The sequence below is a fragment of the Mustela putorius genome, unplaced genomic scaffold, assembly GCF_011764305.1.
Source record: "Mustela putorius furo isolate JIRA1106 unplaced genomic scaffold, ASM1176430v1.1 tig00000224_pilon_pilon_pilon, whole genome shotgun sequence".
Taxonomy (NCBI): domain Eukaryota; kingdom Metazoa; phylum Chordata; class Mammalia; order Carnivora; family Mustelidae; genus Mustela; species Mustela putorius.
This window is the reverse complement of record NW_025421321.1, coordinates 25,073,484-25,361,454: the sequence shown is the minus strand read 5'-3', so window position 1 is coordinate 25,361,454 and position 287,971 is coordinate 25,073,484. Positions and strand designations below refer to the sequence as shown.

General features: G+C 37.2%; 3 protein-coding genes and 1 long non-coding RNA gene across 12 annotated transcripts; 2 read left to right on the top strand and 2 right to left on the bottom strand.

The window, feature by feature from the left end:
• Positions 1-127,073: 127,073 nt before the first annotated feature.
• Positions 127,074-183,625, bottom strand: LOC106004474. 5 transcript variants are annotated; one of them, XR_001177490.2, is made up of 6 exons: positions 183,384-183,625; positions 175,757-175,872; positions 174,159-174,232; positions 167,932-168,033; positions 164,404-164,661; positions 127,074-129,174 (listed from the first exon to the last, which is right to left on the bottom strand). It is a non-coding gene; the product is annotated as an uncharacterized LOC106004474 (long non-coding RNA). The 5 variants fall into 5 exon arrangements; XR_001177491.2 differs by lacking the exon at positions 127,074-129,174 and adding an exon at positions 160,197-160,428; XR_001177487.2 differs by lacking the exon at positions 127,074-129,174 and adding an exon at positions 181,214-181,363 and having other exon boundaries at positions 162,990-164,661.
• Positions 128,585-175,708, top strand: PNPT1 (polyribonucleotide nucleotidyltransferase 1). Of its 2 annotated transcripts, XM_004780302.3 has the most exons (28): positions 128,585-128,745; positions 135,863-135,923; positions 136,465-136,539; positions 137,236-137,341; positions 138,189-138,238; positions 139,266-139,329; positions 139,428-139,475; positions 140,376-140,489; positions 145,897-146,083; positions 147,196-147,247; positions 147,650-147,707; positions 149,489-149,585; positions 150,030-150,132; positions 154,438-154,508; positions 156,226-156,262; positions 158,637-158,703; positions 158,786-158,875; positions 160,021-160,074; positions 164,602-164,708; positions 165,148-165,219; positions 165,310-165,373; positions 166,865-166,948; positions 167,255-167,338; positions 168,411-168,517; positions 168,600-168,655; positions 170,520-170,598; positions 173,353-173,400; positions 174,503-175,708. In XM_004780302.3, exons 1-28 carry the CDS (start codon positions 128,585-128,587, stop codon positions 174,659-174,661), a joined length of 2,355 nt encoding a protein of 784 aa, XP_004780359.1. In that variant the 3' UTR covers positions 174,662-175,708. The 2 variants fall into 2 exon arrangements, with proteins under 2 accessions (XP_004780359.1, XP_044933793.1); XM_045077858.1 differs by lacking the exon at positions 140,376-140,489.
• A 148-nt stretch (positions 183,626-183,773) lies between the features above and the next one.
• On the top strand, positions 183,774-252,557 carry PPP4R3B (protein phosphatase 4 regulatory subunit 3B). 4 transcript variants are annotated; one of them, XM_004780299.3, is made up of 16 exons: positions 183,776-184,249; positions 185,762-185,817; positions 195,642-195,740; positions 205,221-205,844; positions 212,907-212,984; positions 214,543-214,659; positions 215,975-216,091; positions 230,206-230,337; positions 231,413-231,515; positions 234,043-234,084; positions 235,799-235,957; positions 239,427-239,596; positions 242,145-242,284; positions 242,675-242,838; positions 244,458-244,651; positions 250,873-252,557. In XM_004780299.3, exons 1-16 carry the CDS (start codon positions 184,108-184,110, stop codon positions 250,966-250,968), a joined length of 2,433 nt encoding a protein of 810 aa, XP_004780356.1. In that variant the 5' UTR covers positions 183,776-184,107; the 3' UTR covers positions 250,969-252,557. The 4 variants fall into 4 exon arrangements, with proteins under 4 accessions (XP_004780358.1, XP_004780356.1, XP_004780355.1 ...); XM_004780298.3 differs by having other exon boundaries at positions 183,778-184,249; positions 242,654-242,838; XM_004780301.3 differs by lacking the exon at positions 250,873-252,557 and having other exon boundaries at positions 183,774-184,249; positions 242,654-242,837; positions 244,456-244,611.
• A 2,037-nt stretch (positions 252,558-254,594) lies between these two features.
• On the bottom strand, positions 254,595-286,231 carry CFAP36 (cilia and flagella associated protein 36). Its single transcript, XM_004780303.3, has 10 exons — positions 285,907-286,231; positions 283,050-283,114; positions 282,218-282,319; positions 267,378-267,492; positions 263,631-263,718; positions 261,681-261,732; positions 259,418-259,520; positions 255,616-255,755; positions 255,276-255,425; positions 254,595-254,762 (listed from the first exon to the last, which is right to left on the bottom strand). Exons 1-10 carry the CDS (start codon positions 286,019-286,021, stop codon positions 254,661-254,663), a joined length of 1,032 nt encoding a protein of 343 aa, XP_004780360.1. The 5' UTR covers positions 286,022-286,231; the 3' UTR covers positions 254,595-254,660.
• Positions 286,232-287,971: the final 1,740 nt, after the last annotated feature.

Sequence of the window (287,971 nt, the reverse complement as noted above, 5' to 3'; positions counted from 1 at the left end):
ATGCCACCTAGTCAGGTCATTTTATTTTTAAGACTTGCTCAAGGTCACAGTTTGTTAGGCAACAGTGCTGTGCCTAGAATGCAGGTCTTCTGATTTAGATTAAGTTCTTTCATGGGCCATACTCCAAATTTCAACACCAGCAAGCAATCGCTTTCTTTCCTGCAAAGCGTCCACCCCAAATCGTGGACCAGCTTTGCTGATTGCTGTGACCAGTTGTCACCACTGCTGTTACATGCAATTGTGTTGAAATAACACAGATGCCAACCTGATTCTCATTTATTTTCTTAAACTTTAGCTGATTTGTTCTCTTTAAAAACTCCATAGAGGCAGAAGTCATCGTGTTACACGAAATACTCCTAAACTCTAGAAATTCAAAGTCAAGGACCAATCATGTAGACCTTACTATATTGGAGAGGACAGCAATTCCCAAAAGAAAAAGTCTATTACTAAAGATCCAGATGTAGCTCTCTGCCTGGGGGAGCTTTGAGAGCAACAGTGGTGAAGAGGGAGTGAGGCTAACACTCTCCCGGTTCAGAAGCTGGGCCAAAACACTTGCAGAGTCCTTCCTTCCATAGGATTAGTATAAAGTTAGAGATTTTTGTGTAGATTATTGCCATTCCTTGACACTGGTTAATATTCATTAGGGGATATTTTTTTCACGGTTTAAAGTGAGCACTTTATTGACAAATAGGTAGGCATTCTGTTTGTGAATTTCCCATTATCTGGTTCAGTGACCTTGATCAAGGCACTTCATCTCTGTGGCCTTCAGTTACCACACCTGAGAAGTGGGCATGGGTTTTGATGAATGCCTTCTAACATTAGGTGATTTCTGAAGGCACAAAAAATGAACATCATCACCCAGAGTAAGATAAGATGCCTCATTTTATTAACAACTCAGTCCTCTGTGGGGTTTTTAGTTCGTTCACACTGTGTTTAAATAAAAATGGTAAAAACAAGTAGGGCTTTTAAAATTGTAATTTAATGAAACAAGATGGGATCCGGAGGGAGACAAACCATAAGAGACTCTTAACCTTACAAAACAAAGGGGGGGCGGGGGGGGGGGTAGGTAGGGAGAGGGAGGTGGGGTTATAGACATTGGGGAGGGGAATGTGCTATGGTGAGTGCTGTGAAGTGTGTAAACCTGGCGATTCACAGACCTGTACCCCTGGGGCTAATAATACATTATATGTTTATTTAAAAAAAATTTTTAAAAAAACTGTAGTTTAAAAATATAAATATTGAAGGGCAGAAATCAGTTGGAAACCAATCCCCATATCGAATAAATAAAGTCTTCTTTACCTCTTTGCGTCTACAAGGGAGATGTTTTAGTGAAGCCAAATGATGGAAATAGGAAGATTGTTCAGCATCTTAAGACCACCTGAACACAGCCCAGTGGGATTATTATTTTTGGGAAGCTTCACAAATACAAGTTTATTGTTGAATCCTGTTTCCATGACTCCAAGATGTTGCTTATGTTTTGAACAGCGGTGTATGCTTCTAACTTTCTAACTCTTCTTTTAAAATATAGAACAGCTGCTGGTCTGCTCATATGGTATGCATAAGAAGCCCACAAGGGACAAAACCTTCCATTAATATGTCGAATTATTTTTAACAGACTTATATTTCTATCCCGAATCATCTTCTCAGAAAGATGGCACATTTCCATCCTCCCAGCTGGGGGGAGCACCTGCAAAATACAAACCCAAACTGTGACACATCTGGTACCAAAAAAATCAATCTTGTTTCATCTGGCCAGCAGACTAAAATATCAAGATCGTTGAACAGAAACAAGGCTAAAAGTTAACTGCCTCTTGTATGTAGTCAACACAGATGTCTAGTTAAGCTGTTTATATTGTAAGCGCATGTGTATGTTAATGGAGCACAGACCCCTTTAATAAGCCAGAGTCAGAATACAAATGCAGGATAATTTTAAAGACCTGAATGCAAGAATTCAGTTCTTTTTTATCTTCCCATAGAAACTAAATTAGTTTCTGCAGAATCTCAGCATTATTTTTAAACAGATGCATATAACACAAATAAATAATTTTGTTGCATTTTCTTGGTATCTCCAAATTGTTTATTTCCTTTAAAAACTGTATTCCATGTTTTTGTATTTTAATATTTAGATTACATTTCTCTCTTTGAGTGGTAAATTACTTGCCTGTGACTTAAAATAAATCAGCTGTCTTGGTTTGTATTGCCTCCAAAGCAGAATCTGACATAAGAATTGAGTGTGGATAGTTTGAGAGGTTAACTCAGAAAGAACAGGCAAGGAAGTGGGGAAAATGAGTCAGGGAGAAGAGAGATGCCAATAAATGAGTTAATGAGTAAATCACTACTATAGATAACTGGTACACATTTCCTCTAGGGAGCCTCTGAGAAATTTTGTGGAACTTACCTCAAAAGCATCCCACCAGAAGCTGCCTAGCTGCCGAGGCTGGGCCATTTATCTACTAACTTCCAACTCTGTTGTGGGGGTTGCCCCAGGGGCACTAACACCACACCCACTTATAACTGCCTGCAGAAGGATACTGTCAGGGAGCTAGAAATTTCAAATGCAGCCCCAGTAAACTCAAGTGACTGAAAGGAATTGGAGGAGGCATGAAGATCTGCTGACTGAGGTCAGTGCAATGCGTGATAAGTCTGACACCTGAAGCATGCATTACTGACCGGATGGCTTCAAATCACATGAACCTCTTTCCTGACTTTTTTTTTTGTTGATTCTCCATCTTTTTTTGTTTTCTTTCTTACTCTACCTTTCTCTTCTACTCTAGTTTTCCACTCCAAGAATCACCTACCTCACAAGTGAGGGACCAACCACATCCAAGACACAGGGTTCTGAAATAGACACAAAGACATATAAGAAGTTATGTAAAGTGGAATCATATAGTTAATACCATGAGCCTGTGAGATTCCAAAGCACATCACAAGTCCAATTACAGACTACTGTATAAAACTGGTTGCCCTTCGGGGCACCTGGATGGCTCAATGGGTTAAAGCCTCTGCCTTCAGCTCGGGTCATGTTCCCGGGGTCCTGGGATGGAGCCCCACATTAGGCTCTCTGCTCAGTGGGGAGCCTGCTTCCTCCTCTCTCTCTGCCTGCCTCTCTGCCTACTTGTGATCTCTATCTGTCAAATAAATAAATAAAATCTTAAAAAAAAAAAAAAAAAGTAGTTGCCCTTCAGGGCTTTGCGTTAAGCATCTGCCCTGAGCTCAGGTCATGATCCCAGAGTCCTGGGATCGAGCCCCTTATCGGGCTCCCTGCTCAGCAGAGAGCCTGCTTCTCCCTCTCCCTCTGAATGCTGTTCCACTGCTTGTGCTCTCTCTCTCTCTCTTTGTCAAATAAATAAATAAAATCTTAAAAAAAAACCAAAACTGGTTGCCCTTCAAAGGTGAACTTTCAGAGAAGCTAATGAAGCTAAATCTTTAAGAAACCTTCCCATACACTCGTCTCTTCCAAGGTCCTGAATGGACCTAGCAATGTGTTCACATGGTCATATTTTTGTAAAATTTGCAAGAGTAATATATTTTAGTTGAATTGATTAGGACTGCTCTTTCTGCTTAGCCTCTGCCTGCTTCCTGCCTGCCCCTCCTCCTTTATCACATCATATTTCTTTTCACGGTGGATGGCACTGGAGTGGTCACAAGCATTTTTGGGAATCTAACCTGGAAAAATTAAGTTAGGAGGGTGCATTTGGTTTGAGTTTCACAGTCACTTCTATATATAGTTAATTTCATTCCTGTCTGATTTCAGAAATATTCCTACTACCCTCTGTGTTGACAGTATGCACAAAGGCTCAAGGCCAATCCAATGGTCCTATCACAATACGATGTGTCCTAACATCTTAGCATCCAGAACCAGTGTAAGTAGTAGAAGAAAAACAAGTTTTGATAAACTGGAAGAGGACCAGAACTGATGCAGTTTAGAAAGTTATGCCTGGAGCCCGAGAAAAGAGGTGTTCACTTGGACAAAGTGTTGGTGGAGAGCATGAAGAGAAAGTAACAAATTCAATACGCATAGGAGGCAATGAATTCAATAATGGCTTGGACATAGACAGTGAGAGAGCTAGGTTTCTGGCTCCCATAACGTGATAGGCAGGCAATTGTTTACAAGCAGAGATTCAGAAATTTAAACTCCTTTCATTTTGGGGCTCTGTCATCTTCAAATGTCTTCCAAGGTCACTGTGCTCATCTACATCAAAAGATGGATCAATGATGGATGGAATGTGAAAATGTTTTATTAGACAGGCCTGGAAGTGGCTTCCATTACCATGCTCATTTTCCTTTGAAAAGCTGGGAAATAGAGTCTGGCTGTGTCCAGAAGATAAGAAAATGGGTTTGGTCACTAGTTAGCAGTTTCTACCTCAATGGTGAAGCTAGCAAATGAGTATATTCTTTATTCTAGGAATGGGAGTGTTCCACTGGAAAAGAGAATAATTTTCTTTTCATCCTTTTTGAGGGGGTGTAGAGCATGCTAATGGGGGGGGTACAGAGAGGAGGGCCACAGAGAGAAAGGAAGAGAGACTCTTAAGCAGGCTCCATGCTTAGCGTGGAGCAGGGCTCAATCTCATGACCCTGAGATCATGTCCTGAGCTGACGTCAAGAGTCAGATTCTTAACCAACTGAACCACCCAGGCACCCACTGAGAATAATTTTCTCTCAGATTTACTTTTAGCTTTACTTGGAGCTTCGTTTATTTTTTTCTGTATCCCTTCTCTATTTTTGTTTCTTTTTTAAAAAATTTTTAACAGTTTTATTGATATAATTTATATATCATACAGGTCATCTGTTAAAAGTATACAATTCACTAGCTTTTAGTATATTCACAGATATGTGCACCATCACAGTCAATTTTACATTTTCACCTGCTCATATAGAAACCTTGTTTCCTTTAGCTATCATCTTCCTACCCTCTACTCTACCCCTATCCCCCAGCTCTAAATGATCACTAATCTACTTTCTATATCTATTAATTTCCCTATTCTGGGCATTTAATATGAATGGAATTACATAATTTTTCAAGATTCATGCCTGTTGTAGCATGTGGCAGTTTTCCATTCCTTTTTATGGCCACATAATATTCCATCCTCTGGCGACACTCCATTCTGTTTATCCATTCTTTAGCTGATGGACTTCTGGGTTGTTTCCACTTTTTGGTTATTATGAATAATGCTGCTATAAACATTTGTGTACAAGTTTTTGTGTAAGCATATATTTTTATGTCTCCTGGATATAGTGTCTCTAATGCTCCTAGTATTCCTGTGACCTGTTATTATTATTCCCCACCTTTTTTTGAAAAAGAGAGAGACAGCATGAGCAGGAAAAGATGCAGAGGGAGAGAAAGAGAGAGAAAATTCCAAACAGGCTCAATGCCCAGCACAGGTATTGATCCACAACCATGAGATCATGACCTGAGCAGAAAGCAAGAGTCAGACACTTAGACTGAGCCACCCAGGCATCCCTGTTATCTTCTTTTGCATAAATGGAAACAGGATTGTGAGGTTATGTTACTTGTGCAAAGTCTCATAACCTGTATAAGGCAGAGCCAGGCCATATACCTGGACAGGCTGATTCAAATTTGTGATGCTACTTCTCTCTAGATCAGCTCTTCTCAGATGGTTTCTAAGGTTTCCTTTTAAGGATATCTAAGAAATTACACAGAAGTAATAATTGCCATTTAAATATGATCACACACCCAGCCATTTACCTGTCATCTCCCTAAATGTTCACATATTTCCTAAAGTGCATCCAGAAAATACAATTCTTACAAATGTAATAGCCTGCATGGAATTAGCACCACCTCCATATGTTACATCATTTTTTGAGTCACATTTTCTTGCTTTGTCCCAAATTACACTTACCTTTCTTTTTTTTTCTCTTCAAATTTTTATTTAAATTCTAGTTATTGTCCTTCTAATACACAGTGTAGGTAGTTGTTTGGAATGGCAAAGACCATCCCCAGAACATCCATTAACTTAATCATCTTGAGGTAGATCTCTATGCCCTTAAATTTTCTTTGGAATGAAATCAAGATTGCATGTTAGTTCCTTCCGTCCCACACTTCCCCTAGGTTAAAACTGAATTCTCTGAGATCAAGATTTTTGTGTGTGTGGCTTTAACATGAGCTTCACATGCCCTTGCACAAGTCCAACAATTGTTTGTTGATTCATTTTAACCTCTTTTGAGTGTCATCTTCAAAGTGTACCTGTCCTTAGCAATGAAAAAGACCTCCCTATTGTCCTTTCACACAATCCTTAGCATGGAGCTAAATGGCTTTCAGATAGAGGAGTTGACTGGATGAAGAAGACAAAGTAAGTTCTTGTTCCTGAGTGACTTTGCCAAAGTTTTCCTTTTCTCTCTTAGAATGGTACATTTCTATACAAGATGATGGACATTTTGACAGATGCAATGTGCTTTGAACTGTAGTGTCTAATAATTCTTTTGTCTTGGGTTTTCGTAGCAGAGTGGTATATCTTACGATGCTGATAGGCATATTGTTTGCTTTTCGTTTGTTGTGGTGAAGCTTGCCTTCTTGCTTTCCCTCCACCTCGCTCTTTAGGCCTTTTGCATGCATATCATTACCCTAGGTGGGAAGGGAGGTACTGGTTAGGAAACTCTCCCTTAACCTCCCCCATCCTTATTTCCCCCTCAAAATTCTCTATCTCTTTTCTGTAGTATACTTCTTGTTTCAGGGGTAAGTAGAATCCTTATTTCCACATTTCCATTTATTTATTTTTAAAGAGGGCAAGTCACCTTTTCAATACTTGCTTATTCATTCAATAAATATGTAAGTGTCGGGGCACCTGGGTGGCTCAGTGGATGAAAGCCTCTGCCTTCGGCTCAGGTCATGATCTCAGGGTCCTGGGATGGAGCCCCAAGTCAGGCTCTCTGCTCAGCAGGGATCCTGCTTCCCTCTCTCTCTGCCTGCCTCTCTGCCTACTTAAGATCTCTCTCTCTCTGTCAAATGAATAAATAAAATCTTTTTTAAAAAAAGATTTATATGGAGCAGGGGGTGTTTATGATATAGTGTTAAGTAGAAAATAGGAGATACTGTCTCAATCACATAAATATATGTACGGGAAGAAAAAAGTATAACAAATGTTAACTATGCTTATTTCTGGGATAGGATTGAAACAACATTGTATTCTCTTCCCTCTGTTTTCCTATATCTGCAATTTATTACCTTTTTTACAATGAGTTTCATGTCAGATTAAGAAGTTCTTTTTTACTTCTAAAATCCTGATGCCTGGGTGGCTCAGTCAGTTAAGCCTCTGCTTTCCCTTCAGGTCATGATCCCAGAGTTTTGGGATCGAGTCCTATAAGGAACTCTTTGCTCAGCTGGGAGCCTGCTTCTCTCTCTGCCTGTCCCCCCTGCTTGTGCTCTCTATCTCTGTATGGAGCTCCCTCCCTCTCTCTCTCGGAAAAATAAATAAGTAAGATCTTTAAAAAAAAAAAAAAAGTTCTCTTTTAAATATTCAAAGCAAAGTCAAGAAAGCCATAGGGGACTTGGGAATATGATAGATAATTACAGCCAGACATTAAACTAAATCTGGGAGTGGGTTACCAGAATCTTCCATAGGAGTGCCTGTTCAGTAGTATTTTGGTATAGAGTCCACCAGTCCCATTAACTGAGAACTTCAACATTTTAGTGTCCTATATGGAGCCCATGAGATGGGTCCATCAATGTTGATCTGGTAGAACAAAGCCAAAAAAACAGATTTCAGGACAGAGTCAGGCCTGGATGGATGAGGTGGCACAACAAAGCCAAACTTTCTGGAACTGGAGTACCAGGGGAAAAGTCCAAACTTTGGCTATCACAACAACAGAGGTAAGCGGTACCAGACATCAGATAAGTAGATGCAAGAGGCAGAAGCTGCCAGAGCAGTTTGGATTCAAATATTTTAAGTGAGGTTTGGGAGCAAGGATTTAGGTATTGGTCAGTTCACATTAATCTCCTAAAATGGGATTTAGGCTAGTACCTCAGTTAAAAATCTAAGGCATATCTTTTAAACATCTTCAATTTATACCTTAGTGTCAGCAAATCTATGTTAGCCTTTTCCAAGAAAATCATTTTTTTAAATGCCTAGGTTATCTAAATAGTGATAAGGAGAGTTAACATTTACTAAGTACTATTATACGCCATACTCTGTGGTCTAAAGCTGTGCTAGACATTTGATGTGCTTTACAAATATCACCTCATTTTGTGATATGGACATTTTCATCCCATTTGAAAGAGGAAGCAATTGAGCCTCAGAGAAATAAGAAACAGATGCCACACAAGTAGAAAGTGGTAGAGCAAGGTCTATAACCCAGATCAGTTTGCCTCCAAAGCCTGCAGTCCTTACCACCTCATTACTGATCAGTGGCTAATTCTGTATGGCCATTTATATTTTCTGTGCTTCTTTTTAAAAAAAACCTGTTAATAAGCCAAAACCCTGTCTACTAGGGATGAGACTAGTAGATACCATGAACAAGCAAATTACATCAAGATCTTTGGTGCCTTTTAAAGGAATATTACTAATAAAAATTATTACATATTTGAAAGTTATTAAGAGAATAGATCTTAAAAGTTCTCCACAAGAGGAAAAAAAAAAATCTGTAACTGTGTATGGTGACAGATGTTAACTAGACTTCTTGTGATCATTTTGCAACATACATCATTTGTACATCAAATTGTACATCATTTGTACATCAAATCATTTTGCTGTACACCTGAAGCCAATATAACTCTGTATGTCAATTATACTTCAGTATAACAAACAAACAAACAAAACTATGAGAGTTAATTTGGGAAACAAGGAATTCTTAGTACCCTCAAAATCACACCATGGGTCTGGAGATGACTCTTCCACATCTCTAGCCAAGGTAAATAGGGAAGAAGTGAAAAGTTCCTAAAAGGGATGTCTAAGGTCGCTGTGAAAATTAGTCTGGATACACTAAGGATCTAAATGGAGTAAGTAAAGCATTAAACAAGTAAGATTTCTAATTAGAATTGAAAGCACAACACACATAACTCTTATATGATTCTTCTTTGGATCACTGAACTGTACCCCCTTTAGACCAAGTCTCTAAAGGACACAATTAAATATATAAGAATTAAAAAATCTTTATGGTGCAGTAAACATTTCTGTGGCCTGAAGTATAAAATCAGTTGTGCAAGGTTGAGCAATGGATAAAAAGAGTAAATCCTCCTTTGTTTCCTAGAGATTAATGCAGAGCTATTGAATACCAGTTGCAACTTAATAAAGTACACAAGTGCCTTGTTTTTTAATTGTTCAAGATTTGACATGTTTTCTTCTGTTGAGTGAAAGTTCATGCTATTAGCTGTACAAAAAGCTACAGACATGCCTGGGTTACTTTACCTTAACAGAAGTAACTGCTCACACATCAATGGCATATTCTCCATCACTTGTTCTAAATCTAGCAGGCTATTCTGAAAGTAACCATGTGGCTTCAACAAACACCATTAACTTCCTGTTCGGAATAAAGAGAGAAAGAAAGGAGGAAAGAGAGAAATAAAGAAAGGAAGAAAATATAAAAAGAAAGAAAGAATTAGTGCCTTCAGCAGTAATTTTCATCCCCTTCCCAGGAGATATTTCAAACATTCTGATGAAATTATGAAAAAAAAAAATGGGAAATAAGTTTTCTGTGAATGTCACAAAATGGCAATGGGGAAGTCTCATAGCAGCCCTTGATCACCTTGGAAGAAGGTGAAATTTTTAAATATATGTTCAAAGGCACCAAGTAAATTTCTGTTTTGTTTTATTTTTTAATGGTCCAAGTGCCAATCTGAAGATTCCATTTTGAAGTTATAGCACTGATATCAAGATATCCTTTTTATTCTGAGTGTACTTAGAAGAAGGTGGGGCAAGTTTCGATATTAAATTCAACTAGAGAATAAATAAAAAACAAAAAATGAAAAATGATGTAATACACAGCTATTTAGCTCTGCCAGATGCTTCTGTAATAAACAAGGGATCTCAGCAAGTCAAATGTATGCCCTATTGTCTTCCCAATAGCTTCAGTTACAAGCTATTTGATGTGGAAGCAAATGTGGGCCCCAGCTCTTGACAGTTTTATAGCCCTTGGTCAAAGTTTTCAACAGTGTTTGGAGCAGGCGTGACTAGGCAGCTAGATTACACATACTGACTTTCCACTTGCAGATACACAATATTTACTTTTCAGGGTGAGCCAGTATACCAGCTAACCAATTAGGCCACAGATTCTTTTCACTTCGTGAAAGCTAAGCAAAGACTGTGAATATAAAAGCCACAGAAATACATTCAGGCTGGACTTTCCTTTAATGTGTCCTCATATAATCTCCCAAAAAAGAATGCCGATGACCAGTAATCTTCTACATCAGAACCACTTGGGTGTAAAAAAATCACAGAGTATCTCTCAAATTGAAAGTTCTAGTTCTGTGGGTTATGAACACCTACATTCAGCAGTAGATAGAACCAAATTTTAGAAACAGAGACAAAGTTTTAAAAGAAACCATGGGTTGTGGGATCCAGCCTCACATTGGCTCCATGCTTACTGGGGAGTCTGCTTGAAGATGCTCTCCCTCTTCTTCTCCCCCCAACTCTCTCTCTCTCTCAAATAAATACATCTTAAAAAAAAAAAAAATGGATTCCTCTAACATCCCTGTCATTCAGCCTGTAATTCAAGTCCTTCCACAATCAACTGTATAATTTTTAAATCAGTACTTCCTTCAATGAATCCTTTCCTCTAGTCAAAGTGGTCTTCTTACAATATCATGAACATGTGAAATATATTCTTACCTCTCTGCCTCTAATCAAACCATTGCCCCCACCTAGAATGTTGTCATTCCTTCTCCTTCTCTCCTAACCCCACACCCCCATCTATCAACTCAAAAACCCAGCTCCTCCATGATGACTTCTTGGCCACAGGGACTTCTCTCTTCTCTGATCTCCCTTAGCATTAACTGTTTATTTATCCATTTAATACTTATACTGCTGCATGACCATCCTCATATCATTATATAACTTTTTATTTCAACGTGTTTTTCCAGTTACCTGTAGGCCACTTCTATTTGAAAATACCATCTTGCAAATTCAAGAAATCTCCCACCATGCCTATATTCTTCTTAAACTTCTATTACTGGCACCATTATTCTTATATTTCATCTAGGCTCAAAACCTTAGATTCACTTTTGAGTCTCCTTACTCTTCCATACTTCCCATATTAAACCAGTCACCAGGGCCTGCAAATTCTAGCACTGCCTTATCTCCTATTACCAACCACTTGCCTTTCCCATTTCCAATGCCAACACCCTTGCTCAGGCCTTTATTTCCTCACCTGGGCTATTTCAAAAGATTTTGTCTTCTCTGTCTCCAGCTTCTCCATCTTCAGTCTAATCTAATCACCTCAGCAAGATTAATCTTCTTATATGTAGGTCTGAATCACATTACTATTCTGAGAAAATACCTCCAATGGTATCTCAAGGCCTACCAAATAAAGTATAAATTCCTCAGTTTGGCATGAACTAGGCATAGTGTCAAGGATGCTGTGGTATGCCACCCAGATCTCCTCTCAGTACCAAAGCATTCTGCTAGCATCCGCCAGATGCTAGCAGTACTGGCTTCTGACAAGTCAGAGTTTAATTCTTCTCCGGAAATTGCCATTGACCAAAAGGAACTGTTTGGCCCAAGGTTTGTTTTCCCCCCAGAGGCAGACCACATTTAATAAATGATTACTATGGGAATACAAAGGCCCAGCCCCCTTGTCTCAATTCAGGACAATTTTATACAGTTACGCCAACTTCTATGTGGCATGTGGGATTAGCTGATCACCCTGCTGCAACTTTATTTTGACTCAACTTGTCCCTCTGTCCTGTTTTGCTTCCCTGACTCCCTCACAAGAGTTAACCCTATAAGCATTTCCCAATAAACTTTTTTTTTAAAGATTTTATTTATTTATTTGACAGAGAGAGATCACAAGTAGGCAGAGAGGCAGGCAGAGAGAGAGGAGGAAGCAGGCTCCCTGCTGAGCAAAGAGCCAGATGCAGGGCTCAATCCCAGGACCCTGGGAACATGATCCAAAGGCAGAGGCTTTAACCCACGGAGCCATCCAGGCGCCCCTCCCAATAAACTTCTTGCACTGAAATCTTTATTTCAGAATTTGTATTCAAGGAACCAACCTAAGACACCCAACCATCATTCTTTCATATCTTTCACTCTTGTCCTTCTTGTATCCTGCATTACAGTCAAACTGAGTGATCTGCCATTCCTCATATATTGCCACTTATTCATTAAAAAAAATCTACTGAATATCTAAAATGTTTCAGACTCTATAAGAGGTACTGACTGACCTAAAGAGATATAGACAAGTAAGCAATCCATAAGAATCAGTATAAACAGTGATTTCCCAGCTAAGACCACAGAAACAGCAAAGGAGAAGCATGTGCTAGATAGGAAACAGCACACTCAAGGTCCTAGAGAAAGAAAACTCACCCAGTGAGTCAGAGAACTGCAAGTGCACTTCAAAATGGCTGAAGCTCGGGGAGCTTGAGTGGTGGTGGCAAGAGGCAAGAGAGGTCAGCAAGGCCAGGACAAAAAAGGTAAGTAGCCTTATTTAGGAAACTGGACATTGTCTTTAGGGCAAATAGAAGATATTAAAGGACTCTAAGGGAAAAAAATACCACGATGGTCATGTTTGTGCTTTAAAAAGGTTTATCTGGCAACACTATAGAGAAAGAATTAGCTGGAGGAAAAATCAAAGGTAGATGCTACTGCAGTATTCAAGCAAAAGATGATGGTGAGCTGACTCAGGAAGTGGCAGTGGAGATGAAGAGACCTGGGCATATTCAGGAAATATTAATAAGCGACAATAAAAAGAGCATGATGTTTAATCATATGGAGAGTGATAGGGAGGGAGGAATCAAAGATTGTGTTTCTGACTTAAGTAACTGGATGTACATTAACCACTGAGACGGGAAACACTGAGGGATGCAGAAGTGGGGAAAAGATGGTGAGTTCAGCTTTGGTCATGCTGGACATAAGGTATTTAAGTAAGAGTTGAATATGCAGGTGTGCACAGCAGATATATAGGTCCAACCTTTAAGAGAAGAACCTGCCTAGAGACACAGACCAGGCATCAGGAGGATTTTATATGGTTATAGAAACCTGGGGGTCAGATTGAAAAAAGCCGTTAGAATAACAGGAGAAAACCTAGTAAAATGTGGTAACACAGAAGCCAAGAAAACTAGATGAAGCAAGTTGTCAAAAAGGCATCAAATACTACTCACGCCAAACAAAATAAAAACCAAAAACAGTGTCCACTGATTGGAAACATCTCTGTGCCTTTGTTCAAACTATTCAAATGACCAAAGAGCGTAGAAATGTTTTCTATCTTTCAAGGATCAGCTCAAATTGATATTTACTGAGTATCATCACATGTTACCTCACTTACTGACTAAGATTTTGAGAGTTAAAACTATCTCTTATGTATCTTGACTTCCTCCTCAGCTCATTAAAATGTGGATGTTGTACATTCAGGAAAAGAGCCAAATTTGAAGAGAAAATTTCTTTTTTTTCCCCCCCCAAAGATTTTATTTATTTATTTGACAGAGAGAGATCACAAGCAGGCAGAGAGGCAGGCAGAGAGAGAGAGAAGAGGAAGAAGCAGGCTCTCTGCCGAGCAGAGAGTCCGACATGGAACTCAATCCCAGGACCCTGAGATCATGACCTGAGCAGCCAGCAGGGGCCCAACCCAATGAGCCACCCAGGCACCCTGAAGAGAAAATTTCATTGCAGAGATTGTATGGATGGGTTGAGCTAGACCACAGATCAGAACTATTGCTTGTCCCTGTCAGGGAGATAGTATAATTAAGCCCATGTCCATGCAGGAAGAGTCATGAAGAAATACCCTTGATTGTTTAGAAAAGAACATGAAGCAGTCTTCAACCTTGTATTCAAACTTAGTGAATGAAATGATGGTGACAAGGCCATCCTACTTTTCCACTGTGACATTAACCTCTTGGACCATTTTAGAGCTAGATCTGGAGCAAAATGTCCACATCCAGACCCTAACTGACCCTCACCCCACAGAGAGGCCATGAGCAGCCACTGATAAGCAGGCATTCATCCATCATCTGACTGTTCATTTTTCTGAAGTGTAAACATCTAAAAAGGAAGGCCCATTTGAATAGGTACAACTGCCAACTTCACTTACCCCTTCATATTTAACGAGCCTATTTTGTTTTATGGTTGCTTCAAAATTGCTGACGGAGAAGAGGCAGCTATGAATGGAAAACATGAAACAACTTGCTGAGCCCTCACTGTGAGCTTGATGGCTTGCCTCATCATGCCCTCATAGACCTACACTTCCATGATTTCCTTAATTCTCTTCAAATTCAAAGAGAAGAATTCTCCCTCTCCTTCACAGTGTTGACATGAAAGAATATTTCAAAGCAGCTTGAGGGAGAGGCAGGCACCAACACAGTAACAGTTAACATGATAATAAGCGGTACATTTTTGGAGACGTTCAGCCCAGACCTCCAGAATTCGCTGTACAGCTACAGGGCCAGGAGTCAATCTGCCCTTCCCCTCTCCCTGCCTAAGCAACATTCCTCTTAGGTTCTCAAGAGGCCTTGGCATTTAGAACATTAACAAATATTGACTCAACACCCAGAAGAGTAGCTTGAAAATGGTGGGTCCTTGATTGTGGTGACACTCAACAATTGTAACAAATAGTCCTTTAAGCCACAGAGTTTTATAAATGGAGAGAAGACAGAGTAGTAAAGATGAAAGTTAAAGGTAAAAATTTCCAGCAACTTCTATCTGGAATGTTACCTAAAGAAACTTCAGCTCTGACAGATAGCCTCTCCTTTGCTGTCCTGCCCTCCACTCCCTTGTGGTGGATTCAATAAACTTCCTCCTCCTTAGAAGAAAGGCAGGCAGGCAGAGAAAGGAAGAAAGAAAGAAAGAAAGAAAGAAAGAAAGAAAGAAAGAAAGAGGGGGCACCTGGGTGGCTCAGTGGATTAAGCTTCTGCCTTCGGCTCAGGTCATGATCTCAAGGTCCTGGGATCGAGCCCCACATCGGGCTCTCTGCTCAGCAGGGAGCCTGCTTCTCCCTCTCTCTCTGCCTGCCTCTCTGCCTGCTTGTGATCTCTCTGTGTCAAATAAATAAACAAAATCTTAAAAAAAAAAAAAAGAAAGGAAAGAAAGAAATGAAGGAAGGAAGAAGGAGGAAGGGAGAGAGAGGGAAGGAAGGAAGGAGAAAGAAAGAAGTAGAGAGAAAGAGGGGGCAGGAGGGTGGGAGGAAGGAAGAGACGAAGGAAGAAAGGAAAAAAAGAAAAGAAACTTCAGTAAGAAGCTAGTAAATGCCGATGAACATTAAGTACTGAAGGTGTTTGGGTGATTCCCTCTTTATATCATCATTTTGTCATTTAATACTCATACTATATTGCATACTTCACTTCTGGATGCTTTTACCCCTTAGACTGTGGTTTCCATTCACAAACCTGAGTGGGTTAAAAAGAGATGATCCACTCTACACTGGACCATCTTATAAGTGCCCAAGGATGCAAGACATCATTAAAGTGATGTATAAAGAGAGCATTTCAGACAAGGGGTCATGTATTACAGATCTAAAGCTTAGGAAGGAAATTAGGGAGTTAGTCCAATGCCACAATTTCACATGACTGAAAAAAAATTTAAACAAGCCAAGATACAGGAGAAAGTTCTTTATCAAAGTCACATAGTTATAAATACCTTCTCATAATTTTTTTTAAAGATTTTATTTATTTATCTGACAGAGAGAGAGAGGGAAAGCACAGCAGGAGAGGGAGAGGGAGAAGCAGGCTCCCCGCTGAGCAGAGAGCCCTATGCGGGGCTTGATCCCAGGACCCTGGGATCATGACCCGAGCCGAAGGCAGACGCTCAACCCACTGAGCCACCCAGGTGCCCCACCTTCTCATAATTTTTATTCTTTGTGTGTTCCTACTGCTTTAATAGAATAGATTCCTATCCCAATATAATAGTATGCTATATTTTTTAATCTTAGCAACCGATCACACACACACACACACACACACACACTCACAGAGCTGTCTAGAACTCCCTCATGAAGATCAATTAGACATAGAAAATGATATAGATAGGAAAGAATATTTTCCAAACACCAACTATATATTAAACTGAGAAGTATATTTGTAATAGGCCAGAAAATTCTCTCCTGTAGCTAATAATAATAATAGTAGTAATAAGAAACAACAACAGGTAGGATTTTTAGATCCATTGAATTAATAATAATATTAACAATAACAACAGGTAGAAATTTTTAGATGTATTAACACATCTAATCTGAGAACAGTTATGAGGTAGGACTATTATGATCCCCATTTTAGAAGTGAAGAACCCAGGACTGGAAGAGGTTAAGTAATTTTCCCACTTGTTCACATGTCCTATAGCTAATAAATGAGAAAGAAAGAATTTCTAAGCCTAAACTGTCAGGTTCCAGAGCCTGCCCTCTTGACCATTACTCCATATTGACTAAGCTTAATATACACAACCATAAACAACATGCATGAGACTGATTTATAAATGCTTTCCCAGAACTTAAAAATAAGAGTTTCATTCTATACACAAAATTTTAGATTTTTCTTTTTTTTTAAGATTTCTATTTATTTATTTGGTAGAGAGCGAAAAACATGAGCAGAAGGGAGGGGCAGGGGGAGAAGGTGACTCCCTGCTAAGAAGAGAGCCCTACATGGGGCTTGATGCCAGGACCCTGATATCAGGACCTCAGCTAAAGACAGATATTTAACTGTCTGAGCCACCCCATGCCTCTAAGTTTTTCTTCTTTTTATAGTATATCTTGGAACAGTTGATCTAAAACAGAATAATTCAATGCTCATAATTCTCATGCGGCCTCTCCACATTTAATTTTGCCAGATAATTTTATGATAAATTAATGTAAGACTACATCCAGTTTAAGAATTATAGCTATGCACTTATTTTAATATTTCTCAAGAATTTTAATTTTTTCTCTGTAAGATTGCTCTTTTTGATGAAACATTTAGCATCTGTATTTTTTAGTCATCTCATCACTTTTTCTAGTTAGCTCTCATAACTTATCAGGGGAAATTATACTTGGTTTGGGAACAACCCTTGAAGATTATAAATTATAGATTACTTTCCTTTAAGAATAAATGAAGATTTCCAATAATTACTACCCATTTGGGAAATTAACTATAACCTCAGGTAAACACTTTTTGAAATAAATCTGAATTTTTTTTGAATGATCATGATAGGCAACAGCTTCTTGTATTTTAAGCTGTTCAAAATTTTCTAAACTGTCAAATTATAAATCACTGTCATAAATTACAAATTAAACTCACTACCAAATTATAAAATAACGTAATCAAGTAATTATAATTCAATAGAATTTATTAAGTGAGTGTAATATGAACTAAATAATCAGTAGCCATCCCAAACAAGTATTCATATTATTTATAGGCAGAAATAAAAGGGTTACTTATGGACTAAATGTGAAAAGTCAACCTTTTCCTAGCTATTCCTTTCCAAGTAGCATATTGACCCCAACAGTTAGTTTTTTACTCACCTTAAAATAAGATAAAGTAAAAATCTGATTTGAAAAGAATGAAAACTAAGCATGCCTATCATGAACAGGACCTCATATTAAATGCTGATAAGATTTACTTAAAAATGCAAAAACAGGTCCAAAATAATTTTATCCACTTCTTTATCTTATCATTTTCACTCTGGGCTGTATTGACCACATTTTTACAGATAAAGATATACCAAAGTAATTTAAGTAAAGAAGGTAAAGATTTATATACTGAAAACTACAAAACATCAAGGAAAGACATCAAACAAGACACAAACAAATGGAAAAACATCTTGTGCTCATGGATTAGAAGACTTAATACTAAAATGAGCTACAGATTCAATGCAACCCCTATCGAAATCCATAAGCCCTTTTTTACAGAAATATAAAAAATAATTCTACAACTCATATGAAACTACAAAAGACCATAAATAGTCAAATAAATCCTTTGAAAGGAGAACAAAGCTGGAAGCATCACATTTTCTGATTTCAAAATATGTTATGAAGCTATCATAGGCAAAACACTATGGTACTAGCATAAAGACAGTTATATAGACCAATAAAACAGAATAGATCCCAGACATAAATCCACAAACATACAGCCAGTTGATCTTTGACAAGGGTGCCAAGAACACACAATGTGAAATGATAGTTTCTTCAACAAACGCTGTTCACAAAACTGGATATCCATGCATAAAATAATAAAATTGGATCCTTATCTTATATCATAGAGAAAAATCAGCTTAAACCTAAGACCTAAAACTAATACTCCCAGAAGAAAACATAAAAGAAAATCTTCATGATATTGGTATTAGCAATTATTTCATAAATATAACACCAAAAGCACAGGCAATAAAAACAAAAATAAACAAGTGGGACTAATTGCATCAAACTAAAAGCCTTTTGCATAGCAAAGGAGATAATCAACACAGGAACAGGCAGCCCACAGAATGGAAGGAAATATCTGCAACGAATGTATCCGATAAGGGATTAATCTCCAAAATATATAGAGAGAATTCCTATAATTCAATAGCAAAAAAAAAAAAACTAATAATTTTATTTCAAAAATGGGCTAAGGACTTGAATAAAAATTTCGTCAAAGAATACATACAAATGGTCAATGGGTGTATGGAAAAAATGTTCATTATTAATTATTAAATGTTCATCATTAATTATTGGGGAAATACACATCAAAACTATAATGAGATGTCACTTTATACCTGTCAGAATCACTATTATGAAAAAAGAAACAAGCAAATAAAACAAGTGTTGGAGAAGATGCATAGAAATTGGAACCTTTAGAAACAGTCAACAAAACCAAGACAACTGAAGGAATGGGAGAAGATATTCGCAAATGATGTATCAGATAAAGGGCTAGTATCCAAAATCTATAAAGAACTTATCAAACTCAACACCCAAAGAACAAATAGTCCAATCAAGAAATGGACAGAAGACATGAACAAACATTTCTGCAAAGAAGACATCCAGATGGCCAACAGACACATGAAAAAGTGCTCCACATCACTCGGCATCAGGGAAATACAAATCAAAACCACAATGAGATACCACCTCACACCAGTCAGAATGGTTAAAATTAACAAGTCAGGAAATGACAGATGCTGGTGAGGATGTGGAGAAAGGGGAACCCTCCTACACTATTGGTGGGAATGCAAGCTGGTGCAACCACTCTGGAAAACAGCATGGAGGCTCCTCAAAAAGTTGAAAATAGAGCTGCCTTATGACCCAGCAGTCACACTACTGGGTATTTACCCTAAAGATACAAATGTAGTGATCTGAAGGAGTACATGCACCTAAATGTTTATAGCAGCAATGTCTACAATAACCAAACTATGGAAAGAACCTAGATGCCCATCAACACATGAATGGATAAAGAAGAAGTGGTATGTATATACCATGGAATACTCAGCAGCCATCAAAAGAAATGAAATCTTGCCATTTGCAACGACATGGATGGAAAGAGAGGGTATTATGTTGAGCGAAATAAGTCAATCAGAGAAAGACAATTATCATATTATCTCTCTTATATGAGGAATTTGAGAGGCAGGGTGGGGGGGTGGGGGGCAGGGAAGGAAAAAATGAAACAAGATGGGATTGGGAGGGAGACAAACCATAAGAGACTCTTAATCTCACAAAACAAATTAAAAGTTGCTGGGGCAAGGGGGTGGGGTAGGGAGAGGGTGGTTGGGTTTGGACATTGGGAGGGTATGTGCTATGGTGAGTGCTGTGAAATGTGTAAGCCTGATAATTCACAGATCTGTACCCCTGGTGCAAATAATACATTATATGCTAATAAAAATTAATTAAAATAATGAAAAAGAAAGAAATTGGAACCTTTAAACACAAATGCAAATGCAAAATGGTACAGCTGCTATGAAAAATACAATGGAGGTTCCTCAAAAAATTAAAAATAGAACTACCATATGATTCAATAATGCCACTTCTGAATTTATATAAAAAAAATTAAAATTAAGATCTCAAAGAGGTATGAGCACTCCTATATTTATTAAAGCACCATTCGCAATAACTAAGAGGTAGAAACAACCAATGTCATTGACAAATAAATGGATAAAAAACATGGTATACAATGGAGTACTATTCAGTCTTGAGTAAAAAAAGAAATTCTGTAATATTTGACAATACAGATGGACCCTGAAGACATGATGCTAAGTGAAATAAGCCAGACACAGAAAGACAAATACTATACAATTCTACTTGTATGAAATATATAAATAAGTCAAATTCATGAAATCAAAGATTGAAATGGTGGTTACCAGGGGATAGGGAAAGGGTGAAATAAGTTATTAATCAACAAACATAAAATTTCAGTTAAGTAAAATGAATAAGCTCTAGATATCTGCTCTACAATATTGTGTCTATATTCAACAATAATGTATTGTACACTTAAAATTTGTTAAGTATATAGATCTCATGTTAAGTGTCCCAACCACAAAAAATTTTTTAAAAAAGAAAACATGTCTCAGTTTTAAATATTTGAGGTCGGGGCACCTGGGTGGCTCAGTGGGTTAAAACCTCTGCCTTCAGCTCAGGTCATGATCTCAGGGTCCTGGGATTGAGCCCCACATAGGGCTCTCTGCTCAGCAGGGAGCCTGCTTTGTCCTCTCTGTCTCTCTGCTTGCCTCTCTGCCTACTTGTGATCTCTACCTGTCAAATAAATAAATAAAATCTTTTAAAAAATAAAATAAATATTTGAGGTCCTCTAATAATTTGTGCAATGCTTAGTGTAACATCTAAATAAATATTTTGACATGAAAGTCTGAATACCTCTCCCCACAAAGCATCATCCTACCCCCAAAGAATTTCAGTGGCTTCCCACTATTTCTAGAAGTAAAGACAAAAATCATCTATAACAGGACCTTTGAGTCTCTGAATGATCTGGCCTCTGCTGCCCAACCTTGTGTTACCCACCACCACACACCACTGCTGCCCATCCTCACTTTATTCCCACTACACTAGCTCTCTCTGTGTTCCTCCTGTCACAGAGTTCTCAAACTTGGACCCTGGCCCTAGGGAACTGCTCACCTCACTCTCAAACCAACATCTGTTCTTCCTTCAGACCTCTTCCCATCTCACAACTATGTCACACCCACCTATTTAATGTTCCAATAGTTCCATGTATCCCCTTTTCTTTAGCATTTATTCTTGATACAATTTTAAACCTATTTCTGTGATTATGTGATTATTGCCTGTTTTCCTCTGCCCTGGATGCTATACTGTATGAAGGTAGGAGTCTTATGTCTGGCTTTACTCACCCTGGTTCACCACTGAACAACAGTGTGCCTGGAATAGAGTAGGTGCACTATGTAACAAATATTATTTTGACTCAACAAAATGAGTAGATTTGAATTTATGCTCACCACTTGTGACATAATTTTGCAGTATTTCTTTTTAGTAGCTCCCATACTGGGCGGGTTTCCATATGGGCAGCAGCTTTCTCACTCCAAATAAAGATCTCAACCCAAGGGAGGGTTTGTAATGCTACCTATATCAATGACCTCTAGTGCCCCTGAGAGGATTTAAAATTACCAACAGTTTGGGAGAGCCAAGGTGGACAGAGAAAGACCTGTTAACTGCATTAGAAGTTCAACCTTCTACAGTGTGCCTTGTGAGTTAATCTCCTCTCAGATAATAAAAGGATTTCAGGCTATCTAACAATATTGATTTTTTTGGCTTCTCTGAAAAGAGCCAACTTTTTTATGGCTTGGAAATTTTTTTGTCTGTTTGTTTTTCAGCTTAGCATAACTTAACTTCAAACTATAATATTTAAGTTGGAGAAGCTAAATGCACAAAAAGAGTGTACCTGATACATTAACCCCAGGAGCATCTCTTCATAGAATCATGGCATCCTAAGGTTGGAATGGACCTAAGAGAGATCATAACCCATTCCCTTCATGCTCGCAACTCCGAGTCATTCTGTGCCTCTCACTGGTGTGTTCTTAGGAGCCAGGGCAATCTGTTCCACATAGTTTGAGGGGATTTGGAGCAGAACTTCATGAAATTTCTGTGATGAAAGAGCAAAGAAAGTTGTGTCTCTACAGAAAGAGCTAGAGAAATTGGAAGGGGGGGTACAGAAAAAGGGGGGTATGTGGAAATGGGACTTGGGGAATGAATAACAGGAAAAGGAAGAACTAGAGAAAATAGAGAAAATGAAAAAACAATAAAAACCAAATTCTGGAAACATGCACAAATTGAGATAGCCCAGGATATGAGTCAGAAGAGGCTTGCTTAAAAAAAAAAAAAAAAGACAACCAAAGAAAAATAAGGAAAATTAGAATGGCTTTGCTGTTTTTGTTATTATTCTCTTACAAACGGAAGCTTACAGTTACCAAACAAGGTAAAAATTAGAGATGTTATAATGTACTGTATATCTGGGGATAATTTTTTTTAGATAAAATATAGTAGTCTGAGGATATATGCAAACCAGATAAAAAGATTCAAGATGCTAAATAAAGCACACCTTACATTTGTTTTTAAAGAGATTACATTGAGCAGCTAAGAAATGTTTAATTTTTCCTGCTCTTCACCAACTTCCTCACAGTGTGTTCACCCACACACCCTCATGTTAACGGCACATAAACTTTCATAAAAATCAGTAATAAAAAATATATGAGCACAGAAGTTTTCTGATACTGGCAAGACTCCAATCCACCTAGAGTCCTGGGCCTGCTCCACTAATATTAAGAAGCCAGTTTTTCTCAGGTCAGGAATGGGGAGGGTGCTACCAGCCTTAATTTGTATATACTCATGTCCTCTCTGTAAGGAGCAAGATGTCTCCAACAGATTACTTCAGAGTTGTCATATGAGATACTGCTGCAAGGTGTATAAAGTTCTCCTTGACTAACCAGTTTTCAACCAAGCAGTGACTGAAGGATCAGAATATTTGGAAAATCTGGCTTAATGTATCTGTGACCCACAGCAGCGTGAGGAAAAGATGTATCACTGCATGGGTGTAACATCTGTAGTAGGGAAACCATCTCTTAGGACAAGAAACTTATATGCAATACAGGACACTCTGCACCTGAGGTAGATCTAATGCTCATCAACAATAAAGCAAATAGACATTATCTAAAAAAAAAAAAAAAAAACTCTTTAAAAGGGACAAGCTGCAGATCATATACAATCATCTTAGCCAGAGGGGTGGGGGGGGGGTCAAAAAAGGAGACACAGTAACTCCCTTTCTGCCAAAGACTAACTCCCTGGGAGGGGCTCCCAGAGCAGTCTTCAAGTCTGTTGACTTGTTTTTTCAAGCCCTTAATGTAACTTGCAGCTACATTGGTTTGTTTTGTTGTTGTGACATGGTCTCCATAGATGTGCATTGAAATTGTGCCCAGCTGCACTGAAGCCAAGAACCATGCAATCTGGAGGGTTGTGCAAGCAAGATTACAAGGCTCCAAGGTATCCAGTGTCTGAGCTGCTCATCTCTTCCGCTTACCTCGAAGTTTGGCGTGTCCAACTGGGGCAACGAATGCTGCAATGGGACCGGATCCAATTGCTTTAAGATAGTGACTACATTTTCAGAGAAGAAACAGAGATTTATCTTGACATAGGGCTTTATTTGCATGTCTATGGGAATGGTCAGTGACTACCAGGACCAGTTTAAGTGCCCGATTATTTTTAGTTGCCCCCTTTCCTTTTTCTAGGTAGCCCAGTTTGGTAATTTTTACTCCTCTCAGGAGTCCGTTACCCTCATGTTTTCTTCATCTCCCATCCCTCTCAAGAAATAACTTGATCAGCTCATTCACATAAGACTTAGCAAATAAAAATACAGGACATCCAGTTAAATTTTAATTTCAGAAAAACCACAAATAATTTTTAGTATAACTGTATCCTATGGAACATTTGGAACCTACTTATAGTAAAATTATACTTACACTAGCCATTGTTTATTTGAAATTCAAATTTAACTGGTTGTCCTGCATTTTATGTAGCAACTCTATAGTGAAGAGTAAATGACTTGTATATCTTCATTTCTCCCAAGGATACTGACTTAATTTTAACTTTGGGTCAAAATTCCATAGTTTAAACTAATTAATAATTAGGATTTTTAGCAACAAACTAGAAAAAGAGATATATGAAATGTGGCAAGCAATCACTTATTATGCCCAGCCTTGAGGAGTTATCTTTTTTGAAATTGGAAAAGATTATAATTCAGAGACAGAAAGCATAGCATAGCTTGATTCTTATCCTCTTGAGCTTAAGGCTACTGATAAACATTTAGTTCAAATCAGACAATATGATTATTTATGTTAATTGGTGGTCTATTCTTCCAGACTTCAAATATACAAGCCCCCCTCCCCCAAATATCTATTCCCATAGCATCTTGTGTAGCTAGAGATACAGGTGGTGTTAGTTGAGTATCCTAGGACCCCAGCTCACATTCCATCACTGAAGACTTTTTACATGTCATGTCTATTGACAAAGCCAAGTATGAAATACATACTCTTCAAGTCCTCAGAAAACCTATAGTCAGGGTCAGGGAAAAAGAAGATTTTTGAAAAGAATGGTAATCAAAGAGAAAATAGAGAGGATAATGGAGTAAAAGAAAGAAAATTAACTTGATCTAAAAAAAAATGTAAATAAGGGGTGAAGAGGATACCGGGGACAACCCAATGAGGTAGAATAGGTGGTTGCATAGTGGTGTGAGTAAAGGATCTCCAAGAAGAACCCTACAGATGAACTCATTTAACATCCACTCCAACTTCCTCCTGGAATGCCTTCCTGTGTATTACGGGAAGCTGGAAAATTAAAACTGCTTTCTGCCTTTTTCCATGGCTTCCTTGATACTAGGGTTCTAGGTAAAACGTAGGCCCCATCATCAGATTCACTTTCAGAATGTGAATGGAGGCTTTTAAACAAGAGAGAGGCTGGACATGAGGCCTCATCCTGCAGATGGAGAGCTAACTCCCCAGTTTAGGAAAAGTGACTTGCCCACCACAGCTTCTCCATTTGACAGGCAGCCTCCAGATCAAGGTAAGCACAGCTGTTCCTTTGATGGCTCAGTGGTGGTGTGGCTTTGGGATTCATTTCTGGAAGCTCAACAGCATAGAGTTTGTTTCTTCAGCCCACAGAACAGTTCTGTAGAATACTGAATACCCTGTCATTAATACATTTCACCTTAATGTAGCGAGAGCAGGGTCTGTGCTCTGCAACTGAACACTAACTGATACAAGCTGCCACTCCCAAAATATCTTTTTCACTAACCTAATGGCTCTCAACAGGGAATAATTATGTCCCCTGCCTAGAGGATACTTGGCCATGTTTGGAGACATTTTGGTTATAACAACTGGAAGGCGAGGATACTATTCACATCTAGTGGGTAGAGGTCAGAGATGTTACTAAATGTCCAGCAATGCACAGAGCAGCCCCCACAACAAAGACCAGTCTAGTCCAAACTGTCAGTAGTGCTGAGATTGAGAAAACCTTCCCTAGCCCAGCATCCCATTGTAAAATTGATCATTAAAAAGGCAGTATTTGGGGCACCTGGGTGGTTCAGTTGGTTAAGCATCCAACTCTTGATTTTGGTTCAGGCCATGATCTCAGGGTCCTGGGATGGAGTCCCACATCAAACTCTGTGCTCAGGGGCACCTGGGTGGCTCAGTGGGTTGAGCCACTGCCTTCGGCTCGGGTCGTGATCTCGGGGTGCTGGGATTGAGTTCCGCATCGGGCTCTCTGCTCAGCGGGGAGCCTGCTTCCCTCTGTCTCTCTCTGCCTGCCTCTTCATCTACTTGTGATTTCTCTGTGTCAAATAAATAAATAAATAAATAAAATCTTTAAAAAAAAAAAACTCTGTGCTCAGCACAGTCTGCTTGGGATTCTCTCTCTCCCTGTCCCTCTGCCCCTCCCCTTGCTTGTGCTCTCTATATCTCTCTAAAATAAATAAATAAAATCCTTTTTTCTAAGGCAAAATTTGTAATATTTTGGTTTAAAAAGTAACTTTTTCATAGTGCAAAAAGACTCAAAAAACAACAGGTAAATTTTTGCTCTCATACAATATAGTAATAAAAATTATATTCTTGGGGCACCTAGGTGGCTCAGTGGGTTAAGCCTCGGCCATCGGCTCAGGTCTTAATCTCAGGGTCCTGGGATCAAGCCCCACATTGGGCTCTCTGCTCAGCGGGGGGCTTACTTCTCCCTCCTCTCTGCCTTTCTCCCTCTCTGCCTGCCTCTCTGCCTACTTGTGATCCCTCTCTGTCAACTAAACAAATAAAATCTTTTTTAAAATGTTATTCTCTATTCTATGATTTTCAGATATTAATGTTTCTGAAAGCATGCCATGACCTAAAATTAAGGTGTGCTTTTAATGTAGTGGGTTTTTTTCTTCTTCTTTTTTCTTTTTAATAAAAAAGCTGTTTTGTTTTATTTTTAAGGCTGTTATTAAATCTATGGTATATGTTACAACTTAACATGTCATGGCTATTGACAAAGCAAAATATGAAATATATATTCTTCAAGTCCTCAGAAAACCTATAGTCAGGGTCACGGAAAAAAAAGACTTGTAAAAAAATAGTAATCAAAGAGAAAACAGGGAGGAGAATGGAGTAAAAGAAAGAAGAAAATTAACTCTATCTAGAAAAAGGTAAATGAGGAATGAAGAGGAAACCTGAGCCAATTCAATAACCTGGAATAAATAGCCACCTAGTGAAGTTCTTGCCTAGTTCCTAAAATCAAGGAACAAGGATAATGGAACCTGAGAGCAAGTTTGCCAAACTGTACATGTAAGAGAATCACTAACAGTGGGCAAGGGGTACCGGAGCCTCAACCCCAACTGCACAATAGAATCCCTGCAGTGCTTTTCATTGGTATGGGTGTGAGGTCCAGACATCAGTGTTTTTTCAGTGCTGTTTGCAACCAGGTCAAGAATCACTAATTTCAGGGCACTTCAGTGGCTCAACTGGTTAAGCATCTAACTCTTGGTTTTGGCTCAGATCATGAACTTGGGGTCATGAGATCAAGCCCTGCATTGGGCTCCATGCTCAGTGTGGAGTCTGCTTGAAATTCTCTCCCTTTGTCTCTATCCCTCCCCCTGCTTACAGTCTCTCTCTCTCTCTAAAATAAATTAAATATTTTTTAAAAAGAACCTCTAGACAAATTAAGGGAGGAGTCAAGATGGCGGAGAAGTAGCAGGCTGAGACTACATCAGGTAGCAGAAGATCAGTTAGACAGCTTATCTAAACATTGCAAACACCTGCAAATCCAATGGGAGATCGAAGAGAAGAACAGCAATTCTAGAAACATAAAATCAACCACTTTCTGAAAGGTAGGACTGGCAGAGAAATGAATCCGAAGCAACAGGAAGATAGACCGCAGAGGGAGAGGCCGGCTCCCAGCAAGCCGCGAGCAACAGAGCACTAAATCAGAACTTTTAAAAGTCTGTTCCCGAGAGGGATATCACTCCAGAGGTTAAATCGGAGTGAAGCCTACATGGGGTCAGCGTGACCCCAGGTCCCGCCGGGTCATGGAAGGATCGGGGGTGTCTGAGTGTTGCAGAGCTTGCAGGTATTAGAACGGGGAAGCCGGCTACAGAGACAGAGCCAAGGAGTGAGCTCTCAGCTCGGGGTTACCGTGAACCAGTCGCAGGCTGGGTGAGCTCGGAGGGCAGCTGGAGGCCAGGGAGACGGCAGCAGTTGGGTGCTATTCTCTGTGGGTGTACTGAGGAGTGGGGCCCCGAGTCCTTGGGTCCTCCAGGCCAGAGACTGGAGGCTGCCATTTTCACTCTTGTCTTCCGGAACTCTACGAAAAGCATTCAGGGAACAAAAGCTCCCAAAAGCAAACCAAGCGGATTACTCAGCGTGGCCCATGGTAAGGGTGGTGCAATTCCGCCTGGGGCAAAGACAGTTGAGAATCACTACAACAGGTCCCTCCCCAAAAAGATCAACAAAATCCAGCCAGGACCAAATTCACCTACCAAGGAGTACAGGTTCAATACCAAGGAAAGCAGCAGAATTCCAGAGGAGGAGAAAGAAAAGCACAGAACTCATGGCTTTCTCCCCATGGTTCTTTAGTCTTACAGTTAATTTAATTTTTTTTCTTTCACTTTTTTTTTCTTCTGCTGCTAAATTTTTTTTAACTTTTACCCTTTTCTTTTTTAACTTTTTTAACTAGTTTATCTAATATATATATATATTTAATTTTTTTTCTTTATTTGTTTTCCTTCTTTAATTCTTTCTTTTTATTTTTTTCTGAACCTCTTTTTATCCCCTTTCTCTCCCCCCCCCACGACTTGGGGTCTCTTCTGATTTGGTTAAAGTGTATTTTCCTGGGGTCCTTGCCACCCTTTTAGTATTTTACTTGCTCCTTCATATACTCTTATCTGGACAAAATGACAAGGCAGAAAAATTCACCACAAAAAAAGAACAAGAGGCAGTACTGAAGGCTAGGGACGTAATCAATACGGACGTTGGTAATATGTCAGATCTAGAGTTCAAAAATGATTCTCAAGGTTCTAGCCGGGCTCAAAAAAGGCATGGAAGATATTAGAGAAATCCTCTCGGGAGATATAAAAGTCCTTTCTGGAGAAATAAAAGAACTAAATCTAACCAAGTTGAAATAAAAAAAAGCTATTAATGAGGTACAATCAAAAATTGAGGCTCTCACTGCTAGGATAAATGAGGCAAAAGAAAGAATTAGTGATATAGAAGACCAAATGACAGAGAATAAAGAAGCTGAGCAAAAGAGAGACAAACAGCTACTGACCACAAGGGGAGAATTTGAGAGATAAGTGACACGATAAAACGAAACAACTTTAGAATAATTGGGATTCCAAAAGAAGAAGAAAGAGAGAAGGGAGCAGAAGGTATATTGGAGAGAATTATTGGAGAGTTTCCCTAATAAGGCAAAGGGAACAGGCATCAAAATACAGGAGGTGCAGAGAACCCCCTTCAAAATCAATAAGAATAGGTCCACACCCCGCCACCTAATAGTAAAATTTACAAGTCTTAGTGACAAAGAGAAGATCCTGAAAGCAGCCCAGGAAAAGAAGTCTGTAACCTACAATGGTAAAAACATTATATTGGCAACAGACTTATCCACAGAGACCTGGCAGGCCGAAAGAGCTGGCATGATATATTCAGAGCACTAAATGAGAAAAACATGCAGCCAAGAATACTATATCCAGCTAGGTTATCATTGAAAATACAAGGAGAGATAAAAACCTTCCAGGACAAACAAAAACTGAAAGAATTTGCAAACACCAAACAGCTCTACAGGAAATATTGAAAGGGGTCCTCTAAGCAAAGAGAGAGCCTAAAAGTAGTAGATCAGAAAGGAATAGAGACAATATACAGTAACAGTCACCTTACAGGCAACACAATGGCACTAAATTCATATCTCTCAATAGTTACCCTGAATGTTAATGGGCTAAATGCCCCCCAATCAAAAGACACAGCGTATCAGAATGGATTAAAAAAAAAAAACCCATCTATATGTTGCCTACAAGAAATTCATTTTAGACCTGATGACACCTCCAGATTTAAAGTGAGGGGGTGGAAAACAATTTACCATGCTAATGGACATCAGAAGAAAGCAGGGGTGGCAATCCTTTTATCAGATCGAATCGATTTTAAGCTAAAGATTATAATAAGAGATGAGGAAGGACACTATATCATACTCAAAGGATCTGTCCAACAAGAAGATCTAGCAATTTTAAGTATCTATGCCCCTAACATGGGAGCAGCCAACTATATAAACCAATTAATAACAAAATCAAAGAAACACATCAACAATAATACAATAATAGTAGGGGACTTTAACACTCCCCTCACTGAAATGGACAGATCATCCAAGCAAAAGATCAACAAGGGAATAAAGGCCTTAAATGACACACTGGACCAGATGGACATCACAGATATATTCAGAACATTTCATCCCAAAGCAACAGAATACACATTCTTCTCTAGTGCACATGGAACATTCTCCAGAATAAATCACATCCTCGGTCCTAAATCAGGTCTCAACCGGTATCAAAAGATTGGGATCATTCCCTGCATATTTTCAGACCACAATGCTCTGAAGCTAGAACTCAATCACAAGAGGAAATTTGGAAAGAACACAAATACATGGAGATTAAACAGCATCCTTCTAAAGAATGAATGGATCAACCAGGAAATTAAAGAAGAATTGAAAAAAATTCATGGAAACAAATGATAATGAAAACACAATGGTTCAAAATCTGTGGGACACAACAAAGGCAGTCCTGAGAGAAAAATATATAGCAGTACAAGCCTTTATCAAGAAACAAGAAAGGTCTCAAGTACACAACCTAACCCTACACCTAAAGGAGTTGGAGAAAGAACAAGAAAGAAACCCTTAACCCAGCACGAGAAGAGAAATCATAAAGATCAGAGCAGAAATCAATGAAATAGAAACCAAAAAAACAATAGAACAAATGAACGAAACTAGGAGCTGGTTCTTTGAAAGAATTAATAAGATTGATAAACCCCTGGCCAGACTTACCAAAAAGAAAAGAGAAAGGAACCAAATAAATAAAATCATGAATGAAAGAGGAGAGATCACAACTAACACCAAAGAATTACAGACAATTATAAGAACATACTATGAGCAACTCTATGCCAACAAATTTGACAATCTGGAAGAAATGGATGCATTCCTAGAGACATATAAACTACCACAACTGAACTAGGAAGAAACAGAAAATCTGAACAGACCCATAACCAGTAAGGAGATTGAAACAGTCATCAAAAATGTCCAAACAAACAAAAGCCCAGGGCCAGACGGCTTTCAAGGGGAATTCTACCAAACATTTAAAGAAGTACTAATTCCTATTCTCCTGAAACTGTTCCAAAAAATAGAAATGGAAGGAAAACGTCCAAACTCATTTTATGAGGCCAGCATCACCTTGATCCCAAAACCAGACAAGGATCCCATCAAAAAAGAGAACTACAAACCAATATCCATGAAGAACACAGATGTGAAAATTCTCACCAAAATACTAGCCAATAGGATTCAACAGTACATTAAAAGGATTATTCACCACAACCAAGTGGGATTTATCCCAGGGCTGCAAGGTTGGTTCAACATTCGCAAATCAATCAGTGTGATACAACACATTAATAAAAGAAAGAACAAGAACTATATGATACTCTTAATAGATGCTGAAAAAGCATTTGACAAAGTACAGCCTCCCTTCCTGATCAAAACTCTTTGAAGTGTAGGGATAGAGGGCACATACCTCAATATTATCAAAGCCATCTATAAAAAACCCACTGCAAATATCATTCTCAATGGAGAAAAACTGAAAGCTTTTCTGCTAAGGTCAGGAACACGGCAGAGATATCCATTATCACCACTGCTATTCAACATAGTACTAGAAGTCCTAGCTTCAGCAATTAGACAACAAAAGGAAATTAAAGGCATCCAAATCGGCAAAGAAGAAGTCAAACTATCAGTCTTCACAGATGATATGTACTATATGTGGAAAGTCCAAAAGATTCCACTCCAAAACTGCTAGAACTCGTACAGGAATTCAGTAAAGTGTCAGGATAGAAAATCAATGCACAGAAATCAGTTGTATTTCTCTACACCAAGACATAAGAAAGAGAAATTAAGGAGTCAATCCCATTTTCAATTGCACCCAAAACCCTAAGATACCTAGGAATAAACCTAACCAAAGAGGCACAGAAAACTATAAAGTACTCATGAAAGAAATTGAAGAAGACACAAAGAAATGGAAAAATGTTTCATGCTCCTGGATTGGAAGAATAAATATTGTGAAAATGTCTATGCTTCCTAAAGCAATCTACACATTTAATGCAATTCCTATCAAAATACCATCCATCTTTTTCAAAGAAATGGAACAAATAATCCTAAAATTTATATGGAACCAGAAAAGACCTCGAATAGACAAAGGAATATTGAAAAAGAAAGCCAATGTTAGTGACATCACAATTCCGGACTTCAAGCTCTATTACAAAGCTGTCATCATCAAGACAGCATGGTACTGGCACAAAAACAGACACATAGATCAATGGAACAGAATAGAGAGCCCAGAAATAGACCCTCAACTCTATGTTCAACTAATCTTTGACAAAGCAGGAAAGAATGTTTAATGGAAAAAAGACAGCCTCTTCAATAAATGGTGTTGGGAAAATTGGACGGCCACATGCAGAAAAATGAAATTGGACCATTTCCTTACACCACACACGAAAATAGACTCAAAATGGATGAAGGACCTCAATGTGAGAAAGGAATCCATCAAAATCCTTGAGGAGAACACAGGCAGCAACCGCTTCAACCTCAGCCGCAGCAACTTCTTCCTAGGAACATCGCCAAAGACAAGGGAAGCAAGGGCAAAGATGAACTACTGGGATTTCATCAAGATCAAAATCTTTTGCACAGCAAAGGAAATAGTCAACAAAATCAAAAGACAACTGACAGAATGGGAGAAGATATTTGTAAATGACATATCAGATAAAGAGCTAGTGTCCAAAATTTATAAAGAACTTAGCAAACCCAACACCCAAAGAACAAATAATCCAATCAAGAAATGGACAGAAGACATGAACAAACATTTCTGCAAAGAAGACATCCAGATGGCCAACAGACACATTAAAAAATGCTCCACATCACTTGGCATCAGGGAAATACAAATCAAAACCACAATGAGATACCACCTCACACCAGTCAGAATGGTTAAAATTAACAAGTCAGGAAATGACAGATGCTGGCGAGGATGTGGAGAAAGGGGAAACCTCCTACACTGTTGGTGGGAATGTAAGCTGGTGAAACCACTCTGGAAAACAGCATGGAGGTTCCTCAAAAAGTTGAAAATAGAACTACCCTATGACCCAGCAATCACACTACAGGGTATTTACCCTAAAGATACACACGTAGTGATCCGAAGGGGCACGTGCACCCAAATGTTTATAGCAGGAATGTCTACAATAGCCAAACTATGGAAAGAACCTAGATGTCTATCAACAGATGAATGGATAAAGAAGAAGTGGTATATATACACAATGGAATACTATGCAGCCATCAAAAAAAATGAAATCTTGCCATTTGCAACAACATGGATGGTATCCATGGTACCATCATGCTTAGAGATGGTAGAGGGTATCATGCTTAGCGAAATAAGTCAATCGGAGAAAGACAACTATCATATGATCTCCCTGATATGAAGAAGTGGAGATGCAACATGGAGGGGTTAAGGGGGTAGGAGAAAAATAAATGAAACAAGATGGGATTGGGAAGGAGACAGACCATAAGTGACTCTCAATCTCACAAAACAAACTGAGGCTTTCTGGGGGGGGGGGGGTTGAGAAAGGGGGGTGGGGTTATGGACATTGGGAAGGTATGTGCTATGGTGAGTGCTGTGACGTGTGTAAACCTGGCAATTCACAGACCTGTACCCCTGTGGATAAAAATACATTATATGTTTATTAAAAAATAAATACATAAATAAAAATTTAAGAATAAAAAAAATAGAAAAGAACCCCTAATTAAGAGCATATTGAAAAATTTGGACCCCTGAAGACGGAAAAAAGAGAAGGAAAATGAGAAAAGATGAGCAAAAGTGATGGCACATATCCAGACACACTGCAGAACCTTACTCTTCTTCCCTGGACCAGACCTGATTACTATTGCCAAGCAATCTGCTAATACCCTAGGCTTATAGCTCTTCAGTAACTTTCATAACCTCTCTGGGTCCCCAAAAACTCACAACTAGAGAATTTAATGAGGGATCCTGACAAGATAGGGAAGACGCTTTTATCTACACCAAATTTGGCACGTATTCAGAAGCAAGATGTATCTCATAAATATATTTTCTTTAACTTGTAAACATCTCATTCTCCTACAAAATCTAGCTCCTTCCTTGAGTGAAGAGGTGCTCAGTAAAGATTGGCTAAAGTGAATTAAATCCACTCCCTAAAAGAGCTACTGACTTAAAATGAAACAAGATGGGATTGGGAGGGAGACAAACTATAAGTGACTCTTAATCTCACAAAACAAACTGAGGGTTGCTGGGGGGAGGGGGTTTGGGAGAAGGAGGTGGGATTATGGACATTGGGGAGGGTATGTGCTTTGGTGAGTGCTGTGAAGTGTGTAAACCTGGTGATTCACAGACCTGTACCTCTGGGGATAAAAATATATGTTTATAAAAAATAAAAAATTATTTAAAAAAATGTATGGAGAAGAGATAAAAGCCCCTTATAAAAGGAAAAGCAAAAATTCAAGAGCAAACAGTAAGGGAAGACAAAAGAACTAGCCCATTCCAACTACTTCCTTTCTCCACTAGTGGGAAGAGATCTACATTGGTCCAAATAAATGTCACCTCAGAAATTTGCTATCACTGCCAGCCCAACATGCCTACTATTTCTATGCTAACTTTTTAAAGTCAAAATTGACACTATAAATTCTACTGTATCCCCAGTTGCCTCAAGACCCAGAGTATAGACTTCTAAAGCCAGACATTGGGTAAGATCCTGAAGCCACGCCATTATACCCAAAGGGTGTGTTTAGATGACATGCCATGATACTGCAGAGGGGTTAATTTCAAGCAGTAGAGTCTGAAACCTTCCTCTATCTCTTTAGAAACAATCACTTTCATCATTCCAGCAGAGTCAGTTTTCCCTTGCTTTACATTTATTTATTCAGAGACTTCTAAATATATGCTGGTCTGTTGAAACAGCCTCTGGGCCCACGTACAATAAAAACATTAATTAAAATACACAGTTAGAAACACCCAGCAGTGAGCCTGGAACAGCATCAAATGAGCTCTGCCATTTAAGTGTCAGTCATAGAAGATAAAGCCAACTCTAGGTGATGTGTACCAACACCACCATCCCCACTAGAGCCCTCCCCACCCCTGGCTCTCCTGTAGATTCCTGACCAGTGATGCTGATGTGGATCTTCTCTACTGAGAGATGGCCACAACCAATTATTGCATTTCTCTACTAAACCCTGATTTGGCACGGTCTCTACCTGCTTCTCCCTTCATTCTGCAATGAGCTAATGAGAAATTCACAGAATCCCCAAATTTGACAGAGATCTTGGCGTGGGAACCTTACATAACTGTTGGGCTTTGGCAGGGCAGGACCTGAAGGGCTGGGTGCCCTCTGCTGAAATGTGCCCTGCAGTTTGTGGGCAGTGTAACTCTATTCCTGAGGCCATCAGTCCACACTCGGTTCTGACTGTGAGCACTTCTGAATGCAGAGGTGGCAGCCGAATTAACAGAATACACCATGGAAGAGTCAAAGGGACTACATAGAGGATAGCATGGATTTCAGACAGTCTATACCATCAAATTTGGGAAGGGCCCATTAAAAAATGGGTTCTAAACCTTCACTCCTGTGTGACATAGATGATTCCCTAAATTCCAAATTTGTTTACACAGCTAATAAATTAATCAGAGAAAGACAATTATCATATGGAATATAAGAAACAGTGCAGAAGATCATAGCAGAAGGGAGGGGAAACTGAATGGAAAGTCATCAGAAAGGGAGACAAACCATGAGAGACTTAACTCTAGGAAACAAACTGAGGGTTGCTAGAGGGGAAGTGGAAGGAAAGGGGGATGGGATATTAGGTGATGAGATGAGCACTAGGTGTTATATGCAACTGATGAATTACTGAACTCTACATCTGAAACTAATGATGTACCATATGTTGGCTAGTTGATTCTAAATTTAAGAAAAAAGATGTTGCTATATGCAGACATGTCTGTCAAGGGTGCATATCCAGTGGGGGATGCATTCCATGGGTAATACAACTTCATTAAAAAGTTCTACCCTTTTCTTAAAGGTTTGCAAGTGAAATAAAAGCAAAAGATCTTGGTTTCCTTCTTTTATGTATATTTTTCCCACAAATCTCCCATCTCAGAAAAACAAGAAAAGAAATTTGAAAGAAAACAATAGTAGATCAATGCTGAGTAGGAATAGTATTTCAAAAGTGGTGAGAACATATTTGTTGTTCCACTGCATTCTGTATTATTCATTTCTCTCTTTTTTTTTTCTTTAATGACAAATGTGCCCATATCTTATTACAAAGATGTTACCACCAAAGAAGATAAAAATGCCTTTTATCATGCATCTGGACTAAATTATATCTCTGGAACCCCTTTTCAATTAGCCATGGTGTTTTTCACAATTTTGCAATTTCATCATGTGCTGTCTGCTACTACATTCTGAAGTGCCAGGCTGGTACCTAAGAGGAAAAATAACATTTTCCTTCACTTTTAACCCACATTCTGACTTCTCATGCTGAATTCAATCCCTAGATAATTAGTTCAAGAGCAAGCAACTTTAACCAAGATTTGGTATTACTTTCCTATTTCTGAGAGCTGGGCTTCCCCCGAATGTAGCTCTCTTGTTACCCTTTGCATTTTAAATAAGCCATTTTGGAGCATGGCTCTTGTTTTTTCTTTAATATATGCACCCCTTGGGACTGCACTGAAGCTTGTGATGGCTCTCTGCCGGCAGTCAGGGCAACAGAATGTCTACAAGATCCGGCTTTGTCCTACAGTTGGCATCCATTGTGCAGTCCCAGCTAAATATGGAGATTGCAAGTCAATTTTCTCACAAATTCAGGGTCCCTGGTATCCCAGCATAGAGTTCTGAATTTCACTTAGTTTTCTCCATTTGTTTGTTTTAAACATGTAGTGACATTTCCTTTATTGTTAGTTCCTGGATAAAGTATTCCACAAAAGTCAATTTTTCAGATAACTGAAGACTTTGTTAATGTAAAGGTTTGGTACAAACTCTTTCTAAGATATTAATAGTTCACTTGGGTCTCAAACAAATTATGCTAAGTGTATTTGACTTCTTCTTGGTGATTTAGGGTCATCTTTAAACTATCAATTATAAAATAATAACAGATGCCTAGAATTATTTCCCTCTACATTAAATAGGCCACTATGCTTTCCTGGTTACTTTGGCAAGTTTTTATATTTTTATTTCTATGTCATTCCATATATCAAACTTTCAGTGTTCACTTTGCCCTGATGTTCATATGTCAGCCCCTAGAAGCAAACTATGGGTTTATTGCTTCCAGCCTGCGGGTGACTGGAAACCCAAACAAGTTTGTTGACACAACATCTCTGTTAAAAGTAAATTAGTTCTGGATGGCACTCTGAATCCCAGCCCTCTCATATAAATGCATAAGGATCAGTATATGAATGTACAGCATCTATTCTTGTTGCTCAAAGTCCTTTGAGCTCTTCATCAGCTCTTCATCTTTATCTCAGAGCAGAGAGATGATTTGTCCATGGGTACTGCACAGCCAAATTCAGCAGTCAGCAATCAATTTGTTCACTCTCAGAATTCTTTTTCTCTCCTAACCATCTCTTTCTCCCTCTTACTCCTGCTTTGAGCCATGTCAGTAATTATTACATTATCCAGTATAAGGAAAGAAACCATAAAGGAAAAAGCAAAACATTTCAAGATACAAATTGAATTCTGATTTTGGGGGGGAGAGGGGTGGGCAAAGTTAAGGAGTTGGTGGGAGAGAATTGAAAGTACATCAAAAAGAAAGATTTTACTTTTTTTAATTTGCCTCTCAGCAAAAGGGAAACAGGAAGTTTGGCTCTACTCACAAAGGCACCTGCCACTCAATATGCGGCCATCTCTCCCAGTCATAAAATCCCACACTTTTTTGACTAACTTCCCAACAGCAGTTTGAAATGCCTGTCCAAGATGACCCATATAAAGTTGACTTGGAATGTAAAAAGAGCCCACACCAAAAAAAAAAAAAAAAAGATAAAAGCTATTATTCAACACCACACTATGTGATATTGACACTGGTTGGAGATAGGGTAGCCAACCCATCCTGTTGTGCCAAGGACCATCTTGGTTTTGAAACCTTAAGTTGCATTTCTAGAGAACCTTCTCAGTCCTAGGCAATTGGGACATTTTTCACCCTAGTAGGGTATAATCCCTCAGAAGTTTCTCCTATTTTCCCTAGGGGATTAGTTTTACCTTCAGAGCAAAGGTTTTTATTTTTACATCTAACATTTCTAATAATTCAAAAACTTCTCTTTTTCTCCTTCCACCCAGTCTAGATCATTCTTTCCTTTCTTTAAAATTTTATTTTTTAAGATTTTTTTTATTTATTTGAGAGAGATGGGGAGAGAGAGAGAGTGAGCAAGAGTGAGGGTAGAGGGAGAGGAAGACAATCCCAAGCAGACTATGCTGAGCCAGGAGCAGGGGGCTCTATCCCACAATCCTTGAGTCAAAACCAAGAGTTGACACTTAACTAACTGTACCACCCAGGGGCCTCATAAATAATTCTTTCTTAGTAACATTTCTACCACCAATCTCTTTTATTGCCACCAGTTTGGACTTCATCTCATGATCCTGGGCTACAGCAAAACTTCCATGAAGTCTCCCCGTCTTTACTCCACACAGTGTGCATGACTCTCTCAGATTAATTTTTTTCAAATCTCTATTTTGCAGAAGGTTCAGTTGAAGTCCTACCTCCTTCCAGGCAGGAGCGAAAGCATAATAAAAGTAGGAGAAAGGATTATCAGGAAGTGTCAGCTTCTCAGCACTGGTAGGGGTGCTGTGGGCCCAATTTAGGCTGTCATCTCCCAGAAGCTGCTAAGGAACAAAATTAAGCCAGGCTGTAGAGATAGGCAAACCACAGAGGTCAGTAATCCAGAAAAGATGGTCTGCATCAATCACCAAGTCAAGGAAGCCTAGCCACAGACACAAAACCCCAGTGTCCATGTGGATATGCAAGAGCTAGTGTGTGTTTCTAGCACACCAGTAGCAAGAGGGTCATGCAGAACACATTCCTGGGAGAACAGAATTTACCCCACAGCTCGAGGCAGGACAGACTACATGAGAAAATGAAAGAGGATGTCAGGAGCAGAAACTGCCTGTCCTGTTCTTTCTGCAGTTGTTAGGTTCTAGTTTGGAAAGTGACTATATTTTAATGTATGCATCCTTTAAATGCAAAGATTGCATCTTACCATTCTCCATATTCCCCACACCTTATGGGGAATATGTAGTCAATAAATATTTGATTTAAATAATAATGGAATGCACTCCCATGTTCTAAAGGCCATATGCATAGGCAACATGAGAAGGTTACAGAGACTCCAGTTCTTTTCAGGATGTCTGGAAGTCATCTGCTTGGTTGGTGTTTAAGATGCATTAATCAGCAAGTACAGAGTGGACTTTTCTCTTTTTAAATCTTCAGAGCAAAGCATCAACTCTCCTCCTTCTTCTTTTTTTTTTAAATTTTAGTTTAAACCCTAAGTACAAGAAAAAAATAACATAATAAAACCTTTCACCAAGACTACAAACCAACCCCTAACTTAAAATAGCCTCATGTTTTCATGCTATAGTGTTTATTAGTACTTGAAGTTCAACCAGAGGGAATGAAAAGTTGATCTAGTTGAGTTTCTCAACTTGAGAGTTTTTGACATATATGCTGGATCAGTTCTTGAACAAATGTTGTGTTGTCTTCATGCTGATAATCTCTTTAAAATAGTCAAGTTTTAAAAAGACTTTGCTGAGAATATATTTTTCATCCAAAAGCATTTTGGAAAAAAAAAAGATTCAAGTTAAGTACAAGTCTATTGTGTTAGCTTTATAAATGTGATCACCTTTCTTTATTCACTGATTTATGAAGTCCCTTGAATAAACAGGGGGGAAAAAAAGATGATAGTTAAGATTTACAAATAATGTACTATCGGAACTGCCTCAAAAATGAACACCTTGTTTTAAATGCCAAAGTAAATACCTGCAACTATAAAAGGGGGTTACTGTCTTTTGTTCAGGTGTAATTTTGGACAGTTGCTGGAGAAAATTAAAAAGGAAGTCTTCAAAATGAATCTCTGATGAGAATCTGCATGACGTATGCTGGAAATATTATTCACCTAAAGAAACTGACTGCCCTAAATTTCCTAAAGCATTTAAACTGTGATTTCTCAATTTCTCAAATGTCAGTCACTACTGACATTTCAGACAATTCCAAATTTTCCAATGGGAAAAGCAAAGGTCAGAGAGTTGAATTTTCCAATGGGAAAATCAAAGGTCAGAGAGTTGAAAAGACCTGAGTTAAATCCCAGTGGCATTGGTCTTAAATATGTGACTTTGGTTCCATTTACTCTGTTGTACTCTATAGAATGAGTACAAAAATTCTGCCCCATAGGACAATTAACATAATCATGTAAGATAAAGCACTTGGAGTAAGAGAAACAAATCAGGTCTCTTGAACATCCTCTCCAAGAAAAACGGAATTCTAACCAGAAATGTAGTAACTACCCAAATTAACTTTTCTCTCTGAAATGAGAAAGAAAAAAAATCTCAAATAACTGCAGACCTAAAACAAAGTGTCAACAGAGTCCCACATCAACAATAATAATGAAAAAAAAATCAATGAAGGGGTTAATACCAAAAATATATAAAGAACTTATACAACCCAACACATCAAAATACAAATAACCAAATTGAAATGGGCCGAAGACATGAACAAATATTTCTCCAAAGAAAACATTGATGACCAGCAGCCACATGAAAAGATGTTCAACATCACTCACCATCAGAGAAATGCAAATCGAAACCACAAGGAGATCTCACCTCATACCTGTCAGAATAGCTAAAATCAAAAAAATAAAACAAGTGTTGGCAAAGATGTAAAAGAAAAGGAACCCTCATAAACTGTTTGGGCGGAATGTAAACTGGTACAGCCTGTGGAAGACAGTACAGGGGTTTTTCAAAAACTTAAAAATAGAATTGCCATATAATCTAGCTATTCTACTATTATTTATCCAAAGAATATAAAAACACTAATTTGAAAAAATATATGCACCTCCATGTTTATTTCAGCATTATTTACAATAGCCAAATTATGGAAGCAATCCAAGTGTCCACCAATAGCTGAATGGATAAAAAGGAATGTGCACACATACACACATGCACATGCATGCATACACACAGTGGAATATTACTCAGCCATAAAAAAGTGAAATCTTGCCATTTGCAACATGGATGGAGCTGGGGGTTATAACACTAAGGGAAATAAGTTATTCAGAGAAAGACCAATACCAAATTATCTCACTCAAATGTGGAATTTAAGAAACAGAACAAATGAATACAGAAATAAAAGGGACAAACTAAAAGAGATTCTTAACTATAAAGAACTATGGAAAACTATGGAGATAGTTACCAGAGGGGAGGTGGTTGGGGCAATGGATGAAATAGGTGAAAAGAATTAAGAGTACACTTATCTTGATCAGCACTGAGTAATGTATAGAATTGTTAAATCCCTATATTTTAAAAAAATCAACCTCCTCCCCCCAAAATTAATGAATACAAAAAAGATGACAGATATTTGAGAATAAGTAGATACAATATTAATAGAATACAATCAATACAAAGTCAGTTAGTGAATTTGGTAATCTTTTATGTTAACTCTAAGGTATAAAGAAAAAATAATGTCTAAATAAAACAATGTCATATCTCTTCTATTAAGAATTTAATCGTTTATCTAGCTATATAATTTATTTTTAAAAAACATTTCTGTATTTCTTTGATTTTTTAATCTTATTTATTTATTTGAGAGAGAGAGAGAGAATGAGTAAGGGAAAAGGCAGAGGCAGAGGCAGTAGCAGACTCCCCACTGAACAGGGAGCCTGGTGCAGGACTCGATCCCAGGTTGTAGGGATTGTGACCTGAGTGGAAAGCAGAGCCCAACTGAGCCACCCAGGCGCCCCTGTATATCTTTGTTAATTCTTTTTTTATTTTTTTTTATTTTAAAGATTTATTTATTTATTTGAGAGAAAGCATGTGAGAGGAATGGGGGAGGGGCATAGGAAGAAGGAGAGAATCTCAAGCAAACCCCCCAACCCCGAGTGTGGAGCCTGACACAGGGCTCAATCTCATAACTCTGAGATCATGACCTGAGCTGAAACCAAGAGTTAGACACTCAACCAACTAAGTCACCCAGGCGCCCCAATGCTGTTTTCAAAAAGAAGAGTGATAAAGCTAAATATATTTAGTTAAAATTATCTTCCAACTTTGTCTTTATTGTTTTTTAAGATTTTATTTATTTATTTGAGAGAGACAGAGAGCACAAGTGGGGGGAAGGGCAGAGAGAGAAGGAGAACAGCGGACCCCCTGCTGATCAGGGAGCCCATCATATGGCTCAGTCCCAGGACCCAAGGACCATGACCCGAGCCAAAGGCAGACACTTAACCAACTGAACCACCCAGGCACCCTTCAACTTTGTCTTTAAAAGCTCCCAAACTGAAGGCTACTTCTGGGTTCATGGAAATATTCTATTTCTTAATTGAGGTGTTAGTTGTACAGGGTATACATTTGTCATAACTCATCAATTGTCCATTTAAGATCTTGCTTTTTGGGGCACCTGGGTGGCTCAGTTGTTAAATGTGTGTCTTGGGCTCAGGTCATGGATCCCAGAGTCTTGGGATTGAGTCCCGCAACAAGTTCCTCACTCAGTAGATGTCTGCTTCTCCCCTTGCTTGTGTTTTCTCTCTCTCCCCTTCTCTCTCTTTCTCTCCCTGTCAGTCTCCCTGCTTGGAGGGAAGCCTGCTTCTCCCTCTCCCACTCTCCCTGATTGTGTTCCCTCTCTTGCTATCTCTTTGTCAAAATAAATAAATAAATAATCTAAAAAAAAAGATCTTGCATTTTACTGTATGTGAAAAATGCTATATAGATGTATATGTATATACATTTACATGTGTATATAGACATTTGTGTGTATATTTGTATATTTGCATCCGTGTGTGTGTATATAACTTAAAAATATTTTTTTAAATATAGGTGTAAATTTATGTGACCAGGTCTTTTTCCTCTCCTTCAAATTGGTTTATTTTTTAAAACCAATTTTAATTTTCAAAGTAATAAATAATATTGTAAATAAAGAGGGAGAAAGAGAGAGAAAAAGGGAATGAAGATAGAGGGAAGGGAGGAAGGGAAAAATGGGGGAGAGAAAAAAAGAAGGAAGGAAGGAGCTCGTCCCACAGAAACCGTATAAATAAAAACCAAGAATAATTGCCAAGAATTGCCAGATATTTGAAGAAAAGTTCTAATTTTTAAAAAAGACAAATTCTGGAAAAAAATAATTTTCAACATCAAACTACATGAGGCCAAAATAAAACGAATTCCAGACTTACAAAGTCTCATGCAAACTCCTAGGCACACTTTCTCTGGAAGCCCCTGAGAAATGTGTTCCTCTAAAATGCTGGAATAAACCAAGAAAAAGAATGATTCAGCACAGTAGAGAGAAAATTTCTTGAGAAGGAATTCTTGAGATGGTGTCAAAACAAATTCTAGTAACCAGATGTACAATAGGTTTAAAAATCAACCAATCCTGATTGGAAAAGGAACATGAAAGGTGGTTGGATGGGTTTTCCTAGGAAACAAATGGAATGTGTAGGTTATCTTACAGATTTTGTCATGTGGAAAGCTATACTGAAAGCCACTTCACGAGGAAAGAATAAACCATAGATTAAAAAATGTAAAAACTAAGCAAATCAAAATATAAAGGAAACATTAACTGCGAAAAAACTTAAAAATTTTATGAGCAATTATAGAATAAAGAACAGATATATACTATATATACATATATATATACTATATTTTAGTATGTCTAAACTTGTATAGCATATATACACTATGTATAGTATATGTAATATAGTTTATAGTATAATCTACATATTAGTACAAAATATATACATATATTGTACTAAATACAATATATATAGTATAAACTATACATAGTGTGACTATACTATTATCTATACACAATATAAACTATATATGAGATACATACCAATTACATACATATATAACTACAAAACAGTTATAAAAAAATCACTGTATATTGTGTCAGCCAAAAATTGTGATTTTACTATTTTGGAAGGTATAGAATACAGATAGGAGCTGTAAGAAAGCCAAGTCATGCTTGGATGACTCAGTCAGTTAAGCATCCTATTCTTGATTTCAACTGAAGTCATGATCTTAGGGTCATGGGTTCGAGCCCCAGGTCAAGCTCCATACTCTGTGGGTAGTCTACTGAGATTCTCTCTCTCTGCCCCTATCATTACTCTTGCTGCTTGTCCTTCTCCCTCTGCTCCTCCACCCCACCCTCTCTTGCTCTCTCTCTCTCTCTCTTAAAAAAAAAAAAAAAAAAAGTGGGGGGAAACACCTGGGTACCTGGGTGGCTTGGTCAGTTAAGTGTCCAACTCTTCATTTCAGCTCAGTTCATGATCTCTGGGTCATAAGATCAGGCCCCACATTGGGCTCCATGCTCAGCACAGAGTCTGTTTGTCCCCCTCCCTCTGCTCCTCCTCCCACTTTCACTCTCTCAAATAAGTAAATAAATAAAATCTTTTTTTTTTTAAAGCCAAAATAAGAAATGCCTAAAAATATTATATCAAACAATAGCAGTATCTGCAAAGTATTTTGATATTAGAAATAAATACTGAATTAAAAGGCTGAAGATTTTGAAAATAGTTATTGGAAAGAGGCAGGAGCACCCCGATAGACAAGAGACAATGAAGCCCAGAGGAATTAAGAAAATAACTGGGTTTTCTCTAAGACTTTAATAATATTATTTGACTTTTCAAACTGTGTGCTCATATTATGTTGATGAAAAAAAGGACATTATTAATTTATTTTTAGCTATTTCTTTAAAGATTTTATTTATTTGTTTGTCAGAGAGAGAGCATAAGCGGGGGAGAGCAGCAGGCAGAGGGAGAACCAAGAGCCACCCAGGCATCCCAGAACACTATTAATTTTTTATGAAAGAAAAGAAAAGGGGGGGCTCAGTGGGTTAAGCATCTGCCTTCGGCTCAGGTCATGATCTCAGGGTCCTGGGATCGAGTCCTACATCAGGCTCTCTGCTCAGTGGGGAGCCTGCTTCCCCCTCTCTCTCTGCCTGCCTCTCTGCCTACTTGTAATCTCTGTCAAATAAATATATAAAATCTAAAAAAAAATTAAAAACAGAAAAAAGAAAAGAAAGGGGGGGGAGAAAAGAATCAAATTATTCCTCTTAAACTAGATATCTATACATGCTATAGTATTAAAAAATTATAAAAGTATTTTTAAAATGCAACCACAGTTCTAGAGACTGTAATTTAAGGAGAAAAAAACTTTTCAGTTTGTAAAAAACTCACTCTTAGAGTTGAAATATTCAATATTTACAGGGTGATGGTTAGTAGGAAGGTACCCTGCCTATGAGGTTTTGGTTACAATTACTTCCTCACAACCCATCCCACGTGCTTCATGAGGGTTTGCATGCCATGCTCCCAGAGGTACTGAGGACTTAGAATACAACTCCTACTGCTTTGGCAATTCTCACATCCTGTAAACATAGTAAATAGTCCAAAATTATAATTACAGGTACAGAAGGGTTTGGACAAATCTAATTAATTGATGGAGATAGGAAGATGGAAATCAGTATCTTATTCACAGGACCACAGGAAGAAACTCTACCATTCGTAAAATAACATCATTGTAAGCATTCCCCAAAAAAAGTACGCATGTTCACTAGCAAGTAGTCCAGGAGGAAAACAAGCCCTCTATTACATAACTCTTATTTTACCTTTTGTAATCATTGAGTAATTAACATGGAAAAGATTTGTTTTCTGGGCCACTCTAGAGACAGATAGTTTCCCAGCAGAAAGAGACAAGCAAATTGGCCTAAGCATGTGATGGACTTGGAAAGCAATGAATCTTAACAAATTTGCAGTTTAATTATTGAACTAAGACAGCAGAGTTAAACAGAAAAGATTCCAGTAGATAAATGAGGTTTTGTTACCTTTGTTTCCTTGCTAATTTTGTTTGTTGCAGCTGCTCGTTGCCAGAAGCACCAAAAATTAGGACACTGCAATTCACACTGAATGTTTTTCTTTGGAAAATAAGGTTTAACTTACATAGTTGAGGTTCATCAACCACATGAACTGAGAGGGGGAGGTTTGCACACAACCATAAATTTATTTGCTAAACTACTGATCTTGTTTATTTTTAGATGAAGTACAAAATGGTTCTTCTTCAGTTTAAAGGATCTTTTCCCTGATTCATTTGACAAATACTTGTTGAGTATCTATTATGTGCTAAGCGCTACTACATACTATGCACTCTAGGCTCTGCAGTAGGTACTAAAAGTATAGCAGTGCAAAACAGAGCATTTACACTCTAGTAGGTTAGTTAGATAATTGAGCAATTAAATAAAAAATTCTAACAGGAAGATTAAGTACTTGGAATACACATAATAGACACACTCAACATATCTTAACACAAAGGGGTAGGGAGGACTTAGAGAAGTTTCCTAAAGGAAGTGACACTGAGGGATGACTGTAAGTTATCCATTCAGAATAAAGATGAGACAAAGAGTCTGAAAAGGCCAGAGGCCAAAAAGATGAGGAAGCCACCACAATAATGGAGGGGGAGATGATAGTGACCTGGACTTTGCCGATGGCAATGGTATTAGAGAAAAAAAGATGGATCTGAGCGCTATTAAGGAGTTGGAATTGGTAGGATTTCATGATTTATTAAGGGTGAGAGATGAGGAAGAACAAAGAATGAGCCCAGTTCTAGGTTTCTGGCTTAAACAGTTGGGTGCATGGTGGGTGCTACTCACTGAGCTAAGGAATCACAGGAGAAGTAGATTGGGGACAGAGAGATGAATTCAGCTCAGAAAATGTTGACTTTGAGGTACACATGGGAAGGAAAGCAAGAAAGAAGCCTGATGAAGAACAGAGAGAATGATAAAGTGTAAGATGCCACAGAGAGGTCGATTTGATTCAACAAGTATTTATCAAGCATCTACTATGTGCCAGGTATGTGCTACTGGGTAATGAGAATAGAGCAGTGAAAAACAGAGACCCGGTCATTATCATCAAAAGGAGAAAAGGTGGCCATGGGATTCAGGATTGCAGAGAACTGTGTGGCTTTTTGTAGCAACAGTTTCCTGTAATAAAGAGGTGAGAAGCATATGTGATAATGAAGACAGTCAAGAATCAAGAACAGCAACCAGAAGAAACAGGGAGCTGAAGATGAGGGGCTATTTTGTTGGGTTTATTTTTTTTTATTTTTAGTTATATGAGAAACTTGAACATGCTTATACACAAAAAACATGTGCCATGGAGAAGAGGTTGAAAGTACAAGAAAAAAAGGGGGGTGTGGTGGGCCCTAAGGGAAAAACGGGAAATAGCGTAAGGAAGTATGTAGCTCATCTTGCAAATCTTACCCATATTATCTTCTGCCCTGTCCTAGCCTCTTGCCAGTTCTGAAGGATGCATCCACCTGTACAAAGACTCCCCCACCTTGCTGCCAGAAACACTAAAACTAAGAGACTTTAATTCTTGCACTAGTGAAATCTGGAAATAAATGGTAAGGATCTTACAACTTAAAGCCAAGCCTCAGGTTCTTTCATCGTGTTATTAATCACAGAACTTCTTTCTCACACTCAGCAATTCCTAAACTATAAGATGACCAGATCACTTTTCTGCCCATTTCTGCCTAGCCTCTTTCAGGACAGGAAGGGTTCTGCTGTTAGGGCACTTGTACTGAGTGGGGCAGGAAGGTGAGGAGAGAATCCTGCCTTAAATCCTGGGTGCGCAAGCACACACGCACGCGCACACACACACACACACACACCTGTGCCTAGGTCTGAAATCTATCCTACTTCTCACCTTACTTTGAGAAAGATTTCTTAACATAGCTTTGCATGATTCTTTCACCATTGCTTTTCTGCAATTCAAAAGCATTCCCTATGCCAGTCCCCTCAAAAGAAGCTCCCCTTGGGCCTCTAGCACCTAGCTTAGAACTGGACTAACTTTACCTCACTCCTATTTGACCTTCATCCACCTTTCCTCTAACTTCCCCATCTCCAGCTTTTGCTCTCCTGGATTCCCAAACATGCCTTAAGGTCATGTGTAGTACGTCCAATGGAATTCCAAGGCTGATAAGGAAGTTTGCAAGGCCTTGATTCTAAAGTCAAAACATAAGGGTACCTGGCTCACTCAGTTGGTGTTTCATGCTGGGTGTGAAACCTACTTTTTAAAAAAATCATAAAATAAGGCTCAAGTTAAATCATTTCCTTTTGCTAGCCTAAAATCTGAACTATTGCATGCTGCCTGTGTTGGTTTTGAGCTAGGACTTGATTAATTATTGACGAGAAAAAGGAAAGAACACTAAATCAATCACAGTTTAGGGGTCCACTTGCTAATTTATTAATTTTGCTATTTATTAATTAATATTAATTAAGTTTAGGTAAATTGCTTGAGTTCTCTGGGTCTTACTTCTTTTTTAAATGATTTTTTATTCATTTATTTGAGAGAGAGAATGCAACTAGGGAGAGAGAATTTTAACCAGGCTCCATGCCCAGTACAGAACCCATCACTGGGCTTGATCTCACAACCCTAAGATCATGACCTGAGCCAAAACCAAGAGCTGGACACTCAACTGAATAAGCCAGCAAGGCACCCCTGAATCTTTTCTTATCTGCAAAATGTGGGTGATTATAGACAGCATTTCTGTGTTTACAATGTTCTAAATATTTTACAAATAACCCTGTGTAATCCTCACAACAATCTCATAACACAGGTTCTGTACTGTTAACAGTTAATACTTAATGAGTGAAGTTTAAGCCAGATAACCTGACTCCAGGGCCTTCCCCATTAGCCACTGTGCTCTGCAGAGCTAGTATTACCTTCCCTCTCACTTTCAGGGCTAGAGAGAAGAGCATGAAAAATGAAATTATACACAAGAAAAGAAAATACTTGGTAAATTGTCGTTTAATGGGTGCAGGGTTCCAGTGCTACAAGATGAGAAAATTTGTAGAGATGGAGGGTGGTGATGGCTGCACAAGAATTGGAATCTATTTGATATTGACTAGACCCTACATCTAAAACTGGTTAGATGAAAAATTTTTTTTGTTATGTGTATTTACCACACTTACTTTTCTTAAATTCCTAAAAAGAAAACACCTGGTAGATTATAAAGTGCCAAACATATGCAAACTATTAAAAATGTTCTTAATCCTTTACAATTTATGTGACATACTTATACTCCTTCTCTGAATATCTAGAATAAATGATGGAAAGAGGAGAAGCCTAGTATAAACTGTCAATATCTGGACTTTAGCAGCCCCAGAACAGAAATGAGGAGAAGAAAGTGGGTCCAGGTTGGTTTTCACATGACAATTTGACAATTTCTAAGTCTGACTGCAAGCTCATCCTCTGGCCACCCTCTACATAGTCTAACAGAGAATATAATGTGCTTTCAAGAGTTAGACTCATCTTCTAAAGGGAAGGATCAAAGCCGAGGCCAGAGCCAAGGAGGAAGTGACCTGGTTTATGCTTTAGAAATATCACTTTGGCTGCTGGTTGAAGGAAGGATAGATTTGCGATCAAGAATGGAAACCAAAAGTTCAAACAGAAGCTGTTCACATGAGTGTAAACTCTGGTTTCAAATCTGCTAATTCAGGTCCATTCTTCTTTAGGCTGAGACTGAGAGCTCCACCACAGATTCCCAGCATCATGTGTGAGTGATTCCCAGCAATGTGCACATTTCCTATCCTCATCTCCCCTGGGATGGATCCTTATGTCATTTATGATATTTATGTCATTGTAGTCCCTGTACGTCTTTGCTCTTTCGAAAAAAAATATTTTTTCTTAATAAAAAGGACAATTCATTATCGAAAATTCAGAAAATAGAAAAATCAAGTGTTCTTGGCTAAGTAACTCCAAATTAGCTAAACTGGCCCAGTAACTCCAAAACAATTGGTTTCAGATTCTCTCCAGAGAATAAAAAAAAAATGAAGTTCATTCTTATTTGTGGGTAAATTAAGTTCTAAATTTTTCCTTGAAGATTTATTATCTGGCACTGCAGTTGCATTCTTCCTTTAAAACAATGTCATGAAGGGTTATTAGGTTGCCAGATCAGCCCACAAAATTCTACTTAATGTAGAAGAGTCCTGAACTACAGGACCTTGGGTACAGTACCTTATGGGTACCCTATGGGTAAAGCTATGACACCAAGCCACCAGACTCTAGTCTTCTTCTGAGAAGCAGAGACTTCACTGGTCACTTCTGAGCCACCAGCACTGTATATTGGACGTGAAGCAATAGTGATTTCTAACTTTGACCTTATATAGAGGGAGGACTTGGCTTTGTGTGCTTTTCTTCCTTCAAGCAGCATTAGGAGTACCTAAAGTTTCCGTAGTGGGAAGGAAGATGAAACCACCTGGTTTAAAAATGGGCCAGTAATCTTTAGTGTACAAAGGTCATGGGTGGATTGAATGCTCATAAACTGGAGACTTGCTTACTGGAATATATTAAAGAATGATCTCATTTATCTCCTATTTTATTGGTGATACATATAGTCAATAGCCAGCTATATTTATTAGATGGCTGTCTTCAATTTGTTAACCAATATATTGTTACTGTGAAGGAACATAAAAGTGTGTCTGAAGGCAACAAATCACCTAACCCCCAGCAAACTTTCTCCTTTCTGGACCTACAACCATAGGCACAAAAGGACTAGAAGATAACACTTGTATAAAGCAACACATTTAATATAAAAATAATCTAAGTAACTCTTTGCAATGGGTTGATTTCTTAAAAGATTGGTGCCTAGTCACTACTACATTTCTCATTTTTTTTTAATTCATCCAACAAATATTTCCCTATAGTTTTTATGTCCCAAATGCTGGGCTAGGTTCTAGGTACACAACTGTAATCCCAGACCCTCAGGGAGTTTCAAATAAAGCAAAGTCAGGGGAAGACTGGCAGGGAGCAAGTACAAAACAAATAAAAATATATTCCCAGTCTGTAATAGATGCTATGATAGGGAATAACAGGAAAGACCTTTTGAAAGAGGAAGGAATGAAAAGCATTGCAGATAGAGGAAGTTACCTGTGTGGGTGGGTACTCAAGGAGAGAAAAGCAATGTGGCTGAACAAGTGAGAAGGGGGGCAACTGGCATGAAAATAAGTTACAGGTTGGCGGGGCCAGATAATGCAAAACTTTGCAGGAGTCTGGATTCCATTCTAAGTGCAAGAGATGCCCCTGACAGGCAAAGTCAGGGGGGAAATGACTTGATTTATGCTTTAGAAATACCACTTTGGGAGCACCTGGGTGGCTCAGTGGGTTAAGCCGCTGCCTTCGGCTCAGGTCATGATCTCAGGGTGCTGGGATCGAGTCCCGCATCGGGCTCTCTGCTCAGCGGGGAGCCTGCTTCCCTCTGTCTCTCTCTGCCTGCCTCTCCATCTACTTGTGATTTCTCTCTGTCAAATAAATAAATAAATAAAATCTTTAAAAAAAAAAAAAAGAAATACCACTTTGGTTGTTGGATGAAGGACAGATTTGCATTCAAAAGTGGAAAGGAGGAATTCAAATGGAAGTTGTTGCCTTTAGAGGAACCAGGTTCCTTGGGGGGAAAAAAGTGATAAATGATAGAAACATCCTGTCATTGGTTTATCTGTTCAGTGTCTTTCTCTCCCAATAGAAATTAAGCTTGGTGAGGGAGGTTTGCCTTGTTCACTCTTGTACCCTCAGTGCGTTAAAAGGTGTCTGCCCAAAGGCTTCTCGATAAATACTTGCTAAATAAATGAATGAACCATGGATTTAATCTTTTCATGGAGCAACGGATCCTTCTTTAAAATCATCGTCCTCCTTTTTACCCATTTTACCAGCCTGAATCTTTATACAGCAACTGAGGGGAACTTGAAGGAAGAATAAACTAAGTAAAGGAAGTTTACTGTACTAAACGGAAGTTTAGTTTCATCACATGAGATGTGGATCCCAAGAAGACAGAGCCCTTGAATATGCCTATTATATACTTTAATGAATAAATTAATGAAACCAGAGCTCCAAGCCCTGGTCTGTGGTTTCTAGAATTGTGTTCTTTTAACAGATGAAAAAGAAACTTTGCATTTAAGTTGGTATTTTAACTATTCATCAAAGTATTTAAACTCATCCTGCTTGACAGCTATCAAAGCAAGCTGATAGGCATGAGTTGTGAAATAAAAGCCTTCCACCCATTTCAGAAAGAAAAAAAATGATCTGCAATAAAACTGGCAGAGTGATCCATCCATTCATCCATATCAAATCTTTCTGCTTTGGCCTCACAAACCCAGACTGCCGGAATGAAATGTAGAGACTTATTACCGGGTACTGAGTTCAGCAAGTTAGCAAGTTTTTGAACCCCTTAACTCAAAATTACTTCTTGAGGCAAGCTCTATAGGCTGTTAGTTCTCTGTTGCTGTTATAACAAAAGTACCTCAGACTTGGTAGCTTTAAACTATAGAAATTTATTCTCTCAGTTCTGCAAGCCATAAGTCCAAAATCAAGGCAACATCAAGGTCGGGTTACCTCTGGTTGTTCTGAGGGAGAACATATTCATGCCTCTTTCCTAGCTTCTGATGGCCTAATATTATAGCCACCTCTTTGATCCTGATCAAGTGCATCAACTTTGTACTACATTGCTTCTTCTTCCCTTCTCTGTCCAAAAGCCTCTCCAAACTCTGGCTTTTCTCTAGATCCTGAGTTCCTAAGTAGCAACCCAAATCTGACTCTGGATGTTGACCTCTTGTCTAACCACTTGATTATCAATGCTAGATGCTGAATTGTACTCCTACTGGGATGAACCCACAACAGCAGCTCAAGGTGAAAGACCTGATCTCTTTCATGGACCATCAACCCCCAAATTCCATCTTTTTTCTTTGATGTAGAGTTGCAATAGGTTGTCCCAAATTCAACAGATGCTTGTTCATTGTCCAGAATCCCTTCCTTTACACACTCCCTGGCGATCTGGTGTGGAAGAAACAGCCAGCCTTGGCTGACAGCTTGGGCGACATTACAAGGCACATGAGGGAGGAAGTTCACTGCCAAAATTTCGTTTCTGTTTTTGCTGGTCTCTACTGTAGTTTCCAATGAAAAGAATGGTTTTAAGAAGGTAAAGTTGGCAGGGCAACACCGTGTCGATGGGCTACTTTCAGCTTTGAGAAGCATAGGTGTTTTTTTTTTCTTTTTCTTGGGGTACAGTCCTCTGAAAGGTTGGAATACATTTCTGGCATAGGATTTCACTAGAATCAATTGTGCATGTTTAAAATTGTGCTTTTAATGTTATTTTAAGTACCTATTTTATAATTTCAATAAACTATTCTCAAGCATGATGTAATGCTGATTAATAACACTTCTCTGGTACACCAAGAGCTCTCAATTCTGCCTTGTGCCTCAGTGCTCACCTGAGACATCCCATTAATCATTGTTATGCCACAGTCTGTCCTATCATATTGCTTAATTACCATTTCTGTTACTCATTCATCTGCTCTATTAATCCCCACAGCACATATTCATCAAACCCTGGGGCCTTGAAGCTACAGTGCTCTTGGTCTTGCCAGAATCTACCACTATAAGTAGCTTATCCATAAAAGATGGAAGGATCCCAAGTCTTGATATTCAAGAAAAACTAACATTAACATATATTGTCTACACAAAGGAATTTTGTCTATCTTCTTTGCAGACTTAAACCTACCTTTAAGTTTCAGCTAACTCCCTGCATTCTTCATGAACTCCTCCTTAGTTAGAGTTCTTACTGACAATTTCACAATCTATGTCACTCAATTTTGTCATTTTGTTCTGTTCTTTGTTTTTTTTTAAGATTTTATTTATTTATTTGACAGACAGAGATCACAAGTAGGCAGAGAGGCAGGCAGAGAGAGAGGGGGAAGCAGGCTCCCCGCTGAGCAGAGAACCTGATGCGGTGCTCCATCCCAGGACCCTGTGATCATGACCTGAGCCGAAGGCAGAGGCTTTAACCCACTGAGCCACCCAGGCGCCCCTGTTCTTTGTGTCTTTATATATGAATATTAATTCAGCTAAACCATGTATTTCCTTGAGATAGTCTTCATGTTAAACACTTTTTAATAATAATGAAGGATAAGAATTGTAAGTAAAAATAATAACATCTATTGGCTATTATGTACCAGGTACTGGGATCAATGGTTTAGGTAGATTATTTCTATTAATTATATAAACAATCTTTGATGGAATTCCTCTTAACTGTCATCTTCACAGAAGAAAAGGTGCCCATATTCTCACAGCTAGTAAAACAGATGTACAAACTCATACAACCTGAGTTGAAGATCCAAGTGCTAAACAGCTAAACAACACTGTCTCTTCCCATAACCTTCACAGCACTTGGAAATGTACTAGGCACACTATTAAAAAGCTTACCTGTTTAATTAGTTAATAGTTTATCTTGGATGAAAAACCCTATTCTTCAGAATGGAAATAAGAAGGAAAAAATGCTGGTCCAGATTAGAATAAGAACAAGAGGAAAGAAAAATCTAAACTTAAAAGATAAAAAAAAAAGATTGGCAGGTATTTGGAATGGGAGAAAAGTATTCAAGAGATCAAGTGTACAGGATTCCGCATTCTATAGAAGATATTTCCATATAAAATATTAAATAAAGTTTTGAAATTTAATAGGGGAATAGTGAAGCCATAATATAGTCTCAAGATATCAAACTTTGGGGGTGTCTGGGAGGCTCAGTTGTTAAGTGACTGCCTTTGGCTTAGGTCATGATCCCCACATTGGGCTCCCTGCTCATCAGGAAGCCTGCTTCTCCCTCTCCCACTCCCCCACTCCCCATCTCCTACTCGCATTCCCACTCTTGCTGGGTCTCTCTCTGTCAAATAAATAGTCTTTAAAAAAAAGATACCGAACTTTGTTCTAGAAGAAATAATAGTGACTAAACCAATGGACTAGAATCAAAATGTTTTTAATCATTTTTTCACTGACTCATACCCAAAATTTTCTAACCCTTTTCCTTCATAAAGTAATAGGAACCATACCTGTGAGTTTTCCTAATGGAGCACTAAAAGCCAAATGCAGGTGTCCATTGTATAGTAAGATATACCAAAATAGAAATGGAGCATCAGAAATAATCTTTCACATTTTGGAATATTTGAAAGATAGATATATCATTAACTCACAAAAGATAATTGCACATAATGCATTTTTAAATATTTATTTATCTATTTATATGTCAGAAAGAGAGAGAGAATGAGAGCACAAGCAGGCAGAATGGCAGACAGAGAAAGAAGGAGAAGTAGGCTCCCTGCCGAGCAAGAAACCTGATCCAAGGCTCAGTCCCAGAACCCTGGGATCATGACCCGACCCAAAGGCAGCTGCTTAACGGACTGAGCCACCCAAGCGTCCCTGGATACAATGTATTTTAAGTTCCTGAGCCTGTAATGCAAGATGTCTTACCAGTAGCAAAGCAAATTACATAGTTGGTAGACTAGGCTAATCTCTGGAGGACTTCAATTTCACCCATTTTTGTGCATATGTATGCATATATAAATGTATAAGGAAGAATTTTCATGAAAGTGCTTACAGTGGAAACTTCAGGAAATGGAAATTAGGATGTCTTTATCTATATCATTTGATTTTTTATAATGCCCATGTGTACACTTTTACAAAGTGGTTGAGATAAATTAAAATTTAAAAGTTGGTGGATATCAGGAACAATGGAGGTTGGCATAACTTACATATGCTTTATTGTGAAGATTGAGAGAGTGGATTTTGTGAGGAATAATGGGAACACAACACAAAAACTTTAGGTGGCGGGAATGAGCTGAGGGTAAGAATACCACCCAAAATGAGAAAGGACCCACAATGCTGACTCCAAGAACACCAACAGTTAGCTTCGCCTACTTCGTATTATTAGATAAACTTAGCAACTGACATTGTCAGGAGAAATGAAGTTAGCATATTCAAACTCCAATTCAGATTCCAATACTCTTTACAAAATCATAGAACTTGGAAGATCAGAGAGGGTAAAGCCAAAGAGTGCACTCTAGGTGAACAGTAGAGAAAAATTTTATCAATTCCTTTCTCAATTCAACACATTTTCACCTACGTGGTGTAGGATGAGTGTTTGTACATGTTCACAGCAGAGGGACTAATTATTCACATAATCACTCGGTGTTTTGATTTGAAATTGCTTTTTCTGTGATTTTTTTTTCTTAGCTAAATATTGTCTTCAGAACTGAATTTAATCTCAAGAAAGAATAGATTTCCTTAGGATTCCTCACACTGACTGCCAGAGTGCTGGTCAACATAAGAAGCACGGGGTAAATACCACTTCTCCTTGACACCTTGGGAAAGGAGTTTACAACCCCTCCAAGGATAAGAATGAGAAAAAGGAAAGCAAGTGGGAAAATTCATTTCAAAATCATTGTTATTGCCCTAACGAAGGCAAAGCATCGTGCTGCAGTACCATCCTATAGTGGTACATAAAATACTTTCCAGACATCAATGTATAGGTCTTCAGAACACCCTAGTGACGCAAACAGCATTAGCAAATGCTACGGAGATCCACAATAAATAGCATAAGCCAATCAATAACTTCTTCAAAGCTCCTGTTTTCTATAAACTTTACTTGAACCTTCTCTAATTATTGTAGCTGCACGACAGCCTTGGATTAGCTAACTTGTGCCACCTAAAGGCTATAGTGAGAACCTCTTTGAACAAGAAAATAAAATGAAATACAAAATAAGTGAAATAAATAAACAATTTTCATATTGAACTCTCTACAAAACGAATTCAAACTGTTCTGTGGGAAGTGAAAATATAAAACAGATAATAATAACTTGGAAATATATTGATATTATTTAAAAGTACATAATGGCGGGGGGGGGGGTGCCTGTGTGACTCAGTTGGTCGGGTGACTGCCTTCAGCTCAGGTCTTGATCCTGGAGTCCCAGGATGGAGTCCCTCATCTGGCTCCCTGCTCAGCAGGGCGTCTTCTTCTCCCTCTGACCTTCCCCTCTCTCATGTTCTCTCTCTTTCTCTCTCATTCTCTGTCTCCCAAATAAATGAATAAAATCTTTTAAAAATACATTAGAAAATCAAGAAACTCCCAAGCTGTAATCTTAGCTCTGTCGTCTACAAGCTGTGGGAAGGTAGGCAAGTTATTTAACCTCTCTTGACCTCATATTTCTCATCTATAAAATAAAAGAGTTGAATGTGATTTCAAAAGAAATTTGACAATAGAATTTTTAAATTTTATAAAATAAAAAACTTAAATTTATAAATATTTATGTGAAATTCAAGAGGATGGATAGTTTTAAAGAAGGACTGATGAATTAAGAGAGAAGTGGAGTTAAGTCCGAAGGTTTCGCAGTCTTTTTCCCCATTTTCCACTATTCCCTCTGTTCTCTGGACATACAGTGATGTACTTTTTCTAGGCTCTTTCACACTTAGGTTTTGACCAGGTATCTGAGTTCTAGTCCAATGAATGTTAGTTGAGATATAGGTGCCACTTCCACGTCTAGGCCATAAAAGTCTCACATGTGTGACATCCTCCACATTCTTCCACCTTCTGGAGCTTGATGTGGATGCATGCAGCTGCCTTGAGAGGAGCTACATGTATTAACTATTACTTGGAAAAGATCCACCTATTTATAAGAAACACCCATTTGGGATTTTACAGGAGTAAAAACAAATTTATTTCATGATTTAGCCATTATCTATCCAGTTTCCAAAGCTGACCCTGAAGTGGCTCAGTGTCTAATACAATGTCTTGCAAAAATCTGATGCTCAATTTCTTGAATGAAACAATAATTGAATGAATAAGTAAATGGACCACAAATATAATCATTTATAAAGTGGAATATGAAAAAGAAGATTTATTATCCCTCCCATACAATAGCTATACCTAACTAATTTATGACAGGACTATCATCAGCAATGTCTTCGGTGAAAGAGAAAAATTCTAATCATAATGTGTAATCTACTGACTTGTCGGTTCACCAGGACATGGGATATTTGGACATTCATTCAAACTCAGCCTAGGCTTCTACCATGAGCCAGGCTCTGTGTTCTACACCCAACATCGGCATGTCCTCTGTCTGTAGCCTAGTACCTTACTCAGGACCTAAAGATTTCCCATATAACCTAGATTTTTCATTATTGTCAGCCTCATTCATACAGTAGGACTAGCACAGGGATTATGAGCATGGTGTCTAGGGTAAGAATGCCTGAATAAGAAACTGTCTCTGAAATTTTGATTCTTAGAATTTGAGAAAGTTGGGGCGCCTGGGTGGCTCAGTGGGTTAAGCCTCTGCCTTCGGCTCAGGTCATGATCTCAGGGTCCTGGGATCGAGCCCCACATCAGGCTCTCTGCTCAGCAGGGAGCCTGCTTCCTCCTCTCTCTCTGCCTGCCTCTCTGCCTACATGTAATCTGTCTGTCAAATAAATAAACAAAATCTTTAAAAAAAAAAAAAAAGAATTTGAGAAAGTTACTTAAGCTCTCCTCCTTTATAAATGGAAGTACTAACAATACCACTCTTTCAGTTGTTGTGAGGATTGATTAAGAAACTCCAGGTTTAGCACCATGTTTGACATACATTAAGTTAATTCTTCATCAATTTTAGATACTGTCACTAATCTTCCTTATGGATATAAGGTCTTTTTAAAAAATATTTATTTATTTGACAGAGAGAGAGGTCACAATGAAGCAGAGAGGCAGGCAGAGAGAGGGGGGAAAGCAGGCTCCCTGCTGAGCAGAGAGCCCGATGACCCTGAGACCCAGGACCCTGAGATCATGACCTGAGCCAAAGGCAGAGGCTTAACCCACTGAGCCACCCAGGCGCTCTGGATATAAGGTCTTAAAGTGGAAGACACCAGCAAAAAGAACATCAGATAGAAAGTCAGAATTCCTAGACCATACTTTCAGGTCAATTGCTAAATAGATATTTTAGCAAGAGTGTGTCATTTAATGTCTCTGAGTCTCAATTTTCTTAACTGTCAAATGAGAGGGATGGCTAGATGATTTGCATTTCTTTCTTCCTGCTTTATGATTCTGTCATATCTTATTCAGGTCCTTGTAATCTAATGCTCAGTACTTTGTTCTGCACATCAAATACAGACAGACAATTCCATAACCTCCTTCTGACACCTACTCCAATTATTTTAAGGCATGAGAGTTCAATCCTACCATTTTTGCCATATGGTAGAGTGTATAACAGAAAGGCAGGTGGAGCCAAATAGGACTCAGATGCCCTATCAAACACCCTAAGGGCAGATGTTATGGCCAAGAGTATGGGATCCATAGACACATCTGCAAAGAGCATCAATAACTCACAGAGGCTGCCGTATTTATCTCCTAGCAAAGTGCCTCAGGGATAATAGCGGAATTCTAAGCACAGAAGGCACTTGAGAAATACCCATTGCTGTGTTTTATCTATTTATTTATCTTTCTAATTCTAAAGGACCAAATTTGAAGAGACCAAAAAAAAAAAAAAATCTGTTTCATACTTCAAGTAAGGGATTACATATTTTTATTCCCTAGGGCCAACACATAGTAGATTCTTAATTTATGTATGGTTGATGAATGGATCATCCTGGATCTTCTGACTCTATATTCAGGAACCCAGGCTGCTGGAATCTTGTAAATTAATATTCATAGTTCCTCCTAAGGAAGTATGTGGTATATCATTATAAAAATGTCTCCCAAGGAATCACTTCTCCCTGAGACTGTGTTTCTTTTGTAGTGCAATGTTGCTCTTTCTTTAGTAAAGACCTGGGGCTCTTTCTCCACTCCTTTGAATCTAAGCTGGTCTGGTGATTTGCTTTCACCTTTAGAATGTGATAGAAGTGATACTGTGAAAGTTCCGAAGCTGAGATCTCAAGAATCCTTGTAGCTTCCACCTGTGTTCTCTAAGGGCTCAGCCGCCACGGGAAAAAGCTTGGGTTCAAATACTGATGAGAGATCATGTGAAGACAGGGGTCTCAGTTTTCCAACTATCACTGCTGAGGTCCCAAACATGACACTGGATCATCTAGACTCTTCAACTCCAGCAGACCCCGCAGATGAACAAAGCTCCATGCAGAAATCTAACCAATAGCAGAGAATTTACCCAGCCAGCCCACAGAAGCATGAGAAACAGTACATATCTTCCTCAACTTACAATAGAGTTACTCCGAATAAACCTATTGTAAGTTGAAAGTACCATAAATTAAAAATGCAGTTAACACACCTAACCTAGCAAACATCCTAGCTTAGCCTTGCCTACCTAAAACACTCTCAGAACACTTGCCTTAGCCTAGAGTTGGACAAACTCATTTAACACAAAGCCTATTTTATAATAAAGTGTTAAATATCTCATGTAATTTTTTAAAAAATATTTTATTTATTTGACAGAGAGAGACAGTGAGAGAAAGAACACAAGTAGGGGGAGAGGGAGAAGGAGAAGGAGAAGCAGGCTTCCCACTGGGCAGGGAGCCTGATGCAGGGCTCAATCACAGAACCCGGGGATGATAACCTGAGCCAAAGGCAGATGCTTAATGACTGAGCCACCCAGTCACCCCTCATGTAATTTTTCTAATGCTAGACTGAACGTAAAGGACAGAATGGTTGGATGGGAACAGAAAGGTTGTAAGTATCGGTCATTTACCCTCGTGATTCTGTTGCTGATGGGGAGCCATGCCTGGCTGCGGCTACCCAGCATCACAAGAGTATCATATCACTAGCTCAGGGAAAAAAATTCAAAATTCAAAAATTGAAGTACAGTTTCTACTGAATGCCTATTTCTATCACACCATCATAAAATAAAAACGTCCTTAAGTCAAAACATCATAAGGGGACCGTCTATAAATTGTCATTGTTTTAAAACACTGAGTTTTTGAGTGATTTGTTACACAGCAATAGATCGCTGATGCGAAACTACTTATTAACCATCAGATCAGTCACACAATAGGAGTTTCATGAAAATAAGATTATACCAGCAATTCTCTCAAAGAGGAAAAGGGAAAGAACAGTGGGGGGAAATTTAAATACTATGTATGATAAATTATAAAATCCCAGATTTTGTCCATATACAATTATAAAGGAAACGTCATCAGGGATCAAATACCAGGTAAGTCTATTCACTGGTGTGAGGCCCTGCAGAAAACAAATTCCAAAACAGTAGATGTTTTGGAATTAATTAATTATTCATTGGTTAACACTCATTGCCTTAGTGATCTATTTTTGCATAACCAATCACCCAAAAACTTAGCAGTTAAAAAAACAACAACAGTCATTTATTATTCTCAGAGTTTCTGTGGGTTGTGTATGTGGGAGAAGCTTGGTTGGGCAGCTGTGACCTCAGTGTCTCATGAGGGTCCAGTTGAGGTGTTGACCAAGGCTTCAGTCATCTACAGGCTCAATTGGGGCTGGAGAAGTCACTTCCAAGATGTGTCACCCACATGATTGACAAGTTGATTCCTCTTCATCTGTGTCTCTTCTTGTAGCTCTTTGTATGTCTTCATGCCATGGCTGCTGGCTTCCTCCAGAACCAAGGATCTAAGAAACCAAGGCAGAAGCTGAAATGTCTTTTATGGCCTAGCTTCAGAAGTCACACATCACCATATTCTCTATGCATACATAGGGCAGCTCTGAATTAATACAGGGGAAAATTATATAAGGGCAAGTATTACTGTGGGTCCTCTTGGAGGTTATCTTCTATATCCCTATCATGAAAAAATTGAGACCATATAGTAAAAATACATATAGTAAAAATACATTTATTAAATGTATTATTATTAAAAATAATGTTAGAAAGTGAAACCAAAACCATAAAGAGACAAAAAGAAAGTTGATCCCACCCAGGGCCTTCAGGTAAGATATTTATTACAAGTTCATAATCCCTCAACAGAAATCTTTGTGGCTGGATAGGTTTTAGAATTCAGAATTTTTTGGATTTTAGGAAAGTAAAGAGATAAGGAGGCACACATACCAGATACTACACAATACCCTCCAGAACAACTTAAAATCAACTACATCATTATTTATTCAGAGAAATGTATGCATTTTCAAACCAAGTGGGATAAAAGCTTTCAACACAGTCTCACATCCATTTAAGTCATATTTCAATGATAATTTTTTTTTAAGTCAGGTGTGCAGAGGTTGCTGGATTTCAGAATTGCTGATAAAGGACTGTGAGCCTACAGAAGTTATAATCTCACAGGATTGAAAACTGTGGCTATGGATTCCCCCAGATTGGGTGCATCTGTTCCCATTTCCAGGCCTGTTTCCCTACTAACACATCAATATTGCTGGTAAAATTTGTCTCCCAAATTCAGATTCTTAAAGATGTCCCACTCATATTTGAACTCTCCTCCTGACCTTTTTTTCTGCCTTGGAATTTTATTCAGATGCTAGTGATAATCTTTCAAACTTGCCCAGCTTAAACCCAGTGTCAGTTTTTAGGTGTAGAGCTACCATTTTAGCACTGACAGCTTGTAGTAACTACTGAAGAGTTTAAGTAGTAGGATAGTTACCATACTTGAACCACGGATTTAGCTGTTGCAGGAAAATTAAGACAAAAAAATCATATAACTTGTTAGAAAGAAACCATTATTTTCCTCATAAACCTTATTTTCAAATTCTGATAGAAATTTAGTCAAGCATACTATTAAAAAGGACACACATCTAACCTGAGAGTGAAGACATCTAAAACAAGACACAACACCCCAGAATTCACAAAGTAAAAGTTTTAGTTGGCTGAAAATATAAATACGAAACTTTTTAAACAGTGTTAAAAGACAAGTGACAAAATAGTTGGAAATTCTGAGACATATAAAGCAGAGGAAAGATTAATGAGAACACCTACAAATTAATAACAAAGGACAAAAAGGCAAACTAATGGGAAATTTCATAGAAAATGTATTTAAACATCTCATAAATATATGAAAAGATTCCTAGCATCACTAGGAATGAAGAAAATATTATTTTTAAAAATGAGACACTAGGGATGCCTGGGTGGCTCAGTTGGTTGGACAACTGCCTTCGGCTCAGGTCATGATCTCGGAGTCCTGGGATCGAGTCCCACATCGGGCTCCCAGCTCCACGGGGAGTCTGCTTCTCTCTCTGCTCTTCTCCTCACTCATGCTCTCTCTCCCTGTCTCTCTCTCAAATAAATAAATAAAATCTTTAAAAAAAAAAGGAGACACTATTTTTTACCCATCAGATGGGCAAAATTTTTAAAGTTTGATAATATCAAGTTTTACAAAGGTATAGGGAAAACAATTTCATACACTATTACTGGAAGTGTAACTGATACAACAATTACAGAGGGTAATTTGGCAGTGCCTGTCTTAGAGCTAAATACAAATACACTTAAATTATTAATTCTACTTCTAAGATTCTGTTGGCACACATGAACAAAAACACAAGTGGTGGGATTTTTAACTATAGCATTGGTTGACATAGTGAAAATGGAAACAACCTAACTATTAAAAGGAGATGTTTAAAAACAAACAAATAAAAGCTAAGGGATAGTCCAGGAGTTTGCCATCAATGAACCCTGAGCTGAGTGTGGTCTCAGCCTGTTTTTGTACTGCATGCAAGCTAAGAATAATTTTCACAATTTTAGAGAATTGAAGAGGACAAAGAAGAGAAAGAGAAGAAAGAAGACAATGTAACTGAGATGTAAGAAAATTCAAAAAGGCTTAATTTTTTAAATCTGGCCCTTTGCAGGAAAAGTTTATATAAACACATTATAGAATACTTACTAGATCATAAAGATAATGAGAAAATAAGGATGGAATGGTTGGAGTCAAGCAGTGAAGCTGACAAATTTATCCTATTGTTATCATCCCTCAGGCCTCTGTGGCAATATCCAATAGGACTTGAAGATACAAAGTTCCCAATGACCCTTCAAAACTCCATAGGGCATTTAAAGCCTAAATGCTTAAATGCTCCAATCAAAAGACAAAGGGTGATGGAAGGGATAATAAAAAGCATGGCCAATCTAAACGTTGCCTATGAGAGACGCATCTTTGTCCTAAAGATGCGTACAGACTGAAAGTAAAGGGATGGAAGAATATTTATCATGCAAATGGAAGTGGAGAAAAGACTGGAATAGCAATACTTATATCAAATAAAATAGTCTTTAAAACAAGAGACAAAGAAGGGCATTACATAACGATAATGGGATCAATCCAATGGAAGAATATAACAATTGTAAATCTCTATGCATACAACATTGGAGCATCTAAATATATAAAGCAAATATTAACATACAGATGGTAATTCAATAATAGTAGGGGACTTTAATGCCTCACTTACATCAGTGTATAAACATCCAGACAGAAAATCAATAAGGAAATAGTGTTTTTGAATGACACATAAGACCAGATAAACATAAAAGATATATACAGAACATTCCATTCAAAAACAACAGAATACACATTCTTTTTGAATACACGTGGAATATTCCACAAAATAGATCACATGTTAGGCCACTAAAGATGTCTCAATAAATTAAAGAAGACAAATCATACAATGCATCTTTTCTAATGACAATGTGAAACTAAAAATCAATCACAAGAAGCAAATAAAAACACATGGAGGTTAAACAACACTATACAGAACAACCAATGGGTCAACAAAAAAAATAAAAAGAAAAAACAAATATATGGCGATAAATGAAAATGAAAACACAACAGTCCAAATTTTTTGGAATGTAGCAAAACCAGTTCTAAGATGGATATACAGTGATACAGGCCCATGTCAAAAAAAAAAGAAAAAGCTCACTCTAAACTTACACTTAAAGGAACTGGAAAAAGAAAAACAAACAAAGCCCAAGGTGAGTAGAAGGAAGGAAATATCAGAGCAGAAATAAATGACATAGAGGCAAAAAACAAAAACAAAAACAAAAAACCTCAATAAAACCAAGAGCTAGTTCTTTGGAAAAAAACCAAAATTAATAAATCCTTAGCCAGACTCATCATGAAAAAATAAAAAGGACCCAAATAAATTAAAATCAGAAACAAAAGAGAAAGAACAACTGACACAATAGAAATACAAGGATTATAAGAGAATATTATAAAAATTATATGCCAACAAATTAGACAACCTAGAAAAAATGGATAAATTCCTACAAACATACAATCTTCCAAAACTGAATCAGGAAGAAACAGAAAATCTGAACAGACCAACTACTAATACAAAATTGGCTTGGTAATCAAAAAACTACCAAAAATAAAAAGTTCAGGACCAGATGGCCTCACGGCCATCTATTCTATCAAATCTATTCTATCTATCTATTCTATCAATATATTCATCTATTCTATCAATCATTTAAAGAAGAGTTAATACCTATTCTCCTCAAACTATTCCAAAAAATGGAAGAGAAAGGAAAGCTTCCAAATACATTCTATGAAGCCAGCATTACTGTAATACCAAAACCAGACAAAGACATAATAACAAGGAAGGAAGGAAAAAGAAAGAAAGAAAGAAAGAAAGAAAGAAAGAAAGAAAGAGGGAGGAAGGAGGGAAGGAAGAAAACAAACTATAGGCCAATAACTCTGATGAACATACATGCAAAAATCCTCAACAAAATATTAACAAAGCACATTCAGCAATACATCAAAAGGATCATTCACCCAAACAAATGGGATTTATTCTGGGGATGCAACGATGTTTCAATATTTACAAATCAATAAATGTGATATACTACATCAACAAAACAAAGAATAAAAATCACACGACCACTTCATCAGATGCAGAAAAACCATTTGGGTTTTGTCAAAACCATTTGACAAAATTTAACATCCATTTATAAACACTCTCAACAAAGTCTTATGAATAAATAAATAAAATCTTAAAAAAAAATTAAAAACAGGGGCGCCTGGGTGGCTCAGCGGGTTAAAGTCTCTGCCTTCGGAGATCCCAGGACCCTGGAATCGAGCCCCGCATCGGGCTCTCTGCTCAGTGCAGAGCCTGCTTCTCTCTCTCTCTGCCTGCCTCTCTGCCTACTTGTGATCTCTGTCAAATAAATAAATAAAATCTTAAAAAAAAAAAAATTAAAAACAGAAACACCATATGATCCAATAATTCCACTACTGGGTATTTACCCAAGAAAATTAAAACATCATCTCAGAAAGCTGTCTGCTCCCTGAAGTTCATTGCAGCATTATTTTCAATAGCCAAGAAACGGAAGCAACCCAGTGTCCATCTACAGATAAATGGATAAAAATGTGGTGTGTATAAACACACACACACACACACACACACAAGAATATTATGCAGCCATAAAAAGGATGAGGTGTTTATCATTTGCAACAACACGATGGGTCTACAGAAAATTATGCTAAGCGAAATAAGTCAGAGAAAGACAAATACAGTACAATTTCACTCACACATGGAAGTTATGAAACAAAACAAATGAGCAAAGAAAAAAGGAGGCAAACCAAAAAATAGACTCTTCACTGTAGAGAATAAACCAATGGTTACCAGAGAGGAGGTAGATGGGAAGATAGGTAAAATAGGTGAAGGGAATTAAGACTATACCTTGATGAGCACTGAGTAATCTATAGAAGTGTTGAATCACTGTGTTGTACATCTGAATTAGTCTAGCACTGTAGGTTAACTATCCTGGAATTAAAAGTTTTAAAATTTTTTAACAAAAATTAAATCAATAAAATGGCTAACTACATTGATCATTATTACCAGCAAGTAGTTATCTATTTCTCTCAACTAACCAATGTTGCTATTACAAAATCATAGCTTCATAGGATTCAGAGAGTCAAAAATTCATCAAAGACTTCATCTGATGCATGGATCCTTTCTACAGCTTCCCTAACAAGTAGCCGCAGAGCATGTCCAATAATGAGGGTCATTCCAGCCCAGAGCTACAGAAAGTGCTGCAGAGGGGTATAGAAACACGTACACCAGGTATAATCAGAAACTGGTCATTTTTTTCACATTTTAGTTTATCAAATGACAAATAAGATAGCAGGCTCTAAACGCCTGGAGTGAAAATAGAGGCTACTGAAGGAAAGTTTGTCAAAAGGTGATGAACAACCTGGTTCTGAAACCAGAGGATTTGCGCAAATGTTGGGTGATCAAGATGTGGAGGTCTGGAGCTAGCAGATGCAACATGTGAATGTTTTAGCATCTGTTAGAGGGAACTATTGCATAAGATCCTTTTCCTTCTGAGAGTATTAGTTATCATTTTAGATTGAACACAATGGTTGATTTAGAAAGTGAGGCGAGAGATCATTCCCTGGCTGTGGAATGCAAAACTAAGGGCTCCCATAGAAAAGAAATAGCTCGAAAACCAAGACTTGCTTTGGTGTTTTGCAGGAGGAAGATCACTTTACTCAGAATGAGTTCTACTCTTCTTCCTCTCTGGATCCCCCAGACAGTGGTTTAGTGAAAAACAAAACAAACACCTCTTCTTCCTCTCTGTACAATGCTTCTGTGAACTAGGACAAGATGCATAACCTCTCAGCCTCTGTTCCTTTACCCAGAAAGTAGGAATGTAACCTAGACTACCCAAAAGTAGACTGAGCCAGATCACTTCATTAGGATCTGACTACCTGTGATCCTGGATTGAATTCAGAAGTCAGTAAGACATATGATCTTAGATTGAATCCAAAAATTATTATGTTTTTTAATTTTTTTCCACAAGATAGGATCCATTTATATTCTTTTTCTTGTTCTACTAGTTCCGTGATACTCTAAGCAAGGCAGCAGACATGAGTTAGTCTAACTATCCACGTCTTCGTCATTCAAGCAGTTGAGTATTCTAATAGTAACCACTCTGACCAAAAGTAGATTAAGTAAAGTGAGTGGTAGTAGGAACCACAAGAAAACCAGGGATGACATTTTCTTATTCATGAATAGCACCCTGCTTGTCAAGAGTGCTTTGCAACTGATGAAGTCCAAGCAAAGCCAACAGCTGTATGTCTACTTTCTGATGTGGAGACCAGGGATAGCCCTAGAACCCAGATCTCCTGACACTGAAGACAGTTCTCTGTCCATTATTTTCCCTTCAGATCTCAATTAGATGATCCTGGGAATAAGGATATAAAAACTTTCAGTGGGAAAAAAAAACAAAAACAAAAACAAAAAACCTCAATTACTGTCCTAGCTCTTTTTGTGCTGAAAAAAAACATAAACTTAGATAAAGACAGACCTGGTATTGAAACCTGGCTTTCCCAATCTCAGTCACCTTAAATACTTTTAATTCTCTGAGTCTCCATTTTATCTATAAAATGAGGAGTATAATACCTCCCTCATGTGGTAGTTAGCAGAATTAAATAAGAGGATGTGTGTCAAGTGTAGATACATGGTAGACTCTCAGTCAATGTTAAAATCCCTTAGCAATTTCAGCATTTAAGAAATTATTTTAAGCTTAAATCCTTCCTGCTACATTTTACATTTTATTTCTTTTGACACTGCAAAAAAGATGTATTACATTTTATTTCTTTTGACAATGCAAAAAAGATGTATATATGCTTACATATATACATTATATATGTGTGTGTGTGTGTGTGTGTGTAAAATTCTCAGTGCCCCAATGTACTGTGAATTTTAGACTATGACGGAACATCTAGTATTAATCCTGCCTTAAGTTACTGATTTGATCACTTGTTTACTGTAGATAGTATGGTATTCCATTAGTCTCACAAAAAAGCATCTCTTAAGCACCACAATTGCAGGAGCCTTACTGTATCACAGAAAATGTCCCACCTGATTATCAGAGGTACACAAGGAAAGAATCTCACTTCCACAGCTGACAAGAGATGACACTCTGAATAACCAAGTAACAAAGAGAAGTGACCAGAATCACTTGGTTACATAGGAAACAATGTATTTTTTTAACTTGTTTTAACTTGTTTTTTAACTTGTATTTGTAGCAGGAGAAAATGGTAGAATGATTCTAACACAGGCAAAATGCTATCATTTGCATGACCATTATGTATGGCTTTGTTTTAACTCTGAAACAGGGGGAATTATTCATCTGCCCAGATTTTCCATGATAGTGGCAGTTTTTTTAAAAGGAAGGAAAAATACAACTGGACTTGACTCTCACAAAATATTTTTTTTAAAGCCTCACAAAAGGTCCTAAGGATTTTCAAAGATCAGGTCTGACTTCTTAAAAGCAAAATGATTTTGCAAAGGCCAAGTCTGATTCTGTTAAAATGACCACAGCCAAATGAAAACTCCACCAATCTTTCAGGAGCTATAGCTGCAGCATAGCAACATACTAAGTAAATGGCAAAGCTATGGTTAATCTACTTTCATGGGGAACATAATGACAGTTCATATTTGAGGGAGTTGAGTCAAGCTTTATCCCCAGAGACTCATTAAGCACATAGTGTACTAACCACAGTGTACCCTACGGGAATAAATTCAGAACTCTTGGCAAATGAGATGTTGAGCTGAAGCAACTCTGAACTTCTTTTATAAAAGCATGACAAACATGAGAAGCATGTCTCTGAACCTGAGCCAACTCGTAAGGCTGCCATGCCCTCCTGTTTTGGCAAGAAATTGAAAAACGCTTAACCTTCAAGTGGTTACCTGTCCTCATCATGTTATTCTAACCTGTAATATTCTCAAGTTAGAAAACTAAAGCTTAAACTTCAGAAAATGGGATTAATCATTATGGGTGAGGAAGATCCTATGTCTAAATCCAGGATCACACTGCTAATTATTTTTCATTAATTTTATTTCTCATTCCTCACCTAGCAATAGACTTCAATGGGTGCTATTTGCCAAACAATTGATTGTATAATTGTGCTTTGAAAGGAAATACTGTATTTAAGGAACAGAAGATGTAAGACAACAATGCTTGCTGGAAAAACACAATGAAAAGAAAAAAGTAAGAGCAATCCAAGGAAACTGGAAAACTAGGATAAAGTGAGTGGTAAAATCATATAGTGAAATCCATAGAGAAGGAACAAAACATGCACATTAGAAAAAGTAAAAAAAAAAAAAATAGGACAAGAAAGGAGAAAGCAAGAAGTAGACATAAGAAAAAAAGAATGAAGTAAAAGAAAAAAGCAGGGCGCATATAACAACAAGGTTAGAGGGAGTAAGGATGAGCAATCACAAGGTGAGAGGAACATACTTGTGACTATCTCGAGGAGCCCGTGGGTATTGGGGTAAAGTGGTTTTGGAAGATGTTTGCCTCTGAGATGTTTTACATTTGCATTATTTGGTCCTGTATTAACTGCAGAGAATAAAGCATTTTTAACTGTTTGTACTAGGAAGTATCAAGTGAGACTTTTAAACTTTCAACATGTCATTGTGCCTCAGAACTTTTCCCCCAATGAATATATAAGAAAATAGACAAAATCCATATAAAGACTCAATGATGGAAAAATATGGTAAGTATTAAGGTGTCTTGTGAGAGTGAATGTGCATGAAGGGATACAGAAACACCTGAGATCCCCCTTACAGAAATATAAGGAATTTCAAATGGAGCGCAGTCTGAGTGTCACACGAGATTAGGATCTTGGCCTTATGCATGTTAGGAGCAAAATTAGACTCATACCTGAGTAAATCTTTACAGTGTAATTCTCTTAATCATACTATTATTTAAAGCTATTTCAGTCATAGAAATTTTAAACGAATAAACTCCAAGACCACAGTCTGCAACATGAACACATAAGAACATATTACAACTTCTGATAATGTCTTCCCAATGTAAATTTTGAAATCAGCACTTTTTTTTTTAAGATTTTTATTTATTTATTTGAGAGAGAGACAGTGAGAGAGAGCATGAGTGAGAAGGGCAGAGAGAGAAGCAGACTCCCTGTGGAGTTGGGAGCCCGATGCGGAACTCGATCCCTGGACTCTGGGATCACGACCCAAGCTGAAGGCAGTTGTCCAACCAACTGAGCCACCCAGGCGTCCCACTTTTTTTTTTTTAATTTAACTTACACTGGTAGAATTTTGACCTCCATGATATTTGCCCCCTTGTATTACTCCTATGGCTACGCTCCATTGCATGGTGAAAGGATGTTGCAGATATTAAAATCACTAATCAGCTAACATTAAAGTAAGGAAGTTATTCTGGATTATTAATGTAGACCCAAAGTAATCACATGAGCCCTTAAAAGGGTAAGAGGAAGTCAGAGAGGTACAGTGGAAGAGTCAGTCAAAGCATGAGAAGGATTTGATGTGCAGGCCTGAAGGTGGAGGGGCCATGTGGAAGGCATGAAAAAGAACTGGACTCTGCCCACAACCTGAATAAGCATGTGTTTTAAAACATAGGTTTGAGGGATGCCTGGACGGCTCAGTCAGTTAAGCATTTGTTTTCAGCTCAAATCATGATTCTGGGATCCTGGGATCGAGTCCCACACTAGGCTCCCTGCTCAGCGGAGCGCCTGCTTCTCCCACCGCCTGATGCTTCCCTGCTTGTGCTCTCCCCTCACGGCCCCCCAACAAACAAATAAATAAATAAAACATGGGTTTTATTGCTATTCAGGAATGGTGGAGCCAAGCAATCTAGAGACCATTGCCATTAAAAAGATAGTTTGATATTCACGGTTGCCAAGAGGAATAGGCAGGCATACCATACAAGGCCACACAGGGAGGTGCTAGGGTCAGTCAAAGTCTAGAGCAGAGGGGAAAATGTGGGCATTGTCTCTGTTGTAATTTCCATGGAAGGAACCAGCATAGCGGGGTAGGGAGATTTAGAATTGACTAGTTTGAATAATATCATTAGGTTCTGAGGCATAGGGGTTTTCCCAATTGTCCAGTAGCTGGCCCTGTGATTATGAGAGCAGGGGAATACTGGCCCTGAGTGTGACAGCCCAATGGAGAAGGTGGCATGGGTAAGAGCTCCAGATTGGTTAATTTGCTTATGAAATGCACACCTGCCGAGTACGTTTACCATCTCCAGAAGTTAGCTAGGCCTGAGAGGGTCAGTCTCTCCAGGGTCAGCAAGGTCTCAGATGTCAAAGCATCAGAAATACAGAACATAAAAAGGCATAATTAATGCAGGTTAGATGTGGAAGTCTTCCCAATGGCTCCAGAAAGGAACGCAGCCCTATAAACACCCTGATTTTGGCTTTTGGGGACCCTAAGTGGTAAATCCAGCCATGCCATGCCAGGCTTCTGTTCTATAGACCTATGAGATAACAAATGGATATTGTTTCAAGCTGCTACATTCGTCGCAATTTGTTATAGCAGCAAGAGAAAACTAATACATAAGCCAAATCCTCCGTGGTGGCACGTTTCTAATTAATTCTTTGGGCATATTATTTTCTGCAGAAATTTCCACCACTTTCACAATTACAGTCATGCGGAAAAGGGCTAATTAGACAAGCTGTGTTCAATGACTATTTTTGGCAGGTTTCCATCAAGCTAAATATAATGTGAAATTTTTAATGTTATCCACCATTAGAGCATGGAGGAAAATTAAATCAAGATGTGCTTAGGAAATTAGTTTGAATTTCTGGAGCTCAAATTCTTAAAACTTTAAAACATTTGGCTGTGTGAGATAAAAGTACTAATAACCATAGCACACACTATTCATCCCTAATAGGCAAATGACTAACTGTACTAACATATATACTTAGCCACAACTTCAGATCAAGATGTTGAAAATCCATGCTTTGAGCCACTCACTCTCCACCACAAATAAGCATGAAAGATTAAAATATAGAAGGTAGAAATTTTTTAAAATATGTAGCCAAACTTATAAAAACAAACATCTCTGTGGTTCAGTAACCAAACATTTGTTCATTCACTCATTCATTCATTCATTTAATGAGCTTTAATTGAGCACCTACTATGTAATAGATATACAACTTCAGTCACAGGACTCTGAACTGAACAAAACAAAGTCCTTGCTCTTATGGAACTTATATTCCAAAAGAAGAAACTCCTAACAGAAACACAAAGTAGTAAACCAGCGGATGGGGCAGGCAAAGGTAGCCAGGGGCTCATATTTTCAATGATGATGGAGACTCAAAGTGCCCTATCTGAAGCAGAAGATCAGAGCCAGTCCCATTGCTTGAAGTAACAGACTGGAATGGAAAAGAGGTTGGAAAGAGCTGTACCAGAGACCTGCCTGCTGGGGCTATAGCTTATATAAAGCTATGTGCCCATCTTCTTGAGACAAAGTAAATATCCTTGCAGTCAGGATATGGGCTGAGCTGCAACTGGCTAAGCAAGTGGATCTGTCCTAACCCCAAATCACCAGTGAGTTGTCCCTACCACCTGATTCTGAACAGGGAACAACGGGGTATATGTAAAGACAACTGCAACAAAGTAGAGGAGTGAGCAAAGAAAGATAAAGGGAAAAAATATGTGCCCCCAAGATGAATCTACAAATCCAAGGTTTATAACAAATAGGGAAAACTAAGAAGCAACAAAATGAAATTTCAGGATACTCAAAGAGATAAAGTAATGACATTTTTATGGAAAAAAATCAATAAATTGTGAAATAAAACAAGCAAAAATGAAAGGAGAACAGGCATTTTTTAAAAATTTTATTTATTTTATTTGACAGAGAGAAAGAGTACAAGCAGGGGGAGAGGCAAGCAGAGGGAAAAGCAGGATCCCCGCTGAAGAGGGAGCCCAAAGCAGGACTCAATCCCAGGACGCTGGGACCATGACCTGAGCTAAAGGCAGCCACTTAACTGACGGAGCCATCCAAATGCCCCAAAACAGGCATTAAAAAATAAATAAATAAATAAATAAATAAAACAGTTAGAAGTCCTGGAAATAAAAATTAGAGTTCAAATCTTTAGCAACTCAATAGGTGAGAAAGATAGTAGTGAGGGAATTAATAAAATAGAAGTATACTAGGAAATTTATACAGAATCTATGAAAGTGAGATAAAGAAGTAAAAACATTATTTTGAAAAAAGCAGTTCAAAACTAGAGACTCAGTTGGGAGTCTCCAACATATGTCCATTGGGAGAGCCACCAAAAGAGTGTTGAGGACATGGCATAAACTTTCCCAAAATAGAAAATATACAGAAGTCTTCAGATCAAACATTCCCACCAAGTGGTACATGAGATAAGTGGTGGTATTTGGCCAGGAATTGTTCCAATGCAATAAAAACGCTAAAGTAAAAAACCTTTAGAACGCACAACTTACTTAAAAATCTTTAGAAGTCTAAACATGAGAATTTACATATGCTGACTAAAAGTTTCCTTAGCAGCTCTGATAGTCAGAGGAAGACACAATCAGTAAATTTAGAATTTCTAGTTAAAACTGTTGTTAGATTGTATCAATATTAAATTTATTATGTCTTCTTAAATTGCTTTCTCCATTTCTATAGAGTAATAATGTTGAAATAACCCAGAAATTCAAAATGGAGGGAAAAAAGTAAAGCTGGGAACAGGGACAGTGCAATACTAAATTACTTGTATTACCTGAAAGGAGGGCAAAGTTGTATTAACTTTAAACTTCATAAGTTTATAATTGTAATGTACAGTAAGTAAGTAAATAATTGTAATGTACAGGTCAGTAACTATGTGAATAAAACGGAAGTATATAAGGACCAAGATAATAGAGGTAAAAATGATTTTTAAAAATATACTTTACCATCCAGGGAGAAATAAGGAGATAGGTGAGGTGTATCAAATTTTAAAAATAAATAAATAAAATGATAGAATTAAATAAAATACATCAGCAGCTACATTTAATGCAAACAGACTGAATGCTAATTTTAAAAATTAGAAATAAAGAGATTTCATATTGATAAAAATTTCAATTCACCAGGAAGATATAATTTTAGAATTATATGCACCTGATAGCATCCCCAAAATATGTAAACCAAAAGCCGAACTTCAAGGAAAAATAAACAAACCCATAAGAAACAAAGATTTTCAATCCGGATTTTAAAAGGACATTGAGGGGCGCCTGGGTGGCTCAGTGGGTTAAGCTGCCTTCAGCTCAGGTCATGATCTCAGGGTCCTGGGATCGAGCCCCGCATCGGGCTCTCTGCTCAGCAGGGAGCCTGCTTCCTCCTCTCTCTCTGCCTGCCTCTCTGCCTGCTTGTCATCTCTCTCTGTCAAATAAATAAATAAAATCTTTAAAAAAATAAAAAATAAATAAAAATAAATAAAAGGACATTGAATAGCACAAAGGCTGTCTGCCATATAACATTATGTATGTATGTGTATATGTATATACATATATTATACCTGTGTATATATGAGTGTAGATATATAAACATATATGCCAAAGATTATAATTTTCTGAAGATACTTTGAAAGTTGGAAAATAATACTTTAAGATGTGTTGAGATGATAATTACCTATGTTGGCTTCAGAATCCTTCCCAGTCAGCAAAATACATAAAAACAGATAAGGCATATTTATACACACCATCATACAGAGCTGTCGCTTGTGTCTCAAGGTCTATACCAGGCATCCTGTTCAGTTCTTTAATAAGCCATCTATTAAAATTACCAACCATTACACAAACACTTAAAGTTTGGATAAGATTCAAAAGTAATAATTCATGTATTTTCATAGTGTGAAAACTATTTCTTAAACTTTTACTACCTGTAGATTAATTTTGACCATTACAGCACTGCTGAATTTTCATGTTATTAATTTTCTAAAGTTTCTTTGTCAAAGAATTATGGTAATTGAATTAACTAGGATTTATGTAACTTGTTATAAAAGTGACTGTTTTTAGTGAACCCAAGACAGTCATATATGATCCTAATGTCATTGTTTTTTTTCTTAGGTTTCTTACCAAGGGATTTCTTAATAAAGTGTTATTAAGTATTCAAAAAATAAAATAAAAGGACATTTAAAGGGTGTCTGAGTGCCTCAGTTAGGTATCCAGCTCTTGATTTGGTTCAGGTCATGATCTCAGGGTCATGAGATCAAGCTCCACATCAGGCTCCATGCTCAGCCTGGAGTCTGCTGAAGAATCTCTCTCTCTCCCTCCTCCTCTCCCTCAAACCCTCCCCACTTCTTGCTCTCTCGCTCTCCCTCTCTCTCAAGTAAATAAATAAAACTTTAAAAAAATAATACATTCAAAAATAAAAGGACATTGAAAATTTGAAAGTAAAAGAATAGGAATAATGCAAATAATAACCAACTTTACTTTGAAATTGATGTATGTATAATGTATATATATTGATGTATATATATAATTGATGTATACATATAAATATAACATAAAATCAACTTCAAGGGAAAAGGTACTAGAAATAAAGAGACTTGGGTGTCTGCGTGGCTCAATCAGTTAATTATCTGCCTTTGGCTCAGCTCATGATCCCAGAGTCCTAGGCTTGAACCCCATGTCAGGCACCTTGCTCATCAAGAAGTCTGCTTCTCTCTCTCCCTCTGCTCCTCCTCTGCTTGTGCTCTCTCTCTCAAATGAATAAATAAAATCTTTTTAAAAATTAGAAATAAAGAGATTTCATATTGATAAAAATTTCAATTCACCAGGAAGATATAATTTTAGAATTATATGCACCTGATAGCATCCCCAAAATATGTAAACCAAAAGCCAAACTTCAAGGAAAAATAAACAAACCCATAATAATGTTGAATGATTTCAGTAAATGATAAAACAAACAACAAAAAAAGACAAAATACTTGAACAATTAACAAAGTGGTCTAATAGACATACATAAAACACTGACTCTAACTACAGTAGAATACACATTCTTATCAAGTACATGGAAACATTTACAAAAAATTGACAATATGCTGATCACAAGGCAAGTCTCAACAAATTTCAAAGGACTGAAATCATACAGATAATGTTTTCTGACCCTTATACAATGTGGGAAGATAACTTCAAAAATCTCCATTTGTTTGTTTGAAAAATTATAAAATGGGTCAAATGGTCAAAAATAAATAATGAGAGAATTAGAAAATAACTTTAACTGAGTCATAATTTAAAAACCTGAATATTAGAACTTTAAGATGCATCTATGACAGTACTAAGAAGGAATTATATAAACTGAATATAGTAGAAAATAATGACTGAAAATTAATAAGCTAGGTATTCATCTCAAGAGATTAGACAAAAAGAGGTAAAATAAAATTGAAGAGAGTAGAAGGAAAGAAATAATAAGGATAGAGAAGAGCTAATGAAAAGGAACCAACAAAGCCAAAATTTCTCCTTTGAAAAGACTAATAAAATTGATAAAACTTTGATGAAATTAATCAGAAAAAAAGAACAAATAAGGAGCAAGATGGTGGAGGAGTAGGAGACCTAGGCCAGTAGGAGGCAGGTCCCAAGAGTTCAGCTAGATAGTTATCAAACCATTCTAAACACCTACAAACTCAACAGGAGATTGAAGAGAAGAGCACCAATTCTAGGAACAGAAAAGCCACCAAAAATAAAATTTAAAAAATCTAACTTTGGGGCACCTGGGTGGCTCAGTGGAGGGGTTAAAAAATCTAACTTTGAAAGACTAAAGGATCATGGGAAAAAAGCCATGAAGTCTATATATTGCTTTCCCCTAGCGTTGGCGTTCCACAGTTCTCATTGATTGGTGAACGTGGTCTTGGCTGGATGTTCTTGTTGATCTTCTGGGGGAGGAGCCTGTTGCAGTGATTCTCTAATGTCTTTGTCTGAGGTGGAATTGCATCACCTTTGCCAGGTGCCAGGCTAAGTAAGCTGCTCTTTCCTTGTACAACTTTGGAGGATGGGGATGAAAATTGTGGCTTCCCAATCTTGTCCCTGGAAGAGCTGAGATCTTGGGCCCCACTCTTCAGTGCACCTTAGGGAAAGTGATCAGCATATTGTCAATTTTTTGTAAATGTTTCCAGAAAAGCCACTTTCTGGAAGCTATGACATGCAGAGAAGTGCATCTGAGGCAATAAATGGGAAGATAGACCTGGGAGGGGGGGACCATCCCCCAGCAAGTGGTAGAGCAGCAGAGCACAAAATCAGAACTTTTAGAAGTCTGCTCCACTTAGGGTTATGCTCCAGAAGCTAAGCAGGGGGTGGAGGCCTCAAGGGACAGTGCAGTCTCAAGACCCGTGGGTTCACAAAAACACCAGGGGTGTCTGAGTGTGGCAGAGCTCCCAGGTATCAGAGTGGGGGAAGCCAGCTGCAGTGATGGAGCTGGTTAGGGGGCTCTCAGCTTGGGATTACTTTAAACCATGATCTAAGGCACAGTTGGACCACTGCTCTTCAGGCAGGGCCCCTGAAAGTGGCAGATCCAGGGAGACTCCCTCCTTCCTCCTCCAGGAGGAGTGGCATGGGAGTGTATGGCAGAAATCTCCTGGGTTTAGAGACTCCAAATGGGGCCATGCACCAGAGATAGAAATGCTTGGTCATGGGCCAGGTGAGCATAAAGTGTGGCCAGAGACCAGGGAGACGGGAGTAATTGACTGCTTTTCCCTAAGGTGCACTGAAGAGTGGGGCCCAAGATCTCAGCTCTTCCAGGGACAAGATTGGGAAGCCACAATTTTCATCCCCATCCTCCAAAGCTGTACAAGGAAAGAGTAGCTTACTTAGCCTGGCACCTGGCAAAGGTGATGCAATTCCACCTCAGACAAAGACATTAGAGAATCACTGCAACAGGCCCCTCCCCCAGAAGATCAACAAGAACATCCAGCCAAAACCACGTTCACCAATCAATGAGAACTGTGGAACACCAAAGCTAGGGGAAAGCAATATATAGACTTCATGGCTTTTTTTCCCATGATCCTTTAGTCTTTCAAAGTTAGATTTTTTAACCCCTCCACTGAGCCACCCAGGTGCCCCAAAGTTAGATTTTTTAAATTTTATTTTGTTCTTATTCTATTTTTTCTTATTCTTGTTTGTTTGGTTTTTTTTCTTTTCTTTTTCTCATTCTCAAAGTGCATGGCTTTGTTCACATTTTTCCTCTTTTTTTTTTAAATTATTTTTTCAACCAACTTTTTATCAATTCCTTAAGAATCTTTTTTTAATTTTCATCATTACAGTCATATTCTATCCCTTTATCATGTTTATACATATTTGCGTGTGTGTGTGTGTGTGTGTGTGTGTATGGTTTTTCTTTCTTTAAAATGTTGGGAGGCAGTTTCTTCTAACAGACCAAAATACACCCAAAACCAAGTGTGAGGCTCTGTTCTGTTCAGGAGTGTGTGCGTGTGTGTGTGTGTGTGTGTGTGTATTTTTTCCTCCTTTCTTCCCCCCGGTTTTGGGTCTCTTCCAATTTGGTTAGATTTTTCTGGGGTCATTGCTACCCTTTTAGTATTCTGTTCCCTCATTCATCTATTCCTATCTGGATAAAATGATAAGGTTGAAAAACTCACCTCAAAAAAGAAAAAAAAAAAGAACAAGAGGCAGTGCCAATAGCTAGGGACCTAATGAATATGGACATTAGTAAGATGTGAGAACTAGAGTTCAGAATAATGATTATCAAGGTGCTCGCTGGGCTCAAAAACAGCATGGAAAATATTAGAGAATCTTTTTCTGGATAAATAAAATCCCTTTCTGGAGAAATAAAAGGACTAAAATCTAAACATGTTGAAATCAAAAAAGCTATTAATCAGGTGTAATCAAAAATGGAGGCTCTTACTGCTAGGATAAATGAGCAGAAGAGAGAATTAGTGATATAGAAATCCAAATGATGGGGAATAAAAAAAGGCTGAAAAAAAAAAGCTGAAAAAAAAAACAACTACTGGGCCACGAGGGGAGAATCTGAGATAAAAGTGATACCATAAAATGAAACAATATTAGAATAATTAGGATCCCAGAAGAAGAAAGAGAGAGAGAGGCAGAATGTATATTGGGGCAATTTATAGCAGACAATTTCCCTAATTTGGCGAAGGAAACAAGCATCAAAATCCAGGAGGCACAGGGAATCCCCTTCAAAATCAATAAAAATAGGTCAACACCCCATCACCTAATAGTAAAACTTACAAGTTTCAGTGACAAAGAGAAAATCCTGAAAGCAGCTCAGGATAAGAGGTCTGTAACATACAATGATAGAACTATTGGATTGGCAGCAGACCTGGCAGACCAGAGACCTAGCAGTTCAGAAATGACTGGCATGATATATTCAGAGCACTAAATGAAAATAATATGCAGCCAAGAATACTATATCCAGCTAGGCTGGATATCCAGTCATTGAAAATAGAAGGAGAGATAAAAAGCTTCCAGGACAAACAAAAACTGAAAGAATTTGCAAACACCAAACCAGCCCTACAGGAAATATTGAAAGGGGTCCTTTAAGCAAAGAAAGAGCCTAAAAGTAACAAACCAGAAAGGAACAGAGACAATATACAGTAACAGTCACCTTACAGGCAATACGGTGGCACTAAATTCATGTCTTTCAATAGTTACCCTGAATATAAATGGGCTAAATGCCCCAATCAAAAGATACAGGGTATCAGAATGGTTTAAAAAAAAAAAGACCCATTGATATGCTGTCTGCAGAAAACTCACTTTATACCCAAAGACACCTCCAGATTTAAAGTGAGGGGGTGGAAAACAATTTAACATGCTAACGGACATCAAAAGAAAGTTGGGATGGTGGTCCTTATAACAGATAAATTAAATTTTAAGCCAAAGACTATAAAAAGTGATAAGGAAGGACACTATATCATACTTAAAGGTTTGGTCTAACAAGAAGATCTATCAATTTTAAGTATCTATGTCCCTAACATGGGAGTAGCCAATTATATAAACCAATTAGTAACAAAATCAAAGAAACACATTGATAATAATACAATAATAGTAGGGGAGTTTAACACCCCCCTCACTGAAATGAACAGATCACCTAAGCAAAAGGTCAACAAGGAAATAAAGGTTTTAAATGACACACTGGACCAGATGGACATCACAGATATACTCAGAACGTTCCATTGCAAAGCAACAAAATAGATATTCTTCTCTAGTGCACATGGAACATTCTCCAGAATAGATCACATCCTGGGTCACAAATCAGGTCTCAATCAGTACCAAAAGATTAAATCATTCCCTGCATATTTTCAGACCACAATGCTTTTAAACTAGATCTCATCCACAAGAGGAAAGTTGAAAAGATCTCAACTACATGGAGGCTAAAGAGCATCCTACTAAAGAATGAATGGGTCAACCAGGAAATTAAAGAAGAATTGAAAAAATTCATGGAAAACAAATGAAAATGAAAATATAACTGTTCAAAATCTATGGGACACAGCAAAGGCAGTCCTGAGAAGAAAGTATATAGCAATACAAGTCTTTCTTAAGAAACAAGAAGGGTCTTTGGGAAGAGTATATGAAATGGTGAGAGCTGTGAAGTATGTAAGCCTGACAATTCACAGACTTGTAACCCTGGGGCAAATAATACATTATATGTTAATAGGAATAATTAATAATAATAAAAGGAAACAAGAAAGGTCACAAGTACACAACCTAACCCTACACCTAAAGGAGGAAAACAGCAAAGAAAGCCTACAGCCAGCAGAAGAGAATATAATAAAGATCAGAGCAGAGATCAAGAAATAGAAATCAAAAGAACAGTAGAACAAATCAAGAAAACTAGGAGCTGGGTCTTTGAAAGAATTAATAAGATTGATAATCCCCTGGCCAGAATTATCAAATTGAAAAGAGAAAGGACCGGGCGCCTGGGTGGCTCAGTGGGTTGGGCCGCTGCTTTCAGCTCAGGTCATGATCTCAGAGTCCTGGGATCGAGTCCCGCATCGGGCTCTCAGCAGGGAGCCTGCTTCCCTCTCTCTCTCTCTCTGCCTGCCTCTCTATCTACTTGTGATTTCTCTCTGTCAAATAAATAAATAAAATCTTAAAAAAAAAAAAAAAAGATTTAAAAAAAAATAAAAATAATAAAAAAAAAAAAGAAAAGAGAAAGGACCCAAATTAATAAAATCATGATGAAAGAGGAGAGATCACAACCAACACCAAAAAAATACAATCATAAGGACATATTATGAGCAAATATACACCAGCAAATCTGACAATCTGGAAGAAATGAATGCATTCCTAAAGATATATAAACTACCAAAACTGAACCAGGAAGAAATAGAAAACCTGAACACACCCATAAGCAGTAAGGAAATTGAAGCAGTCATCAAAAATCTCCCAACAAACCCAAGAGCCCAGGGCCAGACGGATCCCCAGGGGAATCCTACCAAATATTTTAAAAAGAATTAATACCTATTTTTCTGAACCTGTTCCAAAAAATAGAAATGGAAGGAAAATTCTAAACTCATTTTATGAGGCAAGCATGACCTTGATCCCAAAACCAGACATAGACCCCATCAAAAAGAATTACAGACCAATATTCTTGATGAACACAGATGTAAAAATTCTCACCAAAAGGCTAACCAATAGGATCCAACAGTCCAGTATTCCTGGACTTCAAGGTTGGTTCAACATCTGCAAATCCATCAGTGTGATACAATACATTAATAAAAGAAAGAACAAGAAACATATGATACTCTCAAAAGATAATGGAAAAGCATTTGACAAAGTACAGCATTTTTCTTGTAAGGATAATTGACCATTTCTTGACCATTAGGGATAATGGGCACATACATCAATATCATAAAAGCCATCTATGAATAACCCACAGCAAATATCATTCTCAATGGGGAAAGACTGAGAGCTTTTCCCCTAAGGTCAGGAACCCGGCAGGGCTCTCCACTATCACCACTGCTATTCAACATAGTACTAGAAGTCCTAGCCTCAGGAGTCAGACAACAAAAAGAAATAAAAGGCATCCAAATCAGCAAAGAAGAATCAAACTCTCACTCTTTGCAGATTAATGATACTTTATGTGGAAAACCCAAAAGACTTCACTCCAAATCTGCTAGAACTCATTCAGGAATTCAGCAAAGGGTCGGGAAATAAAATCAATGCACAGAAATCAGTTGCATTTCTATACACCAATAGCAAGACAGAAGCAAGAGAAATTAAGGAACCAATCCCATTTATAATCACACCCAAGCCCATAAGATACCTAGGAATAAACCTAACCAAAGAGGCAAAGAATCTGTATTCAAAAAACTGTAAAGTACTCAATGAAAGAAATTGAGGAAGACACAAAGAAATGGAAAAAACGTTCCAAGCTAATGGAATAGAAGAACAAATATGGTGAAAATGTCTATGCTACCTAAAGCAATCTCCACATTTAATATAATCCCTATCAAAATACCATCCATTTTTATCAAAGAAATGTAACAAATAATCCTAAAATTTATATAGGACCAGAAAAGACCCTGAACAGCCAGAGGAATGTTGAAAAAGAAAACCAATGTGGGCAGCATCACAATTCCAGACTTCAAGCTGTATTATAAAGCTGTCATCATCAAGACAATATGGTACTGGCACAAAAACAGACACACAGATCAATGGAACAGAATAGAGAGCCCAGAAATAGATCCTCAACTCTATGGTCAACTAATCTTCAACAAAGCAAGAAAGAATGTCCAAGAGAAAAAATACAGCCTCTTCAACAAATGGTGTTAGGAAAATTGGACAGCCACATGCAGAATAATTAAACTGGATCATTTCCTTACAACACACACAAGAATAGACTCAAAATGAGTGAACGACCTCAGTGTGAGACAGGAATCCATCAAAATCCTTGAAGAGAACAAAGGCACAGCCTCTTCAACCTCAGCCACAGAAACTTCTTCCTAGAAACATTCCCAAAAGCAAGGGAAGCAAGGACAAATATGAACTATTGGGACTTCATCAAGATCAAAAGCTTTTGCACAGCAAAGGACAGTCAACAAAACCAAAAGACAACTGACAGAATGGGAGAATATATTGGCAAATGACATATCAGATAAAGGGCTAGTATCCAAAATCTATAAAGAACTTATCAAACTCAACTCCCAAAGAGCAAATAATCCAATCAAGAAATGGGCAGAAAGCCTGCCTCTCTGCCTACTTGTGATCTTTCTCTCTGTCAAATAAATAAATAAAATCTAAAAAAAAAAAAAGAAAGAAAGAAAAAAGAAATGGGCAGAAGACATGAACAGACATTTCTGCAAAGAAGACATCCAGATGGCTAACAGACACATGAAAAAGTGCTCAACATCACTCAGCATCAGGGAAATACAAATCAAAACCACAATGAGATACCACCTCACACCAGTCAGAATGGTTAAAATTAACAAGTCAGGAAATGACAGATGCTGGTGAGGATGCAAAGAAAGGGAACCCTCCCACACTGTTGGTGGGAATGTAAGTTGATGCAGCCACTCTGGAAAACAGCATGGAGGTTCCTCAAAAAGTTTAAAATAGAGCTACCCTATGACCTAGCAATTGCACTACTGGGTATTTACCCTAAAGATACAAATGTATCTTAGTGATCTGAAGGGGCAAGTGCACCCAAATGTTTATAGCAGCAATGTCCACAATAGCCAAACTATGGAAAGAACCTAGATGCCCATCAACAGATGAATGGATAAAGAAGAAGTGGTATAGGGGCGCCTGGGTGGCTCAGTGGGTTAAGCCGCTGCCTTCGGCTCAGGTCATGATCTCACGGCCCTGGGATCGAGTCCCACATCGGGCTCTCTGCTTGGCAGGGAGCCTGCTTCCTCCTCTCTCTCTCTCTGCCTGCCTCTCCATCTACTTGTGATTTCTCTCTGTCAAATAAATAAATAAAATCTTTAAAAATAATAATAATAACAAAAAATTTAAAAAAAAAAAGAAGAAGTGGTATATATACCATGGAATACTCTGCAGCCATTAAAAGAAATGAAATCTTGCCATTTGCAACGACATGGATGGAACTAGAGGGTATTATGCTGAGCAAAATAAGTTAATCAGAGAAAGACAATTATCATATGATCTCTCTGATATGAGGAATTTGAAAGGCAGGGCAGGGGGTTTGGGGGGCAGGGAAGGAAAAAATGAAACAAGGTGGGATCGGGAGGGAGATAAACCATAAGAGATTCTTAATCTCACAAAACAAACTGAGGGTTAGTGGGGCATGGAGGTGCAGTAGGGAGAGGGTGGTTGGGTTTGGACATTGGGAAGGGTATGTGCTATGGTGAGTGCTGTGAAATGTGTAAGTCTAATGATTCACAGACCTGTACCATAATACATCACACATTAATAAAAATAATTTTTAAAAAGAATCTAGATGTCCATCAACAGATAAATGGATAAAGAAAATGTGAGATATATATAGATATAGATATAGATATATATAAAGTATGTGTATATATATATATAATGATAATATATATATATAATGCAGACATCAAAAAAACCCCCACAAAATCCTGCCATTGGCAATGATGTGGATGGAACTAGAGGATATTATGCTAAGCAAAATAAGTCAATCAGAGAAAGACAATTATTATATGATCTCTCTGATATGAGGAATTTGAGAGGCAGGGTGAGATTCATGGGGAAAAAGGAGGGAAAAAATGAAACAAGATGGGACTGGGGAAGGAGATAAACCCTAAGAGACTCTTAATCTCAGGAAACAACCTGAGGGTTGCTGGGGAATTGGACGGAAGGTATAGGGTGGCTGAATTATGGACACTGGGGAGGGTATGTGCTATGGTGAGTGCTGTGACTTGTGTAAGACAGATGATTCACAGACCTGTACCCTTGAAGCAAATAACACATTGTATGTTAATTTAAAACACACACACAGGGACACCTGGATGGCTCAGTTGGTTAAGCAGCTGCTTTCGGCTCAGGTCATGATCCCAGCGTCCTGGGATCGAGTCCCACATCGGGCTCCTTGCTCCACAGGGAGCCTGCTTCTCCCTCTGACTCTGCCTTCCACTCTGTCTGCCTGTGCTCGCTCTTGCTCGCTCTCTCTCTGACAAATAAATAAATAAAATCTAAAAAAAAAATTAAAATTAAAAAAATAAAACACACACACAAAAAACCAAAACTGAAATAAATGGCAGAATAAATTTAAAATAAAAAAGAATAAACTAGGGGCTCCTGAGTGGTTCAGTCCATTAAACATCCAACTCTTGATTTCAACTCAGGTCATGATCAGTGGGGGGTGTGATCCAGCACCACACTGGGCTCCACATTCAGCAAAGCGTCTGCTTGGGATTCTTTCTCTCTCTGTCCCTCTCCCCCTCCTCTTGCCCACACCTGAAAAAGCATGCGCATGCACAAGCTCTCTCTCTTTCTAAAATAAATAACTATTAGTAAAAAGGTTTTTTTTTTAAAGATTGTAATATTTCATTGACAGAGAGATAGAGATCACAAGTAAGCAGAATGGCAGGCAGAAGGAGAGAGAAGCAGGCTTCCTGCTGAGCAGGGAGCCCAATGCAGGCTCGATCCAAGGACCCTGGGATCATGACCTGAGCCGAAGGCAGAGGCTTTAACCACTGAGCCCACCCAGGCGCCCTGTAAAAAGTTTTAAAAAACAATAGATCACTCTAAAGTCCTCTAACTGTTAAAGAAACTAAATCAGTAATTTAAAAAAAGAAAAGAGAGACTGCCCAGGCCTAGAATTTACTCTTAATTTCTCATAAACTTAAAAAGAGTAAGTTTATGTGTTGTATATAAACTCCTCCTGAGAACAGAAAAATAAGAAATATTGCCCAATTTATTTAATGTGGCTAGCATAATTTTGATACCAAAACTTGACAGTGACAATATAAGAAAAGATTATTACAAAAATGCTGTGTAGTATCAGTTCAATAACAGTAATAAGTGTTATCGCACTAATGCAAGATAGTAATAGGGAAAATTGTGGGTGGGTGGGGAGGAATATGGTAACTCTATATTTTCTGTTCAATTTCTCAAAAATCCAAGGCATATTAATTAAAAAATTTTTGACTGAGAAAAAAAAGAAAAGAAGAAAATATTACAGATCAAACTCACTTATGAGCATAGCAATGCAAAAATTCTAATAGAATATTAGCAAAGATAATCTAGCATCACATAAAATTAATAATAAATCATGAATAAGGTGTAGTTATCTGAGAAATTTGAGGTTGGTTTAATATTCAAAAATTAAGTAATGTAATTCACCCTGTTAATAAATTAGAGAAAAATCACATGATCATCTCAATAGATGCAGATGAAAGCACTTAATAAGATTTAACACCCAGTTATGACTGAACCAAATAAAACTCTTAGAAAACAAGGAACAGGAGGAAATTTCTTTAATCTGATAAAGGATATTTATTTTTTTAAAGATTTTATTTATTTATTTGATAGACAGAGATCATAAGTAGGCAGAGAGAGAGGAGGAAACAGGCTCCCTGCTGAGCAGAGAGCCCAATGCGGGGCTTGATCCCAGGACTCTGGGATCATGACCTGAGCCAAAGGCAGAGGCTTTAACCCACTGAGCCACCCAGGCGCCCCTGATAAAGGATATTTAAAGAACATGCAGCAAATATACTTAATTTAAATGCTGATATTTTTCCATTGGAAATCAGGAACAGAACAAGGAAGACTGGCTATCATTGTTTCCAATCAACATTGTAAGGGAGGGCCCATTCATGCAGAAATTTTAAAAAATTAAAAATAAGAAACTAAAGGAGAAGAAGGGGAAAGCCTGTCATTATTTACAGATGATAATGATATTTATACCAAATCCAAATAAACTTGGGATGCCTGGATGGCTCAGCAGCTAAGTATATGCCTTCAGCTCAGGTCATGATTCCAGGATCCGGGGATTGAGCCTTGTGTTGGTCTCCTTGTTCATCAGGGATCATGGTTCTTTCTCTCCCTCTGAACCTCCCCCTGCTCATGGTCTCTCTCTCTGAAAAATTAATAAATAAAATCTTTTTTAATAATAAAAATAAAGTATTAAAATTAGGATCAAAATGTTTAGCAAGATCACTGAATAATAATGGCCAAAACCTCTATTTCTTCTCTTTGCCAACAACAAATCGTTAGAAAGTTGAAGTTTACAAAAGATATCATTTACAATAGTATTAAACATTACCAATTAAAAGTAAAAGATTTCCAACACCTTTATAAAGAAAATCATAAAACTTTGTTCAGAGACATTGAAGGCAACCTAAGCAATGGAGAAGAATACCATATTCAAGGAACACTCAGTAGTTAAAATATGTAACTTCTCCCCAAATTTATTTATAGATTCATGCAATCTTATGAAAATCACAGGTTTTTATGGAACCTGGCAAACAACTTCTAAAATTTATATTGATGTGCAAAAGTCCAAAAGCAATCAGGGTACTTAATTATAGGGATGCTGTATGCAACAACGTACCACAAACTGGATGGCTTAGAGCAACAAATTTATTGTCTCATAGTTCAGGTGGCTAGAATTCCAAAATCAAGGTGATGCATCCTTTGAAACCCATACAGAGAATCCTTCTTTGCCTTTTCTATCTACCGGTGGTTTCCTATCGTCGGCTTTCCTTGATTTACAGCTGCATAACTCCAATCTCTGCCTTCATGGTCACAGAATTCTCACTGTGTCTATCTTTATACAGCCATCATCATATATGTAGGGTGAATGAGGGGTCACCCTACTCCAATATGACCTCGTCTTAACTAATTACCACTGCAATCACCCTATTTCCAAATAAAGTCACATTCTGAGGTTTTAGAGACATCAACATATATTTGTAGGGAGGACACAATTCAGCTCAGGACACAATTCAGCAATTTGAAGTGAAAGAACCAAGAGGAAAATTTGTTCTAATAGACAAGACATATTACAAAGCTATAGTAATCAGGACAGTATGATGTTGCCATAGAATTAGAAGAACAGTAGAGCAGGAGAACTGAGAAACATCATAGAAATAGGTATGTGTGACATTTAACTTGTAACAGAAAGGGCATGGAAGAGCAGGGAGGATGGAACGGACTTTCTAAAAGAAGATACTGGGATAATGAGAAAAACGAAATTGGACTCCTCTTTTATATCATACACGAAACTCAAATCTTGAATTTTAAAAAATATGGGATGATTCATCCTGACCTTGGACTAGAGAAGAATTTTTCTAAACAAGTACAAAAAGTACTCATAATAGAAAAAAGTAGCTGATAAAATTAAGAACTACTGGGCGCCTGGGTGGCTCAGTGGGTTAAAGCCTCTGCTCAGGACATGATCCCAGGGTCCTGGAATCGAACTCCACAGTGGGCTCTCTGCTCAGCGGGGAGCCTGCTTCCTCCTCTCTCCCTGCCTGCCTCTCTGCCTACTTGTGATCTGTGTCAAATAAGTAAATAAAATCTTTTTTAAAAATTAAGAACTACTGGGGCGCCTGGGTGGCTCAGTGGGTTAAGCCGCTGCCTTCGGCTCAGGTCATGATCTCAGGGTCCTGGGATCGAGTCCCACATCGGGCTCTTTGCTCAGCGGGGAGCCTGCTTCCTCCTCTCTCTCTCTGCCTGCCTCTCTGTCTACTTGTGATCTCTCTCTGTCAAATAAATAAATAAAATCTTTAAAAAAAAAATTAAGAACTACTTATAATCAACAGTATAGAAAGAGTGGAAATTCAACTCCAAGTGTAGGAAAAGATATTTCCCATGCATAACTAATAAAGAACTAGTATCCAGAATATAAGAAACTGCTACAAATAATAAAGAAAAGTAAAAGTATACAGGAGTAAAAATGGTGAAAGACTTAAACAAGCACTTCACAAAAGAGGAAATGCCAATGACCAATATTGTATTTTTAAATGTTTGGTGTCAATGAATAAACATATCTTCAAGAAAACATTCAGGCAGTCAATAGACACAAAAAAAGATATTCAACATCACTCAACATCAGGGTTATCCAAATCAAAACAACAATGAAATATCGCCTCACACCTGTCAGAACGTCTACAACAAAAAAACACAAGAAACAAGTGTTGGTGAAGATATAGAGAAAAGGGAAACTTTTTGCTTGGTGGGAATGCAAACTGGTGAGGCCACTGTGAATGACAGTATGGATGTTCCTTAAAAAAATTAGAAGTACCCTACAATCCAGGAATCATACTGCTGGATGTTTGTATAAAGGACACAACACTAATTCAAAAACATATATACAGGGGCACCTGGGTGGCTCAGTGGGTTAAGCCTCTGTCTTCAGCTCAGGTCATGGTCTGAGGGTCCTGTGATCGAGCCCCACATCAGGCTCTCTGCTCAGCACGGAGCCTGCATCTCCCTCCCTCTCTGCTTATCTCTCTGCCTACTTGTGATCTCTCTCTCTCTGTCAAAAAAATAAATAAAATATTAAAAAAAAAAAAGATATATACACCCCTATGTTTATTGTAGCAGTATTTGCAATAGTCAAATTATGGAAGCATCCCAAGTGTCCATGAATAGATGAATGAATAAAGATGTGATATACATGTACATATATTTGGAATATTATCCAGCCATGAAAAAGAATGAAATCTTCCCATTTGCAATGACAGGAATGGAGCTAGAGAATATAATGCTAAGTGAAATAAGTCAGTCAGAGAAAGACAAATATCATATGATTTCACTTATATGTGGAATTTAAGAAACAAAACTAATGGGGGCCTGTGGTTGGCTCAGTTGGTAAAGCATTCAACCCTTGATCTCAGGGTTGTGAGTTCAAGCTCAAAACTGGCTGCAGAGATTACTTAAAAAATAAAGTCTTTTTAAAAAAGGAAATAAAACAGGGGTGCCTGGGTGGCTCAGTGGGTTAAAGCCTCTGCCTTCAGCTCAGGTCATGATCCCAGGTTCCTGGGATGGAGCCCCACGTCTGGCTCTCTGCCTACTTGTGATCTTTGTCTGTCAAATAAATAAATAAAAACTTAAAAAAAAGAAATAAAACAAATGAATAAAGGGGTGAAGAGAGGTAGAGAAACCAAGAAACAGACTTAACCATACAGAACAAACTGATGGTTACTAGAGGAGAAGAGTGTGGGGGAATGGGTGAAATAGGTGATGGGGATTAAGGACTGTTGTGATGAGCCCAAGATATTCTACAGAAGTGTGTATCACTATAGTACATAAAAAGAGTCATGTAAGGTAGAGCAGATTTGAGCATATAGGTGACAGGTTCCATTTTGTTCATTATGATACTGAGGTTCCAGAAAATATCCCACTGATGATATTTAGCTAACCATTGGAATTAGATCTTTTAGATATTTTATAAGTATGTATTATGGGGTGAATGTTTGTACTTCCCAAAAATTTATTTGTTATGCACTAATCCCCAATTAAATGATGTTTGGGAATGGGGTCTTTGGGAGATAATTAGGCTTAGATGAGGCATGAGGATGGGGTCCCACAACAGAGTTAATGTCCTTATAAGAAGTGGAAGAGAAACAAGAGTTTTCTCTCTCCACTGTGTTAGGACACAGCGAGAATGTAACTGTCTACAAGTCAAAATGAGATTCTTTACAAGAAAACCAAAGTGGCGGACATTTTTACCCTGGGCTTCCCACCTCCAGAACCACGAGTAATAAATCTTTGTTGCTTAAGCTACTAAGTCTATGTATTTTGTTATGACAGCCCAAACTGACTAATATAATAAGGAAGGAAAAAAGAGAGGGAGAGTCATCTAGTAGGGAGAGGGGCTATAGATACAGATTTGGAGGTCAACCACATACAGCTATCAGTGGATCCCAAGAGACCAGCTAAGCCTAAAATTGAAAAAAAAAAAAAGAAAGAAAGAGAAGAAAAAAATGCTAAGATCAAATCCTTGAGGAACACCTAAAGTTATAGAATAAGAAAGATGAGACAAATAATTTTTGGCAGAAAGGTGGGGAAACCAGGAGAATATAATGTAAAGAAGCAAAAAGACAGGGGATCTGGTTCGTTAAGTCAGTTAAGCCTCTGACTCTTGGGTTTGGCTCAGGTCATGAACCCAAGGTCCCAAGATCAAGATCGCCCCCCACCCCACCTCAGACTCCTTGCTCAGTACAAGTCTGCTAGAGATTCTCTCTCCCTTTCTTTCTCACTCCTCTGCCCCTACCCCAGCACATGTGCACACTCTCTCTCTCTCTCTCTCTCTCTCTCAAATAAATAAATAATCTTTAAAAAGAAGAGGAAAGAGTTTCAGAATTTGGTCAACAGTGGGTTAGAGAACTGAGAGAAGGGGATTGTGCTCAATGACAAATGGAACAATTTTTAGTCACCTTAACCAGAGTGGCTTCAGTGGATTGTTGAGGGCAGAAGTCAGGCTACAAAGTTATGGAATTTCTGGATCACCCTAATGTACAGAAAGTGAATAGGGTAATGAAGGGGAAACAACATGAGAGTAGTAAAGTCAAAAGAAAGGGACATTTTTTATATAATGAAGAGAACTATGGTTTTAGACAGAAAGACAACAATGAGGAAATATTAAAGATGCAAGATGGTGTTCAGAGCAGATAAATGAGGGAACAATGTTCTGAGACACAGAAAAGCACAAGTGCAGAAGTTAGTCTTCCAAAGGATGAAGAACACACACTGTTTTGGGGCAGAAGAATCTGTAATACTAAAGTGTATAACATGAAAGGAAAACTCATCAGAGACCAAAACATTAATAAAAGAAAAGTAAACTCTTATGCATTGTTGGTGGGAATGTAAATTGGTGCAGCCAATGTGGAAAATAGTATGGAGATCCCTTCAGCTCAAGTCCTGGTCTCCAGGTCCTGGGATTGAGCCCCAAGCTGGGCTCCCAGCTCAGCGAGGGTCTGCTTCTCCCTCTGCTTCTTGCCCTGCTTGTGCGTACAATCTCTCTCTCTTTCTCAAATTAATAAATTTTAAAAAATTAAAAATGGAACTGCTATGTAGTCCTGGAATTCCACCTCTAGGTATTTATCCAAGAAAACAAAAACACTAACTCAAAAGGATATATGCACCCTATGTTCATTGCAGCATTATTTACAAAAGCCAAGATATGGGAACAACATAAGTATCCATCAACAGATGAAGGAATAAGGAAAATTCAATATAGACATACATACAGATAGATCTAGATGGATATACAGCAAGAGAGACTGAAATATATTCAGCCATAAAAAAGAACAAAATCTTGCCATTTGTGACAACATGGATGGACCTTGAGGACATTACTCTAAGTGGAGTAAGTCACTTATTAAGTCATAGGCAAATACAGCATGATCCTGCTTAAATGTAGGATCTTAAAAAAAAAAAAAATGCAATCCAGCTCATAGATTTAGAAAACAGACTGCTTGTTACCAGAGGTAAGGAAGAGATAAGAAAGAGGGAACAGCAGTGGGGAGAAAGGAATGAAGGAAGTCAAAAGGAACAAACCTCCACTTATAAAATAAATAATAAAAGATGTAATTCACAGCATGATGACTACAGTTAACAACACTATATTGCATAATTGAAAGCTGCTAAAAGAGTAGATCTTTTAAAAAAAAAAGAAAGTAATTTTACTTTTAATGCTTTATAATGGAGTCCAGTCATTAATAGAATTGATTTCCCAAAAAAAGAATACAGCAGCTATTTAAGGGGGGGAAATGCAAAGTTACCAAGGTAACAATAAATCTGTTTATGGTGGGTAAGGACAGACTCTTCACATGGTTACTGCATGGGCAAGGATCACAACCTACCTGTAGATGGCACAAGTCAGGGATGAACATTTTTTCATCCAAGACTTCTCAGTAAGGACTCAGAAAGGCTTCATTACTCAGGGGCTCATGTTAGACAACATGTTGTTGCTTCAGTTTTGTTTTTACTGTGGTTCCATGATGTACTTTTTGTGTTGCTCTCAGAATTACAGTCATCTGCAGTCATGAGTATGTCTGTGATAAAGTGTAAACGTAGAAGAAAATGCAATATGCTTGAGAAGGACAGCGTAGGAAAGGAGAGGGAGTCAGTTGTAGATTGCATTCCAAATATTCCAAAATACCAAAGAGGGTGAAAACAGAAAAATTATCCAATCCACCCTCATCAGTATGTTTAGAGGGGAAAAATGAGGCCTAGAGAAATGGCTTAATGAAAACCAAAGTCTGGAACAAAGGACGGTCAACCCATAGTCAAGTATTCTCTAAGCCTTACCATATTGCCATGTAAAATCAAAGTGTTCTGGAGCCCAGTTCCTTCTTTGTGAGTTATGTAATGCGTGCATAGGAATGGAATCCTAGCATGAACAGTAAAATAAGCAGTTCCCATACTGTCAGATGCATGGTAGGTGTCTTTGATTATCCTTATTTTGGTCTTTGCCAAACTCTCTGGTCTAGGAGAGAAAAAAAGGCACACGACATTTCCTTTTTAAATTCCTAAAATAAATTATAAGCACTAGAGGAATAAATTTCAAATAAAAAGTTATCTAATAGTATAGGATTTTATAAAAGCTGGTATTTAAGAAATATTTCCCATAGTTTCCTAATTTCTAAACTTAATCAAGAGCTCATTTAGAGTGAGATAAATTAATCTGAGGAACTATTAAAATAAATGTACTTACTTAATCACAAAATTTATTAAAATATTAAAAATTTCTAAATCTTTTAGTAATATTAAATCATATTATTAAGTTGCTCTGGAAATTAAAAGAAATTTAAGTACAGTTTGAAGACAAGAATAAGAGGGTAGATTAGAGAAACACTTCATTAATCTTCTACTACATTTTAATTATCCCAGAGAGTAGTAAAATGTTGATATGTGTAAAATAGCCAAATGAAGCTAATCAATTTATACTAAAATGAGTAAGCCATGGAAAATGTCTTTCTATAAAACTGTGGTACTAGTTTTTAAATGATCAGTTTCTGTTTTTAATTATCTTCTAATTTGCAGAACAGCAATCTGAATATATACCCTAGGAAAAATCATAATTAGATAAGGCTCATTTTCTTAAAGTTATCTATGTTAGATCTGAAAGTGAACAGTTGTCAAAAATAATCTCAATGCAGCTGCTTTCAATTATGTTTATTTTGACAACTGAAAATGAGTAAACAAACCAAAAATAGTTTAATATTTTGACCAATGTAGCTTTTCAATACTAAACAAAATATTTGTGTTTTATATTAGTATAAAATTTAAGAAGCGCATTTTAAAGTTTAATCAGAAAGGAATTATTTTCTTAAGTTCTGAAAAAGTTAATTATTATACAAATTCAGGTAGATGATGTACAATATATATCTTCATAAACAAAAATTCCAAATCTTCATCAGTAAATGAGATATTCAAATTCGCTCAACACAAGCATTCATTAAAGATTCTACCATATTTTATATTTGAGGGAAGAGTCAAGTATAATGTCAATACCAATAATAATATAAATGTGACTTGGATTTCCTAAATATTCTCCATCCTGCTAAAAATAGATTCCTACCTACCTTCTTTCTTTAAAAACAACAACAACAAACTTTTATAGGAATGTCAGCTGTTTGGAAGGAATATTTTTTCATATATGGAAACAAAGTATAAGTAACGCAGATGAGGCAGAAAGAGGAAAAAGAGAAGAAACATGAACAAGAGTTGTCAAGCATACAAAAATCCAAGAATAATATAGTTGAAAACAGCACAGGAATTTGGGTTTTCCTCACGTAGACTGCTATGAAATATTGGGGATAACATTTTATCTTTGTATTTTTTGGTATACAACTGCTGGTCTGTTAAACACTACATTTGAAATCAATGATGTTCTAGAGGCTGGCTAATTGAACTTAAATTTCAAAAAATTTACAAAAAAATGGTTAAAACATCTTTAAAATAAGGACCCATTCTTCCTTCATTATAAATCTGTATTTTTCTTTCAAGCTTCCATTAAGACATTTTTATGGAAGTAAGAGGAAAGTTTCTCCATAGGAAACAAGTAAGGATTCCAAGGCAACTTTGACCATATGCATTAGGGCCTATAAAACCCTAGAAGGCCTGCCTGCTCCAAGACACCTGTTCTATTATCCTGACATCATCTGAAATTTCCACTAATTTGTTATATTAGCAGAGTTTCTTTGGCGATAAAGAATTAATTCTAAAAGAGTCCTGTTGTAAAAGTGTAAAATGTTATATTGATGCTAATATTTTTCAACCAGGTATCTAGCTACACGGGGCAGGGAACAGGTGTGTATAAGGGAAGCAGACCCAATCATTTCAGGTCAATGGATAGTCCATCCTTCCTGTGGATGGTAACAATGAGGAAAAGATCCAGAGCGTGGGGTACTGCTTAAAGGCAAATTTGTGAGGGCTCTGAGGGTGGAGTCCTTAAACAAAGCCATGTGGAAACAGCCATGTTGTACCAGACACTTGGGAATAGTAGGAGAACCAAAGAACCACATTTTCCTACTTCACCATTTGATCTCCCAAATACTTTCCATTGCCAGAAGTATTCACAATATAATAGCCTGTTGGACATGCCAGAAGAAAACAACAGGTCACAATACTGTAAGATTAATACCTTTCTACACTTGGTACAATGGGCTGTTCCTTCATATATCTGTGCCTTGCTTTCTTCATTTCTGCCTTTTCCTGCTTGCCCCAAATTCTTTATCTGCCTAATCTTACAGCAGCCAGGCATAAAACACAGGACCAGTCAGGATCATTCTACCTGAACATTAAACAATTCAGGCTGAAGGGCAGGAGGAAGCAGAGAGTAGCCATCCTTGTATATTTCTAAAACAAAATGCCTTGACTCCCCTTTTTGGAAATGTCAAGCTTTCCCATGGACTAACATTAGGATCAAAACCAGATGATTATCCTGTTTTTCCCAAGAAAAAACTACACTCTACTTCATTTAAAAACCAGAATCTAATTTTTATCTTGAAAACACACACACACACACAGCTCTTTAAAGTAAATATTTCCCCCCAAAGAAAAAACCACCTAATTTACTTGGGTGGAAGAGAGAGAAGGAATAAAAAAAAAAAGAGAAAATAAATTGAGGTTTGGTGAGGCATAAGTAATTTGAACCCTGGACATGGACATGGATCTTTACCATTAGTAATTGTTCTGCTATTCCGGGGGAGAGCAGAGATGAAGTTAGGGTTGAAAACAATTCAGGATTGACCAGAGATGAAAGCACTAATTCCAGTGCGGGTGGGGGATAGGATTCAAAATACTGGAAAGCTTTGTTTTCCTCACCCTGTGTCTTGGAACCGCCAGATCAGAAGTTGGCAACTCTATATTAAACATCATAACAGCTGGGATGAGGAAACTCTTCACAGAAGGGCCACCCCAAAAGTCAGGAATGAAAAAATGCTAGAGGAATAAACACAACAAAATCCCTCAGGAAAATATATCTGGCCACTGGGTGGGTATCAGCCTTGTGTCATACTTGGTATGCACTGGAATTTTCTTTCTTTAAAATAAAGACTACTTTTCCTTCAAGAAAGGAATACCTAAAAAATAGGTATTCATCCGTCTTTCAGAGAGAACTTCAATTCTGACTATATATTGCTCGTAAGTCTTTTTAGGGAAAACGTGAGCCCAATCCCTTAAATCTAGAGTTTAAAAACATTACCTTTAAGAGTCACTGAACAAGATAAAAGAGGAAATGCTGAACAATTTCTTCTCTTGGGAGAAACGGTTGGTTTTCTACAATGTCATTGACCCTGAAGGGCATATAAGACTATAGTAGAAGCACAGCCCTACCTTCATTCTGCATTGCTTTTCTACTTCTCAGTCTGCTTAAACTCCTTCACCTGGTGCCTTACATTTCAAATTTTCTCATGGTTCCCCAAATATAATAGCCTTTTTTTTTTTTAATCACAGAAAAGCTATATCTACACAAGAGAAGTTCTGCAGTAGATTGGCCCAAAATGTTCATAGCTTTGCCTTCATATTATTTATTGACCCTCTTCCCACCCTCTCATGACCTCTTATGCCCATCATGTTGTGTGAACACTGAGAACACTTAAAAACTACAAGGTGAGAACCTAACCCATGAGCAGGCAGTCAGAAGACCCTGGAAAACAACGTTGAAACACGATCAAAATCAAGGACAGAAAGAGTATCCAAAAAGGCAACAAAAGATTTCATTCCTAAACTGAGCTTTTTAACATTAAAGAGAAATCCAGAAAAACAAATATTTCATAATATAATTTGTGCTTTTTCCCCCATTGAACAATGAGTTCTCTAAGTATATTTCATAAAACACTAGGATGTATTGACTTCAGTTTGCAACACGGGTAGATATACTTTCTACTCCATCCTAAGGAAGAAATAGATTTTAAGTGCAATACATGACATTTGCTTTAGACTTTTTTTTCTAACTGACTTTAGGGGAATAAGTTACTGGAATATAGCCCCAGAAGACCTCCTCTGGAAACTTTGAAAAATCTAAGCTAGTTATTGGACAGGGCTTCCTGGAAAAACTAGGTGAGAGCTTCTTTAAGCCAGGGACAGGCTACATAGAGTAATATATTTGAACACTGGCTTGGCAGTCAAGTATACTCTGGGTGTGAATTCTGCTTCTACCAGTCACCATATTGGTGATCTCAGACAAGTTACTTAGCCCCTAGAACCCCCATTTCTGGGCTATAAAAATGAAGGTAATGCCAACCTCTTTAATAGGGTTGTTGTAAGAATTCAATGAAGTAATGTAAGCACTGACACATGAAATGCAAATAATGATAATAATAGTAATAATAGCTAAAGTGTATCAAGTGATTATCAACTGCCAGGCACTGTTATCCACTATGCAACTTATTACTACTATACTACTCTATTATTGCTACTACTATATATTATTTATCAATATATCCCCAGTACCTAGCACAATGTCTAGCATAATTGGCATTCAGTAAATACTTCTTGAATTAAATTAAAATTCTCATCATCACTTAGACTCAGACAGTCAACCAAATAAATTGTATCTATATTCACAGTATCTATCAAAAAGCATGACTGGGGCACCTGGGTGGCTCAGTGGGTTAAAGCCTCTGCCTTCAGCTCGGGTCATGATCTCGGGGTCCTGGGATCGAGCCCCGCATCAGGCTCTCTGCTCAGCGGGGAGCCTGCTTTCCCCTTTCTCTCTGCCTGCCTCTCTGTCTACTTGTGATCTCTGTCTGTCAAATAAATAAAATTTTTTTTAAAAAAAGCATGACTGTCATTTTTCATTGAATTTATTGTTTTTTTTATTTGAGTAAACTGTATGGAAAAATATGTAATAATATTCATGCAAGTCTGTAGAAGATAAAACCACAGACTAATTTTGCTTGTAAAGACCTTCAATCATGCCTTAAACATATGACATGTAGCATTTTCCACTTCATTGAGAAGCAAATCTGAACCACACACAATAGGAGACCAAAATATGAGAACAGATCCTAAAGATGACCTTGGTGTGTGCCCCAGGAGAGGGCCCACTGAGAAGGAAGCTTCGCACTTTTCTAGATCATCATCATTGTAGTAACTCTCATAAAGCTGTGGAGGAAACTGCTACTTTGTGGAATAATAGGCCCACAAAAATCAGCCAACACATAGAGCTGTGGTAGTATTCATGGATTGGGGAATTCTAAAAGGACTTGGGACAAATTCCTAGTAGATGTCAGGATACACCACAGAGAATGTGATAACTGCGAAATTAAAATCAGATCATGTAAAAGCTATTCAGTTAGAAGACCGAACAAATTCTCAGAAATTCTGCGAAAAAATGCTGGTGCAAACTTTCAAAACCCAGTTCATCTTTATCTTATCATTTTTCTAAGTGGGATATGTTCATGATTTCCTGCTTAATTATCTTGAGAAACTTTTTTAAAAACCTTTAGAATATTTTCACATTTTCTAAAATAGTACAAGAAATCAAATATCAAGCCTATCATAATAAAATGTACATACAGAAAATACGAAATTGCTTTGCATTGTAACATTAACTTAACCATATTACAGAGTAAATATTATGTCCTTTAAACATTATAAGAGTAAACTAATGGCTCAGAAACAACATGTGTGATCTGACTAAATTAGTGTTACTATGGAAACTTGATATTTTCAGTTTCCCAATCCTTAAGGTCAATTTCAACACTGCAATATGCTGTTTTCCATTTTGCTTCTATAGTTCAGTATAATAGAAAAGCATGCTGCAGAGCAAAGTTATTAAAGACTCTATACTAAAACTGGGAAATAAAAGTAGAAAAAACTATATTCTTCTCTTAAAAAGTTCAGTCATATGTCATCTATGGTTCATTCCATAACCCAAGTCCTCATCTGGCTTGTCTTTATTTTTCCCAACAGTTTGCTGGCAGATTCACAAACTCAAAATAAATAGAATTTTTCCACTATCTAATTCTGAATTTGGCAGGGAAACTCAATGATGAATCTATTCCTACCTCAAAAAATGTTTTCTTTTATACATTTCACTCACTCATACTCACTCAAGTCTGTAGACTAGAGAAATAACAACTTTGGTGTCTGTGTGTGAATGTGTGTTGGGATTGGGAAAGGGGTTCTATAATATCTGTCTCAGGAATAAGTCAAAATACAAATCCAGTCCTAATATCTGAAATTTCAAATAGGAATAATCAATTTTCTCACCACTTCCCCTCTTGGATTCCTTCCAGACCATCTGAGGAGAAATCTCATAAGCTTTATCACAATGAAGAGGATATTTCTGCTTATCCTGAATGAGTAGAGACTCCTCACAACCATGGGTGGTGCTGCAGGCTCCACAGCCTACACAAACTTCTAACTAGCTAACTTGCATAGAATTTACAGTAGTAAAATAACTTAAACAATAATTTTTATTTTTTCCTTCACCATGCACAGGTTAAGTAAAGGATTATTGCTATCTAAAAAGCTTTCCCTACTCATTTTTTTCTTACTTTTTCAAGTTAAACTTAATCCCAGTGACTTTTTACCTACCAAGTCTACCTTCTATTACAAACCTTTTGAAAAGAGTCTTAAAAACTCATTCACTTTAACTTGGAATTAATGCCAGGGAAGTGACACAACGTGAACCACCCTGTTTGTTTCACATAAGTGCCTAGAAACAACTTATAATTTCTATTTGGAAGAGACAAATCGGGGTTATACATGAACTTTTACTGTGGAATCTGTTAGCATTTCTTTTTCAAGAATCACCTTCATTTTACGTGAGGAAACTTGTCCCTCAGGGCATTATTTTGAGGAGATTTGTGGATTTATATGGCACAATGCCTCCAAATTAATTTTACTAAAGCAATTGTGATCATTTTAGTACCTTACTCAAAAATCCTCAATGATCCCCTCTCTTTCTCTATTGCCTATAGGCTAAAGTTCTAAAGGCCCTCAAAAATCTGGTAGCAATTAGTGCCTGGGACCTCACTTCCTACCCTCCCTACACAAGCTATCCCAAGCAGGGCAAAGAGTTTAGGATTCCTGTCCTGTGGGTTATAATCTGTGCTGTGGACCACAGAAAGCTATGTACTGTATTCTAGCCTCTTTTTTTTCCCCCCAATGGGAGTTTTATTGAAGTTATTCCATTCTTCCTCCACAATTCCATATTGATTATGTTATAAGTGGACCCCTTAGATCCTGTGAAGGATGGCATTCATACCTGATGGAGAGGAAAGGACAACCCCCAGAGATCCTGGACTTGGAGGTTGATTTGGACTTTGGATAGTCTCTCTTTAGAAAGAGGTTGTAAATGCATGTAACGGTGTCTGGGTAGGGAGGAACATACGTATGGATGCTGAGCAGCCAGAGAGAGACTGTAGAGGACTTTGTGCGTGCCTCCCAAACACTCACACCTTCTGTAGAGCAACCATGATCTTTGAGTGGCAGCAAGCCACATCTTTTGCTATAGGTGGACCCTAATTTTTCTAAGCCAGTCATTGTTATCCTGTCTCCTTGAAATAAACATTGGCATAACCCAAACCTAAGTCATTCAGTCGCTATTATTCTCCTGGCCACTGTGATTGGCTTAAGAATGGTGCGCAATCTGAGCAAATCTAAGAACTTTTTTCAGTGGCTGAAAGAGGCAACACTCTTCTCCTGGATATGAACAAGGAATTATATAAGTTACATGTGGTAATCAAACTTTAAGATGGTCCCCAATGATTTCAGCCTCCTGATTTTCACAGTTTTGTATAATACCCTTCTCACAGTGTCCCCAAGTTGGTCTGTATGACCAACAGAATAAGGAAGAAGTGATGGCATGTCATTTCTGAGATTATGTTATAAAATACTGGGTTCTCTCTCCTCTTTTTCTCTCTCTTATCCCTTTTCCTCCTCTCATCGCTTGCTCTGGGCGAAACCCATTGCTATTTCATGAGAAACCCATATATAGGCCCATATGATAAGGAACTGAGGCCTCCAACTAACAGCCATGTGTGTGAACTTGGAAGTGGATTCTCCAGCCCCAGCGAAGCCTCAGATGACCACAGCCTGGCTGACATCTTTGACTGCTGCTTTGTGAGAGATTCTGAGATAGATCCCTTCTGCTAAGCCATGCCTAGATTCCTGTCACACAGAAACTATGAGAGAATAAACCTTTATTGCTTAATCCATAAGTTTTGAGGTAATTTGTTATGCAGCAAGAGATAACTCAAACACTTGAGGAATCATCTTGCAACTAGCAAGAATGCCAAGGTGAAGATAAAGAGAGAGCTATGAGGGTCACAGAGAAATGTAGCTGCAGCCCTAATTAATGCACCCCTGCAGCCCACTTTACCTTTAGTTCTCTTTAGTTACATAAACCAATAAATAAATGCCCTTTATTTTTAAGCTGGTTTGAGTGAGGTGTCCAATACTTGTGAAGAAAAGTTGGCTAATGCAGAATTTGTTTGAGGGGACTCAATACCTTCAAATGTGACTTCCAAACCACCCTGATATCTGCCCATTTGCTCATATAGCAGCCCTTTGTCTCTGCACTTTATTCTTACCCATTCCTCACCACACTGGTCAAGCCTCACCTTTTCTGATCTGATGACCGCAGCGAGAAGGTTTCTAGGCAATCTCAATTCTGACAGTACTTCTGCTGCCACTTCTGCTCATTTGGCACATGTCATACACTCTCTCATCTTTGATGAGCATATGTTTATCTAGATTGTAACCTCCTTGAGGGTAAGAACCATTTTTATATACCTTTAATTTCTACGGCACTTACCATAGAAGACCCTTGTTAAATATTGACTGTTTGATTGACTCCATCTGTCAGGATTTCTTATGCAAAAATGAACTACTTGGCTTGAAGTCAGGGATCTTCATTCCAGCAGGTCAGATGACAAGATACCTACTGGAGCAAAAGGAAAAATAAGAAGAAATGAGGGAGTTGCCATTTTGCTGGCCCACCTTTTCTCAATTTCATCCCATGCACAGACAATAATGAAGGATTTTAAAGATGCTACTTGGTTCCTGACAACAACATTTCATAAAACTTTCTGCATATTTGAAGAGGATGCCAAGCTGTCCAGGTAAGTCATGGTTATTACATATATTTTTGAAGCATATATAATATTCATTCTAAACATCCTGAATTCAGAGTGCAACTCCAACCTTTAACAACATTCTGGGCAGCTCCCACAGTTTTGAAATGACTATGTTAAAGAAATTCAATCTAATTTAAAATCTCACTTGCAGCTCCTCCCTTTCTGTGTCAGGCATTTGTGACTAGGGCCTGAAATAGGGAAGGGGACTGATCTTCCCCTTCACTTCTATCCCCTTCCTTCTAGACTGGTGGGCTTGAAGGTTGAAACTTGTAGTAGTAGCAAAGATAGAAAGGGACAAGTGTCTGTTTCCGTGCAGCACTGTGGCCTTCTCTTGGTTGATGCTGCTTTTTGGCCTCTGTGGGGCAGACATCCCAACATTGGCTCTTCCGTGGGGTACGTGTGTGAGGGTTCTTTAAACTAGTGAGGGACCTCCCCAGAACAGGGTCCCCACCTTTTAATACTTCCTCAGTTGTTAGCCCTAGCAACATGCCCACAATTTCTTGTGTGGGGTACTGGCAAGTCAGCTCTAGTCCAACTACTTTCCATGGAGGCTTCTTGACTCCTGGGAGACCCACACATCACTGCCACGCCACCAGGTAGACTTATCTGACTTCAGTTCTCTGTTTCCTTACTCATACAGCCATTGAGGTCTGATCATCTGATTTGATGACTTAGAAATAAGATACCATTATCTTCTTTTCATCCCAGTCTCTGCAGATGGTCCTCAGAGCACCTTCAAAGGGAGAGCTGCAGGACTTTCCACAAGGCCAAAGACTCACAACTCTAACAACATGTCCATCTCCCCTCATCTAGTCCAAAAGTGGATAGGACATGAGAACTAGTTCAGTCTCTGATGATGAGGGCAGGGGGCAGGGAGGAGGTTTCTGGGGGGAAACAGTTTGTCTGACTCATCAAATCCTGCAGGTAATATCTGGTCCCCAATATTCAGAATATGGTATACTTTACCCTTAGCTTTGCTCCCAGTTGCCAATTGCCCACTCAACGCTCTGAAACCCAGGGCAAAGAAAGGGAATTTAGGGGGAACCTGAGTGGCTCAGTAGGTTGAATCCTCTGCTTTCGGCGCGGGTCATAATCCCAGGGTTCTGGGATCAAGCCCCGCATCGGGCTCTCTGCTCAGCACCCTCTCTCTCTGCCTGCCTCTCTGGTACTTGTGACCTCTGTCTGTCAAATAAATAAAATCTCTCTTAAAAAAAAAAAAAAGGAGAAGAAGAAGAAGAAAAAGAAAGATAGGGAATCTATTAGGAAAAGCTAGATTCTTGGCTCTGCTTGTCAGCTAGCACAATACTACTATGGTAGTCTTAATTCTCCATATAGTCTCACCTGCAATATCAGAATACCCTTTACTTGATTGATCAGCCTCATACACAACACAAGCTAAAAACATAGAATTACATTAATTTTATTCAATATTTATTTTGTGTCTCTGGAAGAGCATTCAGTGAAAAAATATGCCAGTTTCTTAGCACTGATTTATAATCCCAGCTTGTTATGTTTTATGTATAAGGTAATAGGACTCCTATAAGAATTAAATGTGATCATGCGTGAGTAGGGCTTGGCATAGAGCAAGTACTCAATTAGTATTATCCATCATTATTATTATCACCTCTGTGACCTTACACAAGTCATTTAAGCTCTCTGAGTCTTCATTTCCTCATTTTTAAATAGAGGATAATAATAGAGTTCTGAAGATCCTGTGAAATTATGTTATCTGGAAGCAATTGTAAATTTCTTTGTAAATGTTAGATATTGTCTATGAAACAATAACATTGGATCTTTAAAGTATTTTCTTCTTCTAAAATGCTATGCATTTACTATGTGGTATTATGAAAAAGGAAAAGAAAAATGTTCACTTTTTAATAGAGTGTATTGTAGCAAAAACTGTCTCATTCTGCCCATGAACTCACAATTTCCACAGAGTGTGAAACTGTTCTTCACTTCTATCATACTTTCAATTTTTATCTGTTCCCCAAAATATTTTACCTCCTCAATGTGTACATTTCAAGCACCTTCACATAACTTAGAATGGAAAGGAAATTACTTAAGAGGCAGTGGAAAACTACCAAAGAATCAGCCAATAAAATTTAGTCAGAAGGGTGACTGATTCCAAATCCTAACATCTAAGACACTGGTGGGAAGTTTTCTTTCTTCCATCCTGCTTTCAAATATGAACACTAATCCAATCACAGAGATATTATCTCCACTTTAGAAATTCCAAATCTTACCATATGTTGTGGCTATTGAATAAGGTATAAGGTATATTAAAAAAACTAAAGCTTCTTTTTAATCTATTTAATTTATCTTCTTTGGCCAATCTGTCAAAAATATCTTGACTGCATCAGCCAACTGAAATTTGAAAAAAAAACATAAATCTAAGTGCAATCTTGAAGTACAAAATTGAAGCAAACTTTACTATATCTGCCTTTAAGAAAATAAATAGTAGTTCATATATTTTGGATACTTAAGACATTAAGGCTCACAATTATTTCTAATTATTAAGCTTTGAAATAGATTTTCTCAGCAACAGAATCAATTTCAAGTTTTAAAGTTGGAGCCTCATTACAAATTGGCAACTGGCTCTATCTATCAATCAAGCAAAATATCTTTTGAATGGTCTGGACATATTTATATGGGTCTTTATAATTTGAGAAGGTTCTTTACACACAGTTTTTATTTAATATATGAGATTCCTTGGGAGATAAGAAAAGCCAATAAAGAAAATGTGGTTCAGTGAAGGTCAGTGGCTGACTCAAGATCACAGGAACTAGTAAAGCAGAAAGGAAAACATGGATCCTGCTGATTCCCAGCCCAGGGATCCTCCCACCATAATGGGCTGCTTTAGAAACCCATGGAGTTCTCTGAAATCCTAAGAGAACCTCTTGCCTATCACCCTGCCATTTACAAGTTAAAATTATGTCAGTTAAAATCAGACACCCAAGATCATGTCCAGCATGGAAAAATGCTTACAACACTTTTCATTTGCTCATTCAGTCATTTGAAAACTATTTGTTGAGGACACACAATGCATCCAGCATTGTGCTGCCTGCCTCTTGGAATGCAGTTGGTTCCTACAATTTAGTCATGGAGATAGATACTATTCACATAGTCACACAAGATTCATTGCTAAGAACCAGAAGTTAGTCCAGAATGAGGACAACATGATTTGAGAGTGTCTAACCGAGAGACCTAGCTTCATCTGAAACATCAGGGGTGGCTGGGATAAGAGCAAAGGGTGGGTAAGAAGGAGCATCCTAGGCCATGGAAGGACACACCGGGCCAAGAGGTTCACATCCATAGAAGCCCTGAGGCAAGAAGGAAAATCAAACACACTTTATGTTAATAATTTTATTTAAGCAAAGAGAGAGAAGTCGAGCAGGAAATACACCAAATCATTTGTGATGTTTTCTTTTGGAGAGGAATCGGCAATGTTCATTTTCTTATCTATTCTTTCTTGAAATATTCCAAATTTTCTACAATAAAAAATATGAGCTTTGTGATCTTAGGGGAAAGTCAGCCTAAAGAAGTGGGAAAGAGCTGATGAAAAAAATCTAGCCCCAGTGGTCCCTGTGCAAGAAGGGAAAACAGAGCTCTCCCAGTCACTCCAGGCCAGAAATCCAGGAGCTGGAGTGTGAAACAGAAAGTAAACAGTACAAGAACATAATTAGCGCTTTGGTGATTTAAAAAGTCCCCAAATACTCAAAATGTATAAAACTGTGAATGAAAAGGAACAAATGTGTATTGAGCCCTCTTACGTGCCAAGCACTATCCTACACTCCTTATGGCATTTCCTGGGAACAGTAGTGTACAGATAACAGTGCTTTGTTTCTACAATTTACTCACTGATTGTGTTCCTTTCTCTCACTCTAAACCCTATGAGATGAATATTATAATCCCATTTTACAAATAAAAATGGAAGTGAGATTTAAAGAGAAGTTAAGTAATTTGCTCAAAGCCAGACATCTATTGGGTTAGAGAGCTGGAATCAAACGAAAACTTTTGTTTGACTACAGAGGCGTTCCTCAGACTCCTGTCACTTGTGTAAATGTGATGGAGATTGTTTACTTTAAGATTTTCCCATAAAAATTGGGAAAAGGCGGGGTTCCTGGGTGGCTCAGTTGGTTAAGCATCTGCCTTCAGCTCAGGTCATGATCCCAGGGTCCTGGAATCGAGTCCCACAACAGGTTCCTTACTCAGTGGGTGCCTGCTTCTCCCCCTGCTTGTGTTTTCTCTCTCTCCCCCCTTCTCTCTCTTTCTCTTTTCTCTCTCTCTCTCTGACAAATAAATAAATAAAATACTTTTTAAAAAAAAGAATTGGGAAAAGGTATGATTATGGTTGTTTTGTTGGTGGTCAAAGAGGACAGGATTGTGCCGGCACGATGGTAAAGCACAATAGTTCTAAACACACAGTCCCAGGGTCTGTTCTAAGTACACTAGAAATCTTGTCTAATTTAATTCTCATAACAGGCATATGAGATAGGTGCTATTATTATCCAATTTGCAGATAAGGAAACTGAGTCCCAGAGAAGTTAAACAAACAAAAAAACAAGAATTTGCCTAATATCACACAGAGCTATCACTTAAAGCAGACAAGGTAGATCCAGAATCTGTAGATCTAACAAGCAAGCTATACTTCCTTCCTCAATTCTTCTTCTTTTTTTTTTTTTTAAGATTTTGGGCCGCCTGGGTGGCTCAGTCTGTTGAGTGTCTGCCTTTGGCTCAGGTCATGATCCTGGAGTGCCAGGATTGAGCCCCACCTCAAGATCCCTGTGAGGGGCCTGCTTCTCCCTCTCTCTCTCTCTCTCTCTGCCTGCTGCTCCCCTTGTTTGTGCTCTCTCTTGCTCTGTCAAATAAATAAATAAAAATCTTTTAAAAATAAATAAATAAAGATTCTATCTATTTGAGACAGAGTGCACGTAAACAGGGGGAGGGGCTGAAAGGGAGAGAGAACCTCAGGCGGACTGGGCACTATGCGTGGTGCAGGGCCAATCTCCCCACCCTGAGAGCATGACTTCAGTGAAACCAAGAGTCGGAAGCTTAACTCAGTGAGCCACCCAGGTGCCTCTCCTTAGTAAATTCTTAACTGATTCTCTTGGTTCCCTCTACAGGTGAATAATCTACTTCCAAAACTTCCTTCCATGGGCTAGTGAAAGACGAGTTCCTTTAGAGGCTTGAAGCAGGTAGATAATTGGCACTGCCTTTTGCCTCAAAGTCTGAGACCTAGCTTGGAGCAAAGTGTCCCTGATTCTCAGAATGGAAACTGGGTAATAATGTTGAGACTCTCAAGGCCTAAAAGCAGCTTGCTTTGTAAAAACAAAGTGTCTGGCTTTGGTTCTCAAACTGGGGCATACATCAGAATCACTCACAGAACTTATTAAAATACAGATTGCTGGGCCCCACTCCCAGAGGTTCTGAATCGAAAGGTCTGGTCTGGGGCTGAAGAATTTTCATGCTAACAAGTTGCTCAGGGATGCTGATGTTGCTGGTGGGGAGACTTTGAGAACCCTGGACACGGCCTAGCAGAAGGCAATACAATTCTGGGAAGCAAGACTCACAGGACTGTCAGCACCTTGCACCAAAATCCTGAAACTGAGATTTCCTTCCATCCTGGCCTCACCTCTCCTTCAGTAACTGGATTCCTGAGTAAATGAATGAGATGAAGGAGGAAACATGTCTCTCAAAACTGCAATGAACCAGGAGTGGAAGTGTTTACTGAAGAACAAAAACTGATTTTTAGGTGGTAGAAGTTTCTTTTTTGTTTTGTTTTGTTTTATGGTTTGGTTTTGTTTGTAAGAGATTCTGATTGCTCTGTCATTGAGGTAATTATCTTTAATACAAAAGTAAAAACAAGACATACCCAAGGTTTTAAATGTTAGAGTTACACTAATCCTCAAACCTGTAGGTTCATCTACAAATGTACAAAATAAAAATTCCATTTTACTTTTTGATTTACAAAGTCCCCAAACCCCAAATGGTGACTTAAGTAACGACCGAGCGCCCTCTGGTGGGAGTAAAATTCTCTGTTGTCCAAAGGCTGCAGGAGTGTTTCCCATGCTAAACAATAACTGAGATTTCCATTACTATTTGAATCCTTTGAAATTGGTGAATGCGTTGTGTATTGAGGACGAAGATAAAGAAAAAGACTGACCAGAGGAGAGAGATTTTGGAGAGAACTGTTGTGAAAACAGAAGGAACCTAAATTTTAGATGACATTGATCTAAATCAAATCTGTTACTCCTCAAATTTTTACCCACTATTTTTAGTTCCATTGATGATTCTTGCATGAGTCAATTACTACAATGATGACAAAAAAATATTTTTAGATACATTACAGATTCCAAAGCACCTGAATAACATGTCAATATACATAACTGGGATTCTAGCAAACTCTTAGAATTATCTCAAGTTAAAAATAATCTGCTGGTCTCACTTGAAAATGCCTACTACTTTTATTGAAGTCATCAGGCTTGTTTCCATTTATTTGACATTTTGTAAAGCTATCTTTTATATTTTGACTCACTGCATGGATTTCTCTGAATTGATGGCACATACCTAATAGGTTTAGAGCCAGGTATAAGTGATTCAGTTCAAGGCATCTTTAAAATATTAATCAAGTCCAAGAGGTAATCTCTAGACTTTGCATAGTTGCTAGTAACCACCAGCTGGGTTGTTATAACATGACACCAACCCTTTGGTCCATCAGAAGAGTCAATAAAAATTTAGAATGAATTGTATTTTTTTAAGAATTTTTAAGCATTTTATTTATTTACTTGTCATAGAAAAAGTACACAAGCAAGGGGAACACCAGGTAGGAGAAGTAGGCTTGCCACTGAACGAGGAGTCCAAACCAGGACTCCAACCCAGGACCCTGGGATTACGACCTAAGACAAAGGCAGACTCTTAACTGACTGAACCACCCAGACATCCCAAATGAATTGTATTTTTGAACATAATAACTGAATTAGACTTATATTTTGCATTTCTTTCCTTTCAGAATTCTAATAATAGTGACTAGTATTTGTTGAATGCAAACCATGTGCTATTTACAACCTTACTGGATGAATAGTCTTGCTATTTTCATTTTCCAGATCAGGAAACTCAGACTTAAGGTGGTTGGAACATTCATCCAGGGGCACACAGATAATAAAGAGCACAGCAGTAATTTAAAGCCAAGAATTCTTTACTGCAGTCTTAACCAGTAAGGCACACTACCTCCCCCAGTCCCCTTCCCACCTGTTTTTAAATCTTTTTGCCTTTAACAAAGAAAAATACAAAGCAGGGCCAGAAGTAGTCTTCTCTTTGAGGGTTCCCCTAGTACTCTTACCATACATTGTCTTTATAAACCTGTTTCTGTATTAGACTCCTTTATTTCTATGAGTCAGCACCATCTTCTCAATCCCTTGTAATCCAAGCATTTATAACCTTTGAACTGAGCCACACTTTCAAATGCAATGAATTACCCAATCTTTTTCACTTTGGGTCCCCTCCTCTCCATTCCTGTTTCTAGCATGGTACAGCATCCTGACTCTTCTATTTGGCTTCAATCTTTCCATCTCTATTTTATCTCATGCAACACCTGAGTCCATTCTTCCCAAACCAAGGCTCTGTTAGCATCTTTGCCCAGTGCAAAACCCAATGCCCATATGCACAGAACCCAAAGCCCCTTCATGACCTGGCTCCAAACCACCACTACAGCCACATCCCCCTCAACAGGGTTTAGCAAAGTCTTTACTCTCGTCACAAGCAGGAGGTCTCAATTGTTCTGAAACAATATCCTGAAAGTGCCCATGCCTTTGCTTGGACATGTCCCTCCCATCAGATCCCCAAAAGTGAATCTTACTATTCCTTCAAGGCCTAGATCAAGTACCACCTTCTTTATGATTCCATCTTTCCTGATTCTATAGAAATGATTTCTGCTCCTCTGAGTTTTGTTTTTACTTCCTCCATGCCATTTATTATTTCTGGCCTGTGTTATAGGACAAATCCATGGGGGTGGTTGACAAGTAACTCAATCTTTGCATGACCAACATTGACATCATCATATCTCCCATTCTAAACCTTTCAAGAACCTGGCAATCACCCTGACTCCTCCTCCCTCCTCCTCACCCTTTACAGTAAATCAGGGGCTGGATTCTGTACTCCCTGAACATCTCTCGCATTTGCTCCCACTTAGTGCTCTTGTAATGCCCTGGTTCATATCCAACCTCAGTGATCATAAAACTACAGCAATTAGTGTCAACTCTGTTCTTGTATCTGATCTTACTACCTTCCTCACATTCATCTTCCACACCACCACGCAAGGCATCTACTGGAAATTCAAAACTCCACACCACTCCCCTGCCTAACTCCATCTGTAGTTCTCCAGTGCCCACAGAGCATAGCCCAAGATCCACAGCAGAGCAGTTTCCATCCACCACTCTGCATCCCACTACTTTCCACCTTCACTTTACAGTCAGGTAACAGCAAACAGATTCCAGGTCCCTGAACACAATGCTATTTTACACTTCTCTGCCCTTCTTCTGCCTGGATTGACCTTCCCTTCAGCACTCCTTTTGCAGGGCTTCTGTGTTGTATTACTCTTTGTGGGGGGCTGGGGGGGGCATTCACACAAGATACAATTTGTTGTGCCAGCAGTAGCCCCTGCCACCCTCAGTCCCTCTTCTGTATCTAATGAAGTCATACCAGTTGTTTTGGTTCAGTTCAAAATTCCTCTCTCCCAGAAGCTTCCCTGGACTTCTTCAGTAGTTTGTGCACATGGCTGCAATTATTGCATCTTGCCATGTTTGTTTGTTTGTTTGTTTAATCACCTGGTTATGTGTTTCCCTCTCCCATTGCCAGGCTTGAGGGCAAAGACCATGACTTATTTATCTTTGTAGCTCTGACTCCTAGCCAGTGCCTCACATTCGATAAATTTTGGTTAAACTGAAATGTTATATTCCTGCCAATTCACTTGCAGGACTGTGACTTGCTAGAGAGGAGGAATCCTGGCTTACAGCACCTATCTTTACATTCTCATAGTCATCATGCACAAAGCTGACTGAGTATCAGAATATCCTGGAGAGCTTTTTAAAAATCCAAGTTACTTGGAATTGAGCATATTACAAAGGTGGTATATCACATCATGGTGTGGGGAGGGGAGGATGATAACCACCGTTTCTCCAAAAGTGTTAATTTTCACAACATAAATATGATATAATGTGATTAATAGTTTGATCATTTGATTGTGATTGGGAGCTAATACTGAGTGAGTAGGGAAAATGTGTATGTGACACAACCACTTCGCTGGAATGGCTGGCTACTCTGTGGGCATGTTCAATATTTATTTACTTAACTCTACGTTTCCTCTTATGTTAACCTTGGTATTCATGAGGTGTGATGTAAGCAACAAAATTGCCAGGTAAAGGCCAAAGATTAAAGAGGAAAATGTTCTTCACAACTTGGACATGTCCAAGCACTCTGGAGTGAGTGGAATGTAAAGAAAATGAAGTTTGCCTTATCAACTTTAATATAATTTATTATTTTTAGCATCTTGTAACTAAATACACTTATATTCAAAATTCCTTTATTATTGACATCCCCGCAGCAAAAATAACTTGGTTATTGCCAATCTAAAACTCTCTAGCCCCTAATTTCCTTTTTCTACTGAAACAATTGTTTTGATAACATACTTTACATAGTGAAAAGTATCTGAGGAATGATGCTATTGAGTTATAGTCGAATAGATTATATTTTTTAAAATAGCATTAGGACAACCAGATGACCAAATGGAGCTTAGACTAGAGGAGAAGAAAAACATTAAAAACATGAACATGACCAAACTGAATTAATCTTTTTCCCCAAATCTGACTTTCTTCACACGTCTCTAAGAGAGTCACAGTTGATCACACCTCTCAAGAAACAGGCATACTATGTCTTATGTAATTCTTTTCATGCTTTCTCCCCAATATCCAATGTATCACCTAGTCTTACTGATTCTACCCCCTAAGCATCTTGTGAATCTTTCCAGTCTTCTCCAGTGAATTCCCAACTCCCCAGTTTAGACCTCCATCATCTCCTAACTGGATTTCTACAGTAGCCTCCTAAGGAGTTCACCTCCCTATATTCTTGTGCTTTTCCAATGCATTCTTACAAACCTCATATCAGCCAGTAGAAACATAGGTGGAAAAACACATCAAATTGGGGCACCTGGGTGGCTCAGTGGGTTACGCCTCTGCCTTCGGCTCAGGTCATGATCTCAGGGTCCTGGGATTGAACCCCACATCAGGCTCTCAGCTCAGCAGGGAGTCTGCTTCTCCCTCTCTCTCTGCCTGCCTCTCTGCCTACTTGGGATCTCTCTCTCTCTGTCAAATAAATAAATAAAATCTTTTTAAAAAAATCAAATAAATGTAGAAATAAAAACAAAATCAAGGTGGAAGCGAGCCTGGCTCTTTAGGTGACTGAAAATAGCTCCTATGGCTGAAGTCCCCTCTTCTCACAGGTACTCAAACTTCCATGAAGTTCCTATTGCCAGCCCTTTGTTTTTCCTCTCTCTAGGACATCTTTTCAAAAACTGGAAAAATGAATCCTGAATTCTTTCTACTCTGCTTTTTATGCTATGCATAACTTTCTGCCCTAAGGCTCACAAATAATTTCTTTCAAAGTATTGTCTGCATCTATTTTGAAACTCACAAACCAAGTATTTATTGTTTTCTTCCTTGTAGCAACCTTACCTAGGGGCAGTGAGAATCCAACACTAAGGTTATTTCCTGAGTGTGTGAGAATGGGAGGATAGGAGAAAATATTGGAAAAGAAGAACAAGTTAGTATCTCAAAATGTAATCTCACTATATTTGCATGCCTCCTTCCAAATTTCTCAAGAGAGAACAGTCTTTCATATTATCTAAATTCCCCCATAACATATTGCTTATGAATTTATATTAAGCCAAGTCTTCGTGGCCATGATCCCCTATTCTTTTTTTTTTTTTTTAAAGATTTTATTTGCCAGAGAGAGAGTAAGCGAATACACACAAGTAGGCAGAGAGGCAGGCAAAGGCAGCGAGAGAAGCAGGTTCCCTGCGGAGCAAGGAGCCCGATGCAGGACTCGATCCCATAACCTCGGGACCATGACCCGAGCCGAAGGCAGTGGCTTAACCCACTGAGCCACCCAGGCGTCCCGATCCCCTATTCTTTATAAGAAGTAAAATAACAAATGTGAAAACAACATAGTACCTATAACCAACAGACTCAATAAAAATTATTGTTGAAAATGAACCCTGGGATGCCTGGGTGGCTCAGTTGGTTAAGCATCTGCCTTTGGCTCAGTTCACCATCCCAGGGTCCTGGGATGGAGCCCTGCACCAGGCTTCCTGCTCAGCGGGGAGTCTGCTTCTCCCTCTGCCCCTCCTCTCATTCATGACCTCTCCCTGTCTCTCTCAAATAAAAAAAACTTAAAAAAAAATTTTTTTTAAAAGAAAGAAAATGAACCCTAATACTCTTAAGTACCATTTCTGAATTTACTAACAATTTGAATGTGCATATGATGTAGAGAACAAAGGCAAAAGGAAATGTAGATAAAATTAAATTTCCTTATAACCTGCAGCCAGTAGACAAATACTTGGGACAGTCAGAATATGACATTCCTCCAGGAGCTCCAAATCTTAATGTTAATGCTTTGCTAGAGAGAAAAACAACTTTAGCTTGACAATAACTAGGGCTCCAGGATCCTATGAGTTTTCCTTGGCTTATAAAATTCCTTTCTGAAATTTCCTTTGCCTTCACCTCCCCCAGTTCCAAAGTATATAATCAGTTGTTCCTCACAATCCCAGGGCAGCTCTTTCTGCCCATCTGTCCTGTCCCCTTGCTATAATAAAGGCACTGTTTTATACCAAAAACGTCTCAAGAATGCTTTCTGGGGGGCGCCTAGGTGGCTCAGTGGGGTAAGCCTCTGCCTTTGGCTCAGGTCACGGCTCAGGGTCCTGTGATCAAGCCCCGTGTCGGGCTCTCTGCTCAGCAGAGAGCCTGCTCCTCCTTTCCCTCCCTGCCTCTCTGCCCACTTGTGATCTTTCTCTCTGTCAAATAAATAAATTAAATCTTTAAAAAAAAAAAAAAAAAAATGCTTTTTTGGGCTGTTGACTCCGAACCTCAACATTCCCATGTCATATAGAATTTGAGGTTTGAATGAAATGTGCCTTCCAAACTATTAAAAAGTAACCAAACTTCATGAAACATAAAAACTCAAACTAAAATTTTCCATGAGAAAATATTGGCAGGATGAGAAGAGTTTAATTTTGATGGAGAAAGTGAAGCAAACCAAGCTATGAGCCGTTAAACTAAGCGATGTTTCTAAGGCCAAAACCAAATTAAAAGAGGCCTAATGAGAACTAGGTTGCAACCTAAAAGAAATTTCAAATGCCCTCTTCACCCCAGTATTGATGTAGGAAATGGTTGGAGTCCAGAGCCAACGGCCCAGAAACATTCTTGAGACACCTTTGGTGCAAAAAGGTGGTTTTATTAAAACACAAGTGATGAGGGAGCAGGAGGCTGGCTGAGAACAGAGCAGGGGCTGGCACCTTGCACCCCCTCTCTCCCACTCCCCTTGGTAATATGTGTGACATTTCACAGGCACCCCTGACTGCCCTAAAAGAAGAGCAAATGGTTATCTTGCAGAGATCACAGTCCTGCAAGGCAGGAGTCTCTCTTGGTTTACAAATGTCCTTGAGATTTACAACAAAGAAGTTGCCTTATCAGTAGCCCAATTTCCAAAGATACATAACTCAGTTCCTCAAGCCCTAACGTCACCCTCCCCTCCATAAAAAAAAACCGAAGGAGATGGAGGTAGAAGGAAAAGTAAATAAAGTTAAATTTCTTTTAAAGACCTAAATCTCACTAACAAGGACGTTTGATAGCAGGAATGTAACATTCCACCAGGAGACTCCCAATTGTCTTTATGTTAGTGCCTCATTAGAGGGAAAGTGGCCTTGGCTTGATAGTAACCAGGCCTTCCATATCCTGACAGTCTTCTTTATCCCAATAGCCCTTCTGAACAACCCTTTGTCCTCACCTACCCAACTCCTGTGTTTATAACCAGCCACTCCTCACAACCCGGGGCAGCAGCTCTTCCTGCCCACGGGTCCTGTCCCCGTGCTTTAATAAACCACCATTTTGCACCAAAGATGTCTTAAGAAAATATGAAAGCTAGTATTAAAACCTCCTCCTCTCTAGAAGACTGATCTAATGAAAATATTTCAAGAAAATGTAAACATTTCAAAAACCTTGAACATCATCTCTTTCAAAGAGAACAAAGCTGTGAGAGGCTAAAGGCTTGTGATTTTAATGAGAGTTAACAATGATAATGAAAGCTATTTTGCACACAATAGTCTGTTCATTGGCAATAGCTCAGGCCTGTCTGCAGAGCCACCTGTTTCGTACCCAAGAGTAGTAAGCAGATTTTAATACAAAATCTTAAGTGTCTCCGTGACATTCTAAATTTGGATCAATACCATCGTCTTACACAATGAGCCAGAACTCAGACATACAGATTGCTTCTCTCCTGATCAAACTTTTGTGTTAGTGAAATGCCAATAGAGTATTACCCCCACCTTAAAAGACCACCAGAGATGTGAGTCAAAGCCAATCAGCAAGGGTCGTTTATTGCAGGTTTGAACCCCCGCGGTGGGACTCAAACCCACAATCTCTGAGAAGCCGTTCCTGCCGGGCACGAGGGACGTCTCCGTGGGCCCGCTGGCAACCCTATAGCGCGTACGCCAGGGCGTATTTGCCAGTCACCGCCCTGGGACTCTAACCCAGGAATACAGAAAGGACAAGACACACAGCCAGGACATAAGAACAAAGTATACGAAAAACATAGAGACAAAAGACAAAGCCGGCTTTCTTACGGATCGGTTGCAGCGACCCGTTGACCAGTTGTCTGGTGGACTTGAAGGGGAGATCTCGGTGGGACCTCCAAATGAAATGCCAAGAGTATTACCCCCACCTTAAAAGACCACCAGAGACGTGAGTCAAAGCCAATCAGCAAGGGTCGTTTATTGCAGGTTCGAACCTGGACCTCTGCGGCGCTCGTTGCCGATATCGCCGAGAGGTCCGGAGCTGGGTCGGTGCAGGATTTTTATAGACAGATACAAACAAGTTTCGGGTGGGGCTGAGCTGATTGATTGATAGTTTGAACAGGCATACTTGGCGTCAGTGGATTGGGTCAGGGGACCCGCGTGCGAAAGCAGACAAAGCAATCTTACAGAAGCAGAACTGGCCGGTTAGCCCACGCATGCGAAAAAAGCACTATCAGGATATTGAAGGCCTGGTTACTATCAAGTAAAGACAATTGGAGTCTCCTGGTGGAATGTTACATTCCTGCTATCAAGCATCCTTGTTAATGAGATTTAGGTTTAGAAGAAATTTAACTTTATTTACTTTTCCTTCTACCTCCGCCTCCTTCGGTTTTTCATGGAGGGGAGGGTGACATTAGGGCTATTGATAAGGTGACTTCTTTGTTGTAAATCTCAAGGACATTTGCAAACCAAGGGAGACTCCTACCTTGCAGGACTGTGATCTCTGCAAGTTAACTATTTATCGTTTTATGGCAGTCAGGGGTGCCTGAGGAATGTTACACATATGGAGGGGAGCCGGTGAAGGGGGGGTGCAAGGCGCTAGCTTTTGCTTTGTCCTCAGCCAGCCTCCTGCTCCTTCATTAGTTGTCAAAGACAGAAGGATAAAACTGGGTAAGGGACAATTTTACATTCTTCCTGAGCAAACATTAGTCAGCCAATTCCAAAATCAGGTCAAAGACATAATTATTCTGTTAAGAAAACACAGAACAAATTTAAGAAGCAAGAGAAAACTTAATATGGTCTGAAATTCCCATGAGCATAATCAACCAAAAACAAGTCCAAAGATCTCCCTCAAATTTTTGTGTTAATTATAAATGACAAATATAGTTAGTATTAATCATAATAGACTGAACTAATTTGAGCATGTAATGCAGCACTGGCAAGGTCAGTCTTTTGTGTTCAATTAACGTTCATTCAAGCTGACTTTAAAGAAACTGTTCTGTGAGAGGGAATAATGATCCCACTACCCTAAAAACAACTAACTGACATGAAAATTTAAATAATCTAATGCAGGTTGCATTTAGTTAGAAGCCTAAGGACACACAACCCATGCAAAAGTCTACCTGTAAATTGATTCTATTCATCACAATTCTGTAACACTCTCTCTGAACCAATTAGGACAATGAATTGAAGTTATCAGGAGTGTGATCAGTACAGGAAAATCCTTCTACTAGGGAAAATGACAATGACTACTGGTGGTAGAAGAAACAAATAACCATAATGGCGATTGGAGGTACCTTACCACACAGTGGGACACCCACAGACTGAGGATCTGGAAACTGAACTCTAGCTATTATAAGGTATGAAAAAATTAAGGGTGATCCCCTCATTGGGCCAGATCTCTTTCTGATTTTTTTTATTGGGATGGAGGAAATTTTCAGTACACCAAGAAACAAAGATAGGCTGAAGGGTTTTGTTTTTGTTTTAAGATTTTTTTTATTTATTTAAGAGAGAGAGACACAGCCAGAGGGGAAACACAAGCCGGGAAAGTGGGAGAGGGAGAAGTGAGCTTCCCACAGAGCAGGGAGTCCAACATGGGACTCAATCCCAGGACCCCGGGATCATGACCTGAGCCAAAGGCAGTTGCCTAATGACTGAGCCACCCAAGTGCCTGGCTGAAGGGGTTTTTACTATTCCTAATTCTTGTCCAAACACATAGCAGCAAGTATTCTCCATACATTACTTAACCTGCTCCTGGTTTCTCCCTGCAGGTGGGGGCTTTCAGTTATCCAAATGACCCAGATCCTCAAAACGGTTCATGTCACTTTTTTTCCTGGGGGAGATACAGAAGAGATGTCTGTTATCTATACAGCAAGGCTGGGTGCCCATTCCAAAGGAGAGAAATCTAATCACAGCTTGCTTTCCTTTTCTTTCTTCCTTCCCTTCTCTTTCTTCCTTTCTTTTAAGGTTTCACTTATTTATTTTGACACAGAGAGAGAGAGCACAAGCAGGGAGAGCATCAGGCAGTGGCAGAGGAGAAAGCAGGCCTCTCATCAGAGCAGTGAGCCCAACACGGGGCTCGATCCCAGGACCTTAGATTATGACCTGAGCCAGAAGCAGATGCTTAAGCGACTGAGCCACCCAGGTGCCCTAGTCACAGCTTTCTTGATGACTATATGACCTTGAGGAAAAGGTGTTTTCTGAAGCTTTTCCTCTACTCACTGATTTCACTCCTGAGGCCTGCGAATTAAACTGACAAAAGACAGATCAGCAGGAGAAAAGGCCTACAACTATTGTTGATGTTAATATTTTTACATGCACAGAAGCTTCACAGAAAAGAAGTAAAAGCCTAAGGAACTAATTAGATTCAGGGATTGTACATTTTAACAAAGGGCAATAAATTATTTTTTTTTAAAGCCACTAGACAAAGCAAAGGGAGGTTTGGGCTTCTAGAGGTGATAAATTGTGGGAAAATGAGAAGGAAATATATAAGGTCTAATGGAAGAATTATTTTAGTGTATGTTTATGCATACACATCTTAATGCCAGCACTCCATCTTGGGATAATGGTCACTCTTCTCATCCTGGCACAGGACATGGGGTGAATCTATGCCACTTTCCCAAAGGGAAATTTATGCTCTGCTTTAAGGCAGATAAGAAGAGGTCAGAAAGCTTTTCCTATATTTATTGATTCTCAGTTTCCTTCAGCTCAAAATGATTCAAGGCCCAAGTGACAAATTTTGAGGTGGCATATTCTAGACAGTTTCATTACATACATCTACAGGTACTATGTATTTATTATCTGGAACTCTTTTTTTTTTTTCTTTTAAAGATTTTATTTATTTATTTTAAAGAGAGACAGAGAGCACAAGCCAGGGGGAGAGTCAGAGGGAGAAACAGACTCCCCACTGAGCAGAGAGCCCAACATGGGGCTCGATCCCAGGACCCTGGGATCACGATATGAGCTGAAGGCAGACGCTTAACCGATTGAGCCACCCAGGTGCCCTGACCATGTATTTATTATTGGAACTCCTTTAAGTGCAAATGTCAGAAGCCCAAAACACAATCACTCAAAAAAAAAAAAAAAAGAAAAAAAAAACAACAACAACAAACTATTGATTTGTTCACATGCAAATGACTCAAATATCCATTAACTGCTAAATGGACAGATAAAATATGATATATTCATACAACAAAATAATCTTTGGCCATAAAGAGGAATGACATACTGACATAAACTATAACATGAGTGAACCTTGAAAACATCCACCATTTTTTTGTTCCCACAGGTATAACTCAACCTTCAATCCACTGAACCCACCATTTCTCACTATTCATCAACCTCCTCTTAACTTCCTATTGGGAGCTACTTGTCCAGCCTAGATTTTATAGTCTCATGCTTGGAATCATTTCTCTGCGAGTACCCACAATTATTTTGCCCCCTTTCTGTCATCCATGCCTAGCATCTTGGTTAACTTCGGTTGCCATAACAAAATACCATAGACTGAATGGCTTAAACAACATATAGTTGTTTTCTTTCAGTTCTGGAGACTGGAAGTTCCAGATCAAGGTCCAGCAGAGTTGCTTCCTGGTGAAAGCACTCTTCTTATCTTGAAGATGACCACCTTCTCACTGTGTCCTCACATATTAGGGTGGAGGAGCCCTCTGGTATGTCTTCTTATTTAGGACACTAATCCTATCAGGGCTCCACCCTCGGGACCTGATTTACCTTAGTTATTTCCATACTCCAAAGAGAGTCACACTGGGAGCTAGGGCTTCAACATAAGAGTTTTGGGGACACAGTTAAGTCCATAGCACCTAGAAAACCCTAGCCTTAAGTGAATCCTACCCCCTCACTTTCTCCATTTCTGCACCAAACAGGTAAAATTTGCTACCCAACTGAATGGACTAGTTTCCTCTAAAATTCATGATCACAAGTCTCAAAGAGCACACAGCAATTCATCACTGTCAGACAATCCTATCACAAATCTTGGGTAGATTCATTTTTCCATTCCTCAAAATAACTTCCTTCCTAAACCTCATGTACCTTCTCATTCCACTCTACCCTGACTCTCACCTGCTGGCCTTGCCTCACACTCCATTACAAAGTAAAGTCAAACAAATCTCCCTAATTCTTCCTAAGACAAACTTTAAAACTCACCTGCATTTGCTCCTACCCTTTCCTTCTCTCCTGTTACCAGTCAAAAAAAAGTTTCCTTGATGTTGAATGAGGACATTTCCTACTGCATTAGAATTTGGGTTAAGGCTCCAAAACTGGAAATTATGAGTGGTAATTATGTCAACATTGAAGGAGATATACCACTTAAATAGAATGAGTCCATAGTTATCAGCTCCCATCTTCCATTCCAGTCATAATAGAGAATACTAGAAATTTGAAAATGAAATTGAAGGGAGTCACTGAGACAGAATTTCCAGTTTAGTTAGGAATTACAGGATATCTTTCCTCCCCACTCTGGAGGAAGACCAAGAGAGCCTTCCTTGCCTGCCCCACCCTTAACCACACCAAGCAATGGGAGGCCGAAAGAACTACTGCTAGAGAATGCGGGAAATACTGACATTGATTAAGCGATAGAATAGCCCTGTACTACCATGAAATAGGAGCAAACACAGTAAGAAGAGTTTTCCGGAAGTTTTCATGTATGTCCCCGAGAGCTGGAGGACTATTAATAAGGAATTTGAATCAATTTTTTGGTGTTTAATTGCTGACAACTTCCAACCCTCATCACCCCCTTCCCCTTACGCCCTACAGCTGGGCAGGCTAGTAAGAAAGTTTAGGGCTCTCTCCTTTGGCACCAGTATAAGTAATTATTTTAAAAAACAAACAGGGGGGCGCCTGGGTGGCTCAGTGGGTTAAGCCGCTGCCTTCGGCTCAGGTCATGATCTCGGGGTTCTGGGATCGAGTCCCACGTCGGGCTCTCTGCTCAGCAGGGAGCCTGCTTCCTTCTCTCTCTCTCTCTGCCTGCATCTCAGTGTACTTGTAATTTCTCTCTGTCAAATAAATAAATAAAATCTTTAAAAAAAAAAAAAAAACAGGGATGTCTGGGTGGCTCAGGTGGTTAAGCGGCTGCCTTTGGCTCAGGTGATGATCCCAGCATCCGGGGATCAAGTCCCACATCAGGCTCCTTGCTCGGCAGGGAGATTGATTCTCCCTCTGCCTCAGCCTGCCACTCTGTCTGCCTGTGCTCGCTCTCACTCGGCTCTCTCTCTGACAAATAAATAAATAAAATCTTTTAAAATAAATAAATAAAAATATAAATAAATAAACAAACAAAAATAAAATATTACTCACCTAATAAAGCTTTTCACATGGGATGTGTGTGTGTATATGAGAGAGAGAGAGACAGAGACAGAGAGGCAGAGAGAGAGAAACAGAGACATATCAGTCTTGATCTCAGAGTGGTGAGTTCAAGCCCCACACAGGGCTCCATAGTAGTTGTGGAGTCAGAAGGGGAAGAAGAAGAAGAATTCAACTAGACTTTTTAACCAATCACTAAGGGCTGAGTGTGGACTGACAAGAGTAAAGAGAATCCCTGAGAGCTGCAGACACAGGAATTCCCAACACCTCACAGGCTCTTCTTGAACTTCACTGAGTGCTCACAAAAAAAGACTAGGGTAAAAGCAAGCCTCCTGAGAAAGGTGCAGGCCTGGAGAAGGCACACAGCAGCCACTGTGGGGAAGGCAAAAGCCCTACTGGGTTCCTATGCCTCCATATGAATCAAAGCTTTATGCACTGTGGGAATGTGACTAATACTGTTCCTCTTAAGGCACTGTGAAAACCCACTGCAGGTAAAAGAAGGAACAGAACATAACCCTTTACCTTTGGCCCAGAACAGCTGGGAGAGAGACAGGAGCACTGAGAATCCAGGCACACAGTACCTTCCTAAGACTGAGGGTTAGATGGAAGAGCAGAGAACAGCATGCCTCTCACCTCCCACCTCCAGGGTAACAACTTTCTCCTAACAAGCAACAGTGGTCTGTGCTGGGAGAGAGGTCAGAGCATGCTCTCAGAAGAGCAGTGCAAAGGGGAGCAAGGAACAGAAGGCACACTCAGATGAGTTCTAGAGAGAATTTAATGAAGACACTATTTACAGAGGGTAAGGCAGATTCTGGAACTAACAGTGAGGAAGGCTGAAGCCACTGAGTAATGATCAATAGTAGGAAACTCCGAAGGCTTAAAGAGGTAAGAAGAAATAGAGTAATTGGAGTGATAGCTAGAGCCACACAAGCAGGACAACCTGGGAGCTGCTGCAGTGACAGGTGACTGCAGTCACTGCCACAGCATAAGGAATTATGATTCTATATTTTCAGTTTCTCTCTCATTTTACCCTCCTGCCAGTGTCTCTCATTGGCTGACCCAGCCAAAAAAGAGTCAGATAGTTGGGGGTTGTTACCTATACATTAGTTCCATAATGGCACATAGAAGACCCAAGGGTATGGATGGAGTGAGTGCAAATGGGAAATACCCAGCATGATACAACCTACCTTGACTCCTGAATCAATGCTGGCTCCATCTCCATTGCTTTGGCAGCCTCTCGCTCCTCAAGGCTCAAAACTTCCCTTTATGGGGCACCTGGGTGGCTCAGTGGTTTAAGCTGCTGCCTTCGGCTCAGGTCATGATCTCAGGGTCCTGGGATTGGGTCCTGCATCGGGCTCTCTGCTCAGCAGAGCCTGCTTCCCTCTCTCTCTCTCTCTCTCTCTCTGCCTGCCTCTCCATCTACTTGTGATTTCTCTCTGTCAAATAAATAAATAAAATCTTTAAAAAAAAAAAAAACTTCCCTTTATCTCTCTATACTATCTTTCTGAATGATCTAAAGCATTTCCATGATTTGTGATATCACTGATATGCTGATTACTCTTATATTTACACTAGCCCTTTCCCTTGAGTTCTATGCTCAAATCCAACAGTCTGTCAGCTACTCTCAAGTGTCTCAGACACTACATTTATGACCAATCTAAGCCTGGTAATAGTCTTAATTTCATACCTTTTGGTATCCAATTTATCAACAAGTCCTATTAATTCCAACACTAAAATATATTCCAAATCTCTCCATCCTTTCTCCTTTTTACCCTTGCCACCACATTATTCCTGATTTCTACACTTCTCTCTTATCATCCTCCAATCCATTTTAGGCTCAACAGCCAGAGGAATCATCTTAAAATGTAGACTAACTAGGTCATGCCACTTCCCTGTTTAAACTTTCCAGTGTCTTCCTCTTCTACCTTATCTTTGCTACATTCTTACTTACCACTTTCTAGCTACACTGGCTCTACCAAGTCCTCACAGAAGTCAAACTCTCTCCTAACTCAGGGACAACCCTACCCCCACAAGTCAATACTCCCTCCTGGCCCCCATGTTTCTGAACCCATCTCTTTATCATCTTTCAGGGCAGCTTAAATGTCTCCATGGAAAGGTTTTCCCTGACCACCATGTTTTCTTCCATCCCATTATTCCCTATCTTCTCACCTATTTTATTTCTATTCCCTATCTTCTCACCTAATTTATTTCCTTCTTACTATTAATTACACTCTAATTGTTCTTTTTGTTTTTGTTTGGTGTGTTTTTATCTGTCTCTCATACTAAACTTCAAGTTCCATAAAGCAGGAAGTATTATGCCCTAGGACCGTTTTGACACCCTCATATCCCCTCAGCCTAGCATGGTGCCTGGCATAAAGCAGGTATTTCATGGGCCAGGGACTATGCCAAGTTCCATAAAAATAAGATTGCACTTGAATCTCCCTAACAACCCTAAGAGGTATATATTTTTATCATATTCACTTTGCAAGTAAGGAAACTGAGACATAGAAAGGGTAAGCAACTTATCCAGGTGACAGGTGAGATTTGAACCTAGACAATCTGATGCCAGAGCCAGCACTTTTAACCACTACATAATACCTACTCCCACATGCATTTCCATGGACAAAACAATGACTGTATAAATTCATTACTAAAGTGGAAAAATAGACATACATTGTACCTACAGGTCAGAGAGGGGAAGTCAGAGATGTTAGTATTTACGGCTTCCAGTATTAAGACCAGAAGACTGTGCCAGACTGACACATTGGAAAGAATATGTATCAGGTACACAGAATCATACAGACACAGACGCAGGAGAGAGGGTTGTATGTTAGAGGGGAATGAGTACTTCATCTTCCTTGGATTACAAAATGAGAGGAAATGAAGAAAGAAAACAGGTAGTAAAAGTTGATGAAGCTAAATAGGGACAGTTGTAGTCAACACAAAGCAAAGATTAGGAAATGAATGAAGAAAATCAGAATGGAGACACAATTAGGTTCGTAATTTAGAAAGATCCCTCTGGCTACATCCTTCAAGAGAAAAAATTTTCGTAGACACCCTTGGTGTCCACTGATACTTTTTGTACAGATATATAACAAGCAAAAACTCCTTAATCTTGTACCTCTTATATAGTCATAAAACTAATTGTATATATTTTATAAGCCAAACTACAAACCAAATTAAATTTTAATTAATAGTAATTTAATGCAGTGATGTATTACTTAAATGAAATTGCTCCTCAGAGCCAGCAGTCGTATTAACTATTTTGACACACATTCATTGAAGTTTGAAGAAAAGAAAAAAGGAGATCTGAGAAATATTGCTGGTGAATTTAAATTATATCATCTTTAATGTCCTTCAGAAGTTATACGTAAAGAACTTCCTTTTAAATTATACTTTGGCTGTTGAACTATACTTGGCAGAACTATATTTCTAGAATGTGACATCTCAGATTGAACCTCAATGAATCATAGCTTCTATAAATACAACTGATGCTGGTAGGCTGAGTCCAGGGACCCAAAGAGGGTCTCCAGGACATGCTAAGGGGGTTCTTGGCTTCACGCAGCCAGCAGGAAGTGACAGCAGAGTTCACTGAACACACAGAGAGAGCAGATACAGATGGAGTATCTGGGAAACTCAGAAATGAAAGGAGCATGAGTCTCATCTCTGTTCAGGGTTTTTATTGAGGATTGTGGTCTGCTGTACATATATACTCTCAGGCATCCAGGAATCAGTTAGAATAAAGATAAGGGCCCAGGTGTTATTCATTGGAGCCAGAGGGTCTTGGCCTCAAAAAAATCCAGTGTTAATGGTCTGAAATATGCACACGATAGCTTTGAACAGTCATTCTCATCTGGTCTTTCCTCGGATGTTATCTATTCTAAAGAAATCATTAACTCTTTGTCCTTTACAAGGGAGACATACACTATTTGCATTCTGAGGCATGTATAAAGTGGAGGTGCACATCCTAGCAAGAACAGAAGCAGGGAAAGAGCAAAAGCCATGTTTTTATGGAGTCATTCAGTTTTCCTATCACACAACCACAAGAATTTAAACTTTTTATACTTCTGTTTCTCTGTTAATCTTAAAATGCTTAATGCAGAGTTGCTTTTAGGCAAACAGGGTGAGCAACAGAATGTAGAAAGGACCTGGAGCAACCTCTCACTGAATACAGACAGGCTGACCAGCCAAACCACACAAAAATATCCATTGGCCCTAATAACCAATGGGCTACTTACAACCAGGCATAGTTACCAAAAAAGAGAAAATTCCCTAAGTTGCACACCTCACCTTCCCCCTTTAAAAACAGCCTCCACCCACTGCCTCTTTGCAGACAGTCTCTTCTTTGCTGTCCTGCTCATTCTGCTGTTGCAGTGTAGTCACTAAACTCTCAGGTTCTGGCTTGGGTGAATCCTTTTATCACCCCCCGTCACTGACTTCCAACTGATCATTGTCCCACATTAAGAGAGACACCACACTTAATATAGGTGTGGATATAATATAGGTCTTAATATAGGTCTGGATCATCCTTATGACCACCTAATAATAAATTTCAACATGCACATCACCTTTAAATTTATTAAATAATTATTACCATATCAATTATTTGGGGTTGGTGTGAGGAAATAAGTGGACTTAATGTGTAAATACTGCTTCTCAGTATTTCCAGAGGGATGAAAGCGTAACAGATTCATGGGGCTCTACAGCAAAGAGGGTTTTTCAGTATTTCAAACAGGAAACTAGAGGGAAAATTAAGAAAAGTCTAGTCAAAGCTGAATCTGCCATTTATTGAGGCTGACAATGTTGGCAGGTACTGTGATAAACATCTTACATCATTTGTCACATTTAATCTTTACAAAAACCCTATGAGATTCATATTGGTATCCATTTCTACAAATGAGGAAACTGAGGCTTAGAGAGGTAGGGTCAGACAACTAGAAAACGGGCAGAGCTAAGATTGGGACGACTCAAGACTAACTTCAAGTTTATGCTCTGAACTATTAGGCAATACCACCTGATTGAAGTGATTAAATAGTACTTAAGTGCTTTATAAATCCAAAGCCATGTTGTATTATGGCAAGTAGATTATGATAGATTTGTCATTAGTACAGATTTCAATAGATTGGTCTGGAAAACACTGTAGTAATGGCGGTGAAGTCAAATGTAGAGGAAGAGGGAAAAAAAAACTTATTACTAAGTATCCCTAGCAGTGTTAGTAATAATTCCTTCTATTGACATGGACATTCCAAATAAGTATTAATATCTCATGAAAACCAAGGTGTCAGGGAACTGCTTTGCTACTAAATCATTTGTCTGTTTTAAGTTCAACATTTTTAGTTCTTAAAACCATGTTTGAGTGTATGTTGGATATTGTTGTTTGGATTTCTTTGAATGAAGGAGGTTATGATCTTAAAAGAGAAATAGGACCCTCATAATAAAAAAAAAAAAAAATTATCATTGATTCATTCAAGGAACCATATGAAGATGTTCTAACAGGATTAAAAGGGGTATAAAAGATTTACTACCTGAAAATTTATCCAATTCAAATTCCAAAAACTACTTTTCTTCATTTTCCCAAAACATTTCTTTTAAATAGTAGCTGGCATTTTGCATTTAATAAGAGTTGGTTTAAAAAATAACGACACTTGATCAAAAGGGGCAGAGAAATGAGTTGCTGAATACTAACAATAGAGAGGAACATGAATAACAAATGATGTCAAAGATCTAAAATGATGATATAGGTCATTAAGAAGTGAAATTAACTTACTAGAAATAAATTAACATAAACCTTTGCTGTACTATTTGTGTGAAATTTATAAAATAAAAATCAAGGCAGAGGAGAGAAGAGAGAGATCTCTTTCCATGGTCCACTACACAAATTCTCCTCTAATTCTCAGTTCACAGAAGCCAAATAATAATATTTTGTCTAATGACTTCTATCACTACTATATTTACTCTACTTGTTCAACATTTGCATCATTCTGGGACTTTCTTTTAAATTACGATAGCACACACATACACAAAAGGCATTAATTTTCCAATTGCCTTTCACTGGCAGGTACTTAAACAGGAAAGAGAAGTTATCACAATTGCGTTCGGATAGTTTTGACCCTCTCTAGTCTTCGTAGAAAGCGACGAAGGTATCCGCTTCCCCGGAGTTCCCCAAGCCCCGCACCACGGAAACGAAACTGCATCAGACTCCGCCCCACCGTCAGAGAGAGCCAATCAGGGTACAGCCCGGGGTGATCGCGTGCCGGGTGTCATGGCGGCCTGCAGGCATTGCTGCTCGTGCCTCCGACTTCGGCCGCTTTGCGATGGTCCCTCTCGTCTGCCAGGGCGGGATCGGACGCTCACCCAGCTACAGGTGCGAGCTCTGTGGGGTGGCGCGAGGTTCCGATCTGTGGCTGTGGATTTAGGCAGCAGGTAAGGAACAACGTGCGTCCTGTGCCCTTTAACAAGGCGTCCCGTCCAGGCAGCCCGAGGTACATTGATTTCCCAGCCTAGGAATCTGGCAGCGCGGGTCTCATTTACCCCTCTTTACCCCAAACCTAAATGCCAGATTTCTGGCTTTTTTGGATTTGGGGTATGTCTTTCGGGATTTAGTGTATGTCTCCTGGCACCATTCTCCTTCCCGCACTGTTTCAGCCTCGTGTCCTTTGCTTCTCGGTCCTCCTTTTTACCCCTTTCCGGCTCCTTTCTCCAGCTGAGTCAGTCCACCTGACTTTCGTCGCCTTTATTTGCGGACACTCGGACTCTGTAGTGGGAAACATTTCACTTCAGGATATGGAGTTGACAGTGGATGCGTGCGTCATCAAATCCAATTTATTCCGTAAATGCATGGTCAGTATGACCCTGGGTAGGAAGGAAAGGAAAACTTCAATTTATTGAACGCTAGTTACATGATACACGCCTTTTAAACCTGCAGTAAAGGTGCTTTTACCTTATTTCATGGTTCAAACAGAAGCTCAAAAAGGTTAGCTTTCTCAGAGTCACCTACTTTGAGACTATGTGGATTTTGCTTCTCTCCAAGCGCATACTTTTTCCATGAGTCCGTTTGCCATAATTCATGTCTAAAATCTCTTTTTAGGGACGCCTGGGTGGCTCAGTCGGTTAAGCGTCTGCCTTCCCCTCAGTCAGGTCATGATCCCAGGATCCTCGGATTCTCCTTGCTGGGTGGGTGGGGGAGTAGGAAGAACCTGCTGCTCCCCTTGCCTGTGCTCTAGTGCTGCCTCTTTCTCTGACAAAGAAATAAAATCTTAAAAAAAAAAAAAATCACTTTTTAAAAACAGATTTTTAGAGTAAATGAAATTGCTAATGCTTACTTTATATATCTACATTTTTCATGGGTACTTTAAAATCTTTGACCCTGTGTGTACAAAACCCAAAAATCTGCCACTGATTACAGGTCTTCCTAACTTACTGAATGACTGATCCTGAACAAGTTACTTTTTTGTCACAAAATGAGACTGGCCTAGGTCAAGGGTCAATTTTTTCTGTCAGGGGCCAGATGTAAATACTTTAGGCTTTGTGTGCTGCATACTGTCATATATTGGTGTATGTTTACAAACTCTTTAAAAATGTAAAAAAGAAAAGAAAGAAATAGCTGAAAGTCTGTACAGAAACAGGCTATATACTTTGTTGATCCCCAGACTAGATGACCTCTAAGGCTCTTTCCACCTCTGGCATTCTCTGATTCTGATTTTTTTTTTTTTAAAGATTTTATTTATTTATTTGACAGAGAGAGATCACAAGCAGGCAGAGAGGCAGGCAGAGAGAGAGAGAGAGGGAAGCAGGCTCCCTGCTGAGCAGAGAGCCCGACTCGGGACTCGATCCCAGGACCATTAGATCATGACCCGAGCCGAAGGCAGCAGCTTAACCCACTGAACCACCCAGGTGCCCCTCTGATTCTGATTTTTTGAGGGAGAAAATCTCTCTTCCATTTTTCAGTAACGTATCATTCTTTGAATAAATGCCTCAGAACAAACACCTGCTGTGCAATAAACAGACTTTTTTTAACAGACTCAAAGCAATGGTAGTAGCCCCTGCTTCCCAAATTTTCCATAATCTACTTTAAATATTTCATTTATCAGTAAACCTGGATCTCTTGTAGTTAGTTCTTGAACCTGTGTCATATGTTGCAACAACTAGATTCCTACATATCATACCTTCTGGGTAAATCAATTCTTTCATCTTTGTATTAGGTGTTTTTTTTTTTTTTTTTGCAACATTTATTGAATTTGACTACTATATGCCATTCACTTTATACTCATTACCATGTGTATTATATACAGCGCTTTAGGAAACTATATACTATTGTGTTTTTCAAATGCTGTACTTAATACTCAGAGTAGCCTTTGAGGCAACTGTTTAATTTTCAGTTCAACAAGCTTTTATTGAGCATCTGCTGTGTACAGGGCACTGTAGATACAGATTCTGATAGGGAGTAAGATAAACACAGCTGCTAGGAAAATCACTGTGAGAGAGGTGTGAATGGGGTGCCAAAGGAGCACAAAGGCATTTCTATCCCACCCTAAATCTTGTCATGGGAGGTGAATCTTGAAGGAGGAGGAGAAGGAATTAGCAAGGAGAAAGTGGAAGTGCAATTACAGGCAGGTGACAGTGCTTTTGAGTAACTACAAATAACTCACTGTGTATGAAGCAATAGGTGAAATGTGAATTTAGCATCAAAGGAAGGCCAAGTGACAGGCAGAGGCTGAATCCTAAAGATATTTGGGGGTTTTGTTTGTTTGTTGTTGTTGTAGTGAATTTTTTTCATTGGAAGTTGGATTTTACAGTTACATTCTACAGATGTTTCTTTCTTTTTTTTTTTTTTTTTTAAAGATTTTATTGTTTATTTGACAGAGAGAGAGATCACAAGCAGGCAGAGAGGCAGGCAGAGAGAGGAGGAAGAAGGCTCTCCACAGAGCAGAGAGCCCGATGCAGGGCTCGATCCCAGGACCCTGAGATCATGACCCGAGCCGAAGGCAGCGGCTTAACCCACTGGCGCCCTTCTACAGATGTTTCTAAAAATGTTTTTTTAGAACATCTCTCTCCCTGGAGTTGTACTTCCTGTGGCAGCTGACTCTGTTCAAACTTCTCATCGTTTTTCCACGTTTTTCCCACCCTTCTTCCCACCAATAGAATCTCACTACTCATCTTAATCCTTTTTATTTAATGTTTTCAAGTATTTTTTTGTATTAGTTATTCATTCACATTAGGTAAACATTCACATGGCTCAACATTTTAAAAGGCTCAGAAATCTCCTTCCGTAGCCACCCAAAGGCCTGTGTGTTATCAATCGTGTCTGTATCTGGAGATATTTTACATGTAAAATACTGAAGAGTAAATTGATGAGGTAAAATCAATATATATAAAAGTAGTAAGTTTGCACCAAAAACAGAACTAAAAGTGCATGAACAGGAAAAGTTACATAGGTCAGTTAACACCAGCTGAGATCATGAGATATAATGAAAAGTAACCGCCTGGTTCTCTGTGTAATATAAATTGTATATACCTGGGAGAAAAACAGTTCAAATCAGGGCAATCACCAAGTTAGGACCATAGGACTATCTGGTGGGTGCGCTAGGAACCCTACTGAAGACACTGAGTAGACTCAACAAAGGGAACAAAGAAGGCAGGAGAATGTGGTGTTTGAATAAATATATAAATCCAAGTGTTGTTTGAATAAGCATATAAATGGAAGTGTACATGTATGAGAATATCTAGGGGTACTGCAGGCCTATTTGTTTTTCTCACTGGTTCAATCAGTTCCCACTGTAAATAGGTCAGCTGTAGAAGCTTAACAGTGTTTCCTCAGCTTCACTTCTCTGCCTGCTGATAAAATTGGGAAGGGCTGCTTAGCAGAGGAGTGGGTCACGTACTCCTTGCCTCAAGCTTTTTATGTGTGCTCTCTTTGGTACACTGCTGGTCCCTGCATAGGTGGGGCCATGTGACTGCTGTTCACCAGTGGAACCTAATAAAAAGTGATATATGTCATTTGCAGACTGAAGTATTTTATTCCAGTGATGCTTACCATTATTCAGAAAGAACCCATGTTCTTAACCTCTGTTCTCTACTGCCTTCTTTTGGTCCCCTGTACAAATTATATCTCCATTAAAGAATAAAGACTTATTATCACTGAGGATATGCAAAAGAATATGCCACCGTGGGCAATCTCAAAAATTCTGGGTCCAGATCCCCATTAATGGAATAGAACTAGAGCTTTCACAGCTCCTCTTCACGGTCTTGGGGTCACGTCAATTTACTTTAGAGAATACTCCCCTTTCTTTCACAGGAATCACTCAATTTACATTTTTGGATGAAATGCCAATTCCTTTTAGGTCTTGAGAAGTACTGGTAGCATATTCTTACTCCAGAGTAAACAAAATTTCAAGACCGCAAATTTACATTTTACACATAAAACCTTGATACTGATTTTAGCTATAGGTTGGTGGGACTTCGCTTGAGTCTACACTATGTGACTGGCTCTGAGCATCTCATTCCCTCCACATACTATGCCAGCTCAAGCCTTATCTCTGCACTTCCTCATTCCATCTATCAGGGTAGACCCGTTTTTATTGTAGGCTGTCATCACAACATCTGTGTTGAACAGTAACAGAAATCCATCTAGAATTTCTCAGATATTTCTTGTGGTTAAAATCAATTTTTCAAAGTTATGATTGAGTACAAGTATACATGCTTTTTTTTGCTTTCAATTTTAACAAAATGAGTCTATCTGAATAGATAAATACGCTTTTCATGAACTAAGGCTTCTGACAGAAGTGTTTAATGGGTAGAAATATTGAGTTATCTCTTTATCCCTTTTGCATATGAAGGAGAGGGTGGGCAGGGCATTAGCATGTGCGTATGTGTGTATGTATGTGTATTCAGCACTGGACCATGATAGAATGTTTCTGAAGCAGGCTTCATAGGACAGAACATCTTTCTCGGTATCTTCAGGAGTCACTGAGTTGGTTTGGCTTCACAAAATTCTTATGAATTTTGGTTTTTTTAACAAATTTTGCTGATCTGTTTCAAGCCTTAAGTAACCTCTTTTTGTACTCTGCAGAAGCTGGGGAATAAGGCTGATAATACCACCTATTTAATATCTATAAAGACCACTTTGTTAATATATAATTTCCATACTGTACAATTTACCCATTTAAAATGTACTATTCGCAGTGTTGCAGCCATCACCACAATCAATTTTAGGACGTTTTCATCACCCCCAAAAGAAATCTCAGGCCCATTAGCAGTAACTTCCCATTTCTACCCTATCTCCATAGCCCCAGGCAGCTACTAATCTAGAGAATTTTTGTCTCTATGGATTTGCCTCTTGTGAGCATTTCATAAAATAGAATCAATGGTGTTTGGTCTCCTGTGAGTCTTCTTTCATTTATTATGTTTTTTTTTTAAAGGTTTGAAAATTCTTTTGTGTTTTTTTTTTTAAGATTTTGTTTATTTATTTGCCAGAGATTGCGAGAGAGCACAAGCAGGTGTGAGAGGCAGAGGCAGAGGGAGAAGCAGCCTCCCTGCTGACCAAAGAACCCTATGTGGGACTTGATCTCAGGACCCTGGGATCTTGACCTGAGCCAAAGGCAGATGCTTAAATGGCTAAGCCACCCAGGTGTCCCCAGTTACTATGTTTGTAAGCTATATCCATGTTGTAACACATAGCAATACTGCATTTTTTTTTGAAGATTTATTTATTTTTAGAGAGAGGGAGAGATAAAACACAAGAGTCGGGGAGGGGGAGAGGGAGAATATCTTTCAAGCAGACTGCCTGTTGAGTGAGGTGCCTGATTTGGGGGAGGGGGTTGAGAGGGCTTGATCCCATGACTCATGAGATCACAACCTGAGTGGAAACCAAGAGTTGGGACACTGAACCAACTGAGCCATCTAGGTACCCCAATACTTCCATTTTTTAAATGGCTTAATAATATTCCATTGTATGCACTGAGACCACATTTTTTTTGTTCATTCATCAGTGGATATACATTTTGATTGTTTCCATTTGGGAGCCATATGAATAATGCTGTGGCTATGAATGTTCCTATGCAAATTTTTGCATGGACATAAAAAGTTTTAATTTCTCTTGGCATTTGCTTTGGAGGAGAATTGCTGGATCATTTGGCAACTTATGTGTTTAACCTACTGAGGAACTGCCAGATTATTTCGCAAGGGAGATGTACTATTTTATATTTCCACAAATACTGTATGAGGGTTCTAGTTTCTCCATAGCCTCACCAACACTTGTTATTGATCTGTTTTACTACACATCATAGTAGATGTGAAGTAATATCACATTATGGTTTTGATTTGCATTTCCCTATGTACATGAGCATATTTTCATGTACTTAACTGGATATTTAGTAAATTTTCTTTGTATATAGACTTCTATTCAAATCCTTCACCAATTTTAAAATTAGGTTGGTGTTTTTATTTGGTTATAAGTATTCTTTACATATTCTAGATACAAGTCCCTTGTTAGATATGTGATTTGCAAATATTTTCTTTTATTCTGTGGGTTTTCTTTCACTTTCTTGATATCCCTTGAACCAAGAAAATTTTTTTTTTTTTTTTTTTTTTTTTTTAAAGATTTTATTTATTTATTTGACAGAGAGAGATCACAAGTAAGCAGAGAGGAAGGCAGAGAGAGAGAGGGAAGCAGGCTCCCTGCTGAGCAGAGAGCCCGATGCGGGACTCGATCCCAGGACCCTGAGATCATGACCTGAGCCGAAGGCAGTGGCTTAACCCACTGAGCCACCCAGGCGCCCGAACCAAGAAAATTTTTAATTTTGATAAAGGACAGTTTATTTTTTCTTCTGTCACTTGTGCTTTTGATGTCATATATAAGGCATTGTCTAACCCGAGTTTATGAAGATTTACTCCTATGTGTTTTCCTAAGAATCTTTACTCCTATGTGTTTTCCTAGCTCTTACATTTAGGTTCATACTACATTTTGAATTAATTTTTATTTTTAGTATGAGGAAGGAGATCCAACTTTATTAACTTGTCTGCATATGGATACCTAGTTGTCTCAGCACCACTGGTTGTAAAGGCTATTCTTCCCCACCTCCACCCCACTGACTTGTCTTGGCACCATTGTTGAACATGAATGTCTTTGCAGGACAATATTTATATTTTGTCCTGAAAGTACTAGGGATACTTCAAAGGATTTTAAGTAGAGAAATGATCTTATTTGTCTGTCAAAAGGCTACTTTTATCAACAAGGGATGAGAGACTAAATGAAGGTTATAAATGGGTATTAATATTTAAGAACAACTTCTCTACCCCCAAAGTATTTTATCTTTCATTCATTTTTCTCCTGTGCCTTCTTTATTTTTCCTTAAGTAGCTCTTAAATTCCCTGGTACTTTTAATAACAATTGTGAACTCTATCCCTTTTTTAACTTGTTTTTTGCTGGGTGGGGGCCTGTGTGGCTTGGTTCTTCTGTTAGAATCTTTGATTATTTTATACTGAACTGCGATTTGTATTGATGACCTAAGTCCTTTTGTAATGAATTTTTATTTTTAAACAGAAAACTAGAAATATCCTCTGGAAAGCTGGCCAGATTTGCAGATGGCTCTGCGGTAGTACAGGTAAAAAGTCCAGATTTTTAAATTTTCATCTTAAAAATGCTTATGGAGACCGCTCCTGACTATCTTTACAACATCATGTCACTTATTAGAATTGTGGTACTGTAAGCCATTTCTGGTTTCAGAACCATTCCAGAGAACCAGGGAGTCAGGGGGCTGGATTTACTAAGTGACTTAAGATATGTTTGAAACTTGGGCTTCTGTTTTGTTCTGATAATAAATTCTGTAATACTACTCTAGAGAAAGTGATTTTACTATTTTCTTTAATTGTGATAAGTGAGAAATTTTTCTTTGTACGTAGCCTAAATTTCTTCTTAAGTAGTAGAAAATACGATTGCTTGTGACTAAGCATATTAGCCTTTTCTTGATCTCATAGAAGGGATCAAGATTTGACTAGTGATGAATTATTTTCATTTTAATTGTGTTCATGGAATAACAGTTCTCTTCCCTTGTATTTAACTGGAGCAAGGATTCACTCACTCACTACTTAGATGTTAATGTCTGTTTTTTAAGGAATTTGCCTGTGTTGTTATTTATGTTTAAGTCAGGTGACACTGCGGTGATGGTCACAGCGGTCAGTAAAACAAAACCTTCACCTTCCCAGTTCATGCCTTTGGTGGTAAGTATTTGTTGATTTATCTGAACAGTAATATGGCATAAATGTAGAGTTTGTAATATTTTTGTCTAATGTCTAACGAATACACAGTGTAAACTTCATACAACAAAGGATTTTCTTTTGTAGTTTGAGTCATTAAAAGAATTTAGACTGACTGCTTCATAATCAATTCTCATATTAGTAGTAAGCTGCTTTGAAATGGCCAGGTTGATAAGAACAGTGAAATGCATGAAGATTTTGATGTTGAATAGCAGTGAATTCATTGCTCTCATAGGTTTCCCTTCAGTATGAGTTTGCAAGTATATGTTTGGTGAGAAGAAAGGAGTGCTTTAGGAGTTTATGGCTTTTTTCTGTTATGAAAACAGAAATGCAATTTTATGTAACAGAGTTGATACAAAAAAGGGAATGTTTTATTTGACCAGAATAAGCCACTGTGGGCAATAATAAGGCTGTGTAGTTTACTGCTAAGTGGAAGACTTTTTAAAAATCAGTTTACTGAAATATTTCTATCACAGTTTTCCCTTCGCAAAGAGATATGAAATGCTAAAAGTAAATAAAATATCCTTATTTCTTAATCTGGACCATGTTGTTAGCAACCTCAGGATAATTAGTACATATACAGTGGTTCTTGGGGAATAGTTTGTTGCCATAAAAAGGAGTCAAATGAACTTCATTTTTTTTTTTTTCATACTATCTCAGGTTGACTATAGACAGAAGGCTGCTGCAGCAGGTAGAATTCCCACAAACTATCTCAGAAGAGAGATTGGATCTTCTGATAAAGAAATTCTTACAAGTCGAGTAATAGGTAAGATAGTAAGATAAAGGCATTAACTCTGTTACACCTGTGTTAGTATTTCTTCTATCTATATTTACAGTTCTCTTAAATTTTCTTCCATTACATTAACACTACCTGAGATTATTTACTTTTTATATCCCCTCACTCAGATATGGGCTCCAGCAAAGAAAAAACTGTTTATTCACTACTGAATCCTGGGTACTTGTTATACTACCTGACACAGAATAGGCATTCAGTAAATATATGTCATGAAATGAATGAATCTCTATTGAGCATATAAACTCTGTGGCTCTTGCCCCTACTGTTCAGTTCAGTCTATCCCTAGTATTCATTTTCATATTCATCGCAGTAAATTTTGAAAGCATTATATTCATCAACTACTGAAATAAGGCCCATAATCTTTCAAATCTTTGACATCCTTAATATTGTGGGATCATTTGAGTTTATAGCTCTTCTATAAGGAAATGGTTACTTTGTGTAAATTTATATGCATTTTTCAGACATAAAATACCAAGGAAAGATTTCTTTTGGTCTCTTGCTGGTCTTAAGTCTCTTTACTTGGCTTATATATGTAACTAATGCCTATGGAACCAGAATGAAAAACTGCTCCCCAGTTTTAGACTTGTTTGTTGTGCCCTGCTAGTTTTTTGTTACTAGGACAGGATATACATTAATTGAATCATTGACATTTATCTATGACCCCTTCAGCAAATCAGCCCAAGGAAATTTTTTTTTAATATACTGAACAGCTAGCTATATTATTTTTCAGCCTGATGTTTAATAGGAGAAAAAGATAAACTGTAAAGCAACTCTTGTCAGTACTATTTAGTGTCTTTTCTTTTTTTTCTTTTGGCAGATCGTTCAATTAGACCTCTCTTTCCAGCTGGTTACTTTTATGATACACAGGTATATTCTGCTTTAGGTTTATTTGTTTCTAAATCAATAAAAAATTAATGAATTTCTATAATACTTCCTAGGCTAAACATTAGAACACAAAATAAGAATTTTTGGTAATGCTATTTTATATTAAGCTAATTTTTTAAAACATTAATAATTTTAAAAATTAATACTTATTCAGTGTCATTTTGAGTTGATACCTGAATTATGAGTAGGAGTTAGCCAACCTACGAGTGTGGGGGAAACATTCTGAACAGATGGAATGGGAAGCACAAAAGCCCAAAGGCAGGAAACAAACTGGTGATTTTTAAAGTTTAGAGTAATTGAGGAAGGAGGGGACAGACCCTTCAGACCCTGTTGTCATATTAGTGTCAGAGGCTAGGACAATTGATACAAACTAGTCTTTACTACCTATTTTACTGGGTCCTCTAAACTTCTACTTTATTATATTTTGGTATTTTTGTGAATATTATTCTCTTTCAGAATAATGACCCATATTTTAATAAACTTCTACTTGTTTCATAAAAATAAATATGCTTTGCAGATACGCCTTTGCAAGGATGTCACTGCCTCAGTAGTTTTTTTTTCTTTTTTTAGTTAAGTTGTTTTCTTAAGTACATGACATAGGCATATTATTGCAGTAGAAAGGAATTCATCATTTTGTTTTCTATATGCTGAGCAGAAAACAATATTTTTTATGTAATAGAAATAGCTAACATTTACTGAATATTTTCAACATGCCCAGTATTGTAAATGCTTTACAAATATTATTTCCTATAATTTTCAGAAAACCTTTTAAGAAAATGCTATTATTTTTCCCTTTTAAAAATGAGAAACTTTTGAGGCTTAAGTAATTTGCCATAGTCAACCATGTATTTAGTTAAATGATAGCCAGAAATAAGGGGTTTGACTACAAAGCATATGCTTTTAAACACATAGGGCTCCTTTATGTTAGACCAAGATTTAGCCAAAATGATAGTCCTCCTAAATCAAGTAGATTTTTTTTAAGTACTCTGAATTTTTTCCCTTGTACCAGGTACTTTGTAATCTGTTGGCAGTAGATGGTGTTAATGAACCTGATATTTTAGCAATTAATGGTGGTAAGTATACAAATCAAGATTAAAATTATCATGGTCTTTTTAAAGGAATGAAATCTTTTTACTTCAGTTCTTTTTTTTTTTTTTTTCTTTTTTTTAAGCTTCTGTAGCTCTCTCATTATCAGATATTCCTTGGAATGGACCTATTGGTAAGTTAAGATTTGAAAATAAAAAACATTATGTTTTTTCTTGAAATACTAGTGAGCATGCTATAGCAAGAGCATAGATTAATTAGCTCTGACTTATTATCTCATAGGGAGTTTAATTAGATGATATTCTAAGACTCCTTTCAGCTCAAGATATTTTCATTTTTGCCTTAGGTTTTGTTTTTGATAACAAAATGTTATGGTGTTAGAGACTTTATGTTCCTAGATACTTTGACTTCTTAATTGTCTCTGTTTGAGGACTTTTGTTGTGGGGGGAGTGGGGATAGGAAATTGTTATAGTATATGGTCTTTCAGGATAAAACAAATATGTTTATAACTTACATCTCTTACAAATTGTAATCATGAAATATAAAAATGATTCATCAAGTAACTTCTGAATATCCTAAATATCAGATACTAAGTTAAGAACTGAAGGAAGAAAGGCAGTCTAGGAATAGTTCTTGCTTTCAGTGTAAGTAGGGGAAATAAAAAAATAATTATTTATGAACAGTATTATAAAGCTATAGTAAAAATGATAGAGAAAGGTATGTTTAGTCTTTGAAATCATGTTGTCAAGGAGGGCTTCTCAGAGTACTCAACATTAAATTGAACCTTAGTAGGATCAAATGGTAAGCATTTGCCTTGGAAAAAGTATAGTCTAGCTTGGGAAAAGAACACGAGCATAATCACAGAAGTATGGAAAAACTAATGTATCTCAGCAGCACAGTATCTAGTGAGGCTAGGTAGGGTGAGGTAGGATGTTCTATGGGCCTTAAAAACCATAGTAAAAATATGGATTTTATTATAGTCACAATTAAAGATAGGGATCAAAGCTATCACTGGGATAGTGTCTTGAAAACAGACTTTTTATTACACAACTGCCAGTATTTTGATGTATTTTAGGGGCAGTGAGAATAGGAATGATCGATGGAGAATGTGTTATTAATCCAACACGGAAAGAAATGTCTTCTAGTACTTTAAATTTAGTGGTTGCTGGAGCACCTAAAAGTCAAATTGGTAAGTAATTTAAGTAGTACATTTGTTCTGGATTTTAAGTGTAAGTTCTGGTTTCTTAAAAATGCATTTATATTCTTCTATGTATGTGTATCTTGTCACTTAACCATAAAGATTTTTGTTCTGTTTTATTGCTGTCCTATTTTGGTGGTGCTCTTGCTTCATATCAAACAATACCTGAAATTACAGAATGCGATACAGCCTGAAATTACAGAATGTGATATATCCTTGGCTGGCTCAGTTGGTTAAGCATCTGCCTTTGGCTCAGGTCATGATACCAGGTTCCTGGGATTGAGTCCTGTATCGGGCTCCTTCCTCAGTGAGGAACCTGCTTCTCCCTCTGCCTGCTGTACCCCTGCTTGTGTGCTCTCTCTGACAAATAAAATCTTAAAGAAAAAAAAAAAATTAGAATGTGATATAATTTTACTTGAAATATATAAAAATCTTTATTTACCAAGACAATTCTGGTAATTATTTTTAAACTAATAAGCTAGTCTAAAAATTGAATTTCTAAATCTGGTAATAAATTGTTTTAATAGTTTAAATATGTTAATTTATCTAATTCATCATTCAGTGCTTGTTTAATGTCCTTTGAGAAAAAGGTGACCTGTTTCTGCAAGGTAGAAAACTTGTAAGAAATGCACTGACCATAGGTTACCCTCACTCCTTGTAATAAAAATGTCATAACTGCATGAATGAAAATTGGCCCGGTTCTCGTAAAAGAGAATTGGCTTTGACAGTAGAATGACCTGTATCTGAAACTTAGCAGCTGTCACACAGTTAACTGTGTAACCTTGGAGAGATTAATTAAGATCTTATCAGTTAATTTTACTGTGTGGTATTTGATGTCTAGGACTTTTTGAAATGGGATCTTCTGATATGGGAATATTTTGATAAAATGTAAACTATTAAGCTTTTAGTACTTTTATGTACAGTTAACATGTGAAACACATTTCGAGCTTCTTTTGGAATATTAGTCAGTGATGGAAATAGAATAAGGACTCTAGGGTAGTTAAAACATATATAAGAGGAGTTGTACATTATCTACATATTAATTAGGGTTTATGTTGTTAAATTAAATAACGGGGGGACCAAGACAATTATAGTGGCTCCATGATATCTTTTTTTTTGTAAAGATAATATATTTTTTAAAAGATTTTATTTATTTATTAGACAGAGACAGTGAAAGAGGAAACACAAGCAGGGGGAGTGGGAGAGGGAGAAGCAGGCTTCCCTGTGAGCAGGGAGCCTGATGCGGGCCTCAATCCCAGGACCCTGGGATGATGACCTGAAGCCAAAGGCAGATGCTTAATGACTGAGCCACCCAGGCGCCCCAGTAAAGGTATTTATTACAGACTACATACACATGTGTGCATGCATGGGCCAGTGTGGGGAGGTGCAGAAGGAATCTCAAGCAGACTTCATGCTGAGTGGGGAGCCGTCCAGGGGCTTGATCTCACGAGCGTAAGATCATGACTTGAGCTAAAATAATCAGTTGTACGCTTAACCAACTGAGCCATCTAGATGCCCCTGGCTCCATGATACCTTAAGAAATCTAGATTCCTTCCAGCTTTCTGCTCTGCTTTCCTCAATGTGTGGCCTTCAACTTCATGCTTATGAACTTGCTTTTGGAGCTCTGGCCAACTTAACCTGACCTATAGACTAGAGGGAAAAAAAGGAGGGGAGTAACTAAAAGGTGTATTCCACCTGAGTAAGTCATCTTCCCTTTCAAGGTGCTTTACTAAAGACCTCATATAGCGATTTTCACTTTCACTTACATCACACAGAACTATAACACATGACTGCAATCTTGATTACTGGAGAAACAAGGAAATGATTGTTGGACTCGAGCTCCAGAAGATGAGATTCTTACTGTGGTAGGCTATCACAGTGTGGAGAGAACATTCCAAAGATTTGGGGAAGCCATGAATAACAGATGACCCTTAACATATTTGAGCATCCCAGAAAGGGCCTTGAGCAGAGTACTGGTTCACTGTCTCAAGTTTACTTGGTCTGCATGAGAAATTTATTTTTGCTTAAAGTTATAGTGCTCATTACTTTCACTTAGTAAATTGATTTGGCTACTTTACAGGGTTGTTGTGAAGATTAGAGTCAGGGTTTGTAAAGTGCCAAGCATAATACCTAGTTACCTAATAGGCATACTGTTAATACCTGCTGTTATCATGAAGACACAGAAATAAACTTGCTTCTGAATGGCCATAAATAAATAGCCTCTACCTGCCTTAGACTGAAGCCCTCTAATTTTATGGGGATGTTGGAGGAATGCACTGAAGATCTTTGTTGCAACTGTGGCATGCTGTAAAAACCCCATAAGCAACTTCTAGCTTGCCCTTCTTACCTCTTGCTCTCTAGATGGACGAATTAGACTCTAGAGACTGCATAAAGCATCAGAAGGTTGTTTTGACTTCATGTTCATGTGTCAAACTTAATATTGGGCCCAAGTCCAATACCATCACTATGGAACTTATGGGATAGAAAAATACAAAAAAGTAATTGCTGCCATATCATTATTAAAATATTTAGTAATCCAACAAATCTTTGGAATAAAGCCTAAAAAACAAGAATAATTTCTTCATGCGGTTGGCTGCTAGATGACTTCAGCACCATTCTGCACATTCTGCTTGCTTTCAACTGGTACACTTAATATCACTGATCTTTCTATTTATGCTAGGATATAATTTAGGAAACAGTATACCAGTAACTATTTAAGAAGAAATTTGTATCTAGAATTCACAGTTTTCAACTAATCTCAAAACTCGTTAGGGGTACCTGGGTGGTTCAGTGGGTTAAGGCCTCTGCCTTCAGCTCGGGTCATGGTCCCAGGGCCCTGAGATTGAGCCCCACATCTGGCTTTCTGCTCAGCGGGGAGCCTGCTTGTCCCCCCATCTCTCTCTTCCTACCTCTCTGCCTACTTGTGATCTCTGTCTGTTAAATAAATAAATAGAATCTTTAAAAAAAAAATCTTTAATCTTCAGCTACTGAAAATGGTTAACAGCAGTCATTTAGACAGCACTTTTTTGTGTAAATTTTTGGTATACATGGTGATGCTGTCCAGTAGAACTCTGCAATGAAGTAAATGTTTTATGTGTGATTATGGCTACCGTGTACTTGAAATGTGGCTAGAGTAGCCAAGGAACTGAATTTTTAATTTTACACAGTTTTATCTAAATGCAAAGAACCATATGGAGCTAGTAATTGCCAAATTGGACAGCACAGATCTATAGATAAAAAAAAACTAAGGAATTTCCTTCTAAAGTATTTTCAAAAATGAATTGCTTTGAAGTCTAATTAGTGAAAACAAAGTCAAGGAATATTGATTTCTTTACCATATTATTTCTCTCATATTTTCTTTTAAATCAACTTATTGAGGCATAATTTACATACATCAAATGGATTTTTAAAAATCTCCAGTTTAATTCTGCGAAAAGTGAGGGAGGATGTCATGGGAATACTGATAAGAAGAAAAATATAAGTATAATCATGGTATCATTGTGCCAGAAAAGCTGCTTTACGCCTCAAAAGAAGTACTGAAACCTGACCTTGTCTTACCCTCCTCCATTTGTAATATAGTCATTTCAATATTCCTCTACATTTAGAACCACAGTAGGCCAAGTTATAATTTTTGCTTTTGCTTCAGCCATCAAACATAATTTAGAAAACTCAAGAGGAGATGGAAAGCATATTGTATTTACCCACATTTTTGCTTAGCAGTACTTTTTCTTCCTGATAGTCCATAGTTTCTTTTTTTATTTTTTCTGTTTAGAGAATTTCCTTGAGCCATACTTTTAGGGTAGGTCTGCCAGTAACAAATTTTCTTAATTATCTAAGAATCTCAATTCATTCCTAAATATATATTCCTTCATTCCTTTATTCTGTAAATATTTTCACTGGGCATAGGATTTTGGGTCAACAGTTCTTTTCTTTCAACACCTAAAATATAATATGCCAATCCCTTCCAAGCTCCATGGTTTCCAATGATAAGTCTAATATTTTAATTGCTTTTTCCATATGGGTGAGGAGGTACTTTTCTCTGGCTGGCTTCAAGATCTTTTTGTCTTTGGTTTTCCAAAGTTTAATTAGGATATGTCTCTCCTTGGGTTACCCTGTTTGGGGTTTACTCAGCTTCTTGAATCTGTGCATTTATGTCTCTGCCAAATTTGTAGAGTTTTCAGCTATTATTTTTCCAGGACTTTTCAGCCTGCCATCTTTATACTCTCTTTCTGGAACTCCATGACACAATGTTAGATCTTTTGTTTTAGTTTCACAGGTCAGCTTCAACTGACTGTTGAAATTCCAATATAAAATACAAAGCACAAAAGATTTTTTTCATTCTAGATTAGACCTAAAAGCTTTACAAGTGATGATTAGATAATAATAAATCTTAATGACAACATTATGTGGTTTTAATATTAAATATGATAGTTACCATCACATCTGTGCATTGCATGATGTTTAACTGTACAAATTGAGAAGGGCCAAAAATGACACATGAGGAGGCAGGAATCTAGCAGAAAACTGCCTGGCAGAAACCAAAGCCAAACCTGAATAGCAGATATTACTGGAAGTGACACTGGGAGCCAGAATTGCTACTTGGCGCTTCCCTCCTTTATACAGGAGTTTTACTATCGCAAAACCATAAAAGCAGCTTTTTTATGGGAGTAGTAACAGTCCTCTAGTTGGTTTACTTGACACAGTATCATGACAAAAGATTTCCCCCCACCTGTGCAAGCATTAGACAATGTGACAATGAGAGAACTGAGTAGGAGGTCACATCAAATAATTGTTAAACAGAAAACATTGGGATGCCTGGGTGATTCAGTCAATTAAGCAGCTGCCTTTGGCTCGGGGTCATGATCCCAGTGCCCTGGGATTGAGTCCCACATCAGGCTCCTTGCTTGGCAGGGAGCCTGCTTCTCCCTCTGTCTCTGCCTGCCTCTCTGCGTGCCTTTGCCCTCTCTCTCTCTGACAAATAAATAAAAATAAAATCTTAAAAAAAAAAATTCACTGGATTCCTACTTTATTGATATTTTTAAATTTCATTTTAAGTATGTATTAAAAATGCAGCTTTAAAGATGGAATTTTATGGTATTTGAATTATATCACAAAACTTATTTCATAAATAAGTATGCATAGTTTATTTTGTTTCATTTTTTTGTGAGAAATCTTTACGAAATTGAAAGCTGTAAACCTAATTTCAAGTATTAAGGTCTCTTTATTCATTTACTGCTGTTTACATTTTGGAAGGATGCTGATTCGAAGGAAAGAAATTAAAACGGTTGATATACCATTAATAAGCAAAACTGATCTGTGGTGTTTATGTTGTGTCAAGGTGCTTAAAAATGCTATACTGGTAAAAGATTCAATGGCAATCTTTTTTTCCTCCCTTTAGTGATGATGGAAGCCTCTGCGGAGAACATTTTACAACAGGACTTTTGCCATGCTATTAAAGTGGGGGTAAAATATACCCAACAAATAATTCAGGGCATCCAGCAATTGGTAAAAGAAATTGGGGTTACCAAGAGGACACCTCAGAAGTTATTTACCCCTTCACCAGAGATTGTGGAATACATTCATAAGTAAGAATATCTGTACAAAAGAAAATTTGAAAATCATTACCAGATTTAATTGTAAGCCTAAAAACTTCCCATGGAAGCATGCATGCATTACTTCTTATATGGCATCCTTCTATTTTCAAAGTGAGCGCCATAAATGCCAGTCTAATGCTTTAAAAAGGGTAAGCCAGTTCTCACTACAGGTGCCTAAGTTTGAGTCTCAAATGAAAAGGGGAGGGAGTTTACTGGTTAAGATTCAGATAATCTGCATATCTGTGTCAAACAAGGAAAAAGAATAAATCATAAGATATTTGAATATCTAAGGAAACAGTTGAGGTTCTTGAAAAGAAATCAAGTATAACCTCCTCTGTATGCCCAGTGCTTAAAACAGTGCCAGCTTATAGGCAGGCACTCAGGAAGTATGAATGAAATTACCAGAAGAGTATTTCATTTTATTTCAAATAAATTGAAAAACTTAATATTTCCCTTAGTATCAGTCTTACAGTCATCAGTCAGTCAGAGACTAAAGAGATGTAAAATTGTCCCCAACAAAACAGTTGCCTGCAATAACAGCCAAAGTGGAGAGAATAGAAAAAAAGCAAGAAGTTGAAAAAGAGTGGGGAGAGGGGCACCTGGGTGGCTCAGTGGGTTAAAGCCTCTGCCTTTGGCTCGAGTCATGATCCCAGGATACTGGGATCGAGCCCCATATCGGGCTCTCTGCTCCTCGGAGAGCCTGCTTCCTCCTCTCTCTCTGCCTGCCTCTCTGACTACTTATGATTCTGTCTGTCTAATAAATAAATAAAATCTTAAAAAAAAAAAAAAAAGAGTGGGGAGAGAAAGTTTGTATGTAAGAAAACTCTAAGGTGAAATAAATTGAACAATTAAGAAGGAAGAGCATAGTACCTGTGAGTGATTTACCTGACAGATGAGGAGAAAGAAATTTGGTATATTGTATTATAAATAGTAAACAGATTAGCTGTGCTAAAGAACAATAAATACATTTCTAAAAATTCTTTATGAAATGCTTATTAAATATTTTATCTTACTATTAAGTATTGCAATTTTGTTCATAATAGTATTGTTATACTATTAACATAAGAACTATTATGCTGACATTTATTTTTTGCTTAAAATAGACTCTCCATGGAAAGACTGTATGCAGTTTTCACTGATTATGAACATGATAAAGTAGGTATTTTTGAATTTTGTCTTATATAATTGTTCTGGGAATTCTTTTTTGTCATAATTCACATAATCTGATTTATGAATTTTTATTAAAAACCTCTAAACAGAAAGCTAAGTAAAAGTGTAGTTATTTGCTTCTCCATTCTCCTTTTGTTGATTAATGCAAGTTTTAGGGAAGTGTGTAAATATATTTGAATGAATTAAATAGGTAATATTTCTTATAAATCAATAACTAGCTCTAATCTTTTAAAGAATACTGCCAGTAGAGAAATCTGAGTACTATTACGTGTGTTAATTGTAACAATGTAATTGTTAGCAATTGACAACGTAACGATGTTAATTGTTAAGTGTAAATATAGAAATGTTACATATTTCTATGTATACTGAACCTCATCTCTCTTTTAGATTTCCAGAGACGAAGCTGTTAACAAGATAAGATTGGATACAGAGGAACAACTAAAAGGTAAAATTTGCTTTATTAACTTCAGAGAATCAGTTATTTCCTTGTTCCTTAGTTTTATCTTTGGTAAATAATGATGCATCCCAAGGTTACTGTTAAATTAACTTCTGTGAGGGACACCTGGGTGGCTCAGTCAGTTAGGCATCTGCCTTCAGCTCAGGTCATGATCCAGGGTCCTGAGAGAGACTCACACATCGGGCTCCCTGCTCAGTGGGAAGTCTCCTTCTCCCTCTGCCTGCTGTTCTCCCTGCTTGGCGCTCTCGCTCTCTCTCTCTGAAAAATAAATAAAATTTTTTAAAAAAGTTTCTATAAGGGGACCTGTGTGGTTCAGTCAGTTAAGTATCTGACTTTTAATTTCAGTTTAAGTTATGATCTCAGAATCATGAGGTCAAGCCCCATGTGGGACTCAGCACAACATCCGCTTGAGATTCTCTCTCTACCTCTCCTTCTACCGCCCCACCCCTTGCTCATATGCATGTGTATTTGCTCTTTCTCTCTCTCTTAAATAAATAAATAAAATCTTTAACTTCTGCAAATGTGGTCAGCACTGTACCTGATAGAGTGGGCACCAGTAAAACATTGAATGTGAAATATTCTCAATCTTTTCTGGATCAGATTCTTACACTCTATGATGGAAAACTTTGTATCATGTCATTTGAAAATGTGAAAAATACTCTTTAAAATTCTTGAGTTCTTAATCTGTGAAATTGTAATACTGATAATATCTGGTTTATGGTATTATGATAATAATTATGATAATATCTGGTTTACTTTAAATAGGTAAGTCATCTGCATTTGTACCTGCCACATAACCAAGTATTCAAAAAATGTTAACTGATGCTATTGTGGAATTGTAAAATTAAGATTTTAGAGAATTTAGCTCTCTAGAAATTACTAAGCAAAGCATTTTATTATGTAAATATCAGTCACAAACTGAATGTGTACCAAGTATGACATTTAAAGTATAATACTTAAAAATTATTCCTAACAAAGATACATTTCTTAATATGTATATCTCTCTCTGTCCATTTTTTATGTCCTGGTGAAATTTATATTTAATAAACCAAATGCTTGAGAGAACAGTGCTTAAGGCTTGGTATTAATCAGTTGATAAAGTAGCTTAACATTTAAAAACATAAGCCTAGAAAGGCAGACAAACCTGTATTCGGGTCACAGTTCTATCTGTCACTGCCTGTATGATCTCAGGCAATGTACTTTGTTAAGCCTTTTTTTTCTTCTTTAGAATGGTGGTAATAATAAAATATACTTCATAAGTTGTTAGAAAGATTAAAGGCATTAAAAAAGAAACATGTATAGCACATGGTTCCTGAAAGAAATTAATAAATGTTAACTAAAAAGGCAACAGTAGGGACTTGTAACATACAAAGCAAATTATTTCTCTATTTGCAGACTAAGAGAAAAGTTCCTAAGGCAAAACATTGAAGGTGATTACTCTTAATCTTAAAAGTGTCACTCAGACCTTTTAATAAGATGGCTGGATTTGTTAGTAACATAATACAATAGAGAACTAATAACAAAGCCCTGTTGTTCCGGTAGAAAACAAATTAAGTTCTCAATAACAATATGTTTGAGGTATAATACTTGTGTCTTTCCTACTTGAGAATATTTGATTTGTCTGCTTTGTTTGCTTGAGGACTAAATAGTTCAGCATCAATTCCCTTGGTTTACTACCATAATGAACTGATTTGATACCATGAATTGAAGAGAAATCGTGTCTTCTAAAAAGAGAAAACCTTTGTTTTGGTTTGTCTTTCTTTCTGTAGAAAAATTTCCAGAGGCTGATACATTCGAAATAATAGAATCCTTCAATGTTGTTGCAAAGGAGGTTTTTAGAAGTATTATTTTAAATGAATACAAAAGGTAAATATATCCTTTTTTGATGGAATTGAAGTATGTGCCTCTGTAAGTTGTCTTGAAAGTGGCAACTTGCTCAAAGCAAGGAAATGATTTTTTTTAAGTGAACATTAAAGAATTAGGGTATTTCATAAATGGGTGTCAAAAAATGTGTGGATGTGTCTGACTGTTTCTCTGTGGGACTTGTGGTTCACAACCCTGAATCCACATCAGAATTGCCTTGCAGAATTTCTTTAACAGTAGAAGTGAATGGGTCACAACCTGAGATTGTGATTCAGTGGGATTTAGGGTGGGGATCAGGTATCTGTATTATTTTTTAAAGTTCTTAAATTTCTCAGGTGATACGTTACACAGCTGGAGTTGAGCACTCCTTGGTAGGAATAAGAAATAATGGGTGATATTTCTGATTCTGAACACTGCTTTACATACTTTTTTCCTCTATTACTATAGGTGCGATGGTCGAGATTTGACTTCACTTCGGAATATAAATTGTGAGGTAGATATGTTTAAAACTCTTCATGGATCAGCATTATTTCAGAGGGGACAAACACAGGTAATATATATAAAATGCTGTAGTTATTTGCTGATTCCAGGTTGCTTAATTACATCTCACAGAAGTACATTATGTAGACAGTATAGATTTTTATCATATGGAATTTGTTAACACCTGACTTTTAAAAAAAATATTTTTAACAGCTTTTTTGAGGTATAATTGCCATCCAAGAAAATGCACATATTTAAAGTGTCTGTTTAATAGGTTTTCACGTGTATACAACTGGGAAGCTGTCACCAAAGTCAATGAACATACCAGTCACCCCCAAAAGGTTCTTCCTGCCTCTCTATAATCCCTTCTTCCCTGCTCCCCTCCCCTTCCTTAGGCAACTGTTGATCTGCTTTTGTCACTATAAATTGCTTTGCATTTTCTAGAATTACCTGGTATCTTTATCATATATGATATTTTTCTTTTACTCTTGATACACAAAATTGAGTAACTCATACACTCTTTAGTTTTGTTTTTGTTTTTGTTTTTTAAGATTTTTTTTTTTTTTTTTTTTGACAGACAGAGACCACAAGTAGGCAGAGAGGCAGGCAGAGAGAGAGAGGAGGAAGCAGGCTCCCTGCTGAGCAGAGAGCCCCTATGGGGGCTCCATCCCAGGACTCTGGGATCATGACCTGAGCCGAATGCAGAGGCTTTAACCCACTGAGCCATCCAGGCGTCCACACTTAGTTTTTAGCATATTGTTTATTTTTGGTCTTTTCAGGGCCCTCATTTGTTTTCTTTATTTAGCCTATGCCTCAGTCCTATTTTTTCCCTTATATTAGCACCTGTGCTCTTATATTTAACATATATGTGTATCCATTGTTTTTTGTATGGTATTTGCTTTATACCTCCTCCTTTTACTCATTATTAATCACTACTTTTAAATTTGCCAGTCAAATTGGTACCAACTGGTATTCCTTGCTTTTGTTTGTATTTCCCTGTGCAGCTGAGGATCTCTTTATATCATAATAAGTCAGTGTCATCACTGTATAAATCATACCCTGGGGGCTGCACACCATTCAGGGCTCTCTTATCACATAAACTTGAGCAATATGATGGCCCTGGTTCGGGTTTGCTCTTTTGTGAATTATCTGGTTGTTACCCTTTTTTTCTTCCTATTTTTAAGTGATTTTTTTTAATGTGTTTTAAACATTAATCCCTTTCAGTAACCAGAATTTGAATATATTATCTCCCTCTTTATCATAAGCCTTTTAATTTGGCTTGTGGTAACCTACTCTTTGTCTAGAGTGAACCTGAAATCTTTAGTTTTGATGTTGCTAATGCTTTCCTTTTTTATTTTGTGATTTGTGTTTTTAAAGTCTTATTTAAGAAATCTTTCCTTACCCCCAAAGTCACAAAATTAGGCACCTAGTTTGTTTTTTTTTTTTATTAACTTTCTACTAGTAGCTGTCAAATTTAGACTATTAATCTGTTTTGGCATTTACTCTTAGAATTGGTATGAGATGGGAAACTCCAGAGTAAGCCACGTTTACAACACATTTACTAATAATTCATTTTTTCTGTTGACTTATAATATCAATTTATCTGTATTCAAAGTTTATAAATACATTTTGGACTATATTCTCTTCTATCATTCTGTGAATTTCCTAGGTCAGTGTCACACTGTTTTAGCTACTATATTTTGCAGGTATATATTAATAGGCGAGAAATAAATCTTCCCTTTTTATTCTTCCCTGCCTCTCAAAATTGTCTTAGCTGTTCTGGTACATTTGTTCCTTCATTTGAATTTTAGAATCAAGTTATAGAAAAGAAAAATCTTTCTTTTTATTGGTATTGCACTGAACTTATAAATTGAGAGAGAAATTATATTTTTATAATTTAAATCACAGTCTTTTCAATAAATAGTCTCATTCTTAATTCAGGTTTTCTTTTATGCCTTTAATAATTTTTTTAAAAGATTTTATTTATTTGACAGGCAGACATCACAAGTAGGCAGAGAGGCAGGCAGAGAGAGGGGAGGAAGCAGGCTCCCCACGTAGCAGAGAGAGCCTGATGTGGGGCTCGATCCTAGAACCCTGGGATCATGACCTGAGCTGAAGGCAGAGGCTTTAACCCACTGAGCCACCCAGTCGCCCCTTAATAAATTTTTTTAAATAATTCCATTAAGATAGCCTGCATACTTCTGTTAGCTCTTCTGACAATCTCAGCCTTTTAAGAGTGTTTAGTCCATTAATGATCAACTTAATTACTGATGTGATTAAATTTAGCCTGTCATTTCATTATTTTTGTTTGGCCCCCTGTTTTTAATTTTTCTATTTTGCCTTCTTTTTGAATTAACTAGACATTTTTTTAAAATTCCATTTTAATATGTCTCTGTTTTCTAGCTGTAACTCTGCATTATTTTTTTAGTGGTTATAATAGATAGTAGAGTGTATAGCCTTAACTTCTTAGTACTACATCACACATTGTGCTATAATTGTCTTTCTTAAAAGTTACATCTATGTATTATAAACTCTACAAGGCAGTATTATAACTTGTAGTTTAAATAATCATGTATTTTCAGAAGTTAGGAGGGAAAAGATTTTTTTTATTAACCTATTTATATTTATTATTTTATTAACCTATGTATTTATAATTCCTGATGCTTTGTATTTCTTCCCGAAGATCCAAATTTCCATCTAGCATTGTTTTCTTCAATCTGATAAGACTTTCTTTACTATTGTCCTGTGGACCTGACAACAAATTCTCACATTTCATTTCTCTGAAGATATCTTTATTTTGCCTTTATGTACAAAGAATGTATTTTGCAAGATTTAGATTCCAGGCTAATGCTTTTTTCTTTTAGCACTTAAAAGAACGTTCTACCTTTTTTTATTTTTTATTTTTTTCCTAATAAAAAGTCAGGATGCATTCAAATTCTTGTTCCTTGTATACTATTTATTATCTTCATATGGGTGCTTTCCAGATTTTCTTTCTGTTTTGGTTTTTAACAATATAACTGTGAAAAGGTAGTTTTCTTTGTATTTATCATGCTAAATTTCCTGAGCTTGAATCTGTAAATTTGTGTCTTTCATCAGACTTTAGGGATTTCAGCTATAATTTCTTCAGATATCTTTTCTACCTTATTCTCTTATCTCTCCTCATGGGATTGTAAGTATATATATTAGTCCTTTTGAAATTGTCCCACAGGTTCACTGAGGGTATGTTTTTCCCTACCCCACCCCACACCCCTTCTTTGTTCTTTAGATTTGGCAATTTCTGTTATCCTTCTCCATGTTCATTGACTCCTGTCAAGATACATAAGATAATGTATCTTTCAATTTTAGAATTTCCATTTGTTTTTCTTTATATCTTTGAGTATAATTATAAGAGCTATTAAAAATCCTTTTCTGTTAATCCAACATCTGAATTAGCTCGGGGCAAACTACTCATTATCTTTCCTCTTGAGAATGGGTACCATTTCCTATTTTTCTGTTGGTTGTATCCTGGATTTTTTTTTTTTTAAGATTTTATTTATTTATTTGATAGAGAGAGATCACAAGTAGGCAGAGAGAGAGGAGGAAGCAGGCTCCCTGCTGAGCAGAGAGCCCAATGCGGGGCTCGATCCCAGGACCCTGAGATCATGACCTGAGCCGAAGGTAGCGGCTTAACCCGCTGAGCCACCCAGGCGCCCCTATCCTGGATGTTTTGATTGATGCAATGATGAGTTTGGATTACATTATGTTCCTCCAAAGAAGACTGCACTTTTTTTTTTTTATGTAGGCAGTTTATAGGCTGGACCTTTACTTATTTATTTTTTAAATTCTTATTTAAATTCAGTTAATTAATATTTAGTGTATTATTAGTTTCCGAAGTAGAATTCAGTGATCTATCAGTTGCATATAACACCCAGTGCTCATTACATCACATGCCCTCCTTAATGCGCATTACCTAGTTACTCCTTTTGGCTCATTCCCCCCTTCCAGCAACCCTCAATTAGCTTCCTATTTTTAAGAGTCTCTTATGGTTTGTCTCCCTCTCTGATCCCATCTTATTTTCCCCTCCTGGCTAGACCTTTATTGAGGCTTCCTTTATAGCCAGGCTTTACAAACATACCATCCTCTTCCTGTCCTCCCTCAGCACTTAGTATAGTTCTTTACATAGTAGTCTACGATGTTAGACCTTTGGGTTATTGAGATTTCCACATAGCTCTCATATTTATAGAAAGAATAAATGTTTACTCTAGCATGACAAGTTTTGTATAGAATTTATTTATCCCATTTCTCTAATAGCTAATTGGGTTATTGAAATGTTTTTAGTTTTCCTCCTCATTGTTAGTAAATTAAAACCTGACAGGTTTTTTTCTTACTATTTTAGGTGCTTTGTACTGTTACATTTGATTCATTAGAATCTAGTATGAAGTCAGATCGAATTATAACAGCCATAAAGTAAGTTGTGTTTTTTGGTAACTTTTAAAGTGTGTTGGTATGTCCTAAAACATATGTTTGATATGTTTTAAAGTAAGTTACAATGTTCCAGTATATAATTGAAGCTCAAGTAGTATATTATTATTATTACTTTTTTAAACCTATTATCTCTTTATCTCTACTTTATTTTTCTGTTTATAGTGTATTTTTAACATGGGTACAGTCAGTTTAGTCTCTGTCTCTAGAACTCAGGACAGATATGGGTAGGTTTTTTTGTTATAAAGAAGAGAGCAAAAACATAAGAAAGAGTCTCAGTTGCTAAAAAGAATCTGGAGGCTGTTAATAAGCTAAAAAAAAAAAAAAAGCCTTATTTAATCCCAGGCCACATTGAAATTTATGTTCAGAAATACTTGGCTCTCCTCCTCTGTTCCTAAAGAGTCAGCAGTAAAATCTTGTTCATCAATTTCAGATGATGAGAATCCTATGTTACAGTCCTCACCAGCGCTACTATACCACGCACAGTTCTTTTCTTTGCTCAATGCCTACTTTTGCTTCCCTTTCCCTTGGTAAGGATCTCAGAAGACCATAAGACTCTGCCTCCCTCTTCCTACTGCTCAACTGATGAGGATAACCCCCAGTATCTTGAGGATGGCATCAGTAATTGTTTTTCACATAGCTGACAGAATTGACAATACAGCTATGTGTATAGGCGAGATTGTTATTGTAATCATAATCCTTTTGGGGGAGCTCTTAAACTTTTTAAATTCCCATCTGAGCCCAAACTTGGTTGTCCTGCCCTTTTTCACACTGACTTCTTTCTTTTCTAAAAGGCAACGACACGGCTGCATAAGAAAGAGCCCTGGACTTGGCCAGGGTACCTCTTTACATTCTAGTCTTAGGTCTGTAACCTGTGTAAATGAGAGGGCACATATCAGTCAGCCATGTTGGCCTTTGGTTTCTTCATCTTGTAAAATGGAGGTGCTGCACTAATGATCCGTATCCTCCTCTTTAGCCCCTCAAATCTGTTATTCCTTTAGTCTTCTGTAAGTTTTTAAATTTCTCTTCTCAGATTGTGGTTTATGGTTATGCAGATTTAGCCCTAACCCAGGATTTTTCAAGCCTTTGCACAGAGAGGTACCTTTTGTAATACACCCACTTAATGGGGACACTGTGCTAAGACCCTGAATATGTCCATCTTTTCCTCAGTTGTAGATAAATCTGGTTTCCTGCTTCCAGGAATTGTATTTCTTCTCATCCTTATTTTCCTCATTGTTCTAGATATAGTCATAACATTTCTCATTTCAAACCCTGGAAAAATCTTTGCCTGTCTGATCTCCTCCTCTCCCCTATATCATTTCAGTTACTGATGTTCATTTCACATACTGATTGGAGAAAGATCATAATTCTGAGATTTAATGTATTTATAAAATTTAATTCTCTTAGCAGTTACTAATGCTTAAAAGTAAATGTCTACTGTCTTATTATACAAATAGAATATTTAAGTGTTTCTATTTGAAGCAAAATTGTTTTACTAAATCTTCGTAAAATTCATTCATAAAACCCCAGAAAAAAATACTGTCTCTTATATTCACCCTTCTGATTCTGGTTTTCAATTTCAGACCAACTCTCTTTAATACATAATTATTTTTTAAATCCCCTTAAATCTTTTTAGTTGCTTATTGAAGTTATTTTTTTTGTATTTATATGATGTTTTTAATATTATGCTTTTTGTTTGTAGTGGAATAAAAGATAAAAATTTCATGCTGCACTATGAGGTAAGGTGAATATTATCCCTCATATTTTATGAAAAATTTTCAGGATATAGCAAAGTTGAAAGAAATTTAGAGTGAATACCCATATGCTCACTGCTTAGGTTCTACTATTAACATTTTACTATGCTGATTTTATTTATCTGTTAAGGTGGATTTGGGCATGTTCTTTTATTGCATGCAGAAGGGAATTTAGAGAAATAAGTCATAGTTTTCAGTCAGTAACTTCATGTTCTGAGTCATACATAAAAGTTAAATTATAGTAGACAATTTTATTTTAATCAAGAAAACATTGTACCCATTCACTGGTATCAAACAAAAGTGGGGCTTTTCAATGCCTCAGATGACAAATCACCTCCTCCCTTTAGTTCATTTAAATGTTCATATTTTTACTAAGTTGATTAGTAGTAAAAGAACTCTGAGATATTTAATAGTAAATTGCTTTATGTGAAACTATTAAGAGTTCATGATTGAATTGATATACAACTAAGTCCTAAGGCACACTAGACATATCTAGCACTTTTAGTATTTGGAGCATAGTTGCTGGAAGGCTAGTGTGAAAGCAGCAAGTCACTTCACTTCTGAGTGACTGTTGTTGGCTGCCCAGAATCCCAACATCTCAATTTTTTTTGAGCATACTATGATTAATAGAGAATATACAGAAACCTAGAGATTTTCACAGATTTGCATCCCTTATAAATATCCTGTTCTTAATATACTGTGATGCTGCAGAGGCCAGAAAGGAATTATAATTGAGTAAAGCATATCCTTTGCCATGAGCTGCACAGCACATGGATGGCAGTCTTTAAAATGGGCAGCTGTGGGGGTACCTGGGTAGCCCAGTCAGTTAAGTGTCTGCCTTCAGCTTGGGCCATGATCCTGGGGTTCTGGGAACAAGCCCCACATTGGGCTTCTTGCTCAGTGGGGAGCCTGCTTCTCCCCCTTCCTCTGCCTGCTGCTCCTCCTGCTTGTGCTTGTTCTCTTCTCTCTGTGTCATATAAATAAATGAAGTCTTTAAAAAAATAAAAATAAATAATAAAAAGGACAGCTGTGAAAAATGCACCTCTAGATGATGACTGGCAACAGAAGTGAAGAGAGGGGCAGTAAAAGGATATGGGCTGTTATTGCTACCTCATTTCATTTTTTTAAAAACTTTTTATTGTAAAATAAAACACAGATACTGAAAATGATATAAAACAAAGGATGGTATAATGAGTTTTTATAAGGCAGAGAATCTTAAAACCACCACTGAAATCAGAGAATAGAAATGTTCCCAGTCACCCCTGAAGCCCCTCTATGCTTTTCATCCTAGTCTCAACACCCTTCTTTCCCTGAAAGTAACTACTCTCCTAGATTTTATAGTAATTACTTCTTGCATTTCTGGTATATATCTGTATACTGTATTCTATAATCTTGTCCATTTTTTTTTTAATTTGGTATTTCTGTAAGTCTCTGTTAATCTATAGTTTCTTCTCCAACATGTTCTTTTCTTTTTAATCTGTCTCTTGAAGTCCCAGAGCCATTTACCTGTAGAGGTCCCTGCAGTCTGGGTATTGCTGATTACACACTCATGGTGCAACCCAGCAAGTTTCTCTGTCTATCTCCTAAAAACTGACTGCAGTCCTGAAAATTGACTGCTAGATCCAGATGCTTGAAGATTCATGTATTCCTTTTTAAAAATATTTGTTAAACTGGAATTCCAAGATTTTATGGGGTATTTCCCAGTATTTTAAATGATTGCAACTAAGTCATATTCCTTTGAGACACTATATTGGTCAAATAAAATAGTTTGCAACCTCTGACTAAAAGAAAACCCTTACTGGAAAAGATCTATTTCCTTAATGAGCATTTCTTTTTCTTTTTTTTTTTTTTTTAAAGATTTTTTTCTTTATTTATCTGACAGAGATCACAAGCAGGCAGAGAGGCAGGCAGAGAGAGAGGAGGAAGCAGGCTCCCCGCAGAGCAGAGAGCCCGATGTGGGGCTCGATCCCAGGACCCTGGGATCATGACCCGAGCCGAAGGCAGAGGCTCAACCCACCGAGCCACCCAGGCGCCCCTTAATGAGCATTTCTTTTTAAATTTGTATATATTTTTCTTATAAAAATATAATACTTCATCAGTGTTAATAATTTAAACATAATAGAAACTTACATTGTGAATCCCCATAACTGTCCATTTCCCACTCTGGTTCAAATACACATTAGAAATAGCTACGTTTAGTAATTTGATGTAAATTTCAGATACACATTTTCTGTGTATATAAATGAACTTTTAAAAAAAATGGGATTCTACTATTTTGTAACTTCTTTTATTATATTGATACTATATCTTAGGTCTTTCCATGTCAGCTGTTTATGTATCTGTTTTTTTGTTTTTTAAGTTTCCTCCTTATGCCACTAATGAAATTGGCAAAGTAACTGGGGTGAATAGAAGAGAACTTGGGCATGGTGAGTACAAATGTATAAACTTACATGGTATTCTTATGGGGACTTAGTACATTTATGCTTATTATTTTCTATTCTAATTCAGGTGCTCTTGCTGAGAAAGCTTTGTATCCTGTTATCCCCAAGGATTTTCCTTTCACAATAAGAGTAACATCTGAAGTCCTAGAGTCAAATGGTAGGATATTAAAATAAAGTTTTCCTCTAGTCAAAGAGACCGGAATTCCCTGTTACAATCTTTTCATAACTTATGTTACATTGTGCTTATTACCACAGTGCCCAAGTCTATGACAAAAGAAAAATGTGTTTAGTTAATCATAGACTGTCTAAATCGCTGTTCTTAGCTAATGAGATGTTTTGAAAGCAATATAAAACAAATATTTCTCTTTATGTATCTTTTATAGCAGATCCAGTAGGGGTTATTTGTTTTTACAAACAAACCATAGAGCAAGGCCAGCTTCCAGAGAGAAAAGGACAAAAGAGACTGATCCATTAAGCAGGGAGGGGACACCTATCAAGTATCACAAATATAAGCAGGCAGCACAGAGAGAGTGGCTGGGCTGAGAGATCAAATTTAGCATGCCTGGGTGCTCAGTCGGTTAAGCATCTACCTTCAGCTCAGGTCATGATCCCCAGGGTCCTGGGATCAAGTCCGCTTCAAGTTCCTTGCTCAGCGGAGAGCCTGCTTCTCTCTCTGCCTGCCATTCCCTCTGCTTGTGCACTCTCTCTCTCTCTCTCAAATAAAATCTAAAAGATCAAATTTAAATTAACATTAAGTACTCACGTCAAGGCAAAGTACGGCCATTAGAGACAGAAAGGTCACAGTGATGGTCACAGATACTTAAAAACAACAACAAAAAAACCCCCGCTGAATTTAAGCTAGAGACTTTTTGTTCTTTACAGGGTGTGACTAGGCTATAACTTAGGGTCCAGTGAGAGAGCCTGAGCCTATCCTCTATCTTTAACTGCCTTCTGATTAAGCAACAGAAGAGGCATGGTGGTTGTTCTGGGAGGTTTCTTAGAATCTGTAGCACTGCTGTCCTATAAAACTTTTTATGATGATGGAAATTATTTTCATACTATACAGTAGAGGAACTGAATTTATTTCAATTAATTTAAATATAGTAGCTACATGTACCTAATGGCTATCATATTGGACTGTGTAGCCCTATAGTTTGTGGTTTAACAGAGCTTGCCTTAATTGCTTTTAAAAAGAAAGAAGGAAAGAATACTGAATATTTATAAGGAAATAAACAATAGTAACAGTTTTCTACATTTAAAAAAATCAGTATATTATAAACAAGTATTTTTTTGTTTCAATAGGATCATCTTCAATGGCATCTGCATGTGGTGGAAGTTTAGCATTAATGGATGCAGGTAAAAGAATTATGTGTCAAAGCTACTAATGCTTTATCTCTATTTAATTAGTATAAAATATAAAATCTCTTTAAAATTACATTTTGATAAGACCTGGAGAAGTCAGATTACAGATTATCAAACCAGGCCAGAGCAAGATAGTTACAAAGTGCAGCTTCGGCTATACAGATAATTACTAGAATTCTTATTTCTGGTAAAAGGGAGAACACTGAAATTATTTACTTGCCTTGGTGATCCAGTGAGCCTTCTTACCTTCCAAAAGGTAAGAGCTCTGTAGTTGATTCCATTCACCAATAAAGTTTGGACCAGGAAGCAGAAGTATTTAGGATCCGTAAAGGAAAATAACCATGTAATCTTCCATTCAATTTGCAAACCATGAGAAGAACAGTACCACGCACAGAAGGATACACAGAATTTTAGTAAGAAAGACTATAAGAGGTTCAGTATCCTCTCTCAGTTTGAAACACTAAAAGGGGAAGAGTCAACATGCTAAGGCTCTGAAAAACAATTTCTGTATCTCACCAATGTTGCTGTTCAAGAAGGAAGGGAACCTAAAGATACTCAAGAGGCTACATGGAGCTTCCCCTAAGTTCACACATTTATAGTACAGAAAAACAAAGTAGAAAGGATACTATAACCAAGGATGAGATAGAAGAATTGTGTGAATATATAATAACACTATCTAGAAAGACGAAAACTTAAGCCAAAGCAAAAAACAAAACAAAACAAACCAACCTAAAAGTACTTTTCTAGTTGTGTTCAGTGCCAGAAAAGCATAAGGTGATATTTAAGTTTACTGGTAAAATACTTTTTTTTTTCACCTTCATACATTCATTCAGCCAGTCTTTACTAGATGCCACCCCTGTGCCAAGCACTGAGCTTTTGGGACACAGTGATGAACAAAACAAAGCCCCTGTCCTGGTGGAGCTTGCATTCAGTCAGTCTTAAATTTTTGTACTGGGAAACAACATATTCTCAAAAAGGTGAATTGAAAGATAAAGTAAAAGGAAATTTTAAGATGCTTTTAAATGCTTTAAATGCTTTAATTTTAAATTTTTTTAATTTTAATTTTTAAATTTTAAATTTTATTTTAAATTTCTTTAATTTTAAATGCTTTAAATGAATTCAGATCTTTTGGTCTTGACAAAAACCCAACCTAAGTAAAGATGAGAACTTCAGGATGAGATACCTGACCAATGTTGGCAGTATTTGAAAAATCAGAAACTAATATACGAAGGACACAAAAAGTTCTTAATTTTGAAAAAAAAAAAGTAAAGTATTTTCTATAAAGCATAACCTAGTGAACTTGACAGTCACCCTTAGCAAAACTCTTAAAAGAGATTATTTAAGAAAAAAAGGGTTATAAGTATTTTTAGGAAGGAGGGGGCTGTGAAGAGAAGGGACGAGAGGGACTCATTTAAAATAAATCATGTCGTAAAATAATGTTCCACTTTGGAAACATTACCAGATTTGGAGTGGGGAGGGTGATTGCTGCTTACACTGTTTCTAGAGTAGCTTGGCAGCTCATGATTTTTCTGTAAATGATACAGAAATTGAGATGGATGATAAGTGCGCCATCATAACTGGTTGAAGCATGAGCAGAGGAGACAAGCAAATCTGATCAGTAGGATGGTTTGGTCAAGTGGAATGCCTGAAGATGTTTCCTTCTAAGCCCTGTCCCTTTCAGTGTTTTTATTATTGAATTGACTTAGAGCACTAATTCTAATTAGTGCCTGCTAATTAATTAAAAGGATACTGCTAAAAAGGAATGCATGACTGATGTGTTAAATGACAATTTTGATCTCTAAAAAAATGTTAAGATAAAAAATAAGAAGCTAAATAGAAAACAATTGAATTTGACAAGAATGAATGTTAAGTCCTGTGGAAAAAGCCAACAAAGGGTGTGCAAGTCAGCTCAAACACATGAATGCTTGTCATTCCTCACATAGGCACTATCTTACTTTAGGGATACAAATGGTACCTGTTTTCTAAAAAGCTTATAGGCACAAAAAACACAAGATCAAGGAGATTAATTCAAATAGGTAAAAGGCAAAAATATGTACATTATGGATGAAAAATTAGATTGAAGGTACTTGGCTTCATAAAGACAGCTACATTTCATCTGGTTCTAAAGGCTGAGTAGTTGATCTCTCATTAGGAGGAGGACCCATATTTCATGTGAAAGAAACATAATGGGCGAAGTTATGAAGCCGTATAGTATGTTTCTAAAATGTATTTTAAAAAATTAAGTAATAAATTGGGACCACCTTTTAAAAGTCATTGTTATGTTAAGAATTTTGAACTTAAAGCTAGTATTTCACAACTCAGTAATCTATGACTAGTGTTCCTGCTGGATGTTGATTATTGTATACCATGAAAAAAAAGTCATTCTGTTCTAAACTACATTTAAGCAGGGTTAAGCAGGTTTATTTAATATGAGTTAAATAAGCTTTAAATGCTATTGTGAATTCTGAATCTCTATATGCACTATTCCCAAATGTTTTTGACCATAGAACATGTATAAAATTTACTGAAAGCAAATAGTGGGGAACTCAGGAGAATTTTATGTAGAGGAATGGTGTGATTTGAATCTGATTTATTTTCTTTTTGGTAGTTTTTCCCAGCTTAGGTGATAGACCTAGAGGATGAAGTGGGAGAGAATGGAAACGGGGGAGAGACTAAAACGGGGGATACTAGACAAGGAGAATGTTATCAGAGCAAGAAATAAAGGAAACTTAGACTAAAGGAGTAACAATGGATGTTTCAGTAGGAAAGGACAACTTTCTACAGAAATTTAAAGGACAAACTATTAGATCTTTGTGGACTTCATATTAGGAAATGAGGAAAAAAGTATTGATTCTGGACAAGTATCTTAGTTGCATTCAACCAAGATAAGAAAGACAAGACAAAAAGGATTTATTGGGTATGCTTATATTTTATATATATGTACATACATATAACATGCTTTGGGGACATTTAACTGGAAATGTCCAATAGCCATATTGGCTGTATAGCTCTAGAGCTTAGTAGCAAAGAGAAATAGATAGGAGAGAGAGATTTTTTAGGTCATCAACATTATAGGTTATGGTTAAAAACAAGAGCATAAGTGAGATTGCTTAGAGAATATGAAATGATATCCCTTGGCACAATCCTTTTTAACAGTTAAATTCCAAGTGATAAAACCTTAAATGTTTTGTAAAAAAAAAAAAAAAAAAAAAGGAAGAAAGAAAAGAAAGAAAGAAACATGGAAAATTTTATCAAATCTTAGGAAAAACCTTTCTAAGCAAAATCCAGGAACCATGATAACGTACAACTTTAAAATTCTATACAGGAAAATAAATCACAATAAACAAAGTCAACTGACTAGGAAAATAATATATTTCCTTTAATAGTCTACATTTATATTTAACAAAGATGTACTGTTCATGTTGAAAGAGCTTTTATAAATCATTAAGAAAAAAAGACTAACAAACAAGTAGGAAAATGGTTGAAAGCCATGAACAGGCAATTCAGAGAAAAAGAAATATAAGGGGTGCCTGGGTAGCTCAGTTGGTTAAGCATCCAACTCTTGATCTCATCATGGGTCTTTATCTCAGTGTTGTGAGTTCAAGCCCTGCATTGGGCTCCATAGCTGGGTGTGGAGCCTAAATAAATAAACTAATTAAATAAACAGTTTATAAACATTTTTAAAAGTTTGGTTTCACTCATAAAAAAATCAAATTAAAAACAATAAGCTACCACTTTTGCCCTTTATATAACAAAGGTCAAAAGATCTGACAGGAATTAAGAAAATAAAATAGCAGGCACCCTCAAATACAGCTGGTAGAAATATAAAATGCTACACTCTGGAAGGCAGTTTGACAGATTTATAAAAATGTAAACCCATATACCTTTTGACGCAGTAATCCTACTTCTATTATGTGGCTTATAAATCCATTCAGGGAGTACTGAGCAGCCATTCAAAAGAATAAGGTAGAACTTTGTGTGGCATGATGTGTCATTATCCAAGGTATGTTATTAAGTGAAAAAAGGCAAGGTGCAGAATAGTGGGCACATTCACTATGCTTCCATAAGTAAAGAGAACAAAAGATTACACTTTGATTCATATTTGGGCACAAATTTTCTGGGAGGATACACACACACAAAAAAAACTACTGATGGCTTTCATGGAGCAGTGAGATGAGGGGTTTAGGCTGGAGGGATTTACCAATAACATGGTTACATTTCCAAAAAAAGAAGATAAACATACCAAAAGTAAAAAGACAAATGGATTCTATTAAGAGTTAAGTGTGCTATTTTTATAGAGATATTTGTGAGAAAAGTGATTACCTGTTTATTTGTTTTAAGGGGCTTTTTTCATATGCTTAAGAAGAAATGAGGTAGATACATGACCTTTCCAGCTTGGTTCTGATGACGTCAAATTCCAGCTTGGTTCTGATGACTCACATATTAAATATCAACAGAATGATAAATATGTGTGTTAGGTTGATGTACACATTACATACAAGCTCTTCTTCTCAATTATAGGAGTTCCAATTTCATCTGCTGTCGCAGGTGTGGCAATAGGATTGGTCACCAAAAACAATCCTGAGAAGGGTGAAATAGAAGATTATCGTTTGCTGACAGATATTCTGGCAAGTATATCCATGTTTTCAAATATTCAGTGGTGAAGATGACACATTTTATAAACGTTGGATGCTTAGAAGAATAACATTACTTGGTATTACTTATCTTACTTTCCTCCTCTGCATATTAGCCTTGGATTTTATAGGATGTGAGTTAAAATATACATAAAGCAGTATAAATATCCATACCGGCTCACTTTAGGGTGATCATAAATGAATCCCTGTGCATTTATGGGGGGACAACATGAACTTAAAGTAATCTTCTGATGAAACAGTTCTAACTTAAAAAGCCACAAATTAGAAGCAATAGTTACCGGAGAAGATACTTCTTTGTTTTTAGTCTTAGAGGACATGGTTTACTTCGCTAGATGTTTTTTAAAATTCCTCTATTCTGCCTGGATGAATTTTGTTTTTGTTTAAAACTATATCATTTCTTAAATTCCTTCAGGGAATTGAAGATTACAATGGTGACATGGATTTCAAAATAGCCGGCACCAATAAGGGAATAACCGCATTACAGGTATTTTAAACCTATTTTGTTTCACTTTTATAATATTTAAATAATGTCATGAATCAGTATTTATATAATTTTTTTACTTTTCCACGTCAGGCAGATATTAAATTACCTGGAATACCAATAAAAATTGTTATGGAGGCCATTCAACAAGCCTCAGGTAAGCTAGTGTGCCTGATTCTCTTTCCATCATTTTTCATTTATTCATGACAACTATAATTCCCATTAGACATATTAAAAATGGGCTTTTTATAAAGCACTGTTTTGGAAATGAAATTTCAAACCTTTATGAGAGACCAGAGAAAATTCAATTTTTATAAGTGACTCCCTAAGATAAGATTTATGGAGAAAGAGGGCTATAAGTAGAATTGTAAAGGTAATTAGGATATGAAGAGCTTTGATTATTAAGTTAAAGAATTTGGATTTTACTCCATAAAAACTAAGACTACTGCTATATCTTATCACATTTTTTTTATATATAGTTCACCTCTAAACAATGTGTGCTCAAACTGCACGGGTCCACTTATGCGTGGATTGTGTTTTGTTTCTGTGGGCTTTTTTTTTTAAAAAGTTGGCAACAAAAGCATTTATTTACAGCAGAAAGCATTTATTTTCTATTGCCCATTCCACCAGATGAACTGAAGGCAGCTGACACAGAGGTCATGTCTGCTACACTGAGTATCCTGAGTCCTGCTGAGGCAATTAGCAGCTCCTGCGGATGGGGGGGGGCATGACTGGGCAGGGCTGCAGATTACCCAGTGTGCTGAGAAGGTGGTCCCATCAAGCATCCAGGGCTGGCCAGCAGACTGGACTGAAGTGGAGAAACATGCCCAGAGGGAAGGGGTAGCACTGTATAGGAAGTCCCTGCACTAAGTCCTCTGTGCCTGTGGGGTTGGGAGGGGACCCATTCCCCACTATTGCACCTTGGCCCTGAAGCTTCCTGGAGACCAGCACACTCACATGTGGCCACAGGTATGAGTGTATGGCCATGGGTCAGTGGTACATGTCCATGCAGATGAAGCAGCATTACTATGCTTCCATGCAACTGTTGCAGCCCGCAGGCCACCCAGGGGTTGCCACTGCTGAGCCTAAGCCACCAGGCTGTGGAACTATGCCATCCCAGAGCCAGCCCCCTATCCCATGGCTATGCAAATATTTTTCAATAAATATACAGTACTGTAAATATATTTTCTATTCCTTATGGTTTCCTTTTTTTTTTTTTAAGATTTTATTTATTTCTTTGACAGAGAGAGATCAAAGCTGGCAGAGAGGCAGGAAGAGAGATGGGGGGGAAGCCCATTGAGCAGACAGCCCGATGCAAGGCTTGATCCCAGGACCCTGTGATCATGAGCTGAGCTGAAGGCAGAGGTTTAACCCACTGAGTCACCCAGGCACCCCTCTTTATGGTTGTCTTAAGGTTGTCTTAACCTTTTCTTTTCTCTAGTTTACTTTATTATAAGAATATCGAGTATAATAGATAAACATAAAAAATGTGTCACTTAACTGTTTTTTGTCACGAGTAAGGCTTCCAGTCAATACTAGGCTATTAGTAGTTAAGTTTTGGGGAATCAAAAGTTTTACACGAATTTTGTTCGTTCAGTTGTTCAAGGGTCAACTGTGATTATAGTTTTTATGTTTTTATCTCTTATAGTGGCAAAGAAGGATATACTACAGATTATGAACAAAACTATTTCAAAACCTCGAGCATCTAGAAAAGAAAATGGACCTGTTGTAGGTAATGTATTAAAGTTATTATTTATTAAGGTAAACATTAATATATGAAAGTATATTATTATATTTAAATTTCCTTTAACTCCATACACAAAACAAAAATATTTTAAAATATTTCTATAAATATTTTAAATTTGGGGAGGTATTTTTAGACATTAGAACTTACAGAAACTTGAGTCAAGTAACTATTTTTCTATTTCCCATGAAATAGTTTTACATGTGCATATGCAAAAAAAACAAATTTGATCAAGATGTTTTAGGTTCATATATGTATTTGAATTATTTACAGTTTGTCTTTACTACATTTTAGAAACTATTCAGGTTCCATTATCAAAACGGGCAAAATTTGTTGGACCAGGTGGATATCATTTAAAAAAGCTTCAGGCTGAAACAGGTAAGAGTTGTATGATGTTTGGGGGTTTTATTTTTTTATGTTTTTTTAGAGAGGAAGGGGAAAAGGGGGAGGGGGAGGAGAGAGAATCTGAAGCAGGCTCCATGTTTAGCATGGACCTCAACTTGAGGGCTTGATCTCACAAACCTGTATCATGACCTGAGCCAAAATCAAAAGTCAGACACTTAACCAACTGAGCCACCAGGTGCCCCAAGTTTGAGGGTTTTAATGGTAGGCCCCATAAGTTGCCATTTCATCTCCATTATATTCAAAAAATATGTTTGAGATATGTGAGAACAAGAGAAAAGAATATAATGCTGTCATGTCTTTAAGTTTTCTGTATGCCTCTTAATAAATCAGCAGTCATTCTTAACTAAATTCAAGAAGGGTGACCTAGAATTCATTGATTTCTTTGTGACATTTTAAAATTGAACATTCAGAAAAATCTTTAGTTTATCACTTCAGAGGATTTTGCTGTCATTTTCTATTCTGCTGTTTTTCACTTAGTCTTATTTAGACTTTTATTTGAAGAGTATGTGTAGAAATAGTATGCTTTGTTTTTTCTAGAAACAATCTTTGAGTTACCTAGTACTTACCAGCTTTGAGGTTACTGAAGGAAGGTGAGAAGCATAGTTGTCTTAGCCAGCGCTTTAGGTTGAGAAACTGACATGTCATCCCTCATCCATCTGTTCACGACTCTAGAGTAAGAGAAAGAAAAAGTGAGGAAAAGGTTACAGTATAGAAGCTACTCATAATTAAAAGAGCAAAACCAAATCTTCAAAAATTAGAACTTAAATGTGCTTTCTCCTACCAAACTCTTGAGCTCCAAGAACACAGAGATAGTGACTGACTGTTGTTTCCCCTGGCCAGAGTACAATGTCAGATACATAACAGGTGTGCAATGTGTTATATGTTGGTGAATGAATCTCTTCATTCCTAAAGCAATGAGTAAATATAACACAACTCTGCCCAGCTACTTATACGTCAGTCCCCTGCTCTCACATCTACTTTGTAAGACTAGGCTTCACTAAAGTGAGCAATTTAACTTTAATATGTTAAATTATCTTTTTAAAAGGAGTAACTGTTAGTCAGGTGGATGAAGAAACATTTTCTGTATTTGCACCAACACCAAGTGCTATGCATGAAGCAAGAGACTTCATTACTGAAATCTGCAAAGATGATGTAAGTTTAGATCTTATAATACTTACTTTTTTCTATATTTTTTTGCTTTTTATTCATCTTATGGCTTATTTTGCACTTACAGCAAGAGCACCAACTAGAATTTGGAGCAGTGTATACCGCCACAATAACTGAAATCAGGTAATATCAACCAATACACTATGCTGGGGTTTTTTTCTTTGTTTCTTTGTTTTTTTAAGATTTTATTTATCTGACAGATCACAAGTAGGCAGAGAGGTAGGGGGAAGCAGGCTCCCCACCTAGCAGAGAGCCCGATGTGGGGCCCTATCCCAGGACCCTGGGATCAGACTTGAGCCAAAGGCAGAGGCTTTAACCCACTGAGCCACGAGGTGCCCCCACTATGCTGTTTTTTGTAAGATTTATATTATAAGCACATGTTAACTTCATATTTGCATTATATATGTTGAAAATCTTAGGTATTTAGATTTTATGTCAATTACCTGCCACAAATTATTTTTAAGGTATAATTTATTTTCTATGCCAGTTTGTTGGTTTTCAGTAACATGATTCTGTGATTATAATTGTACTAATAGATTCTTCTAAGTGAATTGTTTCCTTGAACCAAATTTCCCACCACTTAAATTTTCCCAATAAACAGTAAAACAGGCCCAGATAGACCCAGCAGTGTTCCTTTTTCTTTTTCTAGTAGTGTTATGTTGGTATGTTTTAAAGATAGTACTACTTAATGCCTAATTAACATTTCTTTAAATGTCAATTTCAACCTCAAAGTATTTTTTATCAGCTAAAAAGACTGATTTTGGGGGGGGATGAGAAAATCCCCTCTCCTTTTTAAAAAAATATTTTATTTATTTATTTGAGAGAGAGAAAGGTAGCGAGAGGAAGCAGAGGCAGGGAAGAGAGGGAGAAACAGACTCCCCAGGAACAGGGAGCCCAATGCAGGGCTCAATCCCAGAGGACCCTGGGATCATAACTTGAGACAAAGGCAGACACTTCATAGACTGAGCCACCCAGGCACCCCTGAAAAATCCCCTTCTTAAGAAAAAAAATACATATATATATCAGATGTAGCCTGAGTGTTCAGAGCTATTTGAAATGAATAACAAAAGCCAATGGAATAATTTGTTTAATATCATAGGTGAAAAACTGAGAAATGAGATGGCTTATTTTAGTAGACTAGTGAAAAAAAGACAGATTTTGTAATGAAATAAATACCTTATTTTATCCAGCCCCCTTCCTTAAACCATTATTTAATAGGTTGATGATTCATCTACACTACTTTAAAATATTTAATGTCGTTTATCCCTCTCCTCCCCGTTCATGTTCTCTTTCACTCTCTCTCAAATAAAATCTTTTAAAAAATAAATAATTAATGTCATTTCAAAATGGGGAAATAGAGAATTATAGAAGAATATATAGTGTAAAAGCTTGTCATTACACAATGTTCCTTTATCTGTTCTCTGTCCTTTCATTTACAAATATTTAAATAACAGGGTGTAGGAGCTGGGTGGCTCAGACCATCTGCCTTCAGCTCAGGTCATGACCTGGGATTGAGCTCCTTGTCACGCTCACTGCTCTTCAGGGGAGTCTGCTTCTCCCTCTCCCTTACCCTGCTCATGCTCTCTCACTCTCTCAAATAAATTTTTTTTCTTTAAAGATTTTATTTATTCTTGACAGAGATCACAAGTAGGCAGAGAGGCAGGCAGAGAGAGAGAGAGGGAAGCAGGCTCCCCGCTGAGTAGAAAGCCTGATGCAGGGCTCAATCCCAGGACCCTGAGATCATGACCTGAGCTGAAGGCAGAGGCTTTAACCCACTAAGCCACCTAGGTGCCCCATAAATAAAATATTTTCTAAAAAATGTAAATCCAAGGTGTATGTTCAGTTAAAAAAATAAGTTTCTCTTTTAGGTATCCTTTTTACAATTGTGTGTGTGTTTACTTTGTTCTCTAATAAATACGTAATCAGTTTGATTATGAGTAGATACTCAGATACTGCTTTAATCAGGCTTATTTCCTTTCCTTTTCAGGGACACTGGAGTGATGGTTAAATTATATCCAAATATGACTGCAGTACTACTTCATAACACACAACTTGATCAACGAAAGGTAAAAACAAAACAATGTATTTTAAACCACCTTAAAATCATCATAGTGAAATTACCTGGGTTGTTGAGAATTGTGCACTTTGTCCACTTACTAGCCTAAATAAAAGCTGAAAATGACAGCAGTGTTGCTGACAGAAGGTTTTTACACTATTTAACACAGATATTTATGTTTGTCCTTACATGATGGAATAGAAACATTCTTGAGTTAACACATCGAGAGTTAACATGTAACAGTTACTTTTTAATAATACCTAGCTATGGCCCTTGTCTTCCCAACTTTCTTGGCCAACCAAGCATGGTAAGATAAAACTAAAAATATGAAACTATTCAAGAAAACTATAGGTACAGAGATTAATAGGAATGTTTAGTTTACCAAATATTGAAATATAAAGCTATACTGAATAAAACAGTGTATTATTGACCTAGAATTAGATAATTTATGCAACAGAAAATAGAGACCAGAAATTATCGTTATATAAATGGGAATATAATATATACTAAAAGTTGCATTTTTAGTCTGAAGAAAGAGAGATTATTTAATACATTGTATTGGAATAGCTGATTTTCATAAAACAGAATATCTCCTGTTTTATTTATTTTAGAAAGATTTATTTTAGAGAAAGAACCCAAGTGCTTGAGTGAGGGGAGGGGCAGAGGGAGAGAATCTCAGACTTCCCTGCTCAGTGCAGAGCACCACACAGGGCTCTTTTCTTACGACCCTGAGATCATGAACTGAGGTGAAATCAAGATTCAGATACTTAACTGACTGAGCCACCCAGGGGCTCCTGATATCATTTTAAAATACATGGCAAAATTACAATAAAGGTGAAAGGCAAGTACCAACTCAGGGGAAAAAGATGTATATAACAAATGAGAGAGGCTTCATATGCACAGGGTTTATGTGGATCAGTAAGAAAGGTCAACATCAACAGCAATTTTTTTTTTTAAAGATTTTATTTATTTATTTGACAGACAGAGATCACAAGTAAGCAGAGAGGCAGAGAGAGAGAGAGGAGGAAGCAGGCTCCCTGCTGAGCAGAGAGCCCGATGCGGGACTCGATCCCAGGACCCTGAGATCATGACCTGAGCCGAAGGCAGAGGCTTAACCCACTGAGCCACCCAGGCGCCCCTCAACAGCAATTTTTTTTTTTTTTTAAGATTTTATTTGTTTATTTGACAGAGAGAGACAGAGAGGTCACAAGTAGGCAGAGAGGCAGGCAGAGAGAGAGAGAGAGGGAGAAGCAGGCTCCCTGCCAAGGAGATAGCCCGATGTGGGGCTCGATTCCAGGACCCTGGGATCATGACCTGGGCCGAAGGCAGAGGCTTAACCCGCTGAGCCACCCAGGCGCCCCAACAGCAATTTTTTTAAATTAAAGATTTGTATATTACTTGTTTTTATTTTAGACAGAAAGCATGGGTGAGCAGGGGTTGGAACAGATGGAAAGGGAGAGAATCTCTAGCAGATTCCACACCGAGAACAGAGCCCAACACAGGGTTTGATTTCATGATGCTGGCATCATGGCCTGAGCTGAATTCTAGAGTTAGATGCTTAACCCACCAAGTCTTCCAGGCACCCCAACAGCAGGTGTTTTTTGTTTTTTTAAGATTTTATTTATTTGACCGATCACAAGTAGGCAGATAGGCAGACAGAGAGAGTGGGGGAAGCAGACTCCCCTGCTGAGCAGAGAGCCTGATGCGGGGCTCGATCCCAGGACCCTGAGACCATGACCCAAACAGAAGGCAGAGGCCCAACCCACTGGGCCACCCAGGCGCCCCAACAGCAGATTTTTTTAATGCAAATAAAACTAAGTTATCATTTTTCAACTTTCAGATAGTTGAAAATCCCCAATGTGGGTGAAAATATGGAAGAAAAAAATGGACATTCTCATACACTTGAGATACTGTTGTGGAAATGTAAATTGAGACAAACTGTTTGGAGAGTGTTTGATATATGTGTATGAGTACCTTTGGCCCTAGAAGTTCAACATTAGGACTTTATTCTGAAAGGATAATTTGAGTAACTACCTAATTGTTACAACACTGTAGTTACCTACAGAAAGGTTGAAAAAAATAGTGCACTGAATATCTATATACCTTACAGCTAGATTCAGTAATTACTAACATTTGCAATACCGGAATTTAAGGGGCACCTGGTTGGCTCAGTCAGTTAGAATCTGCCTTTAGCTCTGGTCATGATCTCAGGTCTGTGACCGAGCCCTGCATTGGGCTCTCTGCACCACAGTGAGTCTGCTTCTTCCTCTCTGCCCTACAAGCACTCTCACGCTTGCGTATGCTCCTTCTTGCTCCCCTCCCCAAGTAAATAAAGTCTTAAAAAAAAAATACTGGAATTTAAAATGAATTAAATGACTACCTTTAGGGGATCAGTTAAACAAATTATACAGTTTGAACATTCTACTGTTTCATTTGTTGATATAAAAGGATATCCTGAACATATTATTGAATGAAAAATCAACGTATTAGAAAACAGCAAGCTCAGTAAGGTCCATTTTTATAAATGGAGTACATACTAAGACATTTGAAGGGATACTTGTTAGAGTATCAGCAGTAGTTATCTAAAAAGTAGAGAGCTTTCGATGATTTTTGCTCTCACTTTAATGTGTATTTTAAGCCTTTGTAATCAACAGATTTTATAATCAGGAAAAACACTAAAACTTTCCACTTTAAAAAATGTGTACTGCTATGGATATTAAGAAATTATGCATAGCAACTAACAAATGAACATGTTCCCTTTCAGATTAAACATCCCACCGCCCTTGGATTAGAAGTTGGCCAAGAAATTCAGGTACTTGTATTCAACTTTTCAGCCTTAAAAGTTGTAAACTGTACTCCAAGTTTCAAATTTTTTTTTTTTCCAAAAAGCTGAAAGAATCAAATCAACATCTGTGATTTGTATTATGTGTTGTGCTTTTTTAACTTTAGGTTTGTTTTTAAACAAAGGATTTAGGTGTAATTCTTCCCCTTAGGGAGCTTGCAGTTTAGTTCGAATAGTAGTCCCCCCACTTTAGAACTTTTAAAAATGCATCAGGCCAGTAATAGCTATGCAGTGATGTGCAGATAGGACAGGAGAACTCTGAACACGTAACTCTGTTAAAGGCCTTGAATGACATAGTTAAGTTGAGACTTCAACTGGTTCATAGCTAGAAATTTTTGAGTTTAAAGAAAGCCATGTTGTTTGACCTTTTTATAGTTTTTTATGAATGTATAAAGGAAGTCATTGCCAGTCTGGTGGTGTTTGGTTTCTGTTTTACTTGGCCATACCACATTTTGTTCCAGCTATACCTATTACCCATGACTTGAGTAACCAAGGCTTCTAGTTTATTCCTAATCTGTAGTCCATTGTTCAAGGAGCCTCTAGGGAAGAGTAAGAACTAAGACCCAGTATCTGTATAAGGTTGTGTTTTTGCATGAGAAGGGACTTTAAAACTGCCACATTTCCCCCGACTTGGGTTGTCTAAAGTCAAGCCAAATAATTTCCAGTTTGATAGTCCTTTGGGGAATAGTGTGAATGACCTAACCATAATCCTGTATAGTTTATCGTACCCTTAGGCTCAGAAAGTCCTTGTCTAGAATCATTCACCATGGCTTTCACTGTTCTTCCAGTATAGGGACCTGACCTAGAGAAAATAAGAAAGCACAATTGAGTCTAACAGAAGATTTTAATAGAGCAACTAAATGCCTGTCTCTCTTCTTTTTCTTACAAGGGCTATTTAACCAAATTATATTTATTAGTATATATCTCTACTTAGTACTAAGCTGTGCTTTCAGGAAAGTAAAAACATTACTCATTGGGTTTTTTTGCACCATATAAATGTAAATATCTTCTAATTTGGATGTTGATCATTGTACTATGTAACTGTAAAGGTAAATTGGCTTCTTTAATACAGGTGAAATACTTTGGGCGTGATCCAGCTGACGGAAGAATGAGACTTTCTCGTAAAGTGCTACAGTCTCCAGCTACAAGTGTTGTCAAAACTCTAAATGACAGAAGCAGTATTGTAATGGGAGAATCTATTTCACAGTCATCATCTAATTCCACCCAGTGATTTTTTTTTTTTAAAGAGAATTCTAGAGTGATACTCTGTAGAGTAAAAATTCAGTACTATCTTCTAACGTGTAGATTTATATATAGTATAAATATATCCTAATGATTTGTATTAAAATGCACATTTTATGTGGTCTATTTTTTTATTTCAAGAGTTACCTATATTCTTATTTTTGTTTACATTACGAATCAATAAATATTATTAAAACTAAACCACTTATACATCTTTAAAAAGATTGCCCTTTAATTCCTATAATTCTGAAATACCTTAAAACCTCTGATATAATAGACCCCATTTGTTACCATAATGGATCTCTTCCTACCTTCTTTATCGTCTTGGTATAGAGTAGAGACAATCTACTCTTAGTCATCTAATGGCTCACCTCTGCACAAGAGCGGTATTTGGCTACCTCTGTCTTACAAACTGGGACTTGCCATATCAAAGCCAGTTTCTTTAGTACAGATCTGTTTTTAATGATATACCACCTTTCAAATTGGTCACAAAACCATAAATGTAGTGGAATAAATATTATAAATGGGATCCTAACTAGAATGAGGGAATACATTTTCCAAATTTAGAAAATATAATTTTTTAGAAAATATAGAAAAATCATTTACTTATCAAATAGAGTAAATGTTGCAAATGTATGGATGTTCTTGGTATAAAGGATGGGAAAAATCACGATTTTCAGCTAATGTTTGAAATAGTTCTATATAAAGGCTATTGACATAATTATTAGTAATAGCTATAAGATGTTCATTTTAATGATTTATTACATAATTCCACAAAAAAATGGCTAATGGAAGTCCTAATTTAGAATATGCAATCCTGTTAGAAATCTGATAAAATGTTTGTATATTCATGACTCATAAATAGTTTGTAAAATATTAACAATTTAGTCGGTCAAATATTTTTTTAAATATATATATTTTTAAGTCAGTAAACCCTGATTTTATAAACAGTGTGTAAAATAGTGTGGCAGGCACATTTTCTGAAATACTGAAGATTAACTGAAAATGACATTAAATATAAACTATATACTTTGTACATTTGGTTTTTCTCTAATAGTGACAAAAATCTTTCATTCTCACTTACCTTCTGTTTAAGACGTGAGCTTTAGGGCGCCTGGGTGGTTCAGTATAAGTGTCTAACCCTTGATTTCAGAGTCGTGAGTTCAAGCCCTGCATTGGGTTCCCCACTGGACATGGAATCTACTTAAAAAAAAAAAAAAAAAAAGACAAGCTTTAATGATAGCATTTCAAAATTGTAATTTATGTTTTTCTTAAGTTTTCTCTTTTCTTTTTCAAATGGCCTCCCAACTACTACTGGGAGAAAAATGAAGCAACTTCTTAAATTCTAGAGACCAGTGGTTCCAAAAAGTGACAATATAACCCACTAACCACAAACCATCAAAAAGATTCCATTTCCACTTAAACCAAGATCCCACACTTTATGTCTGAACTTTTATTTTTATCTTCATTCAAATCTTGGTAGTTTCCCTACTCTCCATAAAGTACTTCTGAAAGTGCAATTATATGCTAAAAACACCTTAACTAAAATTGAAATGCCATCTTTATAGTGCAGTGTGGGTACTTACAAAACTTTTTCCTTCATATTCTTTATTATTGACACTCCCCTGCCCATGAATTACAGTTTTTCATCTCTTACAGGATATTTTATATTTATAGATCAAAGATGTAGTAGTGTAAATATCAGTATCTTTCTTAGTTCAGTTCTGCCAAGCTTAGTATTCATTAATTCAATACTTACTATGTTCCACACACTATAATGTGTGCAAGGAATGCATTGGTAAACAAAACAGATCAAGTTCCAATGTTCACATTCTAGTGGATGGAAACTAATAGTAAAGTATATAAAATGTCAAGTGGTAGTAGTTTTTTAAAGAAAAACAAATGGGTGGGTAAAATTTTAGCAAATTTTATTAAAGAATACATGTCAAGAGAAGGGTACCAACATAAGCTAAAACAATTGGTGGGGGAGCGGTGAGAGATGGTAGGGATGATCACAGGGCCGTGAATTTATTTCACAGAAGCCAAGTCACTTTCCCTGTGGCTGACTGGCGCCATGATAGTACATCATTATGAACAAAGGCGTTCTTGCTCTACCCTTTGCTTTGGAGTCTCTTGACCTCTCATTTCTATTTTAGATACAACAGCATATTCTTACCTGCGAATGTTAATATACTGATTGATTTCTGGATGTTGACCATACTTATATCCCTGAGATAAATCAACCTTAATCATGGTATATGATCCTTCTAATGAACTGTTGAATTTGGTTTGCCAATATTTTGTTGAAGATTCTTGCATCTGTGTTCATCAGGGTTATTGGCCTGGATTCTTCTCCGTGGTATCCTTGTCTGAGAAGGATAGGTATTACATCTTCAAATGTTTGGTAAAATTCACCGGTAAAGCCATCTGGTCCTGGACTTGATTGTTGGGAGGCTTCTGGCTACTCATTCAATCTCCTTGCTAGCAACTGGCTTATTCACATTTTCTATTTCCTCAAGAGTCAGTCTTGGAAAATAATATGTTTCTAGAAATTTTTCCATTTCTTCCAGATTGTCCAGTTTGTTGGCATATAATTGTTAGTAGTGGTCTGTTAGGATCTTTTGTGTTTCCACAGTATCAGTTATAACTTCTCTTTCATTTTTTATTTTATTTATTTGAGCCCTGTCCTTTTTTTTTTTTTTTTTAAGATTTTATTTATTTATTTGACAGAGATCACAAGCAGGCAGAGAGGCAGGCAGAGAGAGGAGGAAGCAGGCTCCCCACTGAGCAGAGAGCCACGATGCCTGGCTCAATCCCAAGACCCTGGGATCATGACCTGAGCCGAAGGCAGAGGCTTTAACCCACTGAGCCACCCAGGTGCCCCGAGCCCTGTCTTTAAATCATCGAGCCTACCTAAAGATTCATCAGTTTTGCTTATCTTTTCAAAAAACCAACTCGTCATTTCACTACCCTTACTGTTATCTTTCTAGTCTCTATTTCCACTCTGATCTTTATTATTTTCCCCCTTCTACTAACTTTAGCCTTCATTTCTACTTTTTTTAGTTCTTTTAGGAATAGAGTAAGCCAGATCCACAGGCAGCACCACTACTTACATACTTTCAAAGTATGTAAATATATAGTCTTATGTAAATATATAGTTTTATGATTACAGAATCATAAACCCTGCTGACTTTGAGACCAGGAAATCTGGAGTTAATCCCCAGGGTGACAACTGGAAAACTCTTGCTTTAGGCGTATATAAGCTCCTTTCTGGGAGGCATCTGTGAACTGTTACATGGCCACGGGAGAGGACTAATATGGTTATCTCCCTGCCCATCTTATCTGGGGGCACCTATGTAGCCTATGAATATATGGCAAACCTGAATCCTGCCTGCCCCTCAGGTTGAAACTAAAGGAGAAAAAAATACACCTTTTTCAAATGAACTCTAGGGTATATTTTAGTCAGCTGGTTGTGTGGTGCCCTTGGGGGTGATAACCTGTGAAGAACTGAATATTTTAGGCCCAGGGAGTCCAAAACAATCCCCGCTGGCCACCAGCACCTGGTGCTCAAACGGTGTCCCTTGTGTAGACTGCACATGCCCACTGGCTGGCAGGGTAGACCATGGGGGCAGGGCATTCAGCAGGAGGAGGGTAGACCTGGGCTGTGGTGCGGGCAGGACATTTCTTCCTGAGCTAGAAGGCTGGGTGGGAGTGGGGAGTGTACAGAAATGGTGTTTGCCAGCATCTCTGTCCCTGGAGATTCCCAAGGGGTTCCTGTATCTGGTAGATGCTATAACATTAGCAAATGCATTTCCTCAGCATACGGTCTAGGTGTCTTTGAAACTTACTTTTGTGCTGGGTCCTGGGATGAGTGGGTCTGTGTGTGAGTCACTTAATAGTGGATTTTCCATTCCCTAAAGCCCTATAGTTGTTAAGCCCTGTTGATTTTCAAGGCCAGGTGCTCATCTCTCTGATGTAGTTCCAAAGGGCCGAGGTACCTGCTATGGAGCACAAACCCCTCAATTCTCAGGGACAAGCCCTGTGTTATGAGATTTCTCCCAGATGTTGGTCTTTATGCTTAGGGTGGGATTTTTTGAAAGACCATGTATTGCCTCTCCTACCCATGTCAATGTGGCCCTATTGTCCTTTGCTGTAGAGGTCCTTTTGGGGTCCTTTGGGGTCCTTTTCATAGAGAACTGTTTGATACATAGCTGTAGCTGTATTCATGGGAGGAGGTTGAGTTTAGGATCCCTTATATGTTACCATCTTGAATGTCCTCCTGATAAACTGTCTTAATAAAATATTGACAAACGCTATTAGGACCAAGTAAGTAGATCTATGGAAATGCAAGAATGGTAAGAATAAGTATATAATTCATTATAAATATTTTACAAGAGGAAAACTGTTTGATCACCAGATACAGAAGAGACAATTATAAAATTTCCAAGAATTTTCAAAATATTAGAAATGTCCTTAACTCGGTAAGTGGGATCTATCAGAAATTAAGAACTTGTATAGAGGGCGCCTGGGTGGCTCAGTGGGTTAAACCGCTGCCTTCGGCTCAGGTCATGATCTCAGGGTCTTGGGATTGAGTCCCACATCGGGCTCTCTGCTCAGCAGGGGGCCTGCTTCCCTTCCTCTCTCTGTGATCTCTTCCCTTCCTTTCTCCTACTGTGATCTCTCTCTGTCAAATAAATAAATAAAATCTTAAAAAAAAAAAAAAAACTTGTATAGAACACTGGTAACATTGCCATTAAAGTCAGGAACAAAACAAGAATCACCACTATCACTCTCATCAGTTTTCTCAGGTTCTAACCAACAAGATAAGATTAAAAAGAGGTTGAGTAGGGGCGCCTGGGTGGCTCAGCGTGTTAAGCCTCTGCTTCAGCTCACATCATGATCTCAGGGTCCTGGGATTGAGCCTGCATGGGGTTCTCTGCTCAGCAGGGAGCCTGCTACCTCCCTCCCCTTCTGCCTGCCTCTCTGCCTATTTGTGATCTCTCTGTCAAATAAATAAAATCTTTAAAAAAAATTAAAAATTTTTAAAAAGAGGTTGAGGAGAAGAACAAAAACATATGCAGGTGATTTTCTTTTTTTTCTTTTTTTTTTAAAAGACTTTATTTATTTATTTGACAGAGATCACAAGTAGGCAGAGAGGCGGCGGGGGGGTAGGCTCCCTGTCAAGCAGAGAACCCGATGCCTTGATCATGACCTGAGCCGAAGGCAGAGGCTTTAACTGACTGAGCCATCCAGATGCCCCTTGCAGGTGATTTTCTTAAAAACACTTTCAGTCGGTACAAAATAGTTAGAGCTAATAAATGTGCAATAACTACATAGGTATGCCAAAATAAATAACCTATCTTCTCCAGGAGTCAAAAGCTGCCATGATGCAAGCTCATTTCCACTCTCACTTTTCCAGGCTTCCAAGAGCTATCTTAGCAGTAAGTCTGCCCCATCCCCTTGGGTTAGATCTTTCGTTCCAAAGGTATCCCAGATCAATGAAATCTTGAGTATCTAAGGCCCTTGCTCAAGGACCCTCAAAGTCCAATCCCAAGTATACTTCTCTGGCTCCTTAGTAAAACAATGCCAGATTATTTTTTCAATTCCTTCAGTGTGTAATCTCTTTCCTCCCTAGGCCCAGCAGTCCCTAGGCAGATTATGCTGAGATTTAACCCAGCTACCACAATCTCTCAGCTAGGATAAGAAATGAGAGCAACTACGGAAGAGGTCTTTTTGCAAGGGGAGGGAATTGTTACCTCTTAGAGGAAGTATAAGCCACTTTTGCAATCCCTGAGGGTTTGGGGTATCTGCACAACCAACGTCTTCACAGGTATCCCCATCCCATATTTCAGGCTTTAGGATTACCCAGCCAGGACCCTAACTGCATAGCTGAACATACAGATATCTTTAGAGCTCTGTAACTCTGTCAAATCCTATGTCTGTTCTTTCACTGCAGGAAATAAAGTCCTTTTTTTTGAAGTCCACTATCCCTCTGCAAGGCAGTAGTACAACTTAATTGGCCAGTTCTGCTATCCTTGTAGGCATTGTTTTCCCCATATTTTTTAAATGCTTGAATCATTGTATAGACAACAGCATTTCCCTCTTATGGGATGTTTTCCTGGGTCACTATTGGTCAAATCAGTAGTCAAGTGACCACCTCATGCCAAGGACTGAGTACACCATTCCACAAACCCCATCTTACTGCCTGATTTCTTACACTACTCCCTGTACCAACTACGTCAGTTCTGGCTCTCAAAAATACAGATGCTAAGAAGGGATTACACATGTAAGATACTGACTAGAGAAAATGTCTGTGAATGATAAAATAGACTCAGGAATTCAAAGGGACAGCCTGTAGACTATAGTACAAGTTTGAACTCTATAAATAAAGAGGGAAGGTAAGGAAATACTGGGTGGAAAGAGCTTCTGACTACAGTGTATTTCCGAGAAAGTCTCATCCAGACTGCTGAAAAGTTCCCCAAGGCAAAGTTGTGCATTGAAGGAGTTCTGCACTAGATAGTAAAAAACACAAGTATAGTACCTGTGCTATGCTCAGTTAATGGCTGGAAGCAGCCACAGGTCTTCATGTCCTCAGCTCAAATGCAATGGTGGATCCAAAGGGGTGGCAGCTGGCTATCAGTCCAGTATGTTCCCCAGAGCAGGTTCTCTTGAAGGATATCTAAATGGTGCACTAATAACGGCCATTGCATCAACCAAATACCAAAACAAATATACAACTATAGCAATTAAAACTGTCAACTACAGTTGACCAACTAAAACAATGAAAACAGAGTAGTGAGTTCAGACTCAAATCCACATACATGTATGTGTAAGTGTCTGTAGATTTAATAAAGAATGTGATTAAAATAGCATTTCAAATTATTTAATCTATAAATGATATTGACAAGTGGTTCTTCATTTGGAGGAAACACTTTTGGCATCCTACTTCACATATAACAAACAAACAAAAAATCCAAGGAAAATACAGAACATTAAAAAAAAACATAACATGAACAAAAAACCAAACAACCATACCTTTGTCCAAAAATGCAAAATTAATCACACAGTTAAATATAATTTTTTTTAAGTATAAGAGTCCAAAGGGCAAACATAATAAAAGAGACAAGAGCAGACAAAAGATTTTAACAAATGTCATTTGCATGACAAGCTGATGGTAGAGCAGTATAGCAGACCTTAGAACAGAGGAAGTTACAACCTAAATGGCCACAGCAGTGATCAAAGAAGAGAACTAATTATCTCTACAACAAATCAGAAAGGACCAGGGTTCAAAATCTGAGGACAGGGTCAAAGTCTCTAAAGAGAGGGGCTACACAACTGGACCCCTTCCCAATCAGCCACTCAGGCGCCCCTGATGGAAAGAACTCTTGTTTCACAATTTTGTCCAGAGTTAGTTCTATTTGTGGGACATTAACTTCAACACATATAGTGTTAAGGTGACCTCTGTATAGTTTTCATTCCTTTAATTTACATATAACTTAACCTGTAAGTTCTTTGAGGCCAGCAACATATAATGACTTTGTTCACCCTGTCCCCTCTGCCTTGAACACCTTCCCAAGCCAAACTGCAAACTCCCACTTAGGGATCCTCTAACACCTAGTTCAAAACTTTATCTGTGAAGCTTCTCTGACTCAAGACAGAAAGGTTATTTTCTCTGGGCTCAAAATGCATTTGTGCACATCAATCACGGCAATTGATGGCTCTATTATTACATTTGAATCCTTGATTCAAACACATTTTCTCAAGTCCTTTATAGATCTTTCAAAAATGCGATGTATCCAGATTTTGAAATTAGAATTTGTTTTTTATCAGGCGTCTTTCTATGTAAGACGTCTTACGTTTTTAGTGCATCAACGAAGGGTGTCCACACAAATGATCTGGTCAAAACATAACCACGTTTTAACGAAACCCGGTAAGTAATGACTACAACCCCCAAGATGCGCTGCAGGATCAACGTGTGCGTCGTGTCTGTTTTCACCTTTCAGACGAATGGGTTGTAAAGAACGGACGACAGAGCAAGCTAGGAATTTCTTTAAAAACGGCAAGTATTCTGTGAAGAACGAACGAGGACTGAAATACACGACTGCCCAGCACATGACTGGTATCCACAGGGGAATATTTGACAGTTAATGTGATGTTTGACAACGTGAATGCCCAGAGAATTCCTCCTTAGCTTATTCAGCGCTGACCACCTCCCGATAGATAACGCAAAAAATGCTCCTAAGAGAAACTCAAAAGTATCAAAAGAATGCTCTTAGATGCGTTAGGAAAGTAAGTCCCCTCCACTTCCCTAAACTTCTCTGAAGACTTATTTTCCGAGCTTACAAACAAGGGAAGAGCACTGCATTTTCGCAAAGTGGAAAGCATGCTTTTCAATGCCCAGCTACCAAAAGCCTAAGGGTGATAGGCTTTGGCGGGAAATAAGAATTTGTCAACACACTAATGTTCCACTGTATAATCGCCTGGGTGGTCCATAGAACACTTCCTGAGGAGATGTTTAACTCCCAACAGATGCTACGCGTTTTAGTGGGTTTCCGGTCCCCGTAACTTCCAGGGGTCAAAGTTCCTACATATTCAAAGAAAGAAATTTAAGTTATTTTTCTCCCTTAGGCTGACAGGGTCAGCTTCCATTAAGGAGTGCGGGCACATTTCCTTCGTTTTTGCCCAGGGTTAGTCCGTCCAATGATGCGTACCTCCCAGGTATGCTTTACTTTTTCCTCAGAGCTGGGTCCCACGGCTCGTCACACCCCCGGTGCAGCCAGCAACCGCTCGAAAAAAGATCCAAGCCTCCGCTCTTGGCGTCTGGCTCTGAAAGGAACCTCCCGTCACTAAAGGCTACAAGGAACTCGCGAGAACCGACCACCCGGCCGAGATCCCGCGCCAGCAGGCGGTACCCAGAAAAGAGGAAGTCGCACTTAGACCCTCCCACTTAGAGCTTGTACTCCGTCCGCCTCGCGAGAACACCGAGCACCGCAAGCTCGGGAAGCGCGTGCGGAAAGCCGAGGCACCGCGCATTGGGCTCGTCGGCCGCCGTAGCCCCTGCTAGTACAGCCCGTGCGAGCCTGCTGGAGGAGGAAGAGAAAGGCAGAGAGAATCGGGTTACAAGATGGCGGATCTGTAGTAGTTACCGCGGCGGCGGCGGCGGCGGCGGGAGAGCGAGCTCTGGGGGGGCAAAGGGAGTGGAGGGTGGGTGTGTGCGGAGGTGAAGTGAAAGGTTACCGGGCCTCCGGACGGAGAGGTCTTGGTGACTCTTGTTGCCCCTTCCCGCGACTGAACCTTGGGAGCCATGGTGAACTCGGGCCTTTCCGGAGCCGCCGCCGCCGCTGCCGCCACCGCCGCAACGGTCTCTCAAGAGTGAGGGGCGCGGACGAGGTGAGCGAGGAGGCGGTGGCCGGGGCGGTGGGGACAGCAGCCACCATGTCGGATACGCGCCGGCGAGTGAAGGTCTACACCCTCAACGAAGACCGTCAGTGGGACGACCGAGGCACCGGGCATGTCTCCTCCACTTATGTGGAGGAACTCAAGGGGATGTCGCTGCTGGTTCGGGCTGAATCCGACGGTAAGGTTATTGGAACATAAGATAAGGGGCAATCAGTGCCTCCGGTTTGGGCACAGCCCTGGCGTTTAGGCCCTGGGCCGGGTACGGTTACTACCACATCTTGGGACGGCGCATTGGTTTTGTGCCTGCACTTCTGTACGGTAAAAACAAACTACTTTGTCCGGATTTACCCTCAGTCAAACGTTGATTCTGTTCCCCCGCCTCCTGTCCCTATGAAGGGTTTGACCCCTTCCTCTCCAGTCTTCGCCTTTGAGTGAGAACGGAGGAAGCAACGAGAGACAGAATAGTTTTTTTCTCGTCCTAGGGAGCTGACCCTCCCCCTCCCTTTATTTTTTTGTTTTCTTATCCATTATATGTCTATTTCAAAAAGCTTAGTGAAACTTTACTTTCTGAGTGGACTTTTTTTTTTAAGGTTTTATTTATTTGACAGGTAGAGATCACAAGTAGGCAGAGAGGCAGGCAGAGAGAGAGAGGGAGGGGGAAGCAGGCTCCCTGCTGAGCAGAGCACCCCGATGTGGGGCTCCATCCCAGGACCCCGGGATCATGACCTGAGCTGAAGGCAGAGGCTTCATTTAACCCACTGAGCCACCCAGGCGCCCCTGGACTTTTTTTTTTAAAGCCCATTTTTTAAAAACCCGCTTGCCTCAGTCGACAGGTGCTGGGGAAAACCAAAAAGCACCTTTTCCTGCAGTTATTGCAGACTGTTGCCACGATACATGCACGCACAAGCATATCTGTAGTCTAGGATCCCCCCCCGCCAGGCTGCCTTTGTAGAGGTTGCCATGAAAAAGTGGGTGCTTTACAACCGAAACAAGTTAGGACACCAGTACAGATTGTAAACTTAAATCCGTTGGTTTATTGTACGAGTCATATGTGAAGTATTTTAATTATAAAATGTAGAGCGTAATGAAAACCTTTCTCACTGTAATCTGAACGCCTCGATTTGAGCAGTTATGTGCAGATAATAGAAAAATAACAATCTTAGATTTATTCTTGTACTTTGTACTCTTTACCTTTTGTTTTGAATAGGTATGGACATTTATTTCTATATGAAGTATCCTTCATTTTGTTAAGGAGTAAAGCAAAAATGCCCTTCTGTTATTTGTGTACTAAGTACTTAGATTCCTGTTGTGGTCCTTTGTAATTTGTTTTGTTAAACTGAAAATGCAATAAAATGACTTTGTTAAAAAGAGCTTGGCTTCAAGTAGTCATTTAGACCTCAAAGTTTTCATTTCAATAAAACTTTAATGGACATCTAGTCTCCTTATATTTTGGGTCTGAATGTTGATCTTAGGTGGATTTTTTTTCCTTTAAGGGTTATATATGGGGGATAAGATGGTGTGTTCTATATAAAGCAGAGATCTGAAGAGAACATGAATCAGAATATATTTGATTACTTCTCATGCCTAGCTAGGGGAAGAGAACAAGTTCTTTTCTTTAAATTCATATTCAGATATTTTATTCAGAATTTTACAAATTGAAACTTAACAAATACTATTTTTTATCTTTCAGGATCACTACTCTTGGAATCAAAGATAAATCCAAACACTGCATATCAGAAACAACAGGCAAGTAGTTGTTTATCTTTAATTTGAAAGACTTCATCTGTGATCAAGGAAGTATTAATCTGACAAAGATGGGAAAGCTTTCCTGACAAGAAAAACATGTTTGGTAAACAGAGTTACACATTCTATGTATTTCCCTATAGGTCAAAAGTTTCAAACTGAGAAAGTCAAAGTTTTTGTACTGGCAGTAATTTATTGTCTTTGAATTGAGCCACTGTTGGTTTATGTTAGAATACAGTGTATTCATTGGTCTTATTTACAGAGAGTCAGGTATCTTTTTTACCCTGTATACTAAGCCTTTTATTCTCAATCACATTGAAGGAAATGACATAAAAGAAAATTAAAGGGGTACTCTTTAAAGCAAGGAAAGCCTATTTGTGGTGTGAAATTCAATCCTTTGACTCAAGCAAAGGTAGAGTTTTTGAAATAGAAGCACTTAAATCCTGTTCTTTAATTGTGTATTTTTAATATAATCAGTGGATACTTTATAAAAAGTGTACATTGTCAATCATGTAATATTTTCTGTTAATATTTATTGTCTTATTTGGGAGAAGAAAACCTGTGTTGTATTTTAGTATGCCCAGTTACTTAATCTGGAAATGGTAGTGGTGATTCGACCTTTTCTTCTGTGAATGTTTTCATTTTTATCATGGAAGATTTCAAAATTTATAAATATAGAAAATGTGTGTCTGTGTAACACTACCAAATTTAACAATGTTAACATTATACCATGTTTGTTTCTAATTTTTGTAATGTAGAACACTGTGGATAGAGTTAAAGCCCCCTTTGTGCCCATCTCATTCTATCCATTCTCCATCCTTTATAGGTAACCACTATTCTGAAGTTGATGTATTATTTCTGTATATGCTTATATACTTTATCTGCATATGTATGTATCCATAAATAATATGTAGTGTTTTGTGTGTTTTTAAACTTTACACGGTTGATCTCATGCTCTTACATGTACTCTGATTTTACACTCAGCAGTTCATTGGAAGATTTGTTGATGTTAACAATGTAGATTTAGGTTTTTTTTAAAACTGTATAGCATTCTTCTTTTATGATATACACCTATTGTTAGACATTAGGATTATTTCCTGTGTGTGTGTGTGTGTGTGTGTGTGTGGTATGTAAAGTGAGTATGACAGATTTTTGAAGGAAAAGATAAGTTATTTTAGGATTATATTTATATCATCAATACGTACTTCAAGGTCAATGAAAATTTGGATACCCAGAAATGCTTCACAGTTGGAAGAATGAAATTATGTCTGTTGCACATCTCGTTATTAGTAAAGGTCTAACTGTTAAACAATTTTTTTGTGTATGCAATACATTCTTAATCATGTCTTTGAAATATTTCAATTTTCAATTAATTTTTTTCCTTCTGCTTAGGAAGTACTGCATGTCTTTGATGGGGAATCAAATTAAACATTTGTCCTGTATTAAACACCTGAAAAATGTTTCCTATACCTTAGACATTTAAGTAAATTTAATTTCTAAGTCAGCCAAGCAGATGGTTATTTTCTGCATGGAATTTTACCAGGTAGCTACTTCTGTTTTATTTTTTGTTGGCCTTCTTTTTTGTGGGGAAAGAAATACTGTTTTGTTATCTTTTTTCCCCCTATCTGCACAAATATAAAATTCTCAGAAACTGTCTTCCTACAAATTAATTATAATATGGGTTCTTCTCAGATTGTATATAAAATTCTTTAATTGTTGTAACTATCAGATCACATATGGTGGAGGTTTGTGTATAAAATAGCCCTCCGACATTTGTCCAAAAGTACATGATATTTCACTAGGAACTTTGGAACATGATTTTCTGTGTAATATTACTCTGCTCGAAAACTTAAGTATTGGAGAAAAAAGTACTTATTTTTAAAACTTTATCCTATTGGGGAAAATGTTTTCTGTAATTAATCATATTTCAATAATATACTATTGGGATTTTTAAGTATTTTTTTCCTAACTGAATTACCTTTACCAAATAACATTAAACTATAAGAGAACTCTGTAGCACTGAAAATAATATGGAAAAGCTTTGTACCTAAGATTGAAAAATGTATAATTGAGGTCACTTGTTTTGTTTTCTTTATTTTTATTTAAATTGAGTGCACTTTTCTAATAGAATCAAAGAGCAATTTAGGAATTCTCTTAAACTTAGTTTCTTTGTTATGGATACAGTTTTTTCACCAAAATCTTGTTCAGTTTGCACTTTTTACCAGATTATACAAATTGGGATTTCCAAGCACAATGATGTTTTTCTGTGTCCATTAGAATTACTTTTTAAATGTCATTGTTTAAGTTATGCAGTGTATTAATCCATAAAATAACCATTTCCAAAGTTTATATGAAATATATGAATCATTCTGATTTTTAATTTTAAAAAGATTTAAGGGAATGAGAATGTTCATAGTTTATAGGAAATTTTGTTACAAAATACAATGAATAAATTCAAAGAGCACTATTTAAGATTCTTTTTTAACATTGCAGTTCTAAAATGAGCCAAATTCTGATGATGGGCTCAAAATAAGTTAAAGAATGAGTTGAATTGGAATGTCAAAGGACCCCATATCAATAGGTCATCATTGATTCACAACACTTTCTTGCTTCAGTACTGTAGACTATAGTGAAGTTGTTAATGGGAAGAAGATAAACTTAAAGGAGCTGATAAACTTGTTAAGTGTTTAAATACATTGGAAACAGAAGAGAATGATGATACAGTAGAACATGAAATAGTGTCTGATACATGCCAAAATTTTAAGTTATTTAGAATCCATCCTACGGATCTTGACTAAATCAAAAGCAGAGTCATAGAGTTGTATACCTTTCATATTTAATACAGTTTTAATACAATTTGGGTTAATTGGGTTTAGGAAAGAAGTACAGGAAAGTCCCAATCCTTGGTTTTATTGGTAGACAAGATGTAACAGGTGAAACAATTATGTATTGATAATAAACTATCTGATAAAGGGTTTTAACCCAGTCCTTATTGAAAGCTCATGAAAGCATTTAACAGACGAGGCAGTTAGGGCACAGAAAGTTCAAGTTTCTTGACTGAGATTTTACAGCAGGTATGAACCAACACAGAATTTATATAAAGCAGTTTTATTCCACAGACTTGGACAGTAGAAAATTTTAAAAAGGAAAGATTAATTTGAATTAGAATTTTTAAGAAAAATTTTACTCTCCCTGATGGTGTCTGTTGAAGGAATTGTGATAGGTAAGGAAATAGTACACCTGACACAAAAGTTATTAAGGCTCTTGGCAGCAGAGGTTTCTTATTTGTGAGCTTGGTTTACTACACAAAAGGGAGCTATTCTAGATTCTTTTTTTTTTTTTTTAAGAATTTATTTATTTATTTGACAGAGATCACAAGCAGGCAGAGAGGCAGGCAGAGAGAGAGAGGAGGAAGCAGGCTCCTTGCTGAGCAGAGAGCCCAACGCGGGACTCGATCCCAGGACCCTGGGATCATGAACAGAGCCGAAGGCAGTGGCCTAACCCACTGAGCCACCCAGGCACCCCATATTCTAGATTCTTGAGTAGGGGCTTAACATGATGAAAATGATACTGCGTTTAGGAAGCAAGTGTGGCAATGTTATGAATAATGAATTGGGGGTAGAGAGGGAATAAGAGCTTTAGGAAGCAAGACTTTTTGTTATAATTCAGATGCAGGAAAATGAAAATCCGTTCAGTGTAGTAAATGGAATTGTAAAGAAGAAGTAGAGCTCCAGTATATTAACAAGAAAGTGCTGGAAGATTTGGAGAATGATTAAATATGACAGAGAAGGAATCAAGGATCACTAGTAGTGTTTTCAGTCTTGGGGCCAGGGAAATGATGGTTCTATCCAGAAACTGAGAAGGTGACAAGAAAGCAGGTCATTTGGCTAGTGACTTGTATATTTCAAAAAAGCAAAAATCCCTTTTTATTTATTTTGGATAGATAATACATTCACATCTTTAAAAATTTAGAAAGTATTTGGTGAAGTCTCTTCCACTCTGAACTCCATCCATAATTTCCCTTGCTAGAGGCCACCAGTATTGCCAGTTTCTTGCGTATCTCCTAGAGGTTTTATGCATGTGTAAACAACTAGGTATATAGTCACATACACATTTTCCCTTTTGTTGGCATAAATGGTAGCATACTATATACTGTTCTGTTATCTTTGGTTTGGATTTTTTTTTTTTCCACCCCTTCTCCACCTGTGGTTTAGATTTTTAAAGTTGAAAATCTTTTGAATATTTTCAGCAGAAGAATGACATGATCCAAAATAGTAACATCAGTGTGTGGAATTGAAGAGAGGCAATTACTGGGAGAGTAGTTGAGAGATCACAGCATAATCGAAGCAAGATACGATGTTGAACTGGGTTAGGGTGAGGTCAGTAAAGATGGAAAGAGGCGGATGGATTTGAGATACGTGTATATATAGAAGATAGAATTGACAGGACATGCTGCTGGGTTAGGTATTTGGTTTACAGGAAGAAGATCTAGTCAAGAGGAAGAATAAGCAATTGGAAAGAGTAGAGAATCAGGAAAGTGTGTTGTCTTGAAACAAAGGGAGAACAGGATTTTGTTAAGGAGAGAGGCAGTCCATGAATGGCTCTTCTTATCCTTCAAAGGTAAGATTGAGACTATTCTAGGTTTTAGCTAGAAGAACATTTGCCAAGATAAAGGTGGAGTTGAAAGTTTTGAATGCTGAGTTGAAATAACAGCATGGATTTATAATGAGTAGAGTCTACTCTAGCTATAGATCACAAGCATGAGTGGAGGACGTGAATTAATAGATTGGAAAGGTTGGGCAGTAATGGATGAGTGGAGGACGTGAATTAATAGATTGGAAAGGTTGGGCAGTAATCTAGGCAGTAATGGATGTTCTGGGTGGTGTTTTGGAATGGGACTAAGGAGAAATTCTTGGATATCAGATGAAGAGGGTTCTTACATAGGAGTCCAGATAGATGCCTAGATAAATACAGTTCCTCTGGGCGGGAGGTTAGGAAGCAAATTGTTGAGAACTTTGTGTTCTTTTAGAATTGTTTACATTTTTTTATGGGGCATAGTAGGAGGGACATGGGTTTAGAGCTAATACTGTTAATTAAGTTTTTTATTTCATTATTTCAAATCTCCTGAGCAAATTTTCTTTGGATCTTACCTTTTAAATGAAGATACTACCTATGTCATGTAATAGTTGTGAATTAATGTATGAAAATGCTTCAGCATTTTATGTGACAAATAAGCTCAATAAGATAACTGTAGTCATAATAATCTCATCAGTCCTACTCCTCTTTTCCAGTGAGGAAAGAAAAATCAAAGAGGTTAAATACTGTCTTGAGTCACGGAAATAGTGGACAGTGAAACTGAGTGGTGCTCAGGTCCTAATGCTAGTCTGGGGTTATTCCCATTATACCCAAATATATTTGGATTTTAGGAAGATACTAGTATTGTTTTTAGCAATAGCATCATGTCTGTTTTAGACTGTATGTTATGCCATACTATATTTTAAAAATCCACCTCAGAATAAGTTGAGGTCAAATACCCATTAAAGTAGAGAACTAGATGTTGCATCATATTTCTGGTTAATCACACTTATTTTCAGACTTCTAAATTGATTTTGAATCTGCAAATCAAAATCTACAAATCTGATTATTTCTCTTCTCCCTTTTAAAAAAAAATAAGCGATCCTTTTGAAAAACTTCAGCTCTGTCTGTATTGAATTTTATCAGTGTTGGGGCAAAGATAGGATCTTGACAGCAGTAGGATCTCAAATATTTCACGAGTAGAGTTCATTCATGTTAATGCACTAGAGAGGTAGACTGACAATGATAATCCATTGGTCTGTTAGACTATTGTAAATGTGTCACAGGTGGCTTTGTGAGTATAATGTAAAACCTAGAGACCCTTTCCATAGAAAAGATGTTAAAAGCACCCAGTTTTAAATACAGTTCTAAGGTATGATTTAGACCTTGAATTAAGAACCTTTGATTTAAACAGTATTCACCTCAAGAATGTATTTTTAATATTTAAGATCAGAAGTGACCATTTCTTATAATAAAACTACGTTGTGAGAATCTGATTCAGTAAAAGCTAAATTATCAAGCCTCTCCAGCTCATGTCTTAACTTCCATCCTGGTGTTAGACTTAATCACCTTTCTTATTTTTTTAAAGGACCGAACCAAATAAAATTGACTTTTTCTATTCTCCCTGCAGGCTCATTTTAAATCTGATTTCCATGGGGATATAGTGGTGGTTAAATGTTCAGTTGGTAGAGAAAAACTCATAAGCTTCTCTTAGTTTAAACAGGCATTAATAATGTCCCAAAGATTTGTGTGTCACACACAAATGAGCAAAAAATATAATACAAAGGGCACAGCATTTTGAAACAGACATTACATCTAAAACTGAGTTTGACTTTGGGATATGTAAGAAACCCTGCCTTTTGACACTTTTTGTTTTGTTTAAAATGTTCTTATGCCACCTTTGTGCTCTCTTACCTAGGAGCTTTTACTGTGACCTTTGTGATAAGCAGTTATTAGAAGTACTTCTTAGGGTTGTATTTTTTTTTTTTTTTAATTGAAATAGTAGGTTTCCAGGGAGGGGAAGAAGAAAGGATGGGATTTGTAACCCATTTTGAGTAGATTTTATAGAGCTGGAAAGTGCTTGCTCTGATGGCAGTTCCCTATCCTCTGTAACCAGCCAGAGATACACTTAGGTGATGTTTTCAAATTTGACTTAACAAAAGAATTATCGGAGACCCTTGTTAAAAATAAGAATTTGGGGCTTCACTCCAAGGAAGCATGGGAATTTGTATATGTAACCATCACCCAAGGTCAGTCCTCTTTATATTGAAAAAGGATTCTGAATATAAATCCCATTTAGTTTCTGGGGTTTTGACTGGCTTAGGGAGAAGATTTAACATTAAGAAGAAACAAACAAGAAAATTTTGAAGAAGGGGACTTAATTACTTTTAAGTCAGACTTGATAGCTTACTGGGACTTCTGCTCAGAAGATAGATGGGAACCAAATTGGAAAGGGCCCTGGGTGCCTGGATAAAGTACTCTGGATTTCATCCTGTTGTACTAGTGATCTCCAAGATGGAATGCACATTATATATAAAGCTTTGAGATTTGAGAAGAAGCCTGCTTAGATATTTTAATCAAAAGAAGAAATTGACTTCTGCTAATACTTAATAAGCAAGTGGTCAGAAGTTTAAAAAAAAAAAAAAAAAGACATGGTATTCTAAAAGTAACACTTCCATAAAAAGGTTCCCTAACTACTGTGAATTATGGTAGCCTGCACGTGTAGATAACTATTTATAGATATTTTCCAATTTAAGCTGACCTGTAACCCTAATAAAATGAACATACGCCTTAAAAAGGCCTGAAAGCAATAATGTAAGTAGAAATGAACATGATAATGGTAAAACTGACATCTATACTCCTTGTTAATCTGTCAGCAAGTAATAATGCAGAAACAATGGTGAAATCTCACGTAGGTGCCTGTGTGGCTCAGTTGGGTGTAGATGCCTTCAGCTTGAGTCATGATTTCAGGGTCCTGGGATGGAGCCCCATGTTGGGTTTCCTCTGCCTCTCTTCCCTGATTGTGTGCTCTCTCTCAAATAAATAAAATCTTTAAAAAAAAAAAAAATAGATCTCACAAGAAGTTGCTCTTCCCCCCCAAATTCAGAATTATTAGAAGGATGGTATTAAAGATTTGTATCTACTGGATTTGTATCTACAGATTTGTATCTACTGTCATTTGTGTGTATATACTGTGCCCTAAGTGTATATTGGGTATTAAAATGCTAATAATGGTATGGAGCCCAAACAGTTCAAACGTTTTTAAATGTTGCTTATTTTATCTTTATATAAAGGTTTTTATTTCTATTTTAGTGTGTGTTTTATAGAGCATTGCTGTACTAATATTCCTGAGTGTAATGTATAAATAATTCAAGACATACAAATAGAGTACTGGAGATTGCTGTTTGAAGCAGAGCTCTAAGAAGTTGACTCTGGTTGAGTAAAGTACATGAGCCTGAGTGTGTTTCCTAGACCTTTAACCAGAGGAGCTTTGTCTTTATATCTTCTTTATTACTTGAAGATTCTTTTCTTTCTTTCTTTCTTTCTTTTTTAAGATTTTTTTTATTTATTTGACAGACAGGGTTCACAAGTAGGCAGAGAGAGAGGAGGAAGCAGGCTCCATCCCTGGACCCTGGGATCATGACCTGAACTGAAGGCAGAGGCTTTAACCCACTGAGCCACCCAGGCACCCCTTGTTATTTGAAGATTCTTAGTAAAATTTTGCTTGTAAAAAGAGTTCTGCTGGGTTTTTTTGTTTTTATTTTTAAAGGTTTCAAAACCTCTTCTGTATATGGCAGGAGCCACAGAAAGTTTTTGTTTTATTTTATTTTTTATTTATTTTTGAATGTGAAATACATTTTTCTTTGTTACACAGCTAGAAAATGTAGAATTTTTTAAAAATATTTTTATTTATTCATTTGAGAAAGAGAGTGCAAACAGAGGGGAGATGTAGAGGGAGAAGCAGGCTCCCTGCTGACTTGGGCGCCTGATGTGGGGCTTGATCCCAGGACCCCAAGATGACAACACAAGCCAAAGGCAGATGCCCAACCAACTGAGCCCCCCAGGTGCCCCATGGAAAGTTTTTAAATGAAAGGAGTTACCTGATAAAATTTTAGAATATATGATTAGCAAATTTTCCTTCCAAGGAGCACAGCCAGGCAGAAGAGAGAACACAGTTTTCCAGTTGTTTTTCTTACCTGATTAAACAGCAGATAAGTATTAATCTGAGACCTGGATTAACTGAAGGATATTTTTCCTTTAAAGATTAAAGCTATCAAAGTTTTAAAGTGTTTTGATTTTGAAGACTTTATCTGAGACCCTTTTTAGTATTACATATTTTAATATCAGGCCACAATATTTAGAAGGATTAGATGAACAATCATTAGTTATAAGGTATTTTTATAGATTATATACTTGGTAATTAGGATGTAAACATGTATATTTTCTTTTTTTTTTTAAACATGTATTTTCTGAAAGTCAAAGTTTTAATCATACTAAACTTCCGTTGTTACATATCCTTAAAAAACTGTCCATTTCATTGAGTGTTGCATAATGATTTTTTGTGTTTAGATGTGTCTGTGTTTTAAACCCAAACTTTGGTTTTTAATAAAGGGGTTGACAACTTTTTCCTAAAAGCTTAACTGACTTTTTGTTAGTGGTAAAATTAGGGACATTAGTAGAAAAACACCTAAACCCCTAACTTCTTTACAAACTAAGCTGCTGAAGTGTTGGTAATACTTAGAGCTAGAGTATATTCATTTCATCATTGTTTTGAATTCTTTCATATCTTGAAGGCTTTTCCAGATTCAGAGGAGAAAGGCAGTAGAGGATTCAAATGTCTACATTACAGCTTGGCCAAGAGTGGCTAAATTTTCCACTCGACATTATCTTGGTAACCTGAGCTAGAGCCTGCTAAGCTCTATGTTTTAATATTTTATATTAAATAAATTTATATTAAAAACACATAAATAAAAGTATATATTTTAATATTTAATAAATAACAATAATTTTTGTTTCAGAAAATAGCTCAATGTCATTTTAATACCCAAACTGTTCCATTGCCAGTATATTACTAAGTTTCAAAGGCTAGCAAAATACAGTTATATTGTATTGATTGAGTGTACATTAATTACACTCATCAGAGGGCATTTGTCATTACTATGCTTTTTCCTGTTCTCTTGATTTCTACTTCGTAGTTATTTCTTTTTTAGCTTTTCTAGTGTGATGATGTAAAAATCTTTATTTTTAAACAGGATACGTTAATTGTTTGGTCGGAAGCTGAGAACTATGATCTGGCTCTAAGTTTTCAGGAAAAAGCTGGCTGCGATGAGATTTGGGAAAAAATTTGTCAGGTAAGGTTCTTTAAATAATATTAGTTTAAGTTTGCATTCTTGACTTTTTTTCATTTTTACCTGAAAGAATATATTAGAATGTGGAGAGAGCATGTGTTTATCACTTTAAAGTTCGATAGAATATATTCATAATTAATAAAAGGTCAGTAAATAATTAAGTTCTAAGTCTTTGAGGTTTTTCTTTAAAATTTGGTCACCTGCTTACCTAATGTTTATGAATACTGTGTGCCAGACACTAATGATTGAAAGTGCTCATGACTTCAGTTCTAAAAGAATTTATAATACGGCAGAATATAAGATAGGTGGTAACTCTCAGGTACCTGGAACTTTTTTTTTTTAGGATTTATTTTTAGAGAGGGATACAGGAAGCACACAGGTGGAAGGAACGGCAGGAGAGAAACTCTCATGCAGTCCCCACACAGATCCCAACATAAGGCCCAATCCCATAACCCTGAGATCATGACCTGAGCTAAAACCAAGAATCAGATGCTCAAGCCGCTGTGCCACCCAGGCACCCCTAGCTCTTTTTTTTTTTTTTTTTTTTTTTTTATTTATTTATTTGACAGAGATCACAAGTAGGCAGAGAGGCAGACAGACAGAGAGCAGAGCAGAGAGCCCGATGTGGGGCTCGTTCCCAGGACCCTGGGATCATGACCTGAGCCGAAGGCAGAGGCTTAACCCGCTGAGCCACCCAGGCGCCCCTCTTTTTTTTTTTTAATTGGTTTTTATTTTAGGGGCACCTGGGTGATGCATTCAGTTAAGCATCTGCTTTCAGCTCAGGTTATGATCCCGGGGACCTGGGATCAAGCCCTGCTTCATGCTCCCTGCTCAGTCAGGAGCCTGCTCCTCTATCTCCCTCTGCTCCCTGCCCCTAGTGCACCCTCACACACTCTGTGCCTGCTCTCTCTCTCTCAAATAAATAAATCTTAAAAAGGAAAGTTTTAATTTTAGAAGTTCAGATTTATAGAAAATACAGAGAGTTTTTGTGTACTTTCTCCCTGACACCTTCTCCTCCAGTTCTTCCTGTTAATAGTCTCTTATATTTGTAGGATACACTGGTCATAATTGATGAGTTAATATTCATACGGTGTTATTGTTCGTTATTATTATTCCTCATACATTATTATTAGCTAAAGGCTATCTTTTATTCAGATTTCCCCAGTTTATTTCACTTATTTATTTTCTTAGAGAGTGAGTGTGTACAGTTGAGCATAGTAGGGGCAGAGAGAGAGAGAGAGAATCTTACGCAGTCTCCATGTCCAGCATAGAGCCCAACTCGGGGCTCAAGTTTATGACCCTGAGATCATGATCTGAGCTGAAATCAAGAGCCAGTTGCTTTAACCAGTTGAGCCACTGATTGAGCCACCCAGTCATCCTAGTTTTCCTCAGTTTAAGACGTAGTGTCCTTTTTCTATTCCAGGATTCCATTCAGTATACCATACTACATTTAAGTATGTTTCCTTAGGCAGATACAGTCTGTGACAGCTGGTAACTGGAATTTTAAATTAACCGTAGCATTTTAACTATTATTTTCTGTAAATCGGATCACTTTTTCAACAGTTGCCTAATGTAATATTCTGTTCTAGTGTTTTTGACTCTTGTCATTTTCACTTCTATCAGCTTTTCTTTATAGTGATTCTGATTACTGAAGGTTCTTGAGTTAGTTTTAATGCATCTGACCACAGTAATTCTTTTCCTTAGTCTTCTCAGTAACATTGCCACACAGTGCAAGAAAGTATAATATGAACATTCTCATTCTATATAAAGCTTATTTAATGGCTGGCTCTAGGTCACAAATCTAAACTGGAGGTAGATGGTTTGTTTCTTTCCACCTCATATCTTACTAGGTATGTATCAGGTATTAATGGAGCGTTATTAGTATGCACTATTAAATAGAAGAATTTCCATTGATGAATAGGTGAAAACACTGGTAAATATGATTTTGCTAAATATGTAAATTTAAAATATACATAAGAATATAACACAGATTGTTTTGTTATTACTTTGCCTTTGTATTTTGCCTGTCTTTAAACTTATGGGCGGTGATGAAGAGAAGGTCCTCATACTTATTCTTGTGTGCTCTCCACAAGATTGAGATTGAATTTTACGTTTGCCAAGTTTTCTGTAAAGTGAGATGTAAGACTTAAAAATGATCTCTGTTGCAGATTCAGACACATGCAGTCCACAAAACTTGCTGCTCTGTTCTGGATTCAGGAAACCTTAATCATGCATGCATTCATCTATAAGATGAGGGGAAAAAACTGGTCCATGAAAAAGTGAAAGCATGCTGAAGGATACAAAACTTCAAAAAGAAAAGAGGGAAACACTACTGTTCAGAGTATTAATAGTATAGGGGCGCCTGGGTGGCTCAGTGGGTTAAAGCCTCTGTCTTCAGCTCAGGTCATGATCCCAGGGTCCTGGGATCAAGCCCCACATCAGGCTCTCTGCTCACCAGGGAACCTGCTTCCTCTTCTCTCTTTTCCTGCCTCTCTGCCTACTTGTGATCTCTGTCTGTCAAATAAATAAATAAAATAAATCTTTTTTTTAAAAAAAGATATATAAAGATTAAACTTTTTATTATAAGTTCCTGAAAAATGATACTTTGTTTTGTAATCTCCCTCCTCCAGTAGTGTGGCAACTGGCACATGTTGTGTGTGTGCTCAGCACATATTTAAAGAATGAATGAATAAGATAGAAGATAAACATCTTACTTAGAACTAAGATGTTAGGGGCTCCTGGGTAGCTCAGTCAGTTACGCGGCTGCCTTCAGCTCAGGTCATGATCCCATAATCTTGGGATCGCGTCCCTCATCGGCATCCCTGCTCATCGGAGGGTCTGCTTCTCTCCCTCTGCCTCTTCCCCTTTCCCTGCTTGTGCTTGCTCTCTGTCTCTCGCTTGTTCTGTGTCAAATAAATAAAATCTTTGAAAAAAATAAAATTAAAAAAAAAGAAGTAGGTTGTTGGATTACATTTCTCCTGAAACATATATTTATATGGTGGATGGTATTTCAGCATATTACATTATGCCTACTCCCCTCCCACATATCAGCATGTACTGTTTAATATTAATTCCTGGATCTATATATATATTCTGAAGACTTGGTACATTTGTCCTAGAAAGTTTTGCTGAAATTTGTTTACTGTTTTTCACTCGTGTTTTTTAAGAGTTCCTACAGCAACTGTCAGATTCGCTTTTTTTTTTTTTTTTTTTTGGTGAGAAAGACTCACAAAACTCCACAAAGCTGTTATATTTATCATTACAGTTTATTACAGTGAAATGATACAAATGATACAGATTAAAATTACCAGTGGGAGAAGGCACATAGGGCAAAGTCTGGGGCAGTTCCAGGCTTGAGCTTCCAGTTTTCTTTCTCAGGATACTTACGCAGACAGCACTTACTTCCAACAATGTTGTGTGGCAACCTGAACATAGTATTGCTGACCAGAGAAGCTTACCCCAACCTTTGTGTCCAGTTTTTCACTGGCTGTTAGTCCTATAAGCAGGCTGACTGCCCTGTGATAGACTTTAGTTTCCAGCACCTCCACAGGTTGAGCTGATACTGTGTGGTCCAAGACCTCCACTATAAACCACCTAGTTACCCACACACAGAATGTCTGGCATAGCCCAGTGCTCCCAGGTGAACAGAAAACACTCATGTCAGACAGGATATTTAAAGTGCATAGAGGTTACCTCTCAGGAGTTAGGCAAGAGCCAGATCTTTTCTTTAGGCAAGACTAATCCTTAACTGCAAAGGCCACCCCTTGCCAGGACTCTCATAGCAAAATGATTATATTTGTCTAAGCATGTATATTTAGTACAGCGTTTATATGACAGCGCAAATATCAGTATGAATGTGCTTAATATTTAGAGGAGCCATTTTAGGGTAGGGATATATTTAAAGAAACAGGTTATCTGTCTGATAAAGCCATGATTTACTTTTTTTTTTTTTTAAGATTTTATTTATTTATTTGACAGAGCTCACAAGTAGGCAGAGAGGCAGGCAGAGAGAGAGGAAGGGAAGCAGGCTCCCTGCTAAGCAGAGAGCCCAATGCGGGGCTCAATCCCAGGACCCTGGGACTATGACCTGAGCAGAAGGCAGAGGCTTTAATCCACTGAGCCACCCAGGTGCCCTGCCATGATTTACTTTTTATATTTCATACTGATTACTCATTTTCCTCCTTGATTTATTGCAGTTTGTACCTTACGATAAACTTGTACAGAAGTATTTAGCATAGAAATCAACTGACAGTTAACAAAATCCATTTCTTCCTTGTGCCAGTCATTTTCTATCAGCATTGATGTTGAGGAGGCTTTAACTCAGTTTCCCAGTATTAATATTAGAGTAAAATTATGAGGCTTATGTGCCTAAGGTAGTGGGAGCAACAGTGCTAGTATTATACCATATTGCAGTATGGTAGTAGATGTAACCTGAAAAGGAGGAGTCTGGCACATTACTAGAATTGTTAACAGTCATTAACAATTGTTTCAGTTCATCAGGTTTATTTACAGGCCTCCATTCAACCTTGTTAAGTCCCAGGAATAGGTGATTTTAGCAAACATGGCTTTTACCCTTCAAGCATCTGATACAGTTGAGCTAAGAGAATATCATCTCTTGCTCCCATCCTTTCTTGAGGGTCTAGTGTTAATATTGGATTTCTCTTGTTGCTTTACCCATTTGTTCATTCCTTTGCCCTTGGTTACTATTTCTTCTTATATGTCACTGATTTTTACTCACACTTTTCTATCTTTGGAAGGGGTGTTAGATTTGGCCACTTTGCTGGTCCAGGAAGCTTAATTTTGTACTAAACTACCGAGTACTGTGCCTTTTTTTTTTTAAGATATTTTTTAATTTATTTGAGAATGAGAGAGCATGAGTGGGTTGGAGGGAAAGGGAGAAGCAGACCTGTTGAGCAGAGAGCCTGACATAGGGCTCGATCCCAAGAACCTGAGTTCATGACCTGAGCCGAAGGCAGATGCTTAACCTGAGCCACCCAGGTGCCCCATGTACTGTATGTTTTAAATGCATGTTGCTGAATATACATTTAGTTTATCGCTTCTCACAACTGCCTGGTATTCCACAGAACCATATGCTGTTTTACTTTCCATTTCTGAGACGTCATTGCTGACCTTTGAAAAAACAACTTTAATTTCAATAAAAATCATATTACTCAGTCACTTCTTAACTCCTTATAGTGAGAAAGTAAAACAACTCTGAAAAGTATGATAGCTCAGAGGACAATAAATTTCTTAAGGGGAGTGGTGAATAATAGTAATTGTTTTTGTCTTAGATAAAGATTTGTTACTAGTCATTAGAGTCATTCACTTTCTAAACATCGATACCATATTTTGAATTGTCCCTTTGGTGGGGCAAGGCACCACTGTAAGATTTAGAATAGGGAGTTGTGTGCCTATGTGTCACAAATGGGTGAAGGGCAGCTGTGACAAAAGGAGGGAGAGGATTGAGCATGGCATGTGGGAAAGCCTCAGAAGGCCACACAAAGATGCAAACAGTCACTCTACTTATGTCTCTGTGAGCTGCTACCATAGAGTACCAGGGTATAAGTCGCTGGTACCCACCTTGGCCCTCATTAGTGCTTAATGCCCCAAAAATGTGGGATCTCTGTTAGGTCCCTATAAATTTTTTGGCTTTACTCAGATTCTTTTATGTGTGGAAGAACTTATAAAAAGAGCTAAGATAATTTCTGTATATGTAGCTCTTAGAAAGCATAAAGTCAAAGGTACATATGGAAGCATTAACCTCGGAAAATGGGAAGGTAGGGGCATTTTTCTGGAAAGAAATTAAGAAAAAGTGAAAATAAGTTGTGAGATGAAGAAGGGTGTTAGAGTACGTTAAATAACAGGGGTCTCTTTTTTCAAAGGAAAAATTCTGTCTCCTGAGATTTAAAGGAGAAAATAATAGTGTTTGACACTTAAAAGGGGAGAAAAATTAGAGCAACAGCTATAAGGAAGTAAGCTAGAAGTGTGGAAAAGAAATTTCTGTTGAGAACCCTACTGATAGTGTAAATTTTTTTTTTAACACACTCAGCACAATTAGTTGACAGACTCGTGCCACAGTTGGGTGACTGATTTGTGCCACAGAAGGGAGAATGTTAAAGTCTGATTGTGTTACAGTAACAAACTCCTAAAATATCAGTGGCTCCCAACAAAAGTTTGTTTTTCCCTAATGCTATTTGACCAATGAGTGACAGGGTTGGACTGAAAGAGGTTGTGCTTACCACATCCACTTAGGGACCCAGGTTGATAGAGGATTCATTTTACTACTTCCAGGATCATTGCAAAGTGAGAATGAAAGGGGGCAAGTCAGAGCATTGGCTTTTAAAAAGTTCTTCCAGAAGTTACACATGACGCTTTTCCTTACAGTTCATTGGCCAAAACAAATCCGCAATTACATATAACTTCATGGAAACAAGGAACTCGTGCCACAAAAGGGAGAGAACCAGAAATACTTGATGAACAGCATTATTGACATCCAGTCACTTGGGTTTATGTGGGATTGACAGATCATATCAGGGAGTATTAAATTTAGGAGAGCGTCCAGGAAGCTTATAGGAGTAATCCTGGATAACATAGAAGTGGACGTACTATAACCTTGTAAATGCTTTGTAGCTGTGCTTTTAATTCTGAAACATGCAGACTAAATTCATTCGAACTGTGAGTTAAAGATTTTATTCATAAGTCATCTCTACACCCAACCTGGGACTTGAATTCATAACCCCAAGATCAAGAGTTGCACACTCCACAGACTGAGCCAGCCAGACGCCCCCCTTCTGATTTCTTATTCTTTCGTTATAACCTATGTTTCTTCTTTCTTTCTTCCCCACTTTGTACTCTACTTCTGTTTCTTAGGTTACCGTCAGAGTCTTCTGGCTTTAAGTGTTACCCTAATACGTGTTACCCTAATACCAAATTTCTACCTTCTGACCTACTCGTTTTCCAGAGTAGTATATCTACAGATTTAGTTGCCAGCTGGGTATTCAGTTGCCTCACTTAATAGAACTCAACTTTTACTAACCACTCCTCTCCCATACTATCAGTTTTTATTAAAGGAGCCATAATCTTCCCAATGACAGATTTAAAACTATAGGGTCATTGTGGTTCCTTCTCTCTTTTGTCCCTTATCAGTCCCACCATCACTATCCAAATTCACTTGTTCATGTAATCCAAATTCACTTGTTCATGTAGACTTTGGAATAGCACCCTAAATTATCTATATTCTCAAATTGATTCCAAACACCTGATGCCCAGTTGACTTTTCTAAAGGACAGTGCTGCACATTTACATCCCTGAACAATAACTGCAAGTGTTCTAGCTTGACTTTCTGTAATCTGGCTTTAATCTACATTTCTTTTTTTCCTTTTTTTTTTTTTTAAGATTTTTATTTATTAATTTGACAGACAGAGATCACAAGTAGGCAGAGAGAGGGCAGAGAGAGAGGGGAAGCAGGCTCCCTGCTGAGCAGAAAGCCCGATGTGGGGCTCTATCCCAGGAACCTGGAATCATAACCTGAGCTGAAGGCAGAGGCTTTAACCCACTGAGCCACCCAGGCACCCCCTTTTTCTAGAAGGAGAAGCAGATTCCCTGCTGAACAGGGAGCCTGATGCAGTCCTCGGTCCTAGGACTCAATCCTGGGACTCCAGAATCATGACCTGAGCTGAAGGCAGATGTTTAACCGACTGACCCACCCAGGAACCCCAATCTACATTTCTAATTTTGCTGTTTGCTATATGCATGTCACGTTTCCATATGTCTGCCTCTACTGTTCCCTTTGCATTTTGCATGCCTTTATCCTCATCTGAATCGTACTCATCTTTGAAAGTACAGATGCCACTTTGAAGATCTCAAATACTCCTGCTTTTATGATTTCTTCTTATAGTCTCTCCTCACCACTCTCTGTACTCCCAAGAGCTGGAAGGAATTTCCTCTCTGAATTTCCATGGTATTTTATCTGAACGGCTCTTATGACTTTGTTACCCACCCTTTCTCTTATATTTATGTGTCATTCTCCCTAAGTCCAGCAACTCTGTTGAGGACTCAGAAGTAAAAGTACTTTAGGAGAAAAAGTATCCTTTATGCACCAGTATATCTGTCTACTTCCTCTAAGTTCTTAGGACTTTTTTCATGTTGTTTTGGCAGATTTGGAAATTTCTGGAGGTTTTTCATCTCTAGATATTTGGATATATTGAGGTGAAAAGAGGATAATTATACTCTTATGTTAGGAATTAGAAGAAATTTATAAAGAATAAAGTTTTTCTGTTAGTCATTATAGAAATCATTATAGAAAACTTGTTATAAGTTAGCCATGCTTTTGTTGAGCTGTCAACATGAATCATAAAAGTTTTTTAGTATGTTTTCTAGATATTATAACTTGGAGATTTTATCACAGATGTTAAATGAATGCCAGTTTTTAAAGGATATTCTTTTTTATTTTTTTTGAAAGATTTTATTTATTTGAGAGAGAGAAAGCACAAGAGCAGGGTGTGAGGGGCAGAGGGAGAAGCAGACTCCCCACTGAGCAGGGAGCCTGATGGGAGGCTCATTCCTGGAACTCTAGGATCATGACCTGAGCCAAAGGCAGATACTTAACTGACAGAGCCACCCAGGCACCCCAAGAATATTCTTTGTTTTTTAGAGCAGTTGTAGGCTCATAGCAAAAGCAACTATTTGTCCAAAAGTGAATTTCAAAAGTAATTTGAGGGAATCTTATCACTATTGACTATACAAGGATTTGGGTTTTAGTGTGGTTTAAGCTTAGTAGTATTTGGGGTTCCTGAATGGCTCAGTTGGTTAAGCATCTGACTCTTGATTTCAGCTCAGATCATGATCTCCGGTTTGTGAGATCAAGCCCTGCATCGGGCTCCAGGCTGGGCATGGAGCCTGCCTAAGATACTCTCTCTCTCCCCCCACACCCCTTCTAAAATATATACACCCACACACACAAATACACACATACATATGTACACAGAGACATATATAAAATATATATACACACACATACATATGTATATGTAATAAAAAAAATAAACTTAGTAGTGTTTTTGTCAGGCCAATATGATGGTGCATTAAGAGTCATACATAGTGATTTGGGGGACCCACAGAAGAGCTAACCTTCTGTGGAATTCAAAATTAGTAGGAATAGTGAAGTTACTAAACAACTGCATGTGGTTATTACATAACATCATATAAATCAATGTAACATTAGCTTAAATGTGCACATGGTTAGGGATCAGAGTTAACCTGAAGTTATAAGTTGGGAAATTTAGAGATGAAATTGAGAATCAAGTAATTGACTCTAAACTGGATATGATTTCCCTCTCTAGAATTCACTTCTAATTAACAGTGGCTGTGCTGCTAATATTTCTTTGCAGGGTATTTTTACTTAAATTCAGTGGTCAGTGATTTGATTTCCAAAATTCTGACTTTTGTATTTTAAGGTAACCAGCTGTACTTGGATGTTTTTAGGTTCAAGGTAAGGATCCATCAGTGGAAGTCACACAGGACCTCATTGATGAATCAGAAGAAGAACGATTTGAAGAAATGCCTGAAACCAGTCATCTAATTGACCTGCCCACATGTGAACTCAGTAAACTTGAAGAGATTGCTGACTTAGTTACCTCAGTTCTCTCCTCACCTATCCGTAGGGAAAAGCTGGCTCTGGCCTTAGAAAATGAAGGCTATATTAAAAAACTACTGCAGCTGTTCCAAGCTTGTGAGAATCTAGAAAACACTGAAGGCTTACACCATTTGTATGAAATTATTAGAGGAATCTTATTCCTAAATAAGGCAACTTTGTTTGAAGTAATGTTTTCTGATGAGTGTATCATGGATGTCGTGGGATGCCTTGAATATGACCCTGCTTTGGCTCAGCCAAAAAGGCATAGAGAATTTTTGACCAAAACTGCAAAGTTTAAGGAAGTTATACCAATAACAGACTCTGAACTAAGGCAAAAAATACATCAGACTTACAGGGTACAGTACATTCAGGACATCATTTTGCCTACACCATCTGTTTTTGAAGAGAATTTTCTTTCTACTCTTACGTCTTTTATTTTCTTCAACAAAGTTGAGATAGTCAGCATGTTGCAGGTAAGTAAACAAAGGTGTTCTTACGTTTTTTCAGATGCTTACTTCCCTTAATAGTTTAGGCTGGTATTTGTTCCTTTTTGAAAGATTTCTTTTGTTTACTTTAAATATACTGTCAAGCCTAGAAAACAGGACTTCATCTCATGAGTTTTTGAAGGAGGTTCACTTTTGAATGCAACCTTTTACTTTTTTTTTTATTTTGTAATTTTATTTGTTTATTTTTTTCAGTGTTCACGCCACACCCAGTGCTCCATGCAATACATGTCCTCCTTAATACCCACCACCAGGCTCACCTAACCCCTCACCCCCTTCTTTCCAAAACCCTCAGTTTGTTTCTCAGAGTCTGCAGTCTCTCATGTTTTGTCTCCCCCTTCAATTTCCCCCAAATTACTTCTCTTCTCCATCTCCCAATGTCCTCCATATTACTCTTTATGCTCCACAAGTGAGACCATATGATAATTGACTCTCTCTGCTTGACTTACTTCACTCAGCATAATCTCTTCCAGTCCCATCTATGTTTATACAAAAGTTGGGTATTCATCCTTTCCGATGGAGGCATAACACTCCATTGTATATATGGACCACATCTTCTTTATCCAGTCTGTTGAAGGGCATCGTGGCTCATTCCACAGTTTGGCGACTGTGGCCTGTGGCCATTCTTGCTATAAACATTGGGTATAGATGGCCCTTCTTTCACTACATCTGTATCTTTGGGGTAAATACCCAGTAGTGCAATTGCAGGGTCATAGAGAAGCTCTATTTTTAATTTCTTAAGGAATCTCCGTACTGTTTTCCAAAGTGGCTATACCAAGTTACATTCCCACCAACAGTATAAGAGGGTTCCCCTTTCTCCATATCCTCTCCAACACTTGTTGTTTACTGTCTTGTTGACAGTAACCCTTTACTGTTGCCCTTTTACATTTTTAAGTGTTCTATGATGGAACTTTTTTAAACTTCATTTTTGCATCTAGTTTAAAAATTCATCATTTTAACTATTTTTAAGTATATAATGGTAGCGTTAAATACATTCACAATATTACGCAGCCATCACCACTATCCATTTCCAGAACTTTTTCATCACCCTGAGCAAAAGCAGCTATTTAAAGACTATCTTTTAGTCCATTTTGTGAGACCTAGTTATTATTAGGGGTATATATGAGTTTGTATGTGTGCTTGAAGTTTCCCAAACAATTCACATGTGCAGCCAGGACTGAGAAACATTAATTTTCAGGAAATAACAGTTATACTTTTTTACTATGTGAGGTTGGTTTTACTGCCTCCTTCAGTTGCAAAAATAGAAGAGTTTATGCCATGTTTTTCATGTTAATCCTTTATACCCTAACAGTGTAGTAAGGATGATTTTGAAGATTTTGTTTTACTTGTAGTATACTATACCCATAGTTCCCTACATAACTGCTTTTGTCATGTCCATATCACTCTTTAAATTTTTCGTGCAGCTTCTGTGTACATAGTGTACTGGGTTCTCAAGTGTGTTCTTGGGGCTCCTAAAACCCTTTCAGAGAGGTCTGTGAAGTTTTTCCTTTTCCAGCTTCTTGTTACTGTGAGGCAGTATTTTCTTCATATACTCCAGCCATAACATCACAGACTGGATGTGAAAGAAGATAGGAGAATATAGCTTTCTTCTATTAAGCCAAACATTATAGAAATTCACAAAAATGTAAAACAGAGCCACTTCTTTCTAATTTATAAAATTTGCTCATATAAAATACTTACATAAACTTAAAATCACTTATTTCTAGAACAAATTAATGTTTTTAAATGTCTCAGTTGTGATTATAAATATTGATAAACATAATCCACATAATAAAAGCTCTTTTGAGTCCTCCATTATTTTTTAGAGTTTAAAGTGGTCCTGGGACCAAAAAGTTGAGAATCTCTGTCTTGTTACTTAGCTATGAGATTCCATTTTATGTTGCTTCTAACCATCATTCACGTTTCTCTTATAACTGTATTTTCTGTTTAGGATTTACTTCTCTAGATCATTCTTTCACCTCACAGTTTTTCCTTACTCCACAGTAACAGGTATAAGGAAAATTAGACTTATGAATGAGGGTCCATTTATAGTATATAGGACCTGCTTTTTAAAAAAAAAAACCATACTTACTGTACAATTCAAGGTCCCATTTGACTTGCTAACTTCTGTTACAGTTCAAGAGTTTGGAAGTAGACTCAGTATAAGCTGATGTAAAGAACTCATTGACAGAAAACTCAAGTGCAGAAGCTTTCAAATGACTGTTTTTGACTTCAGAAGGGTTTCTGAATCTATAATACTTGATCATAAATGCTTTTTTATGTTTTAAAAAATAAATTATGCAAACTAACCTATAAATAAATACTTATAGTGTCATTTTATATATTTTGTTATATATCTATTTATAAAGGCTGTAATTATATAAATCACATGTAGCTTTAAGAAAAGAAAGTCTTACTTATTTCTGGTCCATTAGATGAATTTATGAAATAGATACTGTGAATTACCTATTGTTTATCCAGGGTTTACCACTTAGTTATCTTATATGTCAGCAGTGGTGCTGAATTCTATTTTTTTATTCTCAGCAGTATGTGAGACAAAGGAATTAGGATTATGGGGACTGGCCTCTAAAGGCTCATTTCCTAAAGGCCAGCTCTGAGGCTTCCATGTACAAATTTTTTGTCTAGGTATTAGATATTTCCAGATACCCTTCTAGCTAGAATACATATCTGTAGCTTTATTTATTTGAAAAAGAGAGAGCAAGCATGGGCACACACACATGAGCTGGGGAGGAGGAAAGAATCTTCAGCTCCAGCTGTGGGGCTCCATCTTAGAACTGTAGCCAAAACCAAGAGTCAGAGGCCTAATTGCCTGAGCCACCCAGGCATCCTGATAACTATAGCTTTTTAAATGAGTATTAACTTTCTGTATGAATTACATAAGCAAGTAAAAATATAAGAATTCTGTTTATCTGGACCAAAATAAGTAAGTGTTGAAGGTACATAAAATAACTCCTAGCCTGAATTAGGTTAATTAACAGAAATTATATGAAAGTACTTACTGTGATCACTGGCTCCTGGTATGTGCTCTAATACATGTTGAGATTCCCTTAAGCTTGATTGGGGCATAAGGGTTTAGTTAACCTTAACTTTCTAACTAACTGCAGATCAAAATCCCATGTGCCCAGAATTGAGAAATATTCTTAAAAATGTTTTAAAAATTAAATTTCTTACAGCCAGTAAAGTGAAGTTATTTTTACACAGAGAGCTACAGATCCTTTTCACGACAGGAAGTTTTAACTTCTTCCTTCACTAGAAATGGTGGAGGACAGGTATCGTAAATGTTGACATTTTACCATATATATTTTCTCTATTTCATAAATGAGAATTGAGTCAAAAACAAACCAATGAAATCAGTACTTTAGTTCTTTTTTGACATATTTTATGGATTTCAGCACTAGAAAAGGAAATTTCTAACCTTTCTTCCCAGTAACTAAGTAAATATATAAAATCTTTGTTTCTTTAAGAAAACAACTTACAGTAATACAGTTAGTATAGTTCTCCATTTTGTTTTAGAGGTTTTTGAACTCATACAGAATTTAACATATTCCATTTTATCTTACTAGTTTTGGCCTATTCTACTCTGTTATGTATGTTTTACTTCTGTTTGTTTCATAATAATGACAACTTAGGACTCTGACCTATAATTTATTATACAGTGGGAATGACAAAAATCTCATCATGCCAGAGACCTGGATTCTAAATCCATCTGTTACTAGGGAGCCTCAGATAAGTTCACTCTTTGGACATCAGTCTCTTGAAATATAAAATTAGACTAGGCAATCTATGTAACCTCTTCAAGCCTGATCTAATCTAAATTTCTGCATTAGATGAGTAATGGTGAATGGGTTCTGGGTTTGGGTGGTGGTGGTATTGTTGTTAAAATAAACTCTGCATCCAGTGTGGGTCTTGAACTCGTAACTCTAAGATTAAAGAGTTGCATGCTCTACTGAGTAAGTAAGCCAGGCACCCTCTGGGTTTTTGGATTTTGAGCCTGTGCCTATTTTTATATTACTGCAAAGAACAGTTTGATTCAGACTTTGTAAAAGTGGCTCTTCATTCCCCCATAAGATTTTGCTGTGTAAGTCAAAAAAGTAGCCACACACAGTTTGTCTTAAAAGTTATGTTTTATTAAAAACAAAGACTTTTAAAACTAAATTAAAAAAACTAAGGTTATCTAAAGAGACTAGTTTGATTACTTGGAGAAACAGGTATTTAGGGGAAACATTACAGCTGTATTTATGATGGACTTTTAAATTGTCAGTTAATTACTATTTTTTTAAGATTTTATTTGTTTGAGAGAGAGAGCTCTAAAGCTCACAGGGGTGGGGGCCGGGGCAGGGGGAGCAGAGGGAAAGGGAGAAGCATACTCCCCACTGAGCAGGGAGCTTGATTCAGGGCTCAATCTGAAGACCAGAGTCTGCGCCAAAGGCAGATGCTTCACTGACTGAGCCACCCAGACACCCTAGTTAATTACTTTTTTAATGTACATCGGAACAGAGTGCTTCTGTAGAGTATTATCAAGAGTGAGGTTAGAAATCAGAAAAAATTAATATAATAAGAGTTAAAATATTCTCCTAGCAGCCTATTATACTTGAAATTGCCTCCATAATACATTACACAGTTATAGCTGTCAGCACCCAAATAATGAATCATGGAAGAAATTGCATTTATCAAAAATTGAAACTATTTTCCTATGAAAGTATTTTCAAAAAAGGTTAAAAAAAAACCTTTTAGACAAGAAAGGAAGATTTAATGTGGGAGAGATGGAAGAAGAAGAAATTCATAAAAGGTGTTAAGTGGAAATAAATGCATAGTTATTCACCAAAACCTAAAATACTGAGATGAAAAGTATTTGGAAAAAGTAATCTGAGAAGTAAGTTAATGCTATTGAATTCTCTCAGAAAAAGATGGTTCAGGCCATGTTGTATAAGGTCTAGAAGAAGTCAAAAAAATAAAGAACAAAAGAAACACCATTCTGAGTTAGACTAATGAACCGGGGAAGAAGGGTGGCTCTTAGTGTTTTGAGTAACATTGATGAGTGGTTAGTGGGAAAATAGGTCACATCGTCCATGATCCTTTCTGAGTAGTCTTTACTCATATTTTTTATATATACGCTTTTATCTTTTTTTAGAAAAACTTACTTAAGGAATTGATACTGCTTCACTGATGATCCACCTTAAGTAAAATGGCAGGTATTTAAGGCATATGCTTAACATGTCATGATTTGATTATCAGCCATGAAGATATCACTATTATGCATGTTCTTAGAACATGCTACCTTAATTAAAATTAATGCAAGTTATATTTCATAAAAGTGAATTTTAAAAATAACTGAAATATTAAAGCACAGGTTTCTGGGGCACCTGGGTGGCTCAGTGGGTTAAAGCTTCTGCCTTCACCTCAGGTCACAATCCCAGGGTCCTGGGATTGAGCCCCACATCGCATCGGGCTCTCTGCTCAGTGGGGATCCTGCTTCTCCTCTCTCTCTCTCTCTCTCTCTGCCTGCCTCTCTGCCTACTTGTGATGTCTATCTGTCAAATAAATAAAATCTTTAATAAAAAAAAAAGCACAGGTTTCTTTTTGTTTTAGATTTCTTTTTTTTTTAATTGTATTTTTTCAGTGTTCCAGAATTCATTGTTAAAAGCACAAGTTTTTTTTTTTCTTAGCAGGTTTTGTGGAAATCTCCAAAGTGAATTTCAGTATTCGTGTCAGTTTTTTCCTTTGTAATTTAATAGTCCATACTTACTGTGAAAAATAAGAAAATACAGATAAACAGAAAAGCACTCATAATCCATCACCAAAAGATAATCACAATTAACACTCTAATGTTTACCCCTTTTCGACTTTAGACACACAAATTCATATTAAAAATAAGATGATATAATACATACCCCACGATATTTTTGTTTGTCCTTGTAAACCGTGCTTATAGAAACTAACACATATCTGCCCTATAATACCTCAGAGTCATCAGTGTGAAAAGCAGTTACTGTGTTTTATCATTTAGTTTTATCCTTGGGAACCACAAGAAAATGTAAACCTGTACGCCAAATGGCCCTAGGTAATTATATTTTGTGAGTTCTTATATTTTAGAAGCTTTGCAGTCTTAACCACTGCCAGAATTCAGTCTCCTTTACTCCTTTTCCTGTGCCATATTTGTAATTTCTCATTTTTCTAATCTATGGTGGATTGACAATGAGATCTTCAAACTTGTTTGAATTACATTTAAATTAAAAGCAAATAAATGGGGGCTTCTGGGTGGCTCAGTTAAGCATCTGGCTTTGGCCAGGTCATGATCCCAAAAGTCATGATCCCAGGGTTCTGAGATGGAGCTCCTCTTCTGACTCCCTGCTCAGCAGGAAGTCTGCTTCTCCCTCCCTCTGCCTCTTCCTCAGCTTGTGCATGCGTATGCACTCTCTCTCTCTATCCTCTCTCTCTCTCACTCCCTCTCAAATAAATCCTTAAAAAAAAGAAAAAAAAAAGTTAACGAATAGACCCTGAGAGGGAGCTGCAGATCCTTAAACTATAGAGTTAAAATACGTTAGTTTTCATGCATGACTTCTAGAACATAACTGGTCTTCCCACTCCACCCCCGCCAAGGGTTCTTTATAGCTGAAGTTTCTGGTTAAATGAGGTATTAGTGTATAACTAATACTAAATAGTATAGTCAGGGTTTGAAACTTGTAGCGTTAATTTTTTTTTGTTTTTAATTTTATTTGACAGAGATCACAAGTAGGCAGAGAGGCAGGCAGAGGGAGGGGGGCGGGAAGCAGACTCCCTGCTGAGTAGAGAGCCCGATGTGGGGCTCTATCCCAGGACCCTGGGATCATGACCTAAAGGCAGAGGCTTAACCCGCTGATCCACCTAGGCATCCCTAACATGAATTTTAAGTTTCATGATGAAACTATGATTAGGTTTTCAGCTATTTTTATTATAATTGGTGTAAATCATACAAATGATTATAACTTTTTATGTTAGACTTTTTCCTAGTAATTATTTCTTCTCATGTAGGAAGATGAGAAGTTTTTGTCTGAAGTTTTTGCACAGTTAACGGATGAGGCTACAGATGATGATAAACGGCGTGAATTGGTAAGTTATTTATTCTTGAAATTTGAACCTTTAAAGAACACTTACCTTTTGGCATATACAGCTTTTAATATTGAGTTTGTTAAGAGAATTTTTTATAAATATGAAATGAAAGATACATATTTATATTTTATAATTATTCTCTAAGTTTCTCCTACTTACTGTGTTGTATATTTACCAGTTTCTTAAAGTATCTTGATGTGATTTTTACCCTGCAGTGAGGGGACTTATGTGTCTTACAAAACCCAAAATTAGATACAAGGTTTATGTTAGGACAGAATTGCAAGCTCATATATTTTTATAGCTATAGTTACATTATAGAACAGCTCTCTTTTTTTCTTTTTTTCTTTTTTTTTTAAGGGGGGGAAAGTTAAGAACCATGCTTCTTGAATAAATGCATGATAAGTAATTTGGTTCTTGGAAATGTTTTTTTTTCTTTTCAAAATATATGTATTTTCTGAGGTATAACTCATGCTTTGGAGGAAGAAACTGCTAGTAAATTGCTGTTTACTAGCAGTTTGTCATTTTTTAAAATATTATAATCAGGTGCTTGGGCTTTAAAAAAGAATTGAAGAAAGATGCGGACTTAAAGTCGGCCAAGTCATCTTGGTATAGTTGATTGCCTACTCGGTTTTCGCATTTATAAAATTAGTTCTTTAAACTCGGGAATGTCTAATGTCCTTTCCAGTTCTTAAAAACGGAATTGTAGGGGCGCCTGGGTGGCTCAGTGGGTTAAGCCGCTGCCTTCGGCTCAGGTCATGATCTCAGGGTCCTGGGATCAAGTCCTGCATCGGGCTCTCTGCTCAGCAGGGAGCCTGCTTCCTCCTTTCTCTCTCTGCCTGCCTCTCTGCCTACTTGTGATGTCTCTCTGTCAAATAAATAAAATAAAAAATCTTTAAAAAAAAAAAAAAACGGAATTGTACTTTTGAGAGCTCTTTGAGAACCCAGCCACCATTTGTTATATAGCATGTTTCTGTGAAAGTACATGGTTCTAATTCAAGATACATGCCTTACATGACATTTTTGCACCTAAATCATTAGTTAAGAATATTATATCTGCATTCACCCTCTGGGACTCTACATATTACATGTACACTGTAATGTCTTTGGAGAGTTCATTGTTCAGCGCTCAGAAATAATGCAAAGTTCACTTTTAGAGAGATGCTAGTTTTTTTTTGTTTTGTCTTGTTTTAAGATTTTACTTATTTATTTGACACAGAGAGAGAGAGAGAGAGAGATCACAAGTAAGTGGAGAGGCAGGCAGAGAGAGAGGGGGAAGCAGGCTCCATGCTGAGTAGAGAGCCTGATGTAGGGCTCCATCCCAGGACCGTGAGATAATGACATGAGCCAAAGGCAGAGGCTTAACCCCCTGAGCCACCCAGGTGCCCCAAGATGCTAGTTTTTAATATGTTCTTTGAATACAGCTTTAAAGGAGCCAGGACACCCTAAGAAATCAAGGTCCTTGAGAAGGGCATATTATACTGTGATACATCACATTAAAGTGTGCCCCATGTTTGCTCTTATGTGTGTCAACTTCTTACTTTATTTTCTAATATTACAGGTTAACTTTTTCAAGGAATTTTGTGCATTTTCTCAGACATTACAACCTCAAAATAGGGATGCATTTTTCAAAACTTTGGCAAAGTTGGGAATTCTTCCTGCTCTTGAAATTGTAATGGTAATTATATGGTTTCTTTTCATGGTTCTGAAGTTGTGAATTTGTAGTACTATATTATGTATGTGAAAATATTTATTATAGTAATGCATATTGAATTATATATTTTAGCTTATGATTCACTTTCACAAGTGTGTGTTCAGCTTTTGGATTTTTATTAACTTAAATTTGTAATATTAATATGTAAGCACCTGCATAATACGGCTTCAAGTGAATAAAAATCCTGCATGTTTATTTGTTCTGTAACAATATTATATTTCATAGAAACTATTAAAATACCGTTCCTTTTTTGACCAGTGAGTAGATGGAGGACAGACTGGACCAACATGGCTCATCTGCAGTATGGTTTAGGGCAGTGGTTCTCAACACAATTGTTTATATGATTTTTATCCACTGGTGTTGTATGAAAAATTGAAACTGAAAATTTTTTAAAATACTTATTTAAGATGATAAACATTTTACAAATAATATAACTTTTATGAAAATGTAATTTTCCAGAAACAAAAAAAATTTTAGTGAGGAGTGGCATTTCACCTTTTTTGCCCATCCCTTTAACATTTGGTGTAAGAGAAAACAGCTAGATTTTCATTGCATTTGATTTGTTGTGATATCGTATGTCTTGTAGCCTCTGGAAAACCCCACTATACTTGTGATACACTGAGAGAGAAAAGGGCCAGTAATGCCCTAGTATTGTTTATTTTTATGAAAATAGTTATAATCTCATGCATGTCCCTAGACTACACTTTGAGAATGAGTTAAGGAATGTTTTCAGAATCACTTGAAGATTTTGTAACTTGTGAGTCATTTATCCTTCATCTGTCAAAGAGGGAAGAGCATTCAGGATCACTACCTTAGAAAACTAAGATATGGACAAAGAATAAAAATACCCAGAGTGCTTTTCAAAAGCATCTTCTGTTAGGAGAGTCATAAAAGAGAGAATCAGTTTCGGAGGAGTAACTGGCAAATTCAGGACCAAAGACAGATTCTGGAAAATTTTGAAGTCTTAACTAGGTAACATCATTCACATATTGCATATATGTAAATACAAAAAAAAATTTTAAAGCATTTTTAAAGTATAATAGTATAATCCTATGCTGATTCCTAAATATTGCTAAATATTCTCTGAATATTTATCTTTCTGATGGCAAAAACTGAAACTAATGGAGCTGCTTTAAAGCTTTTAATATTTATACAAGAAAAGGAAGAAAGGATTCCAGTACAATGTCTAAATCCAAATACTTGATGTGCATAGATTTGGAAAAAGGGAATGTGGCATAATTTTCATTAACAGTCTTTAACCCAATTTTCCTTTTACCAGGGCATGGATGATTTGCAAGTCAGATCAGCAGCTACAGATATATTTTCTTATCTGGTAGAGTTTAGCCCATCCATGGTCCGAGAATTTGTAATGCAAGAAGCCCAGCAGAGTGATGATGTAAGTAATAATGCTCTGGTTCTATGTGAATTACCAATACTGTTTGCATACTATTGAGAAAAAAAGTATAACTACAATCTAAATCTTCAATGAAGCAAAATAGATTTCTGATCAGCTACGACTTCAGCAAGCCCAGAATATGTGGCATTTGATTTATTTTAAAAAGCTGTATGCAAACCCGAGTTGAGATAGATTATAATAGAATCAAATTCTTCAAAAAAGTTCAAGTCTAATGATGTGTAATTTCAAGCCCCTTACATCAAGCACTTCTAATATAACTAACAAGTTGTCTTCACTTGTTCAAATGTCTTTTATTTCCCATGTGAATAAATGTTTATTAATGAGACCAGTGTGTTTTCCCACTACAGAAATACTTAAACTTTCCCCTTAAACTCTTTTAAGAACAAAATGAGCATATAGCTGTAATTTAAAGTATCCTTTCTTACATCAAATATAGTTCAGTGTTAAATAGTAAACAAATATAATTATGTTCCATCCTAAAAAAGATTTTGATTTCTGTTGTTAATTTGACCCTTGTTACGAGTCACTGTTGAATTAAACTACAGTTTTTTTATATGTTTTGTGTTTAATCTCTTACTCTCTCCTTAGATTTCTACATTCTTAGTTAGGTATTTCCAGTGGGGTTTTGTTTTTTTTGTTTTTTTTTTTTCTTAAAGCAATTTTATTTTAGAATCAGTTTGAGCTAATGCTGCAGTTTTAGGCAGTAGAAAAGAAATAGAAGAAATCTTTATGTTAAGTATGTTTTAAGGTGTTTTTTTTTTTTCTTCATCCCAAATGGTACTACATCTGACTTCAAAGAAATAAATACCTGGTTTATTAATCAGTTTATAATCTCACTGTTGATATGTGTATCTATGTGCCATCCTTTACAGAAGGTAACTTTGAATTTAACACTCTTAATTGGTGCATTCTCAGTGATGTGTATGATTAAGGACATTCATTATAAAATTGCTTCAGATCATGAGAATAGTAAACTCTTAGAATTCTTAACTCTGAAAGCTTTTATTTCTGTTTTCATTAGAATATTTCCTTGTTTATATTCAGTTGATGAATGAGACTTAGAGAAGCAATTACTGATCTTTAACTATGTAAAGTTCCTTTCTCAGTCTTTTTTTTATAATCCTAGTCTTCAAGGTCTTCATTTCCCCAGATTTTCTGAGATCTAGCAGTTTAACAATTTATAAATTCTGTTGCCTCAAAATAATGGAGTTAGACTACAAAAGAGGATTAAAAAAAATTTTTTTTCTTCAAAATTAAGGATTCTACATGCTAAATTTTTTGTTGACTTCTGGTAACCTTTAAAAAGAAAAGACTTACCTGTGTATTTGGTGGGCAGTTGCTATTTTGGAGCCCTTTTAAAGTAAATTCACAACATTCGAACTTTTCTTTCCAGTATTATGGAGCAGATTTGTTTTAGGAACCTGGATTACATATTAAAATACATATTAAGCAACAGAGAATACTAACATTTTTTACTATAGTCATTTTTTCTAAGCTAGACAGATAGATAACAGGAATAATTGCTGTATTTTTGTTATTCCAGAGATTTCACATATTTTTATGCTAATGTTCTTTGAACCACTCAGTAAAACTTATTTTAGAATCTGACTGGATAACTAAACAACTATTACTGAACCACTTATTTTGGCAGGTATTTTCACTGTACTTCTCACTTAAAAATAAACTCGTGTTAATTTTTAAAGATATAATAATAGCATTGGGATTTTTTTAAGAGTTCTTATTTTGTAAAGTTTTATACTGAAATACTTAACAGAATTATATATGTGGAATTTACAATAATTCTGGAAGTTGAAATTTGCCATAATAAAGTTAAAAAATACAAGAGCTAATCTCTGAGCTCTTTGATATTTTATATGGAATATAACGCGTTTCCTAAAATTGCATCCATTTTTTAACTTTTTGTTTTGAAATCATTTTAAATTTACAGAAAAGTTATAATAATAGTACAAAGAACTCCCATATACACTTCACCCAGATTCCCAGTTGTTCATATTTTATCTCTAATTTGCCTTAGCATTCTTTCTTTGCTTATATTTGTATGTACACATTTACCTACAGAAATAATTATTTTTTTTCTAAATCATTGAAGAATAAGGTACAGAAATGATCACAAAGTTTCTTTTTACCTGTGTCTACTTCAGTGTCTATTAAAATTATCAAAATCATGAAGTTAGCATTTTTACAGTATTAATATCTAACTGCAGTTCTACCTCAGATTTGGTCAGTTGTCCCAGTAATGTTCTTTTTAACCAAGACAATACTGAAAATTTTCTGGTCTAGTATCCAACAATTTGGACTTGTCTGATGTTTCCTTGTGATTTGATTTAGGTTATTTCTTTGTATCAGAAATGGTACAGAATTAATGTTTTCTTTAGTGCATCACATCAAGGAATTCCCTTAAAATTAAAAAATGAACTGAAAGGGGTTTTTTTGTTCAGACTATTTTGCTGTTTCACAGACTTAAGGAATTGGACCATTAAGTTCTGTAGAATTTGAAGAGCTGCTTTTGCTTTCTTCTGACATGTCAAATGGATCAAAAGAATTATTGTTTTTCTAATTATGTTAGCCCTCATTCAGGTTGCTGCAGAACAAATTTCACGTGCATTTTTTAAATAATTTATACATTTAAACAACAAAGATGTTTTCATCACATCCATCAGTTTTTTTTCTACTTCAGTATAATGTTCCTGCTCCTGTCATTCTTTCTTTTCCTCTTACTTACTATAGTCATGGGATCTAAGATACATTTTTTTTTTTTTTAAGATTTTTATTCACTCAACAGACAGAGACCACAAGTAGGCAGAGAGGCAGAGAGAGAGGGGGAAGCAGGCTCCCCACTGAGCAGAGAGCCCCATTTGGGGCTTGATTCCAGGACCCTGAGACCATGACCTGACCCGAAGGCGGAGGCTTAACCCAGTGAGCCACCCAGGCACCCCGATGATGCTAATATTTTCTTGATCTTACCAGGAATTGTTAGTGGAAAAATTTTCATTTGGCTTTTTGTCATGCTTGCCATGTAGCTTATAATAACTGTCTAATGCCATAGATTATAAAATGTATCTCAGTATCAAAAAGTTAAAAGTTTTAAGAAATCTTAGAACAATGAAATGAAGTATGTTCTTTATCTTTCCCAATCAGAAAATAGAGATTCCAGATAATCTCTCAATTCCATGTGTAGGTACCCAGCACTTCCCGGCTTTTGCTGATTATTTTTTGCAATATTGCAAATTATTAAACTCACAAAACTGTACTTTAAGTAACAATATGTGCTCCTGAGAATAGTATGAGGTTAGAGTGTGATGAAACCAATGGGAGTATTATTTCTCTAAAACTTTGATTTAGATATAACTAAAACCTTGAAAAATCTTCTCAAAATCTTGGTTAAACTCACTTGAATGTTGCTATTTAGGTGAAGGATAGCAAACTTTCCTTAAAAGGCCAGAAGATAAATAAGACTTGATGAGCTCTTTGGTATCTGTTGCAGTTACTCAACCCTGCCATTATAAGAATGAATTGTCCAAAGATGGTGTAGCTATGCTCCAGTAAATGTTTTTACCTTACAACTTTTTTTTTTTTTTAAGATTTTATTTATTTATTTGTCAGAGAGAGAGAGCACAGGCAGACAGAGTGGCAGTGGGAGAAGCAGGTTCCCTGCAGAGCAGGGAGCCCGATGGGGACTCGACCCCATGACGCTGGGACCATGACCTGAACTGAAGACAGCAGCTCAACCAACTGAGCCACCCAGGCGTCCCTACCTTACAACTTTATGTACGAAGTAGGCAATCAGCAAAATGGTCTTGTGGTTTGCCAAGCCCTAACTTAGATCCCTTTCTCAGAATATTGCAAGATGGTGATGGTGGCATTTAAAGGCTGACTCTGAGGTTGTAACTGCAGAAGCTACTATGGCAGTATAAAAAGAATTAAAAGAGAGAACGTAGGAATAAGCAGTCTTCAATGGAAAGAAAGTCATTGGGCCCTCTTAATTAAGATTATAAATTTAAGAGAGGTGAAGAAAAAAAATTATATATATATATATAAAAATTTATTTAAGAGAGGGTGTTCCTAGAATAGATTTGGTAGTCCAGCATTGACACGTATTAACTAGAGTTACTCTATCATGGTTTATTTGCACATCAAGTCAACATTTGATTTTTAAGAAGGAATTTTCCAGTAATTTTTTGTACCTCTTTATTATTTAGCTGTACTTGCTTGAGCATGAATTTTTTTCTAGCCTGAGTAATGTCATTGTTGGGGAAGCAGGTCAAGGAAAATTGGATTTGTTTGTATAATATTTTAATGCTACCTGTAAAGAACTCCAGCAAACAGCTTTAGAAATCAGACAGTTCAACTCTAGCTAGCTTGAATTTTGAAAGAGTAATCCAACTTATAGTGATTTTTATTTTTCTATTCCATTTCCTTTGTTCCGCCATTGGAGAAATAGGTATGGGAGAGTTAATATGGTCACTTAGATAGTGTATATCTTAGATGGCTGTACTGCAATTAGAGAGGCTGGGTCCTTTGATTCAGCTCTTTCTTCTGTTCACCAGGGCTTGCTCCATTATGTTAACTAAGAAATGAAACATGCCTTACAGAAAACTTAAATGTTGTTAAGACTTTTAGTTCATAGACATATGCTCAACCATCCATTAATTGTTCCAGAACTATTTGTTCATTGTTTCTGAAAATACCATTATTTTTGAGTGGGTGTAGTCATGCATTGTAGTGGACTAATTATAATTACTTACTGAGGTGGGTATACCTCTGGAATAAGACTGTCTTGCTGTCCCATACTGCTCTATGGGGCAGAAACTGTATAAATCTATGGTTAATTCTAGTATTTCAGGAGTTGATTTTTACTTAGTTTGGCAGGATCCAGTAATATAGCAGTAGTAGTAGTAGTAGTAGTAGTAGTAGTAATAGAACCTGACATGTATCCCAGGGCTTATCTCGTTTTTTCCCATCTTTCTTTTACTGGCCATTGTCTACTGTATTACCAACTGTGGTTTCATGTATTTTGTCTAGCTTTTTTTTGTTGTTCCAGATAGAAACTAAATCTAGTTCCTGTCACTCTTTCTTGATCAAAAACAGAAGTCTGATTTTGCATGTATTTTCACAGCAGATTTCACAGCAGTCAAGATGACTCTTATTACAGATTTAGAATGTTTGTGGATTCCTGTCTCTTGTATTTTCTTTAATAAATTATTTGTTTCATTAAAGTGACACTTAAGAGTAGTTAAAAAATAAATACAAGGATTCAGAAGTTTAAAGACTTTTGTATCATTGCAGTGGCAACTAGTATTTTGATTGTTAAAAAATTCCCATATTTTGCCCTTGTCTCCTCCTGCATCTTTTTTTTTTTAATCTAAGTCTGATTTTCATGGGTTTTTTTCCTTTTCTTTAACCATGTAACTATAATAATAGGCTTGAAGAGTGCTGTTCAGTTTCTGTGATGATGGAAATGTTTATTCTGTAACTACAAGGTAACCACTTGCTACCTGTGGCTGCCAAGCACTTAAACTATAGGTAGTGTGACTGAGGAATTACTATTTTTAATTTTAAACTGCCTCATGTGGCAAGTGGATACCATATTAAACAGCACAGGATTAGAGTATTTGTTACCTATACAGCCAGTCTGAGGAGTGACTCTTTTATTTATTTATTTTTTTTTTTTTTTTTTTGAGATTTTATTTATTTATTTGACAGAGACACACAAAGAGAGGGAACACAAGCAGGGGGAGTGGGAGAGGGAGAAACAGGCTTTCCGCCGAGTGGGGATCCCAATGCGGGACTCCATCCCGGGCCCCTGGGATAAAGACCTGAGCCCAAGGAAGATGCTTAATAACTGAGCCACTCCAGTGTCCCCAAGGAGTGAATCTTTTATTTTACAACTATTCTAAACAAAGGATGTCTTGATCAGGTCTCTGTTTTAGAAGTATAGTTCTACAGATAACTAAAGAAAGAAGACCTGACCTGTGGCAGAAGGAAGTAGGAGAATAAGAAATTAATGTATTACTTAGGAATGGGTTTGACTTCATATATCCGAATCCGAAAAACCAGGAGTGGCATCAGCAAGGTGGCAGAATTAGAAATTCCAGGTCTCGTCCCCACAACAGAAACTGATTTAACAGTTATTAACAGACAGGAATACCTCCATGTGACTTTAGAGTCCACGTGAGACTTTAGAGTCCACGTGAGACGTAATAGCATTTGAGTGGAGCACAGAAATGAGAAAAGATACATTGAAAAAGGGTAAGAACAGTTTCAGTTTACCCTTGTCACTTCTCCCCAAGTGAGCATAGCACAGTACTGAGAGATCTTCTGGCCCCACAGATTCTCTCTCATGGGGAAAAGGAGAACAAAGTGAGAGTCTGACTGACATCTCCAGCCTTTCAGGATGCTACCATGAGGGCCATTTCTTTGAGGTCCTACCCAGAACAGTGAGGGAATCCCCTTGCAATAGCTAAGAACAAAGAAAAGAGGCAGGGGTTCTCAAAACTACCACACACATCTCAAAATCTGGTCCATGTACCCTAGTAATAAACCTAATCAAATGACCCAGCCAAAATCTCTGACTGGGCTGACTGGTGAAAACTTTCCCTGCCAAGGCCAGTCTGTAAAGACGAAAAGAGCTAACTGCTTCTTTAGATGGGCAGATATCAGCACAAGATTACAAAGATCAGGAGAACTTGACATCACCAAAACAAAGAAAATAAAGCTATCAAAACTGACCCTAAAATAATGGAAAATGAACTGACTGACAATTCAAAATAATTGTCTTAAAGAAGTTCATTGAAGTGCAAGAGAATACAGATAACTAAATGAAATCAGGAAAACAGTACATGAACAAAATGAGAAGTTCAACAGAGAAAAAGTATTTAAAAAGAACCAAAAGAGGGGTGCCTGGATGGCTCAGTTGGTTAAGCATCTGCCTTCTGCTCAGGTCATGATCCCAGAGCCCTAGGATCGAGTCCCATTTTGGGCTTCCTGCTGAGCTGGGGAGCCCGCTTCTCCCTCTCCCTGCTGCTCCCCCTGCTCGTACGCTTGCTTGCTTTCTCTCTCTGTCAAATAAATAAAAATCTAAAAAAAAAAAAAAAAAAAGAACCAAAAGAAATTGTAGAGCTAAATAATACATTGACTAAACTGAGGGGGGAAAAAAACAATAAACAGCTTTGATAGCAGACTCAGTCAAGCAGGAATAAAAAATCAGAGAACTCAAAGACAAGCCATTTGAAATTATCCAGTCAGAGAACTAAAAGAAAAAAGAGTGAAAAAAAGAGAAAGCTTTCATGAATTATGGGGTGCAATGAAGAAAAACAGTATATGTATTATGGTTCCCTCAAAGGAGAAGAGAAAGGGACAGAAACCTATTTAAAGAAATAATGGCTAATAGCATCAAATGAGGAGAGAGATATGGTCATCCAGGTACATGAAATTTATATGTCCCCAAATAGATTCTATCCAAAGATGTCTTCACTAAAACACATTACAATAAAACTGTCAAAAGGCAAAGCCCAAGAGAATTTTTAAAGCAGCAAGACAAAAAACAAAAAGCCTCATCACATACAAGAGAATTCCCATAAATCTCAGCAAATTTCTCAGCAAAAACCTTTCAGGCCAGGAAATAGTAAGCTGATATATTCAAAGTGCTGGAAAAAAACCCTGCCAACTGAGAATACTTTACCTGGCATAACTAGACCTGCCTTACAAGACATGCTTAAAGAGAATTCTTTTTTTTTTTTTTTAAGATTTTATGTATTTATTTGACAGACAGAGATCACAAGTAGGCAGAGAGGCAGACAGAGAGAAAGAATCAGGCCCCTTGCCAAGCAGAGAGCCCGATGTGGTGCTCGATCCCAGGACCCTGGGATTATGACCTGAGCCAAAGGCAGAGGCTTTAACCCACTGAGCCACCCAGGCACCCCTCTTAAAGAGTATTTTTTTTTTAAGATTTTATTTATTTATTTGTCAGAGACAGAGGAAGACAGAGGAAGTGAGCACAGGCAGACAGAGAGGCAGGCAGAGGCAGAGGGAGAAGCAGGCTCCCTGCCGAGCAAGGACCCTGGGATCATGACCCGAAGCCAAAGGCAGCTGCTTAACCAACTGAGCCACCCAGGCATCCCTTAAAGAGTATTTTAAAGTTTAAAATGAAAGATCACTAAACAGCTACAAGAAAGCATATGAAAATGTAAATCTCACTGGGGAAGATAAACATATAGGCATATATAACATAAAACCCCATTCATGGTGTATAAATCACTTTTAACCCTAGTATAAAAGACAAAAGATAAAATATTAAGAAAAACTGTAACTACAAAAGTTTTTAGTAGATAACACAGTATAAAATAAATTCTGGGACACCTGGGTGGCTCAATCAGTTACGAGTCTGCCTTCGCCTGGGTCATGAGCCCCAGGTCCTGGGATCAAGTTCTGCATCAGGCTCCTTCCTCAGCGGGGAGCCTGCTTCTTCCTCTGCCTGCTGCTCCCCTTGCAGTGCTCACTGTCTCTCTCTTTCTGACAAATAAATAAAATCTTTTTTAAAAAAATTTTTTTTAATTTTTAAGTACATAAATAATAAATTCTGGCACCAATAACATAGTATATAGGTTGGGAGTAAAAATGTAGTTTGTTTGGAATTGCTGATGAGATATGAATATTCAAAATATGTAAGGAATTCCTGCAACCTAGTAGCCAAAAAAAAACCAACCCAATTTGAAAATGGGCAAAGGAATTGAACAGACATTTCTCCTAAGTACACACATCTCTGTTAGGATGGCTAGTATCAGGGCTGTAGGAGAAGGTTGTCTCCACAGGAGTTAGAGTTCTTCGTAATTTTTGCTTGTTGGAGGAACTTGAAGGACAAAAAGTAGTAGGCAGTGGCACTGTCATTTATGCATAAACCTGGAGTACTCAAAATAGAATTCAGGTTTACAAGATGAAATCATGGAGAGAAGAATCATGCTGTGGAAGCATGTGTGTTTCTGAAAAGTAAAAATCTCAAGAAGGAAAAACAAATGGCATTCTTGATCCATCTTTTTTAGTGAAAGAGCTTCAGATGAAACTATCTGAAGTAGCAGATACAATGTATGTTTTCACATTGTGTTAATTTTTGAAGTGGCCCTGGGTCCTAACTACAGTACTATCAAAAATACGTTCAGGATTGTTTAGATACCTGTATTTATAATTTAAAAAAATGTTGTTGGGGAGGTCAATGAATTTCTGTTAAAAGCCGTTCCTGAGGGGCGCCTGGGTGGCTCAGTGGGTTAAGCCGCTGCCTTCGGCTCAGGTCATGATCTCGGGGTCCTGGGATCGAGTCCCGCATCAGGCTCTCTGCTCAGCAGGGAGCCTGCTTCCTCCTCTCTCTCTCTCTGCCTCTCTGCCTACTTGTGATCTCTCTCTGTCAAATAAATAAAATAAAATCTTTAAAAAAAAAAAAAAAAAAGCCGTTCCTGAGTTACATGTAACATACAAGGTAAGTATTTGTTTACAGTATTTGACAAACCATGCATTTAAGTACAACCAGCAAAAAGGAATAAGTATATGGATATGTGATTTTGAAATTAAAGTTAGTCTTAAAATGTAAATAAAATCTGGAACGTGTCCTCAAAAAAAAAAAAAGGGGGGGGGGATGGCTAATACCAAAAATAAAGATGACAAGTCTTGACAAGGATATGGAGAAGAGTCCTTGGACACCTGGGTAGCTCAGCGGGTTAAGCCTCTGCCTTAATCTCAGGGTCCTGGAATTGAATCCTGCATCAGGCTCTCTGCTCAGCAGGGAGCCTGCTTCCCTACCTCACCTCCCGCCTGCTTCTCTGCCTACCTGTGATCTCTCTCTGTCAAATAAATAAATAAAATCCCTTTAAAGAAGAGTCCTAGTATACTGATGATGGGGATATATTGGAGCAGCCATCATGGAAAACAGATGAAAGTTCCTCTAAAAATTAAAATAGACTACTATATGATCCAGCAATCTTGCTTCTGTCCATAAATCCAAAAGATCTTGAAGAGATACCTGTCCTCCCATGTTCACTGCAGCATTATTCACAATAGTCAAGACATCTAAGCAACCTCAGTGTCCATCTGCAGATGAATGGATAAAGAAAATTTTTCATATATGTACAGTGGAGCATTATTCAGCCTCAATAAAAGGAAGTCGTGCCATTCTTGACATCTTGGATAAACCTAGAGGACAATTTGCCAAGTGAAATAAGCCGGACACAGAATGAAAAATACATGATATTTATTATAAAAGTAATACAGACTCATAGAATCAGAGAACAATGGTGTTTGCCAGGGGATGGGGCTGGGGGAAATGGGAAAGATCCTAGACAAAGGGTATAGAATTCCAGTTATAAAGGATGAGTAACATAGGACAGCATAGTACCTATAGTTAAGAATATTATATACTTGGGGCGCCTGGGTGGCTCAGTGGGTTGGAGCCTCTGCCTTCGGCCCAGGTCATGATCCCAGCATCCTGGGATCAAGCCCCACATGGGGCTCTCTGCTCAGGAGGAAACCTGTTTCTCCCTCTCTCTCTGCCTGCCTCTCTGCCTACTTATGATCTCTATCTGATAAATAAATAAAAGAATAAAAATAAATAAAAGAATATTGTATGCTTTAAAATATGCTGAAAAGGTAGATACTATGTTAAATGTTTATATCACAGAAGAAAAGAAAAAACCCAACTTAGAATGGTTTTACCTAATGAAAGTTTTATTAATGTCACAGTAAGTCTTGAAGCAGCTCCATTATGACAGAAGACTTTCATCTTTTGAGTCAATCATCCTCATTTTCTGGTTTTAATGTCTATTACTTTGAGATTGCAAGATTGCTATTCCACCTCCAGGAATAAGAAGGGCAGAGAGCAAAATAATGGCTGGGAAGCTTTTGTGTTTTATTTTAAAACACTTTCCTGGAGGTTCCAATTAACAATTTCTACTTGGATTTCTTTGTCCAAAAGTAAGTTACCCTTAGCTATGAAGAATGCTGGGAAATTATGTTTTAGCTAAGTACATTGCCCCTAAACAAAATTTGGACTCTGCTAGCAAAACAATGAAAATAGAGACTAAATGGGTGCCTCATAGTATCAGCCACGTTGTCTCTCCTCTATGGCTACCTAACTTTCATACATTTTTTCTTTCCTCATCCACCTTTCCCTCAAGGGACATAAATCAAGTTTCCATCATTTGAGTGTTAGGTAGTCTTCTTCAAGTCCAGATAAGACTCCTAGTATTTCAGTAACCTATAAACAGAAAGATAATTTATCTGCCCCCAACGTCAAGCAAAACTGCTTTTGTCTGGGAAGAGGGTGAACATACTTATAGCAATCATTCATTCATAACTGTGATACACTGGTTCATCAAATACTTGTTGAATAGCAGTAGCTTGGACTCCTTGTCCCAGGAGGTTCTTGATTAACAAAAGCAGCTGTCTCTAAAGAAATGCCCCTTGCCTATTTTTTTCCAAAACCTTTCTTCCCTCAGGATATTATCAGCTGTGGCTACATCTGAGTTGGGCAATAGAAGATGCCTTTCCTCCAAGGATCTATATAATCTTCACAGTCTCCTTTCTGTCAGTGTGAGTTCTCTGGCCAAGTAGTGGTCTTAAAGATTGAACAGTCATGGACTGTTGCCTATTTTAAAACTTTCTTGACAGTTAAGCTTCCTCAACTATTTAGTAGCCTTCCAGACTATTTGCTTCTTATGGATTTTAAAGATCTTTTCCAAATGTAGTCTTTTTTATTTTATTTAAGATGTATGTATTAGAGTGCACCATGAGCTGTGGGAGGGGCCAAGGGAGAGGGAGAGAATCTCAGGCAGATTCCCCAATGAGCACAGAGCCCAACTGGGGTCAGTCTCATAACCCTGAAAGCATGACCTGATTAAAAACCAAGAGTCACATGCTCAACTAACTGAACCATCCAAGTACCCTGTATCCAAACATAAACTTTAAACCTAGAGATTTCAGTTAATCTGCTGACGTTTTGCCCTTCCTATCTGAAGCCTGGGGATCTTAAAATGTTTTAAAGAATAGCATTCAGTGTATATACCTCTCTCTGGCAGGGAAGTCTTACAGGCCTGAGAAAGGCATTTCCTTTCTTACCTCCTAAAAAGGCTGTAGTTCTCTTTAACAGTCTGTTTCACCATGAAATATGTAAATTAGCTTTTGTCAATTTTGTAAGTCACTGAATTATGGCACTCAGTTTGGCATTGATACAGCTAGAAGCAGAATTTATGAGAAACTGCATGTAAGAGAGAAGACCAAAAAAGTTTGAAGACTGTATTGAAATGACGTTTCAGTGTATGAGCTATACCTTAAATATTTCTTGCCTCTCTGGTTTTATTTAGATGTAACCTAAATTCATCACTTATTATTTTTTTGTGCCTAGTTTTAAATGAATGAACTTATGAAAGAGGATTATATATAATTCAAATTATCTGAGGACCTAATTAACTGGTAGAATGTAAGTAGTACACATTTACATAAATGTAAAGTAAGTAAATGCCATAGCACTGTTCTGAGGAAAGGTTATTTTATGACACCTTGTCATAATATGTTAACATTTTACATGAGTTAAGCTTTGCCAATTGTGCCACTATAAGAAAGAGCAGCAGATTAGTGTAGAATCTACCATTTCCTCCAATTGAAATGAGGCTTGGGTCTGGATTTATTAATTAGCTCTATGAATTTTATTTCATAAATCATAATTCCTCTTTGAAGAGATTTTATTTTGTTTTTAATGCCATGACAGAATTGATTCATTGGTGTTGAAATTTTGAAACGTGGTAGGGGCTAGGATTCTCATTTTAAGCAGCTAAGTCCCTGTGACATGCTTTTGTTGGTTCTTAACAGAATTTAAGAACACAAACAACTTTACAGGGAAATATTTGTGGAAACCACAGTATGTTCAGTTTAAGGGGCTAACACAACAAAATAATAACAAAAAGTGCTTTATACTGGGGACGACTGGGTGGCTCAGTCAGTTAAGCGTCTGCCTTCTGCTCAGGTCATGATTCTGGATCCTGGGATAGAGCCCCATATCTGGCTTCCTGCTCATCAGAGTCTGCTTCTCTCCCTGCTCTTGCAAATGCACACACACTCGCTCTCATATAAATAAAATCATTTTTTAAGTGCTTTATACTGAATATTTTTATTACTTTACAGAGTTCTCCCAATTTAAGAAGTTCATCTTAATTCCATGCAGTTCCCTTATTTCATCTTCTTCAGTTATTACCTTTCTTCCCCCAATAATAAATGTGTTCTCAAATCAGCTGATGTCAAAACGTTTTTCTTTGTACTGTACTTCAATTTCTAAGGCTTTTTTTTTTAAGATTTTATTTCGTTATTTGAAAGAAAGAGACACAGAGAAGGAATACAAGTAGGGAGAATGGGAGAGGGAAAAGCAGGCTTGTGGTGAGCAGAGGGCCCGATATGCGTCTCGATCCCAGGACCCTGGGATCATGACCTGAGCTCAGGGCAGACACTTAACGACTGAGCTACTCAGGCACCACTTAAGATTGCTTAAAAATACAGGCAAAAGGTAAATAAATTTTGTCTCTGCAAGCTACTTTGTAGTTTCATAGTTAAGACCTAAAAGCATGCAACTAATGCATAGCTCTGTGGTTAGGTTATTATGTGACAGTGTACATCCACTTGCTCCAGTTGTGTACTGGGTTTTCTCACTTTTTTGCTAGAAAGGATTTTCTCATTTGAAGCTCAGATAGTCTGTGTTTTAGGGTCACGTGATGTGTGATCCTCCTCATTCATTCGCTTCTAAATTCATATCTGAGGCTGAAACCTAGATTGAGAATCTGTTAGAATCTCCATTGAACAAGAATCACTGATAAATGATTTTGTTTCTCACTCTCCTATATTGATGTTGCCGTAAGCTTTAGTGTGCTCTGCTTTTTTTAGTGGGCCTTTTTCAATCTAGTGTATTTAAAGAACTTGAAAAAATACTAGGAACATAAAAGTTTAAATAAGTTCATTTATTCTTTGGTTCTGATTTTGTTCTTTCAGTTGGTATATTTGTCGCATATTCAAACCAGTCCTAATGGAAGTACATTTTCTTTCAGGATATCCTTCTCATTAATGTAGTAATTGAACAAATGATCTGTGATACTGATCCTGAGCTAGGGGGTGCTGTTCAGTTAATGGGACTTCTTCGTACTCTAATTGATCCAGAGAACATGCTGGCTACAACTAATGTAAGAAATTATTCTGAGATAAAAATATTTTGGTTTAGTCAGTTTTAGAGGATTTCATGTATAATAAATTATATATAAATACATAAATAATATATAAATATAAAATCTTAAAATTTGTACAATTTTTTAAAATCATAAATACTTGAGCATTTGTACACTTGGTATCCAAGTAGCTATGGTGTTCCTGTAGCAGTTTATTTGTGGCAAAATAGAAGATTTGTAATCTGGGAAAATCTTAGTAAAATGTTAGCATTTCTGTTTATGGCTCTTAGCCTTATTCTGTTAACTTCTTAAAAATTAATATACAACATACGTAACATATTTAACACTGCTGAGCTGTAAACAGTAAAAATGGCTAAGATGGTAAATTTTTATGTTAAGTGTTTTTTAATCATAGTGGAAAAAATTAATATGTACTGAATGATCTCAACTGCTAAGAGAAATCATTCAGAAAAGACTTATGGAAGTATTCCAAAATACTAATAATTGTTGTCTCAAAATTCTGGGATTTTTTTTCTTTATAAAATTCCCTCATATTTAGAGAAGAATATATTGTTTTTAAATCATTACTTGTTTATGAGACCATCGTATAAAAATAGTGGTCAAAAAAATCAAAAGATACTGATTCCCAAATTTCCAAATAAGAAATTTTTGAAATTTAGAAAAGAGATCTAAATTCTGTCCTGATTCAAGTGGCTTGATAAATCAGTTTGGTGTTTTTTTCGTATTTGAATATGCTGTGAATGGAGTTTCAAATTTTCAGCATTTAGTAAGTTGCTCCTCTCAACATTGCTTGGTAGATCTTCATTCCACTTCAGATCATAAGCATATTAGGAAAAAAATTCTTCTGAGTAATTTTCCTCAGAAAAATTTTTTATAATCTTATTTTCATTTTAATTTAGTAATATGAAATAGATTTGATTTCTCAGTTCTGCAGAAATACAGTTAAGGTGAATGTAACTAGTTTTTTTGTTCTTTCATGATATCTTAAAGTATCTGTTGTATGTAATCTACACTAATTCTTAAAGATATTAAAAGATAATAAAATATTTTTTTTTAATTCTATATGTTTCAGAAAACTGAAAAAAGTGAATTTCTAAATTTCTTCTACAACCATTGTATGCATGTTCTCACAGCACCACTTTTGACCAATACTTCAGAAGACAAGTGTGAAAAGGGTAGGGTCTCTTATTTATCTGCTTATGATTTCCATTTTTAAAGAGTGAAATAAGTAGTATAACTGTAACAGGCTGTCTGCTCAGTGCTTTATATGACAAGGAAAAATTAGAAAATCCAAGGGGAACCATCATGTTGGAGAATAATTTGGCTACATAGCAAAGCTCTTTAATTTCACAACATAAGGATCGAAAGTTGTGGGTTAATCAAAAAAGTTGGTTAAAGTAGAGAACGGTTTAAAAAAATAAACTCTGGTAACATTCTAAATGCTGACTCATTTGCTGATACTTTGTGTAGGGGTAAGACTTTCTTTTTTAATGTTTTTTTTTTTATTTCCATGTCATCTTTTATCCATAAACTACACCCATAATTCATCAGCTACAACTTCTAGTTCTACTGACTTATAGTCTGTAGACTGTATTCAGCTTAGCCATAGATGGTACATTATTATGATATTTCATCAGTCTGTGATATTTAAAGTATGTAATCATACTGCCAGAAATAGTGTAAACAAAGGACTTTTGATAAGCATGCAACTCAACTGGTTTAAATGAGGGATGGGAGGGGTGGTTTTAGAGTGTTGGTTAATCCAATGAGTCATTTTAAAAGGGAGTCAATTAAAGAGAATGTTTGCTAAATTAATTAAGTTGTAAAATGGGCACAGATTACATAATACTATCACTTCAATTTCTGAGGAAACATTTATGCATATGTGTGACAGGTACAAGAATGTATAAGAAAATAAAGAACATGTGGTATATTCATACAGTGGAATACTCAAAAGCAGTTAAAAAACTGAATTTCGAACTATTAACAAGTTCTTGAAAATACAAAATTGGATAAAAAAGCATGTTCCAGGGATGCCTGGGTGGCTCAGTCAGTTAAGCAGTTGCCTTCAGCTCGGATCATGATCCCAGGGTCCTGGGATGGAGTCCCACACGGGGCTGCTTGCTCAGTGGGGAGCCCGCTTCTCCCTCTGCCTCTGCCTGCCACTCTGCCTGCTTGTGCTCTCTCTCTCTGACAAATAAATTTTTTTAAAACATTAAAAAGCATGTTGCAGAATGTTTTCATGCAGAACAGTTTCATTTGTATAAATTAAGATAAATGCATTTTTAACTTTAATTTTAAAATAAAACACTTGCAGCATACAGAAATGTTTAGATAATTATATAGCAGACACCATATATTTCCTGTCAGCTTTATCAAAACTAACTTGCCCTATTTTTTTTTCATAATTTTTTTGAAAAGAAAATAAATTGCAGTAATTGTTGAAGTTTCCTATGCACCTCTTCATATTCTCACTTCACCTCCATCCCTCAAGGAATGTTGAATTTGAGGTTTATCACTCAGTGTCTGTTTATATTACTATAAGTGTAATGTATTATTTTTCATGTTTCCAAACTTGATACAAATTGATTTCTGTTGTACACATTGTTCTGCATTTTTTTTTCTCTTATTCAGTGAGTTTTTTAAATCTGTCCATATTGATACCTGGAGTTCTTATTTATTTTTAAGTCTTATATAGTATTCTCTATGAGTATGTTGTAATTTAGCCCCTCTGCTTCTAATGTACATTTAAGTTGTGTCTAGTTATTGCTGTTAAATACAGTGCTGCGATAGACATTCATATTTTTCCTGTGCAAATGTGCTGTAAAATATATGTCTAAAATTCAGAACTTATAATATCCTACTTACTTTTTTAAAACTTCAAGACATAAATTATAATAATATTGTGTTATTCTGGAGTTTAAGAAATTTTTGTAGAGAGAGAAAGCTATCCTAATTATTGGAGGATGACTAAGAAGTAAAAGAAAATGTGTCCGTCTTTTCTCTGGTTGTAACCTCACTTTTTTATCAGAATATTTAGTGTCTTTTAACACTTCCTCATCCACACCCAATTCTATAAAAGGTGGTAACTGAAACAACTATTTTTTTAAATTGAAGTATAGTTGACACAGGATGCTACGTTTCTTTCAGTAAACAGCATAGTTGTTTCACAAGTCTGTACATTAAGCTTCACTCACCACAAGTGTAGCTCCCATCTCTCACCAGGTAATGCTGTTACGGTACCATTGACTATATTCCCCGTGCTGTACCTTTTATCCCTGTGACATACATTTCATAACTGGAATCCTGTATCTCCCTTCTCCCATTTTTCCCATCCCCTCACTCCCCTCACAACTAATTCTTTTTTTTTTTTTTTAAAGATTTTATTTATTTATTTGACAGAGGGAGATCACAAGTAGGCAGAGAGGCAGGCAGAGAGAGAGAGAGAGAGAGGGAAACAGACTCCCTGCTGAGCAGAGAGCCCGATGCGGGACTCAATCCCAGGACCCTGAGATCATGACCTGAGTCGAAGGCAGCGGCTTAACCCACTGAGCCACCCAGGTGCCCCCCCTCACAACTAATTCTTGACAGTTACTCAGGTTAAATGAGATTATGACCAAAGACATCCTTTGTATGTTGTAAAGGACTAAGAAAATAGAAGTAATTATTACTGAAGTAACTGACTTATTTTTTTTTTGTTAGATAATATAGTTGGATCTAACAAAAACAGCACGATTTGCCCTGGTAAGTATGAATTTTATTTTATGAACTAATACAAAATTGTAAGCTTTTTTTGCTCAAAGTATAATGCATTTATTTATACAAGGCTAAGAAAGTCTTATTTTTTAAAAAATCCAAAAAAATTTACCTATTTCTTTCATTGTAAAGAAAAACATTCCATTTTCTCTAATATAAAAGATGGAAAACTGGTTGGAATTTTGTTTTTGTTTTTTACTGTAAATTAGAGCTTGTGTTCTGATTTTTTTTTTGAGAAGACATCTGAAAGTTGAGAATTTTAGTTCATTATTTTTGAAACCTAATAAACTAAGACCAGCTAGGAACTAGTGTTAGTGTTCATGACAGCATTATGCTTAGGTATTATTTATGAACCTGAGTGTAAGCACTGTTGCTTCTACTTGGAACATGCATACTAGGGATGGGGCTAGGAGAATAGAAAATGCGCTGTGTGCACCTAGAATCCTGTCTCTTCTGCCAGGCTCATCAGTGGTCTAGGAGACCCAGTTTCAAATGAGGAGACCTTCAGAAATTGGATTAGTTAAGAGATAAAATGATTAATTTCATGTCCTAATTTGAGAAAGTGAAAACAAGATACTTAATTAACACTGCAGATCATTGTTACAAAATCTTTTTTGAATAAAATTAGGGAATTGAGAAATTAAGAGAGTGTAATTTTTTTATCAGAGTGAGGGACTAGTTCAGATACTGACTGTGGTGTTTGCTGTTACACAGATGGGCCTGAAACAAGTAAAACTCTTTACTTGCATTTAGCATAGGAAGGATCTTTTAAATACCAGAACTGTATTTTGTATTTTTAATGGCTTTTCTGTTATTAAAACAATGCTGATTATTCCTGATGGCATCATAGTTCCACAAAATATTTATGTGTGTAATCTTCTTGAAAAATAGTTGGACTAGATTTATCCTGTAAGGCTGTGGTTCTTACTCAAAAAATTTCCTCACAGTTTAATATTTCTTGCCTAAAACATTTATAATAGGTGTCAGTAGTTATTGACATAAGCCCTTTGACATATATTCAATTTCGATGTTCAGGAACCAATTTGAAATCCTTTCATTAAAGTATATATCAAGGCCTCTTGAGGGAAGAAAAGGTAGTTTACTTTAGTAGGCCTCGCATGGATATCACATTTTGATGTTAAAAAGATCATTGTTTATAAAAATCTCAATGTACTATTTTTCACTTTATATATAAGTAGCCAAAAATGTCCTTTCCTTAAAGAAGTCTTTTTAAGGAAAGCATATTTTTTCTTAGAAAGTTCTGTTGCACCATGTTAGGCAAAAAGCTTGACGTATTTACTCTTTACTGGGGACCCTTTAATAGATTTGTTAATATTAATAATGAAAGCAGCACACATTAAGGAAGTATTTCTAAGAAGATCTCAATGAGATCAATGAGGGTTTTCTTAGCATGTATGTATTTTTTTTTAATTGAGGCTTTCTTTCCTCTTAACACTAATAAGTATTTTATACAAAAGCCATAGAAGGTATCCATTTAGTCAATAAAAATGGATAGTACTGGAGAGTCTGCTAATGAAAAACTAAAAATCTGTAGCTCTTTAATTGATAATAATGAGGATTAGAAATACAGTTTTACTTTTGCTCTAAAATATGAGGCATAAACTGTATTCTCTTTATTTATCTTTATTCTCTTTATAACTGAATTATAATACTTATTTTCCTGTGATGACTTTCTTTGTAGATAATTATCAAACAGCACAGCTGCTTGCCTTAATTTTAGAACTACTCACATTTTGTGTGGAACATCACACATATCACATAAAAAACTATATTATGAACAAGGACTTGCTAAGAAGAGTCTTGGTCTTGATGAATTCAAAGCACACTTTCCTGGCCTTATGTAAGTAACAATTCTAAAAAATATTCTTGCATTTTAAGGATCAGTATTTTTAATAGAGATAAAACCTGAAGTTATCCATGTGAATTGATTTATTTTTTAGCAGTATATATACTGTCAAAGAGATGATTATGAGAAGTACTAATCTTTTGTTTTATTTAAAGGATAAGAGGAATAGGTCGTGGTGCTTTCCTACCCACATATTACTCACATGTAGATTGAGTTAGCTTAACTCTTGCAATAAAATACCATATATGATGACAACATTTCACTAATAGAACAAGTCCTGCTGTCTTTCACATCTTCTTCATCAAACTGTCATTTATAGTGCCTTTTTTTAAGGTTTATTTATTTATTATTTGAGTGAGAGAGAACACAAGCAGAGGAGTGGAGAAGAGGGAGAAGCAGACTCCCCACTGAGCAGGGAGCCCAATGTGGTGCTCAGTCCCAGGACCCGAGATCATGACCTGAGCCAAAGGCAGACACAACCAACTGAGCCACCCGGGTGCCCATATAATGACTTTTAATACCTTTGAGATATGGGCCTTGAAATGTTTTTGCTTAACTCGGGTTATTTTTGAACTTGTGAAATAACTTATCAGTAGTCCCCCTCAGTATACCACTTGGACCAACCATAAGCAAACTTAAATGCTGATATTTGGCCTCAGTGTTGATTTTTGGCAAACTGTTAAGGTTCCTTTCCTCTTCATATTTTTACTGCAAATAGAGATAAAGTAACCTCCTTCACCCTCCAAATAAAAAGAGCTTTGTGTTAAAATTGAAACATTTAATGCATAGAGAAAAGATTAATCTCCCAGCTACTTTTTTTAAGGCCTTAAAAGTCGCCACCATTAACTGCGTGCACAATTTTTCCTATTCCTTTTTACACATCTTTACTAAGTTATGCAAACATTCACACTCCTATAGGTCTTTTTATTTTTATAAAAACAGGATCATATTAACATATTTCTCAGCCTCTCATTATTACTCTATGTGATGAAATACAGTCTCAACTAAATTTTTTTCTTAAATGTAGTTGAGTAACACTTGATGGAGTGGCTCTTCCATAATATATTCTGCTGTTCTGTAGTGCACAGAGTATGGGATTGTTGAGTATTTTGCCACTTCAAAGAACACTGTAGTAAATAGTGTAGTATATAAATCTTTTAAGTACTGGTTCCTTTATTTCCATAGTATGGATTCCCAATAATGATAATGCCAGGACAAAATGTTTATATAGTTTTAATGTATCCTTTTAAATTTGAATTTCACATACAGCCTCCAGATTACTTTCCCAAAAGATTGAAGCACTTGACACTCTTGCAGCACTATGTTACTGATTCCTAAAATGTTATGAAGAGGATGATGGAAAATGGGGTATTCCACTTGTGTTTTAATTTACATTTTCCTTGACATACTATGTATTTTCCTATTTTAGTGCTTTTGAATTTTATCTGTGTGAATTGCCTATTTTTTTCTTACAGCTCTTATGTTTTAGGGATATTAATTTGTCACACTTGGGGGGGATAATGTCCCAGTCTCATTTATCTTTTGCATTTGCCTTTTATTGATAGTATTTTTTAAATATATAATAGTTTTAAGATTCTCTATGATGAAAAATGTGTCTCTTTTCCTTTTATGAGTTATGGGGTTTTTAATCTTGCCTAGAAACATCTCCTATGTCCTAAGATTATTCAAATAAAATACTGTCCTCAATTTACTTCTCATTTTTATTATTCCTTTTTTTTACTTATATATATATAATACATTTGAAGTCTGTTTTTATATATGGTTTGGAGGGTGTTGCTTTGTTTTCTTTCAAATGGATAGCAAGTTTTGCCAGTCCCCTTATTAAATAAACTGTGTTTTTCTTACTGAATTAAAATTTCTCTTGTTGTATAGTTCGTTGCTATATATATCTTATGTCTTGTTTCTGAGGTATTTTTTTCTAAACCTGTCGTTTTATTAGATGAGATAAATAGGAAAGTTTATTCTTAGGCCACTGAGCCTCTTGTAAGGTTTAATATCTGCTAAGTCCCTGCTTGATTTTCCTTCTCATAGTTTTCTTGGTTCTCAGATATTTGTTCTTCCATAATAACTTAAAAATAATTTTATCCAGTTCATTTTGACCAGATTATGTTAAAATTTTCTATCAGTTTTGGAAGGATTGATGTTCTCATGATAGGTGTTCCTATCTGGCTTTCTGTAAATAGTCCTTTTGGATGAGTGCAGAGTATCCTGTTTATGTGTATATATCACAGCTGAACAAATCTCCAGTATTTAAATGTTTACATTGGATCAAGATTTCCATCATAAGTAGTGCAGTTGTAACTATATCGTGTCATTCACCCATTCGCCAGCAGTGTATGAGAGTGCCTGCTTGCTCACTTACTTAGTCTTTTTAGTCATAAATATTTCTTATCCTGCTACAAAAAGGCAATGTTAAAAAAAAAAAAAAGGCGATGTTATAAGTCTAGCACTTCTTTCACACTTGTTTGTGTTTTTTTGGTTTTTTGGGTTTTTTCTTCACACTTGTTTTGTGTTCCAGTTATCATACATTTATACCTTATGTGGCCTATTTCAGTTTTATTCTTAGATAGTATTTGGAACCTCTTTTGACAGGCACAGCTTCTTTTAATGACTTCCATCTGTGAACAACAGGTTGGAAATGAGAGACATTTCCTTTCAGTATTTAAAATTCGAAAAGCCACATTATACTGCTTGTTACTCTACTGTTCTTTTACCGATACAGCCTGACCTGTCACAGTTCATGTTTACCAAATACAAAACAGCTCATAGGCAATTGGTAAACAAGGGCTAAAATGTATCGGATTAAAATGTGTATGTTATAATGTATAGGTAGTGTCTGTTCATGGATGATTTTTCCAAGGCAAAGAGAACTGAAATAGTGAGAGTGGAACTATAGCCTTGATCAGAAAAAGTACAAGACCTTCAGCTCTCCTGTTAAGCTGGCAGCAGGAACCACTTTGGCTTTATTTTCAGAAAATCGAGAAGTACCTACCTCCAGAGCTCCCGCTGTGGGGAGGTGAGGCAGATTTGGGCAGGTTGCACCACTCCTGTGCCCACCTTCAAGAAAGACAGCCCTGTCCTGGCTCCGAGCTGCCATCGCTACATCATCTGCATGTCCCAGCACTGCTCTGAGTACTGTTAGCATTGGCACTCGATTGGTTTCTGTGGGTTTTTAAAAATCTTTATACCATGGAGCTACCTGCCTGGGTACTTTATCTCCCAAGTACCAGTTATTGGGTTTTTTGCTAGCTCTGGCTACATGAGTTAACACAGATTTGAGTGGTCTTACCCTAACTCTATTTTTTCCTCAAAACCCAGTTATTTTTAGTGCACATTTTTACTTTTTATTTTAGAATATATACATTGCTTTATGTAAAAATACCTGTGTAATAATTGCTATTAATGTGATTATCAATTTGTTCCCTGTATGATTTTTAATTAGGTGCTCTTCGTTTTATGAGGCGGATAATTGGCCTTAAAGATGAATTTTATAATCGTTACATCACGAAGGGAAATCTTTTTGAGCCAGTTATAAATGCTCTTCTGGATAATGGAACTCGGTACAATCTGTTGAATTCAGCTGTTATTGAGTTATTTGAATTTATAAGAGTGGTAAGTTTATGCTGAAGGATTCTTAGTAAAATAAAATAATTACATGTTTAGCAATGTTAATATTTTAAATTGTGAAATTTAGCATGGTGTTTTAACCCATGTTTACTCTATATTATTCTCAGTTCCATTTTTATTGGCCACATGTTTCAGGATTATATTTGGCATATGTAGACATTTTAGTCAAGTATGCCATTCATGAGATCTGGATTATCTTTGTAGGGGTAGTGATAAATAGAAAGGTTGAAAGTAATTACTTTGGCAAACTGCTAGATGATGTATAAAAGGTAGGCTATTATCGTGTAAATTTGAGTTGCAGAGACCAGGAAGTGAGGCAGACCACTCCAACTGCCTTATCTTATAGATGAGGGGCTTCAGACAACCAGAGTAATCAAGTGATTTATTTAGGAGCATCCATTTGGTTAGGAGCATAGTCAGAGCTTGAAGACAGGTCACAGCTCAGTTTTGGGCAACAGAAGTTCTGTCATAAAAAGATCTGGAGAGAACTCTACATGAACAATAAGGTTAAGATAGGTAACTGTAGGACCAATACAATAAATTTACCCTCTCCCACACACTGAAATCATTCCATCAGGGAAAATGGCCACATGGTTAGAATTTGAAAAAAAGAAAGTCAAAGCTAGAAATTCATTCTCTAGCTTTGGCTCCTGCAGATTTTTGCTCATGACATGCTGTTCTCATATAAACATTATTTGGCTGGCAGGATTACTTTTCTAATAGTCACTTGGCCAAGAGTATGGTTTTCAAAAGGATGAAGAGAATAGAAGTATTGTCTTTAGCCTTAGAAAAGAGGGAACATAGTTAACTAGCTTACCAAGTATCTGAACCCTGTTTCACAATGTACTGTTGTAATGAACCAGAGATTGGCGCATATATATATATATATATATATATCCCCTTAAAATTTTTGGTGAGGGGGCATAGGTGACTCAGTTGGTTAAGCATCTGCCTTCAGCTCAGTCATGATTCCGGGTCCTGGGATCGAGTCCCCCATTAAGTTCCCTGCCCAGCGGCAAGCCTGCCCCTCCCTCTCCCTCTGCCTATTTGTGCTCTCTCTGTTGAATAAACAAAATCTTTAAAAAAGTTTAAAAAAATTTTAGTGAGAAACTGATAAAATGACTTGTAGGGTTCACAACCCCACCCATTTCTGTGATTGAATTTGTTTTTCAGAAAATAATTTTAAGTGGTTGATAAATGTACATTGAATCCCAAAACTTAACTCATCTTTTATTTTTTTAAAGACTTATTTATTTGAGAGAGAGAGTGCAAGTGGGGGTGAGGGCAGAGCAAGAGGATCGCAAACAGACTCCCTGCTGAGCGTAGAGCCCCACATGGGGCTCAGTCTCAGGACCCCAAGATCGTGACCTGAGCCAAAACCAAGAATCAAGTGCTTAACCAACTGAGCCACCCAGGTACTCCAAAACTTAACTCATCTTTTTTGTTCAGTATATAACACAGAACCATTTTACCTGGGTTTCTAATATCTCTTCTTTGCATATTATTTGAGATTTCCAGAGAAAATAGTTTGAACACTTAAAAGTCCTTAAAAAACAGATTATGGGGCGCCTGGGTGGCTCAGTGGGTTAAGCCTCTATTTTGGCTCAGGTCATGATCTCAGGGTCTTGGGATGGAGCCCCTCATTGGACTCTCTGCTCAGCAGGAAGCCTGCTTCCCCCTGCCCTCTCTCTGCCTACTTGTGATCTCTCTGTCAAATAAATAAAATCTTTAAAAACAAACAATGTATCTTTTAAAGAAGTGACATGTATATTTCTTGTTAATCTTAAATTCCTGAATCACAATTTCAGTTATTATTAATAATGAGTGTACTTTGCATGCAGGCATTTGCAATGATTATTTAGAATGGTTCATTTAGAATTTAAAAGAATTTAGGAGTTGTTACTGTCAGTTTGTTTCACAAAAACTATACCACTGGAAAACTGCAGAAACAGGTAGAATTCAAGTTAATAGTTTATCAAATCTGTATATGTAATATAGTTATAGGAGTCTGTGTTTATTATTTGGGTAAGGCTTATCCCATTTTGATGCCAGTAAAGGAGGAGTCTTTAAGTTAACACCTAAAATTTGTTAAAAGTGGAATTTCACTATCTGCCTTCTAACTAGCTGTGTGCTCTTCATCAGATCATCCAACCTCTCAGATCCTCAGTTTTCCTTTTCTGTAAAATGGGGGTAATAAAACCTATTTCATACAATTGTTAGGATCAAGTGAAACTATATGTTAAAGTACTTTTTAAATTGTAAAGTACTATGTAAACGCAAAGAATAAACAGAAGACATAAACTAACTCTAGTTACTTTCAAATGTTTTGTAGCCCCCCAAAAGAGCTCCTTTTTTATTCCTAGTTTTCTCTGGAGGCCTGGCTCATGTGTAAAGAAACTAGGACATTTATTTTTGTAATGTGAATTTGAAAAACCTTTTTTGATCAGCTTTGGAACTATAAAAAAGTTCTTTTAAGTTTTTCTCCTAAGTGTCATTGAATTATATTTGAATTGTAAATTTTGTCCTCATACAGGAAGATATCAAGTCTCTTACTGCACATATAGTTGAAAACTTTTATAAAGCACTTGAATCAATAGAATATGTTCAGACATTCAAAGGATTGAAGACTAAATATGAGCAAGAAAAAGACAGACAAAATCAGAAACTGAACAGGTATTGTTTAAATATATTGTATTTATAGGCTATAAAATTATATCCAGAATCTTCTGTTCGGATCTCATGTATGAACTTTACCCAGGAGCATTCTTTCCATCATTAGATAGTACAGGGTTGTATAGAAGGTAGGATATTCTCCCTACCCAAATCTGTGAACATATTATAACTCAAGATAATTTTTATTTTAATTTACAGTATTTTGGAGTGTTCTGGGGTTACATCTTGTATCACAGTCAAGGTGATTATGATGTAAATTATACGTAGTTAAAATTACTTTTGCTCCTTTTGGTTATACGTATATATTCTCAAATTTAATCTGGTCACAAACTTTAAATCATTACTCAGTATTTGTGATGTTTCTTACAGTGTACCATCTATATTGCGTAGTAACAGATTTCGCAGAGATGCAAAAGCCTTGGAAGAGGATGAAGAAATGTGGTTTAATGAAGATGAAGAGGAGGAAGGAAAAGCAGTTGTGGCACCAGTAGAAAAATCTAAGCCAGAAGATGATTTTCCAGATACTTATGAAAAATTTATGGAGACAAAAAAAGGTACTAAAATTTTGAATTTTGGAATAATGTAGCATTTATTAGGTACAGAAATTATCAGTTGCTTGTGAAGGTTTGGTCATAGTATATAAAGCATGAAAGACAGGAATTTTATAGTGAATTGGGACCTTTTAAAATTTCCACATCTTTTTCCAAATCTGGGAGTTATTTTCATGTTTAAACTGTTTTTCTTGAAATTTGCCCTTTTGCAGTGCTCTTCATTTGCTGTTTAGAATCACATTGTCTACTTATACATCGCCTTCAATGAACAATCTTGGATTTATTTCTGTACTGAGATCTCCAATAATAATAGAGACCATATATTGGGGCGTCTGGGTGGCTCAGTTGGTTGAATGACTGCCTTCACCTCGGGTGAAGTCCGAGATCCTAGAGTCCTACATTGGTTTCCCTGGTCAGCAGGGAGTCTAGTCTGCTTCTCCCACTGACCTCTTTCCTCTCCTCTTTCTCTCTCTCAAATAAATAAATAAAATCTTAAAAAAAAAAAAAAACAAAAATAATAGAGACCATATAGATACATAGAAACTTTCCAGAGCATTCTGCCTTTTATAATTTTGAGGAAACTAAGCTCAAAGAAGTAATTTTACCCTTTGAAATCTTAAAATCATTATCAAAATTTCATTAAGGATAAACTGTAAAGAGAAGTAACATTTCCCATCTTTCAAATATGTTTACCTTGTTTATGAAACTGAGATCTTACCTTTCAAAAGAATCATTTTAATTCTATGGCCTGAAAAATTACTAGAGTATTGTCCTGTATATATCATATAAATGTTTACTAAAAGTTTACATTTTGAAAGTCAAAAGCACTTGTGATTTTGAATGAGATTTTCTAAAAACATTTCTCCTTAGTGTTTCACTGATTGATTTACATTTTTCCTGCAACTGCTGTTCCCAGCCTCACTCATTATGTACTTGTTAGTACTCAAAGTTCTATTTACTTCAGCCTCACAGAGCAAATGGCCCATCAAAATGTCCTAGGTTTTTCTAGCCTAAATCTTCTACCTGTACTCATGATAGGCATTGCCCTGAGAACAGTGAAAAGGGGAGGTGAGGCCATACTTGAAGGACTGCATCCACTTGAGAATCAGATACAAAAAAGTAGCAACCAGATATGAAAGGATACTGGATACCCAACTCATAAGAGAAACAGATAGAGGATCCTAGAATATTCAGGAAATAGGAGACTGATAGATGTGATCATATCATTGTCGTTGGGCACTTGAAATACTGATTTATGACAGATTATCAAGTCCGTCAAGGACTATAATACAGAAGTATAGGATCAGTGCAATGAAGCTGCAGAGGGACAGTAAAAGGAAGAGTCAGAAGTAGTGAATCCTTGACTCATCCTACATACAACAGTGTGGGATTCTAGTGTAGGATAGCTGATTCTGGTCATTGATTCTTGAGGTCCTTTCTAATCCTGGGTTTCTAAGATTCAGGCTAATTCAAGACTTAGCACTGTACATACCATGCTCTACTCTTAGCTCTTAGGAAGCAAAGGCAGTGTTTTATAAGTTTTTAAGTTATTGTTATTTTCAGTTACTTTGCTTATTAGGAATATTTACTGGAAAAGATGAAAAATGTTACTTTCTTTTTAGCAAAAGAAAGTGAAGACAAGGAAAACCTTCCCAAAAGGACATCATCAAGTGGCTTCAAATTTACTTTCTCCCATTCTGCCAGTGCTGCTAATGGAACAAACAGTAAATCTGTAGTGGCTCAGACACCACCAGCAAGCTCTAATGGATCCTCTTCCAAAACTACAAACTTGGCCACATCAGTAACAGCCACAAAGGTATGTGAAATTATCCTATACACGAACTTTGCTTTTCCCATCTTTAAAATTATCTCGTGTTTACTAAAGAAAATTTGGATAAAAAAAGTAATTTCATAGAAGAAAAAAAGTTAAAGGGAAAAAGTTATACACACTATCATTAGAGAACATGACTGCTAATACCATTTGATTCATTCTTCAGGTATATGGGTTTATCTGACACGTAATTGAGGTCTTTCTATAAACAGTTTTGTATACTACTTTCATTTATTTCTTAAAAGAATTTTTCTGTGTTACTAAAACACTGTTGATGACTACAAAATTTCATTTTATTTAGCTATATGATAATATTTGTAAGAAATCTACCCAGTTATCTTTTGGAGCACTGGAGTTGTTTCTGATGTTTCATTGATAGGACTGTTGGTGGTGTTGCATTTTAAGTTATTTTCTTGAATCGATGAGTAGAAGAATATTTTCATACATATTTGAAATACCCTTAGGAAGTTTCTACCAGTTTATGTTACCATAACCATTGTGAGTGTGCTTGACTCACTGCAGCTTTGCCAGTGTTACTAGAGTTATTTTTAATCCTTGTCCATTAGGTAGTGGAGAACGTATACCTCTCATTCCCAGTTGTGTGTCCTTTGTTAGCTGATGTTGACTATTAGCCTTTTGAATTTGCTCTTCTGCAAGTTGTCTTTTCATGGTCTTGCCTTTTTAAAATTGGGTTGTGTTTTTCTTAATATGAGTGAATCTTTAGTTATAAGGATATTAGCCTTTTTGTCATTTGCATAGCAAATGTATTTTCCATTCATTACTTTTTTATATAAACAAGTTTAAATTTTTTTTTTAAGATTTTATTTATCTGTTTGGGCACAAGCAGGTGGGGGGAGGGGCAGAGGAAGAGGGAGAGGCTCCCCCATGAGCAGGGAGCCCAGCACAGGGATCAGTCCCAGGACCCTGAGATCATGACCTAAGCTGAAGGCAAACGATGCTTAACCGACTGAGCCACCCAGGCACCTTTAAACAAGTTTAAATTTTATATAAAATTTTCTTCTTTCACTTATACTGTTATTCTGTGTAACCATCCTTTTCCCCAAAAAGAAGTGGCTTAAAATAAAAAGGCATAAATCTGAGACAACTGTTAACATAAGGGTAGAAGCGGCAGTGCCATAGGAGTAAAAAACCTAATGTGAAGGGATGCTTCTCAGTTTGAACACAAAATACAATTTGAGTTTTTTCTTTCACAAAAATGTAGTCTTTATTCACTGTCGTATTGAGGTAAGCTCTTTCTAACTAGAAATTTTAAAATTTTCACTTCTTGATTAAAAAATCTGGTATAGGGTGCCTGGGTGGCTCAGTGGGTTAAGCCACTGCCTTCTGCTCAGGTCATGATCTCAGGGTCCTGGGATCGAGTCCCGCATCGGGCTCTCTGCTCAGCAGGGAGCCTGCCTCCTCCTCTCTCTCTGCTTGCCTCTCTGCCTACTTATGATCTCTCTCTGTCAAATAAACAAATAAAATCTTAAAAAAAAAAATCTGGTGTAATATTTGTGTCACTATATTAACAATATCTGCTGTGAAGTTAAATTGTTCAGGTTCGTATCTTGGCTCTGCCTCTTTCTAGGCTATTTGACCTTGAGTAAGTTATTACATCTCTCAGGACCTTATTTTTTATTTTAAACAAGGGTAAAATAGCATCTACTTTATAGGCTTGTACATATTAAATTATTTAATAAACGTAAAGAGCTTAGAACACTGTTTGCACTTTATCAGTATATACTAGGTTTTCTTTCTCAAATCAAAGCAATACATGCACTTACTTTCAAAAGTCAAAATAATATTAAAATGTTGAGAAAAGTCAGTCCTCTATTCTTCTCCAGAGATAGCTTAGAACTCTTCTTCTTGTACCTGTTTCTTCTATTTCTTAAATGTAATGTTAATATTAGATATTGTTTCATCAAGTTTAGACCTAATTCATTAAATTCTTTTTACGATAGCTGGGAATTGAACATGTAAACACTCCTTAACCAGTCCTTACTGTTTTTTCCCTGTGTCACAATTTTTGGCTTAAATAACATTTGATAATTTTATACCTATAATGACAACATAAATATTCTTTATACATGGCTTTTTTCCTGGTCTTTTTTCTATACTGCATGTTTCTGGATAACTTTTCTCTTTCTAGAGTAAAAATTGGCACCATTTTATCATTTGTTTTAGTAGTTAGGTGCCTGTTGTTAATTCTTTCAGTACCTTTCAGGTTAATTTCTGTGTTCTCTTTGATATCTCCAGTCTGGTTCCGACCTAGATCCTTTGCTCTGTAGACTTGCTGCACAGCTCTTGTATTGTTTCTGGGTCTTATGTCTTTGTACTCTTTCTTGATTTACCATCCCATTTCAATGGAGCACATCCTTTAATAATTGTTTTCTGAGAAAAGAATCCCAGGAGAGGTTAAATTTGAGCCCCTGCATCTATGAAAATGTGTTGATTCCGTCCTGCTTGATGGCCAGTTTTAACTGAATGTAGAACCAAATAGGAAATCATTTTCTTTTAAAACTTAGAAGTTATTGCTGCCAAGAAATCCAAAGACATTCTTATTTCTGATCCTTTGTGTGTGTTTTTATTATTTTCTTGGAAGTAGCTAAACAATCATGTCCTTCAGTTTGGAAACCTACTATTTCACAGTAACTTACTGTTTCGAGATTGGGCCCTCTGTATTGATCTTAAAATTTTCATAATTTTTCTCTCCTATTACTCTTTTTTTCCCTCTTTGTTCTGTTTTCTGGGTTATTTCTTAGGGTTCTTAATGCATTATGCTTCCAGATAATTTTTTACTTACGACTTAGCAATATCAAGTACAAGCACTAACACATTTTTTACCCTTTTTGACACTAACAGCAGATTACTGAATACATTTGTACCACATTTTGGAGGGGTCAAGAAGAAAACAGTGATTGCTCTTGGAAAATAAATAGCTTGTCACTCTAGATTATGATAAAAGTTTGAAATTCACTATCTGTTGATTGCCACAGTTGAATTGATTGGTTCTTAAAATTAAATAGATCAGGTGTGCACTTGTCTATTTTCCTTGTTAAGGCATTTTAAAGCTCTAATACGCTATTAAAATGCATTCTTTGAAAACTTGGTAGTTTTCAAGGCTGGTGAGACATTAGCTACTAATGAAATTACAAGGATTTTTTTTTTAACTTAGAGAGCTGTAAAATATGCACATTTTCCTTGAACAAGAATACTTAACAAAAAAAAAAAGAAAAATACTTACAAAGTCATAATCAGAAACCATTAGTGGGTGCTAAAACAAACACTTCTTTTGCCACAGATTAATAGAAGAGAACTCTGGATCTTGCTTTTTCACTTAACAAACTAACCTGGGTGAGCTTTCCATATTAGAACATAAAGAACTTCCTCCATAGAATTCCACAGTGTGATATACTTTAATTTATAAGTAACCCTCTTGATGCATTTTAAAGTTGTTTCCAGCTTTTTGCAGTTAAAACAATTGTAACTTTCTACACAAAATATTTCATATACATGCATATTTCTATATAGAATATGTATTTACAGTTTTGATTAGTTACTAAATTTACTTAGTAAAATGGAAATATGTGGGTAGTTCCTTAACACAGTATATATGGCCAGTACCAAAAGCTAGCTGAATACTTAAGGACATATTAGAAGTGTTCCCTCCAAAGTTGGGAACAAGATGGGATACCAATGTGATTGCTGTTATTTAACGATTGTTCTGGGGTTGTAGCCAGTGCAGTTAGGTGAGATCAAGAAATCAAAGCTATAGGGGTGCCTGGGTGGCTCGGTTGGTTGAGCTACTGCCTTCAGCTCAGGTCATGATCCCAGGGTCCTAGGATCGAGCCCTGCATCGGGCTCCCTGCTCAGTGGGGGGCCTGCTTCTCCCTGTCCCTCTGCTGCTCTGCCTGCTTGTGCTCTCTCACTCTGTCAAATAAACAAATAAAAATCTTTAAAAAAAAAAAGAAAGAAAGAAAGAAAGAAACTAAAGCTATCAAAATAAGATAAAAACCAGCACTTTTGCTGATGATTTTTAAAAATTTTATTAATCATATTTATGGAAGATCTGTCCTTTATTTTTTGAGTAGAGGATAATTGTTGAATTCTCTCTCCTCGGATTTTTTAATATGATTAATTATATTAATAGTTTCCTAACTTACAGTTTTTTAGTTCATTGGTTTGGTTCAGAAAAAATGTCATTGTGTCCTCATAGGTATTTATTAATCATTATCATTTGTTTTCATCCCTTCCTTCATATTGGAAACTTTTCTTAAAGGGTAATTGGATTAAGTGGTCTAATTGCAATCTGATATTTATTTTAAAACAAGTATGTTTATGTTTGTATATTAAGTATGGAATCTGTCAGATTCTTTACAGGGTGCATCTCTGGGCCACAGGCTTTTTAACCTCTAATATTTAACATTTTATATTTTTATTTTCAATAAAAATGATTGTTTTAATGTATAGGAGTTTGTTTATGGGATATATATATATATAAATGAGAGATAAAATTGATATTAAATTGTGTGGCTAAGTGTTTCGGATAGAATATTAACTAATCTTAAGGAAAAAGTCTTTTTTTTTTTTTTTTGAAAAAGTCATTTTAAATGTTACCCAGTGGAAGCTAAAATGTTTGTACATTATGATATATAATCTGTAATCTTAAGCATGATTAAAACTTCCCTTGGTAATTTTTCATCTTTGTGAATATCAGACTGGTGCCTTTTTGAAGGTAATTACATCTTCTGTCTCCTCCCATCTAACTTGTTTGGCTTAGAAACCGAATGAACAAGAATAATACTAGTAATAGCAGATAATAGCAATTATTGAACACTAACTACATACCAAGCACTGTGTTTTTTATGTTTTATTTTCATTTTATTTTCAGAATAGTTCACTGAGGACTAAATGCTATTTTTTTTTAAAGATTTTATTTATTTGACAGAGATCACAAGTAGGCAGAGAGGCAGGCAGAGGGAGAGGGAGAAGCAGACTCCCTGATGAGCAGAGAGCCGGATGCGGGACCCTGGGATCATGACCTGAGCCGAAGGCAGAGGCTTTAACCCACTGAGCCACCCGCGCCCCTAAATACTATTAGAGTAATTTTACAGATAAGGAAAATGAAGCATAGAGATACTAAATCGTCAGGCAGACTACAATACAATCAATACTTTTTTACCAGTTTAGCCATACTGCCTTTTGCTTATCAAACCTAAGACTTGTGTGTTACTAAGCTGAGAAAGCAGGATTCTCACATAAGTTTATATGGTATAAATAAGTTTGATTTTTCATTCCCAGGGTTTCTGATAACAGTTTCAAGCTGCTTACTGGCCTTTGTTGATATTACAGTGATTCAGTTATATATTGGCAAAGTGTTACTGCCAAATGTCTGGGTTTTTATATATGAAGCTGCTTAGCTTTGAAATATGAGTTATTTTAGTTTTGTTTATCCCCTTGCAGTCTGAAGGGTTTGCACTAAATCCATTGTTCACAGTAATGCTCTTAAGCTGTGGGACCTATGTATAAACTTCATGGGGTGGATTCAAAATGATTGCAAACCTGAGGACATTTAATTTCCTGGGTAGTGTCCAGAACTTTAATAGGATTTTTAAAGGATTCCATGACTCATAGAAGGCCAAACACCTGAATTACTTCATCCTTACTTTCCTTTTGGTTAGAGGTAGCTCTAAATTTTTTAGTTGTTAGTTTTAGGGACAATTTCATTTGTTTATTATTATCAAAAGCATAATGAAAACAATGGTATGTACTTAGTAATGAAATACTACACATGTGAAGTATAGAGACAAAAGGAGGCTTCCTACCATCGACTGACTACACTCTCTAGTTTAAACATGGAGAAATGAACCAATTCATTCCCATGACCCTTCCAGCTCATGATTTGTGAGTCTTGCTATTTGGAGATACATTTTTCCATAGTGCAATTTTGCTAAATTGAATTGAATTATGAGGTATCGTTAAAAATCAAGGAGCTAAATAGAAAAGTTGAGGGTAACTTAGAGTGCCACCAGTGGTACCAAGTGTTCATAATTTTCAAGCAGTTCCTTTATCAAATTCAAATATATCTGAGATATACATTAGATAGTTTTGAAAATTTATTTGTGATGTCTTTAAAAGTGATTATATTAATAAGTTTTTTTTCCTTAAGTTACATATGTTAAAAAATTCTTTTTATTCTTTAATAGGGAAGTTTGGTTGGTTTAGTGGATTACCCAGATGATGAAGAAGATGATGAAGAAGAAGAAACATCTCCCAGGAAAAGACCTCGTCTTGGTTCATAAAGTATTTAATAGGGACCCTCAATGTGTGGTCTTACTAAAATGCTGCAACTGTTCAATGAGCTGAAAATCTGAATCAGAAAGCTTTCTCACTTGAACTTACAAATATACAAGGAGTAGCTAAAGATACTCAGTATATCAGCTAGGAGAGTTTAGTTCTGTAAAAAAACAGGCTTCCCAGGAACTTGATTGCTTGCTAGTAATTAAGGAGTTTGCCTTTTAGGCTGTCAAAAAAAAACAAAAAAACAAAAAACAAAAAAAAAAAGGTTAGTAACCAGAACCTGGGAGATAGCTTCTTCCTGAGGAAACTTTCAGGTTTGGGGATGGCTTGGGGAGGGAACAAGGTTGATAGAATTATATTAAATGCAGGGTTTATCCAGGGGGGTATCCGATCTAGAAATGATTACAAAACTTTAGTTACAAACCCAATAACATTACTTGTATAATGGTGCTGGCCATGTTGTTCTTTTAATCAGTTGCCTCTTTTTAAAAAAAAAATTTTTATGAAAACCAAATTCAACTATCATAAAAATGAAGTTATGCTGTTGGGACCATTTTTTGAAGATTTAACAAATTCAGCCTTATAGGTATTTGAAGGGAAGTATACTCTGTGTTACAGTACATGTTGAGTTTTCTACACCAGGAATTTTCAGTGTGTATTTTGAGGAAAACAAACAAGCTGGATTCAAAATGGACAGTCTTGTTAATATAACTTTACAGCACTTTTAGAGATAACTGATGCCAAGAATCAGTACAGTAGTATTTCAAAATGATCTTCTCTAGAAACTTGGGAGTGGATTAACAGAACGTTTCCAAATGTCTCCTAGTAGTACATACAATCTTTTGTGCAAGATACTTTGACGTCACTTTCTGCTTCGCTCATAAAGTTGTCTCTCTCCAGAGCTGCAGGCAAGGTTTAAAGTATAATTTATAAACTCACATACAAAAATCAGTGCTGAATTAAGTGGCATTTAATATCTAGAGGCCATTTTGATCCGAGAAGTTACTTCAGTGTCAAAGTCAGTATGCAGCACATGAAGTTTTTCCATAAACAAACAAGGGTGTAATATGAAAGCTGCTTTTTTTAAAGAATAAAAGCACATTCCATGTACGTAAATGAATTTAAGATAAGTTGAGGTGAACAGTTAAGAGGTTTTATTTTTAGAACAGCAGGTTAACTGTAAATATTTTAATGTTAGTTTGCTCATCTGTGATCTGAGATCAAGCTGAAGTAAGAAAAACATCCCCCAAACTAAATTTCATACATTGGGGAAAACAACCTAAAAACAGGAATTCCAGCTGCAATCTTCAGATCACCCTTGTAATGTGTTAATGGGTCCATTTTTCCTGGAATAGCTTAAACTGAAGCAGTTTCCCCTGTTTTGGAGATTTTTGTAGTTTATTTTAATTTTGGCTATTGTTTGGAAAAGATGGGCTGTCTGTGTAGATATGAAGTATAGTTTTTCCATAAAACAGATGTTTATTTTGTATTAAAAATACCACTGTACTTGTTTTACACCATTTGTATACATGTGGTGATATTAATGCTGAACTGTAAAATTCGGGAATTAAAATGTGACCCTGTAATTCTATGATTGTTGCTTTTGTTTGGTTTGTTGTAAATATAAGTTAACTCCATTTTGAGATTTGTCCATTTTATAGTATCTTTTAAAAGCCAATAAGTTATCCATAGATATTTATTATAAACCACTAAGTCCTACACCAATCCGAATGAAATAATTCTAAACAAACAAAGATTGACTGCACTTTAAGAATTACTGATTTTACTTACAGAAGGTGTACCTTGGGCAAATGAAGTCCCAGCACCAAAACATCACAGTGTGGGGCTAGTCTCAACTCTTTGATTAAAAGTACACATAATGAAAAAGACCTTCCACTTTATAAGGCAAGTGATTCAGGATAATTTAAACTGAGATCAGTACAGTTACCATCTGAATACGGTTTTTTTCAAGCAAATTCTGTGAAGCCCCTTTTACTTTTAGCTCTTAATTTCCTCTTGTCATCTAAGCAGCCAAGGCCTAAAGCATTTCCCTATTTACTCTTTTGACTCTTCCTGGTTAAGTAATTTTAAAGTTCCAGTAGAAATTATTATCTTTATATCTTAGGAAGAGTTTCTTTAATTTTCCTTTCTGAAGAATTACGAGTCAAACCTTTAGATCATTATCATCTTAGGAACCTTATCACAGAAATGTGAATCTTTTGTTGACTTAGAGGATAACAGTTTTCATGGTACATATGCTCACCCACAATGATATGAAAACAGGGCTTACAATATCCCTTGAAAGAATAACTATTCAATTTCCACATGTTAGCTGCCGTCTTAATGACTACCCTCAGGCAGATCAGGATTTTTATATATCTATCTTCACTCAGTGAACCAAGCCAGAGCCCACATTTGTATGCCTGAGGTTCTCTTAAAATTATATCTGTAAACATGTATCCACTATAAAAACTATTTTTAATAAAAAGTTACATGAAACAGATTTCTGTGTTTTAATCACTAGTTTTTCTTCTTGTCCATCTAAAGTGATGAAATGTGACAAATGTAAAGTAATGCTGGTTTTTCTCTGCAGGTTGAAGATGGGCTAAACAAATTTTGGTATCCCTTTCTAAAAGTTTGTAACTGTAGATTTAAAGAGATAAGACACAATTAATTAAACCTCAGGAGCAACCCATAACTAGAAAAGAGGGTGCTTGCTGGAAGACAATACTACAGGAAGTTTTCTGAAAGAAGGGTATCTCCCCCTATTCTGGTTCTCTGTAAGCAGCCAACCACAGCACATAAAAAAGCCCTATACCCATGGCTGCATTTCCCTCAGTATTCAATGGTTCCCATTATCTTTTTTTAATGGTAGCTTTTCTATAAAGAGCGAGTATTTTTAACATCCTTCACATCCATTTTCCAAGTGCTGTTTGCTCCTGCCCAGGATAACGGGTCTTTTGATTGGATTTCCTTATACTTGGTATACCCACAACGATTCTAACTCACCCACTCTCCAACCACACCTACACTTTTTTTAAGTGAACATTATGATGTAACTTTTCTGCTTTAAAACTTTTCAGTGACTTCCTCCTGCCATAATAAAATTTAAAATCCTCACATTCCCTACAAGGCCCTGCAAATCAGTCCCCCACCTATCTCCAACTTCATAGGCCAGCCTTCTGCCTTCATTCTGTGCATACTCATCATACTGCCTGCTCCTCCTAGCTGCTTCCTCCTTTCCTGCAACAGGACCTGAGTTGTTCCTTCCCATTTCTCCCTGTAACTAGCCTTCCCATCAGCTAAAGCATGGCTTTCTCAAGGAGGCTTGGCCAGCCCTGCTTATAATACTGCACTTTTCCCTTTGTACACTTGGCTCTGCAGGCCAATTCTAGCCCAGTGAAGGCAGGGTCTCTGGTGATCTATTTGATGACTGTATCCCCCACACCTGCACAATGCTTAGCCCAAACAAAAACCAAGCTGGAATGAATAAATGCACTATCAGTTCTCTATACCCTCAGCCCAAGTAGCTGCCTTCCCCACCACCCTTTACCTCAAAAGTTTAAGTATTAAGAATGAGCTTATATTTGCATTTACAAACACAAGTATTTGAAACTAACAGGCTCAGTTTAAGGATTAAATAATTTATTTTTAAGAAAATTTGAACTTCTGTTTTGCTAAATTGTTTTTAAAATTACTTATTAATAACTTCTTCTTTAAGTTTTTCTGCAAGCAATCTCCTCTTTAGTAATGTTTGCTTCTCCTCTGCTGTCATTTCTGGTTTCTCTGTCATTTCCTTAAAAACAAAACAAAACAAAACAAAAAAACAAAAAAATTGGCTGTAGTATAAGATGGGTTCATTTGTCTAAAATTCCCAACACACTGCCTCAAAGAACATTTTCAGTAAATAAAAATGTAAAAGCCACATATGCACTGGGTTCCCTCTATCTCTTCTCAGCAAAAATCTCTTAGGGAAGAAAGCCTCTTGGAGATGGTGGCGAGGGTACTGTTGCTGCTTTGTGGATAAAATACTTCAGAGGGCTTAGGTAAAATACACTGCTGACCCTCAAGCACTCACAGCAGGGTAAGTAAAGAAAAAAATGTAAAATGAAACCTCTATCATTTCGATCTCAAAATCCTCATATCATAGCCACCTCACTGCCAGAAAAAACAACAGGTGCTATACTAGCGGGGGCGTAACTATGACTGCATCTACAAGCAACATTATCAATGCTGTCTTGCACACATTCTGATTTTGACAATTCCACCTCTAAATCTGCAAAGTTTGAAACACTAAAGCCAGCCATACCTCTACCACCCCAGCAGGTTTTCCTTTCTGCTCAGAATTTTGTATCTGCTTAGTCCTCATATCCTTTCTCATGGACATCAACTTATCTCTCTTCTGCTTGAGGTAGCGCTCTCGCTGTCGGAGCTCTTCTGTTCCAAGTGTTGATAAATTCTGTGTCAAATAGAAAAGGAACTATTTAAATTCAAGTTCACATAATAAGTAGCACAGATAACCACTGGCTGATTCAACTCAAAATTTGAGTTCAAGATAATAACAAAAGCCCAGTGTATGGCTGTTTACATTGTTCCTAGTACTTTGTCATTCTGTTCATAGTTCTTACAAAGTAATGTGTTTTACTTACTGCTATTGGTCCTTCAATGCTTGCATGTTCTAAGCCAGGGATCTTCAGGCCTTTTTGTGGGAAGGAGGAAGTTTCGGGCAGCATTTCCAGCTTTCTTGCCGAAGGTTGTACTGACTGATTAGCAAAATGCACTTTAACTTCTGGCAGTAATTAGATAGATACCAATTAGTATATTATAAGCAATATCATGTATTCATTCACCAAAATGCCTAGTGTGTTTTTTTTTTCTCACTCCCCACCCCCTCACTTTAAATCAACACACACCGATTCAATCAATGTCTATATTTCAAGCACTGGATGAGAACAATAAACGTGGTCTCTGTCCTCAAGGAGCTTGAACTACTGTTACTCATGAATAAGGACATTTCAACAAATTCCAAAGCTCCTGCTATTTGTCACAACAGCTACAAGAAGTATAATTCTTATCTAAAGATTAGAACTACACTATACTATATTAAATATAGTATTACTATACTATATTAAATATACTATTACTATACAATACTATACTATTACTATACTATATTAAATATAGTATTGTAATATATTACAATATTGCCACATAAGCTAAAAAAACAGGACACTAAAATCCCTCACTGGCAATGTAACTGGTGCCAAACTTCTGCTTATAAAAGAAACTGTAAATGACCCTGTATATTTTCAGAACAATGAAGTTAAAGCTACAGTTTTTTGGACTGGACAAGTAAGTGCCAAGAATATCATTAATTTTTGTTTGTAATACATACTAAAAACCTTAATAAACCTACTAACACTGTAAGAAAATGCAAGGATTTTAAAGTTAAGTAGAACTTAGAAGCAGACATAACAGAGCACTGACTATTCTCCAGTTTTTTGGTGACTGCTAAAAGACAAGATTAACATGATAATTGCTTTTCTGAGCCATTTTTTATTATAAGACAAGGCGATTTAAGATAAAACATTTTCGGTTTAAGTACCTGAACTATGAAAGCAGAGTGAAACAAGAAAAGCATCAGATAAAAATGATAGCAAGAACTAAAACAAGGATGGGTGAACATAATACACATGCTTCGAAATGTTTAAAAATCTTGGTAGCAAAGTGAAACCGGAAATAAAACTGCATGAGCAAAAAAATTGCCAGAGGACCACTGCTTCAGCATGGAGTGAATGCACTGATGGCAGTGCCAGGGAGGCTGGAAGAAGAAATGGTCTTCAGGCTCTTGGACAGTAAAAGTATCTGTAGAAGAGATGAGGCTGTAACTAACCTCCAACCAGCGTAGACAGGGAGCTACAGAACTTAGAAATAAAGACACACCCAAGTGGGGCGCCTGGGTGGCTCAGTGGGTTAAAACCTCTCTGCCTTTGGCTCAGGTCATGATCCCAGGGTCTTGGGATCAAGCCCCACATCGGGCTCTCTGATCAGCAGGGGGCCTGCTTCCTCCTCTCTTCTTGCTCTGCCTGCCTCTCTGCCTACTTGTGATCTCTGCCTATCAAATAAATAAATAAAATATTAAAAAAAAAAAAAGACACACTCAAGCAAGTTGGTCTCTACCAGCAAGAGTTAAATATGCCATTCTTGGGGCGCCTGGGTGGCTCAGTGGGTTAAGCCGCTGCCTTCCGCTCAGGTCATGATCTCAGGGTCCTGGGATCGAGTCCCGCATCGGGCTCTCTGCTCAGCAGGGAGCCTGCTTCCTCCTCTCTCTCTCTCTCTCTCTCTCTCTGCCTACTTGTGATCTCTCTCTGTCAAATAAATAAATAAAATCTTTAAAAAAAAATAAAAAATAAAAAAAATATGCCATTCTTACTGATGGTGACTTTACATAGAGGTAGGCTTAGCCCCCAGATACAGAAGCACACAGCAGAAAAAGGGACAATTCCATTTATTTCTGAGGAGGGGGAATCCCAGGCACATAAGCATTTATGTTCAATTCATGAACCTGTTCTGGATAGTTCTTACCTGGAATTTATTAGCTATGAACAACCTGTATATTCTCACTCACATCTAGAGAGGAAACTACTTGAAACCAAAATACTTAAGCTTCGCTGATTTCTAGGAAGAGACAATCAAACAACCAGAAAGCTTAAAGAAAGATCATCTTATCTCTGGCAACTCTTTGCACCAGTCTGAGAACAGATGATATCCATTTCTAGCAGGAACCAAGGAAACACATGAAAAAAAAGGAATTAAAAAAGAAATCAGACTCCTTTTTGATTCTTCCCAAATTAGGTCTTCAAAATGGACTTCTACCACTGTGCATGAAATGATTTCCTGGAATATCAGATATACTCTTTTTTTAAATATAGAATAGTTTTGAAAACTGAAGTCATTACTCTAGAAATTATCTGCTATATGTTCTGCTATATGTTCTATATGTTCTATTTGCATACCTGAGTTTTATGTGGTTGACTTAATAGATAAGGAACTAGACAAAGCAAATGTATTCAGATTACGTCAGACACAAGACTGAAAAGTGTGTATTTAGGTCTGTACAAAACAGAAAGTTAAGTTTGAGCCAGCAAATTAAAGCTCAGACAAAAAAAGGAGATGCTTTCATAAATAGAATTCAAATGAAGTTATTCTACCTAAAATCTGATCATGAAAAAAGAAAAATGGTTACATTTGCTAGGAAGAAAGCAGGAAGGTAATTTCATAAACCTGCTTCTGTTTCATATGCCCCATTGTTTTATCAAGTCAGTACAGTTCCTTAAAATCAATGGGAAAACATCAAGCTCATCTTATCTCAATTATAAAATCTCTTCAAAACTAAAACATAAAAGAACACAAGATTAGAAGGCAGAAGACCAAAGTAAGTTACATTTTTACCACTTAAAATCTCAGTGGTGGGGCGCCTGGGTGGCTCAGTGGGTTAAGCCTCTGCCTTTGGCTCAGGTCATGATCTCAGGGTCCTCGGATCAAGCCCCACATTGGGCTCTCTGCTCAGCAGGGAGCCTGCTTCCCCCTTTCTCTCTGCCTGCCTTTCTGCCTACCTGTGATCTCTCTGTCAAATAAATAAATAAAATAATAAATAAATAAATAAAAGCTCGGTGGTTTTGGACATGTCACTCAGCTTCCTGGAATTTCTTCTAAAAGAAAAATAATAAACATAAAAATAAGGATCATATCTAATGGGTGTGGCTTTTTTTAAATGAGAAAAGGACATTTATTTAAAACCAGAGAAATGCGTGACAACATGAACTCAAATCATGACTCAAGTTCTGTTTCAGAGTTACTTGTTTTCTTATAAAGAAAATCAGAAAGAATTGAAAATGGATTTGCTATATATTGTACAAATTCATCCACTAACATTTTCCACAAGGATTCTCATCAATTTTAGTTTCAGTATTTCCTGATGAAACATCTGGATAAACTGGCTACTTCTTGTTTCCTAGTTATGCTTTAATTCATTAGGAAAATGATTTACCTTTCAAGTTCTGCTTCTAACTCACAAACACTATATAACTGTGGTCATGGAAGAGAACACAAACACGACGTGAACATATCTTGGAGGCTTTGGCCATGGCACAAAGGCTGGTGACTCCCTCAAGGGATTTCACGACTTGGTCTGGGTTCCAGGCTTCACTTAGAAATCTGGGGACTACACCCTCTCTGTCAGCTGAGTATTTCCTACCTCCACCCGCCATAGCTAAATTAAAAAAGAATTTTAAATACCAATGGCCATCCAACACTCCCTCCCAGGGGTTTTGAAGGTTAATTCAGGTATGTATGAGAAAGGTATGTATGAGTTATTCAGGTAGGTATGAAAAAGTAATGCACTCTTTATATGTTTATATATCCATCTTGTTAAAGAAAGTTCAACCTTACCTGAGGGTGGGTGTGTAACATGTTCACCATCCCCTTGGGAATTCTTCATTTTTGCAGTTTCATTAGCATGCACGGGAGGCTCTTCTGTTTTAGCCTCTGAGATCTTCAGGAATCCATAATACATGATAAAATTTTAAAAAGTTTTTTAGATTAATTTTGACTAATTCACTATTTAAGGGATCCAAAGACGTTACTTTTAAAAAATATATTGTCCACTAAATAGACAATGAACAGGAGATTTTCCAAAGTTTTTAAGAACTTTCCAGCATTTTGTTATCTTTAATTTTTTGAGGTAGATAAACATTCTCATTTCAAATCATGCACTGCTAAGAATAAGTAAGTAGTATATTTAGAGGACCCTGGACTTAACAAGAAGTTAGGTTCAAACCCAGGCTTCACCCTTACTACTCATGTGACCTTGAGGAAAAATACTCAAATAGAGAAAGAAATCCACTGAATTATAAGGTCCTTTTCCACTTAAAATAATCTATATACCACTACACCATGCTACGCCTGAAGAAGCCACAAATGGGTTTATTTCCATTTCTAAAATGGGATAGTATATTTAAACCAAATAAATCATTTAAATCTTGGGAAAAACTAAGTAAACTGATAATTTGTTTTTCTTAAAAACAGAGGAAAATCTAATCACATGCAGCTTATTAGATAACTCATGTCATATACCCCTACCCTATATGCTGGGTAAAAGACACAGGACGATTCTTTACCATACTATCAGCTCTACTCTTGTGTGTTCAAAAATTTCTATAATAATGTCTTTTTTAAAAGTCTTTTAAAAAACCATACATATAACACCTAAAACATAGTATTATTTAAGAAGTCAAATATAGTTTGCTTATAAACCAGAGAGTTAACAGTAATGTCTTCTGACAGCAGTTTTGAGTTAATATCTCTTCTATACTCTAAAACGATTTTATATGGGGGCACCTGGGTGGCTCAGTTAGTTGAGTGACTGCCTTCAGCTCAGGTCATGATCCTGGAGTCCCAGGATCAAGTCCGGCACTAGGCTCCCCACTCGGCAGGAAGTCTGCTTCTCCCACTGACCTCTCTCCTCTCATTCTCTCTCTCTCACACACAAATAAATAAAAATTTTTTTTTAATTTTATTTACTTATTTGTGACAGAGAGAGCACAAGCAGGGGAGCAGCAGGCAGAGGGTGAAGCAGGCTCCCCACCAAGCAAGGAGCCCAACGTGGGTCTTGATCCCAGGATCCTGGGATCATGACTTGAGCCAAAGGCAGATGCTTAACCAACTGAGCCACCTAGTCATCCCTGTTCTATTCTCTTACGTTAAAAAATATAGCACCTATCCATTGCACCTCGATTTACTAAAAGGAGATTTACTTAAAGACACATAAATCACCTCTTAATGCTAAATCATCTCTATTCCTTCTGCTCTTCATGGGGCACCTTGCAGTACAATGAGGCTTTTCAAAGACAGTGCATGATACAAGGATGTACCACAGTGACTGAAGGGAGAAAAGGAAAATGACTTTCGAGTGACCAAGAGACAGTTCATATTGTTTCCCTTTCCCTTCAGAGAAATTTGGGAAACTGTACACAGGAAGAGAGGAAGGAATAATTACTAGCTTCCTTCACCTCAGCCGGATACATGTTTAATTTGTCCTTAGGAAAGATTAGGCACTTTATGGAAATAGTTCTAAATGGCAGAACAATATGCCAGGGATTATCATAACTGACTCCTTCTACTTGAGGCTGATCACGTTAAAGTCTGCAGGGGGCCCTCAAGGATAACTACAGTAGCTGTTTCAAAACAGTAAAGGAATCAAGGAGAGGGAGAAAGGAAAATATTATTCTCAACTGTCTCGTATTCATAAAATTAAGGGGAATTTTTATAAGGAATAATATGAATGATATGAATAACATGAATGATATTACAGTTTTTGGTAGCTAATCTCAGTGTTTATTGGGTACTTAAAAGGTAGGTTGCTGTGTGGGTTATAAAGTGAATATGGTTATAAAGTCGCACACAAATGCCTAGAACTGCTAAAAGAATATGATACTCTGAGGAACCGTGTAGTTCCACATAAGCAGCAAAACCTACGTGTAAACCAAAGAGATGAGAGCGATGAGGGGCATCTGGCTGCTTGGTCAGTACAGTGTGTGACTCTTGGTCTGGGGGTCATGAGTTTGGGCCCTATGTTGGGCAAGTTTGCTTAAAAAACAAAGGATAACGGCAATGAAATACTTCTGTTGTTATACTAAATATGTGCTGTGGGCACCTGCTTTTTTCTCTTCCTTTCTTCTTCCTGGTCATATTCCTCTTTCGATTTTCTGAAATATACAAAAATAAGGTAGAGAAGTAAATTTTCTTGTTGGTCAAAGAACCAACAAGCAACATGCTAAACTAAGCTCACAACATGTGCAAGGAATCTTGGAAACCAAGATGGAAATAATCAGGTTTTTCTTTTTCTTTTTTTTTTTTTTTTTAAAGATTATTTATTTATTTATTTGACAGAGAGAGATCACAAGTAGGCAGAGAGGCAGGCAGAGAGAGAGAGAGGAGGAAGCAGGTTCCCTGCTGAGCAGAGAGCCCGATACGGGACTCAATCCCAGGACCCTGAGATCATGACCTGAGCGGAAGGCAGCGGCTTAACCCACTGAGCCACCCAGGCGCCCTAATCAGGTTTTTCTTAAAGCAACTTAGAATCAACTGAGAAAGAGATACATGATAGGCACACACAGCATAATATAGTAACACTAACTACAGGTTCACCCATTTCTTTTGGAAATGTGAATGACCCCTAGCTGAACAAAGACCTACAGATTTGAAATCGTAAACCCAAATCTGATTGGCAAATCTGATCTCTCACTTTAAAATGATAAGACCCATCTCTCCCCTCATTTTAGTTTTTCCAGGGGCACCAGAGTTATCACAAAGCTCTCCTGAAATCATTACGCCAAAGCTCTATCAGTTGCTGTAAACTGCTCACTAGGGCCTCCGATTTAGGAAAATAGCCAAGTCAACTCTCTTTCATAACAAAGTTTTACTACTTTACAGAGCACATTCCCCTTAAAAGCCTTTAGAAAATAAAGTCTAAAAGTACAATGCTGATTAATTTTCAGACCACCAATCAACCAACAAAAGCAACCAGCTCAAGCCAAAACTACCAATCCTCTAAATCTATTAACAATTTCCTTAACTCTTCAAACCTATAAACTCAAAGCATTCTGTATTGTCTCAGGCTCCCATCTGCCCCTGCTGTGGAAAATAGGATCTGGCTGGAAGAGGCTGGGTTTACCAGCACACCTGCCTCCATCCCCACAACTACTTAGATCCCCTGGAATGAAGCACTAAGTCATGGAGCTCCTTCCATAGTTCCCCACTAGACCCATCCTCCCAATCGCCATCCTGCCTTGTCCTCCCTTCTGCTCTGAAGCTGAGAACAAGGTGGATAGGGGTAGAACTACAGATGCTAGAAGACAGTCATGTGTGTGGTTAGAATTGAAGAAAAAGGAAGGGCTCCCAAAGGAGAAGGCCGGATTCTGCAGTTGACACAATGGCTATAAGTATCCTTCTGCCCTAAGCCTCTACATTCTCAAAGGAGATTTTAAAATTAGGTACTGCAATTGTTTCTCCCTTCCAAAACTGCCAGAGGGGTCAAGAGATGACAGGCCCAAGGGGGGAAAAAAAAATGCTCCTTTAGTGGCCTGCACACTCCATGCCAGGCATTTGGCTGAGAATCATGTAAGTGGGGCAAAGAAGAGACCAGCAAGACATCGTCTGGGATGGGCACTTCCCACTGCCTACTTTTCCCTTGCAGGTTACCTGCCACCCTGCCAGCTATTTCATCTGTGGAATGTGAATGTCCAGCCTCCTGCTATTAGACACCTGGAATGAGCCACTTCTAACACCAGGGTCCAGAAGCCATAGAGTGTCTTGTCACCAGGCTGGGTCTACTGGCTGGTTTCCTATTCCCATGAAGGGATGGGAAGAAGCCCCTCCCATTTAGGCTGATAGGGCATGAGGCACTTGAAAATCATTTTTTCTGTGCATTAAAAAATGTTATACATAGTTATAAACAAATACAATGATACATCATTTTTATGGTTTTTCAGTAGAGAATTTAGTTACTTTCACGAGTTCATAATATTATGAGGGTAGAAAACATACACAGATCATGTCACAATATTAGTAATGATTCATTCAAAAAATAATTAAAGAATGATACCTAAGAACTTCCCTCAGGATTTTCATCTCTTCCTGTTCAAGGTCACTGACCATATCCGAACCATCTGTTAAGCAGTCAGGTAATACACCTGTTGAAAATCAAAGACCACACAAAAGAATATGAACTCTACTGAAAACATTTATTGCTCACTATTCTAATTCATCAAAAAGTACAAATGAGTTTATTAACAGTTCATTTAAAAATGTTCTAAGCTATCATCTAATTATTATATTTTTTACTTTTTCTTGTTTTAAAGAATCAACCCCACCCAAACACCACAGTTTTGTCTAGACATTCTCTTAGTAATTATTTGTATTACCCATTAAAATTGACCATAATACAGCAATTAAAATTAGTTAATATAAACTATCACCCCCTGTAATCATCTACAGTCTGAGGATAGACCACTGAAATCATTAAGCTCCTAATAATGAAAGCATGCTCTCAGAAGTATCCCTTAAGGATGAAAAGAGTTTCCAAAAGAAAATATACAATACTTTGTTAATTTAAACAGCATGTTAATATGCTTCATTCATGCTACAGCAAATGCTGCTGAAAAGGGTCCTGCTTACTACATTGGAAAAAGCACAGTGCTAAGCACTCAGGAGGAATATAAAGATGAAGAAAACAATCTCTGCTCTCGGAGCTTCTATCCAGATATTGGGCCAGTAACTATAAACCAGGGCAGTACCAACTTCAGCCCAATGCAAATTATAATTCACGGCAAGTAATTTTAAGTGTTGGTTGAATTTACTTTATTACCTACATCTTCCTAAGAAGCAGGTAGACTGGTAATCAGTGTTCTATTCATATCTTATTAGTATATTCTCACAACATCAGCAGCATGTGTCTTAATTTTTACCTTCCATTTCTTAATCCACAGATGACTATGGGATTTTCAATCTTCTCTAAATTAAAGTAGCTTTATTATTCTAATCCCCTTGATGTTTAAATACTTTTTTTAATTAAACTTATTTTAAGATACTTGCAGATTCACATGCGGTTGTAAGAAATAATACAGAGAGAGGTTATGCATGCACCTTTTATTCAGTTTTCCCCCAATGGTAACATCTTGAAAAATACAGTGCGGCATCACAGCCAAAGAACTGACTAAAAAATACTGATCAATCTCAAGTGCATTTTTGTACTTTTTCCAGTCAAAAGATACACAATTAGTATGCTCTGGTAGTATTTCTGAGGAAATATAAAGGAACTAAGAAAAAAATGATGCAATAGTATGCAGTGCTTCAAAACCATCAAAATAGGGCACCTGGGTGGCTCAGGGGGTTAAGCCGCTGCCTTCGGCTCAGGTCATGATCTCAGGGTCTTAGGAGTCCCGCATCAGGCTCTCTGCTCAGCAGGGAGCCTGCTTCCTCCTCTCTCTCTCTCTCTCTTTCTCTGCCTGCCTCTCTGCCTACTTGTGATCGCTCTCTGTCAAATAAATAAATAAAATCTTTAAAAAAAAAAAATCAAAATAATGCTCTGATTTGCATTTCCCCAAATTTCTTTGATAAAATACAACAAAGAATCCAGAGAGCCTTTGAATTATTCTTACTCCCAAGACAATTTTCAAATGGTCTGCAGTTCTGAGTACACTCAACATTGCTCTAAGGTACTAACTCCTTGATCTAACTTAAGCAATGTTCTTAAATGCAAGTATTAAAAATACTATGGCAGAAACAAAGTATTAGATTTTATTTAAAGATAAGCCAACATTCTCACCCTGTGGTTTGATACCAGCACTCTTCTGCATTATTGCCTCATCCTCCCTTGCTAATAGAACCCAGATTTGTTTAATTAACAGGCAGCCAAGTATTTGGAGACTTAGCCCCACTCCAACACAGGAGAGTGACTCATGATAATGGTTTCATTTTCCATGCCAGAGGGTTTAAGAAAAGCATGTGACCCCAATCCTGACCAATAGGACCTGAGGGGGAAGTTTCTGGGGTTTCCATGCAAGTTTTGTCTTGTTATCAAAAAGAGATGTACAGGAAGAAATATATCCCCTTTCTTCATGAGAAATCATTGAGTCTCATCCAATGGAGCTAGAGGGCAATCAGGAGAGATCCTCAGAAGAAGAGAGGGTAAAGATGGAAAGTGTCAGCGTTCTTAATAATATCACGGAGTTAGTAACTTAACCAACATAGACTGTCTTCCTTCTTCCCTTCCTCTGGACTTCTTGTTCAGTGGGGATCGATTCTTACTGCTTAGGACATTTTCATTGAGGCTTTTTCTGCTCACGGCAGCCTGAGGCGATATCCAGCTGATACAAGCTATATGTACTTCTTCCCTTTATATTAAAATCTAAATGAGTTTCCAGTTAAATTCCAAACTGAAAACATATGGCATGCCAATATCAAGTTCACCAGCTCTTATCAAAACTGATCCCCGCAAAACAATTTTAGCTATAACATAAAATAATTATTCGCGCCCTCTAACCCATACATAGGTCAGAATAGGGCATAATTTCAGGAACATTCAGAGAAAAGGATTTTATAAAGCAAACCATGGTAGAAAGACAGACTGCTTCCCAGACTGACTTACACCAAAGCAACAGCACCGTGTCATCCATCGTTCAGGGTTAGGGTGATGTTATCTCCTACCCACAGACATCGGCTCTCACACCTGCTGTGAAAAGCATTCTAGAATTTTATAGGACAGTTATGGTGGTGCTTGGGCTCTAAGAGATAGTCTCTACTCTCATGATACTAATGAGAGAAGAATCCACAAGGGCCCTGCTTGCCCTACAACAATAGAAGCCTCTTGCTGCATGTTCCAGACCTTTAAAAGCAAACAGTACAATTGAACTATAGCTCTCACGTCTTCAAGAAGCAATTTTAAAACAGGTCCTGCTGCCAAACCGTTAAAGAGTAAATAGGCAAGGTCAAGAATATCAGTGCAGTCTATTGAGCAAAGGAACACAAAGGTATTAAGGTCAGGTTACTACAGCCAGAAATGTGAAAGGTAGTAAGAATCTGGATTGAATCTGGATTGAAAAGGAGATAGTACAATAAGAAATACGGTTAGAAACACACATGTATCAAGTCAAGATGTCAAATGTAACTCGAATACACAAGACGGGAACAAAAGCAGGAAAATCAAAGGACAAACTGAAATTAGACAAGAGAGTCAGGGAAGAGAATAACTAAAGAGAGCTATGAGGGCTTTGAGTTCGGTTTTCCTTTCCCTGACAGTAGTGCAGTCATACCTGCCCACTGTCCTAGAACAGTTCTCAGTTTGGTCCCAAAACCAGCAGCATCACCTGGGAGCTTGTTAAAAATGCAAAGCATTCAATCCCACCCCAGACCTACTGAATCAGAAGAGGGAAACAACCGTATATGTTTCAACAGCCCTCCAACAACTCCAAAAGCTCACTAACGCTGCAGAGCCACTGTCTCCTACAAAGGTCCTATCATAAACCCGACAAAAAAGACTAGTCACCTTCTCTTCACAGTAACTAAAACTGTGACCATTCAAAATACTGAATTTCATAAACAAAATGACTAGGAAGAAAAATCAAGCTCTCTGAGACCTAAAACATCATTAAATCAAATTCTGGTCTGCTTTCTTTGAGATGGCAAACACAAATTGATCAGGAAAGTTTACATTCTTGAATCTCTTCAGTCAGCAAACGTGAAATACATTTATACAAAGCAGCTACATTTAAGACCATAATATAATCAGAATAGTCAAAATTGCAAACCAAAAACAAAAATTTAGCACTTAGATATAAATTCAACATGTTACCGTTTCTCTCTTGAATTATTCGAATGGCTTGCAGCTGCATTTCAATGTTTTTCTGGACCATCATTGCTTTAAAGATAGTAAAATCTTCTGCTGCCAATACAGGTTGCAAAATGGCCTATGGAAAAGAAATCTGGAAGTTAAATGAAGATTCAAGTTTTACAACTATTTCCACACACTCAGATCATTTCTATGGCAAATCATTTCTATTAATTCAAGAATGCTGTAGTAGTACTTATGGTCAAATGACTCAAAAGTTAAATTTTAAGATTCTACAAGCCTTTAATGTAAGACTCTCCCAACCCCCAGACCTCCAAGAAGCTAAGACTGACAACGGTAATATATTTTCCAAATGAGCCAGTGCTGAGTAACTCTGAAAAATAACACAGAAATTAGGCTTAGTTTTTTTAAGGTTACCACTTCAGTATCTGGATTTATTTTGCGGCCAAAATAACAATATCTATTTGGTTTTATTTCTATCACCTGAAATTTACTGTGAATAATAAATCCTAAGTACAAAATTATCCCTTAATCAATAAAAGTACCAAGTTGAATAAAAGTCAATACAAAAAAAATAAATGGAGTCTGGAAAATAAGTGTAATGAGATATTAATAATGTGGGAAGACAATTGTCCTATATGTACAAATTTCATGTAAAAGGTAAGTTAGAAATTATGTTGTGAAATCATTTTCTGGAAGAAACAACAAATGTGATAAATTAAGGGGAAAAGTAAAGGTGTCTTCCATGGAGTACCTAAATTAACATTTCCCTAACTACAGGGGGCTATTGCCACTTCCCAAGCTAATCAATAATAAGTAGAATAAGATTTGCAATGGGTGAAAACCCAGGAGAAAACACTCAAATTTAATGCACCAGACTAAAATCTTATTTCAACCTTTCCGTGATATTAATGTAAAAGCTGAACAAAATCACGCAGAGGCAACCAAGGGTTGCAGCAATAAGTCAGACACATCAACCAAAGCTCCATCAAAGAGGAAGCAAAGAGGAGGGAGCAATCAGCTCCTTCAGCAATCCGCTCACCAGAAAACCGCAGTATATAGCAAAGCAAAGCAAAATGCAAGAGCAGCTCTCAGGGGGCACCTGGGTGGCTCAGTCATTAAGCATCTGCCTTGGGCTCAGGCCATGATCCCGGGGTCCTGGGATGGAGTCCCACATCGGACTCCCTGCTCAGTGGGAAGCCTGCTTCTCCCCCTGCCTGTACTTGCTCACTCCCTCCCTGTCTCTCTAATAAATAAATAAAATCTTAAAAATGCATCTCTCTCTGTGACATTTATGAGGAGTCAGCTGTAGAAAAAAATGATGGAGAGGTTCTTCCCCCTAAAGTTACATGCACTGTTCAAAAGACCCACAGCAGGGACTAGCAGGTAGACTTGACTGTGATTGGCAGCCCAAGGCTCAGTATTGAAACCAGTTGTGGACAGTCTCTGTGATAGATTAGTCATGTCTGCCAAGACAACTTGATGGGATTATGCCCCCACATAACTTTGTTCTGGGGTTTCCTAGACTTCTTATTGGTGATATTAAGGACTTTATCCCCATCAGTAATAAACTCTTTGAGGGCAGTTCTATTAATAGCAGTGTATCAACTGGAGCTTCTAACAACAAGTCAGAATTAAAGTTACACACATAATGTGTACCTTGAGGCGTCTAAGAAATGCATATTCCTAAATTGTGCCCTAAACATAATCAATCTAAATTTTTAGAGAATGGGTGCCCATGTATCTCCACAGATAATTCTTAAAACATTAAAGCTCGAGAACCATCAACGCATTGGAAGAAAATGAGCCCTTGATATCAAAAGCCATTTCCAGCTTACCCATGTACCAGCTGCGTGACTCTGTGTGACTTTTTTTTTTTTTTAAGATTTTATTTATTTGACAGGCAGAGATCACAAGTAGGCAGAGAGGCAGGCAGAGAGAGAGGAGAAAGCATTATCCCTGCTGAGCAGAGAGCCCTATGTGGGCGCCCCCCCAGGAACCTGGGATCATGATCTGAGCCAAAAAGAGAGGCTTTCACCCATTGAGCCACCCAGGCGCCCCTGGGCATGTCTTTTAGTTCTCTGAGCTTAAGTTTCTTCATCTGCAAATTGGTACTATAATAACAATAGTAATACAGTGTTTTGTTGAATCTAAACCCCCAAATTAGTAAAATAAGGCTTTACTTCTTGCACCAACTAGAAAAGAAAAAACCCCACCAATTAAATTATAACATGTCATTTAGTGTAAAATACATTCTCATTTCAGAGGTATTACAATATGAAAAATTAGCATTTTAGCATGAAAGAAATACAATCATAACTTTCTGGCCGGGTGTTGGAATTAAATAAGATGAGAAGGCACTTTTTAAACTGAAAAGTACCTATAAAGTTATTGTTCTGATCATGTTGAGGCTGGTTAAATATCAAAATGGTGCACTAAACCTGACAACTGTACAGTAGTGAGATTCTTCCAGTTCAAGGAAATGGATAAGAGCTTCTGCTAAAGGCACTTAGAGGAACTAAATACAAGAGTTACTTCAAAAACTGGCAAGTACTTTAAAAACAACAACAGTCTTAAGTATCCATTTAATTAATTGAAATGTCAAACTACTTTGACAGAAGACTATGAGGTAAAGTAAATATGATAGTATCTACGTTTGAGAAAAGCACATTAACAAAAAATGAACACTGAGTATTTAGGAATCTGATTTACATGAGTGTATAAGACATTCAAATATATTCACACTTAGCTTTAGGTTGCCCTATTATTATCTCTTCTTAAAGTTCATCATACCATAGTTTTGAAAGGTACAAGTGATTTCATGTACTTACAGTATTCCATTAACAGACATAACTACCAAGAGAAAAAGATGAATTCATGATTACAGTTGGAGACTTCAATACCCTCTATCGGTAATGGGCAGATCCAGCAGGCAGAAAATCAGAAAGGACACAACTGAACTGAACAACACCTTCAGTAAACTGGATCAAATTGACATTTCTCCAAAAGCAGAAAAATACACATTCCTCTTGGGCACACATGAAAAATTCACCCAAATAGACTACATTCTAGGCCATAAAGCACATCTTGATACATTTTTTTTTTAATTTTATTTATTTATTTGACAGAGAGAGATGACAAGCAGGCAGAGAGAGAGGAGGAAGCAGGCTCCTTGCTGAGCAGAGAGCCCGATATGGGGCTCGATCCCAGGACCCTGAGATCATGACCTGAGCCAAAGGCAGTGGCTTAACCCACTGAGCCACCCAGGCGCCCCACATCTCGATAAATTTAAAAGAATAGGAATCATACAAAGTATCCTCTCAGACTGCAATGGAATTAAACTAGACATCAAGAGCAGAATGATAACTGGAAAAAACTAAAATAATTGGAGGTTAAACAACACACCTCTAAATAATATATGAGTAAAAAAAGTTCAGTCAAAACTTAAATAAGGTGGGGCTTGGGGCACTGACCCCTATGCAGTCCAATAACTGCATATAATTCTTGACTGCCCCAGACTTAAACTACTAATAGCCTACTGATGGCCAGAAGCCTTACCAATTCATAAACACCCCATTAATACATATTGCATATGTTATATGTATTACTGCTGCATTCTTAACAATAAGCTACAGAACAGAAAATGTTATTATGAAAATCATATGGAGGAACGCCTGGGTGGCTCAGTCAGTTAAACGGCTGCCTTTGGCTCGGGTCATTATCCCAGGGTCCTGGAATCTAGTTCCACAACAGGCTCCTTGCTCGGCGGGGAGTCTGCTTCTCTCTCTCCCTCTGCCTTCCACTCTGCCTGCTTGTGTTCGCTCACTCTCTCCCTCTCTGTCAAATAAATAAGTAAAATCTTAAAAAAAAAAAGAAAAGAAAGAAAGAAAGAAAGAAAGAAAGAAAAAATCATATGGAAACTAAAAGGCAAACTCCTGAATGGGAGCAGATATTTGCAAAGGACATATTCAATAAAGAGATAGTATCCAAAATATACAAAGAACTTACACAACACCAAAAAACAAATCATCCAATTAAAAATGGGCAGAAGACATGAACAGACATTTCTCCAAGGACATACGGAGTTGCCAAGAGATCCGGGAAAAGATGCTCAATGTCATTCATCATCAGGAAAACGCAAATCAAAACCACAATGAGCTATCACCATATACCTGTCAGAATGGCTAAAATTAAAACACAAGAAACAACAAGTGTTGGCGAGGATGTAGAGACAAAGGAACGCTCAGGCGCAGATGGTGGGAATACAAACTAGTATATTAAAAATTAAAAATAGAAAATTAAAATTAAAAATTAAAAATAGAAATATTATAGGACCCAGTAATTCCACTACTGGGTATTTACTCAAGGGAAAAAAAAAAAAACACTAATTCAAAAAGATCTAGGTATCACTATGTTCATTGCAGCATTATTTACAATAGACAAATTATGGAAGCAGCCCAAGTACACACTGATAGATGAATGGATAAGGAAGAGGTGGTATATAGCTACAATGGAATATTATTCAGCCATAAAAAAATAATGAAATCTTGACATTTGCAGCAACATGGATGGATCTAGAAAATATAATGCTAAGTGAAATAAGCAAGTGAGCTAAAGACAAATACCATATCATCTCACTCATATGTGAAATTTAAGAAACAAAAAAACAAAGGGAAAAAAGAGACAAACCAAAAAACAGATTCTTAACTACAGATAATCAATTGATGGTTACCAGAGGGAGGTGGGTGAGGGGAGAATGAAATAGGTGAAGGGGATTAAGAGTACACTTATCATGATGAGCACTAAGTAATGTATAGAATTGTTGAATCACTATGTTCTACACCTGAAACTAATATAACACTTTATGTTAACTATACTGGAATTAAAATTTAAAAAAGAAAATCATAAGGAAGAGAAAATACATTTATAGTACTGTGCTGTATTTATTTTAAAAATAAATCTGTGTAGAAGTGGACCCACACAGTTCAAACCTGTGTACAAAGGTCAACTGTAGTCTAAGAGAAATTCCTAAAATATTCCTAACTGAATATACAACTTATTGAAATTTTCAGGGTACAGCTAAAGTAGTGTTCAGAGAAAATTTACAGCATTAAAAGCATATATTTAAAAAGAAGAAATATCTAACATCAATAATCTAAGCTTTCACTTCAGGAACTACAAAAAGAATAAATTAGGGGCGCCTAGGTGGCTCAGTGGGTTAAAGCCTTTGCCTTCAGCTTGGGTCATGCAGGGTCCTGGGATGGAGGCCCACATAGAGCTCTCTGCTCAGTATGGAGCCTGCTTCCTCCTCTCTCTCTGCCTGCTTCTCTGCCTACATGTGATCTCTGTCTGTCAAATAAATAAATAAAATCTTTTTAAAAAGAAGAAGAAGAAGAAGAAGAAGAAGAAATTAAATCCAAAGTAAGCACAGGAAAAAAAAAAACAGTAGAAATTAGAGAAGAAATGAATTAAATTTAAAGTAGAAAATCAACAAAACTAAAAGTTGATTCTTCAAAAGTATCAATAAAACTGATAAACCTGGGTGCCTGGGTGGCTCAGTGGGTTAAGCCGCTGCCTTCAGCTCAGGTCATGATCTCGGGGTCCTGGGATCGAGTCCCACGTTGGGCTCTCTGCTCAGCAGGGAGCCTGCTTCCTCCTCTCTCTCTCTGCCTGCCTCTCTGCCTACTTGTGATCTCTCTCTGTCAAATAAATAAATAAAATCTTTAAAAAAAAAAACTGATAAACCTCTAGCTAGGTTAACTATGAACGAAAGAGAGAAAAAACATAAATTACTAATATCAGGAATGAAAAAGGGTGCATTACTACAGATGCAAGAGACTTTAAAAGGATAATATAGAAATGTTATTGACAACTCTATGTCCACAAACATCTTAACCTAGACAAAATGGACCACTTCCTTGAAAAACACAATCAGCCAAGCTCATACAAGTAGAAATAGACAATCTGAATAAGGTAATAGAAAGACAGGAATACGCTAACTCCATCTTTAAAAAGAAGGAACCAATAATTAATAACCTTCCAAAACAGAAAGCTCCAGGCGTAGCTGGGTCCCCCGGTAAATTCTACCAAATATTTAATGAAGAAATTACACAATTCTCCATAAAATAAAAAAGATCAAACTTTGAAGAAAAGTTATAGATTCATATTATTTCTCAAAATAATAATAATCACATATTTATTTGTAGAAGTTAAATAGCATAACCTACAGAACTGATATAAAAGCCTTTCTATTGATTCAAATTATTGAGGAGAAAAAAAGTATGACTTTAAAATCCACTTTCCCTGCTACACATAACTTATTCAGTGTCCATGCTATTGTCCCACCAGCCCTCCCTGAATGATTCAGGGTAGGATTTACATGTATTTGAACATGCATATGAAAATTTGCCCTTAGATAAGAATCCTCAAAAAAAAAAAAAAATCACCAATTCCTCACAATCTCTTCCTAAAAATAGAAGCAGAGAATACTCCCTAACTTATTTTATGTAGCCAACATTACACTGATACCAAAATCAGACAAAAATGCTACAAGAAAGAATAGTATTTCTCATGAACACAGATAGAAAAATACTCAACAAAATACTAGCAGATTAAATCCCAACAATTATACACCATGACCAAGAGGGATTTATTCTAGTTATGCAAGTTGGTTCAACGCCCAAAAATTAATTAATGTAATTCATTAATCACATGAAAAGTCTAAAAAAGAAAGATCACACTGTCATATCAATAGATGCAGAAGAGGATTTGACAAAATCCAACATTCATTCATGATAATACTTTCAGCAAATGAGGAATAGATAGGAATTTCCTTGACCTGATAAAGAACATCTATAAAAAACTGACAACTAGGGGCGCCTGGGTGGCTCAGTGGGTTAAAGCCTCTGCCTTCGGCTCAGGTCATGATCCCAGAGTCTTGGGATCGAGCCCCTCATCGGGCTGTCTGCTCCGCGGAGAGCCTGCTTCCTCCTCTCTCTCTGCCTGCCTCTCTGCCTACTTGTGATCTCTGTCTGTCAAATAAATAAATAAAATCTTTAAAAAAAAAAAAAACTGACAACTAACATTATACTTAATGGTGAGAAAATAGATGCTTTCCCTTTAAGATCAGAAACGAGTTCCCTCCCACCACTCCCATTCCCCATTATACTGAAGTCCTAGCTAATGCATTAAGAAAAGGAAATTAAGGGTACAAAGATTAGGAAGAAAGAAATAAAAAACAGTTTTTCTTCACAGATGATAGGACTGTCTATAGATAATCCTAGAGAATCAGTTTATTTTATCTTACTTTTTTTTTAGATTTTTTTTATTTATTTGACAGACAGAGATCACAAGTAGGCACAGAGAGGCAGGCTGAGAGAGAAAGGGGGAAGCAGGCTCCTTGCTGAGCAGAGAGCCTGATGTGGGGCTCGATCCCAGGACCCTGAGTTCATGACCTGAATCAAAGGCAGAGGCTTTAACCCACCGAGCCACCCAGGCGCCCCCAAAGAATCAGTTTAAAGAAATTAAATAAGGAAATAAAGAAATCAAATAAAGAACTAGTAAGTAATTCTAGCAAGTCTGCAGAATATAAGGTTACTATACAAGTTTTCCTATATACCTGCAATGAGTAATGGGAAAATGAAATACAAAACACAATACAATTTACATTAACTCCACAATAAAAGAAAGTACTTGGGAATAAATCTAACAAAAAACACAGAAGATCTATATGCAGAAAACTTAAAAACTCTGATGAAAGATATCAAAGGGATTGTAAATCAATGGAGATATTCTTTGTTCATAGATAAAAAGACTCCATCCACACTGTTAACATGTCAGTTCTTCCTAATTTGATCTGTGGATTTATGCAACCCAAACAGAATCCAGCAAATTATTTTGTAGACAGCAACAAACTGAATTTAAAATTTAAATGAAAAGTCCAAAGTCCCAGAATAGCCACATAATATTGAAAAAGAACAAAGTCAAAGGACTGACACTATCTGATTTCAAGACTTACTATAAACTACAATAATCAAGACACTGTGATATGGGTGAAAGAGTAGACAAATAAATTAATGGAACAGAAAGAGCCTGAAAATAGACCAACACAAACACTGTCAACTGATCTTTGACAAAAAAAAAAAAAAAAAAGGCAATCCAATGGAGAAAGGATAATCTTTCCAGCAAATGGTGCTACAAGAACTAGAAATCTACATGCCAAAAAAAGAAAAGAAACTAAATATTGACTTTACACCTTTCACAAAAATTAACTCAAAGTGGAACATAGAGTTAAATGTAAAAAACAAAAACATAAAACTTCTAGAAGATAGCATAGAGAAAATCTAGATAACCCTGAGTTTGGCAATGACTTCTGAAGATACAACAGCAAAAGTATAATCCATGAAAGAAAACTGATAAATCACATACTTCGTTAAAATAAAATAAAAAGGGGTGCCTGGGTGGCTCAGTGGGTTAAAGCCTCTGCCTTCGGCTCAGGTCATGATCCTAGAGTCCTGGGATGGAGCCCCAAATCAGGCTCTCTGCTCATCGGGGAGCCTGCTTCCCCCTTTCTCTCTGCCTGCCTCTCTGCCTACTTGTGATTTCTGTCTGTCAAATGAATAAATAAAATCTTTTTAAAAAATAAATAAATAAAAAATTTAAATAAATAAAATAAAACACTTCCACTTGGTGAAAGACACTGTTAGAGAAAGAAAAGACAAGCCACAGAAGAACATTTTGTGAAATATTTGCAAAACACATACCTGATAAAGGAGACTTGCATCAAAAATTGTATACAAAGAACTCTTAAACTCAACTACTAGAAAACAACTCAATTTTAAAATGGGCAAAAGTGGGACGCCTGGGTGGCTCAGTGGGTTAAGCCGCTGCCTTCGGCTCAGGTCATGATCCCAGCGTCCTGGGATCGAGTCCCACATCGGGCTCCTTGCTTGGCAGGGAGCCTGCTTCTCCCTCTGCCTCTGTCTACCATTCTGTCTGCCTGTGCTCGCTCTCTCTCCCTCTCTCTCTGACAAATAAATAAATAAAATATTAAAAATATAATAATAAAATAAAATGGGCAAAAGTAAACCATTATAAACCTAATTAGAATGTCTAAAATGCAAAAAACTGACTATATGAAGTGCTGCTGAAGATGTACAGCAACAGGAACTCCCATTCACTGCTGGTGAAAATTCTAAATGGTACAACTACTTTAGAAGAGACTTTGGAAATTTCTTACAAAGCTAAACTTAATCTTACTGTATAAACCAGCAATCTTGCTCCTAGATTTTATTTGCCCAAATGAATTGAAAACTTTGTCCACATAAATATGAATATTTGTAGCAGCCTTTTCATAATTACCGAAGACTGGAACACACCAAAATGTTCTTCAAAAGGTAGACTGATAAACTGTGGTACATCCATATAAAAGAATGTTATTCGGCAATAAAAAGAAACAAACTATCAAACAACAAATAAAATGAAAGAACCTTAATTTCATACTGCTTAGCAAAAGAAGCCAGTCTGAAAAGGTATATGCTACATGATCCCAATTATATGATATTCTGAAAAAGGCAAACGAGAGAGCCTGTAAAACGCAGTGGTTGCCAGGAGCAAGGATGGAAAGGATAAAGATGTAGGATACAGGGGACTTTTAAGACAGTAAAAGTATTGGGGCGCCTGGGTGGCTCAGTGGGTTAAAGCCTCTGCCTTCGGCTCGGGTCATGATCCCAGTGTCCTGGCTCTCTGTTCAGCAGGGATCCTGCTTCCTCCTCTCTCTCTCTGCCTGCCTCTCTGACTACTTGTAATCTCTGCCTGTCAAATAAATAAAATCTTATTAAAAAAAAAAAAGACAGTGAAAGTATTTTGTAAGATACCATAATGGTGGATATGTGACACTGTGTATTTGGCAAAATCCACAAAACTGCAGAACACAAAGAGTAAACTTAATGTCAACCTCGGACATTAGTTAAAATAATAATGATGATGATAATGTTTCTTTTTTTTTTTTAATTTTATTTATTTATTTGACAGAGATCTCAAGGAGGCAGAGAGGCAGGCAGAGAGAGAGAGGAGGAAGCAGGCTCCCTGCTGAGCAGAAAGCCCGATGCAGGGCTTGATCCCAGGACCCTGAGATCATGACCTGAGCCGAAGGCAGAGGCTTAACCCACTGAGCCACCCAGGCGCCCCGATGATGATGTTTCAATGCTGCCTCCTCAATTTTAACAAATATACCATACTAATGAAAGATGTTAGTAATAAGGGACATTGTACTATCTGCTTAATTTTCTGTAAACCTAAAACTGTTCTAAAAATAAATCCCTATTAGGACGCCTATGGGGCTCAGTCGGTTAAGTGTTGGACTCTTGATTTCAGCTCAAGTCATGATCTCAGGATGATGAAATGGAGATCCGCATAGAGCCCTGGGTCAGGCTCCAGCTCAGCGTGAAGCCTGCTTGAGATTCCTCTGCCCCTTCGCCCTGCTCTTGCGCTCCCTTTCTCTCTCTCCAATAAAGAAATAAAATCTTAAAAAAAAGAAAAGAAAATCTTTATAAAACTTTTAAAACCTATTAATTTTTAAAATCTTACTAGTACTCACACAAAATATTGTTAATTATCCTGTGTGTATTTTTATTTTTTATTTTTTTTTAAGATTTTATTTAGTTATTTGACAGAGATCACAAGTAGGCAGAGAGGCAGGCAGAGAGAGAGGGAGGAAGCAGGCTCTCTGCAGAGCAGAGCTCCATGCGGGGCTCAATTCCAGGACCCTGAGACCATGACCCAAGCTGATGGCAGAGGCTTTAACCCACTGAGCCACCCAGGCACCCCTATCCTGTGTGTATTTTTAGAAAATGAAAGTTATACCACATATGTAATCTTTTCAATGATCCAGGTTATTGGAAAAACATCATAATTTTGCCAAATTACTACCATAACACAAATGTTTCTGAAAGTGTTAATTTTTACGTTCTAAAAGTCAAAACAAATCAAGTATGAAAAGCAAAAAATACTGTTTGTCTCTTACTGTATAGCAGTCTTTTGCAATACAGTGCATAGAAATCAATGATGATGATTACCCTCAACAAAAAATCACAAGGAAGTCATAACGAAGGAAGTCATTTTTGCCTACTTCGGTTGGAAACCACCACAAAATTACAAAATTCAACTGAAGGTGACTGAAATAGTAAATATCTCAGTAGTTATTATAATATCATATTTTCTGAACAGTTAATTCATGAGCATGTTTTAAGAAATCACAGATTCAACAGAAAAAATGCTCTCACAGGTTTTTTGTTGTTGTTGTCTTAAACCAGAGTTCTTCTACTGATACACTCGCTACTCCTGCTGACTTCAATAAACAGAGTATGGCAGGAGCAGTGGCCTAGGCATAATGATGACCAAACAGGAGAAAAGAATTTTGCTAATGGGCTTCAGCAGTATAATGCAATGGGAGCTGGTTTAAACAATCAAAACCAAACCAAAACAAAATAAAAATTACCTACTCAATAACTAAGGACAAGCAACTCGTTTCTTGAGTTAATTCGTAGGCACCCTACAGTGGCATAATGGACTCAGCATTCTGATCTTTCTGTATAAAGACTATATTATTAGGGCACCTAGGTGGCTCAGTGGTTAAAGCCTCTGCCTTCAGCTCCAGTCATGATCCCAGGGTCCTAGGATCGAGCCCCGCATCAGGCTCTCTGTCCAGTAGGGAGCCTGCTTCCTCCTATCTCTGTCTCTGCCTACCTGCCTACTTGTCTGTCAAATAAATAAATAAAATTTAAAAAAAAAAAAAAACTACATTATTGCTGCAAAGTAGTAAATAAAATAGCTTTGAATTGTTTTTCTGGTAATGGGGATAGCCTTGTGCTGATTTAAATCATGTTGCTATTCAGTATTCGATGCTAAGTGTTTGCTCCAGAAGAGAATACAGCTAACTAGTCCACATGGGGATTGAACCAATGACCCTGGCCTAATTAGCACACTGCTAATCAACCACCAAAATAGCTAGTATTAATTAGGAGGTGTTTCCATTTATAGACCACCTTATAAATGTCAATTATTGTGCTAAATGCTTTATGATCACTATCTCTTAAATTATGCAAAAACTTTTCAAAGTAGATACTATCCAGATTTTACAGATGTGGAAACAGAATCAGAATGGATAAGAAAGGAAAACAGCACAACAAACTTACAGCTAGTAAATGAAAGATCTAGGACTCAAATCTAGGTCTGTCTGTATCAAAAGGCTTGCCTCCTTGTACATAGCAAGACCATATTACCAATCAACTCCAAATAAATCAAAAGGTACTGCATTGCAGAACAAAAGAGAAAGATGTGTTACTCTTGATCTGAAAACAGTATTTTAAAATTCTGAACATCTTCATTCAATTTAATGTTATTCAAATAATGGGGGTGCCTGGGAGGCTCAGTGAGTTAAACCTCTGCTTTAGACTCAGGTAATGATCTCAGGGTCCTGGGATCGAGCCCCACATTGCGCTCTCTGCTCAGTGGGGAACCTGTCCCCCCGCCACTGTCCGCCTCTCTGACTACTTGTGATCTCTCTCTCTGTCAAGTAAATAAATAAAATCTTTAATAAAAAAAATAAAGTTATCTGAATAATGAAAACAAAAGGTGGATATGTCTGCTATTAGCATGAACATCTTTATTCACAAAGTAATTCAGGCTTATTCATAATGACTTAATTGAGAGGTTGACAAATATTCACCAATGTAGAAAACATTCCTGAAAAACAAATATCAACATCTTAAAAGAAACCTAAATAGTAGTTAATAATTTTCAAATTATTCCTGCCCACCTAAAAAGGAGAAGAAAATAAATCCTATTATTACTCCTTAAACTAAATTTATGGTACATAAAAAATAAAAGCTATTGGTGAACTTTAAAACAACTTTTGCTTTATAGCATTATTAATGAATAAAACCAGATACTTATTTACATTAGTTGGGGCATACCAATAATATTTAAACATTTTTTCAAAATGTCATGTTATATTAAAGATGTTCTATCTCTAGAATCAGAGATGATTGCAAAATAAGAAAACTTGTATAATAGAGAAGTATAGTAGGAAGCACTGGATTAAACAGTAGTCAAAGCACCCTCTTCTAGGCCATGATAAAAAGTAATTTAAGTTAAGAAACATTTATTAAGAACTACCTACTACTAACTAGGTTCACATCTATGAGATGAGACATCGGGAATACAAAGATACTAAAAACATCTCAAAGGATTTATAATCTAGTAAGGCAAATAGACTTCTAAGAAACTATAATTTGGGGCAGAGTACCAAAAATGTGAAAATGTCCAGTGAGATAGAATGAGTGCTGGTCCACCCTAGCATACCAGAGATTGAGAAAATTGCCACAAGAAGTAACATTTTAGCAAGGCCCTCATGATAAAAAGGATTTATCTGGTAAGGAAAAAATACTGGGGTGGGGAGGTGAGGGCCAAACATTCCAGGGTTAGGGAATAGCATGAGCAAATCCAGATGCATGGATGCTTACAAGATCAAGTGGCCTGGAATAACAATAGTACATAACATATCAGGGAACTACAGCAGGAGGAGACTGAAAATCTAATTTAGGGTCACATCACAGACAATCCTCACTATCATCAGGCTAAGGAATTACAGTTTATTTAGAGAAGATGGAAAGCTAAAGCAACTTGTTGAGAAGGCTTCTGAGCAAGGGCTTACAGTTGGGAGTGCCTGGGCTGGTATGGTATCCTGCACTACTACTTACTTAGCAGTGGACTTTGCACTAGTCACTTAACATAGCTGTGCGTTAGGTTTTTCACTTCTAAGTGGAAATAAAACAGTGCCAAAATCTTAAGGGGCAGCAGCAAGGTTAAATGACATAATACGTGTCAAGTGTCTAAAACAGCAGCTAACATGAGCCCTCAGTAAATATGTTACAAATACACATAATATCTATTTCAAATCAGCACTGCAGAACTAATGAGACAATAAAAGTAGTTCCAGGGGTGCCTAGGTAGATCAGTTAACTGTCAGACTCTTGGTTTCGCTTCAGGTCATGGGTTATGAGATGGAGGCCCATATCTGGCTCCATGCTCAACACAAAGTCTACTTGAGATTCTCTCTCCTCCTCCCTCTGCCCCTGGCCCCTGTATTCTCTCTCTCTTTCTCCTTCTCTCTTCCTCTCTCTCTCCCTCAAAATAAACAAATAAATAGATCTCTACAAAATCTACACAATTTAAAAAAAAAAAATAGCTCCAAGGGAAGGAAGCCCCAGGAACTGTGCACTATAAAACTGCTAAGATTAAAAAAGAGGCAACTGATAAACTGTCAGAGATCTATATAAATACAACAGTAATACATAAATAAAACAATAGAACAGTGTATATAAATAAAAACTGTGATCTATCCTAGTTCTGCAGTCGAAAAGTTCCTTTTTAACTGCATTAACTGCATTAGTTCATTCATGTCTCAAATTTTTTTTTTTTTTTTTTTTTTTAAGAGACAGAGAGAGAGGGGAGAGGGAGGGGCAAAGGGAGCAAGAGAAAGAATTCCAAGCAGGCTTCAGGCCCAGCAGGGAGCCCCACATAGGGCTTGATCCCATGACCCTGAGATGATGACAAAAGCTGAAATCACGAATGGGAACGCTTAACCAACTGACCCACCCGGTGCCCCACAAATTATCATTTCTTAAGGTAATTATAAAAAGAACCCACATGTGATGAATTAGCTTTTTACTCATACAATGTCTAAAATAGTATCCTTCGACAAACAAATATAGCAAATTTAAGTGAAACGCTGGGCATTTTTATTAAAACTATATGTTAGCAGAATGACACAAAAGCAGAACCTGTGATGTACGGGTCTTTGCAAGAGGAGAAGTGCATGCTTCTTGAAACTGATCTTCATTAATTCCAATTTCTTTGAGGTAACTTTCTAACAGCTTTTCAACCTAAAAAGAGAAAGTGTAACTTTTCCAATTTACATAGAAAAATCCGAATGACAGTTTTCATGTTAAGTGTCAGGATAATCAAATGTTTGCTTGCAATTATTAATCTACATAAAATTATACTATACGGCAATGACAATGTCTTTCACCAAAAAACTCCACAAACAATGGAAAGTTAAAATTTCTGCAGAGAATCAAATGAAATTTTATTTCCTCTACTTGAAATAACTGGTCAGGGTCATGACAGTCAATGGGGTACGACTCTTCCGCTACTCAGAGGCATTTTTTAAAAATCACAAGACAACCATGGCAAATAACTAACACTTATCTAGACGAATCAGCAGATTATGAATAAAATTTAAAGATTAGATGCAAGATCCCTTAAAATAGTTGTCCTAAATTCATTTCTTAGATTCTAGAGTAGAAGAGATAAGAAGTCAAAAGGATGAAATGCTCAGAGATGCCTTAGGGCCTGATGGAACTAGTAGTACTATTAGGGTAGACTGGATTTTTTATTTTTTATTTTTTTAAGGAGGCTCTATTCCCAATATGGGGCTTGAACTCACAATCCCAAGGTTAAGCGTCACATGCTCTATAGCAGAGCCAGCCAGGTGTACCAAGAATGGATTTTTTTTAATTAAAGAATTTTAAAATGGAAAAAGTCCATGTTTTTAATTTAGAAAAGCTAAAATTATTTTAATTACTTTTAATAATCAATGGAAAAAATACTCACTAGTTCTTTGTATTCCTGGTGAATCTCTGTATAGGTCAATTTGCTTTCTTCTTCATCATCAAAAACTAAATTTAAAAGAAAAATATTACTGTATAGTGTACAAAATCAAATCATTTCATTAATGCAAATATAAAAGTGCACTCATTACATCTTACAATAGAATTCTCATTCTTATAACCTAGCTCTTCAGCTTTGAATTCTTGAATTAAAAAAACTCTATGTGCATATATATATACATGATATATACATATATGCATATTTGTAATAATATGTTATATGTATAGCATATAACAGTGTTAACTATAAACAAGTTTCATGTTTGTTTATAGTTTCATATGTAAGATCTATTTCATATGTAAGAAAAACACTAATTTGCTACTTTCAATAATAAAAGGTAACAATTTATAAACCTTTAATGTAATATTATTAATAGTTTTTAAACATTAATTCCTTTTACAACAGACTCCAGATTATGTTATCATAATTTGCTGATATAAATTTTACTGTAAGTGACTAGGCCATTTTTGCTCTATATAAATCAGTAATGAAATTAAAATAAATAAAACCAAAACAAATGTTTACTCAATGATCATATGTATGAAACAATGTGGATTAGAAAGATACATATTCCATCAAGAAATGATAATTAATTAGGGAAACAGGCCAAATTCATGAATTGTTAACAATAAACTTTTAAAAATTCCCCCTAAATGACCCAAAATGCAAACTAACTTCTTTAATTTTCTACTTAAAGCTCTTCAATGACTGTTCTTTGACTAAATAATAAATGCAAAATCCTCAGAAGGCCAGACAAAAATTCCAAGTCTCATCTCTTGTCATCCAAAACCCAAACTTTGCACTCTTAACATACATCAGTACTTGGAATATCACCATACATAATACACACCGTGCTTCAAACTCCTGTACATTTGCTCAGGTGTTCCTAGAGTTTTCTGCCTTTACCCAGTCCTCTTCTCCCAACTATTATTCTTCATGACACATGCAAATGGCACATTCTCTAAGACTTGCCACCCACTCTCAACTCCTGGGCTGGTTAGATCCCTTCCTCTGAACTCAAAATAGAGCCACATGCCCTCCTTTATTATAACACCTGCCAATTCAGATTTAAATTCCATTTACCTGCCTGTCTTCCATACTAAATCATAAACTTCTCAGCCACAAGGATTTTGTTTCATTCCTATTTCTATCCCCAGCTTCTGGCCCACATACACTCAATAAATGCTTATTGAAATAAATGCTGATATCACAGGTTGTACAAAACTAATCTTTAAAGACTAGCACACTAACAACCTAAAGTCACTTTAACACTTATTTCAAGTTGCAATGGGATGTTACTTCCACCTCTACTGGCATCTGCTCTGTGTAACACTGGGCATACACACAATACAGCAATAATTTAAACTGTTTCTAGTTAGTTCTAAAATCAAATTACTACATTACATGTGTATAAAGTTGAAGATTACTGCTTCCCTGTGCTACACAGTCAGATGTATTACTACTGAGATGCAACCACTTTTGACATTTGGGGATTAAAAAAGGCAATGCTTTAATTTTTTTTTTTTCATTTTAGCATTTAGTCTCAGAGGGGTAAATAGAATGAAAGAGTGACATAATTCTTTTTTTCTCCCAAAGGAGGTCAGAATTCCACATGCTTCATCTGGCTCAGAATTCTAAATTCTTAAAAAGATCACATATAAAAATTATTTTAAACTTCTTTAGAAATTACACATAAAAACAATACTTAAATACTATCTGGATTTTTATTATGGCATAATTTTGATTATGGTAATGAAAAGATTCAGTGGTCAAACTAAAGTTTATCTTTACCAAATTCATGGACCCTTAGGGTTGAAAGGACTCTCAAAAGCTCATGGGGTGGGGGAGGCTCATCCAGGATAACCATTTGATGGTTATCTCCATTAAGTTGCTGTCAAATCCATTTAAACACTGCTACCCTCTGGGGAACTCATTACCTTCTGAGATAGGCTAACTTAACTGGGATACATTCTGCTATAGCACACTTCCTTCATAGAAATTTGTCTGTGGCTTGAACGCATTAACCCTAGCTCTATGCTACTGAAGCTTACAAGTCTAAACCCTCCAACATAAGGCAGATGTTCAAATGATTGAGGGATATTGCTACCCTACAAGTCCTGCCTGCTAAACACCAATGGTATCGTTGGGCATTCATTCATATGACATGGTTTCTAGCTCCTTTTCCATACCGGGCTCCAGTTTGTCTCGGAGAACTGAACGCAGAATCTAAGCGTGAATGATCAGGACCCAGAGGTCCTTTGCCCTCACAGGGAATGTTAGGCCACCTTTATATACCTTAGTTGTTACAAGATACGGCCCCTCCCCATTTTTGGTATATCCGAGAGTCGAGAGTAAAGGCAAACATGCCACTGGGTCGCCAGCTCTGGGCCTGCTGGAGTAACAGCGTGCGCACCCTTTGCGGTTAACTGTTAGATCAGGAAGGAACACTAGGCAAACTCATCTCTCTCCCCAGTCTCTGCGGAAATTGCTGAAGCCCACCCAAACAGGGCACCTGCCCAAGGAAGAAACGTGCAGGGTAAGGTGAGAGACCCAACAAAGGATGGAAATCTAATGATTTTCGGATGTGTGCTTGGGCCCAAAGAAAGGGGAGTCCCTGTCTTCAGTTCCATGAAGGAAGACACTGACGCAGTGACAGCAATACCTCCAACAAACCAGCTCTGAACCTGGCGGACAGGGGTAAGACCTGAGAGATGAGAGATGGTTCGTGGTGACCACCTTCTGCCGATCGCTGGCGAGAGAGAGGCGAGAAAGAATGGTCGGTTCGGGATCTGGTTTTTACCTTCACATTTCTGCTCCACAAAGTCCAAGATGGGGATGGACCAGTCCGGGCCTCGCAGGAACCCAGCGATGCTCTCCACCACCCATTCCACCTCATCCTCTTCTTCCGCAGCCATCCCGCTCCGCGGGACGCCGCGGAACCCTAGGCCAGACCCCCAGAGCCTGCGTAAGGCCCTTGGGCCGTAGGGGGCCGAGAAAGAATGGGAGAAGAAAGAGTGGTCCCCGCAGTAGCCCTGGTACGGGGACGAAACCTACAAACCAGTAACGTAAAATGGTCGCTATGGCAACACGCGCAGCCGCCCAGGACAGCCTAGCGGAAGTGAAGCCTGCTTGGCTGGAGCCTGCGATCTCAGAGAGACGCATTTGAAGAACGTTTCCGATTGGCTGGAAAAGGACCGTACCTAATCAAAAGATAGCCTTCCGCCCATTGGCCCGGAGTTGCTAGGGCGGAGAGCAAACGTGTAGCCATTGGCTGGAGGCCCTGGCAGGACTCGTCGTTTCTTCTTCCAAGCAGTGCGTGCGAGCCAGGAAATGGCGCAGTGAGGTACGCGGGATGACGGGTCTTACTTCTGTGAGGGCTGCAAGAGCTTCGGTTCGCCGTTGTATACCCTCCATTTCAGTGCCAACCATTTTCAAACCCACTGGCCCAATAACTTTTGCAATAAAGGGGTTGAAAATACAAAGCCGAGCTTTGCTGATCGGCTCTCTCTTTCTATCTCATAGTTCCAGGCGGGTCTTTAACCTTTCATGGGTAGATAGAAAAAAACAGAATTAGGAGATTTTCAAGAGCAAAATCGAATTCAGTGTTCATTTAAATAAATGTTTACATTTTATGTAACCCAAATCTTACGTCAGACAGCACCAACTCAAATTTTTAAATTAGGATCCACTGTGGAGTGGGTCTTCAGAGGTCATTGCCAAGGTCTTCGGTGTCCCCAAATCTCTTTCAACAACAGCCTTATATGTTGTTACAGTAAGTTTTCAAGATCCAATTAACTGTTTCAATTTATGAATGAGGCAGCATCCCATCTGGCAAGTAGAGGAGAGCCCCAAAGGGCCAGGAAAGGAAAGGTTTTTAAAGACTTTTTAAAGGTGTGGGGAAAAGGAAATTGTTAGCAAAGAATCCATTGTTTGAGGCAAGGTCACCCTCCTGAGGGGGACAAAAAGGGTGTATCAGTAAGTTTCCTAATGCTGACCGAGAAAACCCCATGTTGACTGGTTAGAGGTTATATTTCTAGGCCAAAATGACAGGTTGGCTTTTTTTAAGTGTTGGTTTACTGGTTCCGGGCCTTAACCTAAGTGACACCATTTTAGGCCTGTGGTTTTCTTTTTAGCAATATATTTATATAAATGAGATCATATTATATGTGTAACCACAGAACTTTTTTCACTATGAGGTCACTTTTCGTGTGAAAATATAGAACTCCTTTTTTGCAACTGCATAGTATTCTATGAACTACCATTTAGCCTATTTTTACTTTGCATATATATATATATATATATATACACACATACACACCTAGAATACCTTAGTGATTGCAGAAATGTGATGCTTAATGTGCAGTCTTTTTCTCCCTTTGTAATGTGGGTGTAATCTACCATTTTTTCCTTACAAACTGCTGAAATAAACATCTTTGTGTCACTAAGAGCTATTGATTTTATGGACTATTCTAAGGGGTAGATTCCAGCAGAATTCCTAAATGAAAGTATAGATGTCTTGATTTATTAAACTAATCTTCAACTGCTAGATTAAATTACTTCAATTTTTAAAACTCAAACAGTTCTGCAATGAACATACTTCACATATATTTTTGAACCCGTCTCATTATTTCCTTTGAATAAATTCCCAAATGGAAAATTACTGAATTTATTTAAAAAATCCTTTTGAAAAATGTCTTTGCCAATCTACTAGGTTAAAAATAAAACATAGTTTTAGTTTCCTTTTTAAATTTGAAATGGAGCATTATTTGACATGGATTAACCTTTGTGTTTGTTCCTGGGTTAGCTTTCTATATCTTTTGACCATATTTTTATTGGGATGTTCTTTTTTTTATTGATATTTAAGA

What these genes read in the sequence shown, in the direction of transcription:
- PPP4R3B (XM_004780298.3), top strand. Translation starts at nt 184,108, where the DNA reads ATGTCGGATACGCGCCGGCGAGTGAAGGTCTACACCCTCAACGAAGAC. An exon ending in GGTTCGGGCTGAATCCGACG is followed by an intron (nt 184,250 to 185,761) that starts GTAAGGTTATTG and finishes TTTATCTTTCAG; the next exon opens with GATCACTACTCTTGGAATCA. An exon ending in CATCAGTAACAGCCACAAAG is followed by an intron (nt 244,652 to 250,872) that starts GTATGTGAAATT and finishes ATTCTTTAATAG; the next exon opens with GGAAGTTTGGTTGGTTTAGT.
- CFAP36 (XM_004780303.3), bottom strand. Translation starts at nt 286,021, where the DNA reads ATGGCTGCGGAAGAAGAGGATGAGGTGGAATGGGTGGTGGAGAGCATC. An exon ending in CAAAGACCCGTACATCACAG is followed by an intron (nt 267,493 to 282,217) that starts GTTCTGCTTTTG and finishes TCTTTTCCATAG; the next exon opens with GCCATTTTGCAACCTGTATT. An exon ending in AATAATTCAAGAGAGAAACG is followed by an intron (nt 263,719 to 267,377) that starts GTAACATGTTGA and finishes GATTTTCAACAG; the next exon opens with GTGTATTACCTGACTGCTTA.
- PNPT1 (XM_004780302.3), top strand. Translation starts at nt 128,585, where the DNA reads ATGGCGGCCTGCAGGCATTGCTGCTCGTGCCTCCGACTTCGGCCGCTT. An exon ending in TCTTACAAGTCGAGTAATAG is followed by an intron (nt 137,342 to 138,188) that starts GTAAGATAGTAA and finishes TTCTTTTGGCAG; the next exon opens with ATCGTTCAATTAGACCTCTC. An exon ending in CACAACTTGATCAACGAAAG is followed by an intron (nt 170,599 to 173,352) that starts GTAAAAACAAAA and finishes GTTCCCTTTCAG; the next exon opens with ATTAAACATCCCACCGCCCT.